This window comes from Schistocerca gregaria, chromosome X (genome assembly GCF_023897955.1).
Source record: "Schistocerca gregaria isolate iqSchGreg1 chromosome X, iqSchGreg1.2, whole genome shotgun sequence".
NCBI lineage: Eukaryota > Metazoa > Arthropoda > Insecta > Orthoptera > Acrididae > Schistocerca > Schistocerca gregaria.
Genome location: NC_064931.1, coordinates 594151175 through 594390953, shown reverse-complemented (window position 1 = coordinate 594390953; position 239779 = coordinate 594151175). Strand labels below are relative to the sequence as shown.

The following is a 239779-nucleotide window of genomic DNA, read 5'->3' as shown; positions in this document are numbered from 1 at the left end:
TTGGATTTCGTGAGACAACCTACTATGAGTGAAGTACCTAATAACTACAGATATCAACCATTTCCTCTTTGCTTGCACCTGTTAACCAATTAGTAAAAAGAGTTAATTACGAAAGTAATAATGGAAATTTTTTGTGTCCAGCAGCACTCTGTTAGGGATTAGGAGTAGCTGCCATTTATAAAATAATGCTTGGGGGGGGGGGTCTCATGATGTCGCTGGTAAAACGCGTCTCAAAGTCTCATATGCAGAGATTGAATATATGGATTACAGACACCAAGTCTGGAGATAAAATATATGAAGATTAAAAGGACAGATAAATTCAAATACTTACGGGAGTGGATACAATTCAGTGATCTGGATAAACTGGTCGTCAGAGGAACAGCTAGAATGGATGAAAATCGACAGAGCAAATAGAACTTCAGTTACATCATATCATTAAAGCCCACCTCTAATAGAGTGAAAGAGATCAACAGAGATGCGCAAGAAACTAGTATTACATTAGAGATGATCCAAAACAGAAAAGAATTCAGAAACGAAGTCAACAGTATGAGATCACTCGAAGAGAAACTACTAAAAAGGAGATCCGTACATTGAAGAGGTTCTGAGAAAAAACGAAAAGCAAGGCCAAGAAATATTAAGTTCTGTGTGGTCCATAATTAGCCAAATCCGGAAGGAAAAAGAACGGTTATTTATACATTCAGTACATGTCCTTAAGTGCCTTAAAATACATACCAAACAATATAAAAACAATGAATCAGATTTTAAAATACCAGTTGACTATAATTAAACCGACAATGTTCCAAGTGCTGCAGTGCGGGCTGTATATATCGCGGGATGCTGAAACATCATAAGTAGGTCATTGATCGGTGCGCTCTCGGAGTGTGCTGAAAAAAATAATAGTTCCAGTTTATGCCACAAGGTGAAAATATGGCGCTGTAAGCAGCCAGAATGTGATGTGCATGCAGGAAAAGGGGAGGAACGACCAGATACATGATAACGGTGGTTCTAGCACGTTTGTTAGGATATGGTCACAAGTTACATGCGTTAAATATGGTCTCCCGATTCAGCAATATGTTGCATCCGTAACACTTCGTGCTCGACGGTTGCTCGCAACACACCCAGTGTAATCAGAGCGATGTGTTGTCGTATGCTATCCTTCAGATCAGGGAGAGTCCTGGTACATCCCTGATAGACTCGGTCTTGCAAATATCCCTACAACCAGAAGTCATATGGGTCTCGGTCGGAGGATCTAGGAGGCCACAAATCTTCAAATTGCCTAGAGATGATATGGTTACTACCTAAGGTTTCTCGAAGCAAATCTTTGCACTGGCAAGCGAATGTGGTGTCGTCCCATCTTCCATGAAAGTAGTGGTGTGGACACAGTTGCGTTCTTGCAAAGCTGGAATCACGTGTTACATAAGGAGATCCTTATAACGTGCGAAGAAAAACGAACCTAGAATGAGGGAGCTTGTGAAACCACACCCCAAAGTCTCATAAGCTGATTGTAATGGACGTTCCTGCATCACACGTCGCGGATTAGGACCACATATGCGACAGTTCTGTGTATTCACGACACTGTGCAGAGTGAAATGTGCCTCGTCCATCCAAAGAATACTGCCCCGCCACACGTCTTCCGTTTCCATGCGTGCCATAAAACGAAGAGCAAAGTCACGGCGTTGTAGCCCATCTCGGAGCTTCATTTGGTGCACATTCTAAATTTTGTAAGGATACCAGTCTAAAATGCGCCACAAAAACGTTTGAAATGTTGAACGAGAGAGAGACGATTCCCGTGACACAGCTCGAGCACTGGCTGTAGATGCATGGGCTGCACGGTCGGCTATAGCTGGAGCAACTTCAACAACTGCCATCGGAATCAGCCGCCTCCTCTCCCTCCTGCACCATCTAATTCACCTGTTTCTTCTACTTTCTTCGTCATATTCCTTAGCCCATTTGTAGACATGGGGCCTCTTCACAGGTATTTCTGTCAGCGATATTCCCGCGATGCAGGGCTGCTATTGGTGCCGTTCTAATTAAACAAGTTTTACCAGCAGTGCGCAGTCCTCTTTACTGACAGCCATTACGTTTCGTATGGAAAACTTCAACCGTCTTAACCTTTTACCCCAAAAGTCACTCCACAAAAGAAATCAACACGTGTCGCCAAGCCACAAGCAGCATACTGACGTCAAACAGGAAACAATTCACATTCCGGCTGCTTGCAGTGCCATATTTTTATCTGGTTGCAGAAAGTGAAAAAATAATTTTTTCAGCATACTCCGCGAACACACCCATTAATGAACATACCTGCGATGTTTCAGCATACGGGGATGTAAACCTATACAGCCCACACTGAAGCACTCGGAACACCGTCAGTTTAATTATAGACACTTTGTATGATATGTTATCTATAATGACTCCCTCATTAAGGTAAATTTGAATTTATTTGCTCATAAAAATTACATGATCCAATAAATACGATAATTAATATTGTTCCTACACTCTAAGAGAAATTTAAGTGCTACTAGAGTTTCAGTGTCAGGTGACACATGTATTTTACGCAAAAGTAAATCAATAATACAATGGCAATAACTTAAAATATTACCTATGAAATCTCTGTAACTAAGTAAATATATGTTGACTGTGAGTTTCTATAGTTTCCATTAAAATTTGATCCAGTAATTACTGATTTGTTTAGTTCAATGACTTCAGGTATTGATTTAATGCCCACAATGAACATGGACGTAAGGTCAGTGGACTGAATATCAATAAAGATAAGAATAAATAAAAAAATCGACATCTTTCAGAGATGAGTGACGCAATGCATCTACATCTACATCTACATGACTACTCTGCAATTCACATTTAAGTGCTTGGCAGAGGGTTCATCGAACCACAATCATACTATCTCTCTACCATTCCACTCCCGAACAGCACGCGGGAAAAACGAAAACCTAAACCATTCTGTTCGAGCTCTGATTTCTCTTATTTTATTTTGATGATCATTCCTACCTTTGTAGGTTGGGCTCAACAAAACGTTTTCAGATTCGGAAGAGAAAGTTGGTGACTGAAATTTCGTAAATAGATCTCGCCGCGACGAAAAATGTCTTTGCTTTAATGACTTCCATCCCAACTCGCGTATCGTATGTGCCACACTCTCTCCCCTATTACGTGATAATACAAAATGAGCTGCCCTTTTTTGCACCCTTTCGATGTCCTCCGTCAATCCCACCTGGTAAGGATCCCATATCGCGCAACAACATTCTAAGAGGACGATCGAGTGTAGTGTAAGCTGTCTCTTTAGTGGACTTGTTGCCTCTTCTAAGTGTCCTGCAAATGAAACGCAACCTTTGGCTCGCCTTCCCCACAATATTATCTATGTGGTTTTTCCAACTGAAGTTGTTCGTAATTTTAACACCCAGGTACTTAGTTGAATTGACAGCCTTGAGAATTGTACTATTTATCGAGTAATCGAATTCCAAGGGATTTCTTTTGGACCTCATGTGGATCACCTCACACTTTTCGTTATTTAGCGTCAACTGCCACCTGCCACACCATACAGCAATCTTTTCTAAATCGCTTTGCAACTGATACTGGTCTTTGGATGACCTTACTAGACGGTAAATTACAGCATCATCTGCGAACAACCTAAGAGAACTGCTCAGATTGTCACCCAGGTCATTTATATACATCAGGAACAGCAGAGGTCCCAGGACGCTTCCCTGGGGAACACCTGATGTCACTTCAGTTTTACTCGATTATTTGCCGTCTATTACTACGAACTGCGACCTTCCTGACAGGAAATCACGAATCCAGTCGCACAACTGAGACGATACCCCATAGGCCCGCAGCTTGATTGGAAGTCGCTTGTGAGGAACGGTGTCAAAAGCTTTCCGGAAATCTAGAAATACGGAATCAACATGAGATCCCCTGTCGATAGCAGCCATTACTTCGTGCGAATAAAGAGCTAGCTGCGTTGCACAAGAACGATGTTTCTGAAACCATGCTGATTACGTATCAATAGATCGTTCCCTTCGAGGTGATTTATAATGTTTGCATACAGTATATGCTCCAAAACCCTACTGCAAACCGACGTTAATGATATAGGTCTGTAGTTCGATGGATTACTCCTACTACCCTTCTTAAACGCTGGTGCGACCTGCGCAATTTTCCAATCTGTACACATACAAAAGAGAGGATAACTGTGAAGTATAATGCATAAATACCAGTTCAGAAATACTCTGAGATGCAAATGGACCCAGTGGGCTGTTTAGGTGAGACAGAAGTTAAAACAAAAACTATGTGCAGAACTATTCTATGAAGGCCGAACATGGAAAACATGTCCACGGGACATCAAAGATTTTGCAGTAGAATGCCCTGGAAAGCACTTGAACCAACTGAAGGATTACATGGACTGGAAGAGAGAGCTCAGTAATCGTCAAAATGACGAATTGAACTAAATACTGAGGGTGTCCTGAAACCTTGTTCCTATGAAACATATGCGGAAGCGTAGACGTGGAACGCATCTGCTTTGTTCACTCTGAAGCTGATGCATTTTTATTATCTACAAAGCGCTTTAAGCATCTTTCGAGGTATCGAATTATTAACATAACTTTGGTGTCTATATTTGGTAATTAATGAAGAGCATCAGTTAAGTGAAATATATGTTGAGACTTGTCCGAACTCCCTGTTTCTGCTGACTTCGAATTGCGAAGAGCGGGTCGGAGGAGACGGAAGGGAACGTCTCCAACGATGTCGCGAAGCAGGTCCCCGTTTTTCCGAGACGGAATTACCCCTAAATGCGCTGTGGGAGAGGAGCTAACGGGTTTATCAAGTTTCATCAAGCAGGGAACGGGTAATTTGAGGCAAGCTGACTCCCACCAAGTTCTGAAACACAGAGTGTCTCATTTCGCGCATTCTCCGATGCCACTGAGCTTGCTATCGCGTGAACAACTACCCATGATCCACTGCGCCTATCGCAGTTCTGGAATGTCATACCTTCTGCTCATTAATCAACGGTCGTAAAAATTTATTACTGTATTTTAACAACCGTCCTGCGGACTGACGACCAGACTAACTACAACCTACAAACGAATATAATGACTGTTAAACATGTATCCAGTGTTTTGAGAGGTATTAGTAGTCACCAAGACAAAAAAAGAAAAACAAATTTTGTAATCATGGGTCTGGATGCATACTTTCTGAGAAGTAAACACTTGTTCATAGGATGCCTTCAAAGACGTTTGGTCACGGGTATGAGCACAGTCGTTGTATTGGCGCTCGGTGAACAGTCTCTGCTGAGTGTTTTGATGTCTTTCTGTATAGCAGCATTCTAGATCCAATTAGTCTGGGCGTTAGTAGTCTGCAGTCAGTTGTGTAGTTCGAGTTTATTCCTCCGTAGTTTATTGACAACTAAATGTAGCATGCCCTCTTCCATCTCCGACGTACAAACAAATCAGTTATTACTCGAGAAAATTTGAGTGGAATTATACTTTCTGAATCCATAACCAACACGGATTGAGAAAATATCGTTCTTGTGTAACACAGCTAGCTCTTTATTCCCATGAAGTAACGAGTGCTGTCGACAAGGGATCTCAGATCGATTCCATATTTCTAGATTTCCAGAAGGCTTTTGATACCGTACTTCACAAGCGACTAACAATCAAATTGCGTGCAAATGGAGTATCGTCTCAGGTGTGTCACTGGATTCGTGATTTCCTCTCAGAGAGGTGACAGTTCGTAGTGATAGACGGTAAATCATCGAGTAGAACAGAAGTGATATCTGGCGTTCGTCAAGATAATGTCATAGGCCGTCTGCTGTTCCTGATTTATATAAATGATCTAGGTGATAATCTGAGTAGCCCCCTTAGATTGTTTGCAGATGATGCTGCAATTTACCGTCTAGTAAAATCATCAGATGATCAATTCCAGTTAAAAAATGATCTACAGAGAATTTCTTTATGGTGCGAAAAGTGGCAATTGGCACTAAACGATTGAAAAGTGCGAGGTCATCTACACGGGTACTAAAAGAAATCCGATAAATTTTGGATATACGATAAATCGCACAAATCTAAGGGCTGTCAATTCGACTAAATACCTAGGAATTACAATTACGAGCAACTTAAATTGGATAGACCATAGAGATAACATTGTGGGGAAGGCGAAACAAAGACTGCGCTTTGTTGGCAGAACACTTAGAAGATGCGACAAACCCACTAAAGAGACAGCCTAAATTACACTTGTCCGTCCTCTGCTGGAATATTGGGATTCTTACCAGGTAGGATTGACGGAGGACATCGAAAAAGCGCAAAAGAAGGGCTGCTCGTTTCGAGTTATCGCGCAATAGGGGTGAGAGTGTCACTGATATGATACGCGAGTTGGGTTCAAATAGCTCTGAGCACTATGCGACTTAACTTCTAAGGTCATCAGTCCCTTAGAACTTAGAACTACTTAAACCTAACTAACCTAAGGACATCACACACATCCATGCCCGAGGCAGGATTCGAACCTGCGACCGCAGCGGTTACGCGGTTCCAGACTATAGCGCCTAGAACCGCTCGGCCACCCCGGCCGGCTGTCGCGAGTTCGGGTGGCAGTCACTGAAACAAAGGCGGCTTCCTTTGCGGCGAGATCTATTTACGAAATTTCGATCACGAACTTGCTCTTCCGAATACGTAAATATTTTGTTGACACCCATCTACGTAGGGAGAAATGATCATCATAATAAAATAAGAGAAATAAGAGCTCGAACGGAAATATTTAGGTGTTCCTTTTTCCCACGCGCCATTCGAAAGTGGAATAACAGAGAAGTAGTATGAAAATGGTTCAATAAACACTCTGGCAGGCACTTAAGTGTAAATTGCAGAGTAACCATGTAGATGTAGATGTAGATAGAAACTCACATCCTTCATAGATTTAAATAGTTTACTTATTAGGGTTCAAAAGAACCTGGATCCATAAGACAACGAGAAAATCGACCTAACAGCCATGTGCCCCCGACTATGTTCGAAACAGATAAGTTCTGTGCACTGCAGTACGTCTGGTAAACGAGATTTGCGCTGCAAATGGCATCGTAAATTGTGTTGTCATTTCATAGAAAGTAACTGGAATCTTGAAATGAGACCAGCTCTCTACAATAGGAAATTACAAGACAACAGTGGTCGAAATGTCAGTGCGATACCATGGGAAGAAGTGTGTTGCAGCGTTTGGACTAGAAAAGGAAAAGAACAGTGCGTCGTAGGCCCCTACTATCATACATTCATTCACTCAGCATTCGTAGTTTCAAACTGTATTTCTAATTTTGTCATATTATGAAGATATTGAGTATTTTAGGGTCACGAAGTATTTTACGAAACAGTGTCTTACATGAATACCACTTATTCCACACTTTATTATTGTAGGCTAACAGTTATGGAGAATGCATTCGTATACGGTCGTTTTGTCTTATGAATCTACACAAAATAAAACAAGATTTTATTATTATATCTAAAACTCCAGTATCTTCGTCTATAGCCCGATGAAAAAATTTTCATTTGTTAAACTATATATAAAAGTGCGTTCCGACCTTCAACGAGAACGGCACACATTATTATAAACACATTGTTACATTATTAAGTTCCAGACGGGGATGTTATGCAATAGTACAAATACTTTTTGCGCAATACAGGACCCCAAATGTACGTCATTGAGACGGACCTACATTCACTGACAACAACAATTCTTGTCGGGTTTGAAACCGATTTCTATTGGCAAGGCGTGACACTCTTCTCCGGTCCTAGTCGGCTAAAAGTTTTCTTACGACCGACCCTTTGTATACCATTTTGTGCCAAGTCACATGCTTGCGAGTGGTACACCGTTAATTGTAGATACATTGGACAATCCGTTTTGATGCACCAACAAATCGACCAATTTCATTCACCGCGTGGTCTTGGGAACCTTTCCGCCATGCTGTAACCTCTGCATGTTGACCAGTCATCCCACGCTGATGCCAAACAATTGACTGGTGCGCACACTCCACTTCAGTAGCGTGACTAAAATCAGCTAGATGGTCACACGATAGTCTGGTAAACTATGTACAGTGCACGAAAGAGCCCCGTTTGCTCTTTTAACAGGGTGAATAATATTTTATCCAGTGAGCTAAGCTGCTATGGTGTGGTGGACAAAGTAAGTGATATAACAAAATCATTTATGGAAAACCGAGAGCATTAACAGCGTAGTACTAATATAACTACATGCACTTATCTTAGGTGATAGATGGAAGAAAGCAAACCAAGCTTTATTGTATTTGTGGTGTTCAGAAAGCTTCTGACAATGTTGACTGGAATACGGTACAGAAATTCTGAAGGCAGTAGGGATAAAATACGGAGAGAAAAGGTTGTCTACAACTTCTAAAGAAGTCGGATGTCATTATGAGTCGAATAACACGTAAAGGAAGCACTAGTTGACAATGGGATGAAACAAGGATGTAGCCTATCCCCAATGTCATTCAGTCTGTACACTGAGCAAGCAGTAAAGGAAACCAAGGAGAAATTTGCAAACGGAACTAAAGTTCAGGGAGAAGGTATAACTTTAAGGTCTGCCGATGACACTGCAATTTTGTCAGAGACAGCAAAGGACTTGGAGCATCAGTTAAATTAAATGGATAATGTCGAAAAGAGATTGTAAGATGAATAGCAACAAAAGTAAAACACAAAGACAATGGAATGGAATCAAATTACTCGAGCGAAGGAAATAGATCAGTAAATGAGACACTAAAAGTAGATGAGTTTTGCTATTTGGGCAACAAAATAAGTGAGTATGGTTGAAGTAGAGAAGGCATAAAAAACAGACTGGAAATAGCATTAAAATCGTGCCAGAAAAGTTAAATTTGTTATGATCTAATATAAATTTAAGGGTTACAAAGTGTCTTCTGTAGGTATTTGTCTGGACTGTAGCTTTGTATGGAAGAGAAACTTGGACGATAAACAGTCCCGGCAAGAAGAGAATTGAAGCTTTTGGTGTGTGGCGCCACAAAAGAATGTTCACGATTAGATGGGTAGAAAAAATGTGTGTGAAATCTTATGGGATTTAACTGCTAAGGTGATCAGTCCATAAGCTTACACACTACTTAACCTACATTATCCTAAGGACAAATACACACCCATGCCCGAGGGAGGACTTGAACCTCCGCCGGGATCAGCGGCACAGTCCATGACTGCAGCGCCCAAGACCGCTCGGCTACTCCCGCGCGGCAAATGGGTATATCTGAAAACCAATGAAGAGGTAGTAAATCCAATTTTAAGATGAAAAGAAATTTGTGACGTATCTTGACTAAAAGAAGAGATTAGCTGGTAGAAGACATCCTGAGGCATCAAGGAATTGTAAATTTGGTACTGCAGGAATGTATGGGCGGTGAAAATTGTACAGGGAGACCAAGGCTTGACTATGCTGAGCGTATTCAAACAGATGTAGGTTGCAGTAGGTAGGCAGAGATGAAGAATTTTGCACAGAATGGAGTAGTGTGGAGAGGTGCATCAAACCAGTCTTTGGCCTGATGATCACAACAACAGCAACAACAACTAGGTTGGTCTCTTTCACGTATCTGTGTTAGGTCCAGTTTTGCTCCATTCCATATGTGCAACACGTACCTTCAGAATTAGGTGACAACACCATTTTGTTTTCAGATGTCGCTTGACTCAAAGCAAGTACAAACTCGACAGAAGATCTGAAAACCAGTTTATTCCTTAATTTGAAAAAGCTAATTGATATTTCAGTAAAACTAATTTATTTGTAAATGAAAACAAGAATACAGTCATGCTGATACATGAAGACAGAACAGTACATCCAAGCGATAACTGTCTTAAAGCTGGAGACCGAGTTCTAAAAATCTGAGATCATTATATTCCTGAATGTTCCAGTAATAGGTATATAACATGGAAGAATGAGATCAGCAAACATTGATAAGAAATAACAACCTGCATATTACTAACGGCGAAAATGTATGGGTTAGTAAATAGGCCCTGAAGGTATCCCGCTAACACTGCAATTGACGTGATCTCGCACACATATCATTCAGAATTACACTCCTGGAAATTTAAATAAGAACACCGTGAATTCATTGTCCCAGGAAGAGGAAACTTTATTGACACATTCCTGGGGTCAGATACATCACATGATCACACTGACAGAACCACAGGCACATAGACACAGGCAACAGAGCATGCACAATGTCGGCACCTTTCGCAGCAATGCAGGCTGCTATTCTCCCATGGAGACGATCGTAGAGATGCTGGATGTAGTCCTGTGGAACGGCTTGCCATGCCATTTCCACCTGGCGCCTCAGTTGGACCAGCGTTCGTGCTGGACGTGCAGACCGCGTGAGACGACGCTTCATCCAGTCCCAAACATGCTCAATGGGGGACAGATCCGGAGATCTTGCTGGCCAGGGTAGTTGACTTACACCTTCTAGAGCACGTTGGGTGGCACGGGATGCATGCGGACGTGCATTGTCCTGTTGGAACAGCAAGTTCCCTTGCCGGTCTAGAAATGGTACAACGATGGGTTCGATGACGGTTTGGATGTACCGTGCACTATTCAGTGTCCCCTCGACGATCACCAGAGGTGTACACCATGATGCCGGGTGTTGGCCCTGTGTGCCTCGGTCGTATGCAGTCCTGATTGTGGCGCTCACCTGCACGGCGCCAAACACGCATACGACCATCATTGGCACCAAGGCAGAAGCGACTCTCATCGCTGAAGACGAGACGTCTCCATTCGTCCCTTCATTCACGCCTGTCGCGACATCACTGGAGGCGGGCTGCACGATGTTGGGGCGTGAGCGGAAGACGGCCTAACGGTGTGCGGGACCGTAGCTCAGCTTCATGGAGACGGTTGCGAATGGTCCTCGCCGATACCCCAGGAGCAACAGTGTCCCTAATTTGCTGGGAAGTGGCGGTGCGGTCCCCTACGGCACTGCGTAGGATCCTACGGTCTTGGCGTGCATCCGTGCGTCGCTGCGGTCCGGTCCCAGGTCGACGGGCAAGTGCACCTTCCGCCGACCACTGGCGACAACATCGATGTACTGTGGAGACCTCACGCCCCACGTGTTGAGCAATTCGGCGGTACGTCCACCCGGCCTCCCGCATGCCCACTATACGCCCTCGCTCAAAGTACGTCAACTGCACATACGGTTCACGTCCACGCTGTCGCGGCATGCTACCAGTGTTAAAGACTGCGATGGACCTCCGTATGCCACGGCAAACTGGCTGACACTGACGGCGGCGGTGCACAAATGCTGCGCAGCTAGCGCCATTCGACGGCCAACACCGCGGTTCCTGGTGTGTCCGCTGTGCCGTGCGTGTGATCATTGCTTGTACAGCCCTCTCGCAGTGTCCGGAGCAAGTATGGTGGGTCTGACACACCGGTGTCAATGTGTTCTTTTTTCCATTTCCAGGAGTGTATAAAATGAAGAAATTGGGAAATTTAGTTCATGAGTGCACGTGTAGCTTAGTTCAGCTACTGATGCAGGCTATTATCACCAACACATCTTAAGACATACAAATGTAGAGAATTTGACATACTGAATGATCATTAACTACGTTCAGTGGCATTTAGAAAATTAAATTACACATTATTATGAAAGGCCAGTTCTAAAAAAGTGAGATCATTATATTCCTGAATGTTCCAGTAATAGGTCTATAACATGGAAGAATGAGCTCAACAAACTTTGATTAAAAATAACAACCTGCATATTACTAACGACGAAAATTTATGTGTTAGTAAATAGGCCCTGGAGGTATCCCACTAACACTGCAAATGACGTGATCTCGCACACATATCATTCAGAATTATAATCTGAAGAAATTGGAAAATTCAGTTCATGAGTGCACGTATAGCTTAGTTCAGCTACTGAAGCAGGCTATTATCACCAACACATCTTAAGACATACAAATGTAGAGAATTTGACGTACTGAATGATCATTAACTACGTACAAAAAAAAGATGGCTCTGAGCACTATGGGACTTAACTGCTGAGGTCATCAGTCCCCTAGAACTTAGAACTACTTAAACCTAGCTAACCTAAAGACATCACTCACATCCATGCCCGACGCAGGATTCGAACCTGCGACCGTAGCGGTCGCGCGGTTCCAGACTGAAGCGCCTAGAATCACTAGGCCACTACAGCCGGTAAATCCGTACAGTGGGATTTAGAAAATTAAGTTACACATTATTATGAAAGGCCAAGTAAATATTATTGAATGCTGTCCCACACAGCAGAGTGACGCAGCTACATTATGCAAATTATCTGCATACTCACCAACTTTCTGTAAACGTCAGTCAGAAAGCTCTACCAATCGTTAAATGCCTCCAAGATACAAATCTGCTCCTTGGTCATGCAGCCGTTGGAGAACTGATGTGTGAACTTCCTCACAATCGAAAATTTTGCAATAGTAGCGGATCAGTTCATCGATTGTTTGGACATAATTATCTGTGGTCGATGTTGATGGTCTTCCTTCCCAGTAAGTTTCACCCGCATCTGTGCAGCCTTGGTAAAACTGTTGGGACCGCTTCATTATGGTGGAGGCAAAATTGCAGTTCGTCGATGCAGCGCCGGAATTTCATGGTGGATTTGTGTGCAGTTTAGATGTTATGCCCATAATAATAACATCTGCGCAGGAAGAGAACGAGATGAACTTGACCTTGACCTTGAGAGATAAAATGAGGGAAGTAGGAGCGTCTCTACACATCGCTAAATGTAAAAACAATAATAGCCGCCGCCCTACACAGAACTGTACACGCGTGACCTGCTTTCGGAGCTGGCTGGAGAGATAATGACACACGGAAGCCTTCCATGGGCTACCCCCCGACTGCGAGACTCTTCGGTCACGGGCAGCGTCCAGAACACAGAGCGTCCGCTGCGCGATCGTTGAAACGGTACAATAACAGGGGAATATCATCAACTCACCCGCACCGCCGACCTCTGGGATCGCTGGAAGTAGAGGATTGATAAGGTGGGCAGTACGCCGCCAGTCAGAGCGCTGTAGCAGATTATAATTCAAGCTGTATTAAATGCCCCCTGATACTCTTTATAACGTATCTCTCTAATTCCCGGAGAGCCGTACTAATGTTATTGTTCAGGAGGCTGGAAACGCTTATTTCATCAATGTTTATTTCGTTAACACTCGTTGATAACAATAACCTCTCTGATTTAAACTTTACGTTACTTTGCGGTTTCTAAGGTTGTTCGCTTCCGTCTGTAACCTGCACTTTGGAATCTACTTGGTACCTATAAATATTTTGATGCTTGTGGAAATGTGAAAAAGCTGCAACACACTCCTTTGGCAATGATGACAAGTTATGTAGAATGCGATCTCTAAATCAGTCACGTGATGCTAACAAGGGAGTGGTCCAACCTGACACGTCGAAACCTAACCTGAAAATTTTCACTATGGAAGAATACACCGAAGGATATGCATTGTCAAATTTTTACCTACTGAGAGCCACTGCAAGTATTTTTTTAAGAAAATGAAACATCAAATAAACATTTCCTCTTTTGTTCTCTGTATTCGTCCCAAAAATGCGAAGTGTCTGTTGGATTACAAAAACAAAGATTTCCCTTACTCCGGACACTCCTGATAAAAGAAAAATTAATGCATTCGGGCCTTCACAGTAATTACTAGTTTTGTTGAGACAGAATGAGGATGGAGGAGGAAATGTTCGTGGCCGTCGTTTAGCATGTTGTGCTGCGTACCAGGCGTGATCAGATTCGTAAAGCGTGGCGATAAAACTGACGGTGCACACGTCTGAAGCTTAACAATACTGCCCCACTGATAAACAAAGAACTATCGGAAATTATGTTGTCTGATAATTTTCTTAAAATTGCTTTACACTGTCGAAAAATTTCTTTATTAGGAGGCTAAATCACACTGTTCATTCCGGGTGGAATCGGAATTATATTAACAGTCAGTTCGTCGTCCTTCTAAAGACAAAGGTATTACTACGCCCAGGCCAAGAGTCCAACAAAACCAATGACTTATTTTGTGCGATTAGTAAGAAGACGTTGCAGATGTAATATTTAAACTTACTCTCTTGCATTTTTCCAGAGTTTGCTACGTAGATTATAAGATTTTTGCAACTTAACAGTCGTTTAAAAAAATGTTTGCCCTAATTTGCTTTGAGATTCCTGAAGAAGGATATAAAGCTACGGAAACAGTAATCTACTGATACTTATCACTGGCTTTGTTGTACACGAATGTGTCATAGCATTGACTAACGACACAAGCGACTTTGTCTTTTATCTTCAAAATGTTGAAGTTCGGTTGGTACTCAGTTACTTCACGAAACCTGCCTGGTTTTTATTCTGGACTTTAATAAGTACAACGATCATCTTTCGAACCACAGTTCGCGGAATCGTCAGAGTTATTTCCTGTATCTTCCAATATTTCCTCAATTTCTAACGAAATGTCGATATCATTTGAATCAATGACCAAGAAATAAACTACGAAATAACACATACACAGGTGTTCGAGAGAAGTAGGTGTCTCTTCCACGACCAAGTCCGATTGCTTTTCGGACATTTCCATACGTAAATCTTAGCCGGTGTTTCTCATTCCACAGTAAACTAGGCTTATACGGAAGAACAACAACACAGTTCTTGTGAAAGTCAGTGCGGTAACTTTTTAAGGAACATCCGTGCGAAGTAGGTTGCGTGATAATTATGCCCCACATCCGTTAGTTCAACCTGGTAGTGGTCTCACACTGACGAGTAAATCCCATAACCTTATGTACTTTTTTATATATCACACCATAAAACGCTAGTGGAAATATGAATCATTTTCCGACCATGTTCTGCAAGTGAAAAATAAATGTATATTAGTTCGAACATGATGGGTATTCGGGGGGTATCACGACTGCATATTGACACTAGCGTAGTGTGTTGTAACTATAACACATTTCCACATACAACATCATCTGTTGTAGAATCTGCACAGTAGGTTAGCAGCACCTAATACAAACTGAAAACATCATGAACCAACCAGTCATATTACGTGATTTCTATTGTAGTGGTATTATGTATTCTAATTTTAGAACTTATAACAGAAAGTGACGTCATGATCAAGTGACCAACTTATAAACTAATATTATTTCCCAGTAGACAAATTGCAGAACTACCTATCTATGATTTAATAGGTAAATGACTTAAGTCTTCTCAACAGACTAGTTCCAAAAGGTATGAGGAAGGCGAAACTTGTTCTAAATTTTTGCCAGCAACTCTCCATTGTTAGTAGAGATGTAATGCTGTTTTTTGTCTTCTCAGATTTACTGGCATGGAGATAATGACTCTCACTGTATTTTTCCATATGCAGAACACTAGTCAAAACATTAGGGAAAATGGAGACTTTGCCTGCTATAGCTGAGAGTCCACAACCGTAAGTAATAAACATGTTTCCCAGTGTCATCATCTTATTCAACCTTGGCTCAATAGCAAGACTTGGCCGACGAATCAATTTGTACGTAGACGAATAGCCAGTAATCCACTCCCATTAACAAATGTTCAGTTGAAACTACATTCGTGTAATGTATTTTTACCGATACTGATTTTTAAATGCAGTTTGCTTAAGACGAATAGACATTCATCCAGATGAGCAACGTAGAATTCTACCAAGATATAACCTACAATACAACTGTCAGTACCGCTGTTGGTATTTTGCATAATCGATTTCCTTGTTAACTAATTAAAATTATAGATATACAGAGCAGAGATTTATGACCCAATATTCGTCTTGACTGCCTCGAATGCGTGTACTTCTACACAAGTTAAACTTCAACCTCGATGTATTTGCTTTAGTCTTCCAGATGGTGCTGGATTAGACCCCTCATCACTCTGTCCTAGTATCTGTACGATGTTAATCCTAAAAGTAAGGTCTCCCATTTTTTTGTAAGTACATAGACCTGTTTATTCCTACAATGGCTTGCGTGATTGTTGCTTGGTCTAAGGTGTAAAGTGGTATACCCAGGTTTCGTCACCCGTGACAATTGAGTCCAGATAGTTGTCCTGTTCGGCTGCAAGTCGGTGAAGAAATGCGCGGGAAGCATCAACTCATTGCCGCATGTGGTCCTCAGTCGGGATGCGTGGCACCCATCTTGCGCACACCTTCCGGTAGTTCAATGTTTCCGTTAGAATTCGGTGAGCGGTGCTTCGGGAAACCTCAGGAACCAACGTGCAGAGATCATCCAGGGTGATCCGCCGATCTTCACGATATGTAATATGTGTAGGCCAAACACGCAATATGATCAAAATGTCGACTATCAGGAAATGCTTTTTGTTGACGACGATTATTCAAACAAGTAGCAAAAACTTTTTGGCAAAGGCCAAGATGGCTAAGCTTCCAGTCAGGCGGTCTTCTGTTCATACCTTCTAAATTTGGTTGTACTTGCAGTCCTCGCTAATCCTGCAGACATGTCACAGATTCTTGATGTTTTTTTTAATGTCTCTGTTCATACGTAATGTTGGGAAGAACTCTGAATCATTTTATGCTTATGAGTTGGTTATATGATGATAATGTCTCCTCTGGTTATGACTACTAGATTTTTAGAATACATCTACGTCTATATCCATACTCCGCAAGTCATTGTATGGTGCATAGTGAATGGTACCTTGTGCCACTCACAAACAGAGCAAGGAGAAAAAAGCTAGACCAACAGTCTATATGCCACCTGTAAGAGCCCTAATATCAGTTATCTTTGTAGTACTGACGCGAAATGTATGTTAGTAGTAGAGTCGTTTCATAGTCAGCTAAAAACGTAGGTCTAAATTTTCTCGATGGTATTTTCGTGTAAAGAACGTCTTCTTCTCTACAGGAATTCCCATTTGAATTCACGAAGCATCTCCGTATACTCGTGTGTTGATCGCATCGCAACTACAGGTGACAAATCCATCTGTTATAGCATTACATGAATGATTTAGCGAAAGCATTCTACAAAGTTAGTCATCTGTGCCTCGAAAAGTACCAAAAAGTTTAAATCATTGATGTTATTATTACCAGCGAATGCAGAAAAAATAGACATTGAGGAAATAAGCGTTTCCAGCCTCCTAGTTGACAAGAATTGCATGGTTCTCCGAGAATTAGACAGTTATGTCATAATGATTATTAAAGTGGGGGGAGGGGGAGCCCTAATGTGGAGTGCGATAGGTGGGGAATTGTAGTTGGTAGGACGGATAAATTTCGGGGCGAATTTCATTGTCTGGGAGAGGAAGTCCATTGAAGTTGCATTGGGGTAGGATAGGGAATGTGGGTTGATGTAGGGACGTTGAGATGTATCAGCAAAGGCGCAGCAGCATATAAGGATTTGGGATAAGAAAATGGCTCTGAGCACTATGGGACTTAACTTCTAAGGTCATCAGTCCCCTAGAACGTAGAACTACTTAAACCTAACTAACCTAAGGACAGCACACACATCCAAGCCCGAGGCAGGATTCGAACCTGTGACCGTAGCGGTCGCGCGGTTCCAGACTGTAGAGCCTAGAACCGCTCGGCCACACCGCCCGGCTTGGGATAAGAGGGGAACAATGCGGTTATTGGAATTTAGTTTGTGGACAGTGCAAGATATACAGAGGAGTTTGATGTGGGTAAGGAGGGGTGGGAATTTGAAAGATGTTAATGGACCCATGTGGGAGAATGCAAACAGATGAGAGAACCAAGGCATAATGGGTGACATTCAAGGATTTAGATAGGATGATGTAACTTAGGAGAAGCAGCTATCAATGCAACGTTTCCATAGGAAAGGATGGTTCAGATACATGATTCATAGGTGTGGAGGACAGTGGAGGGGTGCAAACCCTAAGTTCAACCACTTAGTATTTTTAGCAGTGAGCTTTCCGTTGAACGGACATTTGCTTGGGTGTCCATCTTAGTTGGAGACCAAGTTTTAGTCTTAGATATTTTAGTGTGTTAGTTAATTGTATAGGACGGTTGAAAATGGTGATGTAGAAGTCATTGAGGTGGAAGCAGTTTATGTTTTGTCCCATAATTATTGCTTAGCTTTTGTAAGGGTTAATCTTGAAGAGCTGTTTGTTCCACAAGAAAGTAAACGGATTGGGGTGGATTTTAAGGGACCGCTGGGATTTAAGGAGTGTAGTGTAGAGGGTGAGAAAAGTGGTGTCATCAGCATACTCAAGGAGAGGACTGGCGGTGGTGGTTTGGGTAGATCAGCAGGGTAAAGGAGACAACGGAGAGGAGATAGGTTAGAGCTTTAGGGCAAATCGGTAGTGGAATGAAGGGTATGGGAGTTGGTATTGTTAACAGTGACAAAGAACAGGCAATTAGACAGTAAGGACGCAATAAGGCAGATATAGTTAACTGCATCAGTGTGGAGTTTGAAAATGAGACCAGAATGCCATACACAATTGTATGCTTTATCTATGTCGAGGGAGACAAAAATAGTGGCTTTGCAGTTGGTGATCTGGTGAGCACAGGAGTTGGTCATAAGAGGAGAATTTGGGATGGAAGCTACAATGGTTCATGGGAAGGTGGTGGTGTTGGTTCAGTTGTTGATGGATGTGTCAGGAGTGAATGGATTTGAAGATTTTGCTGAACATTGAGGTGACTCTGTTTGGGGGTAAGAGGAAGTATCAAGTACCATACACCACTGACGCCAAATACAATTCATACTCGCGCGCCTCACCCAGCAAAACAAGCTACGAAACAAATGAACACCACACAGCCACAAAAACACGTAATGGCAGCGTAAACTCCTCCTATGTATTGAGAAATCGGAAAAAGTGAAGTGCCAAGCGACAATAGGTAAAGAAGTAAGCCTATTTACTTCGCCAACAACACAGGAGAACGCACCACAACTTAAAAACTGTAAGTTACCCACAAAAAAACTGACGCAGACTCATTTCCGTTCGTAAATGCATAACAAGCAGAAAATAAATTATGTTTTGCTGTTTGCTGATGACAAGTTGTATGTTGTGTAGCAGAACAGCTACCAAAATAAATGGACAATAACACCATGTAAGATATGTTAACTAATGCTTACATCCACTTTTCGCCAATTAAGCTATAAATGGAACTTTTACATAATGTTGTAAACAACACAAATCTTAATATGTAACAACAATTTTACAGTTAAAAATAAAAATTGAATCCACCGAAGATAGCACAAAAGTGCTGAAACATGTTTGGGTGAAAAAAAAAAACAAACAAAAACAGGTGTCTTGCATAAGGCGGAACTTCTCATCCCAACTTTCACACTATTTTTCCCTGCTGCAGTAATATTGATTATGTGTCTGAATAATGACTCACATTACCGTCTAGTAAGTTTCCCTAGCGTCATAGGGGGAGCCAGCCTAAGTTTCTGTCGCCATTTTCAAGAAATAAAATGAAAGGCCCTTTGTTGGTAGTTGCATATAAGGTAGCTGTGCAACCTACGTGTTGGTGGGTGATGGTTCCTTCTTGGGTGGCGTCGAGAGGTAACACACTGTCATTTTGTCTCTCCGTGCGATCCCATTGACGTTTCTGCGAGGGCTCCAGGTCTCTAATTGTAGGTACATCGACAGGTGGGACGTGTTGGTGCGTATCTGAGTTGTGGGACACGATGACTGCATCGCTAATCACTTCACTGATGGGTGCATGAAATACATCAGTCTCCATTGTGACACTTTGTGGCTGGTTTTGCGAACTTTGTGCAGCAGGATGGGCTGTAATTGCCACCGTCCATGGTGGTGATCACAGCGTGGCAAACGTTTTAACGATCTGGCAGAGCCTATGTAGGCACTGGGTGATTATAATTGAAGTTAAACTTTCAAAACGCTGTAGAAATAACACCACAGGTCAGAATGACGCCAAAATGTATGTGAATTCCTAAGGAACCAAACTGCTGAGGTCATCGATCGCTAGACTTACACACTAATTAAACTAACTCAAACTAACTTACGCTAAGAACAACACGCACACACCCACGCCCAAGGGAGGACTCGAACCTGGGGCGGGAGGGGCCCAGAATGACGTCAAATTTCAACGGAACATTATCGGAGAAGAAGGAAAACGTATGGCAGAAGAAAAAAAAGTGTGAAAAATGATCGATAGATGGCCCTGTATGTGTCATAAAACGTAAATGAAAACACCTCTCATGGGCACGACCCCCTGAAGTTGGTATAAAGACGCCGGGTACACGGATTTTCCTCCTTTCGCGTTTGCGATGTTCGCCATGACTCAATGCAGGATCGCGCTCTGCTTGTAAAGCTACATTACAAGAATGATGACTATGTAAATGCCGGCCGAAGTGGCCGTGCGGTTAAAGGCGCTGCAGTCTGGAACCGTAAGACCGCTACGGTCGCAGGTTCGAATCCTGCCTCGGGCATGGATGTTTGTGATGTCCTTAGGTTAGTTAGGTTTAACTAGTTCTAAGTTCTAGGGGACTAATGACCTCAGAAGTTGAGTCCCATAGTGCTCAGAGCCATTTGAACCATTTTTGACTATGTACACGTCGCTCTGCAGAAGTTCCGGATACTGAGGGGTTTGAAAAAAGGAGTTGGCCCGATGACTGCCGTGTGTCTGGAGAAAATGATTCGGAAATTCGAAAAGACAGGTTCTTTAGGTGTGCAACCTGGTAGAAGGAGGAAACGAATTGATTTGACGTCAGTGGAAGTAGTGGCCACAGCAGTGCAGGAGGAGAGAGTGGTGGTGTACAAGCGTGCAGTGCGTGGAGAATTGCCAGACATTGGACATACCCGTGAGTACGGTGTTTAAAATCCTATGAAACATCCCACATTACTATCCATTCAAAACTACCCATGTGCACGAGTTGCTTCCTGTTGACCTGCCAGCAAGATTATATATATATATATATATATATATATATATATATATATATATATATATATATATATATATATATTAGAATTTCTTGCTCACATGGAAGTGGACAACGATTGGCCGTGGAGAGTTTGTGGACAGACGAAGCCCACTTCCATCTGACAGGGCCTCGCGGTTAGATGCGGCACATCACGGACTGCGCGGCCCCTGCCGCCGGAGGTTCGAGTCCTCCCTCGGACATGGGTGTGAGTGTTGTTCTTAGCATAAATTAGTTTATGTTACTTTAAGTGGTGTGTAAATCTAGGGACCGATGACTTCAGCATTTTGGTCCCTTAGGAATTCACACACATTTGAGTATTTGAACATCTTACTGGATACGTCAATACACAGAATTGTCGAATATGGGCAACGGAAAATCCACACACAAATCAACCAGTACCACTTCGTCCTGAAAAGGTCACTGTGTGGTGTGGGTTTACGGTATCATTTATCATAGGGCAATATTTTACCGAAGAGACAGGTGCTTCCGGTCCTGCTACCTGTACGCTCACTGGTAAGCGCTAAGAGTGTCTTTTGCGCACCCACGTCATTCCAGCTCTCCAACAGCGTGAATGTGTGGGTGGGATCATTTTTATGCAAGATGGCGCACCTCCGCATATTGTAAATCCAGTTAAGCAGCTGCTGAAGCGCCATTTCGGAAACGCTGAAATTATCAGTCGTCATTTTCCTACAGCCTGGCCATCCCGATCATCTGATCTTAATCCGTGTGAATTCTGGCTGTGGGGCTATCTGAAAGGTATTGAGTTTAGTGTTCCGATTGCAAACTTAGATGCATTTAAAGCACGCATTGCGCAATACGTTCTGAACGTGACCCCGGAAACACTTCGACCAGTTGCGGAACATGCTGTTTTTCGGTTTCAACCTGTTACAGAAAACGGTGGACAGCATATTGAACATGTTTTGCGCCAGCAACACGGTAATTAATAATGCAGTTTGATTTTGATTGATGCTTTTTATGCGGTTTTGGCCTCAGGACAATTAAAAACCGATTTTGCTCATCCGATGTGATGTGGTCTTGCCGTGGTGGATGGGCTTACGTAACTAACCGTATCACACCTGTACACACATGCACACTGAGTAGTATAGTTTGTTTAACGTCAGACGTACACCTTAGACATTGTTGTATGATTCATTTGTCATTTGTAGTCGACCACTACTAAATTATGATGCTTACAGCATCATATCTTGCTACATATTGTAACTATTTATTTTTCTTCCGCCATACGTTTTCCCCCTTCTCCGATAATATTCCATTACAATTTGACGTCATTCTGACAAATGGTCTCATTTCTATAGCAGTTTGAAAGTTTAACTTTAATTATAATCACCCTGTGCATCAGATACCGGTACGAACTATTACTGTTTACGCTCTGTAAGCACTAGCCGACTAGGAAGTGTTTACATCGTAGTAGTGAGTTCTCTCTTCCGCGCGTAGGAGCGAACTGTGAATTAACGTGGTGCTGTTCTAGGCTCCTAAATGTTGATTCTACCAGCCCATTCGCTTATGTTTTTGGGCAGTTTTTCACATTCGTCTTATCATATATTATTCCTGGTCTATACTTTACCTAACCAAGACAAAAAATGTAGCTTTCAAAACACATTTCGTTAAAGTTTGATCTTTTTCCTATTTAAAAATTTTAAAGTTCAGTTTCAACGTAGAAATTACGAATAAATTATTTTTGCAAATATTTTCTAACTTTATTTCATAACTCATTCGAGACCCTGGATTTAATCGTAGGAGTATGTAATTAGATATCGTTGAATAAAAAAGGTGGCATCCGTATTCATACTACCGAACCTAAAAAGATGTACTTTGCATATACTGCTGAAATATACTTACCATATTCTACCAATGTAATCTGTTTTTAAAATACTAAGTAGATAACTCTCAGTATTTTGAGATACAGTAAGTTTTGTGTACTTATTGTAAAAATTTAGTTCTTGAAACACGGCAAATTTTCAGACTCATAAAATCAGTTATTAAAAGGAATGGCAAGTTTTGAATCTTGGCCCCTCTTGGAAAAATTTCTGCGGACGCCCATGTACAATAGCATAACGAAGTAGCGGCAAGAGCTCCAATGTTGAGCATAGGCGAGCTCTGTACGCGTCAGTTGTGTGAGACAAGTGCACTGTTGTTGTTTTTTTTTACTTTTTTTATTTTTTTAAATCTTATGGGACTTAACTGCTAAGATCATCAGTCCCTCAGCGTAAACACTACTTAACCTAAATTATCCTAAGGACAACCACAGACACCCATGCCCGAGGGAGGACTCGAACCACCGCCGGGACCAGCCGAACAGTCCATGACTGCAGCGCCTGAGATCGCTCGGCTAATCTCGCGCGGCTGTGCACTGTTAACACATAACCGTGCTCGAGAGACGGCTATTGAGTAGTAGTCGTTTCTTTATGATGCTATTAGGACGAAAAGGCACTGACAACAGCGCGCGTTTGCAGTCGTGCGGCGAGGAAAAAGTCTTCTTCTCGTAGACAGAAGACAGTAAACTGAAGGGTAGGAGAACTCACGTAACTCTCTGTTTCATTCTTACACCGTCCTTCATTTTTTCTCCCCTGTCACTTTTAACGTCTTCACTGTATCTGCGTCCTTGGAGGGAGTCTATCTCGTCATGTGCTCGGTATGGCCCAGCTACCACAGCTATTATCATTTCATACACAGACGGAAAAAAAATCACAACATCAAGAAGGAATTATTCGACATAGACGAAAACTGATAGGCGTGTTTCTACACCTGGACGATGACGTCTATTCAAATTTTGCACCTGTCGCATAAGAGTGGCATCACTATGAGGGTGCAAATCAGGTTTGCTTTAAATACACGATGTAACGGTCGTCACCGTTAGTTACCTTTGATTGTGGATGTGGTGATTTGATGTCAGTCAAGAATGCCTTTAAGGTGACTAAGACACCATTATCAACACCTCACTGAGTTTGAACGAGGTCGTTTAATAGGGCTACGAGAAGCTGGATGTTCCTTCTGCGATACTGCAGAAACACTTGACAGGAATGTAACGACTGTAAATGGTTGCTGGCAACGGTGGTCAAGAGAATGTACGGTCGCAATATGACTGGGCTGCGGAGGCCACGGGGCATTACCAAGAGGGAAGACCATCGTGTTCGGTGCAAGCTGCGAAACATACTGCATCTGCAACAACAATTTCAGCAGCGGGTAGCACCACAATGTCACAACGAACTGTTACAAATCGGTTACTTGAAGGACAGCTCCGAGCCAGAAGCCCTGTAGTGTGGATTCCACTGACCCCAAACCACCACCATTTGCGACTTCAGTGGTGTCAAGCTAGAGCTCATTACAGGGCAGGGTGAAGGTCTGTTGTGTTTTATAATGAAAGCTGGTTCTGCCTCGGTGCCAGTGATGGCCGTTTGTTGGTTAGGAGGAGGCCAGTTGAGGAATTGCAACAATCCTGTCTTTGTGCTAGACACACTGGACCTACACCTGGATTTATCGTCTGGGGTGCTATTTCGTATGACAGCAGAAGCACTCTCGTGGTTATCCTACGCACAATGACTGCAAAATTGTACGTCAGTGTGGTGACTCGATGTGTTGTGCTGCCATTCATGAACAACATTCCAGAGAGATATTTTCCAGCAGGATAGCGCTTGCCCACATACCGCTGTTGTAACCCAACATGCTCTACATTGTGTCGACATGTTGCCTTGGCCTGCTTGATCACCATATCTGCCTCCAAACGAGCACATATGGGACGTCATCGGACAACTCCAGCGTCATCCACAAAAAGCATTAATCATCCCTGTATTGACCGAACAAGTGCAACAGGCATGGAACTCCATCCCACAAACCGACATCCGGCACCTGTACAGTACAATGCATGCATGTTACCATACTTACATTCAACATTCGGGCGGTTACACCGGTTATTAATGAACCAGCATTTCTCATTTGCAATTACTTATTTTGCGCTTACATTAACCGGTGATCTCGCAACGTTTATCACTTAAATATGTCACCTAGACAAATGTATTCCCCATCGCACATTACGCTGCACAATTATTTTTTGATGTTGCAAATTTTTCCCTTTAATTTAGTTAAAAAATTCACTCGCTGATCCGCATGGTTTTCTAATGGCCTTAATCTCATACTTCTGACTGATTTCCATCCAGTCTTCAGTTGTCGGCTCTCATAAAGTCTTTTCTGAGCGTCTCCTATATAGTAACATTGGTATCACAAAATAATGGTTCAAATGGCTCTGAGCACTATGGGACTTAACTTCTTAGATCATCAGTCCCCTAGAACTTAAAACTACTTAAACCTAACTAACCTAAGGACATCACACAGATCCACGCCCGAGGCAGGATTCGAACGTGCGACCGCAGCGGTCGCGCGGTTCCATACTGTAACGCGTAGAATCGCGTGGCCACTCCGGCCGGCTTGGTATCACAAGAAATGTTTAAATGTGTGTGCAATCTTATGGGACTTCACTGCTAAGGTCATCAGTCTCTAAGCGTACACACTACTTAACCTACATTATCCTAAGGACAAACACACACACCCATGCCGAGGGAGGACTCAAACGTCCGCCGGCACCAGCCGCACAGTCCATGACCGCAGCGCCCTAGACCGCTCAGCTAATCCCGCGCGGGTTGGTATCACAAATACAATGATTTTAATCGGAGAACCACCAAGTAGAAACTCGAAATGAAACGAAAGGAATGAGTTTCCTAATCCTAGATACCTGAAAAATACGGTATTTCAACCTTATAATTAGTGTATTATAATTTATATAAATTTTCTTATAGGTAACGACATTCATAAAAGTTGGGAGAGCATAAAAGAAAGCTGTCTGTGAAACGTAAAATTACAGGAAGGCAGAAGTGGAGATGCTGCAGAAATTAAAAAGCCGTATGCGTATCACAAACAGGTGTTCTTTTTCCTGACATGTTTTCAATTAAGAAAGTGAGTAACTCAGCCTCATTAAAAATTTATATTGAATGTTACATTAATTTTAATCATTGAAACATAGAAAAAAAATTGTTTGCAGGACATCAGGGATCAGTGGGGAGCCAGTTCAAATGTGGACGAAAATGCGCCGTCGCCAAATTCTACAACGGAACCCTTGGATGCGCCTGTTTAAGGGACAGTGTATCTGTAATTACGGAGTGTGTATTCTTTGTTGATTAAGGTCATTGATTTTTGACAGGAAATTAGAGTTTTGTAATATGTATATATGGACAAAGAAAAACAATTAGTTAAAATAATGAATGACACTCCTGGAAATGGAAAAAAAGAACACATTGACACCGGTGTGTCATACCCACCATACTTGCTCCGGACACTGCGAGAGGGCTGCACAAGCAATGGTCACACGCACGGCACAGCGGACACACCAGGAAGCGCGGTGTTGGCCGTCGAATGGCGCTAGCTGCGCAGCATTTGTGCACCGCTGCCGTCAGTGTCAGCCAGTTTGCTGTGGCATACGGAGCTCCATCGCAGTCTTTAACACTGGTAGCATGCCGCGGCAACGTGGACGTGAACGGTATGTGCAGTTGACGGACTTTGAGCGAGGGCGTATAGTGGGCATGCGGGAGGCCGGGTGGACGTACCGCCGAATTGCTCAACACGTGGGGCGTGAGGTCTCCACAGTACATCGATGTTGTCGCTAGTGGTCGGCGGAAGGTGCACGTGCCCATCGACCTGGGACCGGACCGCAGCGACGCACGGATGCACGCCAAGACCGTAGGATCCTACGCAGTGCCGTAGGGGACCGCACCGCCACTTCCCAGCAAATTAGGGACACTGTTGCTCCTGGGGTATCGGCGAGGACCATTCGCAACCGTCTCCATGAAGCTGGGCTACGGTCCCGCACACCTTTGGGCCGTCTTCCGCTCACGCCCCAACATCGTGCAGCCCGCCTCCAGTGGTGTCGCTACAGGCGTGAATGGAGGGACGAATGGAGACGTGTCGTCTTCAGCGATGAGAGTCGCTTCTGCCCTGGTGCCAATGATGGTCGTATGCGTGTTTGGCGCCGTGCAGGTGAGCGCCACAATCAGGACTGCATACGACTGAGGCACACAGGGCCAACACCCGGCATCATGGTGTGGGGAGCGATCTCCTACACTGGCCGTACACCTCTGGTGATCGTCGAGGGGACACTGAAGAGTGCACAGTACATCCAAACCGTCATCGAACCCATCGTTCTACCATTCCTAGACCGGCAAGGGAACTTGCTGTTCCAACAGGACAATGCACGTCCGCATGTATCCCGTGCCACCCAACGTGCTCTAGAAGGTGTAAGTCAACTACCCTGGCCAGCAAGATCTCCGGATCTGTCCCCCATTGAGCATGTTTGGGACTGGATGACGCGTCGTCTCACGCGGTCTGCACGTCCAGCACGAACGCTGGTCCAACTGAGGCGCCAGGTGGAAATGGCATGGCAAGCCGTTCCACAGGACTACATCCAGCATCTCTACGATCGTCTCCATGGGAGAATAGCAGCCTGCATTGCTGCGAAAGGTGGATATACACTGTACTAGTGCCGACATTGTGCATGCTCTGTTGCCTGTGTCTATGTGCCTGTAGTTCTGTCAGTGTGATCATGTGATGTATCTGACCCCAGGAATGTGTCAATAAAGTTTCCCCTTCCTGGGACAATGAATTCACGGTGTTCTTATTTCAATTTCCAGGACTGTATATATAAAGAAAAACATTGTATATTTGGAACTGGTTCATGCTTAGCGCACTTGTATTGTAAAATGTAAAAGATGGTAAGGAAGTCCCTCCGCAACGGAAGTGGCTTGGCGCGATGTAAAAGGTGGTTTTGGCGGTCGAACTAGGAGGCTCCTTGGTGTGAACTGTACGCAGTCAGTGGCTAGTCGTTGCACGGAACACACCGACGGTGCCAAGGGAGACAATTGGAAGCCGCTTTGCAAGGAATTTTGCCTCGGATGTCGATTTGGCTGTTTCATGGTAGTCTCGGCAGTAAGGAATGGCTCTAACATATTATCCAGAGCCGTGAGTACAGTTAGCAGCCACGTCGCTTCCCCCCACTACTTCGCCACTGCCCCACCAACTTCATGCATACAAATATGTATCAGAGCATGGACCTGTTAATTTGCGTGAGTGATTTAATAATAATCCAAGTGCTATAAACCTGTGTTTAAAACCATATCTTTTATCCTAATCATGAACCTATGCTGGATCCCATCCTAAGTGTTCAGAAAACCGAGTATCCTTTTTCAAATGAACTAGTGATTTATTTATGTTTGTCAAATGTGCAAGGGTTACCACAAGAGTTGAAGTTTGTTACAATGTTACTAATGTGATCGCAGTTTATTGCAAAGTATCGTTTAGCAAAAATTCACTGCAAGACTGTGTAAATGTTACTGTCTAAAATACCTGCTTCACATGTGATGAAAAAGGCACATAAGCTAAACTTATTTGAAACATAATTTAGCCTTGATTACTATCATTAACGATTTTTTTGAAGTTAATTAAGCTTAGTGTTGAATAATTTGCCTTGAAAAGTAAAAACATAAATTATTCCAAGTGAAGCTAAGAATTAAATTTAGTTGAATTGAGTTTAGCTACTGAAATAATCATAGTGTGTGATTAGTGATACAATATCAGTTTATGGGTCCTCACCATGTTCTTCTCATATTAGAAAGGTAATTGGAATATTATTGCTACTAAGGAAATCTGATATATTTCTATAAATGGTAGCATAAACAGTGTAATTGTGGTATTATTTAATTTTATTTGTGGTTGTTACATGTCGGTTAAGTTAGAAGCTCCTCCTGGTTCCTGTACTAGACTACCAGTTATTAGTATGGCGCTTTGGTCAGTATAGTGTGGGTCTTAAGACATTTTCCCCATCATATGAAACAAATTCTGCATTAAAAATTTTGAATGTCTTATTGTATTGTTGGCTGAGACATCCTACGGGGTGGGTTCAACCATCTATCGTAAAGGTTATTCTCCTCCTCCCCCATCCCCCGCCCCAAAGCGCACATTGGTCCCTTTCCGTGCAGATATATGAGAAGTGTGTCTTACGTCTATTTGCAGTGTGTTGATGCGCCATTTACGTCTGGTATGTTCTTTTACAGGCAGCTAAAAGTACGAACTAACGTGCAAAAATAGCCTACGTGGATCACAGACAGATGACGTGTTCAACTTAATACGCAGGATAAGCTATATAGAACAGAACATTCAGTTTGTGCCAATGTGACTAGCTACCCTGCAAGCTATGGTACATCATTTACATTACATTCAACATCCTTCACAACAAGATTACTTGTTAGCAAATAGTCACACAAGGCAATGACATAAAGGTGTTGCTATGGAAATATGTGTTAGTAAACGTATGGCCCTTGACCAAAATTATTTTCTTGAAGAGCACACTACAGAAGGACTTGTTCAAATGACAGGTGTTGAGTTCCACAGTAATGATCTTCAGTTATCTAAGCATAAAGTGGTTGGGATATATCATCTATAAAATGCGAATGTAATGTGCTTCACGGATACGAGTATAAGACTTAGTAGAGTAGTGGGGCAGACTGGTCCTAAAGACCTTACTATGTTTGGTGCATTTAACACAGACGCAGATTCAAACAGTACAGCTAATTTGAAGCTCTCTGATCGATTAAGCTCACATAATCTTGTAAATATAATAAACTCAGACATTAGAGTGATGCACACGTGCTCCACTAGAATTTATTATGCTACAATCAGCAGAAATGTCACAGATAAGGTAAATTACAGTATCCTAGATTTTCATTATTCTGGCCACTTTTGTCGGGTGACAGAGTACATAAATTCAGCTGTGCCAAAAATAGTAAAGGTTATTTTGCAGAAACAAACTCTGAAAAGATCAAATATTAATGCAAAGGAAAAATGGGATTTTATGTACCTGGTGAGAGGATCTGATGACAAATGGCATGTGTTTTATGCAAACCTGTTGTGCCATTATGGATATTGCCGCCCTGTCAGAGCAAACCAGAAGGTAGTTAAACACTATCAAATTTGAAGTAATTCTAGACTGAAACTCGCACCTAGTCTGATTGTGCTCAGGCAGAGTACACATGATCTAAACGTGTTTTATAAGGCCACTACTCTACAGAAATCGAAGGATATACAATGAGGCAAAAGCAATTAGTAAAACTGAAGTTGCTAACCTTAGAAAGTGAATTAACAGCAAAGCAACAGAGCTCTCTGTCAATATAAGTCCTGGGCAGATACTATAAAGGTCCCCTGATGAACATGGAACTATTCAACATAAGGCATTATGGTAACATTGTAAAAACCAAAATACTGTATGTAATATGTTTAATTGCTGTTTCACTACTCTCACCGACCAACCAACCCATGTTGTAGATGAACAGGTAGAGACCACACACAACCTCACTCATTGCACTGAGTGTGAATGTATGGAGGTGAATAAACAGGTTGTATGTAAGGTAACAGGCGTGCTAATCTGGAACCGCGCGGCCATTGCGGTCGCAGGTTCGAATCCTGCCTCGAGCATGGATCTGTGTGATGTCCCTTAGGTTAGTTAGGTTTAAGTAGTTCTAAGTTCTAGGGGACTGATGACCTCAGAAGTTAAGTCCCATAGTGCTCAGAGCCATTTGAACCATTTTTGAAGGAGTGCTAAAGAAAAAAAAATCATCTGTGTGACTGTCCAGTGCAATTACTAAGATCCATTTACCTGCATGTTTAATGGGACTATTAAAGAAAACATGTATCCAGCGGCTCAAAAAATGAATGCCGTGAAGCCATTGTGTAAAAAGGGAAATAAGGAAGATACCTGTAAGGCTCGATGCACACGAGCGATTTATCACCATGAGCTCGCAGCGTCGTTTTGTCTCGCGTATCAGAAGTCAGTGGCGGACCCAAGGGCGGATGGAGGGGTCTCTTGTCCTGCCTCCTGCCGCCCTGGGTCTCTTGTCCTACATCTGGAGGCCACCCAAGACCAGACCATTTTTGATCAGATACCAAACAAGGCCAAAACACGTTCAGTAAATAAGGTGGAATTTGGAGCTCGAGACCTTAGAATGTGCTACATATAATCATACACTATGTGATCAAACGTATCTGGACACCTCAAAAACATACGTTTTTCATTTTAGGTGCATTATGCTGCCGCCTACTGCCAGGTATTCCATATCAGCAACCTCAGTAGTCATCACACATCGCGAAAGACCAGAATGGGGCGCTCTGCGCAGCTCACGGACTTCGAACGTGTTCAGGTGATTGGGGTCGCTTGTGTCATACGTCTGTATGCGATTTTTCCACGCTCCTATAACATCCATAGGTCCAATGTTCCCGATGTAATAGTGAAGTGAAACGTGAAGGGACACGTACAGCGCAAAAGAGTACTGGTCGACCTCGTCTTTTGACTGCCAGAGACCGCGGACAGTTGAAGAGTGTCGTAATGTTTAGTAGGCAGACATCTATCCAGACCATCACATGGGAATTCCAAGCTGCATCAAGATCCACTGCAAGTACTATCACCGTTAGGCGGGAGGTGAGAAAACTTGGATTTCATGGTCGAACGGCTGCTCATAAGCCACACATTACGCCGGTAAATGCCAAGCGATGCCTCGCTTGGTGTAAGGATCGCAAACATTGGACGACTGAACAGTGGAATAACGTTGCATGGAGTGACGAACCGCGGTACACTATGTGGCGATCCGATGGCAGGGTGTGGGTATGGCAAAGGCCCGGTGAAAGTCATCTGCCATGGTGCGAAGTGCCAACAGTAAAATTCGGAGGCTGTAGTGTTATAGTGTGGTCGTGTTTTTCATGAAAGGGGCTTGCACCCCTTGTTGTTTAGCGTGGCACTAGCGCAGTACAGGCCTACATTGATGTTTTATACAACTCCTTGCTTCCCACTGTTGAAGGGCAATTCAGGGATGGGGATTGCCTCTTTCAACACGATCGAGCACCTGTTCATAATACACGGCCTGTGGCGGAATGGTTACACGACAGTAACATCCCTGTAATGGATCGGCCTGCACAGAGTATTGACCTGAATCCTATAGAACACCTTCGGGATGTATTGGAACGCCGAATTCGTACCAGGCCTCACCGACCGACATCGATACCTCTCCTCAGTGGAGCACTCCGTGAAGAATGGGCTGCCATTTCCCAAGAAACATTCCAGCACCTGATCGAACGTATGCGTGCATGAGTGGAAGCTGTCATCAAGGCTAAGGGTGGGCCGACACCATGCTGAATTTCAGCATTGCCAATGGAAGGCTCCACGAACTTATCTGCCAGGTGTCCGGATACGTTTGATCACAGATCATGTCATTTGTCAGTAGCTGGTTTCAGAATTTTTGTAACAGGTTGCATAAAACTTAAAAACTGTGGAGTGATAACCAGTTGTCACTAGACGCAATTACTCTACGTGAAATGTTTTATTGATACCTAAGCCATCTACACGGGTGTAGTATAAGCACAGTTTAAAAATATATGAGTAAGTGCAATGAAGCGCTTGCCGGTGATTTATTTATTTATTTTTATTTACTTTTTTTAGCAGTCTCCTGACTGGTTTGATGCGGCCTGCCACGAATTCATGTCCTGTATAACTTTTCATCTCACAGTAGCACTTGCAACCTACGTCCTCAATTATTTGCTGGATGTATGTCAATCTCTGTCTTCCTCTGCAGATTTTACCCTATAAAGTGTTACACGGCAAAATTATTTTTTCCAAGTTTATACATAATTACACTACTGGCTACACCAAGAAGAAATGCAGACGATAAACGGGTATTAATTGGACAAATATATTATACGAGAACTGACATGTGATTACATTTTCACCCAATTTGGGTGCATTGATCCTAAGAAATCAGTACCCAAAACAACCACCTTTGGCCGTATTAACGGCCTTGATGCTCCTGGGCATTGAGTCAAACAGAGCTTGGATGGCGTGTACAGGTAGAGCTGCCCATGCAGCTTCAACACAATACGACAGTTCATCAAGAGTAGTGACTAGCGTCTTGTGACGAGCCAGTTTCTTGGCCATCATTGACCAGACGTTTTCAATTGGTGAGAGATCTGGAGAATGTGGTGGTCAGGGCAGCAGTCGAACATTTTCTGTATCCAGAAAGGCCCGTACAGGACCTGCAACATGCGGTCGTGCATTATCCTGATGATAAGTAGGGTTTCGCAGGGATCGAGTGAAGGGTAGAGCCACGGGTCGTAACACATCGGAAATGTAACGTGTACTGTTCAAAGTGCCGTCAATGCGAACAAGAGGTGACCGAGACGTGTAACCAATGGCACCCCATACCATAACGCCGGGTGATACTCCAGTATGGCGATGAAGAATACACGCTACCAATGTGCGTTCACCATGATGTCGCCAAACACCGATGCGACCATCATGATGCTGTAAACAGAACCTGGATTCATCCGAAAAAATGACGTTTTGCCATTCGTGCACCCTGGTTCGTCGTTGAGTACATCGTCGCAGGCACTCCTGTCTGTGATGCAGCGTCAAGGGTAACCGCAGCCATGGTCTCCGAGCTGATAGTCCATGCTGCTGCAAACGTTTGAACTGTTCGTGCAGATGGTTGTTGTCTTGCAAACGTCCCCATCTGTTGAGTCAGGGATCGAGACGTGGCTGCACGATCCGTTACAGCCATGCGGATAAGATGCCTGTCGTCTCGACTGCTAGTGATACGAGACCGTTGGGATCCAGCACGGCGTTCCGTATTACCCTCCTGAACTCACCGATTCCATATTCTGCTAACAGTCATTGGATCTCGACCAACGCGAACAGCAATGTCACGATACGATAAACCGCAATCGTGATAGACTACAATCCGACCTTTATCAAAGACGGAAACGTGATGGTACGCATTTCTCCTCCTTATACGAGGTATCAAAACAACGATTCACCAGGCAACACCTGTCAACTGCTGTTTGTGTATGAGAAATCGGTTGGAAACTTTCCTCATGTCAGCACTTTGTAGGTGTCGCCACCGGCGCCAACCTTGTGTTAATGCTCTGAAATTCCAATCATTTGCATATCACAGCATCTTCTTCCTGTCGGTTAAATTTCGCGTCCGTAGCACATCTTCGTGGTGTAGCAATTTTAATGGCCAGTAGTGTATTATATAGTTTATTTCATTAATATCAAATTCCTGCTAAATGAACTAGAGTCACCTAGATTTAAGCAACGGTTTTTATCAGCTGCAATCATCAAGATCAACACTAGAGTCATCTAAACTTTATAGACACCGGAACTAAATGTGACAAAGCGTTTTGTGAAGTTTTTCCTGCTGAGCACACCCACTGTTACGTAAGTCTTTATGCAGTTATAGTTGGCGCCTTACGATGTGCACCCCGCTTGCTCTATGGCGGCTTCGGCGCGAAACATAAATAATAGTTTTGAACAACACAGAAACTCTTCCAATTAGGTTATTATTATCTCGAAATTTTATAGTGCATACTCTCAAGATCAGAAATGCATAGAGGCTATAATTCATTGCGAATATTAGATTCTTTCTTTACTCTATTTTTCAGCAAATAAGTGTTTGTTGTAACATCAAAATGTGCTAGAAATTGAAGAATCATTATATTTACCTAATACTGATTTGTGAGTTAGTAAAATAAAAGTAATCTTTTTATCCACTGAACCAATTGGCTTTATTGTCATCCACAACATAAACGCTATACACAACATTCATCTGAAAATGACCAATCATTCATGATCATGACGGTACGAACCTACAGGATAAACGATGAGAAAAAATTACTTTTAATGGGCGTGTAGGACATGATCTGACACCGGAATAATATTGCCGTTTTTTTTTTTTTTAGTGAAAAGAATTCACCACTTGTCTCTTACAAAACAAAGCTATGAAAAGCAAAGACTGAAGAGGCTAAATCATTCGGTGGATCTTTATTCAAATACCTTTCTACTCGTGGAGAAAATAAAGATGGCCCCGAAACAGTTTCAAACTGCTGAATCTGGCTCCGTCGTGCAGATAATTATTGATACTGAGACTGCAAACACAGGTGGAAAGCCTGTTGTATGTGATTTTAATAAAGACTTGGACATGGGAGGCACTGGAAGAAAGATAATAATGATGAGAAAATTACTAAGTATGAATCATCGCTTGAACATGTATCAAATTTAGAAAAGTGGGCCCGCATCTCGTGGTCGTGGGGTAGCGTTCTCGCTTCCGCGCCCGGGTTCGATGACCTTAGATGTTAAGTCCCATAGTGCTCAGAGCTCATTTTAGGAAAGTGGCAAACACTCCCTTTGGGCTCAAAACGCAATAAAACTACAAAGATAACCATAAGATTGTTAATTGAGAGACCACGACATGGAGAAACATTTTGCGTCGTCTTTAAGATATTACGCTATTTTTAGGCGAACAAATCCTTGCTTTCCGCAGTCATTGTGAAGGCGCTCGTTCGAAAATAGATGATATGTCTTAGAACTGGTGTAATTGATGACGAAATATGACATAGTATTAAAAGTGCATTGTTTGTAACTTGAAGAGTCCGATGGTGGGCAAAGACAGTCCTTTCCTATTTATATAATGATGACGAAGTCCCATACTCGGTAACAGAGCGTAGGGAACGATGCGGGAGACCCGTACCGCTGTACTAGGCAATGTCCTAGTGGAGGTGGTGTGCCGTTGCCTTCCTCCGACCGTAATGGGGATGAATGATGATGATGAAGACGACACAACAACACCCAGTCATCTCGAGACAGATGAAAATCTCTGACCCTTCCGGGAATCGACCCCAGGACACCGTGCTCGAGAAGCGAGGATGCTACCGGGAGACCATGAGCTGTGGACTCCTATTCTTAAACTGATAAAAAATGATTTTTTGGGTGAAAAAGTTAAGAAAAAAATATTTCAGATATAAAAAAGGCTAAATATTACGAAAGAATTTTCGACAGCCCTCTAGACGAAACCTGAGCTGACCAAATAAATCAAATAATTAGATACGTCCATGTAGAAGACAACATTGTGGAAGACCGAGAATCCTTCTTAGTTTTATTTATGTCGCGTCATACTGTAGAGGATATGTCAGATGATATTCAACAGCAGCTGGAGAAACATGTTGTGGAGGGCACGAGATTATCTTAATACCGCGTTAATGCCAAATGTACATGAAGGAGTACAACGAAAAATTTGAGAAATCAATCCAAAATTCTTTTCAGCCCCTATGCTAATCATTCCTTAAATCTTTATGGAATCCATGCGTTCTGTAGCGTCACCCATTTTGGAACTGTAGAGAAATTATAGTCTTTCTTCTCGTCTGCTACATACGGTTTGGAATTACTTGCAGAAAAAAAAGGAGAAAGTCTGAAACGATTGTCTGATACTCACTGGAGTGCTCATTACAATTCAGCTTGAGGTCATCAAACAAAATGTGGAAAAAAAATTGTGAGCACGTTTGTAAAATATCTGTTCAAAACAAACCGTGCTACTAGATCTGTAGCAAGTTTGCTCCTTCCAGCTATGTGTGATTTTACCATTTTGACCTACATCAAGTCTTGGCACGCGATACAGCTGGAAGTAAATTTAGTTCATCGATATCTGACTTTGGATAAAGGAATCGTCAAATTAAAAACTGAATGAGTGTTTATTGAGGAAACGAACTACAGTTATAGACACGGTGTTGTTTTTGTCACTAAAAATGCGATGATGTGGACATACCAGTGACCGACGATGCACAGCCATGAAGGAAAACACCAAATTTTTTCAAATCGTTGAAACAAAATTTGTGCTTGAAGCTTTCGATGGCGCCCTGGCTGTAGGACTGCTGAATCTGGTAGAAATTTAGGATGAGCTTGATAAGGAGCGCCGGCCGGAGTAGCCGTGCGGTTCAAGGCGCTACAGTCTGGAACCGAGCGACCGCTACGGTCGCAGGTTCGAATCCTGCCTCGGGCATGGATGTGTGTGATGTCCTGAGGTTAGTTAGGTTTAATTAGTTCTAAGTTCTGGGTGACTGATGACCTCAGAAGTTAAGTCGCATAGTGCTCAGAGCCATTTGAACCATTTCATAAGGAGCAGGTGCTGCAAGGAATAAAAAGTTATCGTAGACATCTAAGCGCAACCGATACGAATGTGAACGTTGCTGCTAGATGGACAGCTCAATAAATCTTTCACTTTATTATTAAATGGTACTTCAGTGGTTCATTGCGCTCCACATCACTTTTAATCCAATACATCTTGACCATTTATGTCTCAGTAGCGCCAAGCGAGAGAAGTTTTTCCAAACTGTAACTAATAAATTATCTTCTATCCAAGAACGACTAGCCATTCTGTCCATTTTATCAACTGAAAGAAAAGTTTCAGATCAAATAGGTTTCAATGATGTTATCCAGAATTACAGTAAAAAGGGGCACAAGGACATGCAATATAATAACATTAGTAATAACGACTATCTCGCAATAAGTTTACCAAACTAACTGGAATAATTGTACAAGCTTGTTTTCTAGACATAAAAAATAAAAGGTATTTTTCTTATTCTATTCTTTACTATTTTTTGCAGCCTACCTGATGGTAGATGTGCTAAATGCTGATTCGCATTGTAAATTTCTAACTTATATCTTTAGGCTGCACCGTATATTATAGTTACTAGAGCGCACAATACACACACAAAAAATACTTAATTTTTTGTCAGTCATTACAACTAAATGTTCAAACGTGTGTGAAATCTTATGGGACTTAACTGCTAAGGTCATCAGTCCCTAAGCTTACCACTACTTCACCTAAATTATCCTAAGGACAAACACACACACACCCATGGCCGAGGGAGGACTCGAACCTCCGCCAAGACCAGACAGATTACAACTATATTATTCATTTTTTACAAAATGTACACTACGAGTACATCAATTTCTAAGCAGGCTGGGGGCCCCGGGCCTCCGACGGGCTTAGTCTGCCGCTCTAAGCAATGCATATGAAACAATGTAGCGGAGCACGCTGTGGCACTGACGCTGCGATCTGACCGCGAGAATACGGCAAGAGAATTGAGCTAGCCACTGCTCCACCACAGCTGTATCGCCGGTCGCCGCGAAGCAGCAGTCGTAGGTGAATGGGGCAGTGCGTAAGGTTCGCAACCACTCAAGCAGCTGCCATCGGCCTGCCACAGATGCTATTGGTCTGGGCGTCGAATTATTTATTGAAGGGGTGAAAAAAATGCCCTGAAATATGGGAAACGTCTCGCAAGGAGTATCGTGATAAGATTAAGAAGAGAGCCGCATAGTTTCAAGTGTGTTTAAAGTTTTATAAGGATTTTGCTGCGAAACCGAATAAGGAGAGAAGTGATACAGGTAAACATCAGTGTTCAACTATTTTCTGGTTGTGTTGTATAGGTGGCGTTTTTGTTTGAATGTGGCCATTTAAAATTCGCCGTAGTGCTAACCAGGGAAACTCCCTATCGCAACCCCCTCAGATTTAGTGGTAAGGTAGTTCATTGGATAGCCCAGCAAACACTATATCCAGATGAAGCATGTAAACAGGAAGGGGGTGTACGGTGCAAACAAGAAGCAGTGAACAGTCGAAGATCAATATGTACAACATCGAGCATATTACGTTGAATGTGGCGTAGTGGTACTGTAGCCACTGTGTTGGTTTTGCGAAGGAGATCCGTCTTAAAATCTCTCTCGTGCCCCATTTTCTTTCCCAAAATTATAAACTGCCCTTCCCTCATTGACGTGTCCGTTCACTGTATTCAAATTTGTGTTTGTGTCATGGTGTTACGTCCGTTTGCAACGGCGACGTGTAATGTAGGGACCATCAGACGTAAATACCTCCTATTTGATATACACAAGTACCACATGTTATGTCTATTGTGTTCCGTTTTGAAAGTCTTGACTCTGGAATGCCTTCGTTGTAACATAGTTCACAAAATGGTTCAAATGGCCCTGAGCACTATGGGACTTAACTTCTGAGGTCATCAGTCCCCTGGAACTTAGAACTACTTAAACCCAACTAACCTAAGGACATCACACACATCCATGCCCAAGGCAGGATTCGAACCTGCGGCCGTAGCGGTCGCGCGGTTTCAGACTGTAGCGCCTAGAACCGCTCGTCCACTCCGGCCGGCCATAGTCCACGCCCATTTATTTGTTGTTTTGATTGTTGTATGTGGCTTAGTATATATCTTCAAATTGCAGAAAAGAGCGATAGGAATCATAACACATAATTCTCCAAGAAATCACTGTAGGCCACTTTTCAAACAATTACAAATACTCACAGTACCATCACTCTATATGTTTAAAAGCATTCTGTGTACAAGAGCACATATGAAAAACCTACATACAAATGAGGACTGTCACAATTATCATACAAGAAGTCATAAGAATTTGTATGTAGAAAGGGTAAGGACAACACAAACCCAAAAGCATGTAAGTTATTCTGGAATAAAACTTTACAGTGCTCTGACAGTGTACATGAAGGAAATAATAGATGAAGTAAAATTTAAGACTGAGCTTAAAAAGTGCCTTTTGTGCAAAACTTTCTGTGACGTAGATGAGTATTTTGATTGTGTGTAAATTTATTTCCAAAGATTTTATTTTATATGTCTAAATTTGTAATTTTAAAAAGGCCTTGAAAGTGTTATTCCATTATTATGTTTGTAGTACTTGTATGATAACTTTGTTGTGACAATTCCTACATCATGTATATGATTTACAGGAAGATAATAAGATGAAATGGAAAGTCTATGTGCCATCTCACCTGCTCTCAATATTCATCAAGTTTACTTGTGATGGTGTTATATTCTTACAACATGACTCATATTCTATAACCAGTGTATAATACCACAGTTGCAAAGACTACAGAAGAATAGACATGCAAATGACCGGACGCGCAGTTTACAAATTTGTGAATATATATATATGGCGCACGATGGAGATTTGAAGGTGAATCTACCACTTTGCAGTTGAAGACTGTGACCATACAAACTCGACGCCGCACTTTTTGCAAGCCATTCGATGTTGCACATCTTCAGCTTGGACCATTCAATGCTTCTATTTTGCTTCATTTTTCACAGTTCAGCACAGCTTCTTCTTGTTTTCATGCTTGATCTCTGTTCAGTTTTACCACTAAATCTGTGGGGGGGGGGGGGGGGAATTGAGGTTCCCTTGTAAGCAGCAAACTCCTTGCTCCCAGGAAGGATCCTCTTAGTTTGGATGAACAAATTTTCAACTAAGAAAAACAGTTTAAATTAAATTTTGTTATGTCATCTGGTTCAGTATAATCAATGCTTTATTGTATTGCAGCCACAAAATACATAATTTCACACATTTTAATTGCAATATAAATTGAATAGTTTTTCACTTTTGGGAACAAATTGTGTTCAGTAAGATTTTTAGTGACCAAATTTAGGTACATTTTCCTTGCCATGGTGTTTTTCCAGCATAGTGGTCATGAAAACATTTCTTCTGCCGTAAAGTGATCTTGTTTGGGTTGATAGGATTCCATTATAGAGGTCACATAGCATGCTTTTCAAATCCCCTGGCATCTCTCAGCCACCATCCTTCTGTGAATTACACTATGAATTCTTGTCCAAGACATCCCTCTCAGATTTATAAAGTTTCCTTTCTAATTTACACGGTGTTGTGTGGCCTTTTCTGTACTGATAATGCAGATCAATTAAGAATGCTGCCGTCACCCAGATACCTGGGAAAGATTAAGAGTTGACTTTACAGCTGCTACTTTATTTTTCATTCATCAAATGACTGTACATTCATCTGAGTAGTAATAATTTTCTTTCATTTTCACTTAAATGAATAGTGGCATGAATGCCCCTTTCAGCAGCTGTGAACTAACCATTGAGTGAGTCCAAAACTTCCTGTTGCATTTCTTAATATATGCTTAAACAAAAGTAGATAAACATTGCCTGCTTTCTTCTACCTACGTCCATAAGGTTTGGCTTTCAATCTAGTACCGCTGTGCGATTATTGCTCTGATGCTGCTGCAGGTGTATTGAAGATTCTCAGCATAGAGAAAAATGGTAAGCATGACCACAGCAGTTACACAGTTCTTCCATGAAGTGCTCTGTTGATACCAGATCATGCAAACACCAGGTACGGTATATGTTTAGATCTGACAAAAGTGTTTGACAAAGTAAACTATAGGTTATAATGGGCAATCAAATGGAAACCGAACACCCACTACAAGTATACCATGGAATGGTTCCATTCAAAAGTAATCACCACATGTGTTACGACATTTATGCCACTGGGAGATGAGAGGTAAGTTCCTGCTTTGTAGAACGTGGTCGGCTGCTGACGGATACACAACTGCAACCCCTCTTTCACTTCCTCATTCAAGTGAAACCGACGTCCACAATGTTCGGTCGCCATAGGTGTTAAACCACATGGTGAAAAATCCAGTGTGAACCTAGGATGTTGCAGTGTTTCCCAACCATATAGCTGAGGCATAGCCTTCATCTGACTGGCAGTATGGGTGAGGCAGTACCGTGTGTGAGGATGATTCCCTCTAACACCATACCTGGGCGTTTTGACTTTATGACTCATGACAGTTTCTGCAAAGTGTCTTTCTAGTACTGTACATCTGTGCACTGTTTATGGATCCACACGTGAGGAACTCGATGAGGAGAAGTCCCCTTTAGTCGAAGAAGGAGGTCGTCATGACCTTGCCAGAGCTTGTGTGAACAGCTATGTGTCTCTGGCGGAGGAGATGTGTGGTGTTCCCACTGTTGGCTTTGTTGTGCTTCAGCAGTTTTGTTGGGAGACACTGCAGCATCTGCCGTATAGCCAAGATCTTTCACCATGTGATTTTCACATCTTTAGTGACCTGAAGAAAGACATACAAGGACATTGGTTTCAGCTGGACAAGAAAGTGCAAGAAAGAGTGTATTTGTTGGTTCATCAGTGGCCAACCGCATTCTTTGAAACAGGAATTCATCATCTTGTCTCCCAGTGAGTGAAATGTCTTAAGTGTTTGGTGATTAATTTGAATGGCACCATTCCATGGTCCCATTGTGACCAGTCTTTGGTTTTCATTTGACTGCCCCTCTTACTTCTAGGGGGGGGGGGGGGTGGGGGGGGGGGGGGAGAAGAGTCATCCATCTTACAGCAACTTGAGTGTTGGATCATAAGCAATGCACTAAACTGACATGCAAAATAGATGAAAAAATTTATAAACCTTCAATCTGTCAGTGAAACTGGAGTGTAAACTGTGTATTAGGGCTCAATCCTTTAGCCCTTCCTCTTCTTTATTGGAGTGCACAATCCATTAACCCCCATATTATACGGTATGCAGGTGACATCTCAATATTATTCCATGGTAAAGAATATAAGGTGCTTTAACCTTTTGTTACTAGTGTGGTAACATAATTAATAATGTACTTCAGCGATCAGGGACTCAACATGAATGCCACCAAATGTCAGTCACAGGCATTTAAAACAGGCAATATTCACCACATCTTAGTAAGTAATGTATACAATATCTAAGCAGCAGAAACTGACAGCTGCAAATGTCTAGGTGTGTACATTGATGACAATCTGCTCTGGACAAACCACATTAACTATGTACATGGAAAACTCAGTAGTGGCTTATATCTCAAACACTTTGCAAAGATAGCTCCTTGTGAAATACTAAAAACAGTTCACTATGGAACAATTTACCCGTTTATTAACTATGGGATTAAATTATGGGGCTCTGCAGCTGATCTCCACTTAAAGAGAAAATTGACATTATAGAAATGAGTTATAAGACGTATACATGGGATAGGTCATCAAGAATCCTGGTGTGAAGTTTTTGTACAGCACAAATATTTAACAATATATTCTTTGTATATATTTAAATTACTTACGTTTTCTATGAGTTAATCAACTGAAGTTTTCAAACATAGATATGTATATAAGCACAACACCAGAACAGACTATAAGTACAGGGTGATGCAAAAGTCCATTAACATTTGGAATTTAAGTACTTCAAGAAATAATGTAGGTAGAGAGGTAAAAATTGACAAATGTGCTTGAAATGAAATGCTTTTATTGAAACCAAAGAAGTGCACAAAATGACAAATAGATGGTGCTTTATATGATACAAAAGCAATAATTAGTATAATGACTGATTTTTAACAAATATGATTTTATTTATAACAAATGCTCAACATGTTCGCCATCATTCACCAAGAATACTTGTAGCCGAGAGACAATGTTGTGAACAGCACTGTATAGCATAACAGTAGGTATATTGAGAAATTACTATAGGATGTTGTCTTTCATCATGCCTAATGAGGTAGGACAATCTCAATAGACTTTAAAACTTCAGATCACAATAAAATCAATAATCATACAGATTGAAGTCTAGGGACCCAGGAGGCCAAGCATCACAGAAGTGGCCACTTGTAGCAATATGGATGAGTGTCATCCTGCGTAAAATTCATACCTTCCAGCAGGTGGTTATCAGCCAGTCTAGGGATGAAGCAATTCTGTAACATATTGGTGAACCTTGCACCAATCACACTGACAGTCTGAAAAGCAGCACCCCACATTTCCTTGAGGGAAAAGGGTCCAATCATAATTTATGTGGTAAATGCACACCACACCATGACTTTGTCATGTAATGGAGTTTCTGCAACAGTTCTAGGATTTTTGGTAATCCAAATTCTGCAGTTGTGGGTGTTGAGAGACCATTGGAGTGTGAAATGGTCTTCACTGGTCCACAACACATTAGACAATCAGTCATAATCTTGACCCATTTTTTGAAGTGCACACACTGCACATGCTCTCGATATCACAAAATCAGTGGCTAACAGTTCATGATTATGTTGAATTTTGTATGGGTAGCAATGGAGTGTACACCTTAGTGCTCTCCAAAGAGTAGTGCATGAAATGCTGGTGTGACATGTGAGTTTCCTAGCGCTGACTTCATCATGTGGAGATAAATCCGTTAAACTCTATCTTTCTTCCTGACTTGTCTGAGTAGCTGTAGCACTTGCATCTGGTCACCCACTATGAGGCCAGTTGTCTAGACGATCCATGGTTTTTAACTTGGTGATCATTTTCTTCACACTGACACTTGCCTCATGACCTTTACCCTCTTGAATACCATTCTTATGCCGATAAGATTGTAAAGCAGCAGTAGTGAATTCTTCATTGTGATGATGAAGCTTCACCGACAGTGCAGTTTCTAGTAAAGTTAACATGCTGTGATTCCTGGTGCATGTGACAATCTTGATTTGATTTGATTTGATTTGATTTCTTTCGTGTTCCATAGGTCCAACTGTGTTGGATACACATGGACATGGAACGAGTCAGTTTTTTACAAATACAATCTGATAATCTTATAGAATATACAGAAATTTGAGTACATAATTATATAAAAATTTATACAGTAAATTCTTTGGCAGCAATACAGAAAAAGAAAATACTTATTTTCTTAGAACCATTAAAACACCACAGAAAATAGATACAGAGCACACACAGATACAGAGCTCAGGTTAAATAACATTCTTAGTGGCATTATGTCAACTTGTATTATATAATATTAAAATATTACAATTTATTTAGTTAAAAATTCATCTAGACTGTAGAAAGCTTTTTATAGCAGAAATATTTTTGGCACTTTCTTAAACTTACTCTTGTTATGAATCTCTGCCTTTATTTCTGGATGAAGAGCATTGAAGAGTTTTGCTCCAGTGTAGTGGAATCCCTTTTGTGCCAAGCTCAAATTTCTGAGCTCACTGTGTATGCCAGTCTTCCTCTGTGTGTTATGCTCATGATAATTACTGTTTGCTTGAAATATCTCCATATTTTTACAAACAAAACACATGAGAGAAAAAATATATTGGCATCTAGTTGTGTATATTTTAAGTTTACGAAAACCATTTCTACATGAGTCTCTTTGGCACAATCCACATGTAATTCTTAAAGCTCGAAATTTCTGAGCTCACTGTGTATGCCAATCTTCCTCTGTGTGTTATGCTCATGATAATTACCGTTTGCTTGAAATATCTCCATATTTTTACAAACAAAACACATGAGAGAAAAAATATATTGGCATCTAGTTGTGTATATTTTAAGTTTACGAAAACCATTTCTACATGAGTCTCTTTGGCACAATCCACATGTAATTCTTAAAGCTCGCTTCTGTGCAATGAACACTTTCCTTGCTAATGGCTGGTTGCCCCAAAAAATAATTCCGTACTCAATGAGAGAATGAAAATAGACATAGTATGCCACTTTTGCAGTGTTAGGTTCAACACATGTAGTGACAACCCGTAAAGCATAGGTAGCAGAGCTAAGCCTCTTACAGAGATCAATAATATGTGAAGACCAGTTCATTTTCTTGTCAATTTGCACTCCAAGAAATTTTGTTCTTTCCATTCTTACTATTGGTTGATTACCACATGTCACACTTATCTCTCTCTCTCTCTTTCACTACAGCTCACTTTATACACGATTCTTATCCAATGACACTGACATGTTGCTATCCAGTTCACATGTTGCTCTCTCTTGACCAGTTTTGCACTGTTACTGGTTTCAATAAAACCCAATGTCATTTCAAGCATGTTTACAATTTTTTACCTCTTTACTTTCATTATTCTGTATATTAGTGCATTTTTGAATGTTAATGGACTTTTTTTTGGGTAACCCTCTACTTTATGAAAAGAACAAAATTAAAAATAATTAATGGAAGCTCATACATCCATGATTTGATTTGGTTGAAGAAACCATCAAACTATTTAAGAACATGAAACTGGATTGATTTTAACACAAAATTAATATCTCTTCTTATAATAAATGTTGACCATCGTTCAATGAGTTCTAAGACACTACTTATGACATGAACCCATAGCATATCAACCATAAAGTAATAAATGTATAAAACAGATATAAGACACAACAAGTGTAGTGTGCAAGATATTTTATAAATATAATTATTGTCATATTCAACCAATGGAAAATCCAGGATGGAATAATGACAATATCATGAAAAGGACAGTTGCTTCCTGCCATGTAGCAGAGATGCCAAGTCACAGATAGGCACAAGAAAAAAGACTATCAAACGAGTAAGCTTTTGATCAAAAAGGCCTTCATCAGAATTAGAAAATACACACACACACACACACACACACACACACACACACACACACACACACACACACATACACACACACACACACACACACACGTGCAAACGCAACTCACACACACTTGACCACAGACCTGACCTTGGCAGCTAGAGACTTCCTCTCTCTCTCTCTCTCTCTTTCTCTCTCTCTCTCTCTCTCTCTCTCTCTGTGTGTGTGTGTGTGTGTGTTTTTGTCTAATTCTAATGAAGGCCTTTTTGGCCAAAAACTTACTTGTTTGACAGTCTTTTTGTTCTGTCTATCTGCGACTCAGTGTCTTTGCTATATAGTGAGTAGCAACTGGCCTTTTGATAATATTGTTATTGTCATATTGTTATTTCTGACATTTAGATAAGCCATCATTGTGATGGCTCCAAGCAAAGAAAATATAAATAGATAAAATACTTGAGTAATCTACAAAGAGAAAAGCTTTTGATTCATCTGCCATGTTTTGTGGTAGAGAATTGTAGCAAAGAGCCCAGAGCAGAATCCTGTGGCATTCTCCACTTAACATGACCTCAGTCACATTCAAACCTTCTTTCTGTTTGTTGACACTGGACAACAACCTTCTGCTTTCCAGATATGCAATATGTTACTGAAGGGTTTTTTCCCTAATCGAGCAATGTTTCAACTTTTTTAACTGTATTATATGGTACACACAGTCAAATGTTTTTCTTCAATCACAAACAAATATTTAGTATCCTTAAACTATTGTTTAGCCCTGTTAGTGCATCACACACAAAATAATAAATTATATTGTCTATGGATAACACTTTACGGAAGCTGAACTGAGAGTCTGGAAGCAAATTATGACTAGCAAAATGTGGCACTAGTCTCTAACACATTGTTTTCTCAAAAACTTTTGAACACAAGCATCAAAGAAATTGGCCAATAATTGACAGCATCTACTTTCCCATTTTTAGGGTTCTTTGCCTCAATCGGTAAAGACAGAACCCCTATAGTATCCGTTTTTTGTCTGCCTGTGTGTCTGATCATTAAGAACCCTTTTTCTTAGGAATGGGTAAAGGTGTCAAGTTGAAATTTTTGTCTCATGTTAAGGTCTATGATTCTCTATGATCCCATAAATAGTTTAATCTTCTGAGTCACTGTAGCCAAAACACATGGCCATTTTGCCACATATTCTGACACTCACAAACTAAACCATTAAAACCTATAGAACAACAATATATATCCATGTGTGTGTGTGTGTGTGTGTGTGTGTTTCATGCTTGGTGTTTTATTAACAGTGCATGTGCCTGGGGGTAGGCTAGAACATGCAAGCTGCCAAAGTGGTGTCCAATAGAAAGACTTGCACCAGGCCATTGAGCCACATGAAATTATTATTATTATTATTATTATTTCTTTCTTATCTCAGACGTTATGTCTGGTCAGAAGTAGAAAGTGACGCGGACCTTGATCAAGCGTGACTTCCTTTTAACTGTATATGTTATATTGCATTTAGGAACTTTTGGGTAATTGAACATGTATCAGTAATTACGGATTTCTGTAGTTGTATATATAAGTTTGGATGTAGCTGTAATGCATTGATGTACTGGTGGATATTGTGTGGTATGACTCCTGTAGTTGATAGTATAACTGGTATAATGTCAACTTCATCCTGATGCCACATATCCTTGACGTCCTCAGCCAGTTGGATGTATTTTTCAATTTTTTCTCCTGTTTTCTTTTGTATGTTTGTTGTATTGGGTATGGATATTTCGATTAGTTGTGTTAATTTCTTCTTTTTATTGGTGAGTACGATGTCAGGTTTGTTATGTGGTGTTGTTTTATCTGTTATAATGGTTCTGTTCCAGTATAATTTGTATTCATCATTCTCCAGTACATTTTGTGGAGCATACTTGTATGTGGGAACATGTTGTTTTATAAGTTTATGTTGTAAGGCAAGCTGTTGATGTATTATTTTTGCTACAGTGTCATGTCTTCTGGGGTATTCTGTATTTGCTAGTATTGTACATCCGCTTGTGATGTGATCTACTGTTTCTATTTGTTGTTTGCAAAGTCTGCATTTATCTGTTGTGGTATTGGGATCTTTAATAATATGCTTGCTGTAATATCTGGTGTTTATTGTTTGATCCTGTATTGCAACCATGAATCCTTCCGTCTCACTGTATATATTGCCTTTTCTTAGCCATGTGTTGGATGCGTCTTAATTGACGTGTGGCTGTGTTAGATGATACGGGTGCTTGCCATGTAGTGTTTTCTTTTTCCAATTTACTTTCTTCGTATCTGTTGATGTTATGTGATCTAAAGGGTTGTAGAAGTGGTTATGAAATTGCAGTGGTTTAGCCGATGTATTTATATGAGTGATTGCTTTGTGTATTTTGCTAGTTTCTGCTTGTTCTAGAAAGAATTTTCTTAAATTGTCTACCTGTCCATAATGTAGGTTTTTTATGTTGATAAATCCCCTTCCTCCTTCCATTCTGCTTAATGTGAATCTTTCTGTTGCTGTACGTATGTGATGTATTTTATATTTGTGGCATTGTGATCGTGTAAGTGTATTGAGTGCTTCTAGGTCTGTGTTACTCCATTTCACTACTCCAAATGAGTAGGTCAATGTTGGTATAGCATAAGTATTTATAGCTTTTGTTTTGTTTCTTGCTGGCAATTCTGTTTTCAGTATTTTTGTTAGTCTTTGTCTATATTTTTCTTTTAGTTCTTCTTTAATATTTATATTATCTATTCCTATTTTTTGTCTGTATCCTAGATATTTATAGGCATCTGTTTTTTCCATCGCTTCTATGCAGTCGCTGTGAATATCCAATATGTAATCTTCTTGTTTAGTGTGTTTTCCCTTGACTATGCTATTTTTATTACATTTGTTTGTTCCAAAAGCCATATTTATATCATTGCTGAACACTTCTGTTATCTTTAGTAATTGGTTGAGTTGTTGATTTGTTGCTGCCAGTAGTTTTAGATCATCCATGTATAGCAAATGTGTGATTTTGTGTGGGTATGTTCCAGTAATATTGTATCCATAATTTGTATTATTTAGCATGTTGGATAGTGGGTTCAGAGCAAGGCAGAACCAGAAAGGACTTAATGAGTCTCCTTGGTATATTCCACGCTTAATCTGTATTGGCTGTGATGTGATATTATTTGACTTTGTTTGGATATTAAGTGTGGTTTTCCAATTTTTCATTACTATGTTTAGGAACTGTATCAATTTAGGATCTACTTTGTATATTTCCAATATTTGTAGTAACCATGAGTGGGGTACACTATCAAAAGCTTTTTGGTAATCAATGTATGCGTAGTGTAGCAATCTTTGTTTAGTTTTAGCTTGATATGTCACCTCTGCATCTATTATCAGTTGCTCTTTACATCCTCGTGCTCCTTTGCAACAGCCATTTTGTTCTTCATTTATAATTTTGTTCTGTGTTGTATGTGTCATTAATTTCTATGTAATGACTCAAGTTAATATATTGTATATTGTTGGTAGGCATCTTATGGGGCGGTATTTAGTTGGGTTTGCTGTGTCTGCTTGATCTTTAGGTTTCATATAAGTTATTCCATGTGTAAGTGTCTCAGGGAATGTGTATGGGTCTGCAATGTAACTGTTAAATAATTTAGTTAGATGTGAATGTGTTGAGGTAAACTTCTTTAGCCAGAAATTTGCTATTTTATCTTTTCCAGGAGCTTTCCAATTGTGAGTAGAATTAATTGCTTTGGTAACTTCATGTTGCAAAATTATCACTTCAGGCATTTGTGGTATCATCTTGTATGTGTCTGTTTCTGCATCTATCCACCGTGCATGCCTGTTATGTTGTACCGGGTTTGACCATATGTTGCTCCAGAAGTGTTCCATGTCTGTTATGTTTGGTGGATTGTCTATTTTAATGTGTGTGTTATCTATTGTCTGGTAAAATTTCTTTTGGTTTGTGTTGAATGTTTGGTTTTGTTTCCTTCTATTTTCACTTTTTTTGTATCTTCTAAGTCATTTGGCCAATGCTTGTAATTTCTGCTTCTTTTCATCTAATTGCTCTATCGCTTCTTGTTGTGAGATTTTACCTAACCTTTTCGTTTTGTTTTTTTTCTCACATTTGATGTCTTATAAATTGTGTTAGCTGCCCAATGTCTTTTCTCAGTTTTTCTATTCTGATCTGTAGCCTGTGTTGCCATGCTGGTTTTGTGGGTTTCTTCTGTGTGTTGGTTGGTTATTATTATTATTATTACTATTGTTTAACCTTATGTTACACTGACACATTCAACATCATTACCAAATGTTGTATTCATGGTTTACAGAACAATTAGTAATGTAATGTACTGTAAGTATTTATGCACATAACTAGCAAACCCAGCAATGCTTTGCTATTTATGAATATGTATGGGAATTGTATATACGTTTTAAACTTGTGTCCCCCTCTCTGCCCCCTCTCATTGCCCATCTCGTCTTCCTCCTCCTCCTTCCCTCCCTCTCTCTGTGTATCACCTCCGACTCATCATCCCTCTCTCTGTCCATTTTATCCTCCCCTCTCTATATCTCCATTTCCTCAACCCCTCTCCCCTCTTCCCTTGTCCACTTACCACTCTGTCAGACCTTGAGCCTTGTTTATTGCTACTGCAAACAAAACCTGCATTGTGAATTGAAATTGCCTCGAATGAATAGATAAATGAGTTGGTATCACTGGTATATGGAGTATGAGAAAGAGCTCTCCAGCTGCTGAATCTGAAAGGATAGTAGCTTCAATGATAGTATTCCACATAGTTTTAATCTGTGAATCAGTAAGATTTCAAAGTATTGGACAATTCAGTTTCCATGGTACCATTCTGATCATAAGCAGATAAACCATAAGTAAAACTCCCCCCCTTTTTTTGTAAAACTGATGCCAAGGAAGAAAATAAAACAGCACATTGCTCTGTATACAATTTTTGTTTGAAATCACATGTAAGGAGAAATTATATATATGTGAGAAAAAATTTGTGCAATGGTTTACAAGCCTTCCTATCGTAATTGCAACTGCAAGAAAGAAAATGAAATCACTGTTTCGCAGCATAACATAGCATTTTCTTTCTCACAGTCTGTACATTGCCTTTAAAAAAATTATGGTCTATGTCTGTCTCATTGTTCATTAGAGTATTGTGTAAAAATTTGAAGTAAATCAGTCCTGTACTTTTTGTGATTTTTGGTAGCAAAATTAACTAACAGCTTATCTTTATATGGAAGCATAGACTAAATTTATATGGAACTCTCAGAATGTGAGTCCAATTCACATTTTCCCAGTTTTTATAAAGTTGTTTCACTAATATTTCAGTCTCTCAGGAAATTGACCACACCTGGAAGACATATTGCACAGGTGGCTGAGTACAGAACTGATCTATGGTGTACTGATCTTCATAATCCTACTTGATACTTCATGAAACTCACAGAAGTTTTTATTCTTTAATGATTTAATAATTACTGTATTTTCATCTTTCCTTGTTCCCTGCAGCTACATATGAGAAAGTTTTCTTGGAATACAAGCTTTTATGAGTTTTGTGTTTTTACCTGTACTTATAAAATGTTGATTTAACTTGCCAGCTGTTGATTGATTGAACAGTTAGTGATTGTTAAATATTTTTTTATGGATCTGGTGGAGTACTTACAGTCTCATTCTGACACAAGAGAGGTGTAATATTTTGAACACTCACCTTCTCGTGTGATACTTCTTTCACTATTGACCATATAGTTTTAATTTTATTTTGAGAGCTTACTATTCTATTGATGTAATGGTTTGTTTTGGCCTGTCTGCTGACATTCTTCAGCCTTTTGAACTACTGTCTGGGCTCTGCTTGTCCTTCATATTCTGATACACATCCTGTTTCCTCCTACATGATATCCTACTGCTGTTAGTTATTCAGAATGTCTGCTTATTTGTATTGCATATCAGTCTGCAAATCTTAATGGGAAAGCACTGTTTGAGCAAGTGATAAAGGTTTGTAGAAATTTATTACATTTGTCATTAAAGTTGTTCTGTAAATTTCTTGCCAAATTTGCTCTTTAATATTGGCTGTAAGTGTCTGCATTGTAAGTGTCCTGATATCTATAAATCTTTTGTTTACTACTTTGGGATATGTCCCTGCCTTAATTCCTTTCAGTATTGCCTCACTGACTTTTGTGAAATCTTAACATCAGTGAAATTTGACCATGTGTGTGTGTGTGTGTGTGTGTGTGTGTGTGTGTGTGTGTGTGTGTGTGTGTGTGTGTCTTCAGACTTGAAACTTGAAGTTTTCAGAGACACACCCATGCATATGCTATATGTACAGCATTACCATGACACTCTCCTCCAAAGAATGAAATTTCTCTCACTTACTCACTTATAAACAAGCATTTATCTACATCCATACTCCGCAAACCACCTGACGGTGTGTCATCATGATCATCAAAATTCTTCTGAATGTTGTACAATGTCATTGTATAATATCCTTTAATTATAAACTTAAAACCAATGTTTTGACCATATTACAACAGCCTTCCTCAGGATAAGACTCATTGACCAGTTTATAATTAAAGTATTTTATATAGTAATGTGTTACAACATTGAGAACATTTCTAATCATCATGACACCAGATGTGGAAGTCTCTGAAGTTATGTCAAGTATTTATATCATTAATTGTTGTCATAAGTGTTGTGTCCTCTGTAGTTCTACATGCCGCAAGGAAATTTTTTTACCTACATAAACATATTCATGTCTTCAGTTTCTCAACTACAGAATTATATGTGACAGTATCACTATTAGTAATAACAATAATCAAATATAAAAATAAATGCTACATATTTACTTCAGTGTTATTAGTTGATGAGAAGAAACAAATGAATAGTGTCAGTCATTACATGCTCATTTCACAACAGCATTTTGAGAATTTCCTTAAAAAATGCTGTAAGTACTGAAGACAAGTTCCAGAAAACAAACTTCTTTATTCACTTATTTTCCATTCACAGTTTAAATACTTGTTATGTACACAGTAACAGATATATGTACAAATTAACAATAAATTATTGATACAGTCATGTACATATTCGAATATTCTACATTCTGTAAAACTATAAATACAGCATACACTTTTATCAGTCAATTGCAATTTCTTTACAAACTATATGCATTATATACAAACAGTAAAGTACTCTCTCTAAACAGACTGTGACCTTTCGGAAGACTAGTATGAGTTAAGTAATAGCTTCACTTAAAATAGTAAGCATATGATCAGATCCTTAAGTATTTTTATAACAGCTTGAGCTTTGCCTGTGAGTATATTGCAAATGACAACCATACATTTTTTATTATTTATTTACTGAGACAGTCCTCCTATAAAACATTCACTGGCATTTCAAAATATTTGTTTTAAATCATTTTAATTTTCCCCACAAATTGGTACTGAATAATACTTCCTTGTTCTTATATTGAGATTAACACATATTAACAACATTTCTGGCACTGAATTAGGTGCAGTAGTAGGCCTATATATTTCTTCCAGCGTGTAGAAAGTATTAGGAGGTTTGAATTAAAGTGTAGCTACTCACAGAAGTCCAATGTGGGCTGTAATTAACAGATGGCAGTGAAACTTAGTGGATATTCTAATGCATTAATGCAGAGCTGATTTATGCTGGAAAAAAATTAGTTCCAGGTTTGGCCACCAGTTGCAAACCTGGTACTATGAATGTGAGAGTGACGTATAGAAATTTTTCCACGTGTAATGGATTAGAAATGGGTCTAGGCGAGGAAAGGTCAAACAAGTGAGAAAAGCATAATGTCAATTTTACTATTAAGGGCCTGTACACAATTTGTTCAGCAGTATGAGCACTGGTGGCATTGACGAGATGCTGTACAGGGTCAGATTTGCACCTGGTGGCCAAAATTGGAACTTTTTTTCCAGTGTAAATTGGTTCCACAATAATGCATTAGCATATCTACTGAGTTTCTCTGCCATACAACAACTGCAGCATGAACTCAACCTCTGTGAGTAGCTGCGCTTTCATTATAACCAACTAGTATCTTACAACCTGCTTATAGCACTTCTAAAGACTTTATTATATCAATTATCCTCTAAATCAGAATGAAACTGCATGGTACATGTCACCCTGAGCAGTTTCAATTACACATGTATAATTATGTGAAGCAAATAAAATCTCCTGCAAAAGATGGGCAGTGGTTACAACAAATAAACCAGAGTTGTTCATTGTTGTACAATTTACAACCTTTGTATGTGACAGTAACAGATGTTTTTTTCATATTACAGCCACGATAGACAGTGCATCACAAAAATGTTTATTCTCTCTTCTACATCCAAACAAATATTTTATGATCCATCACATAATGAAATGACTTGGAAAAGACCATGTGACAATATTGTTTTAATGTTATCTGATGAGAAGGGGAATGTAATTATATTAATGTGTAAGACAACAAGATGACTTATTAAATATGTAATAACATTGCTATTTTCAATATTTAGAACTTGCTACAACTGAAGGAACAGCAGGGGGAGGGGGTACCTTGAATGTGAAAAAGCGCTATCATCTCTGAGCTCTGGATGATCTGCCTACTCCGCTTTTATATCATCTAATTTCTTTGTAACTTCCATTGGTAATTATCTGCTTTACTTTGATACAGTATCAGAAAAGAAACAGCTCCAACTTCAGCTCTTTGTTATGCATATCATTACAGGTGTTTTTAGTTGTAACAAAGGTTGTCATATATAATTTAAGGAGTTTCAGTTGAGGAAAAACAAATACATACTGGTATAGTAAGATGGGTTGGTTAGTACTGACTGTCATGAAATGCCAGTTCAAATACAAATAATAGAAATACCCATATATATATTTTCTCTACCTCTCTCTAGTAACAAAGTGCTAGTTTCTTTTTAATGCAGCTTACTTCTTCTATCTGAAAAATAATGTGATAGATATAGAAAATTTGAGGTATTTCATTCAGAGCCTGGATTGAGAAGGACATTTGAGGTGTGTGGAGTAGGTAGGAGAAAATGAGCTCTCCATTAAACTAGGTTCTAAGTAACCTGGCTGTCCTTTACTACTTCTCACATCTTCCTCCATTTTCACTATGAAGAAGAAAATAACTATTATAAGTGCAAGGATATCTTTTTATGCATTTATTTTATTTCTGTATTTGCTGTAATAAGTTATCTAACTCTTGGATGGGTGTACGAGCCTGATTACTGTAGATTTTACTGTGTACATGTGAAGGATTTGAAAAATAGGAAAGCATACAGCTGACAGGCTATGGAGCACTTAAGTTTATGTGTCTCCTTTTTGTACCAATCTACATAAAAGAGATGTTACAAATTCATCAAATCCATATGTGATTTTAGTTTCTAAAATAACAGTTGTCATTGATTAACAGCAACAATAAATGACTGAACTATCATATTCATTCCTCTTTAAAATATTCTTATGAAAGTCTTCTCCACTTGCCAACACTGGCAGTTAAATATTTTCATGTATGGCGTAATATTATGTTCTGTAACTGACAAGTCAATCAAAAGCGAATTTTGCTGCTACCGAGTTTATTATAAAAATGAAGTTCCTTAACTGATAAATATTTTCACCTGATGATTTACTTTTGCTTGCACCACATAGATTAGAGAAATAATAAGTATTTCATCACTTTTATCTACCAGCTAGTCACAATAACAGATGGACATATTAGTATGTAAAACTTTTAAGAACTTCCTTCTGTTTATAACATATTCAGATTAAAAACTTTCAGTAATTCTTTCTTTGGAGATTAGTTGAGGCATGCCATCAGAAGAGATAGCCTACTTCCATCTTTAGTCTCAGATTAAGAACAGTAGCTTCATTTATTTCTATTATCAGCTATCAGCCATAGCTTCATTTATTTCTGTCATCAGCTAACAGCCAATGCAAACATTTTGACACAGCTGCATGTTTGGTTATGCTTCTAATTATCTGTTAAGTAAATAAGGTCGATTTCATTTAAAGTTAAGAATTAACTAGTATCTTAAGCTGATGCTAGACAGCCTTTTAAAGTTCATGAAATCAATGGGATACTACTGAAGGCAAAGATTTAAATGAATTTTATTAATCAAGAGTATGACCAAACATTGCCAGAAAAAATGTCTTTGTATAATATGACTATGTGACAGATCACTAAGATATTATCACAACCTGAATATGGCATACAATGCAAAAAATAATAATGTCATAATACTTGGTAATGGAAGTGCTGATGATAAGGCACTAATAGAACCATCCATAGGAACACGCTCACACTGACTCATCCTCCATTTACGAATGTTCCCTTCACTGTCTCTTGCTAACAAGCACATTTGTAGGTCACCATGTCGTTTGGGTAAATCTTTCACAACATAGCTACGTGTTATGTAAGATAAGTCTTTCTCAAACAAATTCTGTACAAGTAGGTGTTGATTAGTGCTTTCATTTGATTGCATATTAGGTAGATCTCTCATTAGCAAGTGAAAGTCACCAATGTCTTCAGTACTTGACACATACCATGCCAGGCTAAGGTCACCCTTTTCATTCCTAGAATATAAAACAGAATTTTGTAAGTTGATAACAAGAATTTGTGTAGAGCCTGAAAGACATACAGAATTTAGTTTATATTTTAAGACAGCAACATGTGAAACATGGTATTTGACTATAATTATGACTGGAGTTGGGAAATATTTTTGTTTAAAAATGTAATTAAATATTAGGTTACATTCAAGTTCATTATAGTTCACCAGTGTTTCCAGCCACTTCAGAAGATAATATTATGAACAGTATCATTCTCTCTCTCTTTCTCCCTCTCTCTTCTCCCCATCCTCTTTTTTTCTTTCCTTTTTGAAAAAAAGAATACACTGCTATTTTACAGTATATTACTGTTTTTTTTTCTGTAAAAATCTATATTTTGTCTTTTGTGCCATTACCAAATACTATCATAAAAGTTCTTAGACCATTATCGAGTACAATGATAAAAGTTCATAGACCATTAACACATCATACCTGCTAAAGTGAACTGAAAGCTGACCTTACCGGATATGTAGTATTAATTCTTCTAAGAACTTTTAGCATTATAATTGATCATGGCATTAAAGCTAAAACGTAGATTGTACAGAAGAAAAATACAGTAATATACAATCAGATGGGGATCTATTCTTTTGGAAAATATGGTATGACTCTGGCTCAGCACCATCGAGTACCATTCTGTCAGTGTTTGTTAATTATGTAATTGTTATAGTTTCAAAGATACAACATTTTTATAGAAAGTAAATGAGGACTATTTTATTTTAACTGTGAATAATACAATTTTAAACATTGAAGATATGTCTTTTATGTGCCACATTTTCACAAAATGAATTCTGTATGAATGGAGAAAAAGGTTGTATACAAAAAATAATGTAACTTGTAATTTGAAATTCTCTCTCTGTCTCTCTCTCTCTCTCTCTTTCTGACTCACACACACACACACACACACACACACACACACACACACACACACACACACACACACACACACACATATATATTAATCATTCACATTTGTCAAGAAGTCTGCCTCCTGAATTTTGTCACTCACAGAAGAATATTATAAACGGCTACACATAAATGCTACACTAACAGAGTGAGGATTTCAGAAATAGTGTTGGATATTGCAAGCTTCTTGTTCATAATGTTTGTCATATAACAAACTAACTTTCATTCATTTGATGACTTAAGACTGTCTTCTCATTTTCTCTTTACTGGATCACACAAATTGGTTTCCAGCTACCCTGACAAAATCTACCAAAATGACATGAAAAATAGCACATTAAAGTTTCATGTAAGACATCAAACATAAACATATACTAACCTCTTCAAAAAATGGCAACACTCAGAAAGAATGACCTTAGTAATCCACTGTCAAATGATGATTGGAATTGTGCTCCAGGAATAATTGCATGAGATTGCAGAGAGGTGTCTTTTTGGCTCAAACAGGGAATGTTGTTATCACAGTTGTGCATGTGTGGAAACAGTGGACAGAAGAAGACTGTAGACAGCAACATGTGAATATTGGCCCACGCAATGTGACCAATGAAGAGGATGAATGCAATCTTGTCTAAATGACCATAACTGATAGTGTGGAGCGCCACTGGATGAAACATGTGATCTTGAGTTTCATGTAAACAGAGCAAACTACAAAACAACTGCAAAATCAGGAAGGTTGTAGAGCCTGAGGCACTGCCTCTTCTTCAGGCTATTAACATATAACATTTTAGCAGTAAAAGGTCCAACCACATGTCAAGCAATAGTCAGAGAAGTACAGATAATGCCTTCTCAAATGAAACTGGAGAAAATTCCTCTCCACAGATTCCACTCCTACCAGATTAAAACTGTGTGGTGGACTGGGACTGAAATCTGGAACCTTTTCCTTTTGTAGGCAAATGCTCTACTGACAGAGCTACCTAAGCACAACTCACAACTGACCCTCACAGCTTTACTTCCACCAGCACCTCATCTCCTACCTTCTAAACTTCACAGATGTTCTCCTGCAAAACTTGCAGGACTAGCACTCCTGGAAGAAATGATATTGCAGAGGCATGGCTTGGCCACAGCCTTGGGTATTGTCTCCAGAATGAAATTTGCACTCTGCAACAGAGTGTATCCTAAAGGAAACTTTCTGGCAGATTAAAATGGTGTGCTGGATGAGGACTCTAACCCAGTATCTTTTGTGCTCTACTGACTGAGCTACCTACCCAAGCACAACCTGCTCTCACAGCTTTATTTCCACCAGTACTACTTCTTCTACCTTCCAGAGTGAAAATTTCATTCTGGAAAGATTCCCTCAGGCTGTGGCTAAGCCATGTCTCCTCAGAAACCTTTTTTTTTTGAGAGGTGTTGCCCCTGCAATTTTTGTGGGTGAACTTTTGCAAAATATGAAAGGTAGGAGATGAAGCCATGGCAGAAGCTGTGTGGGTAAGTTGTGACTTGTACTTGGATAGCTTAGTCAGTAGAGCACTTGTCCAAAAAAAGGCAAAGGTCCTGGGGTTTGAGTCCTACTTCAGCATACAGTGCACACTCTGCTGCATACAAACGGTAGTGGGGAACAATCTCTCAGAATATATCCAGAGCCTCTTTAATTCTATACCACAACACATAAGATGTGCTCCTTATAGTATCTGCATCAGTCAACTTTTGTCATGTGGAGCCAGTTACATCATTCTGAATATTTAAACACAGATATCAGGTACAGCTCTGTAATCCCATTTATTAGTGTATAGTCATTTGCCTAATCTTTGGACTAAAGTCAATTTTCCTCATATGTATCCTTCTTTGTGGAGCAATTTTCACAACATTTAGTGCCTTTTTCTAGTTTGAGCCCATGTATCAAAGTAATATTGATAAAGCATTGGCAAAAAATGATACTGGCAGTGTACATTCAAGAGTTGGAACATTCAAGATATGGAAAATATACAGCTAAAATATTGAAACATAATCCAATTTTACTAATTAAGTCATAAACAGTTAGCAGAAATACCTATAAATATATATAATTATGTAATTTTGTGATTTATTAATGCATCTGCAATCACACGTTCTATGAGAGACCTAAATACCTGTTTTTGCATTACTATACAAAGTTAGGTGAATTGGCACAGCAGGGCGACAGTGACGACATAAGTTAACATTGTGGTGATTATACCAAGATATCAGAAAGGGTCACAATTTGAAAACGTTAAAGGAGGAGGTCAACTCAAGAAACAAGCAGACAGAATATAAATATGACGACGTAGGGAATAGTCATAGCAATAATCAAGTGAAGACATGAATGACAATTTCCATAAAGGGGTGTAACCAATAAACAATGAGAAGAAAAGAAGACATAAAAGAAAACAAATCAAGGAGGTTAAAGTATCTGTTCTACCCTCAAGTAAAATCTGCCTTCTATTACCAACCCTGTCTTCTCCAACAAATTGTTCAAACTTTTATCAGTAAAATGGGTTCCCTACAGGAAGTATGCTGGCTCCCCTATTATATGGCATCAGCTGAACTAATCAGGCAGTTATTGTTAAAACCAGAGTGTTCATTCAAGCAGATCATACTAGGATTCTGCTGGTGGAAATTATTTTAAAGAGGGTGAAAATAAACTCACCAGTACTCTTGAAGGGCTATTAAAAACCACCATTTGAACCCATATCCAGGAATGATGTAGATCTGTATATTACATCGAAGAACTAAGAGGAAAGAAGACAACAATATATAATGGGCTGTGAAATGGCAATGAGATAGATGGAAAAAATTAAGTAAACAGCTCATTATTTCAAAAGTAATTACCATAATTGCCAATACATTTATCCCACTGTGAGCCAAGACAGTCAACACCTTCATGGAAAAAGGTTTGCAGTTGCTACAGAACCATGATTGTAACCAGGCATGCACCTATTCACCTGAAGCAGATAGATTGCCACAAGCACCTTTCATAAATATGGAAATTGCATGGGGAGAGGTCAGCATTGTATGGAGGATGTGTAAGGGCTTCTGAGTGAACTTCAGCAGTGATTCAAAACAACCTTGGCAGTCTGTGAGCCCTTACACATCCTCCATACATTCACGATGTATCCCCATGCACTTTCCATATTTTTTGAGCACTGAAGAAAGACATTCATAGCCATCAGTTTTCTTTGGATGAAGAGATGCACGTCTGGGTACAATCATGGTTCTGTGGGGAACCGAAAACATTTTTCCATGAAGGCATTGACTGTCTTTTCGTACAATGGGATAAATGTTTTAATGGTTATGGTGATTACTCTTGAAATAATGAACAGTTTACTGACTTTTTTCCATCTGTCTCGTTTTCATTTGATTGTCCCTTATATAGCCTGGAATAATCTGTTGTCAGAATACCAAACACCTTGTTAGCAAAATCAAACAAACTCTCATACTCAGATACCACTGCCAATAATCAAGCAGAAGATTTGTACAGCCAAAAATAGGAAGACATTAAGCTAAGTTGTCTGTGGTTTCCAACAACTTACAATGGCCAACTACACTCACATTTCAGAAACATGTGATGTCATGTAGTGACGTGTGTTTACCTTGTTATGATATTTCATTAAGTCAATGTGTGCAGTGAATCAAAGCCATGACCCAACCAAAGATGTCTTATCCAGACAGAGGTCATATGTTTTGTTTCTTGATAATTTATTCAACCATGGAATTAAAGTCTCAGAAGTTCTAACAAGTATACATTTCACATAAACTTTTAACAAGAAACAAACCATTTAAAAACTAACCACTTGTTAGCACTAGAAATTTTTGCAGACAGCAATCAAGAATTTCAGTCACTTATGAACCTGTTCATATCTCTCATAAATACTTTTTGATATAGTAACATCCCATCCAAGCAAAGAGATTTAAGGAAAATATTGTCTATTTGAGACAAATTATAAATTGAACTATATTTACATATTACGTTATAGCAGTAAATGCCTGAAGGGCTATGCAAAATGGTTTATCAGTAATTCACTGCCAGTATGCAGGAATATTTTCGAGTATATCATAAACACTACATTGTTCAATCAAAATACTTCTTCTTTATGTTAATCAATAAACAGAAGAGTTGACATCTCTTGAGCAGTACTATATAGTAGGGTTGCTTGAAATAGCTGGCATTGTGAAATATCAATAAGGCTTCATGAACAACACAATGAATCACATAATGGTGGGTATCTATAACCCTCCAAATGGACAGTTGAGTCATTTCTTCAACCACCTCAATAACTTGGACAGGTCCAAATAACCTCACTATAATGGGTGATTTAATTACTGATGCAACTTCCTGTAATATCAGTATGTGAAAATTATGAAATAAATTGAATATATATACCGTAATCTTATAAATATAGTAACTTCAGCCTCCAGGACAACAAACTAATCTCCTGTATGATAAACTATGTAATAATTAGAAAATATGATAAAAATGGTATTGAGCTCAGTAACCTAGAGTTCCACTACTACTGCCATTATTTCCAGCAAACTGACAGTTTACCTGTGGATCCCACAGAAATGATAAAAATAATTCAGCAGATGTGAAGCCTAACAACTGTGAACATAATCACACTCAAAAATACAGTAGATGAGAAAATTGAGACAGTGTCTTTCAGTTAGAAGGATCAAAAACTATATGGGACGAATTTAATCCAATCCTGCTCAGGCATTTTGATTGTTGTTGTCCAGTTAGAACAGTAACAATATCATTGACTCCCAATCAGTGGGAAAAAATGAGCTTGAAATTAGCAGCTAGATTAGTCAAACTAAGACAGAATATCCATGACCTGTGTTGTACAAGTCATCTGCACTGTATATTTTTAAAGAAACATATACCTAAATCTTAAGAAAAAAGTCCACACTGAATAATTCAGTTACCAAATGTATGCCATGCCTCATACAACATCATTAACAAATACTGTAGAACATATACAAACACAAAAGTGGAAGCAACAAATATCTGACATGGAGGTCAACAAGTCCATAAAACTGTCTAATCTTCATAATGAACATTGTGTTTTACCAACTGGTGCCATAATTCCAGGCTCAGACCCCCTTATCAACTCAACACATTGCTACACAATTGACAAGAGCTTTTAAATCAGGGGAGTAAAAGAACAAGATATAAAAAAAATAATTCTACAGCTAAAATATGGCAACACAAATGGTCTGGGTGGTCTTTTCGGCACAGTAATTAAAATTTTGCAGATAATCATGATAATTCTATAGCTAAAGATGGTCAATCAAGTGGTTTGGATGATCTTTCCACCATAGTCATTAAAACTGCAAAATCTTCTGGTTAAACCAGTTACATATCTCATCAGCTGTAGCATCAAAGAAGATATGTATCCCAGTGCACTGAAAATAAATGTAGTCAGACAATTGCATAAAAAAGGATCAAAGGGGAAAGCATCCTACAGCCAACATGAGATAGTTTTTGAGTTAGTGTTGTCTCCTTGCTGAAACCAAATCAGTATTTTGAAAGGATTGCAATATCACAACAGCTGTCACAGAATTTTTGTATAAAGTCTATAGCTGTCTTGATGAAATGAAGAACATTGTGGGCATATTTTTAGATCTCACAAGGGCATTTGATCCAATCAGCCACATACTGTTCTCACAGAAACTGAGCAGTTGCAGTATCAGACACATGTCTCTTTAAACTCCTGTCTACATACTTGAAAAATCATAAACAATGCACAAATATAAATCATCATGGGGTGAGAAAAACAACATTCAGCCCATGAGTAAAACATAAATGGAAGGTGTGCTGTAGGGATCAATATGGGGCCTGTTTTTGTGTCTCGTGTATTTAGATGCTAATTGTAAAAATTTCTAATTACCATACAATTACTTACGCTGATGCCACCTCTATGCTATTTTGTGGTGAAGATGGAGAGGAGATAACTCATTTTTCAACACATGGGACATCAGAAGTGATTAAATATTTTTGTAACATGGGCCCTAAAGTTCATACCAGGAAATTAGAATTGCTGGAGTTCAAAGCAGGGCACTCATGCCACAGTTGAATAGGAAGTACTTGTGGAATTTTATATACAGGTAGTGAGGAGTGTAAATTCTCTGGTCTGCGCTTGGATGGCAATCTTCAATGAGAAATTCATATTAACTTAATACACAGTGAATATGTAGTGCATTGTACTAGCTTAGCTGGCTGTTCAAAACAGTATATGATTGACTGCTGAGGAAATTCTAAGCTATACATGTCATGTATTGACCTTTGTAGATAAATATGATATTTATTAAAGTTTTGTACCCAAGTATCATATGTATTTAAACTTTGTACACAAATATGATATGTATTGACCTTGTGCATAATATGATATTTGTCAAAGTGATTATTTAATTACTGCATGCAAAAAGGAATGTAAATTTAAAAAAATCAAGGGAATAGCTAACAATTACAAAGTTTGTCCCTCAAACCTGAAAAGAAAATTTTTAAATAATATTTACATGTAACTTACTTTTTAACATTTCTGAATTTTATATCAGGATTGACATCAAAGGCAGGATCATTTTTATATTCTCGCTCAGAATCACAGGTCATCTTGTCCTCACTGACACTACTAAGAGATTGGTTGAACAGATATTCTGGTTGAGCACAGCGAATATCTTTCCAGTGCTGTTTGACATTAAGCTGTGATGACATCCAGTGCTTCAATGGACGCACAAGGCAGTTACATGATAAAGGATTTCCTGCAATGAATTATCATTATTGCTATTGTTGTTTTTATTGTTGTTATTACTACTAATATTCTTAATATTATAAAGCACTGATATACACAACAATATATATCTTTATGATCTAATTGTTTTGAAACTCATTTTTGTCTTGGTACTTACATTTAAGCTGCAAAGTATCATTAACATTATCAGTTGTAAAGTTTATTTTCTTTGCTGATGAAATGAACATTGTGATAAATTGTAAATCAAGTAGAGTTACTTAAATTTCAAATGGGTTCTAGCCAATTCATTGTCATCATATCATGTTAAATAAATAAAATAATTAAAATTAAACTTTGAAGAAATCTGCAAGGGACTTACATCAATCATGTGAATAAAATATGGAGACATGCAGTTGAAAGAGGTGTCCAGTGTTAAATTCTTACAATAGGACCTTTATAATAAATTCAGTTAGGTAGAACATTTTGTAGAAATGTTGAAACAACTTGACAAATCTTTATTTATAATGGATATGCTGTCTGGAGCAGCTGAAGAGTACCAAAGAAAGCTTACGTACTATACTTACCTTCATCCCATACTATAATACACTTTAATATTCTCTAGTAATTCATCAGATAAGTTAACATTTTCTGAGCCCAGAAATGTACAATATGAATAATTTGTGGTGTAAATTTAGGAATGTTCTGCAGGAGCCAGTTGAAAAAATGAGTATACTACTTAATTCTTCTCAGGATATTTATTTTTAATGAAATTTGTCATAAATAATGTATCTATTTTTGGTTTTTGACAGCTCAGTTCATGGAATCATTGCTGGGAATAATCTACATAAAGACTTACTGTCACTGACTTTGGTGCAGTAATGATTTATTATCAGGAACACACACACACACACACACACACACACACACACTGATGAGCCAAAACATTATGAAAACTTTGAACTTGTGGGCACATGACATAGAAAGGAATGTGTATCATCAGAGCAGAGATGAATGGGGAATCATTCTAACAACACAGCTTACAGATGGGGAAATCCACTGACATAAGTGACTTTGACAAAGGGCACATTGTTATAGCTTGGAGCCTGGGAATAAGGATCACAGAGAGATGAAATTGGTTGGCTGTTCACGTGCCACTATTGTGAGCATCTATGCGTCTATGGAAAGTGGTTGAAGAACAGAAAAACTATGAGTAGGCAACAAGATGCTGGATGTCCAAACCTCATCTCAAGATGTAAAGTTCAGAGGTTTGCCCACACTGTAAAGTAGGATAGGTAACAATCTGTATCATGTCTGACGACAGTGCACAATGCTGGTGCAGGTTCAACTGTTTCATAACACATTGTTCAGTGTGGATTGTTGAACATGAGGCTCCACAGTAGATGATGCCTGCCTGTTCCCAGGTTGACTCTGTGTCATCATAAGTTACAGTAAGCACAGGGTTATTGAGATTGGGCCATGAATCAATGGAAACATGTTGCCTGGTCAAATAAATCATGTTTCTTGCTGATCATCATCTCTGGACAAACTATGGACTGACAAGTATCCCATCATGGTTGATGCCTTTTCCAACAGCTGTGGCATCTTCCACCAGGATTACTGGCTGTGTCATGAGGCCAGACTCGTGCAGTGGTGATTTAGGGAGCATGATAGTGAACTAAAGTTGATGCCTTGGCCACCTAATTCATCTGATCTGAACCCAGTGGAACACATCTGGGACACTTATCTGGTACCTGTCTGCACTCACAAACCAGAGGCCTATAATTTATGGGTGTTGCTTTGATATGTGCGTAGACAACTTGTGCCACATGTCAATGGAAGTGTATTAAGCACTTGTTGAATCCATGCCATGCAGAATTCCTGCTGTATTGCATCCCAAAGGTGGTGGATCAATGAGCTAGTAAACAGACATTCACATTGTTTTTTTACCTCTCTCTCTCTCTCTCTCTCTCTCTCTCTCTCTCTCTCTCAGTGTGTGTGTGTGTGTGTGTGTGTGTGTGTGTGTGTGTGTGTGAGAGAGAGAGAGAGAGAGAGAGAGAGAGAGTTGAGTAACTGAAGACTAGCAAAAATTTTCCCGAACCATAATTTATTAGCACAGTTTCCTAACACACTAATAAATTGTGAGATTTTTTCAGTCTTTGATGGTTCACCTGAGGATGATTGGCAGGTGCTCAGTTGAAATGTCATGCAGGGAAGTGAGCACGACCAGCTGCCAGCTCAAAACTTTTATGAATGCTCTGTTTGCAGAGCAAATTTTAAAGTAACATGTATTATGCATTTTTTCTTAAATCTTCCACAACTTTGAGAATCTCTACACTATGAGTTTATGTTCTGACCAGTGTATCTAATATTGTCAAATCTGCCACAACCTTTTGATTTTCAATTTTGCATAGTGCATTATACAGATGGATAACCATGCAGAGTTTGTACACATTTTTCTTTCATTCTGCAGCAGCTTTTAGTCAAAATTTTACTCATTTCACATTATTTTTAGAAACATATTTTTAATCCCTGGAGGCTAGACATCATGATAGATCAAGTCAAGGTTTGGAACATGGGTGACCTATATTATTCATGATATATTCAGTATTTGTAACACTAGTGATTCAGAAAACTGCAGTAAGTGAATACAGTTCTTATAACTCATGATGTTCCCCTCTGTCATTGACTGAATCTTATTCTGTTTATTAAACACACTCATCACCACCACAGTCATAGATCATTGTCTTTATCTGAATCTTTCATATTTTATTCCCTATGTCCTTATGCAAGATATATTATGTAGACAGTACACCTGTAGCACAGTCCAACCCTAATACCTGTTCTCTAAACATGATAAAAGGTGAGTCAGCATTATCCGACAGTTTCTGAATTTATGAATGATTTATTATGTGGCAATAAAGTTGTGTGAACAAAGGAACACAATAATACTGATTAAAAGTTGTAACACATATCACAGCATCATAATCAGAAGGTCATTACATACCTAAGAACTAGAAACCATAATGACCAGTCAGAGCTTTTTCCCTACATATTTTTATATGTCCACTACTGTAGTGCCTTTCATTGAAAAAATATTAATATGCCATGTCAGTATCTTGATGTCTATATTTGTTGTACAAGTAAACTACGCACTTTGTAAAACTGTGATTCATTGTTAGAAAGAAGTAAGCCAGAGGTTTGCTATTTTATTTTCTCTAATATTGAAAGGATAAGTCCAATCAAACACATCTCTCTAGAATGGTATTATCATAGCCAATGATGCTTACATATGTCAGCAACTCATTTGTGAGAAAACAGTTTTTGTCGATTTTCTCAATTCCAGAAAAAATGACTTGGTTCGTTTTATGGAGTGACTGATTCAATTAAAGAAGAGTTTTATGCCTTCCAGATATTGACTTTCCCTTCAGTTATTGTCACTAGCTACAGAAACATCATCCACCATTATCGGTGCTGTGATAATGATCTGAATGTTCTAGTTGTGACTCAAACAATGACAAGATCAAGGTACAAACAAATTCTGCCCATCATTCATTTATTAGTATGTCTCCCATTAATACGGATAAACCAATACATTTAAGTGAGACTGGAACCCAAAATATTCGAGCTCATTTCCCATATTTTGTTGCTATAGCCTATGTGGGAGATGTGAAAACAGTGCTCTTAATAATGTTGAATCATGACTTCATTCAAGGCATATCACATGTAAATGTGAGGAAAAACTATTTTAATCAGTATGATTTCTCAAGAACCAATGTATGTTGATGATGATGCCACTGTGACTGGACACAACTGTCAAAATGCCTTTTGAAAAAAATAATTAAATGCCAAAAAATCATAGTTGACTTCATTTTCTTTATACTAATACTTCTTTATGACCCACTCTAATTATGTAACAATTACTTTAAGAATAGTTGATGTCAAAAAAGAAAAATTAGGACAGTAAAGGTTTAGTAGGATCCCTATGTATTGAATTTGACAACCAGGAAGTCGACTCAGACAACTAAAAGCTAGTAATAATTCTGACCTTCTGGATTGAAAACCATAGTTTTCTAGAGTCCTTCTGTGACAAAAATGTGTCCCATGAGTTTCATGCAAATATTGTCCATAGCAGACAGAACCATTCAGATATGTATATATTCCTGGGATGGTTCTCCAAAGCCACTAAAATTTTATCCCTTTGATACTGTTCTAATTACGATATTGCAATTTCAGTGTTATTCTGATTATGATGCACTGTGATGACCACAGCCACTATTAAACACATCAGATGAAAATTTGTGCCAAACTGGGAATAGAATCCGGACTTCCCGCTTATCGCGAGCAGTTGCCTTACTATTGGCTATCCATGCACGACTCACAGCCAGACCCAAGCTTCCATTTGTTGTCACCCATACATCTATGATCTGTACTTGCACATCCATTATGTGTATTCCCGTACAGATCACAAGTTGTGCTTGAAAGTGACAAGCCCGGTACCGGCAGATAAATACAATATCGATACAATATTGCAGTGCCAGTGCTATTCTGATTGCTAACAACTACCACTCAGTGTCACTTCTGACAGGTTTGTCCAAAATTCTTGAAAAAGTAATGCATTCAAGAGTATCTTCACATATGTGCAAAAATGAAGTACTAACGAAACGTCAATTTGGTTTTCAGAAGGGCTTTTTAACAGAAAATGCTATATATACTTTCACTGATCAAATATTAAATGCTCTGAATAACTGAACATCAGCCATTGGGATATTCTGTGATCTCTCAAAGGCATCTGACTGTGTGAATCATGAAATTTTTTTAGGTAAGCTTAAGTATTGTGGTATGAGTGGGACTGTATGCAAATTGTTTAACTCATATTTAACTCAAAGAATGCAGAGGGTTGAAATTAACAGTACAGATAATTTGCATAAATCACCAGAGTCCTCTAACTGGGGAGGCATCAAGAATGGTATCTCACAGGATTCTGTCTTGGGTCCCTTATTGTTCTTAATATATATTAATGACTTGCCACTCTATATTTATAAAAATCAAAGCTAGCTCTTTTTGCTGATGATACAAGTAATCCCCCCCCCTGCCCCCCCCCCCCCCCACCCCCAAAAAAAGAGAGAATTAGCTAAGGAAATTGTAAATACTGTCTTCCAGAAAACTGTTGAGTACTCCTTTGCAAATTCTGAGAAAACACAGTATATACAATCTTGTACAGAAAATGGCATAACACCATTGATAAATATAGACTTTGAACAGAAGTCTGTGGCTAAGGCAGAATATTCAAAATTTCAGGTTGAACTGGATGAAACACATTGATGACCTTCTGAATGGTTAGGTTCAGCTCCTCATGCTATGAGGGTTATTGCAAATTTTGGCGATAAACAGATCAGTAGGTAGCCTACTATGCCCATTTTCATTCATTCACTGCTTTCATATGGCATCATATTTTGGAGTAAATCATCACTAAGAGGAAAAGTATTCATTGCCCAAAAGCATGTAATCAGAATAGTAGCTGGAGCCCACACAAGGTCACCTTGAAGACATTTGTTGCAGGAGCTCAGGATATTTACAGTACCTTTGTAATACATATATTCACTTAGAAGTATTTGAATAATAATCCATCCCTGTTCAAAAATGTCAGCAAAATACATAGCAGCAATACTAGAAGAAAGGATGATCTTCACTATTCTGGGTTAAATCTGACTTTGGTACAGAAAGGGGTGAATTATGCTGCCACAAAAATCTTTGGTGATTTGCCCAATAGCATTAAAAGTCTGACAAACAGCCAACTAGCATTTAAGAACAAAGAAAAGAATTTTTGAATGATAACTCCTAACCAATAAATGAATTTTTAGATATGAAGTAGTAACCATATATATAAAAAATATCGTGTAAAGAAAACTTATGTGAAACTGACACATTCCACATGATTACGAAATGTTGTATTCATTATATATGGAACAAGGAAATGTGTGTTTGGACTACACTAAAAAAGAATTGTTTCATTGCACCATTATGCATTTTTTTTAAAAAATGTGAAATTCTGAAATTTTAAAACAGAAATATGCAAGTCACTATAGAAAAAAGTTGATTGACCAAACAGTGATGTTAGTAATAGAATACTTAAAATATTTTTACCGTTGGTAGCAAACCTGGTAGTTATTTGGTTTGCTGGTTAGTGCTCCTAACAATAATATTATTAAAATCTGTTAACTATATTGGATGGGAGGCCCTAAAAGGCATAAAAAATTAGTTTAAAATAATTACAGTTATTTGTAATTTGTTATAATTAATAAGTATATTAATATACAGAAAGAAATATTTATGACTGTCTTAGTGTCACCAGACATACTCGTGGACATGTCCTCACAGTAAAGTAAAATAATTGTAGTCTTAACAAAGGCAATAGTAAGTAAATGCTGATGCATAAAAACTATTAATTTTATGAGACAAGTCATTAGTCAATAGATTGATTTCCTTTATAATGTAGTGAGAATTAATATTTGGTTCCACTTACAATCCCCAAAATGTCTAAAGATGATTTTTCCATGCGTTCAGTACACTATCATAACTCGTGTGATCAAATCACCTAGGAATATAGGATGAGGAAGTTAATCTTGTTCTGAAAATGGTATATCCACCCTAAAGTTTGTAATGTGATAGGCCTATATCATGTTATAAATAGGTGGTAACCCAAGCATCAGATTTGTTCACTGGTTTCTCAGCTGGTCTCAAGATGGACATGAAATGGAGTGTGCCTGCAATCTCTCCTCCCTTAATGATATTGCCAATTTTATGTCATCAATGAGCAGCATACATATGGTTTAGAAATAAAGTTATTACATGAGCTATACTAATAAAACCGAATGCCAACACTGAGTCAGTCTTTTTCTCTGTAACTTACCACACACTTAATAATGGCCAGGAATAACATGTAGGCACCTATAATATCCCATTACTAACTGCACAAAAGAATATTCGTTCAAATTGTCCTTGAATTATGTGCTGTAATATGCATACAATAAATCTTACATTTTGTTTCCAGGATACATTTAGGCAGTAGGGAAAAAAAGTGAAAGGAAAAAGACAAGCTTAATTAAACTTATTGCAACCTTCTGTTGCAATGAATAATTTATATAGAAAATTACAATTACCTGAAATTAGCAAATCAGTTCCATTCTTGATTAATGGCATGATCTCATATGGAAATTCTCTTATTTCATTATTCCTTGCATCTATATGTAATAACTGTGATTTTAAAGAAGATATTTGCTTTAGAGGCAAGTTCTTTAATTTGTTGTATGACAGATATAATGAAGTCAGATTTGGTGGTGGCCCAAACACATTTCCTGGCAAATCTGTTAGTTCATTATGTGACAAATCAAGCACTTTAAGTGCTGTCAAGTTTCCAAGTGCATCTGGAAAGTATTTTAACAATTATTATTATTATATCACTTTGAAATGAGATTACCAAGTATACTGCAAACTTTTCTTTTACTCACTTGTCCTTATCTCATTTATAAGATTGTGGCTCACATTAAGCAACTGTAGCTTCTTAGTCCCAAATGTTATATCATATGACAGTACTGGCATTGTGTTATAGCTAAGGTCAATTTCTTGCAAACGATAAGGTATCCATGGATTGCTAGGAAATGTTTTCCTTGTTATGGAGGATATCTTGTTGTTACTCAAATTCACCTAAGGACATAGAAATCACTATAATTAATATTTCAAGAGACTTTTTTGTTGATATATATTTGTTTTATATATAACTCAGGAACACACTGGGCTCTTCATCTGTGGAATCACAAGAGAATTCTCCATTCTAAAGGCAAATGGTCCAGCCCAAGTTGACCCGTATTGACATGTTGGAGATAAGAATATTAGTTAGAGTTTATGAAATAACTATTTGAGCTGTTAGCTTAGAAAGCAGAGTGCATAGTTTTATCCACAGACATATGGGAAAAGGCATTTGAAAAGATCAATATAGCAAGAGTTTTTAATAGAATTAAATTAAAGAGAGAATAAAGAATTAATTATGTTAACTACAGTACTCCTACAGTTATATTTCTATTTTGTACAAGGATAAAAGCTACTTACTATTGTATCAGTGGATGCACTTTATTATGAAGCTGAACTAGTTTACACAGATTCATGCTACTGCAACTAATTTTCTATTCCACAGGTACTTACTCTTTCTAGTGAGAGGCAGTCATCCAATAAACCATGTGTCTTGTTATCTAACTTCTCCAGGTAGTTGTGTGAAAGGTCTAATGTGCGTAATGAAACCAGACCTACAAAATTTTTTTAATGAAAATAGTAACTCCAGTCACAAAATAATGTTATGAAATGAACCAAGGTCCAGTATATTGAAACATTTTGAAAGTATTTACAAAGATAATCATGCTTTCAACATTTAATTTCATTTTTTCTTGAAGCTATTCTGATTTCCATGTTGCTGAAGGCTCAATACGCTTATGTGTAAAACTGAAGGAGGAAAATAACTTTCACATGATGTGTCACTGCCAGTTAACATAGCTTGATGAAACTTGAACACTACATAGAAAGAATTGCTACAGTGTGGTCTTGTAGGTAATTGACAGAAATATGGAATGTGACAAAGAGGAATGACACTTTTGTTGAAAAACAATAACTACGCTGAAGTCACCATGATTCATTATGGTCACCTGCACGTTAAACATGGTGGCACATGGCTTTTAACAGGGTATTTGATCAGCATGGGTGGCAATGAATTCTCCAAAAGATGCTTCCATATTGGTCACAAGGTCGGTAAGAAGTTATTACGATAAGGAGTTCCATTCCTACATGAGAGTGGCTGACAACTACTGGATGATCATTGTTGCATGTAGACATGGTGCAGTATGTTTCCCCAATGCATCCGACATGTGCTCAATGAAATTTAAGTCAGGGAAATTGGCAGGCCAGTCTATTCACCAAGTATCCTTTCATTCTTGTGGTAGGGCATTCCATTCCTACACCAGCACAGTTGACAACTGCTGGATGGCAGTTGATGCGTACAGAAATTTGCAGTACATCTCCTCGAGGCATCCCACATGTGCTTGATGGGATTTGAGTCTCAGAAAAAGGCAGGCTAGTGCATTTATCAAATATTCTCTCATTCCAAGAGCTCCTCTACTTGCATTATTCCTTGTGGTCATGCATTGCAAACCATAAAAATGAAATCAGTGCCAAATGTACCTCTGAAAAGATACACATGTGGAAGGGGTACAGTGTTAAAATAATATTGACCAGTGAGTGTACCACATTCAAAGATTTGGAGGTCTTTATACCCAGGCAACATTATGTCTCCTCACACCATAACTCTTGGATCACCGAAATGATCATATTTGACAATGTTCCTGAGTGCATCACGTGCTCTGACTTCTTGCCTTCTGGGGGTATGTAAAGCATTGTTGAACGTGATAATTTTGATGGCCCAGGTGTTATGAAGTGGGGAGGCATAATGTCGCACGGGTGTTCTGAAAAACTTTGGACATAGTTCACTCACTGGTTATCATTATTGTAACACTGTACTCCTTGTCCAAGTGCATCTTATCAGGGGTGCATTCATCTGTTACTTCATTTTTAAGGATGATGATGTGTGACTGCATCAAACAGTGCAGGTGGAGTGGTTGTTGGAATGAGAGGATATTTGGCAAATTGACTGGCCTGTCTATTTCCCTGACTTAAATGCCATCAAGCATATGTGGAATGCCTTGGGGAGATGTACTGCACATTTCCATATGCACCAACTGCGTCCAGCAGTTGTCAACTTTGGTGGTGTAAGAATGGAACTCCCTCCCACAAAAGCTCTTTACCAACCTTGTGGCCAACATGGGAACACATTGCAGGGTATGGATTGCCATTGTGGTGATCACACAACTGATTAAAAAACCATGTAATGTCCAGGGGGCCATCATGAATCACGGTAAGTATATTGTTCTATACTATACTATACCAGTTAATTCTATGTATTGTCCAAGTTTCTTTGAGCTATGTTACTGGGCATTGACTCATAATGTGAAAGTTACTTTCATCCATAAATTTTGCACACCAGTTTATATTCCATGTATGAAGTTTCATGAATGTTAGTAATTTCAAAAGCAGTTACACAAGCTTTTCTCTATACACATATTTATTTGGAATTATGGCATAATATCATTCCTATTGACACAAAAATATACAATGAACAGTTAAGAGGATGTTCTAACCAACAAAATTGAAGTTAGTTTCATCATGAGCTAACATCTAAGCTTCTACATTATAATAGTACAGTATTCTTAGGTATTAATGTTACAAATATGTGTCATGAGTATGACACTAGTCTTGTGAAAGACTTGTAGGACATTCTGTGATTATAAAAGGGGAAAAACTACAAGTACAAGGTCTATAGGAAAACAACCAACAAACTTTCAGTTGCTGTTAAGGTATTGTTTGATGAATGTTGAGTGCAAGGAAGCTATGACCTCCAGAGGATCATTACTGAACAATTAAACTGTAGCCTGGTTTTGTCCTAATTAACTTTTTCTTTGATTACATGATAAGTGTGACAAGAGTGTAAACAAAATATTTACATTAAATCGTGGTATATGCAGTTGAGAATAATGTCATTTCTCCTTTGTATAACTCACATCTGAAAGTCTCACTCAGTGGATTGGTTGCAATGGTCCTGTTCCATAGTAATTTCATTTAAAAATATGATGCACAGGGACATTTACACATGCAGTCATCAAGTAGACCTACTTTATGAAACTTCAGTGAAAATTTTCATTGATGTATGTGCTAGGACTTTTACAGCTGCTATTGTGTTTCAGTCCCCTAAGATGTCCAATGAACAGTCATTACTGATCACAGCAGACAAAATCTGGACAGCTAGTTTAATAAAAGTTATCTGTTATAATGTAGTAGGTGCTGAACAGTATTCCAATGAAGGTGTACAAGTTTTGCAAAGAGTTATTGCATAATTCATGTAATTTTGTTCATAACTTTTGGTTATCCATTACATTTACATGGTAGTACAGATACTAATTAAGTCCTTATTTAATTAGTTTATTTCCATAGATATCCAGAATCTAAATAAGCTATTGGAGAACACAGGTTTCTTGTCTCAATCAATTCAGTAGACATAACTGAAAAAATATCTGAAAGTTTGTCAGTAGGCCTCTTACATCAGTCATGTAAACAGACTATTAAACTATAGATTTTTCATTATTTACAAGGTATACACAAGAAAATATTGCAGTGTAAACCTTGAGGATCATTTCAACATTGAAGTCCTTCACAGTTATTGTTCTACTTGAAGTGAGAAACCCTTGCCTATGTCTAACCCAAAACCTGACTCATCCATGCAGAAAACCTTTAGAGAATCAGAGTTGTTTATGAAAAAAGAAAGTGGAGAGAAAATAATTACCTAAATCTATGTTTGTGAATGTTAGAATGAGTTACACAGTAGCTGAATGAGATACAGCCATTAACTTCATTCCTGACTGACCAAATTCATTCACAATATGTTTATTGTACAACATCCATATTTGTTTGCATGACTGCTGCATTGTATCTTCTAGGAGCCCAGAAGGTTGTACAAAACTGTATTGATATTTGGAAGTATGTAGTACAAGTAGTCAATAATTTGTTTATATATTCCTTGAAACTAGTAGAAAATGCCTGCAGCTTTCTGTCCAAACTTTGTATGTCACTAAAATTACATATAACTATTTCAAAATGAAATAAGGATTTACATTTTTGTTCTTGAATAAATGAAAGACAAATCATTTCCATTGCAGTACACATACTTACATGATACTTTTTCTGGTTTTGTTATTACAAAAAACACAACCAATGCTTCAATTGTATTTTAGTTACAAACTATGTGCTTATTCACATGGAATTAACTTGATTTACTGTATATACAAGAATTGTTATTGATTCCAAAATTACTGAAATGTGTACACTGTAAAAATATCTCATTTTTTGAATTTTCTGAACAATTGTCATTTTATAAATGTTGATTCTCTTGAGGAATGCTGTGAATAGTCTTGAGTAACACATGCAACATACCATTTAAACTGTCTAAACCACATGAGCATTTAAATGCATGATGGTAGTTTTCCAGTTAGTGTCACTTTTACATTGAAATATTTACTCATTTAATTTCATACAAAAATGGCGCTATCAGTATCCTATATTTCATCCAAGACAACACAAGAAAATCACAGGCTTTATATTGAGATATACTGCATTTTGACTGAATAGGGGGAAGGAGATAGGTTCAGACATTGTTTGATGATTTTAATAACTGTATATAAAACATACAGAGTTTTCATGTGATGTCTCCCAAATATTCGATATTCGTGTTTTGTTTCAACATGTTGGTGTCTATGATACCCTCATTAATATTTCCACTATACATCATAATTACATCTGTCACTTAGCACAATATTCCATTAATTTCCAAGCACAATATTCCATTAATTCCCAGAATAGATGCTACAATGTTTTGGACAGAAATATAATTGGTTTATTTCTGATAACATGTATGTATTTAGAAGCTCAGTAGCAGCAACTTCTGCTGTTAGTCTACCTTTGTGGGATAGCTTAGATGAAGAGCTCCTGACTTCTGTAATACATGCAAGGAATATTGATGGTGTGTTAACTTTTCAGTATAGTTATTATGTCACTGTATAATATTAATAATGGATTTAGGATGGAATATTATAGGAAACTGTTACAGTTGCAATGAAAGTAGTTGCATGATACAAACATATTTTCATCCCTTCGTCACAAGTTAGGAAAATATACTTTTATAATTCAGTGTCAATCATAAGATTACAAGAAAGTGTTATAGAGGACTTAAACCACAGAGACTGCTGCTGCTATCTTTCATGCTGCGACACAGCTACTGTACAGCAGTGTGGTGCATGGCATGAGATGCTAAGTATGTCAGCATATTAATTTCAGAATTATATTAATGCAGACTAGTTCTTTATCAATAAAAGAAGAATAACAAAAGTGCTTATCTTTGTGACAAGATCAACTTACTCAAAATGGAACATCATCTTGGACAGGTTCTCTTGCAAAAGGGTCTCTGGTGTATGAGGGCTTTCCCAGCCAAAGACCATTTCAATAAGCTTCTTCTGGTGTCATGACATGATAAAATGAGCAATATTTTGACTACTATTGCAGGCAGCCTTCATCAGAATGGTTGTACCCTAATGAAGACTGCCAGCAATATTATCCTAAATGACAATAGTTTTATAACTTCACACACCCAGAAAAAACCTACTGAAAAACCTCTGAAGCATTAATTACTGAAGTGGTGACCCCCATAACTTCTATACTCTGCAAACTATCTAATGGTGCATAGGAGGAATGACCAATATGAGTCCAGATATCTCTGAATTTGTTGTCATAGTAATTTTGTGAGATCCCTGTAAGAGAAAGTAATAAATTACCTGAATCTTCTTGAATATATGATCTTGGAATTTTCATCATGTGCCAACCCTCTGCAGGTTTTCCTGCAATTTGCTACAGTTTTCCACCATTGTGACTTCTCCAAAGACATGTTCAAACAATCTAAGAGAACTTCTGACATTATCCATCAGATAATTTGTATAGACAATTGATATTAATCACCCTATTACAATTCTCTGGGTTTGTCTCAAAATTACTTTCCATCTGGTGATTTTGCCTCATAAAAACAAGAAGTTAAGTTCCTTATGTCAAAGTCTTGAATCCAGACAAAATTTTGGTCTAATATTCTGCAGATGTAGTCCACAGATCTCTTCATAAGTTCAGTAGTAACTACTGTTTTTGGAATGTAAATGGCACCTCTTTGAGTACAGGCACTTTTTCCTATAAATTCATTATTGATCCCCTTCAGGATCTAAACCTGTATTGGACAACGAAAACATCTTTGCTTAACCAACATGAAAAGTCGGAAACCAACGTTATGCTGAAAGAAGCAATGGTTGATAAAGGAAGAATTTTTTCTTCAGTGCATAATGGTTAATACTCTGAGAAAATCAGTCACTGAAATTACATAGGCAGCTGCAGAATATGATGACAGCAGCGTGTATGATCAAATTTATTGTTGACTCATTACTGCCCGAAACAAATGAATGGCACCTTTAACTACTCTCCAAACCCAAGTGCCTACTCAACATCATAGAAATAGGAATTGTATAAGACTATTATTCAAGAAGGAATCTGGAAAATAACCCTCTGACTACCAGCCAACTTGTATCCTATCATAACTGTCTAAGATTAACAAGGCTAAATTTATCTTCAAGTGCCGTACAGTGGTTCACTTTGCACCTTACAATCCACCAACTTATGTATCATTTATTTATTTTTATTTATTCATTCATCCAGGGATAATCATACAAAGATATGGGATTTTTCAATTTAATGAAAATAAGTAGTTCAAAAACAGAGAGAACATGTAGGCAACTGTGCCCTTGATGGAGGAACCATCCTGCCATATATCATAAATGATTTTTCTTTAAAACAAACCTTGGAAAATCTAAATCAGGATGGTTGGTCAGAGCAAACTCCATCTTCCTAGATGAGATTAGATTAGATTAGATTAGATTAGTTTTCGTTCCATAGATCCGTGTTGAGGAGATCCTCGTGGATGTGGAACATGTCACGTTTTTTATTTTTTATTTTTTTTAACGCTGAAATAAGAATACTAATAGTATAAATATATACAACACATCATTTGTTTCTATTAAATAATTCGGCAGTGGAGTAGAAGGAGTTGGCCACTAGTAAGTATTTCAGGCTCCCTTTAAACTGATCTCTATTTGTAACTAAATTTTTTATGTTTGCTGGCAAATTATTGAAGATGAATGTTCCTGAGTAGTGGACCCCTTTTTGAACTAAAGTAAGTGCTTTTAAGTCCTTGTGAAGATCATTTTTGTTCCTGGTATTGTATGTATGAACTGAGCTGTTTGTTGGAAAAAGAGATATATTATTTAGGACAAATTTCATTAAGGAGTAAATATACTGAGAGGCAGTAGTTAGTATACCCAGTTCTTTGAAGAGGTTTCTACAAGACGTCCGTGAGTTTACTCCACAAATAATACATATTACACGCTTTTGGACTCTGAAAACTTTTGTTTGACTTGAAGAGTTACCCCAAAATATTATACCATATGACATTATGGAATGAAAGTAGACAAAGTATGCAAGCTTTTTCACTTTTATGTCGCCTATGTCTGCTAACACTCGAATTGCAAATACCGATTTGTTAAGGCGTTTCTGCAGTTCTGTAGTGTGCTCCTCCCAACTGAATTTATTATCAAGTTGTAATCCCAGGAATTTAAGACTGTCAACCTCTTCTATCTGGTCTTCTTCGTACTTTATGCATATGCTGGGTGGAAAGCTCTTACAGGTTCTGAATTCCATATAGTGAGTCTTTTCGAAGTTTAATGTCAGTGAGTTGGCTTTAAATCATTTATTAATATCCATGAAAATATCATTAGCAGATCTTTCTAGAACTACACTCGACATACTATTTATTGCAATACTTGTGTCATCTGCTTCTGGCAGATGGATCATTGTGGGAAACCACATGTAATTTCTTCCCATTCTGATGATGACTGATGACTTAATTCACTAGTCCCTTGCACTGACACCCTTTGTTTCATGTTAGCGAGGTATGACTTGAACCATTTTGCAGCACTGCCTGTGACACCATAGAATTCTAATTTATTTAAAAGGATGTTGTGGTTTACACAATCGAATGCCTTTGACAAATCACAGAAAATACCTGCTGCTTGTAACTTGTTATTTAATGAATTAAGTACATTTTCACTGTAGGTATAAATAGCCTTTTCGATATCAGAACCCTTCAGAAATCCAAACGGTGTTCTTGATAATATGTTATTTGTGGTCAGATGGTTGAGAAGCTGCCTGTAGATTACTTTTTCTAAAATTTTTGAGAATGCTGGCAAAAGTGAAATCAGTCTGTAGTTTGATGGCATCTCTTTATCCCCTTTCTTGAATAGAGGCTTAACATCTGCATATTTCAGCCAGTCAGGAAATGTCCCAGTTATAATTGACTGGTTACACAAGTAACTTAGAATTTTACTAAACTCACAAGAACATGCCTTAATTAACTTTGTTGATATTTCATCGTAACCACTAGAATGCTTTGTTTTTAAAGATTTTATTATGAAAGTTATTTCTTTTGGTGATGTGAGTGACATATTCATGTTCCTAAAGCTATTTGTAAAGGCTAGTTTCAGATATTCAAGGGCATTATTTACTGATCCTGACAATCCCATTCTATCAGTAATGGATATAAAGTACTTGTTAAATAGATTTGCCACACTATGCCCATCGGTTACTAATGTGTCATCTACCCTTAGTGCTATTTACTCCTGTTCCTTTCTGGTTCTACCAGTCTCCTCTTTCACTATATCCCATATTGTTTTTATTTTGTTCCCTGACATTGCTATCTTCTTCTCGTAGTGTATTTGATTAGATGCCTGAATTACTTTTTTTAATATTTTACAGTATTCCTTGTATTTAGCTAAATCATCAGCATTGGAGCTATTCTTGGTCGACAGATACATTTTCCATTTTGTCTTACAGGAAATTTTTATTCCTTGTGTGATCCATGGTTTTATTATAGACTTCTGTTTAATTTGAGTAACTTTTAGAGGAAAACAGTTTTCAAACATGGTACTGACATTGTTAATGAATGTGTTATATTTTTCATTCATGTCATGAGCACTATAAACATCTTTCCAGTTCATATCTTTGAGCAGTTTTCTAAAACACTCAATTTTTGGTTGATCGAATACTCTCCTGTATTCAGATTTAGCAGTCTTGATAATCTGCTTAGAATTTACATCTAAAACAAGGAGCTGCATGTCATGATCTGATAGTCCATTTATTACAGGTTTTATGATATGATTTTGTTCCTTTGATTTGTCTATAAAAATGTTATCAATGGCTGTCCTTAAGGATTTAGTGATCCTAGTTGGAAAGTTTACAGTGTGAGTTAGATTGAAAGACAACATTACTAACTGCAGTAAATGTTTACTGGAAGATTGAATTAGAAAATCTGTATTAAAGTCACCAGCAATCAAAATTTCTTTGTTTCTTATTGTTAAATAACCCAAAAGAGCTTATAGATGATTTATGAATAGATTATAATTTCTTGCAGCTGCTCGGTAAATAGTTACTATTATATAGGATTTGTTATGGAACTCTACTTCTGTTGCACATGCTTCCAGATGCTGCTCTGAACAGAATTTATTAATGTCAATGTTCTTGAATTTATGGCAGTTTTTAATAAATGTGGCAACTCCTCCTCCCTCCATATCTACTCTGCAGAAGTAGGAAGCTAGCTTAAATCCTGAAATGTCTAACATATCTATACCAGTGGTCACCTGATGTTCAGAGAGGCAGATTATGTCAATTTCGTTAGATGAATTAATTTCCTGAATATGAGGTCAATTTCTCAACAACAGCACAGCCTCATTTTAGTGCTCCCTTTTGTACAATTTTCTTTTATCTACACACAGTTAGCTTTAAGAAACTTATAACATAGTTTTCATCTTCATCACTATACACACTAAGGACACATGTTGGTGATATCTGAACCATGAACATGCTGTTATGTCCATTGTATTAACTACAGTTGTTCAGAAAAATGATTCTGGCCTGTAAAACTTCATCCATTTTCCATGCATGTTTTCATGTCCTCCCCTCTATATATATATATATATATATATATATATATATATATATATATATATATATATATATATATATATATATATATATATATCAAACAAATAATTAAACAGAAATAGTCCATAAACATACAAGGGTATTACATGTTTCACATTATAAATACACACAAATCCAAACAACATACTGAAATGTAAATTTTTAAAGGTACATTTCAGTAATGATATAACATATTTAAACACCATCTTAGTATTCACTCAAACTGTATATACATTTCTCTGTGAGATATAGTTTCAAATGATTTTTAAAACATTTTAGGTCTGTTTCTTTTTTAATGATTTTGGGGAGTTTATTAAAAAACCTTTTGCCTGCTTCTTCAGGGGCAGTCATAGTTTTAGATTTCTGTTTATTATGTAGTAATTTTCATTTCCTATTGTACCGTGTTTGTGTACATCTTTATTTAGGAGGTGTTTATCGCTTGACCTTACCGCCATTATGCTTTGGTATATGTACAGTGAATATATTGTCATAATATTATAGTGTACAAAAACTTGCCTACAGGTCTGTCTTGGTGGTATTTTTGCAATGCATCTCACTGCCCTTTTCTGAATTGTGAATATTCTTTTTAAGTAGCCAGCTTGTGCACTTCCCCATATATGAACTGAATATGACAAATGTGGGAAGACAAGTCCATAATACATTGATCTGAGGACTTTATCATCCACAGTCTTAGCTGTTTTATGCGTGATGAAGATCTGTTTGTTTATCTTTTTACACAGTGCATCTATGTGCTCCTCCCATGCCAAATGTTTGTCTATTATAGTTCCTATAAAAAAGTTGTTCTGGTTACTTCTTTAATAGTCTTCCCATTTATATTAACATTTATATTATAATTTTCACTATGCTTGGTCTGAAATACTACATTCATTGTTTTAGACTGATTTATAAACAGGTTGTTTTGTGTTAAATATTTTTTTGCATTTTCGATATTCAGGAGTGCTTCCTTCTCAAGCTCCGCCTTTGTGTCAGCTGTGCAAATGATTGTTGTGTCATCAGCATACATTATAAGTTTCTGATTTACATAGCTAGGGAAATCATTTACGTAGAGTATAAATAGTATTGGTCCTTGCACAGACCCTTGCAGCACACCGTGTTTAACTGTTTGCAATTCTGATCTGTAGTTTGTTATATTTCCCCCACTAGTATGTCTGATTTCTGTGCATTGTTTCCTATTTGTAATGTATGATTTAAGTATGTCATAGCATTTTCCTCTAATTCCATACTGATATAATTTCATCATTAATTTTGAGTGGTTCACACAATCAAATGCCTTAGATAGGTCCATAAAAATCCCACAAGTCTTTTGTTGCCTGTCAAGTAAATTAAGAATGTGCTCAATTATATCTGTTGATGCTGTTTTTGTTGACTTCCCTTCTCTGAAACCATGTTGTGATGAATGCAGTATACTGTACTTTGTTATAAAACTTACAATTCTATATTATCATTTCATAGATTTTAGCAAATGTTGAGATCAATGAGATAGGCCTGTAATTTCCTAATTCATCCCTGCTTTAAATGTAGGTTTTTAATATAAATCACGGTGTCAGTATTGCCTCATATGTTCCTAGACTTCTCCAGAACCAAAACTGATAATCACAGGTCAGCTTCTACCAGTCTTTCAATTTTTCTGTAAATAATTCATACCCCTAATTTGCAACAATGAATTATTAATCTAATAGTTCTGTAATATTCATTCCTGCAAACACCTGCTTTCTTTGAAACTGGAGTTATTACATTCTTCTTGAAGTATGAGAGTCTTCCTCCTCCTCCTCCTCCTCCTCCTTCTTCTTCTTATGGCATTACAACCCTGCATGGATCTTATACTCTTCAACAAGTTTCTTCCATTCTGCCCTCTCCAGTGCAGTTCTCCACCATCCTCTAACTCAAGGGATTTTATATCCTCTTCTACATCGACTGTTCACCACTTTCATGGTCTATGTCTCTGTCTTCTTCCAGTTGGCCTCCATTCAAAAACCTTTGCAGTTGTTCATCCAGTAGCCACCCTAAGGATATGTCCAAGACAGGCTATTCTCCTACTTTGTATTGTTCTTACAATGTCAGCTCCCTGTATGAGGCAATCCAGCTCAGTGTTCATTCTAGATCTCTAGAAACTGTTGTTATCCTGAATTGCCATGTAGATCCTGCACAGAACCCTGCATTCAAATATTCTGAGCTGCTGCTCATAAGCACTCATTAGTGTCCATGTTCTACATCTATAGGTTACAACTGGCCTGATCATGACCTTGAAGTTTCAGTTGTCTATTTAATAACGTAGAGGCCAACAATTTCCTAAATATGTGGAATTTGTCATATCAATATTAGATCCCATATAATCAAAATTCTCCACTTGTTCAAAATTGAAACCAGCTGCTGATAGTTTATCCAAGATATTATTTCCCTTCCTGGTGAAATTCATGTATTTAGTCTTCTTTCCGTTAATGGCTAGGACTCTTAAGTACTGTTGCTTCTTTCAGCTCACCTATTGTTCTCTCTAGTGAAACTCTTCTTTTAGTAATAACTGCTACATCATCAACACATGCACATATGAGGACTGTTCAAAAAATTGTGGAACTTTCCTAATGCCATGCCGATGGTGTGTAGGAGTGAAATTCATTTGGCATCCCTGCACATTCCTGTGTTTAATGTGTAACTACTGCAAGTTTCATTGTTGTGTATCTGGGTAGCTATTGTTCTGTGCTGTATTGAGCAGAACATTGTCTCTCCTTAAAAGAATCATAACTGGTGATGAAACTTGGGTCTATGGTTATGATGTTGAGACCAAGGTTCAATCTTCACCATGGGTTGGATAAGGTTCTCCAAGACCAAAAAAGCTTGTAAGGTCAGGTCAGATGATAGTTTTCTTTGACTTTGAATTCATGCCACAAGGACAAACTGTTAATCTCTGTTGGTCCACTAAGGACAGGGGACATCAGCTGGCAAGTAACTATCAATGTCAATAAACTTCATGTCTTCATATGAAGATTGTATAATGATTGGAATTTATGATATCCAGTGATTTATGGTGCTATATGACAAGTTTGTTTATTTGGATAAAAGTGTATGGGGCCTCAAGCTGGCAAAATAAAATGCCAAAATTGATTGCTTTCAGAATAAGATGAAATATCTTAAAGTACATGGTTGCTGGTGAAGTTAATTGGCATGAAAAGAAAACTGTTTATCAGTGGTGCTATTGGGACATCTTGCGATGCCTGTGAGAAAATGTGAGAGAGGTCTGAAATGTGATGAGGCAATTCATGACTCTTACATCATGATAATGCACCCGCATATTCAACCCTGTTGGTGTGTGATTATTGCACAAAAAATTAAATCACTGTGCTGCCTCATGCTCCATACTCTCCAGACCTGGCCCCTGCAGACTTTTTTAATTTTTGAAGTTGAAAACCCCATTGAAAGGATGAAGATTTGCAACGACAGATGAGATAAAAGGAAATTCCCTTCTGGATGGAAGTAGAAACAGTGTTGGGAGCAGTGTATCCATTATGGAGGAGAGTATTTCGAAGCAGACAGTGCACAATAAGTAGAATGTAACCATAGAAAAATTTTGTGGACAAAATTTTGGAATTTTTTGAACAGACCTTGTATCTGGGCTGACTTTGTACTCTATGTGATCAAAAGTATCCAGACATCTGGCTGAAAATGACTTACAAGTTCGTGGTGACCTCCTTTGGTAATGCTGGGATTCAGTATGGTGTTGGCCTACCCTTAGCCTCGATCACAGTTTCCTCTCTCGCAGGCATATGTTCAGTGAGGTGCTAGAAGGTTTCCTGGGGAATGGCAGCCCATTCTTCATGGAGCACTGCACTGAAGAGAGATATTGATGTCAGTCGGTGAGGCTTGGCACAAAGTCAATGTTCCAAAACTTCCCAAAGGTGTTCTGTAGGGATCAGGTCAGGACTCAGTGCAGACCAGTCAATTACAGGGATGTTATTGTCATGTAACCACTCCACCACAGGCTGTGCATTAGGAACAGGTGCTTGATTGTGTTGAAAGATGCAATCGCCATCCCTGAATTGCTCTTCAACTGTGGGAAGCAAGAAGGTGCTTAAAACATCACTGTAGGCCTGTGCTGTGATAGTGCCAGACAAAACAACAAGGGATGCCTGCCTCCTCCATGAAAAACATGACCATACCATAACACCACTGCCTCCGAAGTTTACTGTTGGCACTACATACGCTGGCAAATGACGTTCACCGGGCATTCACCATACCCACACCATGCCATCGGATTGCCACATTATGTACCATCATTCGTCAGTCCACAAAACATTTTTCCACTGTTGAACTGTCCAATGTTTACACTCCTTATAACAAGCAAGGCACTGTTTGGCATTTATTGGTGTGATGTGTGGCTTATGGGCAGCCACTCGACCATGAAATCCAAGTTTTCTCACATCCCACCTAACTGTTGTAGTACTTGCAGTGGATCCTTATGCAGTTTGGAATTCCTCTGTGATGGTCTGGATAGATGTCTGCCTATTGCACATTATGATCCGCTTCAACTGTCGGCAGTCTCTGTCAGTCAACAGCCGAGGTTGGTTTTGTATGTGTCCCTTCACATTTGCACTTCACCATAACATCGGAAACAGTGGACCTACAGATGTTAGGAGTGTGGAAATCTCACATACATACATGAGACCCAATCACCTGACCACATTCGAAGTCTGTGAGTTCCGCAGAGCATCCCATTCTGCTCTCTCCTGGTGTCTAATGACTACTGAGGTTGCTGGTATGGATTACCTGGCAGTAGGTGGCAGCACAATGTACATAATCAGAAAAATATATGTTTTGGGGGTGTCTGGATACTTTTGATCACATACTAAATCTATGTAACAAGATATTTGAAGCTTTAGAATGGTTGCTTCAAGAGTCAGTTTAAAAGGTAACTTAGAAAGACATCCCCTTGTATGACTCCTTTACTGATGCTAAGCTATTTACTGTGTTCTCCATTCACTCACAATACAGCCTCAGATACAGCCAACGATGCTTGGATAAGTGAAACATACGTAGCTGGTATACCAAGCAGTTGCAAATCATTTAGCACGTCTGCATTATCAAGACTATCGAAGAGATGCCTGAAATCTACATAGAGGTTATGAAGTTCAGTGTTATACTCATATGCCTTTTCATGTATTTGTCTCGGCACAAATATCTGATCTGTTGCTGACCTATTAGACCAGAGTCCACGCTTATATTCTCCCAGAATCTGTTCTGCATATGGAACTAGCCTGTCGTAAGTAATACTAGAGAGAATCTTATAGGTTTCTCTGAGTGGTTTTACCACAATTGTGGTTATTTTCTTTGGATTGCTTCTTGCAAATAACTTCCAGATAGCATTCCTTATTGGCTGTATGACCATAAGACGTGAACTCATGATGCACTATCCCATTGTAATCAAGGAAAAGAGTGAAGAACCTTGAAATGTGATGAAATTGGCCAAAATTTTTTCGGTCTTGTTTCTTCATGCAGTTTCTATTGGGATGACTGGGCGTTGGTTTTGACATCATCTACTCATATACCCAAGTTTTGGCACCTATTATAACCATCTGTAGAAGTTTTGAGTCACTGTCAGCTTCATTCAGCAATTTCTGAGTGACATCTACATGATGTTTTTGATCAAAATTCACAAAGTTTGGAACAAACTTTGCTGCTACGCATTTCATGCCTACAACTTAAAAAAAGAATATTCTGGCATCATTAACCACATCCCTGATGGTGATTCAGTGATCTTCCAGAACCATTTTCTGTATTTCTTCTACACTGTTATCAGTGACCGATGTGCTAGGGCATCCAGAGCAGTCATTATCTTCAACATACTTTTGACCCCCTTTGAAACATTTATACCACTTGTAAATTCATAGTAGATTTGCCAAAAGCCATAGTTAACATTTCAAATGTGGTGCTGAACTTTATTCCAGTTTTAAAGAAAAAAATTATGCAGAGTTTTAGATCCATCTTTTTTGAAAGCACAAATTCACCAAAGGCTCAAAAACAAAATCTTTTGACTATCACAAATAAACTACATATTCCAAACAGCTGAAAATGCAGACATATATCAGGAACATGTAAACCAAAATGTATGAGTTGGCCGATTCCACTAGTCAACATGAACAGCAGGGGTCAGATGTAGAAGTAACTTCAGGTGTGCCTCAGGGAAGTGAGCACTATTTATATTGTCTGCAAGGTCATTAACATACAACATGAACAGCAAAGGTCCCAACACACTACAAGCCCTCAAGATGTCTAATGGGGATTTAGAAACATCAACTATAAACAGATGCACATTCTCCCTACAAATGACCAGCAACTAGCTATACTAATTTTCATCACTTGTAAGTGTGTAATATACTTGTATATTTCCTTATTAGATGCAAATCAAAGTGAAATGGTACATACTTACACATATAATGCATGAAAAGTACATATAAGAAGTTCTAATGGAACCAATCTAATAAGTAATTCAATCAAAATTAGGTTGCTCTGAATAGAATATATACAGGTTTATCAGTCTGCAAGTTCTCTAACATACGGCACAAATAAAGTATACTTCTATGGCCAGAAGCATTTATCTCACTGTACTTCCTGTTTCTGGAAGAGCAGTTTGTCCAGTAGTACGATTTCCATTTCAATACAGTGTAAATCTCACACAATAGGACAACAAAACATTCATGAAGTGATCAGCTGAATAAATACATATTCACAGATTGTTGTTTCAGCTGTGATGCTTCTGCATATTTCCACAGTTGTTCAGCATCTTATACAGCATGCCTCTCAGTTTTACAGGCCATGCAAAACTCATGTTTTTAAGAAGTAGAAAGTGAAGATGATAAAATATAGTATAATTCATACTTTGTAGATGTGTACTTTGATAAGAAAACTATACATAATACACTTCTTAACATTATCTGTAAGCAAACATACTCAGAAATGAACCAACACAAATTACAGAATGAATGGTACTTTGAAATGTATGCTTACCTAAGAAAGCTCCATTTGGAATGTGAGTTAAATTGTTTGCAGTTAAATTTAGAGTCAGCAATTGAAGAAGCCCCTCAAATGCATTTTTAGAAATGTTATTTAATTTATTGTGGGCCAAATTCAAATCAAACACTACTGGTAGCCTTCCAAATGCACCTCTGCCAAGGGACTTTATTTCATTGTTCTACATGAGAAAAACATCACTTTAGAATTTTTAACTTTGTCTACAATTTACATTTCTATATATGCTATAATTTATAGCCATTAAAACTTATTGGAAGAATTTCAATATCACACTGCTTTCTAAAGGTACAGGAACTGTAACTAGGTATAGAAATAGCCTAAAGTATAGTGAGATAAAATAAAATAGAACATAATATAACAGAAACAAACAGTCCTTCAATGACGTCATAAATTACTTTTTCCAGTAATAAAAAAAATCATCTCAATCCACAAATCCATGACAAAGATTTAGAAATAAGTACAAAGAAACATTTATGCTAAGAGATAATTAAATAACATAGTAGAAGGAAGATTCTTATGACAGGGAAAATGAAGACTCAAAGTTAACTGTTTATGAAGAAGATCATGAAAATGATAACTCTGTGTACAGTGTAAGAGACCAACTAAAAACCTGTGCTTTACAAAGGATTTCAGAGAAGTACCTGTACATACCATTGCTTTAGTGACATTTTTTGCACCTCTTCATCTTTAGCTATAGCCTGATGCTGTTAAATAAGTGTGGTAGGATTAATTTTCCACAATATCTTCATAAGAATTAGCTACTGGAGTTATGTTATCCGTTGTATCATGAACAGACAGCAAGAAAAGGAAATTGCTTAATGTTTTAGATATGAAGTGCAAGACTAAAAATCAGACGCTTATCTTTGCTACTAGTGTATACACAGTACTCATGTATTTTTTTTAGGTCAGTTGTGATGAGAGCAGACAGGAATGAATGTAGTGACATAGAAAAGACAGTGAGAAAATTGTAAGCAGTTAGTAAATTTAATGTGATGAATGATATAGTTATGCTAGATTTAGTTAGATAAATCATGTTAGATCACATGTATGTTTAATGACAGTGGCAGGTAAATGGTAAGTACCAATAGTGCATATCACTGCATATGTTAGGCTATTCACAGTAGTTCTTCATAAGAAATGTGTCTTACTATTTTAGAGAGTGGCACAAAAAACAATGGCAAAGCATTGTTAATTTACTTGTGAACATGCCATATAAAAACTGACAATGGAAGAAATAGTCCTGCCTCAAGTCATTGCCTTTGAAATCTTGGTGTTTGTTCCTGCAATTTACTTATTGCCATTCACTGTGTTGTGATGTTAAGCTTGTTATATTATGAGAAACTGGCTCATGGTGTGAGCTAGTGGCAGCCAGCCAATCAAGCAAGGTATGCAGCTAAGCTGATGGCTGAGTGGTAGATGTTGGCCTTTTCCTGAAGCCAGAGTATGCAAATCACACAAACTTGATACAGAAAAGTCAAATACACCAGAAAATTGCAAAGATGAGATGAGGTAGCTGCAACTTCAAGCATAATTGTAGGATACATATTGAGAAAATTTGTGAAATTAAGATACATTGTTAAATTAATAACAACTGAACCACTGCAATGATCTGATCATATGAAATGTAAAATAAGAGCTGACAAGATCAGTAAACATCACAAGCTAATTCAGAAACCATGCTTATACATAAAGAAATACATAAGAGTTAATTAAAATTGCTATGCAGACGTGCCAATATTGTAAAGATCTGTTCAAAACACTGGGGATTTTAACTGCTCCATGTGAATACATTTACCAGTCAGTTACACACATCAAAAATAACATTGGTAATTACCACCCAAACAGCTCTGTCCATGACCATGCAACAAGAGATAGACTCAACTTACATTTACCAAGAAAAAATAAACAGCATTTTCTACCAAAAGAGATTAAAGAAATTGCAAAAATACACTTATTTGAAAAGGCAGCTGAAAATACCTGTTATGCAATACATTTTATACATTGAAGGATTACTTAGATAAAACAGAGTAGGGGTTTGATAAAAAAAATGTACAAATAAATAATAGTAATAATAATGATTATAAAACATCCAACATTCCACATAACACCTTCACTCTATGTTTTTCCCTTCTTTTTTCCTTTCTAGAAATACTTACCCGCAAGCTGTGCCTAACACAATACTAACATCTCTTCCTCTTTCTGAGCTCAACATCTCACTCATTATGGAGGGATGCCAACTCAGTTTTTCAGGATAGCAAATGGGAAGTTGAGATACAGAAAATGGCCCAGAGATCAGCAGTGTGTGTGTGTGTGTGTGTGTGTGTGTGTGTGTGTGTGTGTGTGTGTGTGTGTGTGTGTGTAGTGAGTGAAGTGTTATGAAACAATGTGTGTATAGCGTGTGCAGTAACTTATAGTGAGATATGAATGAACAGTGTGGCATTACATTATTTAATAACTATTTGTAAAAAAAAAGTATTGTATACCACGGGTAAATCTAATGATTATGTCTAACTAGAAGTCTGTAAATATATGTGTATATGAATTAGCTTATTTTAAATTGGTCTAAACTTGTAAATACTTTGACATGTCCTATATCCTTGTGAAAAGAGATCTACAGATGAATAAAGCTACTACTACTACAACAACAACAACATAAATCCTCTGCAGTTACTTCAATATGAAGGCAGTTTGAGTTTCCCAGATGCATATCAAATCTCCCTAGTGAATGACTACACACAATTTACTATTTCAGAATTATTTATAATTTTATATAAACTTTCTCACATTGTAAGAATAGATATAGGCAGGCATCATGAACTTTGTTAATAACTTGTTTAATGATGTGCTGTTATTTTAATAAGATGTCACAAAATGACCACAACAAATTTCTCTGTTTTCTAATATCTTATATGTATTTGTAATTAGCTTTAGATGTGAACAGTGGTCATTATTTATGTATATAACTTGGATTCAGCAGTGCATGACACCACAGAAAAATATTTAAGGGTGAGCAGCAGGGGGCACATTGTCTTTGTGTGTTGGTCAGTTGTTGTTGGTGAGTTTGTCATGTGGCTGTGTGAACAAGTAGCCATGTGAAGTAGTTACATTAACTTCCTGTTGAATTATTTTGTGAGCACACAAGTTACAGACTTTAACAGACATATCCTGAAGACATTGTGATTACCATACAAGACCCGCAATATAAGATGTATAGTACATCCATCATGCAGAAACTTCAGTCAGACAGATCATTTTTTGAATCAGTGATGTAAACAAAGTATGAATTTCGATTTCACTACCTTATGAATTCTACATTATATACAGAATCATGCTTTCAAATTCCATGTTTCATTAGTTTGGTCTGTATGTTGACATGTTAGTCAAATTGTTCTGTACATATAGTTTCTTATAGGTACCTAATGAGTGTTGGTGGGTTGGAACTCCTAATTGACTCATGCAGTAAATAATGAGGGCATCACTCTGAGTTAACGTTCATGATGAGATACAGTTTCCTCACTCAATGCTTTTGTGCATTGCTCCCTTGAATGTCTGTAGTGTCTTCTGGATCACCACTTATCATTCTCATTATCATCCCTTGATCTCTTTATGTATGTCACAATCTGTCATCACTTTTCATCATTTGCAGTACCTAGGATCGATTATTGTTTTGCCATTGTTCAACCACACTTTCATGTCATTTCTGTCACCCTGGGCACTTTCCCTGTCATTGTTTCTCATTTGCATCACCTGGATAATTTTTGTGGCATCCCCTGTGACTGCTGTCACTTTCTCACCAGTAGTCAATGAAAAAATTAACCATGGACTTTTATACCACTATAATATCCACAGTCTTTTATGCCCACCTCTGTTCTGCTCCTACCTTCACCTTCTATACCCTCTTCACCTTATACCCTTCCTTTTTACCATATTTCTCTCTTACTCCATCACTAGAGTGGCCATTACTGCCAAAGCGAGTTTTACAACACCATGCAACAACAGCACATGTTTTATTATTACCATTCATGATCATATCAGTGTATCTGCAACTTCCTCTATGCTTGCAATGTCATTAACCAAGCCACACTCCAGGTAAGACATCATCCTTTAACAAATCTAATCGAGCCAACCAAATCAATTGCTCAAAAATTTTTAGATATGAAGTAGTAACTGTAAAAATGTGTGATGAAAACTTACGTTTAACTGACACATTCATCATCATTATGAAATGTCATATTCATGATCTGTGGAATGAGTATTAATGTAATGTAATGTACCAGTTCAGATTTGGGAGTAGATGAATTGGCCTGCTGATTAATATATTTTTTCTTTCACAATCTTTCATTTTCTCCCAAATTGTCCAGAAGAATTCTGTAGTATTCATCAGTTAGTGTTTAACCTTTACAACATGATCAATCAGAAGAATCCCTTTTCAATCCCAGAATACAGTGACCTTAAATTTCCAGTATATGGAACTAATTTTATTGTTTCTGGTGCAGGGAAACTGACATCCTGCCACTGGCTTTGATGTTTTATTCTGAAATCAAGTGTTGCACCCATACTCACTCACATTAACAAATTTGTACATGCAATTACATTGATTCTTTTTAAAGTAACTGAAACTTTCTGAGACATTTGTTTTTGCCTTTTATTTTGGTCATCTTTCAAAACTGCAGTATCCTACTTGTATAAAGCTTTCAAATACTTAAATCAGCATGTAAAACATATTGTATTCCATCTCCTCATGTGCCTATGATGTCACCAATGTGCTACACCTTTGATTACTGTTTGTCCAAAATACTGTGCACAATCATCTGTGGTTGCAGTTTTGAAACATTATTGATATAAATTCAGGACCCAATTACTTAACTATTGAAAATGAAGGAGCAGACTCCTCAGAAACTTTTACCACCTTTCAGTGACTTTCTGGTAGCACTGAACCATAGAAAACAAATGATTTTATGATTTCATGGCGTTTCAGTTTATCACACACAACTGATTTAAAATCAATAAAAATAAATTTTTCTTAGACAATTTAACATTCAACTATGTTTTATGTAATGTGTGCAAATGTATCTTAAACAGAATTTTATTGATATCGATACTGTATCTATTTCAGACAAAAATATTTCTACAATTCTATATGCATAACATATAGGAAAATTTTGTATAAACTAGCTTCAGTCAGGAAATAAAACATTCAGTTTGCTGCCATTCAGAAAATATAGGCACCACAAACACTAGGCCTGAATCTCTAAAATGTATAAAACTTTCAAATGAAACAAAATTGTGAGGCTCAGAGAAGACACTATTGTATGTATAATGTGGAGGAGGAACAGTGGAGACTTATTAATGACAGTTGAAACTATGTGGCAGATGAAAACTGTGCGTCAGATGGAGACTCTAACCTGGGTCCTTCGCCTTTTGTGGGCAAGTAATCTACTATTGAACCATCCAAGCATGACTCATGACCTGCTCTCACAGCTTTACTTCCACCAGCACCTAATCTCCTACCTTCAAAACTTCACAGAAGTTTTCCTGCACAACGTGTAGGACTACCTCTCTTGGAAGAAAGGATACTGCTGAAGAATGGCCTAGCCACAGCCTGGGGCATCATTTCCAGAATCAATTTTCACTCTACAGTGAAGAGGGTGCTAACATGAAACTTCCTGGCAGATTAAACCTGTGTGCCAGACAGAGACTTGAACCTGTGACCTTTCGCTTTTGTAAGCAAGAACTCTACCAAAACAGCACACACTCCACTGCAAAGTGAAACTTCATTCTGGATGAACTGTTGACACTGCATTAAAAACTTATTCATACTCTAGGCTCCTTACTCTCCAGACATTGCTATCAATGATAAATTATTATTTGTAGAAGTGAAAATTTTCTTCAAATAATCACATTTAACTGTGGAGAGAACATTCTGTGTATTGCAGTAGCTGGACTGAAATCTGTGCTGTAGACTATTGATGAAATAGCTGCAAATAATTGTTAGCTGAGAAAGTATTTCTCTTTTTTCTCTTACCTTCAGATTCAGATACTGAAGAGTTGTCAGTCCAGATAGAGCTTCAAATGGAGGTTTTGATACATTATTGAAGCTCAAATCAAGTTTCTGCAACGTCAGTAGGTTGGTAAATGCTCCTGTTTCGAGAGAATCTCCAATTTTATTATGACTGAGGTCAAGAGACAGTAAGGAGTTCATTGTTGGCCATGTTGTAAGGGGTGTAATTGATTCAATCGAATTGTTGCTAAGGTCAAGATGAGCTAGTGAGATAGGTAACTGAAATATTTTTTGGATTTTATTGTTGTTGAGCCTGAGAGTTCTTGTTGATGCTAGTCTTGACAGGGAAGCACGATTAACATCAGATATGTTGTTATTGCTAACATCAAGTTCAAGTAGTGTGTGTAAAGCACCAAATGTGGAACCTTTAATGGTCTGTAAAGAGTTGTGACTGAGATTTAAGTATCTGAGACTGAACAGTGTTTGAAAAACAGAGTTCCAGATTTCTGTGATTTGATTGTGGCTTAAATCAACAGTGTGAAGCTCATAGAGTTTAGGAAATGAGTTTCTTGGTATACTTTCCAACATATTATAAGAAACATTTAGTATCTTCAACCCAGTCATATTTTGAAGAGGGACCTGAAATAAAAAGATATATATATGTAAGTAACATTTCAAGCCCCTATATCATGTGTGAAATTTTAGCCAACAATGTAAGAAAGAATAGTGCACTTTCATGTCTAACAATATGAAGATTCCTTGCATTGCAGTGCCACCCAAAAATATCTACAATAAATAATTTTTTTACTTAAGTCATAAGTGATTAACATTTCATTTCTACAAAGATTCTTAGAAATTTAAATTATATTTTCCAAATACATACCTGTGAAAGATTTGTGAGTTGATTGTAAGCAAGATTAAAGTCAATAGCATATGACGCACTATCAAAAGCTTTTGAGGGGATGTACTGTATCTTATTGTGTGATAAGTCAAGGAGACTTATGTTTGAACATTGCTCAAATGCTCCAGCCTCAATTTTTTCAATTTCATTGTGCGAAATATTAATCTTCACTAGATAAAGATCTTTGAATGCAAGTTTCTCGATTACTTTTACTTTATTTTCTGAAACATCTATGACCTAAAAACAATGAAGACAAAATAAATATTTAATATTATAAAGTGTGCCAATACAAAAGTAAATAAATAAATGAAAAGTTAACAATGAAAAATAAAAGAAGATTTAAATTTTGTTTGATTGAAATATTATATTCAAAAGTGAATTACACACACACACACACACACACACACACACACACACACACACACACACACACACCATAGAGGTGGCCATATTTAAAAACTGAATTACCTCAACGTACTGAAGCTGTTGAAACATCTGGTAATCAATCTTTTTAATATAATTTCTTGCAAGATTAATGATGCCTATTTTTGGTACAGAACCAAATGTCCCTCTTCCAACATCTGTGATGTTATTATCACTCATGAAAAGATGACGTATAAACCTCATGCCACGGAAGGTATTTGCATCAAGTTTCTTTATCTTATTGTGATTCAGGTTTAAAACCTTGAGGACAGCATTACGAGCAAATGCTCCCCTGAAATGCAGAAATATATTGAAAGCAGAAAAACATATATAGCTTTGTTTCTGAACAAATGTAACAGTAAAATTATTGTGTCATCTAAAAGACGAGGGCAAAGTTTTTTGTCCATACTTTTTGTGATACCCTAGGTGTTCTTTATAAGGTCATGCACAAAATATAGTAGTTTCGCAGGTGTATGTAATGTGTTTTGTAACCTCATTGTGAAACATTCATACTTAAATTACCATGATATTAAATAATAAACACCACAATTTAGTCAACGCACTTTGAATGACATTAGACTAGAAAACACTTTCACAAATAAAAATTATGTTACCATACAGATTAATGTTGTATGGGATTAGTGACTTGGAGACCTCAGGCAACTGTAATATGTATGAAATTTGACAAAGCTAGAGGAATATACAGTAAGTATTGTAGACAAAATCTTCATACCTAAGACACTTATGCTCGAAAGCATTTCAAAGGCAAGAAAAATGAGTCCCAAACTTGTTTAAATTTAATATACACTAATGGACATTAAAATTGCTACACCAAAAAGAAATGTAGATGATAAACGGGTATCATTGGTGAAATATATTATACTAGAACTGACTTGCGATTAAATTTTCATGCAGTTTTGGTGCATGGATCCTGAGAAATCAGTATCCAGAACAACCGCCTCTGGCCGTACAAACGGCCTTGATACGCCTGGGCATTGAGGCAACCAGAGCTTGGACGGCGTTTACTGGTACAGCTGCCCATGCAGCTTCAACACTACACCACAGTTCATCAAGAGTAGTGACTGGTGTATTGTGACAAGCCAGTTGCTCCACCACCATTGACCAGACGTTTTCAATTGGTGAGAGATCTGGAGAATGTGCTGGCCAAGGCAGCAGTTGGACATTTTCTGTATCCAGAAAGGCCCGTACAGATCCTGCAACATGCGGTCGTGCATTATCCTGCTGAAATGTAGGGTTTTGCAGGGATCGAATGAAGGGTAGAGCCACAGGTCGTAACACATCTGAAATGTAACGTCAACCGTTCAAAGTGCCGTCAATGCGAACAAGAGGTGACTGAGACGTGTAACCAATGGCACCCCATACAATCACGCCAGGTGACATGCCAGTATGGCGATGATGAATACACGCTACCAATGTGCGTTCACCACAATGTCGCCAAACACCGATGCGACCATCATGATGCTGTAAACAGAACCTGGATTCATCCGAAAAAATGATGTTTTGCCATTCGTGCACCCAAGTTCGTTGTTGAGTACACCATCACAGGCGCTCCTGTCAGTGATGCAGCATCAAGGGTAACCGCAGCCATGGTCTCCGGGCTGATAATCCAAGCTGCTGCAAACATCGTCGAACTGTTTGTGCAGATAGTTTTTGTCTTGCAAACGTCCCAATCGGTTGACTCAGGGACAGAGACGTGACTGCATGATCCGTTACAGCCATGTGGATAAGTTGCCTGTCATCTCGACTGCTGGTGATACGATGCCTTTGGGATCCAGCACAGCATTCCATATTACCCTCCTGAACCCACTGATTCCATATTCTGCTAACAGTCATTGGCTCTTGACCAACGCGAGCAGCAATGTCGCGATACGATAAACTGCAATTGCGAAAGGCTACAATATGACCTTTATCAAAGTGGGAAACATGATGGTACACATTTCTCCTCCTTACACGAAGCATGACAACAATGTTTCACCAGACAACGCCAGTCAACTGCTGTTTGTGCACGAGAAATCGTTTCCTCATGTCAGCATGTTGTAGGTGTCGCCAAAGGTGCCAAACTTGTGTGAATGCTCTGAATTGCTAATCATTTGAATATCACAGCATCTTCTTCCTGTTTGTTAAATTTCATGTCTGTAGCATGTCATATTCTTGGTGTAGCAATTTTAATGGCCAGTAGTGTAGATAGATAATGTCATATACACATATCTGAGTCTTATTCTAGAACACAAATGTTAAGTTTGAGCAATTGTAGCACTGTTAAAGCACATTCAGAACAAGTAAGGAATATTCAAAATATAACTGTTTCTGTAGCCATCAACAATTTTCATTGTGTGAGGTCTGATAATGGTATAACTACATTACATTATATTAATGATATGTGACCACAGAATTAAGAAAGCCTACACATAACTGAGTGACTGAGAAAGGTGATTTCCTCCTAGAAGACTGTCCTTGTATTTATTAGTATGTTAAAGCACACAAAGAAATTTAAGGGGAATTAGTTTTAATGAAAAATTTAGCTTTTTAGATTTCTGAAAGTACTTACTGCTGGTGGATCGACATCACATAGCAAAATCTAGACAATGCTCACCTATATACAGCATGTCAGTCTGTGGATTGTGAATGTACTTCTGCAGCCTACGGTAACAGCATAGTGGTTCCCTTAATTTGATTTCTCAGCCATGAGTACTTCGCTTTTACTTTTGAAGCACGAGTGTTTATAAGAAACCTACTCAATATTTTGTTTTATTTGTTTGTTTATTACCTATATGTCTATGCTAGCCACATCTACTTGATCATAAAATGAATCAGTACATAAGCTACAGAATATGATAAGAAAATTTGTAAATAAAAGAATTAATACATAATGAAAAAAATAATTGATTTGAATTCATGGGGTATATCTCTGGTTTTATTTCTCAGTTCTGATGGTAGCCAACTGAAAATGAAATCTGCTGAACTACTTGTAAGGAAGTGATATCTAAACGCCTAACATTTCTCTGTCTCCTTTGGCTGCAAAATCTCTCTTCAGCACCTTCCATCAAAATTATTCTGACTCAGATCTTACTTATTGTTACTTTTATTAATAGTGAACATAAATATGTTGTATCAAAGTCAACAAACATGAAAAGTCACAGGTTGCAGGTTCAGTTTCTGAACATAGATAGATAGCTTGTCAGCTCTTCACACCATTACATGTGAATAAGGAGAGTCTGTAATGTTTGAGAAGAAGTGACTTATCATTGTATGCAGTGTAGTAATATTGGTTGTTATAAATTCAACTAAAAGAAATATATCTCCATTTTCTTAGATTTCTGTGACTGGCAACGGTATACCTTGCTATAATCTGAAGATAGCAATTATTCACAGTTTTCGGATTAAATAACACCTCTCATTAAATTAAAAAAAAACCAAATCATTATATGAAACTCATTTACAGCAGCAATTTTTGTTTTTTTCATTATCATAATCTGTCACTTCTTCAATATAACTCAGAAGTAAATGAATATGGAATTTATTTATACAAAAACATCAGGTGCTTTTTCTTGACACATCCACAAAATAAGCTGCAGTGCAGAGTTGGCCAGTATTTATCGAAAATCTTTACTTCTAGATGGTCTATAATTTTAATGGCAAAAATTCAAATTTAAACCATCACAGGGTCTGGAATGTGGTCTTCAGATGCTGCACTTGGAATGTATAAGTTGCATGCAAACTTTTCCTTCCACAGATTTATAGATGTGTGTAAGAAACAGACAAAGCAAGCTTTGAATCTCACATAAACTAATTCTGTGAGAGACAAAGCACCCACAAAAATTTTGATTTTGTCTTCACACCAGTCATATACAAAGACTAAAGTAGTACAAAGAGGCAGTGCCTGTGATGAATGAGGAAATCAGCTCTGCATCACTCATTTTAGGACAGTTAGTCTTAACACAGCCCAGTGAAGTGGCACAACACTCGTCATTACCACAATGCTACTGCATTATAGTATTGTTTGATCTCTGTGGTTTGTGGTGACTAGAGAAGAAATGTTAGTGGTCTCAAATCTTCTGGCTTCTACTGATCCATAACTAGGACACTAAGTATCAAGGCTGTATGCTATTAATGTGGTTCAATTACACATTACACATCACACACACACACACACACACACAGAAGATAGACACATAACTAGAGAGAGAGAGAGAGAGAGAGAGAGAGAGAGAGAGAGAGAACACATTTTAAAATATTATTCTGATTCTTTACCTTGTCAACTCAGTAAGTGCATTATGAGACAGGTTGCACCAGCCCATCTTTGGAAGATCAGCAATTTGTGATGCATCTATCTTTGTTATGTTATTGTGTGACAAATCAAGCACTTCTGTGTCTCTAAGTCCTTTAAACTGATTTTTGCGCAGCTGTGTTATTCTGTTACCATGCAAATCAAGTTTCTTAAGTTTCCTCAGTGCTACAAAAACATCTGCAGGAATATCGGTGATAAGTCCATTTGTAATATGCAGTTTTTCCAAATGATTTGGTAGCAAGCCTGCAGAAAATGCATTCTGTGGTAACTTTTTCATATTGTGGTTATCAATTTCTAGTACGGAAATGTTACCAAGAATCTGAAACAATGAGTTAGTCATTAGTAAACTCTTCAAGTATTAGGATATTAACCATAACTTAATTTCATGAAACTACAACTTTAGGAACAGTGTCACCAGTCAAACATGAATTAGCCTACTTTCATATAAAATCCATGGGCAATATACGCTACGTACTGGTAAATGAAAGTTGTGACACATTTAGGAATAGTTTTTCATATGGAAATTTTAAAAGGTTGGCAGGTAACAGTCACCATTCACTTTTCCTTGTTAGGAAGAGTTTTATTTTTAGAAGAAATTTGACTGAACTGACAAGGTCTCTGTAAAATCATAGATTCATAAGACAAACTATGTAGCCCTAATCTTTCCGTAAATAGCAGCAATATTTTTAGTGCCCAAGTACACAGGCATATATTAAGATATTTAACAGTGCAACAATGTAGCAGCAAACTACTAAAGAACTGCCTGATGAATACTTCAGAGGCAAATGCCATCTTGTGTCCAATACACCATTAAGTAATATGTAGAAAAACAAAGGAAACATAATGTAGGTGTCTTGTGAACTATTATGACAAAGTTTTAAATTATATGTACAGTATTACTGGTAGAAGGAGAAGAAATCCCTCTCAGTTTTAGGGCAGCTGCTGTAATTAAATCAAAAAGGTAAAATTGTTGTATTATTTGCTACATAAATCTCAAAATAATGACTTATCATGCTGTATACATCAACTAAATTCTTATTCAACAATCAGTATTAGAAAATGGAGGAAATCAGAAGTTACCATTATCAGACATAAAAACAATGAAGTCCAACTTTATAAAACACTTGTTTTGTATCTTTAATTGTTTTTAGACATTGCTTTCATTATCACCAACCTATTTTTGATTATTGAGGATTCATCTTCAACACTACAGAGGCTGTAATTAAGAATGTGACCATTTTCTGAGTCTAGTTTTAAATTGCTTGCAGTTTCCTTGCAACCTATGTTCTACATACATGTTAATTTTTCTTTTCATGAATAGGAAAAGAGGAATGCGGGTTAGCTACTACAAACAGCATAGTGAACGCATTATTGTGGCCAAGATAGATACGAAGCCCACACCTACTACAGTAGTACAAGTTTATATGCCAACTAGCTCGGCAGATGACGAAGAAATTGAAGAAATGTATGATCAAATAAAAGAAATTATTCAGATAGTGAAGGGTGACGAAAATTTAATAGTCATGGGTGACTGGAATTCGGTAGTAGGAAAAGGGAGAGAAGGAAACATAGTAGGTGAATATGGACTGGGGCAAAGAAATGAAAGAGGAAGCCGCCTGGTATAATTTTGCACAGAGCACAACTTAATCGTAGGTAACACTTGGTTCAAGAATCATAAAAGAAGGCTGTATACATGGAAGAAGCCTGAGATACTAGAAGGTTTCAAATAGATTATATAATGGTGAGATGGAGATTTAGGAACCAGATTTTAAATTGTAAGACATTTCCAGGGGCAGATGTGGACTCTGACCACAATCTATTGGTTATGACCTGTAGATTAAAACTGAAGAAACTGCAAAAAGGTGGGAATTTAAGGAGATGGGACCTGGATAATCTAAAAGAACCAGAGGTTGTACGGAGTTTCAAGGAGAGCATAAGGGAGCAATTGACAGGAATGGGGGAAAGAAATACAATAGAAGAAGAATGGGTAGCTTTGAGGGATGAAGTAGTGAAGGCAGCAGAGGATCAAGTAGGTAAAAAGACTAGGGCTAGTAGAAATCCTTGGGTAACAGAAGAAATATTGAATTTAATTGACGAAAGGAGAAAATATAAAAATGCAGTAAATGAAGCAGGCAAAAAGGAATACAAACGTCTCAAAAATTAGATCGACAGGAAGTGCAAAATGGCTAAGCAGGGATGGCTAGAGGTCAAATGTAAGGATGTAGAGGCTTATCTCACTAGAGGTAAGATAGATACTGCCTACAGGAAAATTAAAGAGACCTTTGGAGAAAAGAGGACCACTTGTATGAATATTAAGAGCTCAGATGGAAACCCAGTTCTAACCAAAGAAGGGAAAGCAGAAAGGTGGAAGGAGTATATAGAGGGTCTATACAAGGGCGATGTACTTGAGGACAATATTATGGAAATGGAAGAGGGTGTAGATGAAGATGAAATGGGAGATACGATACTGCATGAAGAGTTTGATAGAGCACTGAAAGACCTGAGTCGAAACAAGGCCCCCGGAGTCGACAACATTCCATTGGAACTACTGACGGCCTTGGGAGAGCCAGTCCTGACAAAACTCTACCATCTGGTGAGCAAGATGTATGAGACAGCCGAAATACCCTCAGACTTCAAGAAGAATATAATAATTCCAGTCCCAAAGAAAGCAGGTGTTTACAGATGTGAAAATTACCGAACTATTAGTTTAATAAGTCACAGCTGTAAAATACTAACGCGAGTTCTTTACAGACGAATGGAAAAACTAGTAGAAGCCGAACTCGGGGAAGATCAGTTTGGATTCCGTAGAAATGTTGGAACACGTGAGGCAATACTGACCCTACGACTTATCTTAGAAGCTAGATTAAGGAAGGGCAAACCTACGTTTCTAGCATTTGTAGATTTAGAGAAAACTTTTGACAATGTTGACTGGAATACTCTCTTTCAAATTCTGAAGGTGGCAGGGGTAAAATACAGGGAGCGAAAGGCTATTTACAATTTGTACAGAAACCAGATGGCAGTCATAAGAGTAGAGGGACATGAAAGGGAAGCAGTGGTGGGGAAGGGAGTGAGACAGGGCTATAGTCTATCCCCAATGTTATTCAATCTGTATATTGAGCAAGCAGTGAAGGAAACAAAAGAAAAATTCAGAGTAGGTATTAAAATCCATGGAGAAGAAATAAAAACTTTGAGGTTCGCCGATGACATCCTAATTCTGTCAGAGACAGCAAAGGACTTGGAAGAGCAGTTGAATGGAATGGATAGTGTCTTGAAAGTAGGATATAAGATGACCATCAACAAAAGCAAAACGAGGATAATGGAATGTAGTCGAATTATGTCGGGTGATGCTGAGAAAATTAGATTAGGAAGTGAGACACTTAAAGTAGTAAAGGAGTTTTGCTATTTGGGGAGCAAAATAACTGATGATGGTCGAAGTAGAGAGGATATAAAATGTAGACAGGCAATGGCAAGAAAGCGTTTCTGAAGAAGAGAAGTTTGTTAACATCGAGTATAGATTTAAGTGTCAGGAAGTCGTTTCTGAAAGTATTTGTATGGAGTGTAGCCATGTATGGAAGTGAATCATGGACGATAAATAGTTTGGACAAGAAGAGAATAGAAGCTTTCGAAATGTGGTGCTACAGAAGAATGCTGAAGATTAGATGGGTAGATCACATAACTATTGAGGAAGTATTGAATCGGATTGGGGAGAAGAGAAGTTTGTGGCACAACTTGACCAGAAGAAGGGATCGGTTGGTAGGACATGTTCTGAGGCATCAAGGGATCACCAATTTAGTATTGGAGGGCAGCGTGGAGGGTAAAAATCGTAGAGGGAGACCAAGAGATGACTACACTAAGGAGATTCAGAAGGACGTAGGTTGCAGTAGGTACTGGGAGATGAAGAAGTTTGCACAGGATAGAGTAGCATGGAGAGCTGCATCAAACCAGTTTCAGGACTGAAGACCACAACAACAACAAGTTAGGTTTGGGCAGTATAAGTTGGGATACAATTTAAATGGCTAAAAAACTGGTTAACTGACTCCAAATATATTTTCTAATGAGATATACTAGTGTACATGTAACTACTTGAAAAATAGGCTGTTTCCTTCAGAATCTGCAAATCAGTCAGTAATTCCTGTGGTTTACCTCCAGTGCCAGATTCGTATGCATGTTAAAACACTCGGTGCTGATTTGATGTTACTTTCATTAGCATCCACATACCATGTGCAAATAGTCACAGATTTTGGAATGCATTCAGCAAATGTATTTGATACTTTCCACAGAATCTTTACAAAAAATTGGTTATGATGACAATGAATGAAAAGTGCGCAGAGGCCTCCAAAGATTTGAATCATATAGTTGCAGCAACACCCCTTGGTGCAGACTTCACAACCCATGCAAGGCAGGCAAGCTAGTTACCTCTGAAATCCTTCTGGCAGGGCCAAAATATAACTAAAGCAGTATGGTGCAACACCCAAATCTGCCACAGTGGTGAGCTAAATTATCTCATGCCAAGCCCTGACACTGCACTGCAGTGCCTCTCCAGGACTCATGACCATATCAGTTGGACACTAGATGACTGGAAAACTGTGGCCTCGTCAACTGAGTCTCAATTTCAGTTGGTAAGAGCTGATGATAGGGTTTGAGTGTGGTGCATAGCCAATGAAGCCATGGACCCAGGTTGGTAACAAGGCACTGTGCAAACTGGTGGTGGGTCCATAATTGTGTAGGTCATGTTTACATGAAATGGACTAATTCATTGACTGGAAATTTCTATATTCAGCTACATGGAGACCATCTGCAGCCATTCGTGGACTTCATCTTCCCAAACAATTATGCAATTTTTAAGGATGACAATGTGCCATGTCACTGGGGCACAATTGTTTGTGATTGAGTTCAAAGAACATTCTGGACAATTTGAGCAAATAATTTGGCAACCCAGATGACATGAGTCATAATTGAGAGGTCAGTTCATGTACAAAATCCTGTACCAACACCACTTTTGCAATATTATGGACAGATATAGAGGCAGGATGGCCCAGTATTTGTGAAGGGGCCTTCATCGACTTGTGACATCCACGCCACATCAAGTTGGTGCACGACACAGGGCAAAAGGAGATCTGACATGATATTAGAAGGTATCCCATGACTTTTTTCACCTCAGTGTGTATACTTATTTTCACTGTCTATGACCACCTCAATATGATCACTAAAGAAAAATGTGACAAATTTCTACAATCACATAGCACAATATCCATGCCGACTGTTGCTTTGAAAACTGTAAGTTACAGCTACAATGCACTACATTCATAGGAGTATCTCAGTGTCTCTGTCTTGCAATGACATCAGTGGGTTCATGGGAAAGACACAGGTACTTCCAAAAAAGAAAAGAAAGTGATGAAACTGCAGTTTGAGGCAGAAATCACTGGTACTCAGAGGCTTAATCAAGGAGTAAATGAAGCAGAGCACTTGGTAGCCTATGCCTCATGTCAGCTGAATATAGCAGAAAGGAATTATTGTGCTATGGAGGAGGAATAGCTAAGCCTCAGAAATGGCATAACAGACTTCTTTTGTTATCTATTTGGTAGAAAACTGAAGGTAATAATGGGTACACAACATTTAAGTGGCTATTAGTGTTCAAAGATCCATCAAGTAGATTAATGCTTTGTGCACTGAAACTTAGTGAAATTGATTTTGATGTAATTTATCAACATGACGAGAATCATGACCTCAGTAGGAAGGTGTGCAATGCATGACAAAGTTTTGAGACAGGCACATGGTCATGTGTTATCAGGGCACAAGGATCGAAGAACCACAGAACAGTGTGTGGCTGAACAGCACTGGTGCTGTAAATGTAAACAGGTTGTGGAGCAATATGTAAAGAACTGTTTACCTTGTGAAAAGTGGTCTTAATTGATCCATCATTGTATTCCACTGGAAAGAATATCAGCAATTAATAAGCCATCTGTAATGATTGGTGTGGTCATTCTAGGTCCTTTTGCGCAAACAACAGCAAGAAAACACTATGTGCTGCAATAATGGATCTTTTTTTTGTACTACCTACGTGAGAATGTAACTATCCAAAAGCAGCAAGCTGATGCAGTGCCTATGGGCATAGTAAATAATTGGTTGCTGAAGTTCAGTGTTCCAGAGATGTTAACTATGGATCAGGACCCTAATTTATGTCAGAACTGATGAAACAGTTTTGTCATTTATTGTGTATTTGTAAGTTACAAATGAGTGCATGGCATCCACAGGTGAATGGGAAAATAGGGTGAGTTCACCAAACGACAGGGAAGATAATAAGTGTATGTCTCATTTATCAAGATGGTAACATTCTGTAAATACTCATATTGAGCATGGAGTACCATGATGCATGGCACCTGTGAGCAAACACATAGTTACTGAATTGAATTTGTGTATCGTTCTTTATCAGGAAAGTGTTTCTTCTGTTTTAATAGAAGATATTTAAAAGTATGACAATTTATCTCAAAAGATTGCAATAATACTGTATACATCCTAAAACTACTCACAGTAACTAACAACTGACTTACCTGAAACGCTTCAACTGGAAAATGCTCCAGCTGGGAATTGATTATATGAAGCTCTTGCATTGTTCTGTTTATTCCAAGAAACGCATATTGGTCAATGGTTTTTAATGGCGTATCAATGATTTTCAAAATACGGACACGAAGAGGATACAGCATTGGCCCATAAAGCCGACCTAGAAAGGAGAATACCCATTTAAATTCATTAGGTACATAAGAAAGATACAACAGAGTGAGAACAACAAAAATAAATTACCAATCTGCTTCATGAAGCCTACCAGTACTTAAAACACTGACGATAGCGAACATACGTGTTTCGCTTTAGTGTAGATGTAATAAACAGAGCTCCGGTGTCATGATTTGGTGCATATTCATAACAAATTCAGATGTGTAAAATGTTCTGTGAGCACAACACTTAATAAAATAACATTCAGGAAACTGAAAGCCACTAGGTTAAATGGATCGGTGTGGAGGCGGCAGATATAGAAGTAAGCCTTGAGTTCCACTAACTGAAAAATGACAGAACATGTTTCATGCTCTTCTGTTATGGAGCATTGCAAAATGATAAAATCTATTAATTTCTTTTTTAATTATCTGTAAGAGGAGATACAAGTATAACAAAGCTCTCTATGATACACATATGACGGTTAAAGACCGTTGGTCTTCAGTGTTCCAGAGACATTGTTGCCATAACAACTGTAATACGAGTGAATACCTTCCCATAAGGGCAGAATATGGTTGTTATTGTTGTTGTTGTGGTCTTCAGTCCTGAGACTGGTTTGATGCAGCTCGCCATGCTACTCTATCCTGTGCAAGCTTGTTCATCTCCCAGAACCTACTGCAACCTACATCCTTCTGAATCTGCTTGGTGTATTCATCTCTTGGTCTCCCTCTACGATTTTTACCCTCCACGCTGCCCTCCAATACTAAATTGGTGATCCCTTGATGCCTCAGAACATGTCCTACCAACCAATCCCTTCTTCTAGTCAAGTTGTGCCACAAACTCCTCTTTTCCCCAATCCCATTTAGTACCTTCTCATTAGTTATGTGATCTACCCATCTAATCTTCAGCATTCTTCTGTAGCACCACATTTCGAAAGCTTCTATTCTCTTCTTGTCTAAACTATTTATCGTCCATGTTTCACTTCCATACATGGCTACACTCCATACAAATACTCTCAGAAACGACTTCCTGTCACTTAAAACTATACTCGATGTTAATAAATTTCTCTTCTTCAGAAACGCTTTCCTTGCCATTGCCAGTCTACATTTTATATCCTCTCTACTTCGACCATCATCAGTTATTTTGCTCCCCAAATAGCAAAACTCATCTACTACTTTAAGTGTCTCATTTCCTAATTTAATTGCCTCAGCATCACCTCATTTAGTTCGACTACATTCCATTATCATGGTTTTGCTTTTGTTGGTGTTCATCTTATATCCTCCTTTTAAGACACTATCCATTCCGTTCAACTGCTCTTCCAAGAATGTGGTAAACAGTAACATTTGGTAAAGAGACTCTTACTGCTCACGTGGACCGTTAGGGGTCGACAACGCTGAACGAGCATGATACTGTCACTCATGGGTAGAATGACTTATACAGGGTGTTACAAAAGGTACAGCCAAACTTTCAGGAAACATTCCTCACACACAAAGAAAGAAAATATGTTATGTGGACATGTGTCCGGAAACGCTTACTTTCCATGTTAGAGCTCATTTTATTACTTCTCTTCAAATCACATTAATCATGGAATGAAAAAACACAGCAACAGAACGTACCAGCGTGACTTCAAACACTTTGTTACAGAAAATGTTCAAAATGTCCTCCGTTAGCGAGGATACATGCATTCACCCTCTGTCGCATGGAATCCCTGATGCACTGATGCAGCCCTGGAGAATGGCATATTTTATCACAGCCGCCCACAATACGAGCACGAAGAGTCTCTACATTTGGTACCGGGGTTGCGTAGACAAGAGCTTTCAAATGCCCCCATAAATGAAAGTCAAGAGGGATGAGGTCAGGAGAACGTGGAGGCCATGGAATTGGTCCGCCTCTACCAATCCATTAGTCACCGAATCTGTTGTTGAGAAGCGTACGAACACTTCGACTGAAATATGCAGGAGCTCCGTCGTGCATGAACCACATGTTGTATCGTACTTGTAAAGGCACATGTTCTAGCAGCACAGGTAGAGTATCCCATATGAAATTACGATAACGTTCTCCATTGAGCGTAGGTGGAAGAACATGGGGCCCAATCAAGACATCACCAACAATGCGTGCCCAAACGTTCACAGAAAATCTGTGTTGACGTGATTGCACAATTGCGTGCGGATTCTTGTCAGCCCACACATGTTGATTGTGAAAATTATCAATTTGATCACGTTGGATTGAAGCGTCATCCGTAAAGAGAGCATTTGTGCTGAAATGAGGATTGACACATTGTTGGATGAACCATTCGCAGAAGTGTACCCGTAGAGGCCAATCAGCTGCTGATAGTGCCTGCGCACGCTGTACATGGTACGGAAACAACTGGTTCTCCCGTAGCACTCTCCATACAGTGACGTGGTCAACGTTACCTTGTACAGCAGCAACTTAGGGTTATCGTCAACTGCACGAAGAATTGCCTCGTCCATTGCAGGTGTCCTCGTCGTTGTAGGTCTTCCCAGTCGCGAGTCATAGGCTGGAATGTTCCGTGCTCCCTAAGACGCCGATCAATTGCTTCGAACGTCTTCCTGTCGGGGCACCTTCGTTCTGGAAATCTGTCTCGATACAAACGTACCGCACCACGGCTATTGCCCCGTGCTAATCCATACATCAAATGGGCATCTGCCAACTACGCGTTTGTAAACATTGCACTGACTGCAAAACCACGTTCGTGATGAACACTAACCTGTTGATGCTAGGTACTGATGTGCTTGATGCAAGTACTGTAGAGCAATGACTTGCGTGTAAACACAAGCACAGTAGTCAACATTACCTTCCTTCAATTGGGCCAACTGGCGGTGAATCGAGGAAGTACAGTACATACTGACGAAACTAAACTGAGCTCTAACATGGAAATTAAGCGTTTCCGGACACATGTCCACATAACATCTTTTCTTTATTTGTGTGTGAGGAATGTTTCCTGAAAGTTTGGCCTTACCTTTTTGTAACACCCTGTAGATTGTAATTGTTCTAGAGGAAATTTCACGATGTCGACCAGTGACAGGTGCGAGACTTGATTCATAAGCGAAAGATTAGCCTGGGAAACACACAAAACGTAAGGGTCGATCAAAAAGTTTCCGTTCGAAGGTCATACAATGCAGAATCGATATGCCAATCAGACAAAGTCGCCGTGAGCATTTAGACAATCATCCCACTGAAGCACCAGGTTGAAGGTGCCCGTTTGGTAAAACACCGTACACATCCTCGTCCGACAGTAATCGTCGTTCCTTCAAGCACTTTTTTTAAGGGACGGAAGGTGTGATATTCGCACGGGGAGAGATCTCGACTATAGGGCGAGCGCTCGAGTGTCCCCCAGTTCAAGTCTCACAGTTGAGGCTAGCCCACCAGATCGACCGGAGCCTTGTGTCGAAATGCGACCAACATGGAACTTGGCATACCATTTCACAACGGTGGTTTTCGACACACATGCTGCCCCATACACATTCCTCATTCTTTGATAGCTGTCTACTGGTGTTTGTCCTTCGGCAGTCAAGAAAAAAGGAACAACACATTGGTCGTGTTTGGACGCATTTGGTAATAACGTCTCCATAATCCACGCTTCCGCATTTACCACACGTACGTCGGAAAGACACGAATGCCGCACTTATCCTTTGCCTACACGTCGGTGCTTATTCGCCCGCATCGGAGTCGCACTACGTTGCGTATGCGATTCAGCAACGCTCTCAAATGGAAACTTTGTGATCGCCCCTTATAATTCATATGAACAAGATTCAGAGACGTCACTCGATTAGCCCATTACAGAAAATGTATCTTGCTAACATGAACGATTTGTAATTACATCCTGCTGAAAGTGATGGACATCTTAAGCTATCCATTCCTGAACGATCCACAAAGACGTGAGAGATCGATTGTTAGACACACATGAAGAGCGTCAACATATTCCTAAGGTCCAAAGTCACGGTTACATGCGTTTAGCACAAGCAACTGTGTGACTCGCGAACTGTTATATGACCTTAACACCGCTGCCATCATCTTGGAGGTGACAGGAGAGAATGTTGTTAAACTGTGCAGACTGGTGCTGTGTTACGGACAGAAAGGAAATTATGCCTTACCGAAAAAGATGGCAGACGACTACAATTAAACACTGCAGGCACGAATCAGCTTAATCGTGGTGAAATGTCTGACATCCAGTATGAGGTTTGAAAAAGTATATATTGTTATGAAGTTCGAAGTGAGTCGAAGTTGGTAGACTCCTTAACGAAGCACACAGCGCAGGCCAGTTCTGTTTGCTAAATGGATAAAAAAGAGGATACACAGAATAACAGACCAGTAACGCTGACATCCGTCTATTGCAGGATCCTAGAGAAATTTCTAAGTTCAACAACAAGCTAGTGTAACAGAATAAACACAGCTTCAGAGAAAAACGCTCTTGTGAACCACAGCTTGCTTTATTCATACATACTTTTAAACAATAGGAGCAGTTAAACACTCAGATTCTGTCATCTTCGAGTTCCGAAAGGCAGTCGACACAGAACCACACTGTACCACACTGTTGACTACTATTCAAGATATGATCATAAGGTTTTACCAAATATGACAAAATATCGAGGCATATTTAACTCACAGAACCTAGTGCGTTACGTTGGACAGTGACTATTTCACAGAAACAAAAATAACATAAGAAAGCATAGTAGGGTCTCTAAACATTCACCCACTCTCGTCTGTATGAAGCCACTCAGGCAGCCGCTAGTTTAGTATTGCATAGCATGTTATATGCGTTACTACCAGCCGTGTTTTCCGCCATTCGGATAACGACCCTACTTTAAACATCGAGTTACTTGTTCCCACTATAGGTTTCCATCAGTGCTCACCTCAGATGATTTCGACTTCGTTAATGGATTTTGCATTCATATTGGGAGCAGGGAGGAAATTGGATGATTTTAATGAACTGTTGACAGAACTGGCCAAAATTTCACTTGGTGTAATGAATTTCTGCTCTTTTTATAAGTAAATAAATGTAATGCAGTGCCTATATGCTGAGAAAGAAACTGATAGTGCCTAATTACGGGATTGGTGGTAAACATCGTAAGATCGTCACATTGTATAAACATTTAGAAGTAATACTAAGGAGCGATATGAAATGGGGCGATCGTGTGAAATTAGTATTCGGGAAGGTCAATGGAAAAATTATATTGGTTGAAAGGGTGCTGAGAAAGTATCTATAAAGGATATCGCATGCAAGGGGCTATTGCGACTCTTTCTAGAGTACAGTTTAGTGTTTGGAGCATTTATCAAGTAGATATGACAACATAGTTATATTTTTTAAACAATGAAATGTAAACCATTTGTAGACAGTTGGTTAGAAGATTTGCTTTTTAAACCTGGTGATATTCTTGTGATAGAGTAAACATCGTTGTCAAAACAGTGGACAAATCAACGCAGATGTGATACTTAACATTTGGAAACAGATACAAGCTTATAAGTAATCGATTTAATTGCACTAATCTATGTGGCCATTAAAAAGAAATAAGTGCAAATGTTAGGTGCTATCGAAACTATTAGATGTATTAAAACCATTTAAAATATTTTATTGTTTAGCCTTAAAAAGTGTAACCACAGACAGTTGTAGATTTAATTATTCAGTAAACCGAAACGCATATAGCTACCTTATCCAACAAGACAGGTGTTCCAGTTCGAACTGCTAATACTGAATAAAATGATTTTAAAACATGGAGACGTGTCTGCTCTACCCTGTAGCTGTGAGCAATCAATGTCTGAAGGTTAATGAATCTGCAGACCAATAAGAAACGATACTCTGTGCAACAGACAATTATGTGGAACAGATTCACAAGAGCCATAAATGAGGCATTATTTGGCAAAAGGATAAATATTTGATTGGAACAATATACGGTAACACATGCAGTACTTCCCAGAATAGAAGTTGCTGTTTTATATACTCTTTCCTTTTCCCTCACAGAACTGCAAATGTAGAGTTTCAACGGAATGATCAAAACACTGCAGAATGGAACAATTCGTGGCAGAGATCTGGACCGTGTGATCACTGTGGCATTTGATATGGGACAGCTGCAGTGCATATACACCGAAAATGACGTAGCAAGTCCACGTGTTTCCTAGTCGTTTTAGTCCCTAAACTGAAACTTCAGATTTTCACTTCGCTAACGAATGAGGGAAGAAAGTACAACACAGCAACTTTTATTTTGGGAAGTGTTATTCTGTAAGTACTGAATCTGTTAACACATACAGGGTAGTCGAAACAGTCTGAAAAGCTTGTAAGGGTGTTGCAGGGTATTTTGCGCTGAGAAATAAGCGTTAAAAAATTCGATACGTTGCGCCGTTTCCGAGTTAATTAGAACTGATGTTAGCCAACCAGGCTGTTGAGCACGGAAATTAAAGCGGCCCGCCACAGACAGTGTCGCCAACCGTGTTCTTCGTTTGGTTTCCTAAAACCGATCAAGAGAACAATACAAAAACTGAACGTGGGACGGCAGTGACGATAGAACCAAGCCAAAGGTTGAGTAGTCTTGTGCGCTACCATTTGAACTACGAAAACAACTGACTAACTGTATCTGGCCGGCAGTGTGCAACGGCCTGATTGTTAACAACAGTGCTAATTAACTCGGCGCAACATGTCGAATTCTTTTCTTAACAGTCATTTTTCAGCATAATCTATTCTGCAACACCGTCACAAGCTTTTCAGACTGTTTCTGACCACCCTGCATTTTTTTAGAACACATTTTTATCTTTTAGCCATATAATACCTAATTTATTACTTGTGAATCTGCTGGCCATAGTTGTCTGTTACACAGCATTGTTTATTCAGTTAACTGTACTTCTGTAGGTTTTATATTAGTCAGAATTCAGGCATTGACTGCACAGTACAAAAAATGTAGAGAGTTAGAAGTAAAAGAACTTGATGGGTGATAAAACAGACACATATTCATATTTTAAAATAATTTTTATTCTATTTGTACGTTAGACTTGTGACGTTTCCGTAGTAAGATCTTGCCACGATTAGTACCCACAGCTCCATTTATCCTGCAGTTGATGACTTGCGCGAAAATCATTGAATAACCAATGGTGAAGGCGTGCGTAGGGAGCTCAGATATGTTTCACTGGAAACTCACACTATAGAAACCTGCTTCACGGATAGGTACTGCTGATGCGGCCTCGTTCCTGGCTTCAAATCCCTTAAGGGGAGCCGGAGGTGGTCAAATCCAAAAAATTACGATTTTTTTTGCTACCGAAAATTAATTGGAACATTCCTCTTTAATGTAAACTTTGAATTCTTGTTCTACTCGCCCTAGAAGTGGAGTTATTACCATTTTCCCCCACGCCTGCAGAGGAAATGGGCGGCCGCTGAATGCATCTAACACCCTTTCGTGACTTCCTGGCGAACTACTTGGGATTTTCTCGGCCTGTTAACGCATACAGCGCCTTATGTTACTCATACAACGAGTGTGCAAGGGTTGTAGTTGAAAAGTTGGAATGCACTGGGCATGTGCAAAAGCGTATGGGTGCACGGCTTCGAAGGCTCAAACAAACTTTGGGTTCAAGTAAGCTCAGTGATGGAAACACAATAGGAGGGAGAGGCAGGCTTACTGATGAGGTGATTGAACGTCTACAGAGATACTATGGGTATGCTATAAGGCAAAATACTAGTAATGTTAGTGGCATGCGAAAAGCAGTGTGGGCATTGTTCCTTCATACTGCCTCTTGCAATGAATACCCTCATCACAGCCTGTGCCCAAAAGATTCCTGATGCAAATATAAAGCAAAAAAGGACTATGACCACAAACATGGTTTGCCAGCAGCTGTGATAAATGCAATAAAACCAATTTTTCATGACGTAGCACAGCCAGAATTGTTACACAAATGTCTACACGGAAAGACGCAGAATCCTAATGAGAGCGTAAACAATTTGATTTGGAAAGTGATTCCTAAAAGGCTGTTTGTAAGCATAAAAACACTGCACTTTGGCCATCCTATAGTGCAGGAGTGTATTGAGAAACTTTGATAGCCATTTCCCGTAAATTAGAATTTTTCGAATATAAGGAACATTTTCTCAAAATCCACTCAAGCTAGAGAGATGAAATTTTTATACAGCACTCCTAGTGGTCAAAATTACATTGTAACACAGCCATTTGGCAATATGTTCAGTAGTTTCATTTCAGTTTAATTATAAAGCAATTATTTGTAAAAAATTTAGGTCATTAATAAAAAAAATAATTGAAAGGAAACTAGAAATGATACACCAAAATCCCTCTGTCATAACTGCAACACTAAACCACTCTATATGTAAAAAAAATTCAAATTTTTCTATTTGGTAGTTTATTCATAAATGTTCCTCAAACTTAGTGATTTTAACATGGGCAGCATAGGCACCTCCGGCTCCCCTTAATTTATTGTCTCCGCGCGGGGTAGCCGCGTGGTCTCAGGCGCCTTGTCACAGTTCACGCGGCTTCCCCCGTCGGAGGCTCGAGTCCTCACTCGGGCATGGGTGTGTGTGTTGTCCTTAGCGTAGGTTAGTTTAAGTTAGATTAAGTAGTTTGTAAGCCTAGGGACTGATGACCTCAGCAGTTTGGTCTCATAGTCCTTACCACAAATTTCCAAATTATTTATTGTCGAAGACTATAGTGCCTGAAGTAACCGCGATCACATAATATGGCTTTGTAGTATGATAGTGAATAGTGGCAGAGGACGATATCGAAAGATGATTTTTAAATTTTTTGGGGCGTCTAAGAACACTCTCCGGTCAAAATGAGAAGCATTAAGGATAATGCGTTGACACTTTCCGAAATTATCGTCAGAGTAGTAGATAGTCTATTATGTCTACATGTTTTACTCCTGTTAAATGTGTAGCAAATTATATTTTTTATACAGCACCTTTTTCTTCTGATAAGTAGCCGAAATATGGAATGGGGATGTAAACTCTTAATAAAGCAAAGAAGGTTTAGTAATAACAGAGTCCTATGTTAACGAACGAGGCAGTTTAAATTATTAAAATGGCTGCTACTTACCAATATTACACTCGTACAACACCAGTTCCTCAATAGGAGATCGGAGGGCAGCGACGTTGGCCAAACCTACAGCCATTGCTGCTAAATTTGTATTCTCACAATGTATACTCAGGCCTTGATCACTTTCCTTAGAGCATTTGCAAGGATACAGCATTACACCATTTTCAGGACACCTGTAACGAGGTCCAGGGGGGATGTATTCTGCTGTCACCATCACAGCGAACAGCAGAACTGCGCTGTGTGGTATCATTCTCGAACTCTGAAACAGAAATGAGAAGAAAAACTGATTACTTAAAGTAAGTTCACGGTTTACTTTAAATACAAGAACAGTCTCTGATGAGACAGGCACAGCCATTTTATTGGTTAGGATTTGGCTTTGCATCGACGTCAAAATCGCCATAGATTGAACACTATCTCAGTTATGTAAAGAAGGAGGATACGTCAGCTGTCACGCTTTTCAAGTAAGCATTTCCTATATTCTTAAAGTGTAATAATACGGAAATGTATCTTAACATATCCGTACGGGCTACGAACTTCGTTGTTGCTGGATGACGATCTGTCGTCTGAGCCATTGCATCATTCACTCAGTCCCGTTGCACACAACTCTTTATGAGCTCTAGTGTAAGATTTACTGATTACGTAATTTCTCCATCGCTAGCTACAGTTCTCTAAGCGGTACAAATACATCGTGTGTAACATATTTGATCATGTAAAAAAGTCAGCATTTTAGCTCACTTAATTTTTTAAGTGGGTGTTGTATATCTAGGAAAAGAGTGAATATAGGACATGTTGGTAGATGAAAACACAAGTGTACATCCTTCCCTCACGGAAAACTTAGCACCGTAACAATGAGGCCATCAGAGGTGCTTAACCTACCCAAGGTTTATCTCAATTACACCTGAAAAGACGGTAGCGCCGTGAGTTAATGATGTACCATACAAAAAAATCGTGTAATTTCTGTTAAGTTGTAACTGGAGTTCCACATTAATTCTGGCGTCCCGAAAGAGAACTTAAGTCGTAGACGAAGGATGACGCTTCCAGCTTAACTTTAGTGCTTACACCAGGTGAACACAGTAAAGAGTGTACAACAGAGTTTGGCCTGGTCTGCAGGCCACGCCCACGTCACCGTTTCACCTGCGGAGTGTTGCTCGCCTCAGGAAAGCAATAAGCAAGGTCGAAAGCAGCTCTGGGCACTTCGTGTGCGATTCTCTCCGTGCTTTATCTACTCTGAGTATCGTAACTGACATCGTGGTGGCCTGGACTTCACCTCTGGATCTGTATTTCGGACGCTGATGGTGATTGTGCATGGATGGTCTGTACTGTGTTAAATTACCAACGGCAGCGACTGTTCTTGTATTTATTCACCGAGTTTAATATTTAGAAACATCGTTAATTGCATGTTATAAATGATTTTCATTTTTACGTTCTTCGGCAATGTGCATCGGCGATTCGATTGTTGTTCAACAAGTAACTTCTGCTAACAATTGCAGATGTCTGGGCTTAACTACTTTTTGTACTGACTGCATAAGAGAATGAAGTTGCCCAAAGCCGCAGGTCTACATTTACAATTATATATACAGGGTGTTTCAAAGTCTGAACATCAAACGCCTAGCAGTGATAGATCTCTTCATGGGGAACAACTTCTACTAGAGACAAAATGTTCGCTGATGCTTCCCACCGACTCTAGGCGTCCTTTAGTATTCACCGACCCTGGGATGACGAGATTTCACCGAACTAGCAGAGTCTACTAACCAGTTGTGCTGCATACTACCTACCCATTAAACTGGTAGATTTATGTTCAACAAGAGGACCTGAAGAATGAGTGTCTCTAAGCGGAGAAAGATGACTTAGAAGCGAATCAGGAAGGTTAATATTGCTGGGCCTATTACCTTTCATAAGGTGCAGATTACAGGACTATAGGCAACATACAAGGAATACCCACCCTGCGGAGGGGGTTGGAACATTTGCACGGAGTGAGATTTGCACGGACTGACACTTACATGGAGCCTGGGGCTCATGCCGAACTGGCTTTTCACAAGTACAGGCACACTTACGTCTCGCAGTTCAGCACAGCCGATCGTGCGAGCTAGCTCGCACTCACACCACAGCACTGAACAACAACTTATCGCTTCAGGGTGGCTCAATAACGCGTTTCGTGGCAAATTTATTTTTAAGGTTGTTGTATTAATGATAACTGACAATAAAATTCAACATAATGAAATTCAACATCTCCTTTAATATTTTGATGTTGCTATGTAAGAAACACGTTTTTTTTTATTATTATTACTGTTGCAGCCTTATGACGACTGCTGTATTAGGACGAAATTTAAATAGACAAATTTATATTTCGTTAGCATTTTATTTAAACGTTAAACACAAAACACGAATGTCAATGAATATTACTTATGCTTTGGATTAAGGGATCAGTGTCTGTTACCACTTTTCGATTAATGCTAATTCGAAGACAAGCTCTTAAGTTGAAGTCTACTAGTGAGCTTTTGCGGGTGGATTTGGTTCCCTTCACCGTGAAAAAAAGCAGTATGTACATGTAAGCCCAAAGATCGGCATAATTATAGCTGCATTCTTGTAAAGACGTGAAAATTTACATTGAGTAAACAAAAGTCTACGAGACTAATTTTGCTATGAAACTAATCACTTAAACCTTACACAGTAGGTGTATAAGTTCTAACTGTAGCCAAGTTTCCACACTGCCAACACAACCTGGAAATCAATGAAATTGCGCAACCGTTTGCAAGCTGAAAAGTAGTATGGTAAATTGAGCTAACTGCACATTCATTCGTTGAGTGTTCCTCAGGAAAACAAAAATATATTTTCATTGTGATAATATTGGGAAAATTATTGAGACGGTTATTTCTCTGCTCCCTTCTCGTGAATACTTTATTCAATCTTATCGACTAAAAGCGGTTTTCTTTTTCTGTTCATCGACTTCCCGCTGTTCATCTCCCAAATGACCATAATCTTTTGCATGGAATCTATTGCAATGTTGTCGTAAACTGATTTTTGCGTTGTGTTAAAAAATTTGAAGCCCATTAATAGAACACTAAGCGTATCACATACAATAAAAGGAAAGACTAGGTAGCATGTACTGATACGTTGACGTTGATGTGTCTGAATGAAGTTTCTAACACGACCATCATGCTACTTTTCATCCCTTTCAAAATAGCTACTTCCCATTTTTAGGTGACACTCCACTCAAAAACAAACAAAAAAGAAAAACAAAAAATTGCATAAGGTCCCGTGACACACCGAAAGATAACGAAGATAATTTTTCATTTCTATCACCATCAAAAAGAACCAACTTTACTCCGAACTTGGCGTAAACTCATACTGGAAAACTGAAGCGAAAAAATTGGCACCTAGAAGTTGGAAATCAATTACTTTGGCTGTTGACTGCGTAAATATAATTTGAGGGAACACACTGAAGTCTTCTTCATTACAGTCAACAAGCTCCAAGAAAATAGACATTGCCTTACAATCAGTTATCCCTACCATTGCACCACCTCAAGAAGACAGTAGATTTTTACTCAGAATATTCAAGGAAAAGGGTAACCTGAGCTTGAAATTACAAGAACTAGCCTCATATAAGCAGAATGGGAAAACGTTACGGTGCCCGTGAATTGTAATGGGTATGTGTCTTGTAGTAACATTAATTTTAAGATAAAATATTAAAATCCATTTTATCATAACTTTGTTCTTCTAACCTCAGTGCCAACTTCTTTACCATAAATATTAAGCACTCTGAATGAAATTTTTGCAGGAAGTAGTCTCGATGCATTTGCATACTTCTGTGCATTAATATTATCGAAAATTTAATTTCTTTACTTTATCATTACATTTATGTACTGATAATTAAAGAAAATTTAAGGCGGAAATTTTAAATAAACACTGAAAACAAATTATTAACATTTCTCATAAAACGAATACACACGACCGTTGAACTATGTCTTATGAATGTAATTACAATATCTGGCTTGTGAAAATTGTGGTGTAAGTACCAATAATTGGTTTTCAAGAATACCATTAAAATCATATTAAAAATTCAAAACTCGAAAACCAATGAAGTCATGGCCTTCAAAATTTGGGTATTGCTACATCTTTACATAACAGACACGATTTTAAAATTAGGTTTATACCAGCAAAGAAGAAGAAGAAAAGTTAAACTTTTGGGTGGAGTCTCCCCTTAAGCACTGTGCTGTATATACTGTAATGTTCGTATCTATGGCTACGCCGAACCTACACTATGTGATTAAAAGTATCCGGACACCTGGCTGAAAATGACTTACAAGTTCGTGGCACTCTCCATCGGTAATGCTGGAGTTGGCCCACCTTTAGCCTTGATGACAGCTTCTATTCTCTCAAGCATACGTTCAATCAGGTGCTGGAAGGTTTCTTGGGGAATGGCAACCCATTCTTCACGGAGTGCTGCACTGAGAAGAAGTATCGACGTCGGTCGGTGAGGCCTGGCTCGAAGTCGACGTTCCAAAACATCCCAAAGGTGTTCTAAAGGATTCAGGTCAGGGCTCTGTGCAGGCCAGACCATTACAGGGATGTTATTGTCGTGTAACCACTCCACCACAAGCTGTGCATTATGAACAGGTGGTCGATCATGTTGAAAGTTACAATCGCCTTCCCCGAATTGCTCTTCAACAGTGGCAACAAGAAAGTGCTTAAAACATCAATGTAGGCCAGTGCTCTGATAGTGCCACGCAAAACAACAAGGGATGCAAGCCCCCTCCATGAAAAAAACGATCACACCATAACACCACCGCCTCCGAATTTTACTGTTGGCACGACACACGCTGGCAAATGACATTCACCAGCCATTCGCCATCGGATCGCCACATTGTGTACCGTGGTTCGTCACTCCACACAACGTTTTTACACTGTTCAATCGTCCAATGTTAACGCTCCTTACACCAAGCGAGGCGTTGTTTGGCATTTACCAGTGTGATGTGTGGCTTATGAGCAGCCGGTCGACCATGAAATCCAAGTTTTCTCATCTCCCGTCTAACTGTCATTAGCTTTAAGTAGTTCTAAAGTTCTAGGGGACTGATGACTTGAGATGTTAAGTCCCATAGTGCTCAGAGCCATTTGAACCATTTTGAACTACTGAGGTCACTGATATGGAGTACCTGGCAGTAGGTGGCAGCACAATGCACTTACTACGAAAAACATATGTTTTGGGGGGTGTCCGGATACTTTTGATCACATAGTGTATTTATGTTAATCCCCCTGAAGGTAGCACATTGTTTGCATTTCTCCTGCGCTATTAATCGGCCGTGCTGCGCGCTACGTAACATCGGCTGACCGTCCCGTTTTTCCGTGGGCGCCTCAACTCGTCTGCTGCAGTCTATGATATGTATAACTAGGAATTAGTTTTAACATATGCCGAAAGGTTGCAAAACTGCGACTAGTCAATTTTTTATGATAATTTAATTCGTCTTTATCAGTTTCATCCTGGTTTGCTCACCTTCTAACGGAGAGAGAAAGTATAGATTTAATTGGCTGGCTCTGAGCACTATGGGACTTAACATCTATGGTCATCAGTCCCCTAGAACTTGGACCTACTTAAACCTAACTAACCTAAGGACAGCACACAACACCTAGTCATCACGAGGCAGAGAAAATCCCTGACCCCGCCGGGAATCGAACCCGGGAACCCGGGCGTGGGAAGCGAGAACGCTACCGCACGACCACGAGTAAATTTAATTGCATGTCATTTGCCTTGGTTTCCTCTGCAAGGATTATGTGTTCGGTGTCTGCTCATACAAATTTTGATTCTAAGAACCTTCTAGGCGAATGCTGCGAATATTCCCTAGAAAAGGTTTGGTCTTTGAGATAGTTTTATTAGTTTTCATTAGGAAATATTTTACAAATTTCAAGTTACATTTGGCCGGCTTTGTGCCGTTTCCAGGTAACATCACGAAGAGAGAATATCTTTGAGTCCCCCATTAAATTTATTTACAATATTTACAAGATTACCAATGATTACATTAAACTACGTTTCAAAAATCACAAATTTTTCAGCGAATATGTCGTTCATTGTAGCTTCTATTCGTAGGCCACACTAGTCAGAAATGATTTTAAGTTTCCATGAGTTTGGCGTTTCTTTAAAGCCTTTGCAAACGTTTCGTCTGTCTTCATTGGTGATTTTTTTTCCATTCCCATCAAAGTTTAAAATTAGTCCGTCAGACTTCGTGGTCGTGGTATTCTGCATCTTCTCGAAGATTTTTCACTAATGAGTATACACTCGGATGAACTTATGATACTAATGTATTTATTCTTCGGTTCCATCCTTCTGAGACGTTGTAGGTACGTGGCGCCTTCCAGTGCAATCTTACATCTCTCTTGGCATATGTTCGCTATGGAGCCACTGGTCCAAAAAATAGACATAAAAGTCCTGAAGCTTTTGGTTTGCAGGTGTGCTCTCCAGAATACAGTGCCAACCATCGTCCAACATTTCCCAGGGAATATGTACCAAAGCAGAACACATTCTTATGTGACAGAGTATTTTCTCGCTTTCTCTACAGGCTGGAACGAGGCCGCAACACTGAAGTTCTTTCCATAAACATTGATTAAAATGATAATTGCAACCAATAATCTTTGTTCCAGGGAAAAAAATTTAGCTACTTGAACGACGGCAGTTTTGAAGTTCATCAACAAAAAGATGGCTCAAATGGCTCTAAGCACTATGGGACTAAACATTTGAGGTCATCAGTCCCCTAGACTTAGAATTACATAAACCTAACTAACCTAAGGACATCACACACATACATGCCCGAGGCAGGATTCGAACCTGCGACCGTAGCAGCAGCACGGTTTCGGACTGAACCGGCAGTTCATCAACAGAAATGCAGGGTACCATCCAGGCACGTTAGTTTTAATAGCTAAAAAAATGTTCCTACGTTTTTCGCATTTTATTTGGCAGCAAAGTGTAAACAACTTGTGTGGTGTTTGTTTCCTCGCAAGAACTGTTAAGGTCGGCGAGGTATATAAACAACTGCCCAAAGTGCTTGCTCGAAATCTTGAACGTTCGGTCTAGAAAGAATGATTCGCGGTTTGATGCAGAATCTTTTCCCTTTTCGCTGGCAAATACCAGCATTCTGTCATTCGGTCCCCTATTAATATCAGCCAGTAGAAAACTGCTACCGACATTCAGTCAGTAAATTGTATTTTTGGAAGAATATTCCTCCAGAATCGGTGGGATCTTGTATAGTTCCCATATATTTTCACCTAAACCAATATAAAGATTGTTTCGCATTTCTGAGTGATGGTAACGATGTTAACAAGTCGTAGCCTCTATTAAAGAGCTGCCCTACTTCTTCAACGTAAACTGATGAAACTGTGGAGTCTGTTTCTTTTGCCCGCTTCTTTGTGCTGACAAAATGATTTCGCACTTAATTTTCAGCTTCATCTGGAATACAAACGTAGCTACCTTCCCCTAAACCTGTGTTAGTTTTCGTGGATGGCCTTCCTTTGCATTTATTCTTTTCAAATTTTGCCCAGCGCCATTCAAATGGTTCAAATGGCTCTGAGCACTATGGAACTTAGAACTACTTAAACCTAACTAACCTACGGACATCACACACATCCATGCCCGAGGCAGGATTTGAACCTGCGACCGTAGCGGTTGCGCGATTCCAGACTGTAGCGCCTAGAACCGCTCGGCCACATCGGCCGGCTCAGCGCCATTAAGTCACTTCTTGTTTGTATAGTCCACTGTATACTGATGCCCGTTGTAAATCAGTAAAGGCTTCTGTATGGTGATCTCGGTGAACTCAGTTATCTAAGCACTAAAACATGAAACTCTACTACACTACTCGCCAGTCAAAGGTGAACCGCAATGCTGGGAGAAAGCCACGCACGCTGCGAAGTGGTGCGGGAATATGGAATTTTGTGCAGGAAATAGGCTTTTTCGTTCTCCACATTACGTCGCAGGTAGCAGCTGACAGGACAGTATATTTTACTTCTGGAACACCCTGTCCCTACCTACAGTGTCCTGGGCTCCGTGCAAATGTCAACACATTCCCTTCTCGTACAAGTGTCACTCCGTGCAAGTGCCGCCTCTCAGGGGCGTAACAAATACAAAAGGATGCCTAATGCAGCCAGGAAGCCTCAGCAACCATTTTGCATATAACAAAAGTTAATACCCATTACGTGATCTATCATACCTAGAAGACTGATACAAAGATTTTGAAATATACACTCTTCAGCCAACTGCGCATAGCTGACCGTACTTTGTACTGTGATATATCTGAGTGGAAGGATGCTCTAAAGGCATGCATACCGCGACACAACGGACACTTCTAGTATGCTCAAGAGCTCCAGCATACGATGAAAAGATTAGATACATTTATTAGGCAGTGCGTGACAGAGAGTACATAACTGATGGACCATAGTTCCATCTAGAGTTTATAAATGCCCCGGACCGAAAATTATTCCACTAGAAATTCCTTAAGACTATGGTTTTATGCATTATGTACAGGTTGGCTAGGTCACAGATACCACACACACAACAGCCACTGTCGGTGTTACTTTGCTCCCATCCAATATGGAACCCGTATGTCGATCTATGCGGAGGTAGTAATAATGCACTCCTGCAAAATTTCACCCGCCAATATTCCGTTCATCTCAAAGTTATAGGGATATGACACCCAGAAACTGACCCTGAGATGATTAATACCAGCATAGGCCAATGATTATTTTTAAACACTGGTTTGTAACTGTAATATGTGTGTTCTTTTGTTTTACAGGGTGTTTCAAAAATGACCGGTATGTTTGAAACGACAATACAAACTAAACGAGCAGCGATAGAAATACACCGTTTGTTGCAATATGCTTGGGACAACAGTACATTTTCAGGCAGACAAACTATCGAAATTACAGTAGTTACAATTGTCAACAACAGATGGCGCTGCAGTCTGGGAAACTCTATAGTACGATATTTTCCACATATCCACCATGCGTAGCAATAATATGGCGTAGTCTCTGAATGAAATTACCCGAAACCTTTGACAACGTGTCTGGCGGAATGGCTTCACATGCAGATGAGATGTACTGCTTCAGCTGTTCAATTGTTTCTGGATTCTGGCGGTACACCTGGTATTTCACGTGTCCGCACAGAAAGAAGTCATAGGGGTTCATGTCTGGCGAATAGGGAGGCCAAACCACGCCGCCTCCTGTATGTTTCGGATAGCCCAAAGCAATCACACGATCATCGAAATATTCATTCAGAAAATTAAAGACGTCGGCCGTGCGATGTGGCCGGGCATCATCTTGCATAAACCACGAGGTGTTCGCAGTGTCGTCTAAGGCAGTTTGTACCGCCACAAATTCACGAAGAATGTACAGATAGCGTGATGCAGTAATCGTTTCGGATCTGAAAAATGGGCCAATGATTCCTTTGGAAGAAATGGCGGCCCAGACCAGTACTTTTTGAGGATGCAGGGACGATGGGACTGCAACATGGGGCTTTTCGGTTCCCCATATGCGCCAGTTCTGTTTATTGACGAAGCCGTCCAGGTAAAAATAATCTTCGTCAGTAAACCAAATGCTGCCCACATGCATATCGCCGTCATCAATCCTGTGCACTATATCGTTAGCGAATGTCTCTCGTGCAGCAATGGTAGCGGATAGAGGTGTAAACTCTGGCGCATGAGACGATACGTGAACGTTGGCGTCATTTGGACCGCAGCTGCAACACGGCGAACGGAAACCTGAGGCCGCTGCTGTTAGATCACCTGCTGCACTAGCAGCACTTTGCCCTCTGTGGTTGCCGTATGCGGTCGCCCTACCTTTCCAGCACGTTCATCCGTCACGTTCCCAGTCCGTTCAAATTTTTGAAACAGATCCTTTATTGTATCGCTTTTCGGTCCTTTGGTTACATTAAACCTCCGTTGAAAACTTCGTCTTCTTGCAACAACACTGTGTTCTAGGCGGTGGAATTCCAACACCAGAAAAATCCTCTGTTCTAAGGAATAAACCATGTTGTCCACAGCACACTTGCACGTTGTGAACAGCACACGCTTACAGCAGAAAGACGACGTACAGAATGGCGCACCCACAGACCTGCGTTGTCTTCTATATCTTTCACATCACTTGCAGCGCCATCTGTTGTTGAAAATTGTAACTACTGTAATTTCGAAAGTTTGTCCGCCTGAAAATGTACTGTTGTCCCAAGCATATTGCAACAAACGGTGTATTTCTATCGCTGCTCCTTTAGTTTTTATTGCCGTTTCAAATATACCGGTCATTTTTGAAACACCATGTAACAGCCCTTAACAGATATCTCTGCTTCAAATAAAAGCAATTACAATTTACCTGCATTACATTCTTACAACTCCCATACGACATCCTTTTATTATTGTTGATTCCAAGTTCTGCATTAAAGTGCCCTGCTTGAGTTAGTATATACCGCGCGAGCGCGCGCACACACACACACACACACACACACACACACACACACACACACACACACACACGATTAAATTATTTGTGCTACACGAAATCAGTTAATAAAATATCAAGTAAATTAGCTTTCAAATGTGAAACGCCATCGAAAAGTACATTACAGTACCAATATTAACTCAGTGCTCAGAGCCATTTGTACCAATATTAACTACACCATTGGAATTTTCCTGATGGATAAAATATTCGGGTGCATTTTATAAAAGTTGATGATCCTGAGCAGAATAAATGTTCATGCACTACGCATGGCGCTGCAGACGATGGAGAATGTTAGGAGCCATATAGTTCTAATTGCAGGGCACAACTTTTATGCTCAATGTGGTCAATGCGACACGCTCATGAGGTAGGGGTTATCCTGTGACAACGATGCAAGCATTTAGTGGTCCAGTTTGGGTGCCAACTTGTCCAATTGCCTTAGAACCACTTCTTTCAGACGTACGTAACTGTAGTACTAATATTTCCTAATCAGATGAGAATCTGATCTAACGAAGAATGCATCCATGAAGACCGAACACTCGCTCAAGTTTGTACTCAGTAACTTGGTTATTTAGCATAATTAGGCGCTTACGGGACATACTGGCGGTTCTTCTACAGGTATAAAACAACATCCAACGTTCTATGCTACTCTAAGGCAGTTTATGTACCGGTATATAATGTATACGCTTAACAAGATATTTTAGGAGATGCTAATTAGCCCACAAGCATTCTGTCATTCTAAGCATTTGCAAGCGATAACTTACTTTGAATGTGTTGTAAGCACAATTCATTTACATGCAGCTTTACTGCCGTTGAAATTTTCTCAGAAAGTACCGTATTGAACACTGTAGGGACAGGACTCTGATACATGCAGTGCCCGAAGAGAAAGTAAACTACAGCTAACTACCAAGCGCACATATCGTTCGAATCGCAAGACACGCCTAGCTTTGAATGTCGCAATTGGCTTGAGCCTTTCTGGTAACCATGCAACAAGTCCTTGATGGATTTTGCAAGCTTGTTGCCGTAAAAGTTAGTAAAGAAGAAATATCGGAAACAGGCATTGCACTTGATATCAGTTGCACTCAATCACCTGCAGGATGTTGTTAATAATAATTAAATGACATTAAGATGACACATATTTAGAGCTGTGCTGATTATTCCCAAGAAAATAACCGTTGGTCGGAGGAACTACTACGAACAATGTACTGAAAATCCTAACCGGTGGGGTGTAAGCTTGGAGATGGTGGGAGGGGTGAGGGTATTTAAATGTTTTTTTTTTTTTTGTTTTTCTTGAATAACTCGAAATCTGCTACTTCTAGCAAAATTATTTCCCAGCACAAAATTTAACTACATTATATGTCCTACAAAAAGAGTCATTATTGTTTTCTCTATGGCTAATAATTTCCACGGTACAGGGGATGGAAAAATCTAAAGGTATTAAAATAGTGTTTTAATGGTATAAAATTAATGTTCGTTGTTAAATGAAGTAGGGTAGAAAAACGTAGCTATAGATTATTAGTAATACTAACGTTCCATATGCACATAGACAGAAACTATGTAAGCCTATGTACACTCTGGAAACTGGTGCTTAGTCATGCTCTAATGTAGCTTCAGTGGTCCTCCGGCAAAAGGCAACTTCCTCCACCACGAGTTTACAAACAAACTATACCCCGGAACATTTCCTGTACAATTCTGTCATGAGAGTAGCAAAACAACTTCACTGAGCTCGTGTTTATGTAGTGGAGCTATTCTCAGTTTATTAAATGAGTAGTTATTTGTTGTTATTAAGTAAGATATTGTGTGAAAACGCTCAACTGCTGTAGGTGTCAAGAGTCTATCACACTGAAGAGCCTTTTATAAGCATGCCATACTGTCAATATAGACTCATCAAAAAAAGTTTTGCATCATCCCGGTTCTCAGAAGTGCTGAAGACAGACGTTGACTGTGGATATTGTATCACAGACACAGTCCCTTCGACTCTTCAGAGATGTCACTAAACCCGTCCAAAGATGTAAACAATAATGCATGAGCAACGCCTATTAGACGGAGGGGTTCCGACAGCCGATTAGTTTCAGCCATTCCACTAGGAAGGAGGTACACGGCTCATGTTGTCTGTAGTTCAACCATGCCTAGACGGTCAATAACGCGGTTCGATCGAGTCAGCATTGTTACTTTGTCCCAGGAAGGGCTCTCAAGAAGGGAAGTGTCCAGGCGTCTCGGAGTGAACTAAAGTGATGTTCGGACATGGAGGAGATACAGAGAAACAGGAACTGTCGATGACATGCTTCGCTCAGGACGCCCAAGGGCTCTACTGCAGTGGATGACCGCTACCTACGGATTATGGCTAGGAGGAACCCTGACAGCAACGCCACCATGTTGAATAATGCTTTTCTTGCAGCCACAAGACTTTGTGTTACGACTCCAACTGTGCGCAATAGGCTGCATGATGCGTAACTTCACTCCCGACGCCCATGGCGAGGTACATCTTTGCAACCACGACATAATGCAGTGCGGTACACATGGGCCCAACAACATGCCAAATGGACCGCTCGGGATTGGAAACAGTTCTCTTCACCGACGGGTGTCGCATACGCCTTCAACCAGACAATCGTCGGAGACGTGCTTGGAGTCGAGCTGGTCAGGCTGAACCCCTTAGACACACTGTCCAGCAAGTGTAGCAAGATGACGGTTTCCTGCTGTTTTGGCGTGGTATTATGTGGGGCCGACGTACGCCGCTGGTGGTCATGGAAGGCACCGTAACGGCTGGAGGATATGTGAATACCATGCTCCGACCGATGGTGCAACCATACCGGCAGCATATTGGCGAGGCATTCGTCTTCACGGACGACAGTTCGCGCCCCCATCGTGCAGAAGTTGTGAATGACTTTCTTCAGAATAATGACATCGCTCGACTTGAGTGGCCAGCATGTTCTCCAGATATGAACCCTGTCGAACATGCCTAGGACAGATTGAAAAGTATTGTTTATGGAGGACGTGACCCACCAACTTCTCTGAGGGATCTACGCCGAATCGCCGTTGACGAGTGGAACAATCTGGATAAACAGTGCCTTGATGAACTTGTGGATAATATGCCACGACGAATACAGGCATGCAGCAATGCAAGAGGACATGCTACTGGGTATTCGAGTTACCACTGCGTACAGCAATCTGGATCACCACCTCCGAAGGTCTCGCTGTATGGTGGTACAACACGCAATGTGTGGTCTTCACGTGCAGTAAAAATGGCGGAAATGATGTTTATGTTGATATCTATTCCAATTTTCTGTTCAGGTTCCAGAACTCTCAGAACCCAGATGATGCAAAACTTTTATTGATGTGTGTACATTCGATAGTGTCAATATTATTGTCTCCACAGTCAGTGTCTGGAATTCCTTTACACAGCATGAGAAGTATCAAACGTATCACCCCAAGCTCAGCTTTCTCAAAATCTGAACAGGCCCGGGAGCTTAAATTGTCTCTCTCTGTGTGTCACCTATGTGTTATAAAAATTCAGACATTTCAGCATAAGTCAAACAATCCATTAAAGTAGTTTACTGTTCCAGAATTTGATATGATCAGCCCCATTCCATCAACTGTATCTCATGTCTGCACGCACGTCTCTCCCTTCCACCCCCCACCACCCCTCCAGCCTGTTAAACCCCTAACGTATCCCCTAATACGGCTCTACTGCATTTGGAGGTGGTACACACATTTAATATATTTTCTTATCTCACTTCATTTAACAATAAACATTTATTTTATAGCAACAGAGAAAAATGAGTAAAACCTTCTTTGTGGGAAATTTAATGTTGTTTAATTTTCTGCTGGGAAACATTTTCGCTGGAAGCAGCGGTTTTCGAGATGTTTAAGAAAAAAAAGACCTTTAAATGCCCCCCCCCCCCCCCCCCCTCTCGCTCAATCCCCACAGGTCAGGACATTTAGTGTATCGTTCACGGCGCTTTCTTGTACCACTGTACAAAAATTTGATACTGCGCGTATTTTTTCCCATAATTTCCGCGGTTATCGGAGTTATAATGCCGTCATTGTCGAAGGATCGTTAAGACCCAAATCATTCTTTTCTCATTATTTCCCATCCGAGTTTACGTTTCTTCTCTAACAAAATTGTCATCGCTGGGATGTTGTTAAACCTTAATGTACCTCCCATCTCCTTTTAACAGTAACCTATGTCACTTGACACTGACCAGAGTTCCTTAACACACAGATTTCCTGATCGAGGCCTTGACAGAAACAGTACATGCTTCCAGCGTGTTCTTGGTCTTGGGTACTGATACGACGCCGTTCCATTGTCTTGCAGGAGCTGGTGGACATTTAAGGGACCATGACGTATAGGCTGGTATGAGTGTAATCTCTTGTCATTCAAAAAATAGACAAATCCCCATTCACAATCTGTTGTAGAAATCTTCAGTCCTCTCACTGCATGTGAGTCTAAATCTTACAAATCCTTCCCGTCGGTAACTCTTGCTTTCTCTCAGCCGTTGCATTCGTCACATCTTCTCAACCAGTGTTTTCCGCTATGTGTCGAAACGACCAGCCATCATCATATAGGCCTCCCTCGGACACAGCTACGCGAACGTAACTTTCTTCGAGGAAAATTGGGACTCCAGAACCGCTGCCACCCATCTCCTGTCGTCGTTGAAACAGACCTCTAGAAATTCTAAGCCCAGAATTTTATGTAGATTCAAGCTATCCAGGCCTTTCCTCGAGTAGTGGTATATTTCTCTTTCACGTTTGCCTCTAAATTTGATTTCCACAGTAGCCGCTGATTTTGTCTTCTGCAGCTGCCAGTAGTTCAAGTGACACATCCACAAGAACAGATTAGACATAGGCCAAACAAAAATGAAGTAAAGTTACTTTTCGGTTGCTGACGGTGCTGTCATTTCCTCTACTGTTTGCATGACGTTCTACAGTTCATCATACAGCAATGACGGCACTATGAGGATTGTAAGGGTCGCTCAAAACGGTCGTGTCGGTCCTACGTCGTACCAGCTGCGAATGTGGTGCAGTGACATGAAGAAATATGATTATTTAATGCCCTAAATTGTGGTGGATGATGACACTTAAGACGTGTATCACGTACCCCCCCCCCCCCCTCCCCCCCGCGCACCAAAGAAATTCATCTACATCAACATGATTACTCTGCAAATCATGCAAATCACATTTAAGTGCTTGGCAGAGGGTTCATCGAACCACAATCATACTATCCCTCTACCATTCCACTTCCGAACAGCGCGCGGGAAAAACGAACACCTAAACCTTTCTCTTCGAGCTCTGATTTCCATTATTTTATTTTGATGATCATTCCTACCTATGTAGGCTGGGCTCAACAAAATATTTTGGCATTAGGAAGAGAAAGTTGGTGACTGAAATTTCGTAAATAGATATCGCCGCGACGAAAAATGTCTTTGCTTTAATGACTTCCATCCCAACTCGTGTATCATATCTGCCACACTCTCTCCCCTATTACGTGATAATACAAAACGAGCTGCCCTTTTTTGCACCCTTTCGATGTCTTCCGTCAATCCCATCTGGTAAGGATCCTACACCGCGCAGCAATACTCTAACAGAGGACGAACGAGTGCAGTGTAAGCCGTCTCTTTAGTGGACTTGTTGCATCTTCTAAGTGTCCTGCCAATGAAACGCAACCTTTGGCTCGCCTTCCCCACAATATTATCCATGTGGTCTTTCCAACTGAAGTTGTTCGTAATTTTTACACCCAGGTACTTAGTTGAATTGACAGCCTTGAGAATTGTACTATTTATCGAGTAATCGAATTCCAACGGATTTCTTTTGGAACTCATGTGGATCACCTCACACTTTTCGTTATTTAGCTTCAACTGCCACCTGCCACACCATACAGCAATCTTTTCTAAATCGCTTTGCAACTGATACTGGTCTTCGGATGACCTTACTAGACGGTAAATTACAGCATCATCTGCGAACAGTCTAAGAGAACTGCTCGGATTGTCACCCAGGCCATTTATAAAGTTCACGAACAACAGAGGTCCCAGGACGCTTGCCTGCGGAACACCTGATATCACTTCAGTTTTACTCGATGATTTGCCGTCTATTACTACGAACTGCGACCTTCCTGACAAGAAATCACGAATCCAGTCGCACAACTGAGACGATACCCCATAGGCCCGCAGCTTGGTTAGAAGTCAATTGTGAGGAACGGTGTCAAAAGCTTTCCGGAAATCTAGAAATACGGAATCAACTTGAGATCCCCTGTCGATAGCTGCCATTACTTCGAGCGAATAAAGAGCTAGCTGCGTTGCACAAGAACGATGTTTTCTGAAACCATGCTGATTACGTATCAATAGATCGTTCCCTTCGAGGGGATTCATAATGTTTGAATACTGTATATGCTCCAAAACCCTACTGCAAACCGACGTCAATGATATAGGTCTGTAGTTCTATGGATTACTCCTACTACCCTTCTTAAACACCGGTGCGACCTGCGCAATTTTCCTATCTGTAGGTACAGATCTATCGGTGAGCGAGTGGTTGTATATGATTGCTAAGTAGGGAGCTATTGTATCAGCGTAATCTGAAAGGAATCTAATCGGTATACAGAAATTGAGTTTATGGTAGCCATTCTTTGGGGTATATGAAGGCCATACGTCCACCTATTTTGTCCAAAGGTACTGTATCAGCGCTAATTTCCATTGTGAGATTTTGTCCCGAGGTACTGTATCAGCGCTAATTTCCACTGTGAGACATCATAAAAATTACGTCGACATGGTGAAAACAAATAACGAGGAAAGCCGTGGAGTTTAATTTACTGCATGCCAACGCCCGTCTGATTGCTGCGCATGGTACTGAGGAACAACTGGAGTCCACTGAGGTTGCAGGAGATGGAGTATGAGCGCATCTAGCGAACGATACAGCTCTCTAACCAAGTTTCTTTCATTTATTTCCACGGCTGAAACATTACCTAAGTGGTAACAGGATTGCAAAAAAAAGTGTGATTCAAGAAATCTTGGTAAATAGATTGAGAGGGCAGGAGTGTTAAAGTCCTACGATGGTACTAAAACAATGGGTATTGTTAGTGATTACGTGGAAAAACAACTGTAGATGTATTCTAAAATGAAATAAAGTTAACGAAACTAAATGGAAACTCTATAAATATATTCTGTGGTCAGTACCTTTACTTTCGGACACTCTGAAGAAATGTTTGCATACTCTCGACTGTGGAACATTGGATCATATTCGCCTAGACCAAGGAAATTTGATATTCTCGCTCGTGCTGAGCGAGGGAGCCGGCCGTAGTGGCCTAGCGGTTTCAGGCGCTACAGTTCATAGCATATGGTTAAACACAGACACTGCAAAACAGTATTGCAATCCTAGAGAGGCCGCGATAATTCCCTGTACGGGAATTACAGCAGCTGAGCGATTGTAGGACGTGGGTATACGATGACAAATGGGGGTTTCAGTCGGTCCGGGAGCCGTAATGGTATAATCGAAGTACTTAAGGCGACGGCTCGCGTAAAGCGGCAAATTCGGGTTCGAGTCCCGATCCGGTGCAAATTTTAATGTCACCCATAAACTGTGCAGATGAAGTCCAATCGTATTCGCAATTGCGAATACATTTTACTATACAGGGAGTCTACAGAGATAACTAAACACCAAAGTAATTTAATCGGAAGGAGGAAGGTGTGAATTTCGGTGCTGAGAAAGTGTGTATCGATCTTCCACCATGTGTTGCTAGGAATAGCGGACGACAGCAAAAGACAACGGCCAACTGCACTCGAGTATTCAAAACACGTGAAGTCGCGCCTGTGCATGGGAACACGCGCAGCCAGGGTGCGCATCAGACCTTCGAAAAATCTACAACCCCCCTTGAAGATTTCCTCAGCAGAAAGGGACTAAACGTTGTGCTTCAACAAAAAATTCATACTATCACGACATAATAGCTCTGAATGCATCAATAAGTGTAACTTTCTCGGCTTAATCTTAAACCTTCTAAAGCCCGAGTGCGGTTTCACACACAACTAGGAATACCAGATAACTACATCAGGGCGTACTGAGATCGCGCCGTGCGAAGAATACTTCGCTGCCCGTGATTAGCCGGTCTGGGCCCTGCAGTCATGGACTGTGCGGCTGGTCCGGGCGGAGGTTCGAGTCCTCCCTCGGCATGAGTGTGTGTTTGTCCTTACGATAATTTAGGTTAAGTAGTGTGTAAGCTTAGGGACTGATGACCTTAGCAGTTAAGTCCCATAAGATTTCACACACATTTGAACATTTTTGAAGAATACTTCACCAGAGGACTAAAGGGTTAATGTAAAATTTGAGAGTTCGTGTATATGCACCAGTGAACAGCGTGGGAAAGCAGACATTGATACAACGATGAGCCAAAACTTACGACCACCTGCCCAACTGCGTGTTGGTCCCATTTTGGAACGCAATACAGCAGGGGCCTTGTGTTGATACGTTGTTGGTAGGTTTTCGGAGGCATGTGACATCAAACGTCGACGAAGAGGCCACACAATTCCCATAAAATTACGGCCGGCGAATTGCGGTCTTGGAGCTGGCGCCCAGTGGCATCCCAGTTATGTTTCATCGAGTTCAAATAAGTAGTAGTAGTAGTAGTAGTAGTAGTTTTATTCATCCGTAGATCTCTTTTTACAAGGATATAGGACATGTCAAAGTATTTACAAGCTTAGATCAATTTACAATAAGCTAATTCGTATACACATATATTTACAGACTTCTAGTTAGAGACAATCATTAGATTTTACTCCTGGTATACAATAATTTATTTACAAATAACTCATTAAATAATGTAATGCCACACTATTCACTCATATTTCCCTATCAGTCACTGCACACACTATACACACATTGTTTCATAACACTTCACTCACTACACACACACACACACACACACACACACACACACACACACACACACACACACACACACACAGACAGACAGACAGACAGAGGTGATCCTTGGGCCATTTTCTGTACTGCAAGTTCCCATTTGCTATCCTGAAAAACTGAGTCAGCATCCCTTCATAATGAGTGAGATGTTGAGCTCAGAAAGAGGAAGAGGTGTTAGTATTGTGCTATGCATAGCTTGAGGGGAGAGTGTCTCTAGAAAGGAAAAAAGAAGAAAAATAATAAAGTGAAGGTGTTATGTGGAATATTGGATGTTTTATAATCATCATTATTATTATTATTTGTTTGTATAACATTTTTTTATCAAACCCCTACTCTGCTTTATCTAAGTAATCCTTCAATGTATAAAATGTATTGCATAACAGGTACTTTTTAGCTGCCTTCTTAAATAAGTGTATTTTTGAAATTTCTTTAATCTCTTTTGGTAATTTATTGTACAGTTTTATTCCTTGGTAGAAAATGCTGTTTTGAGTTTTATGTTTATTTTTTCTTGGTAAATGTAAGTTGAGTCTATCTCTTGTTGCATGGTCATGGACAGAGCTGTTTGTGCAGTAATTGCCAATGTTGCTTTTGATGTGTACAACTGACTGGTAAATGTGTTCACATGGAGCAGTTAAAATTCCCAGTGTTTTGAACAGATCTTTACAATGAGCTCGACTACTATTTCTGGTTATTATTCTTATGGCTCTTTTCTGGAGTTTGAAAATTGTGTTCATATTTTGTGGATTTGTTCCCCAAAAAAGAATGCCATAGCTAAGAATTGAGTGTACATATGAATAATATGTAACTAAAAGACACTGCATGTTACACACAGATGATAGAATTCTAAGGGCATAACATGCTGATGACATTCTGTTTGCAAGTACCTTTGTGTGTTCGCACCACTTCAGCTGAGAGTCAATATTCATTCCTAGAAATTTTGCATTTGTTACACAGTCTATAGAGGTGCCATCTACATTTAATTTAACATTGTCATTTTTCCTCTTCAAACTGAAGTTCATGGCATTAGTTTTCTTTATGTTTAATGTCAATTTGTTGCTTATTGACCAATCGTAAACTTCCTTGAGAGTTTCATTTGCTTTCTCGGTAAGGAGTTCTCTTGTTCTCTCAGTGACTATAATATTGCTGTCATCAGCGAAGAGAATTTTCTCACCATGAGTAACACTACTGGGAAAGTCATTGATGTATATCAGGAATAGTATTGGTCCTAATATGCTACCTTGTGGAACCCCTATATTAATATGTTTTGGTTCTGATAAGTATTTTACTAAATGTTTAGATCTATTTGAAGTATGTGTTATCTCTACTCTTTGTACCCTATCTGTTAGGTATGATCGAAACCAGTCATTAGCTACCCCTCTTATTCCTAATGCTTCTAATTTATTTAATAGAATCTTGTGGTCGACTGTATCAAAAGCCTTAGAAAGATCCAAAAATATGCCTGTGACACACTCATCTTTATCAAGAGCATTAAGTACAACTTTTGTGAATTCTACTATGGCTGACTCCAAATAAGACAAATCTGGTGGCAAAGACAGCACAAGAGTTCACTATCATCCTGCTTAAAGGACTGTAGTACGACGCTGGCCTTGTGGTATGGAAAGTTATCCTGCTGAAAGATGGCATCGCCGCCAGGGAAAACCAGAAGCACAGTTACCAGAACACGCGGTAGTTATCACCAGATGTGTGCACAGTAGCAAGTTGCGACGCTGACGTCACAGCCGACCAAGCCACACCTCAGTATCTACATCTACATTACTACTCTGCAATCCACAATTAAGTGCGTGACAGATGGTTCTGTTCCGTTCTATTCCCCAACAGCGCTCGGGAAGAACGAACACTTAAATATTTCCATGCTAACTCTGATTTCTCTTATTTTATTACAATGGTCATTTCTCCCTCTGTAGTTGGGCGCCAAGAAAACATTGTCGCATTAGGAAGAGGAAGATGGTGATTGAAATTTGACGTGAAGATTCTGCCGCAGCGAAAAACCCTCTTGTTTTAATGATTGCCGGCCCATTTCCGGCCACTGCCATATAACATTGAGATGTCATTGCGGTTTTGAGTGAATACAAGATTGTTGACGCGAGTATGAGCTCTTATTGGTGATTGACGATTCATGCAGAGTTATGCTATAGTTATCATTGTACTGAGAAATTCTAGGAGCATGTTTTGAATTGTTTTTCATTAAAACTAATGGTTTGCTGTGCGATCACTTGTTGTACAAACCACTGCAGACAACGAAAAAAGTTGGAAGCGAAAGGGTCAGTGATAACATCGCCGATCACAGCACATCTACACGTGATACCTATTGTTTATTCCAGTAACCGTGACACCAAGCATGACACGATTCAGATGATCCACAATAATGTTCATGAAGTCCACAACTTCGATTACTACCGTCGGTCCTATGAAAACCCAGATGAATGTAGTATATAACATAATATTGCCCTCATGGGCTGCGTCCGTGGCGTGGTACATGTTTCTAGCAACCGTTCGGCTGGATGACGGCGTGTTCCGACACGACCATCGATCTGACGTTTAAAAAAAAAAAAAAAAAAAAAAAAAAAAAAAAAAAAAAAAAAAAAAAAAAAAGCTTGATTCATCTGACCATGGAATACGTCTTCAGTGATCCACGATCTAATATGCATAATCCCGTGCCTACTGTAACCGTAAATACCGATGTCATTCGTTGAACGTGGGAACAATGGTCGTCCGCTGTGGGACCCCACGTTCAATAATGTGCGCTGAGCGGTATGCTCCGAAACACTTTTGCCTGCACCAGTACTGTATTCTGTCGTCACAGATCGCAGCCTATCCTGTTTTATACACCGGGCAAATCTCCGAGACGTGCATGTCCAACACCTTGTCGCCTACGATTCTGCAACCAGTTACCACAGATGCTCGCGGCGGTGCTACGCGAACAGCCGATCAGCTTCACAAGTGCTCGTTCTCTGGCATCGTGCCATAACAATCTGCCCTTTGTCGAAGTCGCTTATGTCAGTGGAATTCTGCATTGCGGTTCGTGTCGGCTAGTGATTCACCGCCCATCTCTCCCGCTTATATTCTTTCCTTACCGGGTCATGTGCCCATAACTCCATCCGGCGGCATGAAGTCTAGCGATGGACCGTGATTTTAATGGTTTGACTCACCAGCGTAAGACAGAAAGTAAGTGAAACTGTCAGACAAAAACATAAATGGACTGTACTTATTAGTCTTGCAGTATCAGTATCCAAGAAAGTCCAGGGTGACTTCACGAGACAAGGAAATTAAACAAATAAACGAATGTCATCCGCTGACATGTTGTCAGTAAAGAAATACGCCTGGCAACCTAGAGCTAGAGGAAATGGACTAGATCCGCACATTGATTTGTTTCGAAAGCAAGTGTATCATTTTCTGCTGATTACGTTGTAGTGAGTAGAGTGTACTGTGATATAACTTGGTTGTGAAGGTTTGTTTTGTAATGAAGGTTATTTTGTGATAGAATGTTGTGGTAGATAATGTAGTAATAGTGTAAGAACTCGGAGTCTTGCGTCCGTAATATTCAATAAAACATCTTCAGGTTTTCAGCCGTGTCACGTAGTTACAGCGCGAAGAGCTTTGGGGCACGTATAGGATTGGTCATTGTCAAACGAAAATCCACTTGTCAATGGCCAAGAAGTACTTGGTCGAAATCTCGTGGAATTTTAACCACTTAACACGGCTGGAGGCGCAAGAACATTTTATTTGCTAATGGTAGTAGTTTCTAGTAGAGACTAATCTGTCTACTGCACACCGCTTAGGCGTGGATGTGGAGAAACATATAAAGAATAGATATAGCTATGGAAATACAACGAAATATTACTTTGTGTCGAAGCCCCCTTAAGCATAGCTGGAAATCCGTCTGCTGAGGGAATTGTTGTGGCCAAATTTATAGATAAACATCTATAGGATACAAGTAACTACAGTAACACAAGAAATATCACACTGTGTTAAATGCCGCCTTGTAAAATTATATGAATATCACAGCTAGCTAAGTATGTAAAGTGACGGCATTACATGTAAAATCGACAATAAATAATATATTATATAATTTTTTTTATTATCGAGTAGTACCCAAATGTCCTGCATTAACCATCTCACATTGGAGCAAAGTAACGACGAACCTGTTCCGCCACTAACACCTGTCAGACGTCAACAGTGCGATCTTCTTTGTTTCTCACATGTTTAATGTGTATTCGATTTATGGCTGATTCTGTTACGTAATATTAGCTGATCTTAATAACGCCATGATACACGACAAAGTTTACGAACTAAATCCCGACAGAATGGTTTTTTAAATGAAGGATAAAATTATAGGCCTATCATTATATGTTATTCTTTTGATTCCATCTAGTAATGTACTTGTACGTATACACATGTGACGAGTGACTGTTGACTCATTTCTCCCAAAAGTCAGTTGAATGTACTTCTTCAGATTTTTCAATGATTTCCCAAGAAAGCGAGTAAATGGAAAAGAAAATATTTTATAAAAATAAGCACAGAACTGCGTACAGTAACTTGTGTGAGAAGTGTTGGCTGTATTTTTATGCAGTTGTCAGCAATTGCTTACGATGTAACACCTGTATACAGTTACATCATTACATTGGGTTTACAGCGCTGTAGACAGCATTTATTCATTTGTTTTCCATTTATGAGACGTTCTTTTGGTGGAAACCCGTGACAAACCCAGAAGGTGGAGCAAAACGGATATTAAGCTCATAACAGAAGTGCAAGTAGTGGACTGTATGTTAGAAACCTGTGCATGTGGACTTGAAACAGTCTGGAGTCACTTAACCACTTTCACTTGTACTTCATGGCCGAATAATTGCACTATCACGGTGTGCCAACGTTGTAAAATCATATGTACTGTTACTGGAGCGGTTGATCGATATAACCTTAAAGAAAAGTAGCAGTCATTTCTTTTTCTGAACTTTAATTTACTAAGTCTCATTTAAGTTTTTCACATATTCTCAAATGCACCTCTAATTTAACTGTAAATGATTCCACGTCCGGAACGTGACTTCACAAAATAAATTAAGGAAAATGGCTGTTTTATGTATTTTCTCGGATGCTATGGCCAACATCTGCGGTGCAAAATCATAAGTATCGTGGATAAAATAATGTAGTAATCAACTTTCATTTTGTTTTTCTTTTAGTGTGAAGTGATGGTGAGATAATTAACGCTTCTCGTTCCTCAAAAAAATCTATATGTTTAATCTCCTTCAGATAATACTGTCTGATTTGTATTTAAGAGCATAATATCCACAAATTATTAAAATGCATTATAATTTTAAATTTCTATTGTTACGTTTGCGCGAGGATTATGTAATTCCGAAAGTATTTGTAGCTACTTTTCCCACAGAAGCCATATAGGCACTAACGTGTCATTTGCTCGTCGGATGCCTCGATCAGATTTGAAATCGAAGTGTTACACACGTGAGTTGCAGCAGAATAGTTTCTGTGCCTTACGGTAGAAAAAAAATGGCTCTAGGTGTTTCTGGAACACATAGTCTTTATGTTGAGTCGCCATACGATTTATGTACACCAGCCAGTAATAACAAACCAGTAAAGCCTTCAAGTGTAATTTAATCAAATTCTTCCCAGTTGTTATCACAAACTATTTTATCCTCAGTATTAGTCATTTCCACCAGCAAAGGCTTCAAATTTAGTTTGATCTAATTCTTCCCAGTTATACCAAAAACTCTTCGATCCTCAGTATTAGGCATTTCCACCATAATGCTCTGAATATTATCGATCATAAGAGTTTGGAAATATGAGCATTTTATCGCTTTCTCTGGATATAGCATATCTTATTGGACCAGGACTCAGCGTAATAATGTTTACACTGGATGACCTTCCAGTTTGTGAAAAAGGATCTAAGTTTCACTCGACAGTTTTGTCTTTTGATGGAACCACTTGTCTCGCTAGGACGCTGCCATGTGAGGTGTTAATGTCTGAAATGTCTCTCAATTCAGATGTAGGATGAATGCTGCCGTAACTTCTTCTTCATTAATATTCTCCTCACTTCAAACTGCTTGTCAGAAGGAAATTGCTTCTTCATGATAGCTACAGAGATATTACTACTATAGGCACATGAACCTAGTCAGCACCGAACAGTTGATAACACATTACTGGTAGCTGTGTTGATTTGAGCTGTACTGATTTGAGTAGCTTAATACATGTAAACAATAAGCAGGTAAAGGCCTGTTTTGTTATAAAAAAAATTATACGTGCATCTCAGACATGTGGAAATAAAATTTTACTACCGATATTTGCACGTGTTCTGAATTTTTCAACAACCATGTCTTAAAGACCTAAGGAACACCGGTATAATAAATTTAGCTATAACTAGGGGGAGGAAACCTTGTTTCTTTCATTTGAGTCTTCAGCTATGCAGAATGTATAGAAAAACGAATTCATTAAGCTTTAACGGTAGCGTTTAGATATTAATAGGTTATGGAAGAACAAACTCCTTTCCGTGTCATACTGACCCCAAGATAACAACATGTTTAAGAATAGAGCTGCCGAGGTTTCTAACACATGATGGTTCGAGTATTTTTGGCGAAAGAAGCTTTTATAAACTGAATTTGGCCGTCAAAGGGAGAGCGGGCTATTCAGAACGGTTCATGATCATCAGACTGTGTCCCTATGTTCTGGATTACATTCCAAGTCTCTCCAAAGTGTCTCGAGAGAATGAGGCAAGCCAAACTGTTAATGGTATCTGGCCGCCAAGGGGGAAAGTTCAGCTTTGCTACACAAGGTTAGCAAGCTGTGTCAGCACTTTGTTCGTCATCAACAACACAATGATGCTGTACACGTTCGCATCACAGTTTATGCACAGATAAACGTATGGTATAGCCCATGCACAACGAAAGGTGGTAAAACTCATAAAGGAAGTAATCCTTTCGGCGAGGAGCATAAAAAACTACTCGCAGGCAGAAACAGCGAACTAACATTTTTCAAAGCACTAGATCATACTTCTGACCATGACGTGGGCTAGGATTGGAAATAGCCTCCTAGAAAAAGAAACAAAATTCCGAAATTCATCTAGATAACTCAGGGGGAACACGAGCAACGTTAATGAATATTGCTGAACGTTTCTTTGAAGTTGTTTCCTCTTTTATCTTTGGGACACATCACTCGGCACGTACATAGTCGATTTTGACATGAGTTTGATGTACCAAAGCTTTTTTTTTTTTTTTTTTTTTTTTTTTTTTTTTTTTTTTTTTTTAGAAGGGATCGACAGAAAAGCTATTGCGATAACAGGGTGTGTCTGAGTAAAAATGTTCTGTGTATAAGAGCAATAAAACGTTAGGATGCAACTGTAAGTGGGAATAAATATGAAAGGTGATGATAACAATAATTATGTTGAGGAAGTGACGAAATTTCTTACTTCGTATTTACATCGACGCAAATGTAAAGTTCTACTGTAGTGATGACGGAGTAAGAAACCAGCGAACGACCGTCACTTCACTTCGCCTTGGAAAACAGGCAGTTCTTGGCTTGTTACACAGCGAAGCGTGGCGCTGTTTTGTTCCTTTACGGAGACCGCCGGGTCTCCTTGAAGTGCGGGCGGAGTAATCCGAGGACTGTCGTTTCCCGCTAGTGGCCGGCTCTGCAGACCGTTATGTGGTGCACGGAGGCCTTGACATACACGACAGAGTCGATAGCCGGCCGAACTAGTTTTTTAATGGATGCTGCGGCCAGCAGGGGAGACAGGCGTGTCCGACAACAGGAGAGGGTTTCAATCTCACAGAGATTCAGAAGTGTTAACTCTTTTCGAGAAAACAAATGAACTGATATAAATTATGATCAGAAGGAACATTTCTAGCTAGTGTCTACTACCACGGTTTCTCTACCATTGATGTTCTAAATTCAAAGCTGTACTCTGGCATTATGAATATTAAAAGACCGGACAAGTGGAAGCAAACTCGAGCTCTGAAGTTTCTGTAGAAACTTAATTATGTATATAGACATCTACAGTATCTGATGAGTGAGTTTGCGAGTATCAAAATGCTTGACCCAAATGGCCGTATCTTTTGATTCCATTAACTTAGAAGCATACGTTTTTTACTCCACCAATTGGCCGTACACCTTAATACTTTCATAAATTTCAGTCTACCCGTTCCTGAGTAAAAAGAGCCTTAACAGACGGACATGCAGATGGGCACTAAAGTCATACTACAAGGTTTCCTTTTTTACCGACTGAGGTGTGGAACCCACAAAAAACGTAAAACGACGAACGACTAACTTATTTCTGGACGACGCTAGAAGGAAGTCCGCATAGTCAACACGTTGTGCTAGTTTTCAGAACACTCCGGCAATTTCCACTCTGAAATCAGAATTTCAACATTTTTCTCCTGGCTGCCTTACGAACCCCTTCTTTTCAGGCATCATTAATGGAATTTTCGAAACAAGTAACTAACCTTCCGTACTACATGAAAAATATTAAGCACTTTGATTGATTCAGGTGTAAATAAGTAGGTTTCCGCGGCCGTTGTACCTTTCAATAAAATCGTTGTTGGTGTACTGCCACGCCACCACGTAAAATGCTAAAATACTAAAACAGCCGATGCTTCGGCTGTGTTGCAGCGGCTATCCTGAGGGCGCTGTCAGTTACTGCTTGGGGAGGGACAGGGGAGAAGGGAGTAATTCAGTATGCAGTGTGCGACAAAGCATACCATCAGGCTTTTCAGGACGTAGTCCTCTCACGTAGAAGAAGAAAATAGTAATTAATTAGTGAATCTGAGTATTGTGCTTTGGTGAATCCGTGTTCCTTCACCACAGCAAAACTTTCACATTCTACTTGAAAAACTGGCTTCAATATAAATCCGAAACCAGTCGAGGAGTAAAATAAAGAGCTTTTTAGCAACTGGAGCGAATACTCATTAATTCAGTACAAAGTGTGAAGTAGCAGCGCTCTCCAAATACGAATAAAATAAAAATAAGGAAATGTATTACACTATTATGGGACTTAGGCGTTATATTTCATTTTTACCGACTCTTTAAACTACATTAATCTTGGGAAACACAGAAAAGTAATTTACTAGCATACCACATGAGCCTTGTTATATAGAATGTTCAACATGCCCTCCGTTAGAATTGACACTTTCGATAACTTGCCGTCGACTTGATTGTGGATTAGCTGTTTTTCACTTATCACGAATGGTTTCGTAGCTTTACAACACAACATTTTGAACTTTTAATATAAGGAAGCGCTTTATGTGGTTTCCTGTTAATTTCTGTTTCTATGTACGAGATGTGTTCAAAAAGCAACGGGAATTTTTCCAATTTCACGTCTTGTATTAGTATGATTCAAGCGAACTTTGTCATTGTTGACTTGTTAAAAATGCCTCAAAATTGTCTTTGCAGTGTTAGCCATAATGGATACTTAGTCTGTTGTCAGCTCTCGAAAAAGTTATACGTGATTTGGTAGTATCGACGATTATTTTTTATATACAAATGTGTTAGAGAATTTATATTAAATTTTGCTACAAGAAAGGAATAACGTGCAACAAAGTTTTATAAATGTTAAATATTGCTTTTGGTAAATCTGCTATGAGTAAACCAAGGGTTTGTGAGTGGTATAAACATTCGAAGATCGCCACGAAGACGCTGAGGACAACAAGCGCCATTGACTTCTCAGCACATCATCAACGGAAGAAATCGTGGAAAAGGTGAAAGAAATGATTATGTACTACAGCAGTCAGTGGAGTCACAGATGATGTCAAAATATCGATTTGCTCATGCCACGAAATTTTTTCGAGTGTTTCTTAAACAAAAAGTGTAACAGTAAAATTTGTCCCAAATTTGTTGAATTTAAAACAAAAGCGGCAACTAATGCAAGTTGGACAGGACTCCTCGTTACATGAAGTCAACAACATATAATAGGCGAGGAAGCATCGGTTACCCGATATGGCGTCGAAACTATGGCTCAAACGTCGCTGTGGGAGTATTTTGGATCCCCAAGTCCGAAAAAAAAGCCCCTCAACAAGTGTGGTCAAATATTAAAGTTATGTATAACAGATTCTTTGATTTTAATGGGAATGTGCATGATGAGTTTCCACCACAAGGTCGAATGATCGGCAAAGAGTACTACTTACACGTTCAAAGCCGTTTTCGTGAAGCAATCCAGAAAAAAGACCTGGATTTGTGGCCAATAAATTCATAGATTTTGCAGAGCGATAACGTACACCCTCCCCTCCCCCCCCCCCCCCCCCTCAAACATCGTTCCTTGTTCGTGAAGTTTTTGGCCTAAGGCGATACTTAATGGTGTCCCAGGCTCAATATTCGCCAGACATACCCCTTGTGACTTTTTTTGTTCCCAAAAGTATAGTAAATCTTAAAGGGTCGTCGTTTTATAAGCAGGGTTGAGATTAAGAACGCATACCTGTAACTGCCGAAAGCTCTCCCAAAAATTGAGTTCCATGAGAATACGGGAATTGAAAATGTCGTTGGCTTAAGTGTGTAACACGAATTGGAGGCTATTTTGAAGGGGAAAAGTCGGTGTAGATGAATAAATAAAATTCTTTAAAAAAATACCGTTATCTTTTTAACATATCTCGTATATTCCATGAGTAATGTAGGGAAGACAGTTGCACCTGGAGAACAGTTCACCTGTATACGATGCTTCCTAGCCAGTGTTTCAATCTAGTAGCTTATTTTAGATTCACATGAAGGAATGAGAACTAGAAATCGCCATAAGCAGTTTCTGGTATTTTTTACCGATTTCGTTGTTTTGAGACATGAGGTTGTGTCATGTGTGGCATTTATAAAAATCGTGAGCTGTACATATTCAAATGCTGTATAAGATATTAAAGCTGTTTGGCAGACATTGTTACCTCTTCAGTTACACAATTTTATAGTGAGTGAAATTCTGTATATTTTTAAAACTAGTTACATGACGTGTGGATGGTGAAGCCATATTTTGTCGGTCGTGGATCGCCTTGTACCTTGAAAAGAAAGAAGGTTTTCTCCATGGAACACGTGATATTTGAAAATGGACAGGACAAAGATTTATTGAACTCCTTGACCACGGCTTCGGTGTATCTAAATATGCCTTCGTCAGAAGCAAAAGCACAATAAAATCACATCCTGCAGTGGAGATGCATAGAACAATCGTGCCAAAGGCGTCACCAGCAGTTAAAATTACAATATCACCTCCATTCGCACAGCACAACTATGAAGAGATGGTCGATGCGAACACGACATATTATCAGTACTTAGCCTGTGAACTAGCGTGAAAAGAAAGAAGCACTAGGGCAGACAGCGCTTCCACACCCTCTTCACGCTAGTGCTCTGCAGGTTTCCAATTGTTACTTTGTGATTATTGTGCACTGTGATGGGTTTGCTTATGATGAATAAGGGGTGATTAAAAAGGTTCCGTTAGTGGGCGTCGCAGCAGCTTATACGCAACCCAGAGCGACTCCGATACCAATGTATAAGCACCGACATGTAAGCAAGGAATTTGTGTGGCCTTCGAACGGAAACTTTTTCATCATCTCTTATATCGTGCTCAAAAATATCCGAACGACCTGAATTACGTCCAATCAGATTGCAACCCACACAACGAAACTGTCTTCCAGCTCCTCTACTCTCCTTACGGTACAGTAGTTTGAATATACAAAGTATTCATGACAAGAGACAACTACAGAACTTTGTCCTGTATGGTAGTCAGTCCAGATGCAAATTAATACCACGACAATGAAAATATCAGGATCCAAATTATTAGAGTTGACACATCATTGAACGTAAATAAATCGAAATTTATTACAATAAATAACATTTCGAAAATCAAGTTTCAACTTGAAATTACATGACGAACATTTTGTACTCGACCAGGACCAGGGACTCCTACCCAACAACTATTCTTCCTGATAACTAACCACATGAGATCTTAAACATGGTTTCAATCACAAACTTGAAATAATGTGGCGTAAAGTTTTGTGTCTGACGAGAATTCGAACACAGCACCTGATCGGTTGTTCACTAAGCACAATTAGATGTTAGATTTCGAAAGTTTTCACCAGTAACGAGATGTTACTAAAAGTACGAGACGAAAATGTTTTACCTTGCCGGACTTCGAAACCGGCGTATATCACCGTGGTTTTCTAGACACAGACAAATGTTGAATATCAGTGGGTTCCACCAACAGCAAGATGTGTGTTTTAACTAGAAATAAGGTGAAGATTTGGAGTCAAACCCGCACATACGATCGCTGTTGACTACAGCCGACGCGACATTAAATACCGAATTCTTTTTCGCCAGTAGCAAGGAGTGGCGTGTTTGAACCTCAAATGGTATGATGAAAACTTGTGTATCTGACTGACAGTCGAAATCGGCAGCAATCGTTATTGTTCACAACGCACATTTACGTTGGTATTCATATGCTACAGCTTTAAATAATATGATGAAAATTTTGTGTCGGACTAGGACTCAAAACCAGACAAGTGGCTTTCGTGGAGAGTTTCAGTCATTTTGACTCTTGGGGAAACAGTTAAATGATGGAACTGTATTGTCCCAAAGGCATCAAATCCCGCAAAAGCGGAGATCTGAGTCGGAATCCCAGTCCAACAACAATATTTTCAAAATCTCCAGTTAAAATACGGTAAGAAATAAGTGTCCTGTGACTTTACATGACAATTGGTTTACTATAAAATAGAATTTCTGGTATAAAGAAGCTTACTGATGACAGAGATTCTACTTGCCGCCATCTCTGCCTCTGTTATGCCTAAATGGCTCTGAGCACTATAGGACTTAACTTCTGAGGTCATCAGTCCCCTAGACTTACAACTACTTAAACCTAACTAACCTAAAGACATCACACACATCCATGCCCGCGGCAGGATTCGAATCTGGGTCCGTAGCAGCAGCGCGGTTCCGGACTGAAGAACCTAGAACCGCTCGGCCACAACGGCCGGCACAGTGCGTACTTTCGACTTGATTTTGTAATCACTGAAATAAACTCACATAACGGCCTTCTGCACGAACGGTAGGATGCGGAAATTTCTATTTGAACAATTAATTTCCAGTTTCCTTTTCCTTTTTCCATTCGCTTACTATATTTTGCCTTCTCGGTCTGGCTTTGTTACCATTATCTTTGCGTATTGTATTTCTGGTTCCAAACTAACGACAATATCCTCTTATAAAAATAAAATAATGATATACTTCTTGCACTAAAATGAAATTATTTACTGAGCCAGACTGAAATTCCCTTTTTTGTCAGCAATAACGAGACGTTCTTTAAGCATATTTTCTCTGTGTGCTAGTGAATGTAGTCTTCTTCCTTGGCGCATGCGACATATAAGTAGTGATCAACAGAAATTTTCTTCTGTGGCGTTGCTCAGAAAGATCATATAAATAAAAGACGACTACTTGACTGGCAAATTAACGTTTGTGTTCTTATTCGATTCTTATCGATCCATTATTTTGGAGTTATTTGTCTTCTGTAAGTGTACTTGGGCGACGAAATGCTTAATATCGTTCATGGGGTTTCGAGGTGAGACGGAGTAATTGTTAGGAAAGTTCGAGACCATTTTTTGTACCTTTTTCCTGAAATAAGTCTTCGATGTTGTTCTCTGATACATAATTTGCATTCTTAGAAATATGTACGTTATTTATCAAGCAGTTAACGCCGTGTCCCAACATCCAGGTTTGCTGTTGTTATTGGATTTGGGGAAACCGTTTCCAGTTCGGTCACAGTATGGGATTTATAGTAATCGTATCTTCTGCGGTTCTCTTTATTACTGCCGGACTTTTCGGGTCCATTTCCATGTGTCTGTTTGATTCCTGCATGAGAGTAAATGCTCTAAACTGTCCATCGTTTGGTTGATTGTACCATTCAGCATGGTTCTTAGTTTTATTTTGTGTAGTTTTTTGCCATTGGTGTGACGTCGATTTTTGTATCGTACCAGATTGAGCAAATCTTTGCTGAAATTATCGAGTTACTGATGTTTTGCCAGATATTAGTCCATTTATTTGTGTGATGCCTGTTGATAATGGGATTCCGGGAATCACCCTGTGTGAATGCGACATATAGGGTGTATCAAAAGGGACTTTGTAACTTTGAAAATTCGTACAAAATTGTTCATACGACTTACATGTTTAGTTTTGGTATCATCTTGAACGAATGTATATCCGGTTTTGACTGTCTGGTAAGACATCTGGGATTTTCAAAATGTGTGCTTTCCATGTAAGTAAATTGGTCGAAGTGCGCCATTTGTATACCCCCCAGGTTCACTGGACCTGACACCTATTGACTTTTTCTTTTGGGGAATCATCAAGGGTACCTTGTTTGTTTTACTTTTGAAAGACTCTCCATCAGAGCTAGAATACACATCGCAATTGACATTCTGCAGATAGTTTGGCAAGAAATAGACTTCAGATGGGATGCGTGGCACATAACCAATTTGGGTAGGTATATGACAATAAACATGATGTATTTTGCTATAGAATGACACCAAAACCATATCTGTACGTTAAATAAATAAATCAATACGAGTTTAAAAGTTGTAAAGTGTATATCTCTGTAGTGTTGATATTACACACACTGGTTAGCATAGCTACAGTATAACTGAGTTGAGGTAATATCTCCTCACGTAAGCCGCAATTGTTTTTATACGGCTCACATTTTACTGGGATTTATTTATCTTCTGGTTCGAGGCAAATATAATAATTTGCTCATTGGGAGACAATGTTCAATTATGTTTAACGTTTTGTTAATGAATAATACAGTGTTTGTATGTTCCATAGTCCAAGTGCTCTTTCTTGACGGTGTACAAGTGCCGTGTGGCATGGGGCTTTAAACAGATTGCCTCTCCATATGTACCATCCGGCGCTTACTAGACTGTACGCTCATCCATTGGAGCTGCTGTGGTTCTGTATGCATTGGTGGTCCAGGGACAAACGTGGCACAAAGCCGAAATAATCTTTACTTCGAAAGCTGCGTTTCATCTGATATAACTGCGTAGGCAACAGTGTCGTGATCAGTGCTCATGCAGCACGTGACATGAAGAATATTCAAGAATGTAATCCACCATGCAAGCAAAATTTTACTGAAAAATGTAGACTGGTGCATAAGTTCATGGAGATTTTTTTTCGCGTGTTGTAAGTATACTTATAACTCGTCATTTTCTATTTGTGAGTCTAGAACTGCTCTTGCGGAGACTTACTGAATGTGGCATAGTTATGCGAAACGTCTTTTGAGCGTTGTAATGAGTGCAAGACGAAAAATTTTGGGATCTGTTGCCAATTACTAAGAGGTCTTGTGTTCGCCATATAATGAAATCGATTAAGAAAACTGTATCAAGTTTTGCTGCTGGACGAGAACGACTGTCTGTAATCTACTGATTTGAATGGAGAACCTGTTCAGGAACTTGGCTGGAAAGCAATCCCTACCACACTTATTCTTGTGCCGTCAAACGTTTACCTATGTCGCTCCATATCGAACAGCCATCAAGAAAATTCCTTGTGGACAAAAACGGACTTTAAACTTGGATTGACAACACTTTATCTGTGAAACAGTAGCTTTCTACAGACGTGAAAACTAATAACTGCCTTAGCATTATCTGATTGTTTTATTTACTGTGAGAAAATATGTAGTTAATGATGAATTTCTCTCATACGTTTTTCTGTTATACAAAAGAAATCAACGAGATGCGCTGTAAAAATATACACTTTTCTTGTTCAATTGTATTAAAACTTGGGTGATAACCGTACTACTGAAGTATAATTTAATGAAACAATTTGTGTCTATAATACGAGCCTATCTAAAACTGCAACCAATTGTAAGATATTACGCGCATTTGACCTCGATATGGCGTTTTTCTACACGACGTCCTGTGTCTTACACAAGAAGCATTTCATAAGAACGACGAAAATATGTAAATCTAGCATGGAGACCAAAACGAAATTCAGTGCCCAAATTATATTATGCCGTCCATATATCAATAAAATTGAATATTCACCAAATACTAAAAATTATATCGGTATAAGCAGAAAATTATAAGTTTTAATAAGAGTGCAGTGTAGAAATTTCTTAAATTTTTCAGCATTCGCATCAGAGGGGTAGCTACTAAACGTGGAATACAAGAAATTTAAGGTGGAGAAATTAAAATTTCCCTACTGACTTTCGAACTGGAAACTTGTAGCTTAGTAAGGAAAGAGGAAAACAGCTCACAAATTATGTAGGTCACCACTGAGGCTAGAACTACCATTTGAGCTGGTACTGCTATGGTGTTTCATGATACAGGTATTTATCACGTATAATTTGAGATTAGCTTAGATAATGCATAGAACGACCTTCCGTCAGTCAAATCTTAAATTGGAAAACCCATTATTGCACCTGAAGTGAGAACGATTCAGATTATTTATTCCAAATGACGAGAAACTATCGAGTGAATTTAGTAGGATAATTCTGAGCGACAGCGTGAAGTAAATCAATGACCACATAGTTACCGAACGTAATCTACAATGTTGACAATTCTCCATTAGATTATCGACAGGAAGAATACGTTTACTCATCCATTGTGCATCCTGAGCTGCCTAGCACTTGGGAACCTAGCAGTTTTTAAGACGCCGAAGCACCGCCTGCCCCAACGTTGACAGGTAGCCGAAATACCTAAAGTACAGCACCATGAGTTTCATCCACATTTATGTAACTATGATTCAGATGTAGAGCAAATTATATCCAGATGCGCCAACTACAACTCGAACATCAAGGGCAGAGGGAAAGGGGAATTATGTGGGCGGTCCTCCTCTTCAGCAGCTGTATTAGCTATTTTTGTCTTTCAGCGTTAAGTGTGCTGCACGCTCAGAAGCTCATTCGCCGGAAGCGATTCGCCTTTTTAGCATCACCAGACGCTAGTAACATTATGAGTAACATCCATTTTAATATTATACAGTTAAAAATAATTTTTCTTAACAGTGCTTTCATTGGGACCACCTCTAATACGAAATAACACATATGAAAATAATAGTACTGATTAGAAAATGCGAATATCAAGAAAGGAATTTCATAAACTGCGAATAACAGTCTCAAATTATAACAACCAACTGTGCGAAAAAATCTTGCACTATGACGGAAAAATAGGACCCAAGAAGCTGAGAAAGAAAAGGAAATTAATGAATAAGTGCTCTGGAAATTCGATTCCAGCTATTGACAACATGAAAGGAGAAGGAGTTGTGATGAGAATGTGGAACAAGGAACATAAGACGCTGACCTTAATGTCTCGGATATGTCATCGTCAAACAAAACTGTCACTCAGTATACAAGAAACAAAGGAACGTGTCATCTACACGTAACGATTACAATACAACTCAATGTAATTGCTGGTGATGCTTTATCGAGAAATTATCTAATGTAATTCGATACATTAAATACCACGATACTTATGGTCGAATCTTCCTCAGTGGAGAACACTAATTGTAGTTCTGTTTCATCTTGCAGACTATTGAAAAGGCTACATATCGCTTTGAGGAGAGCCCCTGCAAACATCTACTTGTGTCCTGGCACTATTTCTCATTGGATCTTACTTAACTAAATAAACTGGGGTACATAAATGGGACCAAACCAGATAGACAAATAGACGTGGAGACTAGAGACCTCACTCTTGACATCACCGTGTAGTGGCTTGGAGAAGTAAAAAATTAGTAAAGCAACTGTTTCAGATGATATGACGTTCATAAAATCAATTAAAAGTTTCAGGGTCAAACCTAATTCGTTGCTTGCTTAAGAATTCTTGTGTTTAAATGGCCTAAACATAGCGAACAAACGTCAAATAAGTGTCATTAAAGATGCCTTCACGTGGTCTTAGAAACTTACTTTCGTAACTCAAGAGCAGTGTGGACAATGTCTACAGGAGTCATAGCAGTCCCCATGCTGTACAACATGCGATCTCACTACTCGGCGCAATTATGTCGTTACAGGTAAAATTTATTAGGAGATCTGGTTTGGTCTCATTTATGTGGCCCGAATTTTTTTTTATTTAGTTAAGCAAGAACCAATGAGAGGTAGTACCAGGACACAAGTAGATGTCTGCAGGGGCTCTCTTCAAAGCGATATGTAGCCTTTTCAACAGTCTACAAGATGAAATGAAACTGCAGTTAGTGTTCCACACTGAGGAAGATTCGACCACAAATATCGTGATATTTAACGTAGCATTCTGTTCTAAGAATTACATTCGATAATTCTCATATGAGTGTTCTGATAGCCTAGAGGCTTAGTTAGTGTGAAATAACCAAGGAATAAACTCTGAGTTATATCGTAATCGTTACGTGTAGATGACACGTTCCTTTGTTTCTTGTATACTGAGTGACAGTTTTGTTTGACGATGACATATCCGAGACATTAAGGTCAGCGTCTTATGTTCCTTGTTTCACATTCTCATCACAACTCCTTCTCCTTTCATGTTATCAACAGCTGGAATCGAATTCCAGAGCACTTACTCATTAATTTACTTTCTTCTTTCACGGCTTCTTGAGTACTATTTTTCGGTCTTTGCGCAAGATTTTTTGGCACAGTTGGCTGTTATAATTTGAGACTGTTATTCGCAGTTTATGAAATTCCTTTCTTGATATTCGCATTTTCCAATCAGTACTATTATTTTCATATGTGTTGTTATGAATTAGAGGTGGCGCCAAATGAGAGCACTATTAAGGAAAATTATTTTTAACTGTATAATATTAAAATGAATGTTACTTGCTCATAATGTTACCAGCGTCTGATGATGCTAAGAAGGCGATTCGCTTCCGGCGAATGAGCTTCTTAGTTTGCAGCACACTTAATGCTGAAAGACAAAAGTAGCCAAGACAGCTATTGAAGAGGAGCACCCCCCCCCCCCCCCCCCCCCCACATAATTCCCCTTTCTCTCTACCCTTGGTGTTCGAGTTGTAGTTGGAGTATCTGAATATTATTCGCTTTAGATCCGTATCATAGTTCCATAAGTGTGAATGAAACCCACGGTGCTGTAGGTTACGTATTTCGGCTACCTGTCAACGTGGTGGCAGGCGGCGCTTCCGCGTCTTAAAAACTGCTAGGTTCCCAAGTGCTAGGCAGCTCAAGGTGCACAGTGGGTGAGTAAACTTACTCTTCCTATCGATAGTCTAAGACAGAATTGTCACCATTGTAGAATACATTCGGTAACTATGTGGTCATTGATTTACTTCCTAATGTGGCACAGAATTATCCTACTAAATTCACTCGATAGTTTCTCGTCATTTCGAATAAATAATCTGAGTGATTCTCACTTTAAGTGCAATATTGGGTTATCAGATTTATGGTTGGACTGGAGGAAGAACGTTCTATGCATAATCTAGAGGTAATCTCATATTTGCCGTTACGAGTTACCAATTTTATTAATCATTATGGCAATAAGACCTTGCTTCCAGAAGTACTAGCTTGCTAGCTAAGTGATAATGAGGCTGGGTTGTGAAAGAAAAAATTCCTTAACCCTTAGCTCTTACCTACCTACAGATATAGATAATGTGTAAGATTTCTGCCTCATCTCTTGCAGAGCTACAAGATTACAGTTCGAAAATGTATAAGGAAAACTTAATTTCTCCACTTTATGCCTCTTCACTACCCAGATTTAACACCCTCAATACCTAAGGGTGGAAAATTAAAGAAATTTCAACCTTGCATCCTTGTTGAAATTTATGATTTTCGGCTAATACTGACACAATTCTTAGATTATGTGAATACGCCCTTTGACTGCTTTATGTGTGATATTACGTAATTTGTAAACTGGAATGCAGTTCGTAATACCTTCTTTGGGCCCCCAGATCCTTTATATTTCATTGTGTGAACTCACCCTGGCCTTAGCTTCAGATATTATTTATTAGGATCAACCATTATTTTCTTTTTATTATTGCACGCTAGTTCAAACGCCGGTCTGGTTATCCCGATTTTTATTTTCCCTTATTTCCCGAAATCGATTAAGGCAAATACTGGATGTTTTCTTTGAAAGTGCACGGTCGATTTCGTTCCCCATCCTTCGCAATCTTACTTTCTGCTTCGTCTCTAATGACCTCGGCGTCAGTGGATTATTAATCCCTAATCAGCGTACCTTTCTTTCTGCCCGCCGTTGGCCTCTGAATGCAAGCGCCTCACGAAAATTAAATGGTCGCAGTTCATCACATTTGCCAATAACTGAGTGAACCATAGTGGTAAACCGTAAAAATGTCGTCTATCAAAGCCGTTTGGTCTTCTTGACTCTGGAAAAATGTCTCACGTCGAAATGATCCAATTTGTAATGAGAAAACGATTTACACATGCGTACATTTTTCATTAGATAACTAATACATACAGCACAACAACAGCTCAAATTAAAAGCAATAGTTCATGCAGCAATTCCTACTTCCTACCGATTTTACAGTTCGTGCAGTTGGCCGTCTTGTGATTTTATTTCAGTGACTACAAAATGAAGTTGAAAGTACACATTAGATAGCCTAAGCAACGGGTGGATGCCGATGCAGACGAATAAAGAAATGAATGTTTTGAACAGAGTGTAATCCACCTGCTGGAGGCCAGAATTATCGTCAAGCGTGGAGCGCTTTCCATTACGACAAAATCATGCTCCAAGTTTATCTGCGGTTCGGTTGTCGGTTGTAATATTTCAGGCTTCTTATTTACAAGGTCTGGGTTCGATTCACACTTTGACAACCTTATTTAACAAGCATGAACAAACCTTCTGTACCTCTTGCTAACGCCAACTGTATAACGTAGATTTGCATCGTGATTCCAAACCCACCTTAAACATGATGTCCTTTCGCTACCGACAGGAGGAGTGTCGGTGTAGGATGGGTCATAACAGAGACGGAGATGGCGGCAAGTAGAATCTATGGCACCAGTAAGTTTCTTTACACCAGAAATTTTATTTCATAATGAACCAGTTGTTATGTAAAGTCACAGGGCCCTTATTTGTTACAGTATTTTAAATTCAGATGCTGGAACTATTGGTTCTGTACTGGGATTAGAACTCAGATCTACCCTAGGGTTCTATTTGATGCCTTCAGGATGATACTGTTTCATAATTTAGTTGTTTCATCAAGATTCAAAACTTCTCAATGTCTCCACAAAAAGCGCCTATCTAGGTTCGAATCTAGGTCCGACACAAAAATTCTCATCATCTCACTTCAAAAAGTAGCCTGTGCTCACCGAAGTACAAGTTGGAAAATGATTATGAATTGTTTCGTTTCTCCGTGCGTTCTCAACAATACGATTGGTGCTGATTTCCACTCTCAGTCAGACAGAACTTGTCATCATATCATTTCAGGTTCAAACATGAATAAAATAGTGAAAATAATTGGATATTTAAGATTTATTCGTGTGTATTCAACATCGATCATTGTGCAGGTACGACGCGCAACCAGCACAGAATTTTGTATCGTCTAATTTCCTGTTAAAACACACACAAATCTTGCTACTGGTGAAACACTCTGATATTTAACATTTGTTTGTAGCTAGAAAACAATGGCGATAGGATTCGAAACCGAGCACGGTGAAACATTTTCGTCTCGTAATTTCAGTGTCATCCCGTTCCTAGTGAAAACTTTCGAAATCTAACCTCTGATTGTGCTTAGTGAACTACCGATTAGGTAATGAGTTCAACTCCCCGTCAAACACAAAACTTTACGCTCCATCATTTCAAGTTTAATCTTGTGCACACGTTTTTGTTTGGGACTGAAACTATATTTAAGATTTTATGTGGTTAGTTAATAAGGAAAACAATTATTGGATAGGAGTCCCCGATCGTGGTCCAGTACAAATTGTTCGTCATATAATTTCATGTTGAAAATTGTTTCTTGAAAACAAATTCGAGTTTTCAAGTGTGAAAGACCGTGTCATTACTTAATAATGTGGTTCCTGATATTTTCATCGCCGTGGTACTAATTTCCATCTGGTCTGGTCGTCATACAGAACAACGTTGTCTAGAAGTCTTTTCTAATAATCATTTTATATAGTCAAAGGGCTGTACCGGAAAGGGAACAGAGGACCTGCGAAACAGTTTCGTTATGTGGTTTGCATAGGAATCAGGCGGAGAGCAATTCTGGTCGTCCGGATGCCTATGAAGATGATAGCTGATCAGTACAAAGACGCAATAAGGACCGCAGAGGAAGTGACCACTATTTCATATTCTCCATATATCCATGAAGCTGTCAAGATAGTCATCAAACAGGAAGATATCTAACATCTGAAAACATATAATTTGTCAAGTTAACCAACTTACACAGTGCATTTATTTTGAAGCGATAACTGTGGTTAACGTAATGGATTATAAAGACGCATTTAAAATGCAGCTTCATCAGACTGTTTGACACACATGCCTATAGTTATTGACCTTACGATAGAGCTTTCGACACTGAACGGTAAAACTCTACACCCGCCAGACGCCAAAGACAACGTCACGGCACTCTCCAAGTACCGCGTCGCTACACCACAACTGTTCTTCTCACCATGGACGTCTCAAAAGCATGGGCGTAAAACATCTGGGAAATGATAGCTCTGTTACACAAGGTACTTCAGGGGATATTTTCCTAATGTACAGTCATTTTTTGTGGAACATGTACATTTAAATTAGGAATACGTTGCCTTGAATTGGAGAAGTGAAGGTAGAGTTTCAGTTTCGCACTGCGCTCGACCGACTTCTGATTTACGTAGATAATTATCCCATACATGGGTAAGAGGAGGTCTGGAGACCAAAACAGCTCGAAAACCATCCATAAGGAATTTTTACGCAGAACATCTGCGAATCACTATGTACAGCTGAGTACTGGACCTTTCAGGGCTATTATTCTGTGTACTAGTGTACCATTATGCTCACATGTAGCAATCTGTACTAGCATTTAGTTTCAAGAGCATTCCTTTAGAAGCTGTTATTACGTCTATCGTATTGCTGAGGAATAGTTATTACTTGGAGAAACTGGAGAAACTCTTCTGATTATCTGCCGTTAGCTTCGTAGTTAGAATGAGGTCCTGTCACGTAACCAGTTATGTTCAGAGTGGATAAGACTAGTTCTCAACAGGGAACGAAGGAAGATTAATTCTTAATATGCCTGAGTGCCTCGTTATCTTGAGCTCTTGGTGGATGACTTACAGATCCTTAATGCTCTTGGCGGCTCATACGCTTTCAGGGTCGAAACAGAATAGAGAAGAATGATAGACCAACATCTGAATGGTGCAGTATCACTAGCATACAAGACTGATACGAGCCATATAATACCGAGAGAGTTTCAAATACGTTTCAAATGAAATTTGTAAAGCAACCTGCTGTATCTTTGTGAAAGTCATAATAGTTGTTTACTGTTTGCATTTACGAGAGATAACTTACGCTTGAATGCTCAAGGAGGTAGTTCGATCTATTTTCTAAGGAATTATGGTGGGCGGGTTTTTAATTGAAATTTGCTACTTTTACAGGCGATTTTGCTGCCACTATATTTACTAGCATCTGTATGAAGTGAAAAATGTGTTTGAGGGTTACAAAGTCTCTTACTTGTGTTGTGACATGCTCTTGACAATCCCATCAACTAACATGCACGATTCTTGGAAAGTCAGAAATTGCAAGATACAATTCTAATTCCATTTTGATTTAGATTCGGTATATTTTGAGCATAAAAAAAGCATGAACAACCTCTTATAACGTTATTCATCACACTAAACTACGTTTTTGTCTCAGGTGCAGGGTGAATCAGAACTCCACCGACAAACTTCCAGAGACTGCTCAGGGATACCTACTGTCGCCGGAGACTGTGGGTCTCTTACACCAGAATACTCAGAAGATGTTCTCTGAACGACCACCGAAAGTTGGTCGATGGATTTCTGGTTCATGATGCATATTTGAATTATCGAAGTTGTGTATAGTGTTTAACGTATTGTATCTCATGTAAAAAATATAATTTTCTGTAGAACACACTCAGTCAAATATTTTAGAAGTGTTCTGAAGAGAACTAACGTCATGAGTTTCTTAGAACAGAAAAATATTGAAGAATAAATACCAAAGCAGTTTACTAGCAAAAGTTTTCCTAAACATAGTTCTGGTGTTATTGAGAATAGTTATCAAGGCACACTTTCCATACTGGTGCACTGTTTTAGATCGACGGTATTTCCAGAAGGAATAGAAGCAAACGTCGACTCACTCATACTACAATTTTCTTTTCACAGTTCCTGTATTTAATATTATGGTGAAATCAATTTCATTGGTAAATGGGCTTAACACAGAGGCAAACTCTCAACTTAGTAATTTTAATATAGTCCAACTACATAGACAAGTCAGAACGTGGATGTGCGTTCTGTGTCAAGAGAAACAAAAATATTTGCATTTTGGAGAGCGCATTGATCAACGGAAAGATGTCATAACGTCTCCGGCATGACAAACAACGTGATGCATTTCATATTGATGATAAAACATGATTATTCTGTTCGATAAATTCCTACTCATACTTTCGTGAACAAGTGAGATAGTGACATGTCCCCAGCAGTATACAGCATAACATTTTGCTATGATGACGGGAACGAAGAGTAGTGAAATCTATTACACCAGGTACGAAAATGGTTTGGAAATCATCGTTATCAATGATACCTCAACCAGCCCCACACTTCTCACCCAGTGGTCGGATGTGGAGCCAAGGCGCTATAGTTTCATACGATGACTCCCTAGATGAGCTCAATATTATGCCCGTAGAGTTCAAGTGGTTCAAATGGCTCTAAGCACTATGGGACTTAACATCTGAGGTCATCAGTCCCCTAGACTTAGAATTACTTAAACCTAACTAACCTAAGGGCATCACACACATCCATGCCCGAGGCAGGATTCGAACCTGCGGCCGTAGCAGCATCGCGGTTCCGGACTGAAGCGCCTAAAACCGCTCGCTCACAACGGACAGCTGTCCGTAGAGTGTTGCTGAAACCATTTCGATACAGTTCTAGAGGGATGGGATTGACCTGCTTGAGGATTCATCTCGTTCTATTTCATCTCGTACAAACATTTATCATTGAAGAATACTTCCGCCACCTCCCGACACTGCGCGCTCTTGGCACCGAGAAATGTTTTTCCTCATATAGATTTCGATGTACTCGCACTGTATCACCTGTGTGGACCAAAATGTAGCACCGAACATCTGTAGACATGACATTTTTCCATGTCCTGAGCATTCAGTGACGGAACTCGTACAGTCACGCCGATCTCTCTGCCCTGTGGCGTGTAGCGAACAAAGATACACGTTTACGGCAGTGGATTCGAGGAGGAGGTTCCCCATGTATTGGTTGCTTCACCGTTTGTTGTTGTCCAGTGCAAAATTGTGGACTGATTTTCAGTATTGTAGCCAGACTATTGCTGTTATAAGTAACTATCGTAATCGATATATTGTTGCCCACGGCGGTTCACTCTGGAAGCTGCGGATTTTCCGAATCGAAGTACACACTGTACAGCCTTGATGGCCAGCCGGAGTGGCGCTACAGCCTGGAACCGAGCGACCGCTACGGTCGCAGGTTCGAATCCTGCCTCGGGCATGGATGTGTGTAATGTCCTTAGGTTAGTTAGGTTTAATTAGTTCTAAGTTCTAGGCGACTGATGACCCCCGAAGTTAAGTCGCATAGTGCTCAGAGCCATTGGAACCATTTGAACACGCTTGATGTGGTGAAGAGTGTGTCGACCTCGGAGATACAGTGACCCCGGACTGTACCAGGTTTCTCGGCATACCATGTTGGCAGGATAGCTCTTTTCAGTAAGCAGTTATCTTATATTTAATTGCTCGTGGCAGAGTATTAGTTGTGCATGAACTTACTTAAAACTCATAAAAAATGTTACCAGGTTTATATTCATTCGTGTGTTGAAGCAGGAAAAATAATTTTGTCTAAGAGAAATTTCAGTTTCTCTTTGGTCACATAACGCATGAAATTTATGTAAAAGTATTTAACTTCTTGCAAGTTATCGATCTTGTATTAGGAGCCAACGCTCCAAAGACGATCATTTGAAGTTATGTCAATGTGTCACAGGATGCAAAGTACTAAAAAGGTAGAGGTAAAGCTGTCATCAATTGATGGTTGGTTTCAACGCTACAGTGCTTTACTTGGTGTGGTTGTATTGGAAGTGGTACGCCCTTTCCTTCATCTGACCTATGAAATGACTTTCCCAGCTAACTACAGGAGGATCTACAATTTGACATAGATTCTGAGCAACAGTGCATCTCGGCATTTTGCTCATTAACAAATATTGCAAGAGGGAAAAGAAGTAAAAAATTAGAGACTAAGCAGGCATCGAACTCTATACTTCTCAGGCTTCAGTCTAGCACTTAACCACTGCTCAACCGGAACAGCTTTTTAAAGCATCACAAATCATTTATAATGAGAAACATCATGATATTTTTGAATCGGAATAATGAGCTGTTACCTGCATATCTTTGTTGCAAATAATGTAATGATGACTCCGACGGTACATTTAATCTGACAGCAGTTTACTGTAAAATCGATGACGTCTTAGAAACTCAGATTCCATTTTACTTGCATAAAAAATGTTATATAACAATTTGTATTAGCACTTGTTATTCAAAAGAGTCGATTGCAGCCTTACGCACATAATGGCGGCCACAGTCGCATTATGTGGAGCACTGTCGCCGCCGATGCATACAATCCTCTTTGACCGAGTGATAAACAGCATATGCTGTAAAAGCCGAAATTTCTCGGTATGAAAAACCAGATTTCTTGTAGACTTATCATTCTGCCCCGTTTTAAATTACTCAGTAGATACTATTGTTGCCTTTGACGTCAACTAGGCGGCATGACAGTTCCTCTCATGTTTCCACTTAGGCCGACGGTTCTTCGTGATTTTGAGGGAATCCGTGTCTTATCGCTGTCACCAGACATTGCTGCTGATCGTCCCGGTACACCATCTCTCTGTCAACTTAACAGCTTGTTGCAAGTACGTTGTTATCGACGTCTTCAGAGTTAGGTTAATTTGGGAATTTTTTGCCTTTTACAATTTTCACGAACATTAACGTCTTATAATTGCCGTTTGTAACGTTCACAAATCTCAAATCGTAAACGTAATAGCAGTTGATATATCCACGTCAATTGTTTTTATCTTACTGAAACGTTGAAATAGCTTTTACAAGCCATATGATCACTTGCCATCGCAGCAGACGAGTGAAGGAGGAACAAAAAAACACACATCTACCTGTAACTGGTCTTGTGGTTGAAACTCTACTCGATTACGACATCTGAGAAGAAGAGCTGGTCCCACCACAAAGGTGAGGCTGGGTTTTCAACAAGAAAGCGAGAGAAAGGAAAAACAAGATTAAAGTTGTTACCACACTGAGTCCTTCTACCACTGTCAGGAAGCTATTGCAATTCATACACCAAATCCTTTCAGATAACTTATATTCAGTAGAATACATTTGAAAAAATGCTCCAGCGCTAAATACAAGATCAGAACATTTGTATAAATTATTCAACTATAATTTCTCCAGGAGTTTCAGAAATCATCTACTCATTCCATCTGTCTTTATAGAACCGCAGCTTTGTTCGTACAATACGTTTTTCACCTTGAAAGTTTGCTTTCAATACAAGAATTCACGATACCAGACTTTCAAAAGGAATGGTCTTTGTCCTTCGGGAGTTCTATTCAAGCGCTTTACCGCAGCATCAGATCTCTCGTTACCACATTTTCTGCCGGGGTAGGAAGAGAAAGCTGTGCTGAACCAAAACGTTGCATAAGCGCACAGTCACAGATTTATGGTCGGCACTGTAATGAAATGAAGGAAAGTCAAACAATTAATGTTAAAACCTTTACGCTGTCTGCGCTACTCCGTCACTGGCATTGCATTCGAGGAATGTCAGTAACATAAATTGATAGTGAACACAAAACCCCATTTCTGAGCTGAAAAACGCTGAGTAATATTAAAACATAGTCTCAAATGTGATGATTCTTGTTTTAGTAAAGATCCGGAAATAGAAAGGACGGCAAGAGAGATGAGAGGTTAAAAAAAACATTGTGTTGAGAATGTCATACTACAAGAACTAGGACTGAAACACAGATGATTGAGGAAAACGACATAACAACTGAACGAAGAGGAGGTAAGGAGATTTCTCGCTGGGTTTGTCATCAGAAACCAACTGTTTCACATCAGTACGACTTTCTGCAAACTTGAAAAAACTATTATTCACACTACTAAAGTCTGTGCAACTTTACCAGTTACCAAGTATTATAAGAATAGCAGCTGCATCGTATAACGGATAAGTTTAATGAGTAGTATTATTACTAACTGTTCAATTGGAACTATTTTCTCAGAACTTAGTTTCCATGCTAGGAAAACAAGCCACCTGACATGGAAAATATGCTTTTCAGGCTTGAAATTCACTTCACAGCTTTTCAGGTGTTTTGATGCAACTACGGTTCCAAAGTTTATATTTTACTTTTTACCGTCTCTCATTCACACATATTGCAATGAACAACGAAACTCAACACAGGCATAATTGAAGCGAAATTTTCGATGGGAGATGTAAATTGTAATGGTACACTTATCACATGTAAAATAGATACTTTAGCGAATTTCAGGGTGAAATGCAGCGTATATCACCAAACTTATAATTTATTTGCAACATATTTTTGCAGAATTTTTTAACCATATGATTCCGGACTGAATGTAGCTGATCCGTTTCAGTTTGCAAGACAAATTCTGAACGTTCCACTCCTTAAAACGTCTCATAAATATATCCCATGAACTATGCAAGACATCAATAGCATATCATTCAAACAAAGACGTAAGAAGGAAAGTCACGGACGCTGTACGTATCTAGTGCGACAACTCCTAGTGTATTTCCGGGGCAATTGCCAAGAAGTTTGAGGTGTTCACTTTCCAGTGTTTCGTGCTGGTAATTACATGTAATCCACTACGTCAGTATGGGAGATGTGAAAGATGACCCAGAATAGAATTTAAGCTTCCTGTTCGTAAGCCTGTGAGTTTTTTTACACATGCACTCAACTATAATATTGAATTCAAGTGAGATTAAATGGTAATTCAGCGTAAAATGTATTATCTCGTTGACTAAACATCATAATACACTTAACAAAAAACAAAGGTGAATTATCCCACTCGATTCGTGTGACCCACCAACAAAGTTATGCTGACATTAGGAGTGATATAACATTGTCTTACGTTACTGTTTCCTTTCTATGAACCATGGACCTTGCCACTTGTGGAGAGGCTTGAGTGCCCCAGCGATAAAAATAACCGTATCGTACGTGCAACCACAACGGAGGGATATTTGTTGAGAGGCCAGACGAACATATGGTTCCTGAAGCTGGGTAGCAGCCTTTTCAGTAGTTGCAGGAGCAACAGTCTGGATGATTGACTGATCTGACCTTGTAACATCAACCAAAACGGCCCTGCTGTGCCGGTACTGCGAGCGGCTGAAAGCAAGGGGAAACTACAGCTGTAACTTTTCCCAGGGTTATACAGCTCTACTGTGTGGTGAACTGATGATGGCATCCTCTTGGGTAAAATTTCCCGGAGGTAAAATCGTTCCCCATTCGGATCTCCGGGCAGGGACTACTCAGGAGGACGCCGTTATCAGGGGAAACAAAACTGGCACTCTACGGATTGGAGCATGGAATGGCAGGTGCAAAATCGGGCAGGTAGATTAGAAAATTAAACAGGGAAATGAATAGGTTAAACATAGATATAGTGGGAGTTAGTAAAGTTCTGTAGCAGGAGGAAGAGGACTTCTGATCAGGTGAATACAGGATTATAAATACAAAATCATACAGGGATAGTGCAGGAGTAGGTTTAATAATGAATAAAAAAATAAGAACGTGGATAAGCTACTACGAACAGTGAAGTGAACGCATTATTGTACCCTAGATAGACACGAAGCCCACACCCACCACAAAAGTACAAGTTTATATGAGGAAGTAATTGAAGAAACGTATGCTGAGATAAAGAAAATTATTCACATAGTTACGGGAGAGGAAAATTTAATAGTCGTGGAGGACTGGAATTGGATAGTAGGCAAAGGAAGAGAAGGAAAACTAGTACGTTAATATAGACTAGGGAAGAGGAATGAAAGAGGGAGCTGCCTGGTAGAATTTTGAACAGAGCATAACTTAATCACAGCTAACACATGGTTTAAGAATGATGAAAGAAGGTTGTATACGTGGAAGAGACCTGGACACACCGGAAGGTTTCAGATTGATTATATAGTAGTACGAAAGAGATTTCGGAACCAGGTTTTAAATTGTAAGACATTTCCAGGGGCAGATGTCAACTCTGACCACAATTTATTGGTAATGAACTTCAAATTAAGGCTGAAAAAACTGCAGAAAGATAAGAATTTAAGATGATGGGACCTTAATAAACTGAAAGAATTACATGTTGTAGAGAGTTTCAGAGGGAGCATTACGTAACGTTTGATGAGAACAGGGGAAAGGAATGCAGTAGAAGACGAATGGGTAGCTTTGAGAGATGAAATAGTCAAGGCAGCAGAGAATCACGTAGGTAAAAAGACAAGGGCTAGTAGAAATCCTTGGGTGACACAAGAGGTATTGAATTCAATTGATGAAAGGAGGAGATATAAAAAGGCAGTAAATGAAGTGGGCGAAAGGGAATACAAACGTCTAAAAGATAAGATCGACAGGAAGTGCAAAATGACTAAGCGGAAATGATTAGAGGCCAAATGTAAGGATGTAGAAGCATATATCACTAAGGGTAAGATAGATGCCGCCTATAGGAAAATTAAAGAGACCTTCGGAGAAAAGAGAACCACGTGCATGAATATCAAGAGCTCGGAAGGAAAACCACTCCTAAGCAAAGAATGGAAGACAGAATAGTGGAAGGAGTATATAGAGAGTCAATACAACGGAGATGTCCTGAAAGGCAATATTATTGAAGTGGAACAGGATGTAGGTGAAGATGAGATGGGAAATGTGATACTGCGTGAAGAATTTGACAGAGCACGTAAGTCGAAACAAGGCCCCGGGCCTTCCGTTACAACTACAGACAGCTTTGGGAGAGCCAGCCCTGAAAAACTCTTCCAGCTGGTTAGCAAGGTGTATGAGACAGGCGAAACACCCTCAGACTTCGGGAATAATTCCAATTCCAAAGGAAGCATGTGCTGCCACGTGTGAAAATTATCTAAGTATCAGTTTAATAAGTCACAGTTGCAAAATACTAACACGAATTTTTTACAGAAGACTGGAAAAACTAGTAGAAGCAGACCGCGGGGAAGATCAGTTTGGACTCCGGAGACATGTAGGAACTCGCGAGGCAGTGCTGATTCAAATGGCTCTAAGCACTATGGGACTTAACATCTGAAGTCATCAGTCCCCTAGACTTAGAACTACTTAAACCTGACTAACCTAAGGACAACACACACATCCTTGCCCGAGGCAGGATTCGAACCTGCGACCGTTGTAGCAGCGCAAGTTCCGGACTGAAGCGTCTAGAACCGCTCGGCCACAAGGCCGAGGCAATACTAACTCTACAACTTCTCATATAAGATAGGTTGAGGAAAGGCAAACCTACGTTTATAGAATTTGTAGATTTAGGGAAAGCTTTTCACAATGTTGACTGGAATACTGTCTTTCGAGTTCTAAAGGTGGCAGAGTTAATAGATAGGAAGTGAAAGGCTATTTACAATTTCTACAGAAACCAGATGGCAGTCGTACGGGGGCACGAAAGGGAATCAGTGGTTGCGAAGGGAGTGAGACAGAGTTGTAGTCTATCCCCGATGTTATTCAATCTGTCTATTGAGGAAGCAGCAAAGGGGAAAAAAAGTAAAAAATTGGAGTAGGGATTATAGTTCAGGGAGAAAAATAAAAACTTCGAGGTTTGCCGATGACTTTGTAATTCTGTCAGAGATAGCAAAGGACAGTTGAACGGAATGAACACTGTCTTGAAAGGAGGATATAAGACGAACACCAACAAAAGGAAAACGAGGGTAATGGAATGTAGTCGAACTAAATGAGGTGATGCTGAGGGAATTAGATTAGGAAATGAGACACTTAAAGTAGTAGATGAGTTTTGTTATTTGGGAAGCAAAATAACTGATGATGGTCGAAGCAGAGAGGATATAAAATGTAGACTGGCAATGGCAAGGAAAGCGTTTCTGAAGAAGAGAAATTTATTAACATCGAGTATAGTTTTAAGTGACAGGAAGTCTTTTCTGAAAGTATTTGTATGGAGTGTGGCCATGTATGGCAGTGAAACATGGAAGATCAACAGTTTTGACAAGAAGAGAATAGAAGCTTTTGAAATTTGGTACTACAGAAGAATATTGAAGATTAGATGGGTAGAACATGTAACTAATGAGGAGGTACTGAACAGAACTGAGGAGAAGAGAAATTTGTGGCACAACCCGACTAGAATAAGGGATCGGTTGTCAGGACACAGTGTGAGGCAGCAATGGATCAACAGTTTAGTACTGGAGGGAAGCGTGGGGGGTAAAAATCGGAGAGGGAGACAAGAGATGAATACAGTAAGCAGATTCAGAAGAATGTTGGTTGTAGAAGTTACTCGGAGACGCAGAGACTTGCACAGGATACAGTAGCATCGAAAACGGCATCTGATCAGTCTTTGGACCGCAACAAATTTACTGTTATGTGCAAGGAGCAGCTGGTGAGTATAGGAGCAGAAGATCAGATCACAGATCAGAAAATACAAATGTATAATTTTGAAAGAATCAAATGCTTTCGATGCAATTTATGTTATGATAGAAGAAATTTTTGTACCTCTGACAGAAGAAATACGACAGCCCCGGATGAAATAAGAGTTTTGTTCAAATAATTTTCCCGCAATAAATTAAAGAAAAAAGACACATTCCATTGTTAATGGCTTACGAAAAACTGAAGAAAAACCATGATATATATGTAATGAACTGATAAAAAATTCACATAACTGAATTTCTTATTTTAAAATTCCTATTCATGCGAATATAGTGCATACTGTTAAAATTGCTGTGAACCAGTTCGATTGGCGTTCGCTCTCGTTGTAACAGGAGCTGACTGTGAGCCCTAACGTGATTATGTTAGCCAGGAGCCGGAAACATATTGCTGTGACCATTCCGTTCTTTGAATGCTGTATTCTTACGAGTGTCTGTTGCCAGACATGCTCTGTATAGAAGGATATTATCAACCTGGAGAATGAGTTTGTTCTATTAGTACTGCGCTACATACACATCTTGCCATTCGAAGAAGCTGTACCTCCAACTTTGGTTTTCATAGTCCCGTGATCTCGAAAGTCTCTTCACCCACAGAAATACTGCAAACCATCACTATATTCTTTCTTTCAAAGATATGGTATTAATAGTAACATATCTTCTTCAAAACAGCAAGTGTCGCCAATAACTGCCAAAAGTTATCTGTGAGGAAGACTAACTGTCAGTAATCGTGGGTTCCTCACAACGGTTAGCACAGTCTATGTGCTTCGTTTTGGATTAGTGTTATCCTCAGTTACAGTTACAACAAATGACTATGAGCCGATGCAATTCTGTTCTCAGAAATATATCACCTCCCTCCAAACAATTCTAGAAAGTTAAATAACATATTCTGTAACTGCGAATGTGATTGACCATGTGGTGATGCTAAAGTTATCCATCATTCAGCACTGTTTTAGGAACTATGTAATATTGACATTGCCATACGTTGTTCACAAAACTGGTCACATAAAATAAAAATTTATATTATATTAGTGTGATTAGAATCCATATGATAAAGGAGATACAACTGTTCGAAACGCATGTTTGATGCTCCTATAGAATTACTGATTACAAATATTTGTTACTTTCATTCGTAATTCATAAAAGTGTAACTTAAACATTACTTAACAGTTTCGCTTTAATCTTGAACTACATAGCTGTCCAAAACTAAAGCAACAATCGGAAATTTTGCAGGGTCGTGTTTATTTTGCCACAAAACACCGTAAACAGGTGTTAGTGAGTAGAAACAATTTAAAGAATACAAAAAGTAAATAACTGCAATACGTTTTTTCCAACTTAACGTATCTGCACACACATTCCGACGACTGGTTAATGTGCTCAATATGGGGTGTGACCACCTCTGGCAGCAATACAGACCTGACAACGACGGGGCATGCTGTGAATGATATCATCGATCTCATATTGAGGCAATAACGACTATTTTTACTTGAGAGCTGCTCGTAAGTCTTGGAGAGTGCTTGATGGATGCTGGAGTGATTCAACCCATCTTCCTAAAGCACGCCAGACATGCTCTATGGGATTAAAATCGAGAGAGCGAGCAAGGCACGCAATGCGTGCAATAACTTTCGTCTCCAAGAAAACATCAACCGCTCTTGCTTTATGAGGTCGATCATTATCGTCCATCAATACAAACTCTGGGCCAGCACCATTTCGCAACAACCGCACATGAGGTCCCAAGATCTCGTCACGATATCTGACAGCAGTTAAACATTGCCGATTCATCCACACAATTTCATGAAAAGGTATTCATGTGGTCAACATAATCCTTGCCCAAAACACTAGAGATCGTCCTCGATATCGGTCTCTTTCAATAATGTTTGGGTCCCGAAATCGTGTTCCTCGTTCCCTCCAAATGCGAATGCGTCGAGAATCACTCTCCAGACTAAAACGGGACTCATCTGTGAAAAGAACATTGCCCCCCTTTTCGACTGCCCAGATGGCATTTTGACGACTCCAGTCTAGACGTTCCATTCTGTGAAGACACATCAGAGGTATACATACAGCAGGTCTCCAACAATACAGGCCACTCTGCTGAAGCGTTCTGGACAACGATTGTCTCGAGACAACACGTCTAGTGGATGCTGCGAGGTCAGATGCCAGTTGCCGTTCAGTGCCAAGGCGGTAACACCGAGTCTTTACTTCCAAATAACGCTCCTCTCTCTCTGGTATCACACGTGGTCGGCTTTGCCCTGGTCTTCCGGGTACTGTTCCGGTCTCTACAATTGCTGCCACATCCGAGAAACAACAGAACGATTCACATTAAGCCATCGGAACTCATCAGTTTGCGACTGCCCATTTTCCATTCTTCTTATAGCCCTCCACCGCAGAGAGTCTGGGAGGCATCTTCTTTGTGCCATTCTGCACCGGTAGTGACTGTTTATACAGCGATTGTGGCTGTGGGACTACCCGGCGAACACTACCCCGTTTGACAGGCGCCCTGACGTCATCGTTAGCGTGGTTATCCATTGACCAGAATGCCATTTTCCGTGCAGAAAACAATCGTACGGATATCTGTTGACAGTTTTTATGATTTTACAGTGAATTAGACACAAGACGAGAAAATAGCGGTTCGCTGCTTTAATTTTGGACGCGAGTGTAGCTTAGGGTCTAGGTGGGTATAAAACAAAGGATCTAATGCAAGCCGTTAATGAGGTTACAGAAAGGGGAAATGAGAATGAGTCGCCAGTTTATCACAGATTTATTCATCCGAAGGAAGATTTGAACTCTGGACAAAATCTGTACACACAGCATTTGATATATGTAGAATGGAATCGATAAGTACAAAGGAAGGAAATAAGGAAGGAAGATTAGGATTAGACGTCCCGCCGACGTCAAGGTCATTAGAGACGGAGCAGAAGCTCGGAATGTTTCAAGGACGGGGAAGCAAATCGGCTGTGCGCTTTCAAAGGAACGATCCAGGCATTTGCGTGGAGCGATTTAGTGAAATCAATGAAGACCAAAATCTGGATGGCTGGTCGCGGATTTGAACCTTCGTCCCCCGGAATGCAAGTCTAGTGTGTTAATCACTGTGCCATCTCACTCAATCGTTAATAAGTACAAATATATCTGCTGTAACGCTACAGTTTTATTTATATTTCGGTGAGAGGATGGGAAATTCATAGCTTAAAAAGGTGGCTCTTTTTTGTTTTTAGTTCACTGAACTAAGGCGGAGAAAGATTCTTTTCTAATGGAGGTTATCAACGAACATCAATTATCGAATGCGACTGTTTCGTTTCACTCGATTTAAGAAGAAGTGCGAGAAAGAATGGAATGCCTTTGAATAAGTAAGGCTGTTATTTACAGGAAGAACGAATACGTATGTTATTAAAAGACGAGACCATTAAATTGATTAAATCCTCGGATTATACGAAGACTTGAATTTGTCCCTGTCAAAAGAACCATTCGGAATTCTTGCATTTGTCTTAACGATTTAGAACAAGCACCTGAATCATGATCGGTCAGAAAAGGTATTTTACTTCCGTTGCTCACAAGTGTGAGGCCAGTGGCTTAAGCAGTGTGCCACTTAACTCGATAACAGACAAACTGATGAATGAGTGGCTAATAAAAGGAATGGAAAGACGGATAAGAGTTTAACAAAACCGACTGAGATGAGAATGACATGTTGCCAGCTCTGAAGTGAAATGGAGATGAGTGGGGAAATAATACCGAAATACTGATAGAGTAACGAGAGCTTCTGCTGGAATTTTCACGATAAATTAACTGCACAACGATCTGCTGAGAGATGTGCCTTCTAGCCTGTAGAAACTGAACCCGATTATTATCCCGCAGTAAAAATTTGTAATTTCGTGTGCAGAACAGCAAGGAATGTGCCCAAGACATCCGCTTGATTACGTGCATGCAGTCTAACTGGTTGCACAAACTTTAAAGAAGTAAGCACATGGTCGAAAATCTGATCGTTCATTTATTGTTCCTTATTTGTTAATAAGGACTGAACAAACGTATTAAGCGCCATATTTTTCTAGTAACTGGAAGTACCTTTTATGTTCTATTATGCATCTGTGTACCCGAACATAACCAGGAGGCACATATATTGATGAGCCACAAAATTATGACCACCTGCTTAATAGGTTGTTTGTCCGTCTTTGGAACGAAATACATCACTGATTCTGCGTGTCAGGGATCCGAAAGTTTGTTGGTGGGTTCGTGGAGGTATGGGGCATTAGATGTCTACGCACCGGTTGTGTTCGCGTAAGTAACTGGCCGCTGATTTGCGCACACTACGATGGCGGCCAACAGCGACCCAGACGGGAGATGAGTTCCATAGGATTTATATCAGGCGAATTTGGTCTCCGAGACATCAGCGTGACTTCACTATAGTGCTCCTCAAACCACTGTAGCACGCTTCTGGCTCCGATACACGGAAAATCGTACAGCTGAAAGATACATCGCCGTCGGGGAAGACATCAAGCATGAAGGGATGCAGATGGCTTGCAGCGGTCAGTGTGTCTTCGATTACTATCACAGGTGCCATGCAAGCGCAGGAAAATGTCTCCCATAGCATAATACTGCTCCCACCAGCCTGCGTCCGTGGCGTGCTGCACGTTTCGAGCCGCCGTTCTCCTCGATGACGACCATAGACCTCGTGTAGCAAAAATCTGATTCACCCGAAGACCAGAAACGTTTCCACCGATCGTTGGTAGAATCCCGATGATCCGTGCCCCCTGCAATCGTAACTGACCATATCGTTGGGTCAACATGTGAACACGTAGGGGTGATCTGCTGTGGAGCTCCGTGTTCAACAATGCACGGTGAACGGTGTGCTTCGAAACACTTATGCTTGCACCAGCATTGTGCAGTTTCGGCAGATATGCCACAGAACACCATCAATACTACTTTACAGAGCAGACAAGCCTCAGAACCCCACGTTCTGTGAAGAGTCGTGGACGTGCAACGAATTAGCGTCTAGTGGCAGTGTCACTGTGCTTCGACCTCTTTCCGTAGATGCTCACGGCAGTAGCACGTGAATATTCGACCCGCTTCGCCGTTTTCGAGATACTCACTCACAGGGTCTGCGTAATAATAATCTGTCCTTTGTCAAAGTCGCTTATCTTAATGGATTTCGCCATTTGCTGCCCATATTTGGCTGGGGTGAGCACCCGTTCGTGACTGCTGTGCTTACATACTTTTGTTGCCGTATCACGTGCCCGCAACGCCACCATGCGGCATCCAACGTCGCGGTGAGCAGTGGTCATAAAGTTTTGGCTTATCAGTGTATACTGCTAGCGATTAACTATTTCACTGCTGAGTGCGCCGTAACAGAGAGCACATTCATTTTCAGTCGGGACGTTCCACTGGCAGTGCCCGCTATGCTGAGCACGATATGGCGCTTAGCGCTGCAGCGCCTGGTGTACTGTCGTTATCATCGCTGGCTCTTCTGTAATTATTCTCGCCAATGAATTCTTAAAATAAGCTGTACTTAGAATATTATTTATTGTTGAAGTTTCTAAAACCAGATAAAATTACAAATAAGCGCATTTCAGAAAGTTTCTTTTTTTGTAATGTATTTCGAAACAAGGAACAACACACAGTCTCTCATCACACTCCTTACGCCAGGAAGGCGATTCCTTTCCTTTTTTGTTCTTGCTGCATGTTCGTGTTGTTTTACTAACGATTCAACGGTCGGTGCCTTTCTCGAAGCTGCAATGGTTTTTCTTCCTTTGGTCGACGACCTCCTGCTGCTTTCATTTCTCTGTATGTCACGAACCCCGGTGACTGAAGTATTTTTTTCCAGTGTGAACCTTCTAAATAACGTTGGAATTCAATGTCTAAGAACGGGAAAAGATTTCTTTGTAGCATTCAATTGTTTTACGAACACATTCCTTTGAGCTAAGTAGCGTACCGTATCTATCCAGTGCACCCATAGACTCGTTATAATCCAACACATATTTTAGTTTAAATTTTTCAGTATTAGTTGGGCAGTTCATTTTCACAGTTGATTTCAGGCCACTTCAAAGCCATCAGTGTGTCTGTTGACTTAAATTCCATCTCAACTTTTTGCAGTTTGTCTTGAAGTTTCTGCGCACCTTCTCTGTTTATACGAACTGAACCTTCTATGTGCGTTCTTCTTTTCATGCAAGCAGTGGAGGAGAGATAGACTTGTATACCAGTTGCCCAAATACTGCATGTGTTTTATAGCGCGAATTTACTAAGAAAACATCGAAACGTATACAGTGTCCTAGGAGGATTGGTCAATATACAGGGATACGACAGGGACGATCATTTTAAGCAAAAAAGTTCGTATGGACATATGTAGTACTCCGAAAGGTTTCCGAGATAGAACACATTTAATGTACATTAGTATTTATTTTCAGTAATATTCAGTGCATTGTCAGGTTTACTCATGTACAGTTAGTAAACTCTAAAACATGCGTTTTTCAAAGTATACTTCTGCTTCGGAAAACAGCAAAAAGGTTTTTTTACTATATTTTTGCCGTCACCAGCGGACCAAAACCCAGCCGAGGATTTCAAGACGGCCATGTGCAGCAAATGTCAGAAATTATTACGCTATATTCCTAAGATCCCGACCTCAAACAAACTTGAAAATTTTCTTGAGACCATTGTCCGTTTCTGAGATACGAAAACTCACAGTAACCCTACTTGTACATCTAAAATACGCACTTGAAATCTGGTGTGAGGCGGAAACGTTGATTATGAAGTGACTAGCATGGAGGAATGTGTTATAGCGTCTCCTTTATCATCTGGGAAACCCATGTTGTGGCGGCGAAGGACAGGCAAATTTTTTTTGCGCGTAAAATCCGGTCTGAAGTGTGAAATTAGTTTTACATTATTTCAGTTTCACATAAGTATATTAACTAAATATTACTGACCAATACATTTCTTTTCATACGAGTTACATGTCCTACTGCAGCAGGGAAAAGAGGGGAACCAGCGAAAAAATGCTCCAATCGGGCCTGTTTATTTAAAAGACTGACTGAAAGTTGGGGTTCCAGTTGCCTCATTCTACTTTCCTCAGCAGCTTTAAAAATTTTTTCATGCGAACATATTCGCAGTTTTTTGTGCTGAGAGAGAAGAAGGCAGTGGCAGTGGCAAAGAGACGGAAAAGTAATAAATACTGGAAGATAATAATTGTATTATAGAAAGAAAGAAGGAGACAATAACGGTGTGAGGGAAAGAGAGGGACACAATGGCAGTGGAACATAGTTGACAGAGACGGAAGTATGCTAGGAAAAAGTGAAGGAGACTGTGCCAAGGGGAGGAACAAAGAGAAAGAGAAGGAGAAGTGGATGAGAGCCAGTGATAATGAAAGACAGAGTATATGACACTGACAACGAGCAAGAGAAAGACAGCGGCGGTGCGAAAAGACAGTAGTAGTAGGAAGTAAAGAATAAGGTATAAGAAGTAAGAGAGAGCAAGAGGGAGACAGTGACAGTGAGAGAAGACAGTAGTGGTAGGACAGTTCGAAGGGAACTGTGGCTGTGACACAGGAAACAATGGCAGAGAGACCCAAAGATAGAATGACAATGGGTTGGGTTGAATGAGCGGGTGAGAAAGGGCAACTGGGAGTGTATAGGTATCAGCCAGTGCGTTCGGCTTACAGTCAGCGGAGCTTGTGGGAATTTGAGGTCAACTGCACGTTAAAAAAAAAGAGGGAATATGTTCGCATGCTAAAAATTTTGGGAACTTTTTTAAAGGTGCTGAGGAAGATAGAACGTTGCAGCTCTTACCCCACTGTTAAGACAGAGACTTTTAAAATAAACAGGAACGTATTCGCATTTTTTGTGATCCGGTAGGAGCATTTTTCCTCTCCTCATCGTACAATGCACGTTACAGCTGTTGTACAGTTGACGGTAAATGCATTTTTCTACTTCTGGTAGGACACGCGTTTTTTGTCTGAGCGCCTCTGCACGTTCCCTAACGAGGGCAGCAGCGTCCATGATGCGACCAAGCATTGCATCTCGCGCGTTACAATTTAGTTTGCGAATCTCAGACTCCGTTCAGTCCTGTAAACAAAACTGTAATGGCATAAATTCTGGCGTTCTTGGTGCCCAATTAGTTGTACTACCACGATCAATCCAGCGAGTAGGGTAAGTGCTCGTTCCCTCACATGTCTGGTAAAATGTGAACGGGATTGGCCTTGCTGTAAGCACATTGCAGCCCGCGTGGCCTAGGGAAGTTCCTCAAAATGTTCAACAAATTTTCCAAAACAAGCAAGTAATATGTCCTGTTATTCTCTGTTCTAAAATGAATAGACCTATCAACATCGAATCAAATAATGATAAAAAAGTAATTTGTAAATTAGTTTCCACTGTAGCGTGTGTATTTTCCTGCGACCGTCGATGATTATTACTGGTGTTGTTGATTACATTCCGTGTAAACATTGCTTCATCAGTGAATAGTATTAATGGAAGCGAATGACGATTGTCGCTTAACCAGTGTCAGAATTCAAGTCGTTTTGCATGTTCGCCAGCTGTGGACGCGCTGTATGTGTGAAGGTACAATTTTGCCGCATGTCATGTTCGCCATACACGTGCCCGTGGGCCATTGATACGTGCAGAAAGTTGCTATGTGCTGGTAATAGGACTACGCTACACCAGTGTCTTACTGTTCCTGCACAGGTTGTAGAACTATACGCTCAGAAGAAAAATGGGAGCTTGTAAGAGTACTTGTTTCACGCAGTGTGCTGAAAAATCTAGTAAACATCGACGATCAGGAATTCGATGCGTCGCAAATCACCGACGGTATTCTTAGGCAGCAGCAGGTGCATTACCATCGTAGAGGCAGTAAACATTCTTCGTTAGTACGAATGTGTGGCAATTTAGCCAGAGAGTGTGCAAATACAGTTAGCCGATGCTTCTCTCTCATACACTGTCAATCCCACGCACTACTTCACTCAGGCCGCGCGGTTAGAGGCGCCATGTCACTGACTGCGCGGCCCCTCCCGCCGGAGGTTCGAGTCCTCCTTCGGGCATGGGTGTGTGTGTGTTGTTCTTAGCGTAGGTTAGTTTAAGTAGTGTGTAGGTCTAGAGACCGATGACCTCTGCAGTTTGGTCCCTTAAGAACTCTCTCTCTCTCTCTCTCTCTCACACACACACACACACACACACACACACACACACACACACACTGCACCTATAACACACCACGGACAACTATGCGTTCGGCAGCCTTGTTTAACCGCAGAAAGACATTTAGAGCAAAGAGGTTCAAAGCAACGAGGCAGGTTGAGACAGAACAAAATGTTAAACAGTTTGGGTGGGCGACACGTATACGTGCACGCCACTACACACACACACACACACAAAATTACACTAAATGTGTTCTATCTCGTAAACCATGTGCATAGGAAGTTTTTGCTTCAAATGAACAAACCAGTCGCATTCCTGAATACTGAAGATTCCTCCGGGGACACCCCGTATATCCGACGTTAGCTTTCCTGACACGCTCAGCTCCGGTCTCATATGTACGCCATTGGATATGAAAGCACTTCGATTGCGCGCGGATATAAACGTCGCTTGTAGGTAAAGGGTTAAAACTGAAACTCCGTACTTGTGTATGAAAATGGTAAGTGTTTCAGCGAAACCGCACGAAAGAAGTATGAGTAACGCAATATACGTTCTATACAGGGTGGTCAGAAACAGTCTGAAAAGCTCGTAAGAGTGTTGCAAGGTAGGTTGTGTTGAGAAATAATTGTTAGAAAGTAATCGATACTTTGCGCCTTTTCCGAATTAATTAGCACTGAAGTTAGCCAATGAGGCTGTTGCGCGCTCAAATTCAAGCGGTCTGACAAAGACAGTGTCGCTAAACATCTTCTTTGTTTGGTTACCTAAAAAACGAACAAGAAAGCGGTACAAAAATTGGACATTGGACAGCTGTAAGGATCGAACCCGATGCCAAAGGCTGAGCTGTCTGGTGCGCTATCTTCTACGCTATGGGAACAGCTGACACTAATTGCGTCTGGCGGGCCGCTTGAATTTCCGCGATCTACGGAATGATTGGTTATCTTCAATGCTAATTAACTCGGAAACGGCGCAACGTATCAAATTATTTTCTTAATTATTATTTCTCAGCACAACTTACACTATAACACCCTTACAGGCTTTTCACTGTTTCTGATCACCTTGTATTTAAGGAAAGATTGTGAAGAGGATTTCTCTTTCATAAATCGCATTTCATAGTTGACTGGGAGTGGGAAGATGGTACTATGTCTCATGTAAGAATCAAAAACTTCTAAGTGTCGAAATTCGATAGCGACAGGATCGTGGGCTACCGAGACTCTGGTTTATAGTTCCGCGATGTTGCCACTCGCGCTGCTCAAGACTCCACGACTTTCACTCGAACGTGGAATCGACGGATTCAGCAGCGTCATACTCAACGCCATGCAGTATCTCAACGGTCCAACGCGACTAGGTTCAAACTGTTCAAATGGCTCTTAGCACTATGGGACTTAACATCTATGGTCATCAGTCCCCTAGAACTTAGAACTACTTAAACCTAACTAACCTAAGGACATCACACAACACCCAGTCATCACGAGGCAGAGAAAATCCCTGACCTCGCCGGTAATCGAACCCGGGAACCCGAGCGTGGGAAGCAGCGCGACTACTGTCCGTGAAGACAGATATATTGTTGGATTGGTCGTGCAGGATCGGACAGCCACAAAAGTACCTGCAGTAAGCAAATAGGCTTATTTGAAGCAAGTCAAGTATCCAGACGGACAATGTGACGAGGGCTGGAGCTATACTGGCTGTCAGCAAGGCGACCATTGTTGTGGCCTCCCTCAATGGGTGGCCGACAAAAGTGAGGCCAATGACTTCACTACACACAGGAGTGGCTCCATCCCGTCTTTTCGTACGAATCCTGGCTCTGCATACAGCATCATGATAGACGTATCGATTTGTGGAGGCTCCGAGGAGAACGAACGTAGGCAAATTGCTTTAGTCATCGTCACACGAGCTCAGCTTTTGGTATAATGGCATTAGGTGCCACTGGATATACAATATAATCACCTCTGGATCGCAATGCTGGTAATTTGATCAGCAGGTGTTACATTTCTGAGGTATTAAGGCCAATAACTTCGAGACCTACATGACGTTATGTTTCAACAAAATAACATTAGACCGCTTGTTACCGTTGCTGTACCGAGCTATTTCGTTAAAAATGGTACTCGACGAGCATCACGCCAGATGAACTCTGGTACAGCGTCGAAAGATTTACTAAATTTGGTACTTTATATACCTTCAAATCAATTACAAATTTACTCAGATGTTCTTTGTACTATGCTGTCTACGCACAATAAGTTAAATTTTGCATTTTGTTGTTCTTCCTTATTTTGTAATTTTAATGGCCCAAGAGTGTAATTACTAGAAACGAGGCCTAATTTTCAGAATAATTTGATTTATCCTCTAAGGTTCTTTTACGGATTCGTTCCGTTTTGCTGGCATACGACTGGGTGTCAACATATCTGACAGCTAATAGATTTTCTGATTTCAAAATAATTTCAGCGGTAATTAAGGGCCTGACGCCGCCAATGGAGCTGCGACACCTCTTGCCTGAAGCAAGAAAGAAGCCTGGAGTCTGCAGGTAGCGTTAACTTGCAGGCGGCGAACGCGGTGGGCGGCGCCGCCCCGATCCTCGACCGGCGGTACGGGAAATTGGCAAGACGCGCCAAATGGCGGCGGTGGCGGCGGCAGCAGCAGCGGTACCCGCCCACTGACGAGCCTAACGGGGAGCGACCCGACTTCCTTGTTACTCACTGCTCGGGGAAAGCCTGTACACACCACCAGCCTTACGAAACACGATTCTTACACACCGACTTAAGAAGATCAGTCCGTCACAGTTGTAAATTACACCTCTGCGTGACTGAGGTTTTTCATTTGAAAGCGTTTACTGTTATTGCAGGCGAGCTCATCATCACTACCTACGCGTTCTGCTCGTACCGCAGTTTTTACTCGGTACGTTAACCTTCGAGTCTTCCTGGTACCGAGGAGACGCGACCTGACTCGGAGCTGCCTTTGAAGCATAGAGCGCACTGGCGTTGCTGATCGAGCTACATGTTGTCTTTAGAAAGATTTCACCTACATGTCTAGGAAAACGTCGGCTATCCCTTGAATTTGGACCCAACTACAAATAGACGGCAACATGCAAGATAAATGCCCTGTCTCTCACCCCATCCAAAAACAGTTCTATCTCTGAAGGAGTGAAAATTGAACTGAAACTTCAATGTATTCTCAAGAACACTTGGAAATACTCCCCTAGATTTAACCGAGGTGAGAAGTAAAAGATTAAATTTTATGCTCAGTACAGATGGAAAAGTGGCAAAAGATACACAGTTTTGAAATCGTCATTTCTGTAACTTGAACATGCGAGAGGGAGAAGCGTACAAGTTTTGGATCAAATTCTTCTGTAGTTGCCTCCCATTTGGTACCTTTTAAACTACAGCAATTAAAGTATTTAGGAAAATACTAGTGAAGTTATCGGGATCTGAGGGAAATAGAGGATATTAGAACAGAACAAGTTCATCTGATTACAATAAGGGCGTTTCAGATTGTCGTTCGAGCATCGAGGTGTTGGTTTTATGTAATCATGTGGCGAGAGAGCCAAGCATCCATATAGCGGAATAGGGAAATACTGGCATCCGAGTGTATGGAGACCGCGTTTATGGATGTGTGTGGTGTCCTTAGGTTAGTTATGTTTAAGTAGTTCTGAGTTCTAGGTGACTGATGACCTCAGATGTTAAGTCCCATAGTGCTCAGAACCATTTAATACGTCAAGATATAAGAAGTTGTGACACCAGAATAAAAGCGACATCCCAGCCAGAAAAACAGTATGGTAATCTGACCATGGGGACAATTCGTAACCTAGATGATAAAATTAGAAATTCCAAGTTGAACGGTACTGAAATTTAAACTGATAGCATTACAGCATGTATTGCAGAACAAACGAAATAATCAGAACAGTTTTGCAAACTACGGAAGAGTATGGTATCCCCACGTATTAGATACTAGCTGGGGTACTCGGAGTCACTCAGGGAATTGATATGAGATTGCATAGTAATTGGAATAAAAGGATAAACTTTTAAGTATAAGAGGTAAATTTTTTTAATGATAACATATTCTATTTACAATGCTTGTTTATAAACAACATTTTTCACATTGTTATCCGGGGTATATATGTACAAATTTTTCGAATTTCCTGCATATAGTTGACCGTGAGAGAAGCAGGAGTCTGAGGTTGATTCCACGATATTTTAAGGTTTGTTCTTGCGCTTTGTTAATTTTAAAACTGTGATTCGAAATAGCAGTCTTTTAAATTGGAATGGCAGTTCAGTAGCTATCAGTGGTATTCTGGGTATGAATAGTGTCTGTTTTTTTGTAATTTCTAGTCATAAGTTCAGCTTCGATTATATTATTCGACAGCTGTTTGACGATCATCGCCGCCCGGAGTGCCCGTGCGGTTCTAGGCGCTACAGTCTGGAACCGAGCGACCGCTACGGTCGCAGGTTCGAATCCTGCCTCGGGCATGGATGTGTGTGGTGTCCTTAGGTTAGTTAGGTTTAATTAGTTCTAAGTTCTAGGCGACTGGTGACCTCAAAAGTTAAGTCGCATAGTGCTCAGAGCCATTTGAACCATTTTTTGACGATCATCCTTTTTCCATTACACAGTTTTGATGAGTTCATGTTTCTGACTAGTATGATCGGAGATTCAATTTTAAGTCAAAGGCAGTGTAATGGAATTCCTGGTACTTGCAAAGAGTTTAGAAATTCTGCAGGGAAGTTCACACTTTCTTCAACTTTCACCATCGACCATCGTGTCTCTCTATCTGTGTGTTTTCTCTCCACCGTGAATTTTCTTTTGAATATTAAAGTTGATATCGTCGATGAAATTACTTTTAGCCCTTTCAAATAGCCTGTCAAGATTGGTATAGTTGTGAACAATGTTTGTATAAATTTGGTTGATGAGTTCGTGTTCAGCAGAGGCTGTTGTTGTTGTTGTTGTCTTCAGTCCTGAGACTGGTTTGATGCAGCTCTCCATGCTACTCTATCCTGTGCAAGCTTCTTCATCTCCCCGTACTTACTGCAACCTACATCCTTCTGAATCTGCTTACTGTATTCATCTCTTGGTCTCCCTCTACGATTTTTACCATCCACGCTCCCCTGCAATACTAAATTGGTGATCCCTTGATGCCTCAGAACATGTCCTACCAACCGATCCCTTCTTCTTGTCAAGTTGTGCCACAAACTCCTGTTCTCTCCAATTCTATTCAATACCTCCTCATTAGTTATGTGATCTACCCATCTAAACTTCAGCATTCTTCTGTAGCACCACATTTCGAAAGATTCTATTCTCTTCTTGTCCAAACTACTTATCGTCCATGTTTCACTTCCATACATGGCCACACCCCATACAAATACTTTCAGAAACGACTTCCTGATACTTAAATCTATACTCGATGTTAACAAATTTCTCTTCTTCAGAAACACTTTCCTTGCCATTGCCAATCTACATTTTATATCCTCTCTACTTCGATCATCGTCAGTTATTTTGCTCCTCAAATAGCAAAACTCCTGTACTACTTTAAGTGTGTCATTTCCTAATATAATTCCCTCAGCATCACCTGACTTAATTCGACTTCATTCCATTATCCTCGTTTTGCTTTTGTTGATGATCATCATATATCCTCCCTTCAAGACGCTGTCCACTCCGTTCAACTGCTCTTCCAAGTCCTTTGCTGTCTCTGACAGAATTACAATGTCATCGGCAAACCTCAAAGTTTTTATTTCTTCTCCATGGATTTTAATACCTACTCCGAATTTTTCTTTTGTTTCCTTCACTGCTTGCTCAATATACAGATTGAATAACATCGGGGACAGGCTACAACCCTGTCTCACTCCCTTCCCAACCGCTGCTTCCCTTTCATGTCCCTCGCCTCTTATAACTGCCATCTGGTTTCTGTACAAATTGTAAATAGCCTTTCGCTCCCTGTATTTTACCCCTGCCACCTTTAGAATTTGAAAGAGAGTATTCCAGTCAACATTGTCGAAAGCTTTCTCTAAAGCCTACAAATGCTAGAAATATAGGTTTGCCTTTCCTTAATCTATTTTCTAAGATAAGTGGTAGAGTCAGTATTACCTCACGTGTTCCAACATTTCTACGGAATCCAAACTGATCTTCCCCGAGGTCGGCTTCTACTAGTTTTTCCATTCGTCTGTAAAGAATTCGTGTTAGTATTTTGCAGCTGTGACTTATTAAACTGATAGTTCGGTAATTTTCACGTCTGTCAACGCCTGCTTTCTTTGGGATTGGAATTATTACATTCTACTTGAAGTCTGAGGGTATTTCGTCTGTCTCATACATCTTGCTCACCAGATGGTAGAGTTTTGTCCGGACTGGCTCTTCCAAGGCCGTCAGTAGTTCCAACGGAATGTTGTCTGCTCCCGGGGCCTTGTTTCGACTCAGGTCTTTCAGTGCTCTGTCAAACTCTTTACGCAGTATCGTATCTCCCATTTCATCTTCATCTACATCCTCTTACATTTCTATAATATTGTCCTCAAGTACATCGCCCTTGTATAGACCCTCTATATACTCGTTCCTCCTTTCTGCTTTCCCTTCTTTCCTTAGAACTGGGTTTCCATCTGAGCTCTTGATATTCACACAAGTGGCTCTCTTTTCTCCAAAGGTCTCTTTAATTTTCCTGTAGGCAGTATCTATCTTACCCCTAGTGAGATAAGCCTCTACATCCTTACATTTGTCCTCTAGCCATCCCTGCTTAGCCATTTGCACTTCCTGTCGAACTCATTTTTGAGACGTTTGTATTCCTTTTTGCCTGCTTCATTTACTGCGTTTTTATATCTTCTCCTTTCATCAATTAAATTCAATATTTCTTCTTTTACCCAAGGATTTCTACTAGCCCTCGTCTTTTTACCTACTTGATCCTCTGCTGCCTTCACTATTTCATCCTTCAGAGCTACCCATTCTTCTTCTACTGTATTTCTTTCCCCCATTCCTGTCAATTGTTTCCTTATGCTGTTCCTGAAACTCTGTACAACCTCTGGTTCTTTCAGTTTATCCAGGTTCCATTTCCTTAAATTCCCAACTTTTTGCAGTTTCTTCAGTTTTAATCTAAAGTTCATTACCAATAGATTGAGGTCAGAGTCCACATCTGCTCCTGGAAATACCTTACAATTTAAAAACCTGGTTCCTAAATCTCTGTCTTAAAATTATATTATCTATCTGAAACCTGTCAGTATCTCCAGGCTTCTTCCATGTATACAACCTTCTTTTGTGATTCTTGAACCAGGTGTTAGCTATGATTAAGTTGTGCTCTGTGCAGAATTCTACCAGACGGCTTCCTCTTTCATTTGTCCCCCAATCCATATTCACCCACTATGTTTCCTTCTCTCCCTTTTCCTACTCTCGAATTCCAGTCACCCATGACTATTAAATTTTCGTCTCCCTTCACTACCTGAATAATTTCTTTTATCTCATCATACATTTCATCAATTTTTTCATCATCTGCAGAGCTAGTTGGCATATAAGCTTGTATTACTGTAGTTGGCATGGGATTCGTGTCTATGCGCTCACTATGCTGTTGGTAGTAGCTTACCTGCACTCCTATTTTCCTATTCATTATTAAACCTACTCCTGCATTACCCCTATTTCATTTTGTATTTCTAATCCTGTATTCACCTGACCAAAAGTCTTGTTCCTCCTGCCACCGAACTTCACTAATTCCCACTATATTTAACTTCAACCTATCCAATTCCCTTCTTAAATTTTCTAACTTACCTGCCCGATTAAGGGATCTGACATTCCACGCTCCGATCCGATAACGCCAGTTTTCTTTCTCCTGATAACGTCGTCCTCTTGAGTAGTCCCCGCCCGGAGATCCGAATGGGGGACTATTTTACCTCCGGAATATTTTACCCAAGAGGACGCCATTATCATTTAACCATAGAGTAAAGCTGCATGCCCTCGGGAAAAATTACGGCCGTAGTTTCCCCTTGCTTTCAGCCGTTCGCAGTACCGGCACAGCAAGGCCGTTTTACTTAGTGTTTGCAAGGCTAGATCAGTCAATCATCCAGACTGTTGCCCCTGCAACTACTGAAAAGGCTGCTGCACCTCTTCAGGAACCACACGTTTGTCTGGCCTCTCAACAGATACCCCTCTGTTGTGGGGTACGGCCATCTGTATCGCTGAGGCACGCAATCCTCCCCACCAACGGCAAGGTCCATGGTTCATGGGTTTAGGCAGCAGAGGCTATGATGCAGAAATCACTGTTGAGTTTAATGAGGCCCGTCGTCTGGTCAGTAGGATATGTGCCTTCGCCTATTTGTAAAGGATGTCGAGCGAAATGTGCTGTTGTTTCGTCTTTCGATACTTCAACTCTCACATTTTTGGTTAGTCGCAGTACTTGTGTGTGGGGCCAGATCGGTGACTTTTTTTAAAAAAAGTATGCATTGACCTCGTCTGCTGGTGTTGGCTCCATGATAACTAGAAGTGTTTGTCGAAAATCTCCTGAGAGTATGAGTAGAGCTCCTCCCATCACTTCACTGTTTCCTGGCAAGTCTTGTTATGTTCTATCCATGGCTTCGAGTGATTTTTTAAGTGCCATTATCCATTCGTGCCAGAAGTTAATTTTAGCTTGCGTTAGGAATTCATCCCATCCCGATGCTCTTGAGATTTTACGTACCGGGAATTGGCCTTCGGTTATGTTCAGTGGTAGTTATAGGGCAGAATGGGTAGCTCGCCCTCTTTTCATAAGTGTGGCTGAGATGCCGGATGATGCCAGTACAAGTGCGATGCGTCGTTTAGCACGCGTTTCCGCCAGCAATATATTTATTACAACCGTTCTCCTCGTGCTGCCTGCTGCGTCCGAATAAACAATTCCTCTAGTGCTGTTGTAAATCCGGTCCGTCATAATGTTGTTAATTTCCTCTTGACTGTCATTGAGGAGTGGTTTGTAGTGAGTAATGTATCGAAGGAGATTTTTTCCTTTGTAATTTCGAAGTTTAGCACACTGACAGCATCACCAGTTACACGGATGTCTAGTTGTTTACTGCGAAACATTTATCTTCTAGGCAAATGAGTGTTTCATTGAAGATATCGTCGTTGAATTCTATGGTCGGTTCATGCTAAGCTTATCGGATTTGGTACAGTATGTCAACACTCATATTCTCTTTGAAGGAGTCCCATAGCTGGATTCGATGGGTTCCATGTTGTTAGAATTATGGCGAATAAGTCTCTCATTTGTACAGCTAAGGCTGTGATTGAGGCTTCTGGTAGTATTAATTCCCAGTGGTAACGTTTTCCAGTAGTCCTAAGCATGGCATGCTTCTCTGTATGTCTGGTGTACGTAACCGCCAACAGTATTGAGATGTGTGAAAGTTGTTGGTCCCCGTATTTCGTCTATCAACATCAGAAGATAGAAACATTCGATGTTGTTCGGATGTACGGAGTATACTCGGCCTACACCTCCAGTTTTCATTATTTCTGGATAATCTTCTACCGGAATTCCCTGTTTTCGTCGTTGAAAAATTTTTCTTGTTGTGTTCCACGCATAATAGGTAGGGACGTCGACATATAGTAATGTTTTCGCGAATGTATCCGTTTGGCACAGTTGGTGAAAAGCTGTTAACGTTGTGTTCTGAAGTGGTTCGCTTGCAGTTTTTCTGGCCGTGTCCGTTCTCCAAATGTATTGCTATATGTTGCACAGTTGGTGCGCGTTTGTGTGTGGGATAACAAAACCTGCCACGCTGTTTCGTTACTGTTGATGTACTTCCCGTTTGGTACATGAGGATCTCTCAGTTCCTGTTTTGTTGTTCGCTGCCTTTAGCTATTTAAATTACAGACATATTGATGGATTTCGCTGAATTGCAGTATTCTAAGTTTATGTGTGCTTGGAACATTTTGGTAAGTAGTGTGTTACATGCTACTTCCCCTGATTGACTATTTCCAGTTCGTTCCTGCCTCGTATTCGTATTTTTACTGTGAAGCCACCGTTTTTGGGTAATCGCCCTCTGTATTTAGGATATCCATCAGCTCTGGTAAGTGTGTCGTCCAAGTATGGCTTTGGGTAATTTTGTACATTTTCCATCACTCATACATGGCAAATTGGGGTTAAACGGTCCACATGGTCCGTAAATCATGTTTTTCACTACTATGTGGTTCAGTTCCAGATCTTCTTGTGGATTGGGAAATTCAGCTTGGATTATTTTGTCAATATCCGTTGGGTAGCTATACGAGATTGTGCGAGTGAGGCAGTTCTCGTTTTTGCCATTCCATTGCGTACATCCAGCGTCTAACGGTTCCAAAGCTATGGTATTTTTTGATGACTTCAATAAATCTTATTTGTTTTTGTTGGAAAATTCGGGCTATTATGTCGTGTCGATGCACAGGGTCTCGTCCATATCTTAGCTGCTCTTTGATTTCTGGCCACGACGAGTTGCATGTAAATGATACGGAGAGCTGACCCCCTTCGGGTCATCCATATTTTCTTACGTAGGTCATGAAATCTTGAGTGTATTCGTGCATGTTTTTCGGACTATGTATAATGAGGGTAAGATTACCATGGTTCCAGTGTCGACAGCCATTCCTCATATAGTCTAGAAGGTGGATTTATTCTTCCGTGTGCAGTTTCTTCTGATTCAGTCTCATGTAAAGCGTCCGTTCTGCCTCTACTTTTGCACACATATCTACCAAGAATTGTTGGAATAAACGGAGAGTGTTGACAATGTGATTGCCTGCTTCACTGTCTCTGATCATTAAACGGTAAGCATAGAACTCCTTCGAAGTGACTTATTTGATTCTTTATATGTCTGTTCCAGGTTAGATGTCTTTCACATCAAAATGATATCCGCCCTCTCCGGACACCAATATCAACGGGTACTGGAGGGCATCATATGAACGGTGTGTCTTTGCAGTGCGTTGTATTCCTTCTCTTTTTCATTGTACAATTATGTCACGGCTTGTGTTTCCATTGTCCACAATTATGAGGGCGACTCCGTCTATCTGAGGAGCATTAAATCGACGTTCGTGTTCTCCAGGTGGTCTTTTATCGACTTGATTTATAACCTTATAGTCATCAGAAATCATTCGGTCCAGTGCTCTTTTGAATATGTGAATCAGTTGAGTATATCTGTGTAAGATTCTCTGTACATCTTGGACTACTTCACGTCTCAATCCAGTAATATTTGTGCATCGTCGATCGATCTCTCCTTCTTCATTATACTTGCCGAAAGTTATGGTCTTCGTTGGATAGTGGTAGTAATGATAACATGTTGTGATAGATTTCTCCTTGGATGGAAAAAATATTATCTATTTCATCTCTGTTAGTGTTGATCGAAGTGATACCGAAAGAAGTCATTTGGAAGCAGGCGTTGTACGCTTTTAGATTTTGAAGAAAGTGTTTTGATTCTAGAATTTCCCCGGTCACGTAATGTAAAAATTCCTGCAACGGGCTTCCAATGGTGGTAATCGAATCTTTCCAGTCATGCAACAGAATCGTGGTATTCTCCTACTGAATTTTTCGCATTGCAAATTTGGCAGATGTTATCCATTTTCCAGTTACGACGTATTTGTGTTTGTTATATTCTTTCGTCGGGTCTTAGTGGAATGCTCCATTTTTTTAGGTTTTATTGTTTACTTGTTCTCGTCCGCGCTTCTCGTAGGGCGATACTTTCATGGCTGGCTTCAGTTCATAGTCTTTTATGACAAGAGTGTCTCACAATACTTGTTTCCTCAATCCGTTCATTTTGTTGTCCTGCTTCTCTGCTTCTCACGGCGCGCATTGTCGTTGACTGGGAACTAAGACGTGCTTCGCGCTCTTCGTCTGATTCGTTTTTTCGCTGTTCTTTATGTTTTCGCCGTTTTGCTTCAGAACTGGCAAGATCTGCCCCTCTTTTACGTTTGGGCATTGTCTAAAATATAAATCAAATCAACTTTTTATTAAAAAAAATACACCAAGTGCGCTTTACATACTTTTCACACTTTATTTTCGATTTATGCTGTTGAGTCATTGTATCACTTTCACTACTCACGCTTCACTGTTTGTTTTTATTCACGCGCTGCACCACCTTTTCGGCTCCTTCCTTCGTCACTAATAAGAAACTAACGTTCGAACCCACGACGGGTCTTGCTTTATATATCCCTACCAATTGGTAGCCCCACCAGTGACGAATTCCAAAGTATACCAAAAAGGCTTAGAATGGTCCACAATGTTCCAGAACATTCTACAATATTCGTGAGTGTTCTGCAATGATCTGGGATGTTGCGGCGGTATGTTCCCGAATATTCTGTAATCTTCCCTTGTGTTCCAGACATCCCGGATCAATGTGGAACACTTAGGAACATTCTGGAATGTTGTGGAGTGCTCTCGAGTACTCTATACTGTTCTAGAGTGTTCTCGAATGTTCTGAAACTTCCCAGCTGTTATCTCTTAAAAAACACGCCCCTCAGGTAGAAAAAGGAACGTTCTTCATGGATGGGGTACAGAAGACTACCACGCCATATAACTCCCTTGATCGTACCGGGCACTCGTTTCTGAGTTTTAGCGGCACGTACATTCTACACTCACTTTTATAATATATATTGTTTAAGTCCAAGGTACAGGTTGCTAAATCCTCTTCTTTTACTTTTTGATTGAGATTAATAATTTTACTTATTATGTTACTTGTATTTTGTACGATCTCGAAGTGAGATACAGGAGGTAAAAAGAAAAAAAGCTTCAACGAAGTAAAATGAAATTTGTTTTGTTTATTTCTCCAATTTTCCTGAGAAAGAAATAAGAACCACAGTTTCTGTAGATAATAAGGGATGTCAGAATTCTCCCTGTTTATAAAGAAGCATGCATTTAAATTTTAGGAGAGGAGACGTAAAAGCTTTCGCAAGAAGGAGAAATTATGTTACATCTTAAGGATAAAGAAATATACAGCTGTCGAAAGAGACCTGACTATATTATGACCTTTTTTCAGTTCCATGAAATGAAAAAGAAATCCTTATAATTTAATTCACAATTAATATGAAATTTAATTTAAATGAATAACGACAAAAGAAGTAGTTTCCACATCAAACGCAATAATTACGTTAGTTGATGTCTTCCTTTTCCAGGAGAATTATTAAGATTTAACAAATAAGAAAAAATGCACACAAAAAAGTGGTCAGTGTGTCTGGCTGTTTTGCGAAAGACCCAGGTTCCAATCTCGGTTCTGCCAGGGACTCTTCCTTGGTTGGAGGACTTGGACGGTGCACACTAAGCCTCGTGACGTAAACAGAGAAGCTACTTGAGTAAAAAAAGGAGCGACTCCAATGTCAAGAAAGTCAACAATGCTCGGAAGAGGGATGTGCCGAACCCACTTCCCTCCATACCGCATCGAATGACGCCATTGGCTGAGAATGATATGGTCGCCGGCTGTTCCCGATTGGCCCATCAGGATCTGAACGCGGAGCTCTGCTTTTTTGCATGTCGTAATATGTGTCAAATCATTCTCTCTCTCAGTTTATTACGTTCTTAAAAAGCATTTTTTGCTCTCTCGACCGTTGGAAGACTTCTTCAGTACTTATTCAATCAAAATGTGTGGCAATCAACAGCGTACAGTTTCACAATATTTCAAAGACTTCTAACCGACTTATTTTTGTCTATTTCATTGTCCAAATTCCAAACGTAGCTTTCCATAAATCTTTTCTTGGTATCGAGGTTAATATTTCTGCACAATAACAACTGTTTCTTTTTGTATAAATCTCTTCTGCCTTACGCAACCCGTGGTAGAATGTCTTTCTTGCATTTTCTATAATCTATTCCAGTTCTGTGTTCCAGGAGCAGAAATTTATGCATGTTGTCGTAGACACAGGAGTGAACCTTTAACATGTGCACGATTCTGTTTGCGTGTGTTGTGGCTCCAAAAAAAAGCGTTTGGAATATTCCCTCAGATTATGGGGATCCTTGGGCAAGAAGAATGTAATAATTGCGATTCTAAGAAGGCAGCTGTTGACAGGCATGAATGTTACCGAACTATCAGTACAATAAGTCATGTTTGCAAAATATTGGCATGATTTATTTACAGAAGAATGGAAAAACTGGTAGAAGGAAGGAAGGGAAGCGTCCCACCTATAACGAGATCATTAGAGACGGGGCACAAGCTCGGATTTTTTCAAGAGTAGGAAATGAAATCGACCATCCCCACATTTTCTTGGAGCGTTTGAGGAAAATCACGGAAAACCTGTTACGATGGTCGAACACGGGTTTGATCCATCGTCCCCCCGAGTGGGAGTCCATTGTACCAACCACTGTGCCACCTCGTTCGGTAAAACTGGGCGAATTTAATTTCGGCTACGGCGATATGTATGAGTAAGTGAGGCAATACGATCTTAGAAGACAGATTAAAGAAAGGAAAACCTACATTTATAGCATTTGTAGATTTAGAGAAAGCCTTTGACGGCGGTGACTGGAATACACTCTTTGAAATTCTGTAGGTTTCCAGAACAAAATACAGGTAGCGAAATGTTATTTACAAATTGTACAGAAAACAGATGGCAGTTATAAGAGACAAAGGACACGACAGGAAAGCAATGGTTGAGGAAAGAGTGAGACAGTATTGTAGCTTACCACCGATGTTATCTAATCTGTACACTGAGCAAGCAGTAAAGGAAACCGAGGGAAAATTTGGAAATGATGTTAAAGGTCATGGGGAGAAAATGATAACTTTAATATTTCCGACGAAACTAATTCTGTCAGAGACAACAAATGGCTTGGAAGAGCGCTGGATATAATGGATAATCTCCTGAAAAGAGGTTACAAGATGAGCATCAACAAATAGAAGCAAGAACAATGGAATGCATTTGGAATTAATCAGGCGATTATGAGGGAATTAGATTAGGAAATTAGATGTTAAAAGCGGTAGATCAGTTTTAGTATTTGTGCAGTAAAATAGCTGTTGATGTCAGAAGTAGAGAGGATATAAAATATAAACTGTAACTGGCGAGAAAAGAGTTTATGAAGAAAAGAAATTTGTTAACGCTGAATATAGATTTAAATTTTACGAGGTCTTTTCTGAAGGTATTAATGTGGAGTGTAGTCTTGTACGGAAGCAAAACGTGGATAATTAGCAATTAAAACAGGAAGAGAATAAAAGCTTTTGACATGCAGTGCTATAGAAGAAAGCTAAAGATTAGATGGTATATCGAGTTACAGTACTAGGAAAGAGGTACAGAATCGAACTGGAGATAAAAGAGATTTATGGCAAAAACTGAGAAAAAGAAGCGATCGGTTGACAGGACTCATTCTGAGTCGATGAGTAGTCCATTTCGTAATGGAAAGGCGTAGGGAAGAGAGAGAGAGAGAGAGAGAGAGAGAGAGAGAGAGAGAGAGTGTGTGTGTGGGTGGGTGGGTGGGTGGGTGGGTGGGTGTGTTTGCGGGGGAAAGGGGAGGCAAGTAAAGTTGCAGAAAGGAATATTTCAAGTTATGAGAAAGGGGGGGTGTATCGCTATGCCATTTAGAGTACTTTCCGGAACCTCCCCGTTTGTCGGCAGATGACGTGGCACACGCTTCTAAGTCCTAAGTAGTCCACTTTGACTCAGGAAACAGCTAACTCCAGAGGATGAGTCTGGTACACGACATACACTACTGGCCATTAAAACTGCTACACCACGAAGTTGACGTGCTACAGACGCGAAATTTAACCGACAGGAAGAAGATGCTGTGATATACAAATGATTAGGTTTTCAGAGCATTCACACAAGGTTGGCGCCGGTGGCGACACCTACAAAGTGCTGACATGAGGAAAGTTTCCAACCGATTTCTCATACACAAACAGCAGTTGACCGGCGTTGCCTGGTGAAACGTTGTTGTGATGCCTCGTGTAAGGAGGAGAAAAGCTTACCATCACGTTTCCGACTTTGATAAAGGGCGAATTGTAGTCTATCACAATTGCGGTTTATCCTATAGCGACATTGCTGCTCGCGTTGGTCGAGATCTAATGACTGTTAGCAAAATATGGAATCGGTGGTTCAGGAGGGTAATACGGAACGCCGTGCTGGATCCCAACGGCCTCGTATCACCAGCAGTCGAGATGACAAGCACCTTATCCGCATGGCTGTAACGGATCATGCAGCCACGTCTCTATCCCTGAGTCAACAGATGGGGACGTTTGCAAGACAACAACTATCTGCACGAACAGTTCGACGACGTTTGCAGCAGCATGGACTATCAGCTCGGAGACCATGGCTGCGGTTACCCTTGACGCTCCATCACAGACATGAGCAACTGCGACGGTGTACTCAACGACGAACCTGGGTGCACGAATGACAAAACGTCATTTTTTCGGATGAATCCACGTTCTGTTTACAGCATCATGATGGTCGCATCTATGTTTGGCGACATCGCGATGAACGCACATTGGAAGCGTGTATTCGTCATCGCCATACTGGCGTATCACTCGGCGTGATGGTACGGGGTGCCATTGGTTACACGTCTCGGTCACCTCTTGTTCGCATTGACGGCACTTTGAACAGTGGACGTTACATTTCAGATGTGTTACGACCCGTGGCTCTATCCTTCATTCGATCCCTGCGAAACCCTACATTTCAACAGGATAATGCGCGTCCACATGTTGCAGGTCCTGTACGGGCCTTTCTGGATACAGAAAACGTTCGACTGCTGCCCTGGCCAGCACATTCTCCAGATCTCTCACCAATTGAATAGTCTGGTCAATGGTGGCCGAGCAACTGGCTCGTCACAATACGCCAGTCACAACTCTTGATGAACTGTGGTATCGTGTTGAAGCTGCATGGGCAGCTGTACCTGTACACGCCATCCAAGCTCTGTTTGACTCAATGCCCAGGCGTATCAAGGCCGTTAATACGGCAAAAGGTGGTTGTTCTGGGTACTGATTTCTCAGGATCTATGCACCCAAATTGTGTGAAAATGTAATCACATGTCAGTTCTAGTATAATATATTTCTCCAATGAATACCCGCTTATAATCTGCATATCTTCTTGGTGTAGCAATTTTAACGGCCAGTTGTGTAATTGTACCTAAGACGGCACTGGAAAGTAGAAATGCGAAGGTAACCTGTCTATCTTAGAAGGTTCTTCGCGTTCTTTGCCACGGCCAGAAGAACATGGCAGTCTAACTTGGAAATTCGCAAATGAGTGACACGAAGATGATTTAGTGTAATCCACGAGTTTTTAACTTTACATTACGTTACCTGCAGGCCGAAGAGTGGACGAACCAGTCAGCGTAAACAATGGGAAATGAAGAGTAACGGCCAGAAACACTTCGTAAGGTGGTTCTGTTCAGTCGGAGTCTTGGAGGGGGACACTCGAACACAGAGCTCTATTGTGTTGCAGTCTGAGTGGAGTCAAGACGTCTCCGTAGCCACTGACGCTTGAGTTATTACCGTCGCCAATGTCTGCTCCTGCTGCCACCACCGATCTTCCTATTGTAATAGTCCGAGATCTACGTCTGAACGGCGCACCGTAATCCGATCCCGGAAGGAGGTAATTCTCTACCGTTAAGAAGCCTCGTCCCGCTGTAGGCTAGAGCTCTTAGTCCACTACATCATACGCCTGTAGTGTTGCGCAAGAAAAGCACTCAGCGAGAATGTTGCCCAGTCATCATCTGGACAATTTTTTTTTCTAAGCCAGTCATTCATTGTCAAGATTGTCAAGTTACTTACGCTCATTTCAAGTGGTGGAATACATGTACTTGTGACGGTAATGATTTATTGTCTGATACCTTATATTTCTGTATCATTCCATTTTATTCTCCTGAAAATTTCTCTTTCAGGTTAGAATGCACTGTAGCATGTTATAATTGGCTTGGAGTAACCAGCCTTGCAACCGAATCAATAAATTTATCGCTTTAGCCTGTACCTACTCTATATAAGATAATTATAAAAACACAGTATATGCACTAATGAGCCAAAACATTGTAACCACTTGCTTCACACCGTGCTGGCATTCAGCTGAACAGCAATACAGCGGGGATTCGGGGTGAAAAGGATTCGACAACTTCTTGGAAGGTTTCCGGAGGTTTGTGACACCAGATGTCTACGTTCAGCTCGCACAATTCCCGTAAATTGCGGACCAGTGGTTTGTGTGCCCAGAGCTTACGCCCAACAGCGTCAAAAATGCGTTCCATTGGGTTTAGATCAAGTGAAAATCTACGTGAATTCGCTATCACTCTCCTCAAATAATTGTAGCACCATTCTAGCCTTGTAACATGAGCAGTTATCGTACTGGAAGATGCTATCCTCGTCGGGGAAGACATCAAGCGTGACGGGATGCGTGTGGAAAGCAATAATGTTCGTGTAGTCCATAACTGTCATGGTAACCTCGGTTACTACCACAGCATACATGGAACAACAGGTGAACGTCCCTAATAGCATAATACTGCCCCTAAAGGCATTGTTCGTGGCGCAGTGCATGTTTCGAGGACCCTGAATGACGGTATACCCGGAGACGATCATCGACATGACACAACAAGAAACGTGAATCATTAAATTAGGCGAGACTTTTCCACTGGTCTACGGTGCAACCTTAATGATCCTGTGCCCACTGAAATCGTAGTATGCGATGTCGTTGGGCCAACGTGGAGCACGCAGAAGTCCTCTGCTGCAGGGCCCCATGTTCAACATCGTGCGCTGAACAGTGTTCTCCGAAACACTTGTACCTGCTCCATCATCGTACTATATCGTCAGACCTGTCACAAATCGCCGGCTACCCTATTTTATACAGCAGTAAAGCCTCCGACTTCCACGTTCTGTAATGAGGCGTGGACGTCCAGCAACTTGTTGCCGACTGGTCGATTCAAAGTCCTTCGACTACTTTCCAAAGATGGCAGCAGCAGCAGCAGCATGCAACACTTGACCAGCTGCAAGCTGCCACTTGCTAGATCCTCGTTCTCAGACGCCGGGGTATAACAATCCATCAACTGACAAAGTTGCTTATGTCAGTGGATTTTCCCGGTTGCTACCCATATCGTCGCTAGAATGATACACCATCAGTCTCTGATAAGGTTAAATACTCTCCTCGTTACGTCACGTTCTCGCAACGCTACGAGGCTGCATTCTGTCTTGCAATGGACAGTGGTCGTAATGTTTCGGCTCATCATTGGAAGACGTCGCAACAGACACGTGAGTGCGGGATTAGCCGAGCGGTCAAGCCGCCACGGTAGCTCAGCGTGTTCGGTCAGAGCGCAGGCTGGTCTCTTAATTTAAAAAAAAAAAAAAAAAAAACTGAGTGAAGGGATCAACAAAGAACTTCAACGGATGTCATGTGACGTCCGCTACGACCAAACACAACGAACAATAAGGAACAAACTGTTTAAAAAAAAGGCGGTCTAAGGCTGGTCCCGGCGGAGGTTCGAGTCCTTCTTCGGGCATGGGTGTGTGTATTTGTCCTTAGGATAATTTACGTTAAGTAGTGTGTAAGTTCAGGGACTGATGATCTTAGCAGTTAAGTCCCATAACATTTCACACACATTTGAACACTTTTTTGAACAGACACGTGATCCATGGAATAAACACTGAAGACGTAACAATTTCAGCATAAGTCTCTTGTCCAAATTAAAAATTTGCCGATCCAGTACGTCCATCTTTTATACACACCTGTATCTTAGTTTTATTTTTGTTTATATGCATACTATAGCAGAAGGCAACGGCCTCGCCGCAGTGGCTACACCGGTTCCCGCGAGATTACCGAAGTTAAGCGCTGTCAGACGTGGTAGGCACTTGGATGGGCGACCATCCAGGCCGCCATGCGCTGTTGCCATTTTTCGGGGTGCACTCAGCCTCGTGATGCCAATTGAGGAGCTACTCGACCGAATTGTAGCGGTTTCGGTCAAGAATACCATCTTACGACCGGGAGTGCGGTGTGCTGACCCCACATGGCGGTCGGGCGGTCCTGGTAGGCCACTCGTGGCCTGACGACGGAGTGCATGCCATAGCAAGTGTAGACTTAAAACTCGTGCCAGTAGCAGAATTCAGAATGCGTATACAAACAGTCTCACACCAAGTATGAAATGCTCCACACACACACATACAATATACGTGTTTCACTCTCGTCATTTTTTCATTAAATCGTCAATTAGTAATTGGGTGCAACATCGCTATCTCCAGTGTTGTGAGCGAATCTGATGAATAAGACATCAACTTGACTTCATGATCATGATCCTAAAATACAGGGTGATTCAAAAAGAATACCACAACTTTAGGAATTTAAAACTCTGCAACGACAAAAGGCAGAGCTAAGCACTATCTGTCGGCGAATTAAGGGAGCTATAAAGTTTCATTTAGTTGTACATTTGTTTGCTTGAGGCGCTGTTGACTAGGCGTCAGCGTCAGTTGATGCTAAGATGGCGACCACTCAACAGAAAGCTTTTTGTGTTATTGAGTACGGCAGAAGTGAATCGACGACAGTTGTTCAGCGTGCATTTCGAACGAAGTATGGTGTTAAACCTCCTGATAGCTGGTGTATTAAACGTTGGTATAAACAGTTTACAGAGAATGGGTATTTGTGCAAAGGGAAAAGTTCTGGACGGCCGAGAACGAGTGATGAAAATGTAGCACGCATCCAGCAAGCATTTGTTCGCAGCCCAGGAAAATCGACTCGCAGAGCTAGCAGAGAGCTGCAAATTCCACAATCAACTGTATGGAGAGTCCTACGAAAAAGGTTAGTTATGAAACCTTATCGTCTGAAATTGGTTCAAGCACTGTCTGCAGCTGATAAGATTAAAAGAATCGATTTATGTGATTTTATCCTTGCTCAAATGGAAACAGATGAATCTTTCGTTTCAAAGATTGTGTTTAGTGATGAAGCAACTTTCCACACTAACGGGAAAGTCAACCGTCACAATGTCTGTATAAGGGGCACTGAGAATCCGCGGGAAACAACTCAGTATGAACGTGACTCGCCTAAGGTGAACGTTTTCTGTGCCATTTCAGCCAATAAAGTTTTTGGTCCCTTTTTCTTCGAAGGTGCTACTGTAACTGGACTACAGTATCTGGAGATGTTAGAGAATTGGCTGTTCCCTCAGCTCGAACAAGAAGCACAACAATTCATATTTCAGCAGGATGGAGCGCCACCACATTGGCACTTATCTGTCCGTAACTACCTGAACGTCAACTACCCGAGGCGATGGATCGGCCGCCAGGCAGCCCGTGACCGAGCACTTCATCACTGGCCTCCAAGAAGCCCTGATCTTACCCCCTGCGATTTTTTCTTATGGGGGTATGTTAAGGATATGGTGTTTCGGCCACCTCTCCCAGCCACCATTGATGATTTGAAACGAGAAATAACAGCAGCTATCCAAACTTTTACGCCTGATATGCTACAGAGAGTGTGGAACGAGTTGGAGTATCGGCTTGATATTGCTCGAGTGTCTGGAGGGGGCCATATTGAACATCTCTGAACTTGTTTTTGAGTGAAAAAAACCTTTTTAAATACTCTTTGTAATGATGTATAACAGAAGGTTATATTATGTTTCTTTCATTAAATACACAATTTTAAAGTTGTGGTATTCTTTTTGAATTACCCTGTAAATGTAACACGATTATGGCCTTGTGACAAGGGCGGATATCCTGTTGGACGCTACCACTGATGTGTAGGGAAGGAATGCAGGTGGCAAGCATTTGTGCTCACTTAGTGCACAGCTGTCATGGTACCTTCTATGAATACCATTGGTGCAATGAAAGCCCTGGTGAATGTCCCGCAAGAGTATAATACTCCAATCACAGACCTACGTCAGTGACGCGGTGCATGTTTCGAGCAGCCGTTCCCTTGGATGTCGGCGTATCCAGACCCGACCATCGACCTGGTGTAACAAGAAATGTGAGTCCTGCGACAGAGTGACACATCTACAATGAACCACCGTCCAATCTTAAATATTTTCAACATTTCGCGGCCCTGTCAGCAACTGTATAAATATTAATTTTAATTTTAAACACCAACAGCCTCAGTTGCAAAGTTTACCTAGCTCTACCTAGGTTTCAGTCGGGATAACCCAACCTTCTGCAGAATAAAAGTACCTACGGTTTGTCCATAATTTTAGGTTGACGATGTCCCCAATGGTGAACGGTAGTTACTTTTATTCTGAAGAATGTTGGGTTATCCCAACTGAAACTTAGGTAGAGCTAGGTAAACTTTGCAACTGAGGCTGTTGGTTTTTAAAATTAAAATTAATACCGTCCAGTCTCGTTTATCCTGTGGCAAATGAAATCGTAATATACGACGTCATTGGGTCAATTTCGCAGAACTTAGGGATCGTCTGCCAGGGAGCTCCATGTTCCACAATATACACTGAGCGATGTGTTCTGAAACACTTGTGCCTGCACTCTGTCATGAGATCTGCTACAGATCGCTACCCCTACTGCTTCACAGAACGGTCAAGCCACCATCCTCCACGTTATGTGATGGTGCGTGAATTTACAACACCTTGCACCTACTCGTGGCTTCACCACTCTTCAACCACGTACCATGGATGCTCACGACAGTAGCAATCTAACAGCCAACCAGCTTCGCAGTTTCCCAGATGCACGTTTGCACGCATCGGGCCATAACAATCTCGCCATTGTCGAAGTTGTTAATGTCAGTGCATTTCACATTTTTGCCCCATAATTGGCTAGGATGATTGCACATACGTCACTGATCCTCTTATATACACTGTCTAATGAAAAGTACTCGGACATCTACATGTGGACATAAATGTGGGGTGTGTCCATTCTTCACTTCTATGACGGCTTGAACTCCGCTGGGCACACTTTCAGTTAGGTTGGGTTGGGTTGGGTTGTTTGAGGCAGGAGACCAGACAGTGAGGTCATCGGTCTCATCGGGGTAGGGAAGGACAGGGAAGGAAGTCGGCCGTGCGCTTTCCAAGCAACCATCCCGGCATTTGCCTGGAGCTATTTAGGGAAATCACGGAAAACGTAAATCAGGATGGCCGGACGCGGTCAGTGAGTTGTCTGAATGTCTGTAGAGGAATGAAAACCCATTTTTTTTCTCAAGAGCTGGAAGCGAAAAAGTAGTGATGTTGTACACTGGGTCTGGCGTGAAGTCTCGTCCTAACTCTTACCATAAATTTTCCACTCGGCTCAGGAAGTGACTCTGGATAGGTCATTCCATTTCAGAAGTGTTATTTTCTAAAAACCATTGCCTCACACACGCTGCTTCGTGACAGGGTGCACTCACGTGCTGATACAAAGAATCGACGTCACCAAACCATTCCTCTACTGTACACAGTACATAAAGTTTATCCTTTCGCATTTACCTTTTCCCCAACCACTGTATGGGGACCATACCCCAAGGACGAGAAATACCGGCATTCCGTAACACCCCCTCCTCCGTACTTCACTGTTTGCAGTACACACGACGACAGGTAATGTTCTCCGGGCAATCACCCATCCAAACACTTTCATCGTATTGCCACAGCGTGATTAATCACTCCAAATCACTTATTTCCAGTCAACCACTGTCCAGTGGCGTCGCACCTTACAGCACCTCAAGCGGCGTTTAGCGATAACTACAGAAATGTGTGACTTATGAAGAGCTTCTCGACCATTGTATCCCATTATTTTAACTCTCTAGCCGGCCGGAGTGACCGAGCGGTTCTAGGCGCTTCAGTCTCGAACCGCGCGACCGCTACGGTCGCACGTCCGAATCCTACTTCGGGCATGAATGTGTGTGATGTCCTTAGGTTAGTTAGGTTTAAGTAGTTCTAAGTTCTAGGGGACTGATGACCTCAGATGTTAAGTCCCATAGTGCTCAGAGCCATTTGAACCATTTAACCATCTATGCACATTCATTGAGCTATCTGGACTGTTGTCAGCTCTTTGGAACTCACGAGTGATTTATTCCGGTGATTTCATGCGATTTTGTACAATCCCTCTGAAACATCCCCTAAGAAATGTTAATGAATTACTGTGCTGATAAACCTCTACGTTATTTGATTTTCAAACAGCTGAACATAACTGAATGTACTCAGACATTTCCCTCTTTACTTATTCTGATCAACTCTAAACTGACACACAATATTTTTAGAGCAACGCAATCTGACTTTCAAAAATCCCTACAAAAGAATGGCCCTGACTAACAATAACCTATACCCTTTATGAATCACTTACCTCACAAAAATCTTCGTTACTCGAACTTCTACAACACAGCGAGCGCCAATGCTGCGAGCTAAATAAAGTATTCGAACTACTGAAGGCACTAACTACTGATAGGCATAGTTAGCAAATGAAAGATTTTGATAGAGAACAAACAATGTATTTACCTTAATAATGTTCAAAAGTGATCATATGTATATCAGTTCATGATATCCAGTATTACAAATTTACTCTTTCTGATGGACACACGTCCAGATCGTCCGCTCTCAGAACTCTGCCATCTCTCTTCCCACATCCACCACTGCTGGCGGCTCACCTCCAACTACTCAACGCTACGCGCTCTTCACATCGAACTGCCCAACACTACAATAGCAAATATTCCAACAATGCAAACCAGCCACAGACTTCACACAGAACTGTCAGTGATTTTTATATAGAGCGCTACGTGGCGTTACCAACATAAAAACCTAAATAGCCTACTTACAACTCTCCCCAATGATCGACAATCCCTGTCCGTCAGTAAAAGAGGTCTGCCTGGACTTGATTTAGCTTTCGTTGTTCCTTCACTTCTTCACTTCAAGTCACATTACTAACAGTCGACATGGGCAGCAACGGATGTGTTGAAATGTCCCCGATGGATTTGTTAATCAGGTGATATACACAGACTAGTCCACGTTCAGTGTCACTGAGCTCTCCTGACGAACCCATTTTGCTTCTGTACTGACAACACAATTCTCTCTGTCTCATTTTATACTGGCAGGTCCGTCTCTCGTGAGAGCTAGTGGTCGATTTCGCATTACGCAGGGGTGTCCGGATACTTTTGATCAGATAATGTACTTTTATTACCGCGTCACGTACCCGCAACAAGTAACGGTGGGCAGTGGTCATAATGTTTTGGCTCCTCAAAGTATGTTTTCCGTGATTTCCCTAATACATTTAATCCAAATGCCGGGATGGTCACTTTGAAATGAACACTGCTGATTTCATTCCCAAGTCCAAATTTCTACTACGCTTATAATGACCTCTCGATGGAACATTAAAACCCTATCTTCCTTCCTTTTCTTCCATTTTAATAATCAGGAACCGCGTGCGCTTAGAGTGATCCTTAGGTGAAATGAACAACCAGTAAGAAAGGAAGCGTGCTAAGGTTAAACGTTTCATCGATATCGAGATTGTTATGGAGTGCGCGGAAGCTTCGTTATATAAGTTGCTGAGGGAATCGCTCGTGTTCTTGCTCCAGGAATTACCCCATCATCCGGCTTAAATGACTGAAGAAAAACGAAAATATTTAGTAAAGATGGGTAGATGAGGTCTTAATTCTCGCTCCTGTCGAATGGGCGTTGAGTGTTTTAATCACTGAACCACATAATTGCGTTTCCTGGAGCAGTTTGGGGGACGTAACGGGTTGCTGAGCAGTTCATTTTTATCGTGGATTGCAGTCTCACTGCAGAAAGGCAGCCTCCATTTACGTAACGTTTCTGGTTTGTGAAAGTCTTTGTGCTTGGTCTTCGCGACAAAAAAGAGTGTTGCAAGGTGAAGCAGTCGGATCTGAGGCGAGAATCAATATTTGGGAGAACTACTTTCTGTCTGTAGATTCGGGGACAACTACTTCATAGACTAGGGTTCAATTCAGAAAGTATGGAAAAACGTCCTTTCTCTTGGTTTTATTGGTCAACGACAGGCGAGCACTACTTAAAATCAAAATTCATGTTTCGTGCTATTCTTATGCACTTCATACTGTAACTATACTAGTTTGGGAAACGACGGCGTTGGGTCGCATGAGATAGTTTCGATCTAGATTTAAAAGTTTTTCAACAAAACAATCTACATCACGATTAATTTTTGTAGCTGGATTCACGCTCTTCTAAAACTTTTTGAAAGAGGCAGTTGAAGCCTTTGACCTTTTAATTTTTTTAATCGATATATCAGTTTCGGCTGTTTCGCTCTGTGATCCATTTGAAAATGGTTAAACGTGTGAAATTGCAGAAGGAGAATTTATAAATAAGTATTTTTAACGGTCAAAGGCGATTATTACGCACTTCAAAGTTCTAAACTAACTCATAGCCATAAGATTCTAGTTTAGCTTTCTATTTCATATTCCTCTTGGTTGGATGTTGTAAACTTGTTATTTTAGTGCATATATCCATCATTTTGCTTAAAAAATGAAATACAAATTTCTGCAGGTATTGATTTCATTATATGAAGCACAATACAAATTTGTCAGTAATTCCGTCGACTTAAAACCAAACGGAACTTCTTTCTCTGTAAGGCCAGATGCTGAGGAATAGCATCATAGAATCAAAAATATTTGCTGCAATAACTTAACTTTCCTCTGCCCTTGCCAGACACACACACATTATCATCACTAATTAAAAAAAAAAAAAAACCCTCACAAGAACGACAAAATGAAAAGACAGAGGAAAAACTGAAACTTTGCCTTAAAGACGGAAAGTGTGTGAGGAAGCTAGAAACACACATATTAAAATATCACTATAATGGAAGTGTTGAGAAAGGGAACTTAGTGGTCAAAATTTGGACTAGAGTTTGGGGAGAGCCTGCGTCTATGTGCACTCCGACCATCCTGCTATAGGTCTATAGGCAGCCGCATCCGAAGTCTGGAATGATTGCTTCAGAAAGGCCACTACTGTGTCCATCCCTTATACGTATCCGTGTGTGTAAATGTTCCTTTTTTAGGGGTATTTCAGCAGAGTTGAGTATATATGACGATTTTCAGAAACAAAAATCAAGTGTCTGACATCGTAAGTTTGATCGTTAAAAATCTGGATGGGCGGGCTGTGCAGCACGGGCGGGGAGAGGGGGGGGGGGAGAAGGGACAGGGAAACTATAATTAGGAAGTAAAAATATGGTAGAGGATAGTCCACGCTAGATCTTTGTGTTGAGTGTCACTTGGCAGGAATAGAGGGTAATATTGAGTTACTCCAAGTTAACGAGTAGCAAAAGCAAGTGATCGAATGTGGCCCAAAAGATAGATTCGAGTGGAAAATGGAGGCAAAATGAGTAGCCATTATATACGGTGGAAAAAATGCTTTATACAGCTCTACAGTTGAGAGATACTGTTGGAGGGGCGGAAAGGCTCACTATTTCATTCTCCTGCTCATCGTATCAATCTTGTTTACATTCAGCTAGGCCGTTCACATTTCGACGGTCACAAGATTTTGCTGGTAGGAATACATTAATATATGAATATAGTCCCCAGAAATGGTTAAACAGACCTCCACTTACCTTTCTTTCCAGTGGCTATGTGATCTACTGAAAACCAAAACATGACCCCTAAAATAAGAACAAAACTTCGCCTCTGCCAAGTCCTGTTTCCTCAATTCATAAAGACTTACTTAGCTAGAAATAACGTACAACGAAACTCACCTGGCCACATTACCTGTTTCTATTGACAGTTCAGGCTTTGCAATTCTTGTCGCTGACGCCTCTTTCCTTTATTCACAAGGTATATGAGACATTCGGCGACATCAACTCTACAATGAATGTTTTTCTGCAGTTCCCATGGAACATTTTTCGCTGTCACTTGGTTGACTACAAGATTACTAGGTCTAATAGTAAATTTCGTGGCAGTATAGTTCTTATTAGAGCCTAGTGGACCTAGGCCTGTCAGTAGCTTTTGTTTCCCATCCTGTACTGTGTTTAGGAGGCGAATAGGGCACAAAGTCTATCGTAGTGGAATCCTTGTTCTTGGATAACTTGCAGCGTCAAATTCGAATAAAATCCCAAACTTTCGATGATTGCGTCCGCCATCATGGTCAGGAGCTATATATGACTGTCGTGAAATTAGCGAGGCTTCCATTTTTATGGCCAAAGGACCTGCATATGATTGCCTGGATTACGTCATGATGACATCACGGAAACAGCGCGTACTGAGTTAGTGCCTTCCATGTCCATACATTATGCTTGCGTACTTTATCTAGCCAGTCAGATGCCGTCCTTTGGGCATAAAAGTGGATGCCTCGCCAGTTTCACTACAGTCAGACATTGTCCCTGTCGGCTTCAGCGCCATCACTTGCATCAGGCGGTAAACTAAGAAACGTTTTAGGATGCGAAGTTGTTTATTTTCCACCTTTGTACATTGCGTGAATGGCTAAACCTAGGAGCATGAGCGAATGAAACACATATTTCCTGCACTTTCCACATTCCCCCTCATTCCTCCCCTCCCACCCCCCCAACCTTCAGTCCCAAACGCAATACTCATTACACACGCAGGTACACATTCACACATGTTGGCGTACAAAGCTTATACTATTGTGTAGCGCACGAAAGAAAAGGGTAGAACAAAAAACTAAGGTTCTGAGGAAAGAGGACGAATACAGAAAGTTTGACGCTAAAGACACACCTTCAGATATCCTTAATCTACAGTCCTATAGCAGATGTGAAAGAACGTCTATCTCCACTTCCCGCTACTCCTATTCACGAATGATCCGTTACACTATTTGAGAACTCGAGCCTCCATTTCTTGCTCTCTATGTAATAGCTGTTGTATGCTTGCGAGCAACATTTGAAAGAGAGCTAGTTGTAGGCGGTATCTATGTTTGGCGCACGATGGTATCTGTTAGAGTAATAACGTCACTGGATGAAAAAGAAAAAATCTGTGCGCATTCGTTGTATGCTGCAGGTGGCATAGGTGGAAGAGATCATTCCGTGGGAATTCGAGATTACAGGTTGCACTCAACTGCGGATCATCACTACATCGACACGAATGATATGTGCCATCTGAAACCTGTAAACAGTCTAGTTTCTCAACAAAAATATGTACATAATGAATACAACTTTTTTTTTTCAAAGTTTAGACAAAACCAGTTACCAAAACCGATCTGTATCAGATACGTTTTATATTGATATAAAAACTGATGAGCGCACAAGATTCTTCTCAAAGCTCAAAGCCATGATAAATCGTGTTCTAGAGACTTATTTTTGTTTTAGCGAAAAAAAAAGGGATAGTAGATAATAGTATAACGCCCCGCTGACAACGAGGTCACTAGAGAAGGAGCACAAGCTCAAATTAGGGAAGGATGAGGGAGGAAATCGGCTGTTCCCTTTCAAAGGGATCATACCATCATTTATCTTAACTGATTTACGGAAATGACGGGAAATCTGCATGTGGATGGCTGGACGGGGATCTGAATCATCATCCTCCCAAATGCTAATCACTGCACTACCTCGCGTGCTGTGTTTGTAGAGGAACTAACAAATAAAATTACTTTCGTTCGGGCAGGTACCATAGGTGTTCCAAATGCGAGACTGTGTCATAATTTTCATGTTAGCCCGCCATATGCTCATAATTGCAGAGCTTGGTGGCCTGTTGTTCAAGCACGACAAGTACCGCTTGACAGTGGTATCATGGCGGAAGTTGGCGAACAGTGGAAACTAAACAATTATTACAGTTGACACGGATGTTGTCATGTCAGTAAAAGAGACAAATTAACAGCAATTAGTGCATCCGTGAGAAGGGCTATGAATAAAGCTGATAAAAAAAACCGCAGTCATACATACCTTGGCTAGTACCTTTTAGAATGTCGTAGGAACTGCTGGCACTATGTAAAACCAATGAATGGATCGAAACATTATATTTAAAAATAATTTCAAGTATTACGAACCTTCTACCGTAGCATAACTTGACTGACAGATAAAATCTCATAAATGGTTTCGGAGTTAAAAAACAAAAACTACAATGCGAGCAAGGTAAAAAGCCCTGACGGAACATAGGAACTTTTATTTTGAAAAATGTAAATAGCTAGGTAGTGCATGTTTAACGCGTATTGTTTCAAGCAAATGTGTATCTTTTTGTCCAATAATACCTCATTTGTGACTCTTGTGTATTTGTTGGTCATAACTATGTTTAGAGTTTTTAGATGGAAATTTCAGATGCAAAAGGGAAAGCAGAAGGTGGTAAAGTAAAGAAGAAAGGACAAAAAGATGTAGATTTACTCAACTACTTCAGAAAATTCTCTTTCTCCTATTCTAGTTTATTGAGTTACAAACCTGTGCGGCTGGTCCCGGCGGGCATGTGTGTGTCTGTTTGTCCTTAGGATAATTTAGATTAAGTTGTGTGTAGAGCTTAGGGACTGATGACCTTAGCAGTTAAGTCCCATTAGATTTCACACAGGTTTGAACATTTTTGAGTTACAAACAAGTACATCAATCATCACACAACAGAAAAAGGAAAAAAAATTCATGAAGCTGTTGTACTTCAAGACACTAAGTATCTCAAGATTTTTAAAAACAAGTTTGTTTTTATTAAGAGATAAAATGTCTTTGTAGTTGATAAAGCTTCTTTTGACGTCCACAGAAACCAGTGAGGTAAACTTTGTATTCGTTCGATATGGAAACTCTGGAGATGTGGCAGATTCCTCAATGTCCGGATTCTTCTGAATACTAGAGATACGTTTTGTCTTTGGTAAAGCCATCTCACTGCTTCCTCGCGGAAGTAAAAGTACCGCTTCTGTTTCTTTTTTTCCCCCAAGACCTTGTTCTTCTAACAGTTTAATAGCTGCAGTCAGATAATTGTAACTATGAATACAAATTAGTTTTGTCTGCAAATTGTGTACTTCCGCCGTAGCAAGGATCTTCGTTTGCTGGAAATTGAACCTGCGTCGGCTACATCCGAAGAGAACACAAACTCTTTAATTTCCTCAAAATTCTGATACAACATAGCAGCACACTCAATCCAAGATCCCGTACCAGCACAAAACTGACGGAGATTATGCTGAAAAATAGGATTTTGTGGCCAAAAGAGTCTAGAATAATATGGTGTATTTGAATCTTGAATAAAACCAACATGCTTTTAGAAAAAAAATGTGTTGCATTACTTATTGAACTCCCCTCATAAAAATCCTAACCCTGGTCATAACTGTCTGGGGTGCGATATTGCTTTTTCATCTTCCTGTGCTTCCGTATTCTTGAGAAAAGTCAACCTGGAAATATTTATTGTACGCAGAAATACAGCTTCATATTTTAATGACCTTAATGGGTGGTAGAACGGACACATTTCCTTGTTTTAAAATCATTTCTATTCGGTGTATCTGTTAGAGCAGAAGTGTTTCCCTTGTACCAACGCAGGCTCGGAGTCTTAAGTATAATACGTCCACATATTTACTTCCGTATGTTATTCTCTATGAGTATTTTCACTAGTTCTGGACAGTATTGACACCACGTCTCCAAAAACAATACGTGTGGCGTCTACCACTAACCTTTCTGTTCGAAAAACGCCTGTCTTTATCTGTACTTTGGGGCGTCACTACGGCGCCGTGTCTCCTTATACTAAACCCAAAGTCTCTCTATCAAGTTTCAATATTTTCAAAATTTGCCTTTTCAACCGTGCGTACAACAGATTGTCTAACAAATCTGTTTCTTCCGTTGTATATCTTGCTTAGCGAGTAGAAGAAATTGCAAGACAAATTATAGTGTCTGCGGATTCATACAGAACGTCATACCACCCTCTCTGTGTATGCGAGTGGAAGAAGATAGGATAAGGATAATTTTAGTACCAAGTACCCTGCCGTACACTGTACAGTACCTCGCGGAGTTTGAATGTACAAGCAGAAGGAAGGGAGGTTAATATCCTGGTAACATCAAGGCAGGCAGTAGCTCAACTGCACAAAGATGAAGTAGAAAAACTGTAGAGTCACTGTCTGGTAGTTATCTAAAGTTATTTAGAGAAACTACGGAAAGATTGTAACAGGGTGTTCTGACGGTTACTGATAAACATTCTTACCAAATAGTTATTGCCTTCAGCACAGTACTATATCGTTCTGAAACGTTCGGGAAACTGAGCTGCGGCGGAACTGGTTTATATTTCCATTTAGTTGTGACATCGTAAATCCTTGGCCTGTTTTGACATTATCTACTTTCCGCTGAAGCAGTTGCAACATCTCATTTTTCCTCATTCGTGGTGGCGAGTTTACTACGTCTGTGACACATTTCGCCAAACAATATTAATCATAACTATTTCTTTGTTCTGTGTTCAAGATCACTAGATTACCTAGTCTCAACGTCGATACTTAACGTTGTACAAGATCTCTCCAAGAAAAATCTTCTCTTACACGAAACAGTGAGTGGTTGATTTTACTGCATAAGAAATACACGTTTTTCCTCTGAAATATAAATTACAGCCTTATTCAAAATTTTTAGTATGTGAACTTCAATGTATAGCGTCACTTGCGATATATCTGTCAATTTCCTACTTTGCCTAAATATGGCTGCACTAGCAGCATTAAGGAAGGGAAGAGTCGTGTGACACCGTTGGCAGTGAGACTCCGAGGGATAGTTTGAGCCACCTAATTGGAAATGGCTTTCTTCCTCCGCGCACAATGGCCGCTTACATCGAAATGTGTCAGCGTGTAAGTGACATATGGATGAATGTGTAGTGTGGTGGCATATTTGTATTGTATGATGATGAGAGAAGAGAGCACATACCCAGCTGCTCACGAATAGCACCAACGGGGCCGACGGGATTAACGTTCCCATCCGACGCACGGGTCACCACCACCACTGTGAGATGTCCTCACTTCCTGAGACACAGCGAATTTACTCCACGGCACCACTACAAAGCCTGGTGATCAGGAAGTGTACATCACCACCTCTCCTCCGGTTGTTTGTCAAGTACTAACTGTGAAAATTTCTCCACCACCAGGATCCGAACCGACTACCTCTCAGCCGGCCGCGGTGGTCTAGCGGTTCTAGGCGCTCAGTCCGGAACCGCGCGACTGCTACGGTCGCAGGTTCACATCCTGCCTCGGGCATGGATGTGTGTGATGTCCTTGGGTTAATTAGGTTTAAGTAGTTCTAAGTTCTAGAGGACTGATGACCACAGATGTTAAGTCCCATAGTGCTCAGAGCCATTTGAACCATTTGAACTACCTCTCAGTCATGTGCTATCGTACAGTTAGGTACCAGCTAGTGCCACAGATATCGGCAATGGTAGCAACTTACCGGATAAAGAAGTTTGATGACAGCAGTTGCGAAGGCTGTAATACTTTTATTTCAAATCTTGAAAAGTTAGGTATTATCCTGTTATGCATGTTACACAAATACGAGCATTTATTCTGTAAGATCACTATACTGCTTCCAGAGATGTCAGAATATCTGTAGACATTCTTTAACGTGTATAATTTTCAGTACCAGAGAAAAAATACGTCTCAGTTATTAGCGGTAGTTGACATGTATTGACACAAAGCTTGTTGACTGAGGACATAGTAACGAATGTGGAGTCATCACACAAACCTTCGATAACAACGGCAGGAAGGTGGAGTTACACGTCTCATCAGCCTCGAAGTCGTTATAGACCGACTGCTACATTAGCTAAACAACGGTGAGGTTTTAGAGGCGGTGATCTGCTAAGCATTTTTCTGAAGTATAAGGGGCCATCAAAAAGTTTCCGTCTGAAGGCCTTGCTGCAGCGTATATGCAACGTAGCGCGACTCCGATGGGGGGTAAATCCCTAAGCACCGCCATGCAGCCAAGGGATTAGTGTGCCATTCATGTATTTCCGACGTGCGTGTAGTAAATGCGGAAAGGTGAACTATGGTGACGTTATTACAGAAAGCGTCCTAACATGACCAACTTGCCGTTTCTTGGCTTCCGAAGGACAAACACCGTTAGACATCCATCTGATAATGAAGTTTATACACTCCTGGAAATGGAAAAAAGAACACATTGACACCGGTGTGTCAGACCCACCATACTTGCTCCGGACACTGCGAGAGTGCTGTACAAGCAATGATCACACGCACGGCACAGCGGACACACCAGGAACCGCGGTGTTGGCCGTCGAATGACGCTAGCTGCGCAGCATTTGTGCACCGCCGCCGTCAGTGCCAGCCAGTTTGCCGTGGCATACGGAGCTCCATCGCAGTCTTTAACACTGGTAGCATGCCGCGACAGCGTGGACGTGAACCGTATGTGCAGTTGACGGACTTTGAGCGAAGGCATATAGTGGGCATGCGGGAGGCCGGGTGAACGTACCGCAGAATTGCTCAACACGTGGGGCGTGAGGTCTCCACAGTACATCGATGTTGTCGCCAGTGGTCGGCGGAAGGTGCACGTACCCGTCGACCTGGGACCGGACAGCAGCGACGCACGGATGCACGCCAAGACCGTAGGATCCTACGCAGTGCCGTAGGGGACCGCACCGCCACTTCCCAGCAAATTAGGGACACTGTTGCTCCTGGGGTATCGGCGAGGACCATTCGCAACCGTCTCCATGAAGCTGGGCTACGGTCCCGCACACCGTTAGGCCGTCTTCCGCTCACGCCCCAACATCGTGCAGCCCGCCTCCAGTGGTGTCGCGACAGGCGTGAATGGAGGGACGAATGGAGACGTGTCATCTTCAGCGATGAGAGTCGCTTCTGCCTTGGTGCCAATGATGGTCGTGTGCGTGTTTGGCGCCGTGCAGGTGAGCGCCACAATCAGGACTGCATACGACCGAGGCACACAGGTCCAACACCCGGCATCATGGTGTGGGGAGCGATCTCCTACACTGGCCGTACACCTCTGGTGATCGTCGAGGGGACACTGAATAGTGCACGGTACATCCAAACCGTCATCGAACCCATCGTTCTACCATTCCTAGACCGGCAAGGGAACTTGCTGTTCCAACAGGACAATCCACGTCCGCATGTATCCCGTGCCACCCAACGTGCTCTAGAAGGTGTAAGTCAACTACCCTGGCCAGCAAGATCTCCGGATCTGTCCCCCATTGAGCATGTTTGGGACTGGATGAAGCGTCGTCTCACGCGGTCTGCACGTCCAGCACGAACGCTGGTCCAACTGAGGCGCCAGGTGGAAATGGCATGGCAAGCCGTTCCATAGGACTACATCCAGCATCTCTACGATCGTCTCCATGGGAGAATAGCAGCCTGCATTGCTGCGAAAGGTGGATATACACTGTACTAGTGCCGACATTGTGCATGCTCTGTTGCCTGTGTCTATGTGCCTGTGGTTCTGTCAGTGTGATCATGTGATGTATCTGACCCCAGGAATGTGTCAATAAAGTTTTCCCTTCCTGGGACAATGAATTCACGGTGTTCTTGTTTCAATTTCCAGGAGTGTGTATGTGGCAGCATCGCTGTCAGAAAACACCTTTGTGGAATGGTGCGGCAAGGGGTGCAGCTGCTTCGTGATAACGTACATCCCCATAATGCAGATGTCGTAACGCAGCAGTTATGCCAACTCAAGTGGGAGACCCTCGAGCATCCGACCTATCGTTCTGATCTTCTCCTCCTGCGATTATCACGCCTTCGGTCCCTTAGAAAGGTCTTGAAGGATAACAATTTCTGTCAGACGAAGATGTGCAGCAGGCAGTTACGGACTTCTTCAAGCAGCAGGATACGGTGTTTACCAAACGAGTATCTTCAACCTGGTGCATCGGTTGGTTGATTACCTAAATGCTTGCCGGCCGAGGTGGCCGAGCGGTTCTAGGCGCTACAATGTGGAACCGCGCGGCCGCTATGGACGCAGGTTCGAATCCTGCCTCGGGCATGGATGTGTGTGATGTCCTTAGGTTAGTTAGGTTTACGTAGTTCTAAGTTCTAGGGGACTGACGACCTCAGACGTTAAGTCATATAGTGCTCAGAGCCATTTCAACCTAAATGCTCACGGCGATTTTCCTTGATTGGGATACCGATTCTGGGCTGTACGGCCTCCTGCATCTATATTTACATCTACATCAACATACATATTCCGCAAGTCACTGCACTGCACGCGGTGGAGGGTACACTGCACCATTGCTTGTCATTTCCTTTCTCGTTCCACTCGAAAACAAGAGTAGGGAAAAAGGGCTCTCTATATCCCTTCGCATGAACCTTAATTTTTCTTATGTTATCTTCGTGGTCTTTAAGCGAAATGTTTGATGGTAGCAGTAAAATCGTTCTACAGTCAACTTCAAGTGCCAGTTCTCTAAATCTTCTCATTAGTATTCCTCGGAAAGAACGTCGCCTTCCCTCCAGTGATTCCCATTTGAATTCCCGAAGCATCTTCGTAATACCTGCGTGTTGTTCGAACCTATCGATGACATATCTAGCAGCCCGCCTGTGAATGGCTTTGATGTCTTCCTTTAATAAGACCTGGTGCGGATCCCAAACACTCCAACAGTACTCAAGAACGGGTCGAACTGTTCCATGTCACATCGCCTTGCAACGTTACGCCCTGTTACTTACACGACGTGAGTGGGTCAAGCAGGCCATTGTTAATGATGTATTCGAACATTATACGTTCGTTCTTCCTACTCGGCCGGCCTGTGTGGCCGTGCGGTTCTAGGCGCTTCAGTCTGGAACCGCGTGACCGCTACGGTCGCAGGTTCGAATCCTGTCTGGTGCATGGATGTGTGTGATGTTCTTAGGTTAGTTAGGTTTAAGTAGTTCTAAGTTCTAGGGGACTGATGACCACAGATGTTAAGTCCCATAGTGCTCAGATCCATTTGAACCATCTTCCTACTCGTAAGCATTAACTTAAATGTTTCTACATTTAGCGCTAGCTGCCAGCCTGCCATTCATCATACCAACATGAGATTTTGGTTAACTCATCTCGTACTCAGCTACAGTCACTCAACTTCGACACCTTCCCGTACTCCTCAACATCATCAACAAACAACCGCAGACTGCTTCCCACCCTGTCCGCCAGAACATTTATGTATGTAGGAAATAATAGCAGTCCTATCACACTTCCCTGTGGCACTCCTGACGATACCCTTGTCCGCGATTAACACTGGCCATCGACAACGTGCTAGGTTCTATTACTTAAGAAGTCTTAGAGCCACTCACATATCTAGTTACCTATTGCAAATGCTCGTACCTTGGTGAACAGTCTGCAGAGGGGCACCGAGTTAAATGCTTTTCGGAAATCTAGAAAAATGGAGTCAACTTGTTGTCCCTGATCCACAGTTCGTAATGCGGTATATCTTGTGAGAAAAGAGCTAACTGAGTTTTGCTTTCTAAAAACGTGCTGGTTCGTGGACATAAGCTTTTCGGCCTTAACGCAGAATATGTACAAGAATTCTACAGCAAACCGATGTTAAGAATATTAGTCTGTAATTTTACGAGTCCATTGGTGTGTTTTTTTTTTTTTTTTTTTTTTTTTATTTTTTTTTTTTTACTGTTCTAATACACAGAAGTCACCTGCACTTTCTTCCAATCGCTTAGGACTTTGCGCTGGGCGAGAGATTTGCGATAAAATCAAGCTAAGTAAGGGGCCAATGCCGTTGAGTACTCTTCGTAAAACTGAATTGAGACAACAACCTGACCTGGCAATTTATTTGTTTTCAAATTTTTCTTTTGTTTCTCTACGTTAGCGCAGCTTGTTACAATGACGTCCGTACGGGACTCTGTGCGATGATCAAACGACGGCATGTTTGTACGGTTGTCCTGTGTGAATGATTTCTTAAACGCGGAATTTAGAACTTCGGCTTTAGTTTTGTTATCTTCTGCTGCCACGCCAAACTGATAAACGAGTGAGTGAATCAAAACCTTAATCCCCTTGTCGATTTTACATAGGACCAGAATTGTCTTGGGTTCTCGGCCATATCGTTTTCTTAGGTTTGACGGTGGTAATCGTTGCACGCTTCGCGCATGTATCTTTTCACAAAGCCACGAATCTCTGTTAACCTTTGCGTACCTTCATTTGCGCATTCTCTTTTGAATTGAGAATGATACAGCCTCTTGTTTCCTCACTGTTTTCTGAACTTCGTCATGAAACTTTTTATTCGCCACTTATATGTAAAGGAAAGCACAGAAAGCCTAAATCAGCCGGACGGGGGCTTCATTCTCGTACCTACTGAAATTGAAATCATTTTCTTAACCATTTTCCATATCTCTCATTGTTATAGACGAATGCGTAACGTTTCCAATATATAAAAAATATATAAATATCGTGTGTTATAGGAACTCGTACACTCACCAGTCAAAATGCAGTAACTTCTGAACCGCCGAAATCTTGTTAATGACACAGTCAGTGCAAGGTGTGAAATCAATTAATATAACTTTTAATTGTTTTTGGTACGTCACTTACCGACAGGATTACACAATCTCAAGAGAAGTTAATATGACATAGCATGCAATACACTTACCACTCGTAACTAAATGCATGTCTGTAAGCCACACACACACACACCGGTACAAACAAATGGCAGACTGACAGAGGTCATGTTGGTGAGGCCGAAGTAATGTCTTGAGTTACCCGTCGGTGGAGCTTTACTATTTTGTTTTTTTAGTTGTGTTAAGGGAGATAGACGTTTGTAGGCCCAATATATTGCCTACTATGTCTCGACAAACCAAATAGAAGGCAAGACTGTTTCATCTTTAGAGACGTAGAAATTTTATTGGCGAACTCCTCTTTCAACACACACTTTCATGTGACAGCTTCAATAAAGTTCTTCACAGTGCAAGAAGTCTTGAAAGACGGGCAGCGTTGGCATTTAGTGAACGACTTTGGTGTTTACTGCATTTAATAATGACTGGTGTGCTGGCTCAGCTGTTCAGTATTGGAGTTAGGTGTTGTTGAAGGAATCATCCCAGCGTCGGTATGATTGGACCGAAATTTGAATCTAACTCTCCAAGAAATGAGACCTGCGTCTTGACCATTGCGCACATCATGGAAATGAGGAACAGGAACTACACACTTCGTACAAAGCAATCTTCTTAGTTCTGTAGGAAATTTTAAACGAAGTATGAAGTAAGTTTTAAAGTCGGAAAACGTGGAAGAAGTGCAATTTTCCTGATAATATATAAATGATCTAGGCATCGACAAACGGATTGTATAACCGTTGTTCTTTTGTTGGTACCAACGAGCAGCAGTCAGAGTAATGAGTATCTGTAGTAGGACGAAAGGTCAGTGCTCTTAGGGCTGAGTGTTTGCCTGCTAAGAGGCGAGCCCACCCACACCAACACCCGCACCGCGTCAGAGCTGCGCCCCCCCCCCCCCCCCCCGTCACCCCTCCTGTAAGGTAGGAGCGCCTCCCACCACTGCAGCCTCCTCCAAGGACATCGCGTGACCTACACAAACCTGTCCCCGCGTTTAAATACTGGCCGAATTATTCAGTCGACCGACCGAACAAAACTCCCACGAACTATTAATTTTGCTACACATATAGAGAAATCCGCCCATGTCTGAATATCTCTGTCTATACAGCGTTCTCCAAGTGGGTGCAATGAGATGAATCCTGGAGACAGTGGGGTTGGAGAACAATTTCATTGTGCTCACGTCATCCCTGAATCAGACTGCTACAATTTAGAAAACACTGCAGCGAATGGAAACTGTTAAACATCAGCTGAGTTTGCAATTTAAACTTTTAACCGAAAACTGATACTGTATACAACATCTTCAACCAGGCTGATGCATTAACCACAGTTATCGCATGAATAAGATACAGAACCACCTGTGTAAAGACTGACATCGAGAGCTTCTTACTAAATGTAATAGATCTGACATCATGACAGTATTGATAAGATTGTAGGAAAACAAACTATAATTGGCCAGTACAGAATCAGAACAAATTGGCTCTATTAACCTAAAAATCATGTTGTCCCCACCTCTCATGTCAGTAAGAGAGATGTGATTCCCTCAAATACGATTACAGTGTCTCAGCAACTGCGCCATCTCACTTGGTAATGATTTAAGGAAACAAGTTAATTTCTATTCGTCATACCCATGGGGCATACATCGCACGAAAATGTAATGGCAATAATTTTAAGTGCTAGATAAGTATGCATTTTATTTACTGTAATTTCAGCTTACTGTAGGTTTCTTTTCTTTGCAGTCATGGACTGTGCGGCTGATCCCGGCGGAGGTTCGAGTCCTCCCTCGGGCATGGGTGTGTGTGTTTGTCCTTAGGATAATTTAGGTTAAGTAGTGTGTAAGCTTAGGGACTGATGACCTTAGCAGTTAAGTCCCATAAGATTTCACACACATTTGAACATTTTTTTTTGTTTCTTTCCTTTCTTATTTAAAATTTCGGCTACAGTTTAAATACTTTTCTGTCAGTTGCATATAGAGACTTAAGGAACTCATGAAATAAGGAAATACGGATTATCACAATGAGGTTCGCACCCGAATAAGACAGACTGTGGTGTTCTATCTGCCCCTGCTGATTTCTGAGCACGAATCTCCGTATGGAACTATTGAATTCCGTCGTGATCTTTAAGAGATGAACTTCCATCCGACGCTTCGTTTGTCTTGAAATCACAAAGAAAATAAATCAAGTCCCTAGAGATTCTCAATAATGACTCAAATTTTTCGACATTAACTGACTGAAAACGGCAGTCTCGTATTCATACATAGTAGTCTACTGTTCAAGGAATTTTAGCGTTTTTGATGAAAAACTAATTCCAGCATAACAACGTTAAAAGGTATTTATGAGTAGCAAATTTTTGTAGATTTCAAAACGTGTTCTCATAAGCTGTCATCTGTAATAGCATTCTAAAATCATTTTTTGTAACTGTAGATGTAGCTAAAAATTTTTGGAAGAGTGCACAACAAAGTAACTAAACGTTTATAAGACAGTTAACATTATTTTACGAAAACACTACTCGTGGAGTATGATCTTCGAATGCAAGGAATTCAATGGTTAAGTTCCTATCTTGTATTCACCTCATAATGCAGAAATTTATCATGAGAAAAATTAATAAATACTATCCTGACAATTTCACTACTTAAGTAACTCATTCCTTAACGGAGAAAAACTCCTTCTAAACATAGTTGACAGCAAAAACGAAGGCTCTAGGAGAGCAGTCAATAAATAAACCTAAAACTTCCTTTTCAGCTTCGCGACGGAAGATGAGTGTTGGATGCCGTCTCCACACAGTCCATATGCTGTGTGGCACTCGTGATCCACATAAGCCGACCGTTGTGACCGAGCAGTTCTAGGCGCTTCAATCTGGAACCGCGCGACCGCTACGGTCGCAGGTTCGAATCCGGCCTCCGGCATGGATGTGTGTGATGTCCTTAGGTTGGTTATGTTTAAGTAGTTCTGAGTTCTAGGGGACTGATGACCTCACATGTTAAGTCCCATAGTGCTCAGAGCCATTTTTTTTGGTCCACCTAAGCGACGTAACTATCACACGATCGACAAAGAAAATATTTTATCGGAGGAACCCGATCTACCTGCTCCACTTCAGTGTTCAATAAATAGTTTCAACAAGGGACTTCGCCTTGCTCTGATACGGGAAAGTCCCTGCTAGTATGCCAATAATGTGACTCGTATTCCTATATGACTGCCCTCAGAAAACTCGTGATTCGAATATTCGAGTGGAAAAATGCAGCATTTGAATATCTCCACGTAATATTCACGTAATCTTTTACTAGTATCCTTTATTCTCTGGATAACAGTTAAAAATATTGGAGTCCACTGACGCAAAAATCCGAGTAGTAGAAATTGCATTGAATTATCACAGCTTATTGTCACTTTATTGGAATTTTGTGAAGTCCATTCTTTCCAGCAAAACCTTTTCGACTGTTTATTATCTTTAGAGACTAACAAGGATTTCCTCTAAAAGTCCTGCATGCTTGGTCAAAAACACAGAGCAGCTTCTTCAAAGCCCATTCCAGTAGCCGCCCGTGATACGAAGTGTAACTCTGGTTTCACCCTATGTCTACATAATTCAAACGTCATTCTGCCATTCCCCTATGGCCAACAACTCTCGTCTTAAGAAAGCAAATAAATAAATAAATATCTTGTGTCTCTGAGCCTAATAGACTCATTCTATTTGACTCCACTTCAGTGGTTTGTGAGTAAAATTCTCGTGTTATTCATTCAATGAGTGACTCGTTTAACCTCATCAGGTTGAGAGGACGTATTCTAATAAACCTTCCACCCCAGAAAAGTAGTAAGTAGTCACCGCGAATCCAATCCGGGACTTCCAGTCACTATTCACCAACACTAACAACTAGACCACAACGGCAGTCCTTAAAAAAACGACAAGTAATTCAAACCCCGCAGAGCCAAACCTGCACATCCTCACTTGACAGAATTCGTACACCGCACTCTCAGACTTAAAAAGTCTAGAGCAACTCCCGAAAAATTTTCGCCATTTAGCATTTCAGTCTATGAGCACTACTTTTAGAATGACTGATTTGGCTTAGTACGAAACATTAATATTGGCGATTTCTCTCTTTTCGCGAATTGCCCTTTCTTAGCTGCTGTTGCTAATATTTACATTATAATGAGCAGAAAAGTTTCACTGACTTCATGGAAGACACACTTTCTAGCCCAGTAACTTGTAAGAAAGTATTCTGTAAGTGCAGGAATCCTTCTGGAGATCCAATCAGTGCTCTGCTTAGGGAAAGTCAGTAACAGTTAACGGTTGCTGACATGTGTGCGTCCATAGCTGTGAGCAGACCTGATGCATCTCGCGCTGGCGGGCTACCGAGCACCTGACGCCGTTTCAGTAACATGAAATTAAATCTATGCTGCGGTAGACTTAAGTGTGTATACAAAATAAATTCCAGACCTAAAATCCAGACTGAATCATTCATTACAGTGAAAACGGATACCTGTAAAGCTTGGAAATGGTGGTTTACAAACAGTCTTGGAGAGCCTGCAGTCGACGTTGGTTAGCTTTCTCCGAGAGAATCATGGAATAGACCTAACAACAGCTTTCTACAACTATCCTCCATACTTAACTCTCTGTGAGCTACGGTTCCCTAGCTGGCATCTGCCCTGTTTTCGTTCCTCCCTCCACTCACAGACACCTAGGCTCACGTATAATATCCAGAGTCTGTGGAGCATAAATTAAATTGTATTAAAACTATCAACCTGCATTTATTGCTTGTTACTTTCAGAAGTAAATGGGGAATTCTGAAGCTCTGAATTTCTGAATGAGGTAAATAATTACTCGAATCAAGAACTGCATTCTAAGAACGGAAATAAGATAAGCACTGTTCGCAACAAGAACCGGCCCTCAGTAGTCGATCGGTCCTCCATGCAAAGCCTTACGTATTGTTCTGAGTTTATCAAGTACTCGGTAATATCAAATATCTCTGCGGACAAGCGAAGAAAAAGCAGTATTGCTGAAATCGAACCAAGATGCTCTTAAACGAGAGAAGTTAATAGTAATTTACGGGCAGTATACTTGTTTTTAACATTTCTTGCATTTTTCTCGTACGGAACAAATCTATATTATAGCTACAGAATGAATATGAAAGGGATTCGTTGATAAATTTGATACACTCGAAAGGTGACCAATAAAACATATTTAACGACAGCTAAAATAATATAATATGAGTTCGTCCAATTAAAACTAAGGTATAATATGCATAACAATTTCAATAACTCTGCAGGGGGTCAGAAAGTCGCACCGTCTCTGCAAAACGAGTTTGATATACCAATAACATGCGACTACTCTTTCTTTAAACGGCCTTTTCTTTGTCGTACTACAGATTTAGCTGTACAATGGAGTTACTGTATGACGCAATATCGGATGTGGACGGTTGGAGGGTATGTGGTGTGCGCTACCTTTCTCGTAGTCGAAGAGAGTAACACATGATCTACACTGCTTGTGATTCCAGATTCTTCTGCATTCGACATGTTTGTTGGATCTATCGCCAATCGATTAATACTTTTTAGAAATTTGCATAATTTATTTTAGGAGCGTAAATTTCAGCACTGAAACAGTTATCAAAAATACATTTTAGATGCTTTCTCAGTTAAAATGTCGAATTTCTGCGCAAATGGAAATACTGATTATTACTCCACTACGAGAACGATACGGTAACGAACTAGTGGTTTTCATTTAAAACAACCATTCTTTCCACCGAGTAATTACTCGCTGAGATTCCATTGTATTTAACATAACATTCGGATTGCCCAGATATATACACTATGAGGAACATGCTTATCCGAATTCTTACTCTGCTGAAATTAGCATTCACAGGATTTTCGAAGGCTGATTTGACACAATTTTTACGCAGTAATATTTTCATTAGGATATGAACTCCTGATTTCGCAAATTAGTTGATACCTAGGCAAGCATGACGGAGAAGTACAGTTCAATCAGTGACTAAAGTAAATACGCTGTAGTATTAGTAAGCAAGTCCTTGTAATGTGGAGAATATTCTGAATGCCGTCTCTACGCTGATCCTCATGTTGGGGTGCTTACTGATCTTTTTCGATCCGAACCGCACTGTCGATCTTACACTGATGCGGCTAATAATTTCCTTTCCACAGCTTTCCAGTTTCAATGCAAAGCTGTTGCCTTGTAAGAGAGACTTATATTTGCAAGTACTTAGCAATTTTGCTGCTGTCTGGATGTACTTTGGATAGTAACGGAACTAACGTGCTAATTTGCGAAACACTATAATAAAATATCGAAGTATTGTGGCAAAAGTAGCGTGTCGAAAAAAAGATAGTTTTTGTTTTCGGTGCATAGAAAAATTAAATTCTTTGTGTTTCACCATTCGTCAGTCTCTCGAACAAGCAGATGTGATTTCAGCAAGAGGTAATTTTACATTTTACAGTGACGGCTTGGCGCAACGGTAAATAATGGGTACAATAGTATCTTATAGTACCACCTGTAGCTGTTTGTTGAATAGTTCTGAGCATAAAGCGGCGATGAAAGAACATATCCTGTAATATTAAAGAGCTGCACAGAGTTCCATAGTCAATAATTTCAAGAAATTACATGTGAAGTCAGAGTTTGAAAAGAAAATGCGGACAATGGGTTGTCGCTGAAGATAATTCATCGCAACGAAAATTTCCAGAAAGTCACAAACGTGAAAATAAATAACCACGATAGCTTTACTGTTTCTATGTAAACCTTTGTGACTGCAGAGGTGATTTGTTGTGGATAAGTACTTGCATGTGTACTTTTTGTAGCAGTGTGGCAGAAAAGGAGTGGAGAACATACGACGATCGACTGCTGCACTTTCGCAAAGCAGCCACTGTACTTCTAGACACTAATACTAAATAACACCGCTTACAGTCCGATCGTTTATGTAGGTGCGTCACAAAATAACAATCTTTCTCATTCATTTGTATTAGGATACATACTATTTTGAGAAGTGGTATTATGGACCAAACACCGCAAAAATGTCCTGGGGTCCTAATGCATTCCTTAAGAGCTATGAGCAGTTGTTCATTTTCGCTATTGATAGAGATTTCTACTACCAACCCATTGCTTTCTATATTTTTAGAGGTGTAAGTACGGACGAAAACAAGAAAAAAATGGCCAGTAAACCATGGTCCCTAAAGCACATACTTTAAGAGCTCTGAGCATTAGTTCAGTAAAAGACATATGTTTCAAGAAAGCGAAGACGAAGAACTGCTCATAGTTCTTAAGGAATTTATTTTAGGGCCCATGTTTACCGGACATTTTTGCCTTATTTTGGTTCATACTAACACCGCTCAAAATATGGAATATTTCTTTTAGCAGCCTGCATATTTAGTTCTAGATAGATAATTCGCCTTCAGGAAGAAATTAGGGGTAATGAACAAAATATACTATGTGATCAAAAGTATCCGGACACCTGACTGAAAATAACTTCCAAGTTCGTGGCGCCCTCTGTCGGTAATCCTGGAATTCAATATGGTATTGGCCCACCCTTAACATTGATGACAGCTTCCACTCTCGCAGGCATACGTTCAGTCAGGTACTGGAAGGTTTCTTGGGTAATGGCACTTCTGCACTGAGGAGAGGTAGCGATGTCGGTCGGTAAGGCCTGGCACGAAGTCGGCGTTCCAAAACATTCCGAAGGTGTTCTATAGAATTCAGGTCACGACTCTGCAGGCCAGTCCATTACAGGGATGTTATTGTCGTGTAATCACTCCGTCACAAGCTGTGCATTACAAACAGGTGCTCGATCGTGTTGAAAGATGCAATCGCCATCCCCGAATTGCTCCCCAACAGTGGGAAGCAAGAAGGTGCTTAAAACATCGGTGTAGGCCTGTTCTGTGATAGTGCCACCCAAAACAACATAGCGTACAAGCCCCCTCCATGGAAAACACGACGACACCATAACACCACCGCCTCCGAATTTTACTGTTGGCACGACACACGCTGGCAGATGACGTTGACCGGTCATTCACCATAGCCACACCCTGCCATCGGATCGCCACATTGTCTACCGTGGTTCAACAGTCCACAAAACATTTTTCCACTGTTGAATCGTCCAATGTTTACGCTCCTTACACCAAGCGAGGCGTCTTTTGGCATTTACCGGCGTGAGGTGTGGCTTATGAGCAGCCGCTCGACCATGAAATCCAAGTTTTCTCCCCTCCTGCCTAACTGTCGTAGTACTTACAGTGGATCCTGTTGCAGTTTGGAATTCCTGTGTGATGGTCTGGATAGATGTCTGCCTATTACACATTACGATCCTCTTCAACTGTCGGCGGTCTCTGTCAGTCAACAAACAAGGTCGGCCTGTACGCTTTTGTGCTGTACGCGTCGCTTCACGTTTTCAATTCACTATCACATCAGAAATAGTGGACCTAGGGATGTTTAGGAGTGTGGAAATCTCGCGTACAGACGTGTGACACAAGTGACACCTAATCACCTGACCACCTTCGAAGTCCGTGAATTCCGCGGAGTGCCTCATTCTGCACTCTCACTTCTCTCTAATGTCTTCTGAGGTCGCTGATATGGAGTTCTTGGCAGTAGGTGGCAGCACAATGCACCTAATATGAAAAACGTATGTTTTTCGGGCGTGTCCGGATAGTTTTCATCACATAATGTACGTCTATACAAATCCTAGCTGTTTCACAGGGCCGGCCGCGGTGGTCTCGCGGTTCTAGGCGCTTAGTCCGGAACCGCGCGACTGCTACGGTCGCAGGTTCGAATCCTGCCTCGGGCATGGATGTATGTGATGTCCTTAGGTTAGTTAGGTTTAATTAGTTCTAAGTTCTAGGCGACTGATGACCACAGATGTTAAGTCGCATAGTGCTCAGAGCCATTTGAACCGTTTTGTTTCACAGGGAGAGAAAGCATGGAGTTGGACAGATAATGAAATTAGCTCAATTTCTTAAAATACAATACGGAGGAAGCGAAGAAGTCTTGTCCACCCAGTCATAATGATAACGAAAATGCAAATACATAATTAAGCTACGAAGCCTGAAACGCTTTTCTTCTACGTCTATATCTAAATAGATAGTCTGCAAGCCACCATACGATACGTGGCGAAGTGTACCCTGTACCACTGCTGGTCATTTTCTTTATTGTTTCACTCGCAAGTAGAGCGAGGGAAACAGGAATATATACAGGGTGAGTCACCTAACGTTACCGCTGGATATATTTCGTAAACCACATCAAATACTGACGAACCGATTCCACAGACCGAACGTTAGGAGAGGGGCTAGTGTAATTGTTTAATAGAAGCCATAAAAAAATGCACGGAAGTATGTTTTTTAACACAAACCTACGTTTTTTTTAAATGGAACCCGTTAGTTTTGTTAGCACATCTGAACATATAAACAAATACGTAATCAGTGCCGTTTGTTGCAGTGTAAAATGTTAATTACATCCTGAGACATTGTAACCTAAAGTTGACGCTTGAGTACCACTCCTCCGCTGTTCGATCGTGTGTATCGGAGAGCACCGAATTACGTAGGGATCCAAAGGGAACGGTGATGGACCTTAGGTACAGAAGAGACTGGAACAGCACATTACATCCACATGCTAACACCTTTTTATTGGTCTTTTTCACTGACGCACATGTACATTACCATGAGAGGTGAGGTACACGTACACACGTGTTTTCCGTTTTCAGTTACGGAGTGGAATAGAGTGTGTCCCGACATGTCAGGTCAATAGATGTTCAATGTGGTGGCCATCATTTGCTGCACACAATTGCAATCTCTGGCGTAATGATTGTCGTACACGCCGCAGTACATCTGGTGTAATGTCGCCGCAAGCTGCCACAATACGTTGTTTCATATCCTCTGGGGTTGTAGGCACATCATGGTACACATTCTCTTTTAACGTACCCCACAGAAAAAGTCCAGAGGTGTAATATCAGGAGAACGGGCTGGCCAATTTATGCGTCCTTCACGTCCCATGAAACGCCCGTCGAACATCCTGTCAACTTTAGGTTACAATATCTCCAGATGTAATGACCATTTTTAATTGCGGAACGTGCAGGTGCACCATCATTCTGATACCACATACGTCGACGTGTTTCCAGTGGGACGTTGGCAGATCATTCTGTAGAAACGCGATGTATGTTGCAGTGCTCTCCGATACACGCGATGGAACAGCGGAGGAGTGGTACTCAAGCGTCAACTTTAGGTTACAATATCTCCGGATGTAATTAACATTTTACAATGCAATAAACGGCACTGATTACGTATTTGTTTATATGTTCAGATGCGCTAACAGAACTAACGGGGTTCCATTTAAAAAATGTAGATTTGTGTTAAAAAACATACTTCCGTGCATTTTTGTATGGTTTCTATTAAACAATTACACTAGCCCCTCTCCTCACGTTCGGTCTGTAGAATCGGTTCGTCAGTATTTGATGTGGTTTACGAAATATACTCAGCGGTAGCGTTAGGTGACTCGCCGGCCGCAGTGGTCTCGCGGTTCTAGGCGCGCAGTCCAGAACCGCGCGACTGCTACGGTCGCAGGTTCGAATCCTGCCTCGGGCATGGATGTGTGTGATGTCCTTAGGTTAGTTAGGTTTAAGTAGTTCTAAGTTCTAGGGGACTGATGACCAAAGATGTTAAGTCCCATAGTGCTCAGAGCCATTTGAACCATTTTTCGTTAGGTGACTCACCCTGTATATGACTCGGTATAAACCCTAATTCCTCGAATCTTATCTTCGTGGTCCTTATGCTCAATGTATGTTGACGACAGTAGAATCGTTCTGCAATCAACTTCAAATGCCATTCTCTAAATTTTCTCAATAATGTTTCTCGAAAAGAACGTCGCCTCCCCTGCAAGGATTCCCATTTGAGTTCCCGAAGCATCTCCGTAACACTTTAGTGTTGTTCGAACCTACCGGTAACAAATCTAGCAGCCCGCCTCCGAATTGCTTCGATGTTCTCGTTCAATCCGACCTGGTACGCATCCCAAACACTCGAGCAGTACTCAAAAACAGGTCGCACCAGCGTCCTGTATGCAGTCCCCTTCACAGGTGAACCACTCATTCCTAGAACTCTCCCAATAAACAGAAGTCGCTCATTCGCCTCCCCCCCCTTTCCCACACACACACACACACACACACAGATCTCACATGTTCGTTCCACCTCATATCGCTTAACAACGTTACGCCCAGATATTTAAACGGCGTGACTGCTCAAGCAGGGCACTAGTAATACTGTATCCGAACTTTTCAGGTTTCCTACTCATCCGCATTAACATATATTTTTCCACATTTAGGTCTAACAGCCATTCATCGCACCAACTGGAAATTTTGTTTAAGTCGTCTTGCACCTTCCTAAGTCACTCAACCTCGAACCTTACCGTACACCACGGCATCATCAGCAAACAACCGCAGATTGTTGTCCACCCTGTCCGCCAAATCATTTATTTATACAGAGCATGACAGAATTCCTATCGCCGGCCGAGCGGTTCTAGGCGCTAGTATCTGGAACCGCACGATCGCTACGATCGCGGGTTCGAATCCTGCCTCGGGCATGCATGTGTGTGATGTCCTTAGGTTGGTTAGGTTTAATTAGTTCTAAGTTCTAGGGGACTGATGACCTTAGAAGTTAAGTCCCATAGTGCTCAGAGCCATTTTTGAAGAATTCCTATCACACTTCCCTGGGTCACTCCTGACGATACCCTTGCCTCTGATGAACATTCGCCGTCGACGACAGCGTACTGGGTTCTGTTATTTAAGAAGTCTTCGAGCCACTCACATATCTGTGAACTTATTCCATCTGCTCGTACCTTCGTTATCAGCCTGCACCATGTCAAATGCTTTCCAGAAATCTAGAAGTATGGAATCTGCCCGTTGTTCTTCATCCATTGTTCGCTGTACATCCTTCAGGAAAGAACACGAAATGTAGCAAATAGGTGGTAAAACATCATCAAATCAAAGCTCACATTCTCACCATTGTTTTAGGTAAGATCAGAGAATGAAATTAATGAAACAGAAACAACTGTAATTACCGTAAAATATTTGTTCTCATACTATCTGTGACCTGCCGCACGATCGCTACGATCGCGGGTTCGAATCCTGCCTCGGGCATGCATGTGTGTGATGTCCTTAGGCGCTAACACTATATTCGATTACTTCATCGTACCTCAGGTTCTTCATTTACAGCTCGCATCGATTTTCGTACAGTAACATTTGTTTTATCTCCTTAGCCAATACTGTCACTCGTGCTTCACTTACACAAGTTGTGCGCAAACTCCCTCGTTTCGGTAGCCTTCTTTTAAATCGAAGATGAGCTGTGCAGAAGTTGTTTATAAGTAGGCATATTGCCAGTTGCAGTGTAACACTCTGAGACACAGGCTATACTTATCTGTAGATACAGTACAGAGAGAACAAGAGACGTGTACCCACCCTCAAAATAAACAGCAAAGTAACAGTTACAGCATACGCAGTTCACGGTCTGTGTTCTTAATAACAACACACCGTTGCGTAGCTCCGCATCCGGGTCAGTTACAGAGGATTCGTATTTCACCGAGACAATGGAAGGACGTGTTTGACATTTCCATAATGCAGTATACACTGGCTTCGGTATCGTAGATGACTTGTCCCACCGAATTCAAATCGTGTGCAGGAAACGAAAGAATATTCTGCCGCCAACTTCCTTATGTGAGTGTGCAGTGTTATTGAAGCTGTCTTTCAATTCGCTCGTACGTTACGTTGAGATCGGTGGAAACTATTGACGCTGAGAGGACAAATAACACCAATTTTTGGATTTTGTTACCTACACGTGGAGTCGCACGACCTTTTCGTGTTAACTGCAGCATGAAAGGCGGCTACGACTTGACCCAGTTTCGTCGACTTCCGCCAGGTCCAACGAAAGTGAGCGGAAGGCTGGCGGCGCACCGGCTCCAAGGCTCTCGGCTGGTCAGCCCGCCGCACAGACGCGCCTTCCCAGAACCGCTTAGCTCACAGTTAGTGGGAGGCGGTAGGAGCAGGATCTGACAGCTAAACCAACACTCTAGAGTACTAACACTGAGTTGGTACAGTCTTTCGGAAAAAAATTTTTAGCTGTAATAGCTGCTCTCATGATTTCTTGAAGCAATACTATATTCGGTTCTACACTGAGTTTCAAATTGTTTCAAACGCTCCAGAATCGTCCCGTAAATCTTAACAAGACTGTACAATCACTGTTCCAGTTACTCAACTGTATCAGGTGGAGTGCTGGACACTTCACTTCTGAGATGACTACAAGCAGAAAAATTAAGAGCGTTGAGGTCAGGCATGGAGCAAACGGATGAGTTAGCCAACTATCCACAATACAAACTACTGCGAGAACGTTATCACATTGTGACAGCAATTATATTTTACAAAAAGCAGAAAACAATGCTTCCTTTCGCTGTGTGATTATAACTGTGGCGTTGTAAGAACTGGGCTTGACTGCTGGACATGTTGACATACAAGTACGATATAACGATTGTGGCACATGTAATACAGAAAACGGACACGGGTGACAGTGTATGGAAAAGTTTCCAGTAAACATTGTTCCGCAAAGGCATCGTTTGTGTTGTAGTTGCCGGCCGGGGTGGCCGAGCGGTTGTAGGCCCTCAGAGCCATTTTTTTGTGTTGTAGTTGGGATGTGTGGTTTTGAGCCGCCATTCAACAGGCGGGAGCAAGCAGACACACTATTGCATGTGAACCGCACCTTGCTGTACCCCACGCGACATTCAGCCACATCTATAACTTACAGTCCCTGTCAGTCTGGTGCTTCAGAAGTACAAAATCGACGCCCTCCGATTTTCACGCCCAACTCACCGATAAGATTATTAATGTTATTGACGTTGTCTTTCATAATATGCAACAAAACAGCGTTATGAGCTATACCCATATCCGGCACTTCGTAACAAGCATATTTCATTCTCTCCCTGCCTAAATTATGAAGCCTATAAAAGTACTGCTGTAGAACGCTAGGTCAGCTATCTCCTACAGACGAAGACTGAAACGAGAATTATTCATTAGTTAGCCCGATACCGTCCTGTTATACGAAACACGATTCAGGTCTCAGCAAACTGTTTGCTTTCAAAATTATTTCATGGTAAGGGAGGACCGTCACCATGGGAAGGGTGACGTTGCTATGTTGGTAAAACATTTGCTGCCGTATCAAACATATCCGCTCAATGTAAGAAAATGGTTCAAATGGCTCTGAGCACTATGGGACTTAACTTCTGAGGCCATCAGCCCCCTAGAACTTAGAACTACTTAAACCTAACTAACCTAAGGACACCACACACAGCCGTGCCTGAGGCAGGATTCGAACCTGCGACCGTAGCTGTAGCGCGGTTCCAGACTGTAGCGCCTAGAACCGCTCGGTCACTCCAGCCGGCTCAATGTAAGAAGCAATGAGGTCAAATTGGTTTCTGTGCGAATACGGTCTGTTCACAAAACCTTTGCATTTGTCTCTGCGTATAAAGCTCACCACTATAGTATCCTGGAAGACGACTGGGGACACTTAATAACCCTGCTTCGGCCTCCCTTTGTAATAGACGGAGACTTGAATTCCCATCATGTAGGGGGCTCTGATGAATGTTATCGAAGATAATAACTTAATTATTGTCAACAATGTAGCTGCTACCATGGTATATTCTCCCTTCAGCAGACGTTCAGGAGCAAATGAAAAGCTTTGTAACCATCTGTTCACTGGACTTTCTAACTGGCACATTAAAACAGATCCCAAGGGATCCGATCATCTCCCAGTAGAGTTTCACGTTGATACCAAACAAGTATGTTACGCTAAAAGTAAGTGGAAAATTACGGAATCCAAATGAGACAGATATACGGGTATAATTAGACAGGCACTCGAAAACATACGACGTGACTTTTTGGTGAAGACGCGTACCGGTACCAATCTTTAACCAGCACTATCGAATTGGCAGCGGACGTCAGTTTTCCTAAGAAGAAAAGAGTTCACTGTTACAAAGCAATGTTACCCTTATTGGTGGAATCCCGAATGCTTTCAAGAAGTTACAAAACACAGACTTGCTTAGAAAACCTATCGCCAGAATACTACTTTTAACAATTTCTTGGAAGTGCGAAAAGTAATAGAGCATCGTGTTTACAAATTCTTGAAAAAAGCTAACCAGGATAACTGGATTAAATTTTGCTCTTCACTCAGTAGAGCAACCAATATGACCAGCATTTGGTGCTAAAGAGACTTTTAGAAACAGCCGACGGCCTTCTCCTATTGCTACTTCCACCACTTTGTTAATGGTATTTATCGATACACTCGATCCTCCCATGGTGCCTCTCCTAAATCGTCCGTCTCCAGTTGACGATGACCCATATCATAACCCACTTCATCCTGTGTCTCACGAATAACTCAATCACTCTTTAAAATCATCGAGTGACAGATGTCCTGCTATCGATTTCATTCACTACTTTATGCTTGCGAACTTGCCGGAGCCAATGGTAAAACGGATACTTTAATCATGGCTTGAAAATCGTAATTTGAAACCTCGGAGTTAATTCAGATTCACGAAAGGCAAAGGGACTATGGACAATCTACACTCCTGGAAATTGAAATAAGAACACCGTGAATTCATTGTCCCAGGAAGGGGAAACTTTATTGACACATTCCTGGGGTCAGATACATCACATGATCACACTGACAGAACCACAGGCACATAGACACAGGCAACAGAGCATGCACAATGTCGGCACTAGTACAGTGTATATCCACCTTTGGCAGCAATGCAGGCTGCTATTCTCCCATGGAGACGATCGTAGAGATGCTGGATGTAGTCCTATGGAACGGCTTGCCATGCCATTTCCACCTGGCGCCTCAGTTGGACCAGCGTTCGTGCTGGACGTGCAGACCGCGTGAGACGACGCTTCATCCAGTCCCAAACATGTTCAATGGGGGACAGATCCGGAGATCTTGCTGGCCAGGGTAGTTGACTTACACCTTCTAGAACACGTTGGGTGGCACGGGATACATGTGGACGTGCATTGTCCTGTTGGAACAGCAAGTTCCCTTGCCGGTCTAGGAATGGTAGAACGATGGCTTCGATGACGGTTTGGATGTACCATGCACTATTCAGTGTCCCCTCGACGATCACCAGAGGTGTACGGCCAGTGTAGGAGATCGCTCCCCACACCATGATGCCGGGTGTTGGCCCTGTGTGCCTCGGTCGTATGCAGTCCTGATTGTGGCGCTCACCTGCACGGCGCCAAACACGCATACGACCATCATTGGCACCAAGGCAGAAGCGACTCTCATCGCTGAAGACGACACGTCTCCATTCGTCCCTCCATTCACGCCTGTCGCGACACCACTGGAGGCGGGCTGCACGATGTTGGGGCGTGAGCGGAAGACGGCCTAACGGTGTGCGGGACCGTAGCCCAGCTTCATGGAGACGGTTGCGAATGGTCCTCGCCGATACCCCAAGAGCAACAGTGTCCCTAATTTGCTGGGAAGTGGCGGTGCGGTCCCCTACGGCACTGCGTAGGATCCTACGGTCTTGGCGTGCATCCGTGCGTCGCTGCGGTCCGGTCCCAGGTCGACGGGCACGTGCACCTTCCGCCGACCACTGACGACAACATCGATGTGCTGTGGAGACCTCACGCCCCACGTGTTGAGCAATTCGGCGGTACGTCCACCCTGCCTCCCGCACGCCCACTATACGCCGTCGCTCAAAGTCCGTCAACTGCACATACGGTTCACGTCCACGCTGTCGCGGCATGCTGTCAGTGTTACAGACTGCGATGGAGCTCCGTATGCCACGGCAAACTGGCTGACACTGACGGCGGCGGTGCACAAATGCTGCGCAGCTAGCGCCATTCGACGGCCAACATCTCGGTTCCTGGTGTGTCCGCTGTGCCGTGCGTGTGATCATTGCTTGTACAGCCCTCTCGCAGTGTCCGGAGCAAGTATGGTTGGTCTGACACACCGGTGTCAATGTGTTCTTTTTTTCCATTTCCAGGAGTGTATATTCGCTCGTTAAGGATATCAAGTCAGCCTTTCAAACGAGACAAACAGACGTCACCGCTTCTCTGGACATTAATGGAGATTATGAAAACGTACACCGATTCTCTTGTACAAGCTAAAGGAATTAGGAATTCCTACAAGGATGGTTAATGGTATTTGTAACCTTGTCGCTCAAAGATCAGTCTACGTCAGATTAAAAGGCCTTTACCCATCTCCCAGAGCTTCCACAGGATATAATTTTAACCTCCCTCTTGTACACTCTGTATACTCATGATTTAGAACGAACGATTACTTCCTCCACTAAAATATTGCAATATGACATTGTCGTATGTGTTTATTCCAATTTCGAATCGTGTCTTCATGTCAAAACGGTGTTACTCACTGCCATAGCGCGCATTGATGACTGGCTGTCTACTAACGGGCTGGAGGTTTCGGCCGAGAAATGGGTTGATTGTCCCTTTTTATAAATCGAAGGCTGTTCACATTGACGGTCATGCCAGGTGTGGAATGTTCACTTTTCACATAAAATCTCATGCTCGATTCATAGGAATGGTATTTGACTCTCAGTTAAGCTGGGCGCCTCATATTCGATCTAAGTGCGATGAAGGTTTTAACGTAATTCGCTCACTCACTCGTTTGAAGTGTGGAGCGCATCAGAGTATTATGTTCCAATTGATAATTCGATCTCTACTAGATTATTGCTGTCTACTGTATCACAGTACACCAAATTAGATACTCGTCAATACAGAGCCATTCGTACCTGTCTTGGAGCCTTGCACTCGACGTCCACTAATGCCCTTTTGGTTGAGCCAGGGGAAACGCCCTTGAACAGTAGACGTCAAATTGTCCTAGAAATTTTACATTCAGGGCATGGCCTTCATGGACAGTTCAGTCTATAAAAGCCGAGATTGCATTCACCGATTACGGACTGCCTCCTACAAAACAAAACAAAAAGAAAAGAAAAACTTCTGGCCAACTGTACCAGATTGCTCTCCCATCTACGTTCTATTCGACGTTCTTCGTATTTTCCTTTATTTGAACATGATCTCGACACTCAGCTTCCATATTCCAGTAAATTATTTTCATACTACGGCGCGGACAGTGTTGACTTCAACTGCAGCTCGATGGCCTGAGTATCTATGTATATAAACCGATGGATCCAAAATTTCACTTGATAAGCTTTTATATGCCCTCAGCTTCAAGCCTGGAAAGACTTCAAACTGCCTAAAAGCGATTCTATTTTTGCGGCGGAGACAGTGGCACTTTTGGAAGCTCTCAGGTTTGTATCTTCAGCTCTCTTCCGAAAGTTATTAATCATGTCTGACTCCGAGAGCGTCCCTAAAAATATTCAAATACCAGACAACCAACCGTTATATACTGGATGTTGTTTTAGAACATGTTCACATTACTCATAGAGGGCTGACCATTTGGTGTAGATGCATTGCCACGCCAGCATACGCCATAATGAGGGAGCTGAGGCCTTAGCAAAAGAAGCCCCCTCTATAGGTAATGTCATTGATTTGAAGTTGCCGTATAGACTAAATACGTGAGTTAAGAGCCACTGAAAACGTCATCTGAAAGACATGTGGAACGTGTCCCAACAAACGAAAGATGGTTATTATGCGGCCTTACAACCTCGAATTCCTGCAGTGACGTGGTTTACGTGCACACATTTGGACCGATCAACAGTAAAATGGTTCAAATGGCTCTGAGCACTATGGGACTCAACTGCTGTGGTCATTAGTCCCCTAGAACTTAGAACTACTTAAACCTAACTAACCTAAGGACATCACACACATCCATGCCCGAGGCAGGATTCGAACCTGCGACCGTAGCAGTTGCACGGTTCCGGACTGCGCGCCTAGAACCGCGAGACCACCGCAGCCGGCCCGATCAACAGTATCTACCCCCATTTTACTCAGCTTCAACCATGCATATTTTTCGTTGCATTTGCATCAAATCAACATTTACGGTTCTCCTGGATGTGAATGCTATTCTGAATCGGAAGCTGATGTTAACCATATATTATTTTTGTGTCCCAAATTTGATTGTGACAGACTGGACTTTTTGAAGACATTGTTCAGTATGGGCTACCCCCCCCCCCCCCCTTAATCAGCTTCTTCTCTTTTGTTTAGCAAAGACATTCGACTTTAGAAAGTAATTGTTAATTTCCTTAAGAGTAGTGGAAATTTGTTTAGGTTTTAATGATATGTGATTTTCATTTTTATGTCTTGCATGTGATGCAATCTCCGTAATGATGTGTATTGATAAGAAAAACAGTTGTCTGATTTTCTTGTAAATGTGTTTGTTATCATTTTAATGTGGACGGAATTCTGATAGCTTGAGCTCTTATTTCTGTAAATATGAATCTATTTATTCTTTTTATACAATTCAATGCACATTGTAACAACGTGTTTCAGACATTAATAGTGAGACAGTGTTGTAGCCTATTGCATTGCATTGTATTGTATTGCATGGAAGTGGAGACCTTGAAACGACGGAGAGGCTTCGTCCCCATCATAGCCCTCAGTGGTTCACAACCCCACAACAGGGTACAGCAGTCCACTCACCCCACCACCGCCCCACACCGAACCCAGGGTTATTGTGCGGTTCGACCCCCAGTAGACGATGCAGCTGTGTACCGTGTTTCGGGGCGATTTGTTGTCGTTGCAGGCACACCGTCCATTTCCAGACTCATGTTCATAGGACCTTCTTTCTTCTGTTTCTAGTCAGAAGTCCGTCTCTGTACTTTGTCGGTTTCATTTACGTGCACCTTGTATACTGACGCCAAGAGTATTTGGTGAATACAACAGTTCGAGATGGATAGACCAAGCAGGTCCTGTATCTTCACCTCCACGTCAATGCTCTAGATTTGTCTGGCTGGGGGTCATCTCAAAGGTGATGCATCCTGCACTCACGTTGACACAGAACAGTCTTGTCAAGATTTACGAAATTATCCGGCGCGGGGAGGGGGGGGGGGGGTTATGTGAAACAGTTCGTAACTCACTGTACAGACGAGTGCAGCCTTGCATCCAGATACAAGGATGACACGTTCAATATCTCCTTTAGCAGACGGTGAACAGCACATTGTAACATGCAACGCTCTGAAGTAATACTGTGTTTCTTGTCAAGATAGGCCACGGATAACAATTTGAGCCCAATCAGATGGCGAATGAATCGTAAAGTTTATAGTTCAAATGTATCTACACTAACTAGGACAATATTTCGTACTGAAGTCAAAGGCGGAGCGGCGACACGCGTTCGCTGTTATTTCACAAAGGGGTCGTTTGCGAGCCGGTGTTTCCTGGGACACATTGGCTTCTATTATCGTATAGTATGACTTGTGCCGGTTTTCTCTGTTAATCATAATACACCCTGCGTTATAGTCGATCCATGCAATGTAGCGAGCAAGCAAGAGAGACACATAAAAAGGGGAAGAGAGAAAGAGAGAACTGAACTTTTGCTGTTAATAAATAATGAAAAAACCTACTAGCTCTACAGACTGCGCTAATTCGGCCGACTATTGGCATGCAGAACTACTCATTGTCATCAGGAGCAACTGACTGCCAGGATTAGTTCAGTGCCCTCATATGCTAAATAAGAAAGTGCCTGGAAACTTACAGCGATGCACCGAAAGTAGGCTGAGCCCTGAAAAGAATCGAGGCAGTCCTAGTTGGCCCTGTGGAAAAGTGACGTTAGGAGTGTTGTACCGCCCCCAGCGCTGCCTGCCTTTAAACGTCAGGCGTCATTCGTTTCTTCCATTCTACATCTACATCTACATCTATACTCCGCAATCCACCTGACGGTGTGTGGCGGAGGGTACTCTCAGTACCTCTATCGGTTCTCCCTTCTATTCCAGTCTCGTATTGTTCGTGGAAAGCATGCGCAACGGCAGTTCCAGCTCAGTAGGTACCTCTGAGCAATACTAAAACTATTCCAACACAATTCACTCTCAGCATTTCTTTTAGATCATATCATGATAAGATAAATTTTAGGATAACATATTAATATTATTAAACCGATAAACGAGTTATTTATGTTTCCAATACAAAATACTTTCCATCGAACTAGAAAAGAGATCATTACGACATATTTTCCTATAGCTGATTTTTGCCCCTTTTGTTGCCAGACGTTAAAGCCTATTGGTACCGGATGTATGGCATCAGTTTAACCGCACAATGATGAAGCGACGAGGAAGTTATAGGCCGTGCCTTGAGGAAGCAAACATGTCGCTGTTCGTCTAAAACGAGTGAGAGAAAACAGAAAAACTTATTCATGGCCGATGCGTCATTTTCTAACGACGGCTTCTCCGGAATACGAGGCAATGTTTAATTACTGCACCAGCTTTGAAAGTAATCTGAGGAGATAAAAGCGGCACTCTGCTGAGACCTGCTGCATCCAATCCACCGCCTCAATGCTGTACTTGTAGAAGTAGCACAAAACGGTAGGTTGTTTAACAGTGATGCTACTTAGCCCCTGTTGCAGCACAATAGTCGTGTTTCACGAACTTCCTCTTCCGAGCATTGTTAATAGCACACGTTTCTGTACTAGCTACTAGTTTTGTAAATAAAAACCGCCTTTTCTTGCTGCGCTGTATTTTATTTCTCCCAGACGCGTTTCACCTTTTTCACTTTAAGGCATCATCACTGGGATCTAGATTGATACAAAATATAACAGCAAGAAAAGGCGGTTTTTATTTACAAAAGAAATATTTCTGTGTTTGTTGCGGAGAATGGCCACGCAAACAAATTCGTTAACTACTACTAATTTATAACTACAGTGCAGGCGTACAAACGTAGAACTTCATGAAAATTTATTGTGGAGGAGTAACGAAGTTTGTAATGTCTGAGGTGTGACTTGCTTAAACGATATTCCTAGATTCAGTGGAAATCATAAAATTCCCCTATGGAATGGTGCTATTCGTAATTATTAAGGGTCGATCTAATTTCTGCATAATCCGGTAAGTAAATCAGATGTGCATCTTTCCATTTCCGATGATTCACCAATAGTCAACACAAAAATACGTAATGTATCGTTCTTCAGACCTGCAGGAAATATGACTTACAAACGACGTTGATTATGAGAATAATCCGGACATTGGCCTAGAATGATTTACAAAGCCGCAAAAAAAAAAAAATAAATAAATAAATAAATAAATAAAATAAAAGAAAACAGGATGGCTGGGTGGTTGGACTAAGATCTGATTACGGCTCCTCTTGAACACTTTGGCCCACGATTTCGAGGTGAAAAACTCTTCCACCAAGAATATTTCTTAAGTACTAGCACGACAATTTCAGTAATGCCTTCACTACGTAATTTGGTAAAAAGGGTGTACTGATTTGCAACTCAATGTTGTACAATACATTCTGATATCCTGCCAAATTTCCTTTTAACACTTTATAATACAGTTTGCGTCGTAAGTCCTCCCGAAATGTTCTGGTTTATTCCGATGTTCGATATTCTAGAAATAGTGTGATTTATTGATACAGCAGGACGATGTAGTTCTTGTTTACTATTGTCCAAAAGGAACATCTTCAGTTGGAAAACAGAGATGAGAACTAATCTCTTCAAGCTAGATTCCTAAGATATCTGTTACTAGAGTCGACTAACAGCAGCTATGCTGGTTCTTATTATTGCACACAATTAAATTTAGCACTGTACTCTTTAAGGCCGCGTTGCTTCATCTAACCAACGTTCACATATTTAATTTTATCAACATCGATTAAGTCAACACTAGAATTCTCAGATTTGCTGTATGAAACACGTGGAAGCGTAGACGCAAGAAACTAACGTGTTTCATCACATAGATGTAATGAACAGCAAAAAATAAGAAAGTTTAAGAAACGTCAGTTTGATATCATCATTAATTACGTGAAGACATCTTTAATACGTCATAATAAAGAAACTTTCACATAAATCTTATGTTGTCCTCTAAAAATAGCGTTCTTTAACTTTGTAAAAGCTGTGGAACACAATGTGCGCAAGATTTAGCGTAACACGGATGCGTTGTAGATCAGCTGGGACGCACCTGGGCTGAAGCGGCGGCAGCACCGGCGGCGTCAGGCACACGACTGCCGGACCGTTAGATGGCGGCAGCAGCGCTCGCCTGGAGAAAGTGCTCGCAGCCGCAAGTGGAACGTAGCCTCCAGCCGCCGACACACATGGCGCGCCCTCGCTGCTGTTCCAGCCGTCTTGTGCACTGGCTCGTACGACTGATTGTTTGGCCCGGGCGCTAGGAGCAGCTCAAGAATTTAACCATTTCAATGTATACACCGTAAGGACGAGAGAGGGTGGGAACAAGGAAAGAGAAAATCAATAAATAATAATAATAGTAAAACACTTGTATCACATATAAAGTCATGTCAGGAATTCTACACAAGTGTCGTAAAGATCAGCTTGAACTGGAACTAGGAGAATACCAAGCAGGTTTAGGCCACGGAAAAGCTGGCCAGGACAGATAGTCACTTTGAAATTGGTAATGTATTACTACAAAAGAAGACAAAAACAAGAAGTCATAAACTCTGTAGACTTCAAAGAATCTTGTTATTCTATCCACAGAACTTGAATGATGAAGATACTAAGTTATTTCAGACTCCATCCCAAATTAATAAAAATGATCAAATTAACTCTAACAAACACCAAATCTGAAGTTCAGAGGAGAAATATGTGAACCATTTTACGACTGAAACAGGATTAAGACAGGGAAATGGTTTATTGCCATTACTTTTCAGTAGTGCTCTGGAGTACATGGTTTCTATGCAATGAAAAACGTCTACCAGTCAAAACTAAATTAAAACGTTATAAGACGGTGGTTCAACCACAGGCGACTTACGCAAGTGAAACTCTTTTCAAAGTCACACAGAAAAGCGGAATCGACAAAATCCTGAAAGTAGAGAGAAGAGTAGCTATATCATGTTTAAATAATAAATATCAGAAAGATTGACAACGGTGTATAGTGCCAAATGTATTAGTGTGCAGCGAACTCGAACCCCTTAAGATACTATAGGGAAGACAAGGTTTTTTTTATTATTGGTCACATTATCAGGACACCAGGAACCAGATTACCAGGAAAGATTATAGAAAAACTTTGGAACATGAAGCAACAGGTAGGATCGATAAAGGAAACAAGGGAGGATATGAAAGAGCTAGAATTAACACTCGACAATTTGAAAAACAAAACAGAAAATATAAAGAAACTGTAAACATAAAAATAGGATTTAAATCAAAAACAGACGACATATTATGAAAAGTGTAGTTA

At 40.2% G+C, this 239779-nt stretch overlaps 1 protein-coding gene across 1 annotated transcript; it reads right to left on the bottom strand.

The window, feature by feature from the left end:
- Window positions 1-52830: 52830 nt before the first annotated feature.
- Window positions 52831-238622, bottom strand: LOC126298738 (protein artichoke). Its single transcript, XM_049990176.1, has 13 exons — window positions 238550-238622; window positions 116314-116572; window positions 107116-107285; window positions 100528-100883; window positions 96301-96547; window positions 95815-96069; window positions 94956-95570; window positions 88907-89090; window positions 72317-72417; window positions 71626-71821; window positions 71278-71541; window positions 63917-64148; window positions 52831-56450 (listed from the first exon to the last, which is right to left on the bottom strand). The coding sequence occupies exons 2-13, from the start codon at window positions 116561-116563 to the stop codon at window positions 56069-56071; spliced, it is 3252 nt and encodes a 1083-aa protein (XP_049846133.1). The 5' UTR covers window positions 116564-116572; window positions 238550-238622; the 3' UTR covers window positions 52831-56068.
- Between the last annotated feature and the right edge of the window lie 1157 nt (window positions 238623-239779).

Excerpts from the sequence above, each read along its gene's own strand:
- LOC126298738 (XM_049990176.1), bottom strand. The coding sequence starts at position 116,563 with ATGATACCACACAGCGCAGTTCTGCTGTTCGCTGTGATGGTGACAGCA. Across the intron at positions 64,149-71,277 it reads AACTGATTTGCTAATTTCAG|GAAATCCTTTATCATGTAAC; the intron begins GTAATTGTAATT and ends AATTCATTGCAG. Across the intron at positions 56,451-63,916 it reads AAATTCAGAAATGTTAAAAA|GAATGAAAAGGGTGACCTTA; the intron begins GTAAGTTACATG and ends TTTATATTCTAG.